We start from the raw sequence: 231,722 nt of genomic DNA on the forward strand, positions 1-231,722 counted from the left end.
GTTTCTTTCTTTGCTGTAGAGAATCTGAGCTGTTTCGGTATGATTTTCCTAGATTTTTCCTTGCTTAAAAAAATCCTCTCTAACCTTCGTGCGGCCAAATCCTTCCCTCCCATCCCTTCCTCTCGTAGCCCTTAATAAACGAAGTCATAAATGGGTAACCGTGATTAAGAGTTTAACGACCGATTCGCGGAACGCACCCGGTACATATCGTCCTGCGGGAGTTACATTTTTCTTTTCATCGCGCTGTGTGTTATTTCCCCCCTCTCCCTTTTTCTGCCCGGTTTTGCGGCTACCGCGGCGCCATTCGTAAGCTATTAGAAGCGCATTACGGGTGGTACGGGTGTGTATGGGTGGATGGGTGGAGTGAGCGGCGATGTATTAAAAACCATAAAATTGTGGAAGCAACAACAGCAACGAAAAATGCGGTAAAGAAAAATAACTTAAAACTCCAATCCCTACCAACGTGTACAGCGTTCAACAGAGATCGAGCATGTCCTACGGAGAAGCGAAACTCTCGGTGCGGGTGGAGAGGGGGTCCATTAAGGGTGAATGCGAAGTGGTTCGATGTGCAACCACCCACACTGATGTATGGGTGTGTGCGTGTGTGCTGGTTCCGGTTAATCCTGGCTTGGGCAAGAGGAGCGTCATCCGATATGGCTCCGGATGGATTAAAAGATGACTGCCTGATGCGGCAACAGCGATACGGTGAAGCGTTTGCCCACCGGCCGAAACCCAGACGTGGGGCATGATTTTCCACGTCAAATTTTCTTGATGTTTTAAACCGCTTTGCTTTCGGTAGATAACTTTTATATTTTTTTTCCTAAATCCAAGAGAACCGTTTATCTACGCCGGTTGTTGCCAGGTTCGATGAAAGTACGTGTGTGTGTGTGTTGTTCGGACACCTCCACTGTGTTCTCTACTACTACGGTTGCGCCCGTCCCCCCTACTCAGCCCCCATGCTTTGCAGCGCTTCGATCGATTCTGGGATCATTCTTTGCATAAAATGTTTCCTTCCTCGACGGACCCGGCTTGCGGCTCACTTTTGCCCACCCGTTTATGCCCCCACCCCACCACCCCCACGTGAACACTGGAAACGGGGGAAGGACGGGGGCTCAGTCGCCACGGCAAGGTCGTACGCTTCAGTTGTGAAGGGGGCGGGTTTCGAGCGGGTAAACGAAACGGTTCGCAAAACAAAACCGGTTCCGCGCAGCCAAACCCGGAAAGCGTGTGCGGAAACCGGAGCACGGTCCGGGAGAGTGCGGCGTAGTACTTCTTGAGACGCACGAGGGTCGCGGCCCTTGCAACCGTGCAGCATGCTCGCCTGGGGTTGATCGACGGCCAGGGGTGGAAATGGGCGGTCGGTTGGATCTAGATCAACCGGCCTAGCTCCGGCCCCAAAAGGGAAGTGAGGCGAAGGTGAGCCGGTCGCTACGACACGGGGAAGTAATGTGCTTTCCTAGGAACCCGGGCTTAAAGTTGACGCAAGAGTTTAAACGCCTTTAGCGCGACGTTAAAAACAACAACGCACACCGGGTTGAACAAAACAGAACGACAGCAAAAATGTTTCGAAAAACTAACGCTAAACATCGCTTAGCGGGCAACGGTTTACAACGCCCGAAAATGTCACCAACCTGTGGGCACTAATGGCAAACCGTAAAACACCCATCCTCGGGATAGTGGAGAGAATTTTCAAACCGATCTCCACACCAGATTAGCAAATAAACGAGCAAGGCCTTGGAAACGGTCGTTGTACACACCGAAAACCACGCCTAGCCTGGTGAAAGGAATATTAAAGGCCACATTTTAAATGTTTTTTTTTTTCAAATTCACTTCCCAACGCGCAGCAATAAATGTGATTAGCTTGAAATTTATGTCACACACTAGATAACTAAGCGTCTAGTGGGTGCTCGGATCGGATATTGGCTTTTTATTTTCTGGTTGTGGAATGCGTGAGTCATTTCACAAAAGCGATCGAGTTTAATTTGACTTCAAGGTGGTCGGCTATAACAGAGGAATTTTGATTAGTAATAAAGCCACAATGAAACTGAACATCCGTCCAAGATGGATGAATTGGGGAAAACTATTGGAAGTAATATAAAATATAAAAACAAGCAGAACAAGTGAACAATAAACTTAAAATAACACGTAAAGATTTCGAAACATACACAAGCAAGAAGAAATTAAAGTGCGCTTTCAACCACAACCAGCTAAAGCGAAAAAATCGATGATGCTCCTTTTCGTCCATGTGGGTGTGTATCTTTGTCACACTTCACAGTATTACCTCGGCCATTCATTTATCACTCAGATGTGCATTCGGTAGCGTTGGCAAAAAAAAGCAATCCTCTTTGCGAGCAACTGTGGTCCCTACATTCGGTTCGTTTGGATGGTTGCCACCACATGGGTAAAGACGTGGACGCCGAGGATGACTTTTGAAGGACAAAAATGGCCGTTTCCCAGAAAACAAAAACACCCCGAACGGGGAGCGTTTCCACGCTTGGGCTTGGGAAAGCAAATTAAAATCAGGTGACCGGGGCTGTTTGCGCTTCGCTGCATTTTATATGGATCGATTAGGCCCGTCTCTGCATACAGGTATGTGTATGTGTGTGTGTATGTGTACAATCGGTATGCGGGGACAAGTTAATCGCGTTGGCATCACGCGTCGGCATGCGGCAGGAAACCAGTTCTTCAAGGACATCCTTTCTAAACCGAATGGGCGTTGGGTTGGAGCTATGTCGATGAAGTGAAGAGGAGGGGAGGGGTGGCAGAGTGGGTTGTTGCGGTGCTGAACCCTTAAGCGACTGCCATATATCAGCTAGGCCAGGACAGGAGTCGTCCAAAGCCGACGAAGGAATCCATTGTCAGCCCAACTTGGAATGGCACCGTCAGAGAGAATGAAAAGACGAGCGAGCGGAAGAGAGAGAAAGAGAGGGAGTGAGGAAAGGTGGGGGGGGGGGGGGGGGGCTGGAGGACTGTGGAAGTTTAATCATAGCTTGTTTCTTTTTCTTATTTCCCAAGGACACACTCGCAACATGGGCACAAGTACCGCTAGCTGCGTAAACAAATCGTTGGCTTTCCGAAAACGTATTTCCAAAACAAGCAAAAAAAAAACACCTCGCACGGACAGGTGTCAAACTGTTTTTCGATCCTTTTCTCTCCCGCACTCTTTTTGCCCGGTTTTCCCTCCGTCCATCTCGCTGCTCTTGCTCACTGGTTTAAATACACCCAGGAGTTGCTTTGTTTTTGATGCCGACCGGCCATTTTTGTAAAACGTTTCCATTAGGCCCGGAGCCGCTCGGAGTCTTGGAATTTTCCGACACAAAACAGGTGAGGATCGGGAGCTTTTCCGGCGGGAAGCATCCGATAGGATGGATGCCCTTATTCGCCACGAAGAAGAAGAAGAAGCAGGGCCTAAGCGGAGCCTTGCGATACACATTACCTTTTGTAGCCTGTTCGTTGTGCTGTTTTCTGTGTTCGGTACAGCGTAGACACATTTTCTAATTATCGCCAAAGATGTGAAAGTTTGCTGTTTGTGTGTATGTGTGTATGTTTGTGCGTGAAGAGGAGGGGGCCAGAGGGATGCTGTGGGAAGTAATAAAGATCCCAAAAATATCGCTCACCCCAAAAACGTTGGCGGTTGGACAATAAACCGAGAAGATGAACGAACGCCGTTGTGGCAGCCTCACCGAAAACAAAAGCATCCCGAAAAAGTTGCATCGTTAATTTACCTCCTCCCCCGCCACGCCCAGCACTTGATGCTACCCTCGTCCGCGGGTCCGGTCGGGAAAATGCTCACCAAAAAGCGTATGGTGCGTGTTAAGAGCTCAGACTGCGGGCGGCCCTACGTTTCAGGCACACCACCAGGTTTTCCACCGATCCGACGATTATTTATTGCCTACGCGTCCGTCCGTCCGGGGATGCACAGTGGGACTCGTTCCGTGCTGCTTGAGGGTAAACTGGAAGTGCGAGAACTCTTGTTGGAAAATTCTTACAATTTATTTGCTCACCTCTTGCATTCCAAACGGTTTCTTAATGCTTTCATATTGCTTGTTGTTGATTTATTTAGCTTTAATATTGCTTTGATGACCAAAATGGATTTAATGTTTTTCCTGGCGTGGGTATTCGAAAGCGCGATCAATGTTCAACATTTTCACAACATATAATTTATTTTTCGTATGTGATTTTGATGTTTCCTTCCCAGCCAAATGTCCAACGAGCGGGCCCACTGTGCGGCGCCCACCAGTGAGATACTGGTGCCATTTTACACCTTTCCCTTTTCCAGCAGGGCGCACCGGAGTGAAAATTGTTCGAAATTAAAAGCAAAACAAAAAAATCATTGAAAAACAGAGAAGGGCAAGTAAAGCTAAGCAACAATATGCTGGGGCGACGCAAAAGAAAGCAACAACCTGAGAAAAGCACTAAGAGCAAGTTAAAGAATGAGCTATCCTGGGTTGGAAATGCTGCTATTGCCAGTGAGTGCTATTTCGTCTTCTTACCGTTCATCCTCCCCTTCTTTGCGCACCCTGCAATTGTTTTCCTCGCGTCCCGATTTTCCACAAGGACGTGGCCCGAACGCATGCGGTTGAACTTTTATGATTGATATTTTTTGATAAGCACACGCATACACGCACATTTTAACGAGCGAATAAGATCAAAACCAAACGGACGGAAACAAAGCGGGAAAAGCTAGGTAGCGTAGCTTTACGGGTGGTTCTCCGCATTATCCTTTAAAGGATCATCATCGCACCAGGAGTCGTCCTGTTGGCGGTCCCAGCCGCAGCCGAGGTTTTTCCTTGTTTTCCCACGCAAAGAAGCACGGGAAGGATCGCACGTGTGCAAATAGGGAGACTACCGAAACACAGCTGTGCGTGTGTGAAAGTTGAAGAGAGTTGTCCGTGTTTTGCTACTTTTCACTTTTCCACTTAAGCTCCGTCGTGTCGCACGAACCCAACAGTGCGTATCGATTGTTCGGAGCCCCGGTTGAGTCAAGTAGTGACATTGTTGAATCCCGAGAAGCGAACTCTTGCGGGGCCCAGGAAAGGAAGCGTAGAACAGGCTTACTTTGGCGTGTGCGAAAAAATCGAACCGGCCGTCGTGGTTGCGGGAAAACGTGCTGGGAAAATAAGCTTCCGGTCTGGAAACAAAAAACAAAAGTTACCCAGCAAGCACTCTGACGTCAGTGGGAAAAATTGTGTCCTCGGGAACCGGCAGGGACACCTCTTCAAGGTCCTTCGATTACCGAACCTCTAAACTCACCCGACCCTCTCCCGCCGATACGCCTTCCGATATAGGTATATACGTAATATATATGTATACGTAATTAAGGTAATGCCTGAAACACTCACACATGTACACACACGCACTGACACGACAGAACGAGCTTGCGGTTTCGTGTGTTCATGCCATCGTCGTCCTTTCGCAGGTCGTTATCTACGAAGAAGCCTTCTTCAACCAACCCAAAGAAGATGAACAATGAGAAAAAATTTTGAAAAAAAAAACGCACACTGAAAACCCAAATCATACAAACCGCAAATCTAACCCGAGGCGACCAATCTGGGACATCGCCAGCTCCTAGCGTCCCGGGAGTACGGGCGGTGGAAAACCCCCGGGTTGATCGAGGGTAGGGGGACGGTGGGAAAAAACCTTCCATATTAAAGCATCGCCTTCGTTGCGAGGGTGAAACGTGCAAAATGCGCAAATTCAAATGCCATTATCGCTTGGGTGGGAAAAAAATGCGACCAAAAAAAGAAAACGAAAACAATGTGCCAAGGGAAAACGAAACCAAGTAAGCGAATGTAGGAAAAAGGATATACTGGTATGGTTTTAGCAGAACAATGCAACTCTTATAAACATACGAAGTTATGGAATGTGTTCGTTAACGTGTTGATAGATCTTATATGTACTATGCTGTTCTGAGTTAAAATTTGTATAATTTTTGTTTAATTAGCTTGCTTAAATTATCGACGACCTGTATCTATGCAATGTACTAAGCTAGTGAGAATTTCAGTCTTAACTATTGATTTACCAAAAAGACTTGAAAAGTCATTCAGACTTTGCTACAAATATTCGAATTTGAACCGATTCTGGAATACAGAAAATATGACAGTTTCATTATCAACCTTCTTCGGTTCTGTCGTTATGCTCGTCTTCGTTTTCACGCCTGCCTGCCTTAAGGCTGATGAAACCTGTCGCATTTCGTAACGTATATGTATAGTCCGTCCTCATGTACAACAAACCCCTGTCTTCCTTCAGATTATTCATTACCAACCTCCATTAAATTGTTGCTCTCTTTTTCTCGCTCTTCACTCGGTGAACACAGATATGTCCGAACGCTCGCTTACCTCATGCTCATCTGCTGCTTACATGCTCTGATGCGATTCGTTGTCTTCCTTCGAGCTCCATTGCGCCCTGCGGGAGTGGAACGCACGGGCGACAAGGCACCATCATCCATTAATTGATTTAGAAGGACTTAACGGGGCCTCGCTCCATAATCGTTATAATATCGGTCGGAGCGTGCGGAGATTGGAGTACTTCGGGGATGCATGTATGGTTTTTCGGGGGATGAAGGGGGTAGTAGAAGGCAACGGAGCTTAGGACCGGAGGGACGATACAGCGATCTGGTTACGGTGTGTGAGTAGTTGTCCTGGTAGTTTAAACCGGCCGCAAGGAAACCGAAGCGGATTGGCAGGGAATGCAGCAGGAATCGGTTTTTTAACGCCATTGGGTTTGTATCCTTCATGAGATACGCTTGTAGAGATGCTAGAGCATGGGTTTCTAAGTATGTGGCTGTGTGCATTTGGAGAGATGTATCCATACCATTAGCCGGACTGTCCTAATGAAGTTCAATTTAATCTGATACGACGCGTGTAATAGCTTTTAGTAAGGATTATATTAATTGGTTATTCATGCATTACAAGCAAATCCATTTAGTTGAACCCCCATCCCTTTCCCCTCGTTGACATAACATTATTTAAAAATTTGTTCCAGTTTACACCGTTCTTGAGCGCAAACCCAGGTAAACCCAATCAACAAAGGGGACACAAAAGTTCTAAAAATTTTACGAACATATTTATTAAAGCACTCTTCTTTCAGTGTGTTTGGTCCACATCCACTCTACAAGCTTGGTGCGGGTGAAATCTAAATGTGAAAAAGTCAAGCAGCACCTTCTCATCCTACGCGGGGAATGTGAAGATTTTTATCACGTCTACAAGGGCCCGAAAAGACACAAAACCTATGCGAGTTGGTTGCCCTCTGACCCATCACGATCACGGTGCGTCACGTACGCGACATTCCCCGGATACACACAGAGAGTATCCCTCTTTTTCACTTCCTGCCGGCAAGGCACGTACGGTAAAGCCTCGTCCTAGCCGTAAGCACTTGAGTACTCTGCTGATGTCGGAATTCGGCACTGGCGGTGGGCTTTGTCACGCGGCACGTAAACTAATTTTCACCTTAACGCACTAACCCGAACTTGGGATTTGTTCAGTCGGGCACGGGGCGCCAGAGATAAGGACAGGAGGCTCCCCGCTTACCGACATATTTTAGCAGCTATCAAGATACTATCGTGGGACGTTCAAACAGCGGAATGATCCGTTAGATGTGCAACGAATTGTAATTGTGTGTACGTTTTTCCTTTTCAGCTTTATTGACAGGTCCATTGGAAAGCACATAAGCGCCACATGTTTAGTGACTTTCAAGCGATAACTAAGCTCTTCCAACTACTTTGACAGGCAGCAAAGCTCGCCGCGTGGCGCATGAAGCTGCTAACAAGCCTAAGCTCACTCCTAGAGCTGCGCTTTTTCACAAATTAAGGATGCTTTCAAGCACAATAAGCATTCAGTGCCAGAAACTAAGGAATGCTTTTGGAGTAATGCTTGTATTACTGGTGTAATCCAGTGCTATGAATTTGTTGGTTTTTTCTGTTCTTGTTTTGTTCTGTCCACTAAGGGTTCAATATATTTTTTTCTTACAAACCCTTCAAAAGCGGATGCTACAAGATTCCTCTACCGATAATTAAAGATCGCGTTTCTGTGTACCCTTTAGCTGTATTTGAAATGTGTGATTTACTTGAAATAACTAAAGCTCTTGTTAAAGTTTCTTTTACCATTACCATTTGCCCTTGAGGATTGAAGCGGAAACTTTACAAACTGGAAGCTTCAGCAAGGATATGAGAGACTTTCAAGTAAGAGCTTCTCAAAGCAAAATCGAATGAACTTTTGGTAAATGGAGCTTAAGAAATTGTTAAAACAACTTCCTATTTTCAAAGCTCCTCCAGGACGAAAAGATTCGAAAAGAATGTCAAAGCACATCGTCAATCAACCGATCAACATTAAATGATTGTTGAAAATATGTTAAGTTTGTTTACAAATGAAATACGCAACGAGAAATGGTCAACCCCCTTGAATGGGGTGTGTTGTTATACTTCAATTTGTGCAACCAAACGACGATTTCCAATGGTAGTAAAAGTTCCTACAATTTTCTCAACCCTGCTTAACCAACTCATAGAAATATTTCCTTGGACTCCTTCTTTGCGGAACGCTACGGTATCTCTCCTGACCATCTTTTTCAAGCACTTCTCTCTAGCGGCAAAAAATTCTGTGTCCTTACGACACCATCAGTCGATGTTTTTGCGATGTTTTTACGTTTCATCCAGGACGCACAAAGAGAAATTCGTTAGCGATGACAAGAGTCTTGTTATCCTTGCAGGACATGCTATAAATGCTGGCAGTTTAAGCGCCAGCTCGTTATGCGGAACTTACCCTTACGATGTGGTAGTGTCGTTAATGCTATGTTCTTTCCGTGTTTTTTTTTTGTCATTCATTCAAATAGTTGGCTCATGAAACATCTTCGGTTCATCGTTTTCATGTGATTACATATTATTGGAATACCTTATTCGTTCGATCCTTTCTTTTACGTTGTTTGCTACATCGTTTCCGCCAAACGCAGAATAAATACAAATACAAGTACACGGGCTTACGGCAGTCTAAAGCCGTAGCCCTCAGACCCTCTTACCGATTGAACTACTACTAGCCGATAGTTTGTCTTACACCTAGGGGTATTTATGAAATAATCTTACATCACTAAGCCATGCCAGAGAGTGAAGCTGCCATCACAGATCGCTTATCTCGTGGCGCATGGCGACAGGTTGAGCAAATGGACGGCTTGAGGGTAGTGTTTTGAAATCGTTATGGTAGCAAAGTTAGCAATTACCCACGAAGGTCGTGTTTGCAAGGAAGATGTGTGACGCTGGTAGAGGGTGAGTATTGACGGTTTGAGCACTATTGCGGAGATTCAGCGGGGTTGGGAAAGATCTGCTGGGATTGTAGTCACAAATGCTGGGGAGCACATTAGCATCGTCGTCCATTACGACGCTCTGCTTGGGGATTATGCTGCTTAGCCAACGACGATCTTACTGTAGTCGGAATCTGGAAGAGGAATACGATACAATTTGTTTTAGTATTGTAAAATTCGAAACTGGCAAGGAAATGGTAAGCAAAAGTGGGATCAGAAAGTTAGTGACAAGCATTAGAGCGGCCAGACTAGAGCTGGCAGACAACAGAGTCTAGCAGAGATGAAGCTCAGGAAGTGCGTCATGCGTCATATGAATATTGTACAGAATGAGATTTGTTGCTGAGTACGCTCTCAAGCATACCTCGCTGCACGGATGGAGTGTTGTAGTCATTTGAGTGTGGAAGAACTAATCGAAAGTGAGTGCTGGGGTTAACTCCGGAAACTTCTGAAAGTAAGGATCTCCAGGAATACGCCTCGGATCCAGGAGATCGCAATTTGTAGGCTACGAGTTAGAGTTATGTGCAAAATATAGCACAGAAGATTTTGGACTCCTCGAACAGTGAATGTATGAGTAGGGTGTTGTCCAGTCGGTTTACCTTGGTTATCGACGCTCAAACGCCTGCCTGTGGAAGGCATGCGCTAGCTGGCACGCGAATACACACTATACCTCTCTCGAGTTCGTTCTGTCTGCTAGGTCTTTTTTGAGGTTGGAGATATTGCTAGACGCAGTAAACTACACGTAATGCAGTACGCAAAATGCCGCAAATGGTCGTCCGAGTCCGTTTAGAAAGGGTCGGTGGTTTGTTGGTTTCGTCAGGTTGGCACACACACACACACTGTACAGGCCATGGAGCATCATCCCGTCTACGTCGTCGTGCTGTTCGCCAGTGATCGGCTGTCCCTGTCGTTGGTGGTCGTGGTCGTCGTGGAGTTCGTCTGTGGCTGCGGGTCATCCGAGCGTCGCTTCTGGTGAAGTCTCGTCGCGGACGGATCAGCAATCTCATAGGCCAGTGACTTCTGCACCTCGATCCCGTTGCCCAGATGCCGGGTGAGATCGTGCAGCTGCTGCTCGTGCACGATCTCGTGCGAGGAGCCCCCCGCCTTGGGAGGGAGCAGTTCGTACGAGACCGAGCCCGGAGCCCTCGAGCGCGGACTCGGCAGCGAGTCGTCGTGGGGCCGCGAGCCACCGTGCTTGACCGACATCGAGCGGTAGATGTCGTACGAGCTCGGCAGCGACGGCTCCTCGTGGGCAGCGCCGAACGAGGTCGTGATCGAGTGCGAGTGCGTCACGGAGTCGATCGGTCCGACGGGGACGCCGTACAATGACGGTGGCAGGTACCCGTGCTTCATCGGCTTGAAGGGCGGCGGGTTCGAGTCGGACGGGATCTCGTACTGGGCGATCACCTTCTTCGGGTGCGTCTGGTGCGGGATCTTCTGGTTCAGGATCTGCCGCAGTACGTCCGACGCCTCCACCACGTTCCCGTGGCCCTTCGCCGAGTAGCCGGTCGGGTAGTGGCCGGGAGCTAGAAAACGGAACAGTCAAACCACACGGAAGAAGAAAGGAGTTGGGGGGAGGGGGTAGGGTTCACAAAAACTCTGAGTGTCAGCCAACGGATCCAGTTTCATTTTCCGGACCACCTGTTGATTTGCTTCGTTTTTTTCGAAACCAAACCTTTTGATCGCTAAGAGTTCTCACGTTGACGTATCGTAGTGGTCAGACGACAAACAACAAACCTAGATCCTTCTGCCCCTTTTCCTTCTCGACCCTGTGGCGGCCATACCCTATGATAGTGCACATGCCCGGGGTGTATGTGTGTGTTCCACGTGCTACCGGCATTAGTCTCATAACGTATCGCCTTTTACGATACGCGGTACTTGCTTTTGCTGGCAGTAAACTTTTCCGCTCGAAAGTTGTTTCCATCGCCTTTGATTGTTTATATCCTCCGCTGCTGCTACTGCTGCGACTTCACCGCATTGGCTACCGAGTTTTCCCAGCGTCCGAGCGCCCGAAAATAGTTCACCCGCAGAACTTTGCCCCCATCCCCATGGAAAAAACCCATCCATTCCATCCGTCGGCGTAACGTGCAAAGGGTGACACAGTGCGCCTACCAGTACGCCCAGTTTCTGATGTTCACAACCGCTACTCGCTTGTGTGGCGTCCCTGGAGTGGCGTGCATTACTTTCTCTTTTATCCTCACCGGAGAAGCAGTCCTCAGGATTCCTGACCTTTGCTTGGGCCGAAGAAATAACCCGAACCTGTGGGCGCACGTGTCACCGACGGACGGCGCAACCTGACACTCGTTTAGGGTTACGTGTTACACGGATGGATTTTTCGTCACTGCCCCCTCCCGTCCCCCTCTCGTCGCCAAAAGAGACGCCATGAGGAAAAGAAAATGTTCTAAGGATTTGTTGCGTTTGTTTTTCACAACAATTCTGCTCTGTTGGGAACTTTGCGCGGCGGTTGGCGTCTCCGGTTGCAAAGTTTTTCAGACGCCCATTTGTTTGGCTTTACAAATCGCCTCAGTGTGCGCACATTTTATATAAGCATTTTACAACACACAGCCTTTGTGCGGTGCGAGCAAACCAAACTCATTACAGCTGCATGGACAACCAAATACAGTAAGCTTCGGCCTGGTCTAAAGGGAATAGCGAATCTAATAAACTGGCGGTTCTATCGGTGATGAGCGCCGGTAGGTCTACCAAGCATGTAAATGTTGCTTTTCAATCTAATTGTGTCCACTTTAAGCTTCGCTGGTGATGCGAATCTAATAACAGACGCGGTCAACTGCACGCCACCCGTGCATCGCTGTTCAATAGGTTAAATTAATGTTTGGCATGCCCAGAGGAAGAGGGTGCCGCAGAAAACCGCCCGGAAAATGAGCGAAACTTCACGCGGTGGTTATTAGTGGCTCGGATGTGGCTCAACAACACAACACCAGCGACACAGCAGGGATGCTGATACGCAGCAGGGCACCGACTGGTTGACTCGTTTACCCACCGGGCCTGCCACCGAGACTTTACCTTAACACCACCTCTCTTCGTTTTCGTTCCCGAGCATTTTCCCCCCCGCCATCAAGCGACGGTCGATCAAAGTTCAGTTGAAAACTGATTACCGACACAAGGGGAACCTGAATGAGACTGCACTCGGCTCGCGGGTGTACATTTACATCCCGCAAAGCATCGCCAATGGCTTTCCGCAGCCTTCTGTATCCATCGGAGCGGGAGACACACACACACACACTCACAAACGGTCATGCGGGTCAATATGATGGACCCCAAAACCGCGCCCCATAATGTGACCAATATTGACTTTTATTGAATTGAAATTGTTTCGCCCCGACCGGAATGATCCATGCGAGTGCTTTCCCCTTGCCAACATACACTCACACACACACACACGAGCACGATGACACTGTGCCCACAGCGGTGGTGGACACACATTCGTGGCAGTCCGGGAAAAGCGTGTGCTGCGGAAAACCCTATTCTGTGGCTTTCGGTATATTAACGCCTAGATTGTGCCACGTTGTTCGTATCGGAAGGAATTTCATTTCATTGCACCACGCCGTGCGTGCTGTGACTGCATATACGACTCCTTTCTGTCCGAGGATTATTGTGCAAACCTGAACACGTGTTATTTAAATCCCAAACCGTAATTGAGAGTCCTTTTCTTTCACCGATGCTGCAATGCCGTGCAATTACAGCTTATTATCCTGTTCTTTCCGTTCCGACAAACGGAAAATTTTACCAGAATCAAGCTGGTCAATTGTCCTAGGATACGTGGTTTGGAAAATACATCCTGATAGTTTCAGGGTGAAACATTAGAAGTACAACGCTCTTTTCCCTTCTTCATTTTTCCTGGGTGCATAGTTTTATCAAGCCCAGTTTTGAAAGGCAATTCAAAATTCAAAAATTATATTCCACAAGCTGAAATTGGGTGAAAACTACCAAAGTGAACACATTTGGTATAAGATACGCTCAGCGAGTTTAAATCTTCTAATATCCTGATTTTATCCTGATTTGACAAAATATGCATTTCCCGCATTGCGTGTAATAGAAAATCAAATGCTTATTGTTATATCGAAATAACTCAATCTTTCGCAGACAAATAAAACACTTCCGTTTGTTTCGAAACTGCAGTAAATCCTTCCGTTGCATGAATCTCAACGTCAGGAATTTATCTGCGACTGACAGACGGGGAAGACTGGAAAATGACGTTCGTTTTTAAAATTAAAAACAAAAAAAACCGAAGAGATGCAATCGGTTTGAAACGGCATGTCAATCCGTGAAGAGATTGCGGGTGCCGCAAGTAGAAAAGGGGGGAGGGGCATGCAATTGTCTTATTTATTGCCCCGTCCGGAATGCATTTAAACACGTCGGAGTGTGATAAAAGCTCAAGCCCCCAATGTGTGTATGTGTTGTTCTCTTGGAAACCCAAGTGGGTGCAAAAAGGGGACGAGGAAACTGAATGATATTATACAACCCCCCCGGACTATTGGCACCAATACGAGAATAATTTGATTTTCCCACCTCAACGGGGTGGTGTGGTCGGGAGAAGGACGTTCTTTTCTGACCTAAATATGGCATGTGGGAGTGAGGGTAGGAATGGGAGCGATTCAACTCATTGAATCCAATTGTCGCTTTTCAAAGAGTCTGTTTTTTTGTAAATTTCGTCAGCATCATCGAACTCATTGCGATATCCATCGTACTCATACTGGTCTGGTATGCAAGTGTGGGTAGTTGTTACCATATGTTGGGAGGTCGGTGAAAGGGGTCGGTCAATGTAACAGCATTACTCGCTGCTAATGGTTCGTATTTAATTAAACCAAATATGGCGGCTGGTGGCAGGATATTGTTTTGCCTTTATTTTTCCCCTTCCGCCGTTAATTTATCGCCTTTTTGTTTTAAATGGCGCCACTCAAGAGTACTTACCGTCGGACAAGTGGCCGTACTTGCCGGAGGAAACGTAGCCGTGCTGGTGGCTGTCCAGGTCCGCTCCGTACGAGTTCACCGAGGGCGCCTTGTGGGAGGAACCTTTCGCGGGCGGAATGTAGGAGGGGCCGGACGGGCCGCTCAGGGCGCTGTGCGACGAGTCGTGGCCGTAGCTGGTCGGCCCTTCGTAGCTAGTGAAGCCTGGGGGTTCAAACACACATACACATAAAATTAGAGTTTTGAAACCACAAAGCGATCGGAAAATGGGAAGACGGTATCCTTCACATCGCATCCCGTCTCTGTGCTGGGGAGCGTGGGGTGGTGCAAAACGTAACGAGGGGAAAGGGAGCAGTAAGTGGAAGCGATCCAAAACTATTCCATCTTTTGTCACAACCACCATACTATCAATTTCGTATCCTCGGTTTCGGACTCATCATCTCTGAAAAACGAAAAATCCCGCTCCTTCCATCAATCGGTGCGAATTTTCCCGGCGCTTTTCTCGCCTGAAAACCAATCAACCTTTCTTCCTTATCGGCTGAGGCTCAAGCCACCAGGCGATAGCCCCTCAGGCAGCCCCTGCCTTCAACCCTTCACGACTCTCGCCGTCCAACGATCTAAATTATTACCCACGAGAGTCCTTTTGCCGAAAAGAAACAAATTGAGTGGAAGGAAGAAAAGAAAAAGGAAACACAATGTCAAACCGAAAGGAAGGAATGGACAGGTTGGAGGGGGGGGGGGGGGGGGAGAGGAGACCAGCGGAAACGATCGTCATCGATGAGTTTTCGGACACCCCCGAAAGCGGGACGATTTACGTGCGGTGCCAAAAACTAATCGAAATTTCTTTTCAAACGAAGCCCGCTTTTCCGTTACCCAAAACTCGTGTTTCGAAATCCTTTACATGGTCCTATTTTTTTGTCCCTTCTACGTGGCATTCCTATCAGATTAACAGAAGAAGAAAAGACACACATACACGTACACTTTTCCTAGACGATATTGCTCGTTTTTCTTTCGGCGTTTGAATCGGCGTGGAAATTTGTGTGAGCAACAAATTGCAAGCAAGAACGCAGGGAAAAACGAAACAAAACTAAGAAACTCCTCCATCGTTCCCTCCCTTAAAAGTCTGAAGCCTCTCGGCGCCCCCCGTCCTTCCCTGTCGGTGAAGATATTGCACATCCTTGTCGGGGAGTTTTCCACACACTCGCGTCCCATTCTCGTGCGGAGGATAACAAATCACAGCTCGAGGAACGGTAAAAGCAACGGCAAACAGAAGTCAGGAAAACAAACATAAGTCGAAACATTCCCGGCGTTTTGCCGGCTAGTAGTGTAGTACCGGTCGGTATCCTTTTCCTGCTTTCGTTGGGTTCGCTTCGGGTCCCTTTTTTGTGTGTATTTTTCCTCTTGTTTGCGCTTAGCGCTCGGCCAAATGGTTCGCCATCATGAATGAACATCATTTCGCAAGCTTCAGCTTCCGGGCGTCACACGCAAGATATTTTTCTACTAGCACACCTCCCCCCCCTCTCACTCTCCATCCCTTTTTCCCTCCCGGGGTTTTTGGTTCTGAATGCGAAGGATCGAATTATCTCGTTTCCGGTGGGAAACTGCTTCCGGGTTCGGGTTCTTTTTCACTTTGCTTTATGACTTTTGCTGGCCCGGCGCAGGTGGGACAGGGAAACGAGTTTGAGGAAAATTTGCTTGAGGTTTCTTTTATTATTGCGCTTTTCCGCTTCCGACCATCCTCGGATGGCGAAATTCCAATAAAGGAAACACACCACCTAATTTATCTTAAAGGCTTAATTTTCGATTTAATGTATTGATTTTTTTAGAAACGTACTTGACGGTAGTCATTTGTATGTTTGTTGTGAATTCAATGTTCCGTAAATATTCCGTAAATAATAACATTGACACCATTCGCTACAAACTGATTATTTGAGAGAGCGTTTTCATAAATGATTGAATAAAGTGATTGAATTGAAATGCACTGTCGAAAACTAATCACCACGAATGGCTGATTAATAATTATTTGTGCGTTTTCAAATACCAGCATACAAATTCTCCTCGAGGAAATGATCTGTACAGTTGATGTTCTTCGAAAAAAGACTTCACTGTTTAGTTTCACATTTCATTGCAGTTTGCTTCTGGCGATTGATGTGAACTCATTAAAAGTTAGAAGATTACGATGCTTTGATGCTAGTTTACTGAAGCCTCAAGCAGGGTGGCAGGGTGTGTATTCGTGGTAGAACTTTCCACGAAAGACCGATTTCTATTCACTTGCACTTTTGAGAATAGCTGAAAAATTTGTTGGAGATTTAGTTTGAAAGACATTTGATGGTGTCCTATTTGGTCCTCGGAAACAATCGCCTTACGCTCCAACAGCGACGGTGGATCGTCTTCACGCCCGGAACTCGCTCTATTAGCCCGAGGCCTTGTGGCAGTCTTTGTTTTCATTTCCGCCCGGGGGCTAGATTTGGAAAACTGCTCCGCAAACCGCTCGATCTGCTCGGGCGGAAAATGGCTGGGGTAAAGGACAGTCTGTGTACACCATACATAACCGGCACACACACACACACACACGCCCTTGTTTATGAAGAATGGCGAACGCGTTACGACTCATTAACACGCTTCCCGGAATGATTCGGTACGGTGGTTTTCTAATTTGTCTCGAGCGCTCACCATTTCCTGGCGCAACAATAGTTGCTTATTTGCCGAAAACCATAACAAGCCTCCAAGGGAGGATGGGGAAGAGTGGGCGGTCACAAAAATGGCATGGTAACGGCTTTGTTTTGCTGTTATATAGGCACAAGTTTGGCAGATCACTGCCGACGCTTGGAACGAATCGAACTACCACTCTCGTCAACGTTACTCATTGAAGCGAGCTCGCACATACACTTCCCTGACACACGCATCCCGATTGATTCCGCAGGCAGCATTTTGCGCTCAAAGGGATTGCGTTTTTCGTGTTTTCCACCATTAAGCAGCCCGTGGGCTTTGTATGCGAGAGTCTGCACGCACTCTTTCCCATGGGCCTGACCGTGGGCCCTTCATCCTCGACGCACGGAGTCGTTTATCGAGAGGCCGGCCGGAGTAACGGCGCAGTTAAAAAAAAACCCACGCTGTTCTCTGTTCGCATCATAAATTTCATCCGTCGAGAAGTTCTCGCGCACGGAAATTGAAATAATTTCCTCACATGTCGAACGAGAACATACGAGGATGGGAATAAGTAAAAAGGCAACAAAAACGAACGCCTAGATGCTGCTGTTTGACATTAATGTGATTTCACACGCTTTAGCTTTGGGCTATTCCAGCACGATGCCAATCCTGGGTGGAGCAAGTGAGGGTGGATTGTCAAAACGCTCGTCGACAGTCGACCGAGTTCCGGAGGCGGAGGACGGAATAAATCCTTCGTCGAGGCACTTCTTACCGAGACGCAGCAGTAAAACAATAAATTCATTAATCAAGCCCAGGAAACCAATGGCGCAAGTAAGTGAGGTTAAACTCACATCTCTGTGTGCTGGCAAAAAAAAGCAAGATGAGGCTCGCGATTCATCCACGTGTGGGTCAGACGGGTGGAATGTAAAATCTTTCTTTCTCGAGCTGCCTTGAAGCTCTCGATCACGGCTGTGATTGAACAGCGAACGGTTCCGGTTGGAGTGATTCGCAGAATCAACACAAACCAGGCGGACCAAGGATGGCTTTCGAACGGATGGATGAACGGTCTCAAGGATAACTTAAGCCACCTGGGTATTGACTCGAAAGAAGAGAAGCTACGGGTGGATTGACCGTGCCCCTCCCCACTCTTCGGAAGGAAAACGCAGGCTGGAGAACTACGGCGGTCCCAGAAATAGAACTAAGGGCCCTGTGAGGGGGGAACGGAAAGGGTGAAGGTGTTTGGTAAACAATTGAAGCTGGAACGAGCCCTCAGTCGACGACGGGTAATCGATTGTGAAAGCGAAAGCGATTCCGAGCGGGACTTACTTTCGCCGGACGCGTCGCCGTGGTGATGGCCGGACGAGGACGAGGACGAGGACGAGCCGGAGGAGAGACCGGACGAGGAGGACGACAGTAGGCCGCTCAGCTTGGCGAACGGGTGCGAGGCCTGCTTCGGCGGGATGAGGTGCGCCGACAGGGCAATCTTCTTGCCGACGCCCGTCACGGCGTCGCCGCCGGACGCGATCAGCTTGCCGGCGCCGCTCACCAGATAGCCGGAACCCTTGATCAGCTGGCCCTTGATGGCCGTCACGCCGCCGGTGATGGCTTTGACCGCCTGGAATAGCGTGTTCAGGATCGATTTCTTCAGCGACCAGCCGTCGAAGTGTGTGTCCTCCTGGAACGGAACGGAAGAGAAAAAAACGCGAATCTGATTAGCAACAGGATTTTTTTGTGTGCTCGGCCACATTGCATACCTTTCGGCGCACGCGGCATTAACCGATCAGCCCACGCACAGCTCCCACGTTCAAATTTAAAGCAGACGGTAGAAACACGCCCCCTCTCACCCAAAAAACCACGCAGCACCGTTGCCGTGCATACCAAACGCTAGGTAGAAGCTTCCGAAAAAGGAAAAACTCGCTAAATTACAATGCGCACCTGCCCATGTTTTCTTCGAAGGCAACGCCGAAGAACCAAAAACAAAAACAAAATACAAATGAAAGTAAAATCCTGCCGGACACACAACTGGCTGGCGAACGGTGCGCGATAAAAGTGAAGCAAATTAGGAACCGACGGAAAAACAAGACACGTCAAAAAAAAAAAATAGGAACAATTTTCCAAACTCCCGGGAATGGAAATCACCTCCAATTGAATGATTTCCAAGAAGCTCTGCCAGTCTGGGGCCCGCGGTTTCCGCGAAGCAATTTTCGGTTTGGTATGCAAAAGTCGTCCTTCCATTCCTTCCTGCCTTCCCCCATCCCCCCCCCCCCCTCCTCCGTGCCGGGGGCGGCATCTCGCCGTGAAAATGATGTATTTATTCGTATTAGCCATCCGAACGACGGGAAAAGTTGCGCTATACGACGACAGGCAAGGGGGAACCGCTGGATTATTGGCAAACTAGAAACACTCGCTGCGGACGGGGGTGGTTCGGGCACCGATGATGGAAAGGAAAATTATAATTCTTTTGTTTTGTTTCTCGCTTCCACGCCGTAGCGCTTTATGACGCGCCGAATGCGTATCGGTATCCAAGCAATGGATGAAAGGCAGCGAGACGTTGCCGACTCAAGGGGATCGAAACATCAAAAAACATTGGGATGGTTCAATTAGACATGGATTCGGGAAAGCCACGGGAAACTGTGGATGTGGAAAGCGCCCATCCGGCGACAAAGCGTAAATGACTCTACTGTCGATCACGTCAGATGAATGAATAAATCGCCGTCAATGATTGAACGAACCGGATCGGACCCGGTGGGCTTAATCAAAAGAATCAATGGTGTTGCTATTTTTGCCCATCGTGGTACAATTCTTGTGTGAAGGAAAACGCGCCACCACCATTATCCTACCGGCAGCGCAAACACTGAATCGGTGGGCGGTGGAGCTTTAAAGGATGTGCTTTATTGACGACCACGAAACATCTCTCCCGTGTAGCTCCCGTTCGAACACGGAAATAAACGATCTCCACCAAAGCCCCTTTACACACGCGTTGCCGTTTGGGGGGGTGGGGAGAATTGGGGAGGGGCTGGGAATTGGGATTTTTATTGATCATAAATTTCACTCCGCGCGCAACAAGCAGCAATCCGGTGGTGGCTTGGAAACGCCTCGTGGTCAACGGTGTCCCGGGCGAAATGTATTTATCGGTTTTCTGGCAGATCGCCACACGGAAAACCCATGCACGCGTGCTATTAGGTGGTCAATTTTTAAGCGACTCCTCTCCCGGACGGCCCGGCCGGAGCGGCGGAGCGCGCTCCACAATGTTGATAATGATAATCGTAATTTATTTAAAACAACCACAGCGCAAACAAACGCTCGCGAGTCCCGGTTAAGCAAACCCAACCCTTGCCATCCAACACGAGCGAACATTGCGCTCCAGCGAGCCGAACGGAACATGTTGCGAAAAACATCGATACCTGCCGGCCACACCGACGTTTTTCCACCCGCATGCAAACAATCGAGTGTATGTGTGTGTGTGTGTGTGTTTGTGTGCTAACAGACCGCTGGCGGGTGTTTGTAATAATAATTGAAATTGTGTGCCTCGCTCAGGTGGAAAACGGTCGTGGACACATTATTTACTGTGCGTGGCAGTCCGGCTGGGCTTCCTGCCCGCTGCCCGAATGCTGCTGGTGACAGTTGACCGTGTATGCGGCTCGCACTTACATGTGGCTTCTCGTACGAATGGCCCGACGACGATGACGACGACGCCGAGTGTCCGTAGCTGGAACCGCCGCTGCCTCCGCTGCTGCCGTGGCCGGAGCCGGACGAAAGCGATGAGCTGCTGCTGCCGGCAACGAGCGACGCGGACGCCGACCCAATCCCGGACAGGATTGTCTGCAAAAGGGAAAACAAAACGATAACAAATGACGGTCAACTCGGCGGTGGCCGCTACACTCGTACCTTTTTCAGCCCGGATAGCAGATCGAACGAGCCACTGCCGGAACCGAGTCCGGAGCGCTTGATGCGGGAGACGTCCTCCGAGAGTAGATCCACGTCGGCCAGATCCGTCGGATCGAGCGATGTGGACGGTTTGGCGTAGGCCGCGAGGGGCAGCAGCACGGTGACGAACAGCACGGTAACCTGAAGCGAGCAAAACACACATTCCGTTTATTAATCCTTCCACTGTTGTTCTTTCTCTGATTGCGCCCAGCAGGAACAACGCTTGGTCCGCCTCGCTGGAAACGATCAAATTCGACGGTTGGTATGTATCTTTCTCTCTACACCGTTCCCGGAATGACATTCATAATAGATTTGTTTTCCAGGTTTTAAGGCTAGTGTGCTCACACGAAGGCCAAAACTCCTTGCCCACTGTAGAAAATCATCTGACAAGTAGCTTTCAATTGCCAGCATAATGAAGGGAAAAAGTTTCCCTCGACATAGATCCCTCGACATAGATCCCTCGAACCCTAGTGACCCCTTGCCACAGCTGCAATGCTTCCCACAGTCGTGTTATCAGCAGCTCAATCAGTTCCACGCTCATCATCGCACGAAGCAAGTGATTGTCGCTCGCGTCACCGAGATGGCAGGCGTCCAAGTTTTCCGAGATGGTTTCAAGCAAATTGCCACTGTATGATAACCGGTGGCTTTTTCCGTAGAGACAACGCGTTAATGATCTTTCACCGTAAGCAGCAACCTGAGAAGTTGGCGACATTGTACATTGTTTGTACTTCCCACAAACGCACACACCCATACACCGCGTGGCGTATCGGTTGTTCGACGCTTTCCACGGTGTATGGTGATTGGTAGCCGGTCTTTACACACGTTTGACAGCACAATCAAAGTTTGTCAGCTTGTCGGGTCGGATGCCCTTTTGTTTGCACCGCAAAAGGTGGCCCGGATGCCCCCCAAGTGCCGAGTTCTCAAAGTTAAATTGAAATTTAATTATTTCGATTGCCGCGCTTGCTGGGAAACCACGCGCGGGCTCGGCGGTGCAGAATCCAGGTCACCGAGCCCTCAAGTATCGGTTGCGGGATTGCCTAGAAAATGTGGGAGAAATATGCACCGGGAAAGGAAAGTGGCTACACTCGAAACAGAGGACATCGTTGAACGATGGCTGCGCTGGGTAGCCGCCGGGTAGATGGGTACAGTTGGTAAACTTGCAGTTGAGCCTTTGAGTACTAGCGGTAAACCTCCGGATGGTTTCCCACTCTCTCGGCCACCAGCTTCCCAGATGTTTCGCCGGCAAAATCAAATGCGCCACCCCAAAAGGAGCAACTTTCGATGGCTCTCGAGATGTAATTAAATTCCTCGGTACGCTGCCACCACACGGTTGGGTTTATAATTTTTGAACTGCAGTAACTATCATTACATTACCATCTACACCCCTTCCCCTAAACCGTCGCCTTCCATCGGAGGAATTAATTGAATGCTCTGAAGGACTATTTCCCTAAAATGGCTGCTACCTGTTGAGCTCCGGTAACTAGTTGACAAATTACCCTGGGTAGGTTATTTTTTCGGTAATACCGGAGCGGGACCTGTTGCTACCTCACAGTTTCGGCTTTGAAGGTATTTTAATTTTGATTCATGAGCGCACTTTGGGGACGCCGTCCACACAGCCGCACGACCAGGACGACGTGGTCGACTAAACATCATTAAAAAGCGTTTCCGTTCTGGGCAGCCTGGTCCGCTCGAGGCCTTCATTATGCCCGGTGGCGTTGGTTCTGTTTTGATTATATATTTTTTCTGTTTCTATCGTACTTATTATTGTCTGTCTTTTCTGTTGATTTACCTGGGAACGGCAAATAGCAACCAGTTTCAGATATCACAATTCAATTAGGGACAGCACGAAACTCAAGTAACCGTTGGGCATGCTGCCGCTACCTAATGGTTCGTTACAAATGCCAGGCAAGCTGCGCCTCGGTAACCGATTGCGCCCAAGGCTGCCCGGAAGACAAACACACCACCAGCTATCGTGCCATGAGGTCGCCCACACGGCGATGCGTTGCAACGCAAGCTGGACGTGATTTATACTAATTTGCTGTTCATTGAACCGTCTGCGATGGGGATGAGAGCATGAGGATGGAAACGAATCAAGTGTGTGTAGGTTGAACAGTTTGTTGTCTGTCTGGTTATGTAGAAAAGCCTCAGGGTATAGGAATAATTGAACGACAATTATAATCATCAAAATCCAGTAGGAAGGCTGCAACAGGTTACAACATACCTTTTTAAACTTAATCAATACATATAGACGCTGCCAATCACCAGGACGAATAGTACAAAAATTATTTTAAGTAGCAGCATATAAACATTCAAAACGCGCCTAAATGTATGCAACTGTCATTGCACGTTCACCATTTGGAAATCGCTTTTTTCCTCCTGAGTACGGAAAAGGATATTTTTTCGAATGGCTCAAAATTCCTTTCTATTTCTTCTATGGGAAGCCCAGTACAAACAGGTCGCTAGAGGATGAGGTACGGTTCGTGCAAGAATGCTGCTTCAGTTTCCCCGCCTTGCCTTTGGGGGGCGGCGGCCACTTACCGATCGTCATTTGGGACCATTTTTTTTTCTCCCGGCCCCCGATCACTTCCGGGTGCATTGGCATTTGGCATATGCTACCGAGCCCGGTGCCCGTAAGTGCTCGAAACCAGAAATCGATTACGGAAGCGTACGTGACGAAAATTGCTTTACCGTTTGCATCTTATGCAGATCCCGTACCAATGCTCGGTACGGTTTTTCGGTTGGTGAGCGATAAGATCCGCACGCCGGGCCCGTTTGAGCAGGTGTGGGAAATATCCTGAAGCAATCGGTATGCAAGTGATTGATTTTTTTGTGTGTTAACTATTGCTCCGGGATGCAATGCTCGGCGTGAATGTGTGTGTGTGTGTGTGTGTCTGACGGCCCAACAAGAAGTATCCTTTGTGCGGCAGACGGATATTCATTTGGCTTCTTTCTGCTGACGGAAAAATGTCGATTGGCGCTTTATGCTACAACACAACTGCAACCACGGTCCACAGCGTCCACGGTTGCAACTTGTGTGTGTGAGTGTTGTGAGGATGAAACGGTGTCCTTTCCCCGTGTCCCTGTTCAAAAGGAGCTCCAAAACCAAAGGCAGGCACGAGCGAAAAACGGAGCCAATATTGTATTTTTATTGGTCCAAACAGCTAATATTGTCCAATAAATTTGTACCTCCACCCACACCTCCGCCTGCGCGCCACCAAGGCCTGGAGGACGAATCGAACCCGAGAGGCAATTACCGACCGGACAGGACATTTATTGCTGGCTGTTTTTCCTTCTGCGGGTATTCCTGTTGTTTTTTCGGGCTTCGATTTTTCGGCCCACAAACGGGGCACGAGAGTTTCATTCTTTCTTCCGCGCCCATTTCACCCTCGCTATCGTTTCCTCTCTTTCCCGCTAGTTCCCAGTCGCTGTGCCACTTTGGAAGTACGATGGATGGAAGTTTTCTTGCTTTTTTTCCTTTTTTGTTGGTTTTTATATGCTTCACCACCATTCTTGACATTCGCGACCGAGCCGAAAAGCGTAGTCGATTTTGATAATGTCATTATGTATTTATGCTCCAGTAAAACATCGCCCCGAAAACAAGTCTCCATGGTGCGAAAAGTGAAATCAACTCTCGGACTGTAATCACCCCCCACCCCCTTACCCCCTCCCTCTCTCGCCTGCTTGTGAGAAGACCACGTAGACGTCGCCGAAGACGACTCTTATTGGATATTATTTTATTACTACCAGGCCGCGCGCGCCGAAGGTCGACTTTCGTCTCCGGTTTTTGTGTCTTTTTTGTTTTGTTTTATGCTATTGATATTTTCCTTCTTCGGTTTTTTATGTTTGTGTTTTGCCTATATTTTCCTGTTGCAGTTTCGCTGCTACTTCCTACCATCTGCCTGCGTTTCGCCGCGTTATTAGTCGAGCTGACTGTGCCAAACGTTGGGTGGTGGGCGATAAAAATAAATGCTCGAGTCGATCGTCACGGGATGTCCGGGCGAAGGTACCAGTGCTGCAACCGCAGACTATCCCGCACATCAAATCATCTCGATTGTTTATGAAGCGTGCGGTCAGCTTGCCTTCGCCGGGGAGACCGGCAGGCCAATCAATCGAAAAGTCGTTGAAAGTTACGCGAAGATTTTGAAGATGGAGCAGCGGTTTACGAGCTGCGAACCGGATGCAAACTTCCGCCAGGAGTTGTTTTAAAGAGCGATAGGGACTGAAAAGCGGTTCGACTTTGGAGAAGAGGATGAACGTTATCTCCAAGAGACTGGATGACATACATCCTGTGAGCTATACGCTTTTTCTGAACGGAGCTAGTTTGTCCACACAGTGGAACCTCATCAGTGAGGATCTTCAAACGCCGACAAGTGTAGCCACAAATGTAGTTTAGAGTACTTCGTACCGTGTCAACACTTGCCGCTGCATTTCAAACGTCTTCGAGGGTACTTAGTCTTCACTGTTCCGCGCGTGACAAGTTGATCCTTTCCGTTGAATAGCGATGCAAGGATCAAAGAATCTCCGTGGCTTAACCCTGTTTGCTTGCTCCCTGACTCTTTGAACTTATTGGAGTGCAACTTGTAATCGCTCTGGATTACCAATAGCGAACATTAATAATGAACTAATTACGACAAATCGACGAGAAATCGAATGTGTGGTTTACATTTCGGGCTTTTGGGGCACACTCTCTGACACCCACCACGAGACTTCCAAGTCCTGCATACGGGCTGGGTTCGTGGAGGTCGGTTTTTCGGTCTGTATAAATGTATCAAGTTGCCCCTGTTTGCAGACCCTGAAGGGAGTACAACTGACATGCAATGAAACCAACCAGCACTAACATCTATCCACCACACATTCTCCTCCCAGTACCCAGTAGTTTCCGCTGCAACAGTAACTGGTTGGCATTGCTGAGCTAGAATCTTCCTGCCCGGGAAAGGTTCGCAGATCGGGTGATTATTTATTCATATTCTCGATTTTTCCATCTCCTCTAACCGGTGTCTAACATGCCAGCCATTGAGCCATTGCCGAAGGGGGTGGGGGAGGAAAACGGGAGGGAAAGAAACTCCTCCACTTTGCCCGAGTAGCAGGAGAGAAAATGATGATAAAATGCATTTTCATGGAGCGATAAAATTGGATGGAGCAAAGCGGCATCCATCGGCCCGCGTCGCCATCCAATTTCCCGGAGATCGTGGCGCGGGTCGTTCGGAAACTCCCAGCACTGGGCTGTACCGAACCCACCTTTACCGGTACCGCCCGCGTACGGTGTGGGATGAAGGGAGCTATGCAAATAGCACCAAAATAACCTCCGCCATGAAAATGAAACGAGCGCCCCCGAGTGCAACGTGCAAAAACTGCGGAAGAGACCTTGAAAAATTGCAGGTTACTGGTGCAGGTTTGTGGCTCAGTAAAAAGACAGGGGGGTAACGCGGGTGTGAAAGGAAGGTGAGCTAAAGGTACATCAGCGCTATTATTTACGGTCAACGCACAGCGCACGGGCCAGGAAGTGTGTTTTTTAAAGCTGCCTGACTGAAAATCCGTGATTTTCCCAAGCGCAAAGAATTGGAACCTACGGAGGACCATCTCCATCAGCCTTTGTACATACACTCCATTCGGTTCGGTTCGGCTGCGAAGACGTGACGGTTCAGAGATAATATTTTCTTTTCGCAAAGTTCCTTTGCTGCTCCTGGGCTCCTTTCTATATTTCTTTCTGGGGCGAAAGAAATGAACCATATAGAAGAAACCCAATGGCCTCGGAAGCGTCTCCTGTTTGAGTTGCCAGTTTGTCAACTCTTGCGAGCGGAGCTTGGATTTTCTCCATCCCCCTGATTAACTGGTGAATGGGGGAAGTACTTCACGGATTCAACGTCGCATATCGACAGCGCCCGGGCACACACGTGCCATAGTTTGAAGAGCAGTTCCAGTGGTTCGGAAGACAAAAGGCGGTCGGAGCGGGGAACCTAAATCTTTCCGCCTGCCCTGCCACCGACCGTAGCGACCAGCGTCTGCAGGCGGAATCACTTCTATTATCCTTGTGAAAGCATGCCAGTTCCAGGACTGTCCATGGAACGCTGTAGAACTCATCAATGTCCAGCAGAGTGCTGCCCATCGTTTCCGAGAATCGCTCGAAGTTCTCGCCGGCAAATCTCTTCTACCACCATTAGGAGGACTACAGCGTTCTGCACAGGGGATGCTTCCATAGTGGTAATTAAAAAGAAATCCTTTCTGCTCGGTCCGGTTCGCAGCTAATTGAACATTCATCGCTCGAGCACGCGGGCTTGGGAAGCTTACACACGCTTTGCAGAGCTATATATGGCCGCCAGGTACGGGACGTTTCGGTGCGAAAACTTTTCTAATCTTCTATATCGCCACCGTTCCGTGCCGTTGCCGGATAAGTCCTTGTGAAGTTCAACAATTGCACAGACCCGATTCTGTGCTTGTTGGACCCGCGCTCTATCCAAGTATTACGCGGTGACAAAACGTGGCACACTGGAAACACTTGTGAAGATTAAGAGAATGGCATTAAAGTTACTTTACTGGAAAAAGTGCGGTTATACTTTGGCTCTGGTGCCTTTCGTTGCATCGTGTGCGGATTTGGACTGCACCACTAGAACCAAAGGGGAAGGTACAGGCTGTGTGCTGGGGCCCGCTACGGCAGTTAAAGTTAAGATTAATGTCGTGCCCAACGAGAGCACGGGCGCATTTCCTGGGCCCTGCGTGCAGGTTCGGGGTCGGTAGCGTGCGTGATTTCCCGGAAGAAGTTGGGATTAGTTAAAAATTCACGCCCTCGCTCGAGCAAGAACGCCCACGCGCGGCCCAGCTTTTGTACCGATTTCGCATTCGGCTTCACGTTTTTAGCGCACGAAAAGATCAGTTCGGGCGAGGTAGTCGGGGGACTTCCTCCTGAGTGGCCTAACGAGCGAGCAGCATTTGGTTTAGTTCCGCACCGAAATGTCTCCTGGCATGCATCCAATGAATCTTTATTTGTCTTACTGTGCGGAAAGTCTTCGGGAACAGCGCCGGGAAGAAGGCAAGCGCTGGCACATATGCATGCTCCAATCTTGCACTTTAACCCGCCGGGCTCGATTTTCCCACGCTGCTGCCCTGCTATATCTCAATTCCGCCCTGGAAGGTCGAGCGGTCTCTATTTGCAGAACTACCGAGTCGGGGCGGTGCCGTGTTCCGCAAATAGACGTCGCACGGAAGTTGAATGTGCTTTCCGGCAGCTTCAACAACACAACATTTACATTCCCATGGTCGGGGCCGGAACGCGTCCGGAAACGTTCCTTGGAAGATCCGGTGCCTCTTACCACCACCGACCCGCCGCTCGACCTGATGCGTCTCTCCACCTGTTGTTGATGATGGCTTATCGTGTGCCTGATCGGTGAGCACCGACCGGTGGCACTGTTTGTGGTGGTCCAAGCAACGCCAGGTTCGGATTTGGCGGCCCACGGAACGGGGCACATAAATCTCCTTCTTATCTTAATTTATGTTTTTTCATTTCACTTCACGCTACGGTCCCCCCTGTGTGTTAGTGTTTGCGTATGTTTTTATTTAATTTAAAATCGTTTTTATTGCAGCACTTTTTCACAATGCGTGCCGACGAGAAAGTCGACGGGAAATTGAACCCCGGCCGCTACTACCGGTTGTTCAATCGCATACCCGTTCGGAACGGTAAAGGACGACCACGAAAGGTAATCGTGTTCCTAAGTTGCAGCTGAGCAATTGTTCTGTTAAGTACAGGTGAAACCGAATGCAACACAAGTTGCATTTGATAAAACTCAGCAAAACCCGCCTTTCCATTTGCACGAACCACGGTTTCCGGTGCGTTGATTGATTGATTGATTGATAGACGGAAAGGGAATGGGAAATGCAGCCATTTCCTAAAGGGCTTCGCTAAAAAGTTATTACCCCGAAGGTTAGGGAGCGTAAAATATTTTCTTAGCTAAAATGTTTAGAATGCTAAAACAGAGACACGAAAGATGTTCTAAATATCGGCGAAGAATGAGTTTCTTTGTTTATGTTAATCTAAGGTTGTGTTAAACAAAATCATTTTTCCCGACCACTGTTCAACATTTGCGTGGGAATGTTTCACCTAGGATAGGATAAGAATATAAAGATAACTCCATTCACCATATTGCTTAAAGAGAGGAGGTCGTCTATTTAGAGCAAACTGCTCGCAGACTAACCTCTAACAGCCTGACAAGCGGTTCATTCCATCGAAGGCACGGTTTGTTATCGTATCTTCTGCAGATAAACATCGTAATTGTAAGCATTACCTACGCGGTTGCCATCAATAGAACAACCCAACCAAAGCCCAGCACCCATCGCTTTGGGTCGGGTGGCTGAATGAATAGCGACCGGAGTGGGTGAACGGAAAATTCTGCCTTTCGGCGAGAAGGCTCTGGTAGCCCCCCAGGGGGTGGGGGTGGGGGTGGAGGGATCGTGAGCCGTTTTCCCAATTAATCTTGTTTCCATGAGCGCGTCTTTTGCGGGCCCTGCTTCATGCGGCCTACGGCCTGCCGGTGCGATTCATCAAGTGGACCTAATGAGCCGGAAGAGCTGCTGCACGCCCCGGACTTGGGGGCCGCACATGACTTCTGGCTCGCTATCGGCGCAGACCGAGCCCGGCAACCGGGTAATGATAATAGCTGAATCGAACTTGTGGTTTTGCCTTGGCCTCCCTCGGACGTAATGTTTTCTTTCTCCCACGGGGCGATTATTTGGCGTCCATTACAAGATCGAACCCGGTGCTGAGCTAGCGGCGTTGCTTAGGGTCGGGTGCTCCTTTCACACGAGTGTGTGTGCGGGCGTTTAATTTCGCCTCGGTCCCCTCATCGATCACGCTGGTCCATTGGGTTTTTGGTTATTAGTCACCTCGCCGACGTGGAGGAGGCCCTTTCCTTCCCTCCGAAAGATGTCAACCACGGGTAGGCCGGGCAATGCGGCAAGGGGAGGAAAGTTTTCCCAGCCTCCGCAAGACATTCAACATAGGGAGGGGGTGAGAGGTGCCGGCTAATGAGTCGAATGACGAGCGGCGGGAAGTTGTTTTCCGTACATAATTAACACCGCGTACCACAGCTTTCTTCCTCACGAGTTAGAACTAAACACGGAAAGTGGCAAACAAAACCAAAACTTACTATCCTTCGGTAGAACTCTTTTCAATTCAGTTGTCCGATAAATTCCGAATAATTCAATTGTTTTCTCAATAAAACTAAACAGGTATAGCACAATTTTCTAGCAACGTTTGTAAACCAGTTTGGAATATTGAACTGAATGAAATCAAACCAAATGTGTGCAAATGTAAATGTATTCATTGAAAGAGCTGCATACGACAGCTGAGGATTTGTTTAATTAAATACTAGGACAAGTCAAACTGAGGAATTAGAACATTCCGCACCAGAAGAGAATCGATTGGAGAAACAATGAGAAGATGCAATCTGTATGGTAAAAACGAACTTGTGAAAGCTAAGAAACATCGTATCGATCTCATTGCGCGCGATACTGGAAGCGCTTAATTGTGTACATATCTGATTCGCGAGTCGAATTCGCGAGTCGAATTCGCGAAGTATTTCATCCGTGGCAGCAATGAATTTCAATTTTCACCAGTGGAACGAACGCAACGGAACAAAGCACAAGCGACTGCAGCGAGTGGGCCCGGGTTTTTCCGGGAAAGATTTGTGCAATCTCCCCATGGCAACCGCTGCAAGTTTAGCCGCCCCTAGCTGAGTATGTTTGTGCTTTTGAACACATTCAACAATTTCAATTCAATCCCAACCCGACGGATCGCTGCTGTGCTGTGCGCAGCTGTTGTTTTTTTTTTTGTATTTGCATATACTGCTTGTCCAACGGGTGTTTTCCTTCTATTTTTTTTTATTACGTCCGCCAAATATCCTGTGAGTGTTTGAGGCGGACACCGGCTTTAATAGAAAAACCCACCCCCGCACCCGCTTCCATGCCTATGCAGTGCCGGCGACCAAGACATGTTTTTCCGATTCCAACCTTGCGAGCGACTCACACGCCATCGGGTATGGGTGAATCGGGCAGGATACAAATGGCAAACTGCATTCCCCTTTGCAAACGTTGTTCGGGTCGCTGGATGCAGCCATGTAGCAGGTTCGTTTCGTCGCCCCGGCAAAGAGCTCGAACACAAATCGAACATGGCGTTGTATCTACCGGTGGTTGGAAAACTTCCAACAAGCACTTGCACTGGTGAACTTGAGCTGCGATATGTTTGCATTGCATTTTCTGTTTCTGTATGAGCGCGTGTGCGTTGCTTTTTCGCAATAGCATTTTTCATGCTCTTTTATGCACATTCAAAGAATTTTTATTAACAAACATGAAGAAGCTTAGTTTACTGATTCGTGCAGAGAGCACATACTCTAGCAAAACATGCTTAGCAGTATTTTTTTAAACACGCACAAATATTACAATACTTTTTTTTAATCCATCCGAGAAAGCCCGGGATAAGGCTTCATATCAGGGAGGAAATGCCCTGAGAACTAAAACGTTAGTTTGTGCATATTGGCTCTAACACTACGGCAACGTCTGTCGTATCATAATAAATAAATAACTAGGCTTTAAAAAATATGCAAAGTTCAATGATAGTTTTGCAAAACCCTTTGATTCAAACTTATGGAATTCATAATTAATATGACTGCAAAAAGTCTACAAGTGTATCACTATATTGTTTTTTGTTTTTTGGTGTCGTTGAACAAAGCGAAGTTTTATTATTTTAATTTCAAGTGGCTGTATGAAATTTTAATTAAATCAACAACATTTTCCACGAACCAACCCGTTATTAAAACTGGTCTTCATTATGAATTACTGTAAATTAATAACGTGTATATTATCAATATCGCTTCATGGTACTCCAATCCATGCAATCGAAACTAGCATTTAAAAGTTTTCCCTTTTGCATCCTCGTTATCCCAATAGCGGTAGTTGCTTTCGCTTATTGGAACGGTAAATTTTTCCGCGCCAAAATACCGCAAATCAATGTGGGCATGAAATGCTGCAGACCATCAGTATGAAAATACGTAAATTAGCATTTGGCAAACGTTTCGCATCATTTGCATGAAATGCACACCATGGTAACTGCTAAATGGAATGCACCCATGAAAAACTGCTGCTGGTGTGCTTGTTCTCCGAAGTGGTTGCTTCAGATTGACAGGAAAATATTTACCTCCACTCTTTTGGCCAAAAATGCTCATTTGTAAACGTGCGTAATTTTGTTAGACCATCGATTGGTTGGCAACGTCGGTTTGAAGGTTTCAGAATGCACCCTGTCGAATGTTATCAATGATGGATTTCTTTTTTCCTTGAATCAAACGCCACTTCCGTTTCGGTTTCCCGGCCGACGTTTGTGTGGCGCTGGTAAAATGCAAAAATAAGGCCAAGCATAAAACTGGTTGCTCGCGGAATTGGTACACCTTTTCGCTTTCTGCGTATTATCGAAACAGGCGGGCAGCATAATGTATCAAATTACCAGCATGGTAAAACATTCGCATACGGCCAGGTGCATCCTGGCTCAAATGTTGCGCACTTAATTAATATGAAAGCAAGCCGGAGTTGCCGTTTCCATTCGCCAGAAATCAGCAGCCATCGATCATGATGAGGCGCTGCCCAGCAGCATCATGTTGCGATGGCCAACACAAGGGTAAAAGAATATTCATAATGAATTCCCCACCAGAGCTCGTTTGAGACTCGTTGTCCAATTCGATGCGGGTGATTATGCAACCGGCAGTCATTATGCTCACTCAGCATTAGTTCCGACCCGTAAGAAATGGAGTGTACTGATCGCCTGATTACCATCCACTTCCACGCAGTTTGACAGTAGAAATTATTAGTGCCAGAAAACAAAGCGAAACATATTCGAGCCGGTACAATCGAGTTGCAGTGAATAGATTAGTAGGGGAGCCGTGGGTTAGCGCACACTTCTGAGGGCAAATGCACGATTCTTGAGGATTTATATTTACGACCATTGAATGGATTTATGAGCGGGTGAAGGAGATTTTCCAAATAAAAGCATCTTCATGGCCAGTCAAAGTTGATGAACTGCGTGATGAATATCAGGTTGCAGCTTGTTGCAGAAATTAAACGCATCTACCAACGCCGACGACGAATAAACAAGGATTTATCAAACGGTGCGTTACGCTCCCGTGCACCTTAAATCACATTGAAACGAAGAATAAGAACTACCCGCACGCGAAGGAGAGCAACGGTGCGAAACCGGGCGGAGTGTGAACCGTCGGCCGAGGGGAAAGTGTAATTGAAGTATCACCAACGCCAGCTCGAACGAAAGTGAAAGACCCTCTCAGCGCACCCGCCGCAGCCTCAATTTGTTTTCGCGAACCTTTCACTGCAACGTTCGGATCGTTGCACCGTTGCATAATCCGAACTGTACGAAAGGCCACACACAAGCGTCTTAAGAAAGGAAAAGGAAGGGGTCGAAAAATCAGAGACAGCATTTCGGGGTGAAGGATGGGCACTGCGGTGACGGACGCGGACAAATGGGTGTTTGCCATTTTGGGTTCAATCATAGATGGAAAATTCATGATCGACACTTTTACGTAAGCGCTTCGGTATGGTCGATTTTCTGAATGCTTTCCTTCGGTTTTCAATGTTGCACAAAGACTAACATTACATTGCACCAAAGGCAGACAGTGATGATTTGATTCTAAGCACTGGCGCAAGCATCAAACACATCGGTGATCAGGTACCTGTTTGCTTGTATGGATGACTTTGCACTCGCTTCATTTAATGCCGGCCACGAAACGGCCGGCTATTAGAAAACCGTGGTCAACAAACAAATGGGAATAGCCTGGGGGTTTTCCAGACAACGAAACTAAGCTAATAAAGCGCACTCAAATAGGAGTTACCGAATGCAAACTTTCTACAAGCATACCGGGCTTTAAGCGTTCGACGCCCAAGGGGGTTATTAAAAAAGGCCTTCGAAAAAGATGATCGTCTCGCCGGTATGGTGAATGCCCGCGAGGTCCCGAGTTGTTTGCGATGATGGGATTGCTTTATGATGCGCAACTCCCTGCGGGAGCCATGTTTTAATCTCCTTTGATCCTATTATTATAAGCAAAATGCAAGCGCGTGAACCTTCTTCAAATGGAAAGGTCTCTCAAATGAATATAGTCAAACCAGTTTGGAAGACCCATTTTAAACCTTTGATGCCTTCGAACTGCAAATATGTCCTGCAGTTTTTATGTTTACATTCTCCCGTTAGATGGAAAACATTTGATAATCTCAATGAAAAACTCTCGGAAAGCCAAGTTTATGCTGAAAAGAAAAAGACACACAAAACGCAAACAAACAAGTCAAGTAAATTTAAGTTTTTAATTGAAACAGCCTAAGTTAGCTCAATTTTTCAAGGTAGTGTTATATTTCTGATTCTGATTCTAATGATTCTGATTGATTTGTTTTTCTATGGTAGTGTTGAGTGTTCACTATTTCAAGCAGTTCAAAAGTCATTGTCATTTCTGAGCAATCACATGAGCAAAACAGGGAAAAAGTTGACCTTCAGGCAAATAGCCTCATTTCACTGGAGTGTTGCAAATCCTTTCCACCTTTTTTCCGAACGGCGGCCCCCATTACGCTCGATGGGGTTGCGCATAAAAGGCAAAGAAGGCTACACAAATCGCTCACATCGGCTCTATTACGCCCGATTGGCAAACATCTGAGCATTTCCGCTGGCGTGGCGCCAACAGCAACAACACACGCACACACATACACACAAAAGGAAAACAGAAAAGTATGGAAAAGAGCCCTGGCACGACCGAACAAGAGCGCAACAGGACCCATCGGAATCCGATTAGCGTGGATAGTGTGAGTACAAAGGGAAAAACCAAAAAGAAGCAGCAGGGAAAAATGGGAACCGGATGGGTTCAGGATGGATTGCAACAGGAAAGCCACACCACTGCGTCGGTCGGGTTGCCATTTTGGCGATAGAACAAAACGGTAGCGGGCCCCCGAAAGTGAGAGATGGTGTAGATTCAAACAATAACTACGCTGAAGAAGCCAGTTTACTTCCTCCCCCTCCGTCCCCGTCCCTCCCGTAAGCTTTCCGAGCACGTTGGGGAAGATAAAACGCTTCAATATTGGCCCAATTCAATCTGTGCTCGCTTCCCGAGCGCTATCGACACGTCGCTTTTCAGCAGTGATCGTTCCTTTGTCCGTTTCTGGTGGTTGGGGAAAACATCCATTCCATGAAGGGTCGGTACACGAGATGATGGTAGGTAGTTTCTTTTTTCATTTTTGGTTTTTTGAGCTTGAAGACGTTGGCCGTCCTTCTGCTCAGGCATCCTCTATTATTTTTGCAATGGATCCCTTCTATCTTGTGCATTCTCACGAAAGGAGTAGCACCTTAGCGTGGAATAGAAAACTTACCAGTACTCACTCCATTGCCACGCCAGCGTGCATTTCTTTTGCTGCAGCTTAAACAGGTCCGCTTTCCGAGGAACGATCGTTCCGGGACAAATGTCAATAAACCTGCTAAGTACAATGTATGTGTGTGTGTATGTTAAACAAGCAGTACTGTTATAAACACACAGTATGCTTATGATCAGAAAGTTATTAGAAAAATATCAATATAACTTTAAACCCTGAAAAACCTAAAAATCTTCCCTAAAAGCTACTATCAGCAAGATTTTCAAGACTAAACGTGGTGGACTATAATACTATAGAGTACAACTTTCAACTTTGAATATCGATGATAGAAAAACTAAGTTGACTAGTTCAAAAAAAATATTATCAAAGTTGATAAAATATTTATTCGAATAACGAACGACACGTATTTTTTCCTCACGTATTTCAATATGCGAAATCGAAAATCAAATGTCTGGTCAAACGATATCAAGCGTACTCTAAAGTATGCAATACAATCAATTTTCACTGAACTCACAAGATCTCGCAATCGATTGATATTTTTTAAAGATGTTGAGCTTAATTCAGCTTGGTAGTAAGGTTTTTCTTTTTTTATTTTGTTGCGCTTAGTGGGCTACACAAATTTATTCGTTGCCATGTTGTTAATCCGGCTACCCTCACAAGGACCTCCGTAAGTCGGGCGGACCCTAATCCCATAAATAACCGACTGTGAATGTATTCGCACGGGGCGTTGCATCCTCCCGCACTTTTCCATCATCGATAGGTCATTTGCATTTTCCCGGCGCGCGCTATTTTCCCCCCTTGGGAAGGTAGGGGTTCCCAGGTGTTAGCGGGTGGTCCCTCACTTTCCCTTAAAGTATTTCCGTTCCAGCTTTCAACGGTCAGCTGTCTGGTGGTGGGAAAATCGGACGATTGATAAGCGTCACGTACCCGCAGCCAGCCCAGCGTCGGAATGGGCGGGCTGGATAAATGGACGGCTGTCACGCGACACCGCCGCAGTGAGCTGGAAATCTCGACTACATGGTGAATTGTCCGCCTCACTCCACCCCCAGCACCCTGCTCCCTCTACCTGCTCTATCTCCTCGTTCTCGCAGCAAAGGTCGAAAGGTTGGATCACGTGAACCCGAGGAATCCTTTTCCTCTTTTCGAGCCAGAATTCCTGTCTCCTGTTTGGTCTTTCTTTTTTTGATAAATATTACTTTGAAGCTGCCGTTTTTCTTTCGCATATCTATTTATATATTTTTCATTTTTGATACATCGTTTCCAAGTCAAGAATGTTGGTGGAGCTTTTTGAAGCGCAAAGTGTTTGTTCGATTCGACGAGGTGTGGAGGTGAGATCCCGGGTTGCAAGTAACGAGCTGTTTGTTGGACAATCAAGAAATGTCCGACAGAAAGTTTCGTTATGACTTACTTTCGGGAAGCTAGCTCTGCTTTTACTTCGTACACTTGACGGACCAAAGCGAAGCAGCAAATCTGAAGAAAAATAATAGTACTTCATAGTGAACTGCACAAAATCAAAATCAGATAAGCAATCGATAAGGCTAGCGGTAAAAGGCAGGCTGGAACATGACAAGAGGTGGAGACCATGGTGGTGGTAAAAGCGTACACACAAAACCTTTCGGCTGCATAAAACTTTCGCTCGGTTCGGCCCGAAAGCCAGACAGCCCTTCGGTGGGTGGTGCAGCTGTACATTCGAATTGTAGTGCGAAAATACGGTGAACAAGAAGGAAGAGTTTTCCCGGACATCATCGACTCCGGGCCCCTGCATGGCTAGGAAAGGACAGCTCGGTTTTCGCTTCGGCTTCATGCGAAAGTTTTTCAATAAATTCTTACTGTTTATTATCAACAACCAGCCGCGTTTATAACGTCGCCATTTTGCCGCTCCTTTCTCCGTACCCCCCACGCTATCGTCTAAAACTTCCCTTCACCTGCTTTTTGTAGGGTGGGTTTTGAACTGCACCAAACCCCTTCGAGCGTGAGGTCGCCGATGCATTGCACCACCAGTCCGGGTAAACGCTTCAGTTGTTCAACAGTCGCATCTAGTGTTATCAGAGAAAAGCGTCTGCCTAAATGCAGCCTTTGATTGAAAAACCAGTACTGCGGGAGCGCCAGAAAACAGTAATGCATGATGAGTCGAACGCCACCTGCCAACGGCATGTAGCGGAAAACGGGGCAGTGAAAATTTGTTAAATTGTTTCCAACAAACATCAAGCGTCTTCCATTTACAGTAATTTGACAATCACTGTTAGCCAACACCAAATCTAGTAATAACGATTGTCATATCGAAGCATCGAAACCGAAAGCTTACTAGTTTTCCAGGTAGAAATAATCTTTTTTTTACCATGTCGTGTTTTTGATACCATGCATTACGTTAAACTTGCATAGTTCATATGAAACAAAGTAGTGAATGAATTCGATCAAATGCCCCGTTTTCCCCTACACCCGGAAAATCATGCAGTTTCCGGGACGATGTTCATACAGAGCCTCAGGGGGAACTTCGCATGGTAGGATCTCTTCACATAGAGAAAGTGGAGGATTTAGTTGTTGCAAAAAAGCGTGGGAAACATGCTCCAACACCGGGATATCCGTACCGGGAGAATGTGGTCCTTTTGAGAACCGTATAGTGCGGAACAGAATCGACTCGAGTCGTTCCAAGTCGTTTTTCCGCTTGAATAATGTTGCCGCTGTTCCATAGACCACAAAACTATTGTGTGTGTGTGTGTGTTGTGCGAAAGGCAGACATATTCACCGGAATCAAATTACAAGCATATAGCGCAGGAGAGCAGGAAGTTTTTAAGGCCGGCTAATGTTCACTCCCAAGACACTGAAGCAGGCTGGATGGGTTCAGTTTTCATGTCGGCTTGTGGTTCTTAGAAAACCCACCCGACGCTCCAAGCGTTGGTTGTGCTGAGGAGGGGGATGCATTGGTGTCATCGGTGCAGAACTGCCGTTGCTTCAATTTCCTTGCACAGCTCGAGCTTCACCAAACACGACCCGAAATGGCCAATAGAACATGCACATTAGGTTCCGCACGGCCATTATCGCTGACGCCGCTGTCTCCGATATCGCTGTGATGACACCCTGCCGTCGGACATATATCACCCGCGGCATCTTTTCGGTTACTGAAGAGGTGAAGAGTTACTGCCGAAGGAGAGAGAGATTCAGAGAGCCCTGGCCTAGCCTAGTACAGCTCTATCCAGCAGTACATGTAAAGTGTGCTGCCTCTATTTGACTAACCGAAGGTAAACGGTGCTAGCCAAAGAAACGGACCCTGGGGAGAACCACTAAACGAGCGCCACCATAAAAGAGCTCGAGATGGAAAAACAATACCCTGGGAGTTGCCGGTGCAGCGAATGGTAGTGAAGCGCACTAAAAGTCTACAAATTTACGGCCCTATGCAACTGGGGGGCAGAATCCCATCTCTCTGCATCCGGTCCCTTTCTGGGTCGACGGAGCAGCGCGCAAAGACGGCCGTAAGCTGACTCCCGGTGTATATCCGTTTTCGAAGCGAAGGCAGAGTGGTGACTAAAATAATGCACTCGGTGTCGTACGGCAGATGAGTCGAGCTACCACACAGTGTACACAGACACACACACACAAGTTAACATAAAAGAAATCGAATAAAGGACAATCCATCGTGAAACGAGAATGTACTCAGCAGCTCAGGAACGCTCAGCTGGCAGCCATTAAACTGTGCACGGTGACTATGTTTTACGACGCCCGAGATACGTGGTGTGCGTCCGGATTAGAACCCGCTTTGCGGAATTAGAAATCGAGCGGCGCAGGACTCATCTGAAATGCATACATGGATTATGGTGATGGCACAGTCAAATCAAAACGCGTAGCGTACACATACACACATACGCTACACGGTTGAATATTTACTACCCGTGCCGAACTCCGGCAGGTTCACTGTTTATGGCATATAAATCGGCCCATAATTCGCCACGACGTTCAGTACACCTACGCAAGTTCGCCTGACTGGGCAGGACGACACTGTGTCGTGGACCAACCTTCCGCGTCCTCTGCACGCACGTCCCGAAGAAGATAGCATCCGTCCCGTGAGCAAACAAAGATGTGTGCCAAAATCCGTTTTATTGCAGATTAATTGAGTACGACGTCCCGCGTCAGGAAGGGTACCCACCGGTCGGATGGCGTGCAGGGGGAATATATATATGATTGTATTTTCCCTGAGAGGGTGTTGAAATGGCTTGTGCCATCGTATATGTCGACACAGGGTGTTCCACCAGGGAAAAGGCGACCATCCTAACCAGAAGCACGCATCTAACAGCATCCTACCGAGAGCAGCATCATGCATCTGGGCAATTGTGGAGTGCAAGTTTTCTAAAGAATCCCCGAGTAGTTCTTCAAGCAGCTCTTCGTATATTGTTTCGCATAACCAGTAAATATCATATGTTATGAATGCTAGTGAAACAGCAGCTCCGGAGCCCCGGAAACAGTTTTCAAAAGCTGACAGTTAACTCCTTATCGCACCGAATCCAGTCGGCGAGAAGCGTGCCGGTGCGTAAAAGACCAAATCAATCCCGAACTAGGCCGGAGTAAACACATCCCCCATCGGTGTCGGGAAATGGGGAGGGATTGCTTCACACCCTTGTGTCACATCGCATCCCGGAGACCTGTCCTTATCGTATTAAATCAAATTTCTCCGCCAAGCAAACACAGTTACGGGCACGAGCAGCAATAAAATGGATTCCGTTAGCGTTGCTTGCCTCCGTCCGGCTGCCGTCCGTCGTTTGTGTGTTTGGACACCTTGCGATGTTCTGTTGATGTTTTTTGCCGCCCCCTGCCTCACTGAACGAGCCTGCTGCGCTGAGGCAAACAACAGTCCAGATCGCCACCTGCCCAGCGGGCAACGCTCGAGAGCGGTTCGAGACGTCTGAACGGGATCAGTAGAACAAACTCGGCCCCAAACCCACCCCGTACGTGCCCTACGAGGTCATCAGACCGTCCCTGCCGCTGTGGCTGCGGCCCCATCCTTCCTACCACCTGCTGTTTGCCGTGGCGTGCCGGTAAATTGATACTTCTAACCGATGAAGTCTGATTCGTTACTTCCTTTCGCAGCCCGCTTTCCAGGCTGAATAGGCTAGGCTCCGGTTCGGCGACGAGCGAATCAAGCTAACCATGGGCCATTTTCTGCCATCGAGCCGGAACCCGTCCCGAGCGTATACACTGTTGTCCTTGCGTACGTCGTTTGTGGAATGGGAAGCTCATCGAAGGTTTTCGCCGGTTTCGTTACCGAGCGTCTTTTACTTGGCAGTAGAGCGGTAGTGTGAGGCAAAGCGACAATGCCTTCGAGCGCTCGGGAGTAGTATCAGAAAGAAGGCCAAAAAAGGACTTAGGTCCGTACTTTGTACTACTCTCGAAACCATGCTGGTGGCAGAACTTCGTAGTGGAATGAAATATCGTATGTGTTTTTGTTACGGGTGGGTGCGATATCTAACTCACACCGCTCCCCTGCTAAATCTCTCCGGGCACACGTACACCCTCGAATATCCACCTAACATCGTACAAACATCGCCGTGATGGTCAGTCCATAACCTTGCACCCTCGGGCAACACTTGAGGTGGCGACGCCGAGCTCTCCTCGCTCCCGGGTTGGCATACTTTCGCAGTCGGAATGGATACTTCACGTATGCTTTTCGGGTTGGGTAGAATGTGGCGAATATTTCGGATCCAGCTTCTCCCATTTTTCCAGCATCCAAGACGGTTCTCCGATTCGTATGCGCACATATCGCTCGTTGACTGATTGTGTCTCCTAATGTGACAAACGGTTCTAGTTTGTGGCGGCGGGAAGCGGGTGGGTGGAAAGCAGGGTGGAAGAAAGGCTAACGAAAAGCGTGAACTTTCCGAAATCACATAAACATCCAGATCTCAGACACATTTTTTAAAGATGGCGTTAGAATCTCGCAAAACATATATGCAACTGAAGAGATCCTTTGTTTTCCCGTGTAAGAAGTTGCACGTACGACAGATATTTACGCGCAACCGTCAGCCAACCCGGCGACAATGGCCACACGGTAAAAGAGGTGGTTTGCCAGAATCCAATAGTAAGCAATAACAGCTCCTTCGCGATTAAGGGTTCTCAAAAACTTACCTAGAACGCTACAATCGGGAAAAATCGATATAACATTGTGGTATGCACATGAACATGGTAGATGGAGGAACATAAATCAACCCTCAGGCCAGTACAGACACGAAGTGCAAAGTATTAGCATTAAGCAAGACTCCGATTGCAGCATGATTCAAACGAAAGGAAATGGATGGAAAACGGCCTGCCGTCAAAGGAAAGCCAAACAGTGGCATTAGATATCGAATTCGAATAAATACTTGATTTGATTAACTTGTTGCCAACGACAGTACGTAACAGAAGTATCTCGTTACGAGTCGAGTTTACAAATCTTTGCTCAAAACTTGTTACGAATACCGATACGAATCACAACCCAGTCCTTGGAGGAAAACGTTTGCGAGGGGGGAGAACGGGAAAAGGCGAAAACGGATATAGTGAACCCTTCGTGCTTCGAGCGTTCAATTGGGGCAAACGTATTGAGACTTAAAGACAGATCCCGACCGCGTTAGTTTGCCAACAGTGCTCTCAGAATTCCCTGCACATGGAAGTGATTTCCTTTGGGGTAGCTCTTTGACGGATCGATTGACGCAACACTGCTGGAGGGAAAAAAGAGAACAACACCGTTGTAAACTAGGTAACAAAGGATTTCCGAATCGGGAAAATGGGTTAAAAAGGCCAGCCAACACCTGACGGGTAAAACATAAGCTGCAGTGCGCACTGTACAACGAAAAAAAAAAGCAGCAATCTTTTCGCACTCTTCAACATGTTTATTTCTTGCAAATAACTTTCCAGCTACCCTTGGGGCTGCGGAGGATATAGTGTTACTTCAACTAGCTCGTCGTCTCTCCGATCGATGCATCACGCGGACGAGTGCCTCGGAAAAATGATCAGTCGTCCCTGTGCGGAAACTGCATAGAAACGGTGCATCTCCCGAGGAAACGCGTTCGCCACCTCCCGCCCAGGGTTATACAGATGCAAACAATGGCAGCACCGCAGAAGCGAAGCGAGCGAGTAACAAGATATTCATTAAAGTTCGACCTTCTCTCAATATGCTTCACGGTTGAACTGGCAGATTGAACGAAAAGTATAGTACGAAGGAAAAACACGTCCCCGAATAAACACCTTGGAAAAACAAAACCAAAAAAAAAATCAAACGTGGAGACAACACGACACGCTCCCTGTTTTGGCTCGACCGTTCCGCTACAAGCATGGAAATTGATTTCCTTGACGACAAACATTTGCCGCACGATACCTCCGTTTTAATTACCTACTTCCCAGGTGCGATTAACCTCCAACCTATCTCGGCCGTGAGCCGTTGCGAGCAGCTATTAAAAAGAGGTAAAGTTAGGAAAAACAAGATGCGCCATCTTGAACACTCCCACCACTCGCGAGTTTAGGATAGGTTATTTAATTTTGGGTTTTTGTTGTTTTTCTTTGTAGGCCTGTTTTTGAGCGTTGGATGGTGCAACGTAAGCGCTGTGTACTCTGCTTTCCACACGTGCCAGTGTGCCGTTCCCCGCGTGTGTCTCTCTGTGCACCTCAACCGAATTCGCCACTAGTTCGCTTATTGGCACTTCAAAGGCGCTTCGACGCCGACATGCTAGGCAGTAAATTATCGCCGAAATCTTATTTCGATAAGCGGGGAGCAACCGAGGTTTTAGCGTACCGTATGTTGGCCACTTCGGTGCCCGACACTCCCCCCCCCCCCCCGGCCACTCACTTTTCAGGGCTCACTTATCCGACGAGATGGCATCAACCAGATTCATTTGAAGTCTGCAAGACAAAGCAAAACACTGTCGGGAGGCGTATGGTAAGCGGCTTACCGGTGGTGCTTTACTTTCACCATCGACGTAGACAATCGCATTAGCACTGTGTGTGTATGTGTGGGGCATGGAGGGGAGATGGTCGATGGGGATGCTTCATCTGATGAACAAGGTCTTATGGGTCGGTGCGGTGAAGGTGCGAACACCCGAGAAGGCGCCTCTCTGTAGGCTTTTTTCCATAGAACCCTGGGAAGATTACGAACCAGTACATGAGGTTGCTATTAGGTGCTCAGATCTATTGTGTATGTCTATGAGCGCAGTACCCAAAAGATTCCCTTTTTCTAGTACAGCCCATTTTACCGAGGCGTTCTTCCGTGCACCTGCTAAAGGGGGAATGATACGATTTCACCGGATAGAGCAAAACTGTAAACTGCTTCAAAGTAACTATTCCGTTGAAACGCACCCTTCCTCTCGAATGATACTATCTACAAAATAGAGTATCCAAGGAGGTTGCTTAATTTCGTTCGCCTTCAGCGCTGAACACAACTCATCGAGCTACCCACGGAACAGAAACGGTTTCATTCGGCACGATTTATTACGGAAGGTTTTCAGGAAAGGGAAACAAAAAGATCCATCCATAATGAGATTCCCCGTAACCCAGCATCCACCCAGGGTTACGATGAAAGGAAACGTTGCGGTTAGCCACCGAGTTGCAAATCACTCAGTGTTCGCCTGTTTAGAGACTCCCGAGAGAATCACCTTCTCAGGCGGAGTCGCTCGAACTCACTACGTAAGGTGTAGGTGTTGCTTTTTTATCGGACTACGTTTTAAATGCAGACTTACCGCAAGGTGGCATTGGCACTGGAGCTGAAAGTGTTGCAAAGTACTCCACGTGTTCGAGCAGTACAGCATGAAAAACTGGTTCCGAGTTTCCCTGGCGGGGATTTTCATCCTTTCTCGTAGGACTTGCATTCGCATTTCACTAGAGATTTGATAAGCTTGGTATCGTATCGTCGGCAACCGGTACGCCGCGTAACGTTCGCTTTCCTTCGATCCAGGATAAAGCTGCACCCGGGCTCTACTTGCAGCCGGAAGACAGAAGTGCAGACAGGCGTGAAACACCGACTCACCAAAAGCTCACTCCCACTGCACTATCGCACGAAAATCAGCACGGACAATTTTCGGTGCTATCCGGAGGAAATAATTTCTTTTTCCCAGTGGAAAATCGGCCCGTGGCATTCGGGGGGGGAAACGAGAGGGTGGAGGGAGAACGCGGACACGGGCCGCAAGAATGAACAAGATAAATGAATTGGCACATCATTCGCCTCTTGGGCGAGGGATTTCCTGGTACCATTTTTTGCCACCATCTCGTGTAAGAGACACATCGTCGTGGATCGTGGGACAGTGCCGGTCAGTATCGCCGCGAAGAGGAAGTGCTTTTTCTTTCCTCCTTTTCTGCCAGCTGCTCAAGAACATAGAAACCTTAATTTTTTAAACATCAAACGAAAGCTGTGGGAAATATACTGCGCGAATCAGAACCGGGCGAGTAACTTTTGATCCGGAAGCTTGATTTACCAAATCCTACCCAGCTCCGCCGGAAGCAGGGAGGTAAACAGTGTCGAGGATAAAGGAAGAGATGTATTTTGCCCCCTCTTCCATTCTTTCCATTTTTTTTCTTTTTCTTTTTTGCCGTCTCGGACGTGCTCGCTTTCTCCGGCGAGCATGTCGCGTCGGAAGATTTTAATGAAGATTTATGATGATCCAAACGATGATTACGCCAAACGGCCACCGCAACGACCGCGCTGGATCTGGCCGCGGGGCGTACGCTGTTGAATTATTGATTTCGTTAACTTGCCTCGTTACGCGGTGCTGCAGCCGGGAAATCAATACGGTCGCGAATTGGCGAGCAGCGACGAAACCGCCACGCGCAACAGTCGGTAGCGATTTCGGACAAACAAGCAGCGCCTTCTCTTCCCGAGCGAGCGTCGTGAATGCGTTTCGGCTGCATGTGTTGGGTCCGTGAGGGGGAGGGGGGGACACGATGGGAAAACAACTGTGAACAAGTTATCGTTAGCCAAGCGATCGGTTCCGCCGGGTACCAAGATGTTAAGCTACCACAAACTTCTGGTAAGCCTTCACAGCTTTTGCTCTATTAATTCTGGCGTGACGCAGTAATATGAGAACTTCAACGAAAAATGTGCCCAACATTTTGAGCACGTGTAGAATAAAAGAGAGGGTGTTAGGAGACCTTGACTGCCCCTCCTTATTGACACTAGGCCCATTTCCTAGCAGTCTTTTGGGGGTGGTGCGATATGCGGCCTTTCGCTTATCCCTGGTATGTAATAGCACTTAGTTAGTGCAATCACTCGCCATAAGGCTCCAACTACCGCGCTGGGGTGCACTGTGGAGCTGGTGTTTGCGAACGGGACAGCTACTATCTGAACCGCATGACGATACGCACACATGTCGCACACGTACGCCTCACGCTATCCATGGACTAGGTCCATGTGCCGAAACATCGCGTGCGAAATTGTTTTGGCGCGACCCATCCAAAAAACAGCTGGTCGCCGAAAAGTACCGGCACGTCCGGAGAAATGGTCGGAAAAGTGTTGAACCTCGTCCACCGGGCGGGAAAGTTTGTAGGCGAACGCGAAAGTAACGCGCTAACGGCTTCGTCGGAAGTTTCGCCGAATCTTAGGCTCCAGGTAAAGGACGGAGCACTTGTGACGAGCGTTTGGGGCGTTTTACGCTACGGTCCCTACATGTTACGCAACTGGCAGAGCCCGTTCGCTGAAGTGGTTGCCGGCACCAGAAGTTTCTTGTCCTAGATACCCGGGGGTGGACCAAGTGTTACCTATGCGTTATTAGCGCCTCGGAAGCGATGGCGCGAAGGCTTTTTTTGCGTTTGTTATTGCTTGTTTTTCATTGCTTTGCGAGGTACGCTCACCATCCAGGGATCTTACCTAGCAGCGTCGCAACCGATAGAGGAAGCGAAATAGTCTGCTGAAGCGGGCGCGAGGGGGCAAGACGGCAACGGCTTCCTTGTATACCGGTATTGGGTACTAAAATTACTCCAACGGCCTCTGCAGCCGTTCGGTAAGCGGCCTGGTGGCAGAATTTATGTATTGCCGCATTAACACCATTCCAGGATGTCTAAAGGATCAACTGGAACCCGACACCCCGTGCGCTACCCGGCCCAGCCCTTGCTACAGCTGTTCGACGTTAGTGGCAGGAAAATTAAAGAACCACATTCGTTGGCACTCCTCCAAAGGCTCCTACAAGCCAAACGGTGCCATGTACTGCCCTATGTGCCTATGTTTGTGTACATGGTGACCGGTAGGAAACTTTGCCCCTCTCCTCACCGGCCATCCCACCTTCGCCCTCAACCGTTGCGTCTACAAAGTTTGGCACGGCTCCGGGGCACGTCTCGGCCAATTGCTTATTATTTGATAAACCAAGTTTGATTGGTTCCAGTGAAGGGCCAGGATGAAATGCGATGGAAATCAAATGAATAGTAATTAAATCCTTCTTACGGGCCCCTGGCGAAAGGTTGCGCCGACGGAGGCTTGTGGACGTAATCCGAAAGCCCGGCAATCCCGATGGCTCTTTTTCTCCTGCAACCGACGACAGAAGGACGAGGGATAAAGCATTCGAAATTACTTGACCCGTGCTGGGAGGACAAAAGGACAAAAAAATACGCAAATCCTTTCGCCAAGCAATGGAGCAGAGTAAGGAAAAAGGGGAATGTAAAGCGAGACGAGGATGTCTGTCCTCGGGGGAAATTTAAGCGTAACTACTGCTATGAGTTGAAGTAGTTTAATTACATTTGAACTTTTTCTGATGGAGTACGGATTTCTATATTTAGGCCTGTCCGATATATGTGTACGAGGTTTGCCAAAGCACAAAGCAGACCACCAGCAGTTGGAAAGTGTCGTGAAATGATATATTTAATAAATATTCCCTCCATCATTATAAACTTTAGGAAACTCTGCCGGTGAGCGCCCTCTGACTTGTTTCGTCCTGTTGGAGGCCGACGTGGATCATTATTATCCCTTCGCCCGTATACGAGGTAATTTTATCTATCCGGTGGAACAGGCAACAGGCGCCACCAAGTATCACCGACATCAAAACCACTCCCACACACACCTTCCTTACCGACATCCCCTTCCGGGTCACGCAGCGTGCTAAATCGGAAGTGGTTAGCCGAATTTGTAAAAGTATCCTCAGCGCCAACATGCATTATTCATGCCGCCGTTTGGGCTCCTTCATGGTTCTCGTCCTCGCTCGTTCTCGACCATGGAAAAACTTCAATAAAATTAGACCGTACCCTTTTTCCTTAGCGATACCACGATTGTACCGTACGGGGTTCCAGTTCTGCCGGCTTTTCAATCACTTGATACATTTTCGTCCCGAGGGGTTTTATGTGCGGTTTTATTTGCTTCCAAATGTGTATATGCATGTGTGTGTGTTGGATGTTGGTGTGGCTAAGATTCCGCATGTGAGAGGCGTTTTCGGTGTGCGTCAATCAAAAATCAAACCATCCACACACTTCGATCAAGCACGCCGTGCGCGTATATCTGGCCGAGGCCGATCACGTCGGTTGATGTATTGTAAAATCGATAGGATATGACAGGATCCTTGCGGTCCTCGGCGTGCCATCGACGTGGAACAAATGTGTTGCCCTTTTCACGCATGTATGTATGTATGTTGCCCGCCGGGCGATAATGGCCCTCGCCTTGGACTTCACTCGTGTCTCAGAATCACTTGTCATCACTTGTCGGTGTGTGAAGAGGGTGGAGAAGGAGATTGAGCTCGAGCTGGCATCTTTTTTTTCCCCACCCGAGAACGCCAGAGATTTTGGAGTCACTTACGACGGAACCGAAGAGTGATCCCAAACAGACTACTGCCCCCCGGGAGGAAAGTAGAGAACTGTTTCCTTTATCCTCCGGATTCATCTCCAAGCAGCAGGAGAAGCATTGAAGCGTGCCAAATAAAGGCAAAAGTCTCCCAGGCACAGGGCTCAGGCATCTCGAGAGCCGCCTCAAGGCAGAAGGCAGCAAAAGAGGGAGAAAAACGGCCGAGCAGGCGATGGCCCGTATCGCCCAATTATTGCCCTGTGGGAGTTGCTGGTCAACGGGCGGTTAAGAGCTGCCAGGCCATGTCCGTCCGGTGGCCAGGAAGAGACAGTTTAAAGCCGGCGAACACTGAAAGCGACCGTCCCAAACGCGTGTCTCCGATGACGGTCATAAGTTATGACGGTTTCGTTCGGGGGCATCTTCGACACTCAACCTTGCCGTTTACTTGAAATTTTGGGGGCAGTAAAAAGAGGATACCACACGCCACGCTGCGTGTGATTTCTTTTCACCAAATCAGCATTAGGTCCGTTCCGCATTGCGCCTCGACCACTCAAGGCAAGGTTATATAACCGTTATCAGGTATGGCGTAAGTAGAAACTGGAAATTCTCCCTTTCAACCCTCCCCCCACCGCATGGGGTTTTCTCTTCCGTTTTTTTTTAATGTTTCTTCCATGGAATCCCCACGCCAACCAATCCATCCTACTCGGCAGCTGATGCACTTCGAAAGGGTGCTGCAGCATGCAGCTCTGGGGGTTACCGCATCGTGTTGAATCATTCCCCGCGGTCGAGCCTAAACCAAACGAACCGGACTGTCAACGGACAGTCAAGTCACACCGCTTTCACCTTCCGCCAATCGATTCCGCGGCGCACATATGGCGTTGCACTGAACTTCAAACCTTTAAGAGCTCCCTGGCTGAACTTGAAGCGCTGTCGAAGAGCATGGCCGTAACACCATCGGTGGCGCGCATAGCTTGGAGCTGGTTTAACGATGTAGCATTATCGTTAATTTTTCATTACTGCGCTGAAGTAAACGATAGTGTAGTCATTTTTTAAATCTTTTGATGTCTTTGTCCATCATCTTTTCGATAATGAGTACGTGATATATTACACATCTCATTCGGTTCAAATTAACACGTGCAAATGGAAACACATCGATGGCCGTTGATTATAAATACACTATAACTCTTGATGATGGTGATGTGCTACCGGATATCCTTGTTGCTGTTATTTTGGGAAGCTTCCATTTTGCCGGCAATATCCAATGTTTCAAAAGCAAAGGAGCTCATTGTGCCTCTGATTTATACTATTGACTGCCATCAAACCGGTGCGTCGGAAAACAAAGCGATAATAGGCGCGAGCGTCATCAATTAATCATCGTAACCTGACCTGACAGCTTCCATTACTTTTGGAATAATTTTCGATCCCTCGCGCCCCCTGTGTGATTGCTGACGCAAATCGGTTTCAGCAGGATACCGAGTATGCGTTCACAACATCGGTTAACAAATTACACACTGGTTTATGGCTCTTTCAATGTCGGTGTCGGTGTGGGGAATGGGGGTGTGGAAGATGGCCATTTCCCGCATTGTTCCACTGATGCCAGCACAACGACACTAATCGGCGCACAGGCGCTCACCCGCACGCCTTGCATGTAAACGCGCCCTCCACGCACTCGTGCCACGGAAGTGGCTCGTTACGGAACCTGGGACCGGTGGCCGCAACTTTCTCCCGGCGAGCGCGAGGGGGGAAGCGAGGAAGCACGGACGTGAAATAGATGATTTTCGAAGCCTCCAGCACACCACATCTACTACTCATTGGTCATCAGTAGCAGCAGTAGCAGCAGCAGCATCATTTCTTTATGAAATGCATCGTGGTGTGGAGAGTAATTGGACGTTTGATGTCGTACGGCTCGGAGGACGGAGGAGTTGAGACGGTTGATTGCTGACGATCGATGCAGGCTCCGATTTGTGCTTTTTTACGTCACAGTAGCAAACGCAAATATACACACACACACACATAAACACACCAAAACAGAGAGACGCACGCACGCACGCACGCACTATCGACACGGTAATAAGGTATAAGCGCTCATTAGGGCCTCATCAACCATGCCGTACCGTTTTGCCACTGTGTATAATATCGAGCTTCGCCATTGGGTGTGGTAGCCAGCTAGAAGGGAAGACCAAGGGCAGGAGAAAAGTGGCGGAAAGCCATTCACTCAAACGCTTCCGGCCCGGCAAACTGTCCGTATTCCAAATGCTTGCCATTTTCAATGAAACATCCAGTGGCCACCTTGCGAAATTGATGATTGCTATATTTTGTGCACCTTTGCAAATCTTGTGGAGAAATACATTGTAGGTGGGACTCAAATTCGCGCCTCCATTGTTTGCTCCGTTTGGCGATATTGCTACACCGTTTGGAAAACGAAAGCTGACGCCAAAACATCGAATACCAACACCATGAGCTATCTTCTTCGAAAATGTATCCCCGCAGCGGAAACAGGTCTTGGCTGCTGAATCCGCAAAACCGTACGGTCATCATCAAAGGCCAACGCTCGCGAAAGCTTTCGAATGCTAAATCCCGGAACCAAGGCATCCCCAAGGAGACTCGTGGCCTACTTGCAACCGAGCACGGTCGGCTCGCTGGACGAAGGTTTTGGTAAGGTGAGTAATTTCGCCCCAGCTTGCGGTTTCTGTGTCATTCCGGGACACGGAAGGATGTCTCTTGTTCAACTCCTGCGGGCCACGGAAGTGGGGTCTGTAGCCGGAGTACGGCCGGAAATCACTGATCCTGATGAGGAATCCCTATCCCGGACACCCCACTAATTACCTTCATTGTGTGATGCTGTGGTTTGCCCGCCGAGGTCCTTTCTCTCGATGTCGGGTTTTATTCCTGGGATGCTGGAGCTGCTTCCGGTGATGGAAGATTGTTCGGGATGTTCGATATGCGTTCGACGACACTCGCTAACGGACTGTGGTAGCACACCTCCGCGCTGGGTTTGAACGTGACGACACTTTCACCCGAAACGGAAGACGAACCGACGGGGTGGGAAGTAACCAAACCACTGAACCGCAAGCGCTGGGTCACGCGAGTTGCTTGCGAGTCTTGTTATCACTTTTCACCGAAACCCCCCGTACACCACACACAAATATACCGCGTACGTTCGTGAAGTGCCAACCAAAAAACCAGCACAAACTCGCTGAGGAAGAGAAAGGAAACAAACAAATATTTTAACATAAGCCATTAGATGAATTTCAATTAATTTTGAAGGGGTTATGTTTTGTTTTTTAGTCTCCTCTGCTCGAACCAACACACCCAACCTCAACAATGGGAGTCGGCTCGGCCTCGGGGAGATGATCGACACCAGCGGCAGAAAGCTTGTCTTGAGCTGTAGCGACGCCAACCTCAGCTGCGGATGCTGTGACGGCTTTCAGCGAAATGATAGCAGAAACCGTACCGGAGGCGTCAGGTAATCCCGGAGAAATCCGCCAAAGAGTGTCTCGCACGCCCCCACCCACCAACCAGTTCCCTAGCGAAACGCACACACTCACACACCGGTAAACAAAACCCTTGGTTTGAACCGAAGAAAGCATAAACGCGGAGAAAGAAGCCGGTCGCGGGTCTCCAATCAAGCGCGTCTTTGGTGCGGATGGTGAATGAACAAGCGTATCAGAAAGTCGGTGAAGTGTTCCGAAGGAAAACAAAATAAAAACCATCTAGTGCTCGGAAGCAGCGGAAATATGAGAGAGGATGCACGCTCGATCGACGTACGGTACCGTACCGGTTCCGATCCGGTGGTGCGAGCCTCTCGGCCGGGCGCCAAAGCGGAACAAAATGACGAGGGGTTGAAACTTCGCCCCCCCCCCCCGGGGTGGAGGGTGCCAAGAAGCAAGTGAACTGTTACGTCAGCGCGGGCACAAACGTCACCGCGATTGAAAACGAAAGTTTATCGTCGGCCGGCGCTCGAGATGCGAAGGCACGTGCACGCGAGATAGAGAGAAGAAGTGAGGAGTTACGCGAAAGCGGGACAGACTGCGTCGCCATATTACTCGAACAGTGTAACGACGTTGCGCAGTCGCGCGCGTCTCTGCCGAGTGCGGCCTCCCCGATATCGGCGAATCGGCAAGCAGCGCGCGCGGAGAAAGTGACGACGCACCGGGCAGCGTGTAAGACTGCCGTATGGGAATCGCATCGCGCCGGCTCGAAGCTGCTGCGCGAAATGCACCAGTGGCTTTTCGGCGATGATGATCCAGTGCGCAGAGAAAGTGTTTGGCCAGATTGGCGAGAAGGGGGAGCGATCTGCACACGGGTGGGCCGAAGATAGGGAGGGAAGATGTAACACCGTCGAGCGATGCGCGAGTTCGAGCCTGCACAAACTTCACAACCGGTAAACCGGTGTGCCGCGGACGAAAGCGAAATCTCGTGGCCACAGCCTCATATAAACAATTCATATACACTCACTCACACAAATACGCACACTGACCATGTGGGGCAGGATTGATTGATTGTTGATGTGGGATGCGGCTGTAGACACACAAGGAGGACGACCGGAAGTGGTTAAAAACAAGCGACCAAAGGATTTATCACAGCGCCTTAAGAGACAAAACCTGCTCCAAAATCCTTGCCAGGAGGCCAAGTGCTAGACTTGAGATTATTTCACACTGGATCACGCACCCAATTAACATCACACTTGGATGTCTAACTTTTGACGGGAAAACCAACGATTGGAATTGATCTATATCAAGAGCAGAAGCCTTTGAAAACTTCAAACCTGTCTTGATGCTACCCAGAACTTGCACTAGCCACCTCGAACACGACGCACTAACCTGTAGGACACGTGGATCGCTGTGCGACAAGCTGCAAGTCGCTGTTTTCTGCGCCAATTGCCTACCACGCTACGGTATCCAACTTCGAATGACTCCACTGTCGGCCCGGGTACCTCGCTTTATAGAAGACATGCGCGCGGTGGGGCGATCGAGGTCCGCGTCGCCTCGGCCGGCTGGAGCGGGGATTTTCGGCAACGTGTTTTGCGAGCCCCGGCCACCTTTCTCGGGCTCCAGAAACGCAGAAGAAACCCGTCATAGCTCCAAACCCCCCCTGCACACACGTGTGTAGGGAAGGCCGAAGAATGAGCCGGCCAACAGGCGGCAAAGGGAAGCAAAGGCGATGTGTGGGGGAGGGGTAGGGGGCATACTTTTATCGTCGTTACCGCTAATGGAGGTGACGACTGGTGACTGGTGTGACGTATCCTTGGCACTTGGTGAGAGATTATGGACAAAACGCAAACGCTATCTTTGCGAGGGGGCGAAGGTGCCATCTCATTCTGCATAGTGTCGATGTTGTTTAGCACCATACTCGGTTTCCTACTCTTTGAGATATGCCACACGAAAAGAACTACAACAACCAAAAAAACTTAGGATGGCTCACGAAAGAACTTTTTCGTTGCCGAAAATCAGCTCGCCATAGGTATACCTTTACTTCGTTCTACTACCCGATCATCAGCATATCCCGTCTTAATTACCTACCCCACCGAAGGGCAACGGCCTCCGAGCTTTTCCTACGCCGTGGCCACTTAATCCCGGCCAAGCTTAACGCGCTTAGCGCGACGAGGAAAAATAAAAGCGAGAAAGTGGTATACTTCGAGCCACAAGCGGATGCGCGCGCAGCCCATCATCGTTTGCAGTGTGTATGTTTTCCTGCCCGGACCAAATTGTACCTGTTTTCAGCCCATCAGGTGCTGTATTACCATTCTGTTTCGGATCGAACGATCTCCCGCAATGGAAGCGAACCGAGCAAGGCGAACGATTGACATTTGCCTCCATTTTGAAACCCACGACTTAGCCGTAACCTCTAAGCTCTTGGCTAGTGTCTCCGGCAATTGCTCATGGATGATAGAATGGTTAGCTGTGTTGGACGGTTGGATATAAAATATTGATCTTAAAGTTGCTGGTGCAATAACATACTCATCCCTTCGTTTTATCTCTTCAACACGTCCTATCATCGGACATATCATCGCTATTCTCAAACTAATGGGACGTAGGGCTGCCAGAAGGTCATGGTAGCTAGCAGAGACCAACCATCGTAAAGCAAACCGGCGACACATCGTAAAAGCGAGGTGCAATTTGTGATGTCTTGTCTTGTCTGGGCATGCACGGACTATTTCTATGCAAGCCAATTATTATCGTCGGCCCGGAGTCGACCTCAGAGGGGCTCCATCGTTATTTCCTGATACACTGCCACCGTCTACGAATGGCATTGCAAGTATTCGGACGCATTATGGCTTTTCCGCTTCTACCAGATGCACCAGTTTCAGTGCGTGGCACTACGCAATCGGTTAGTTCCGAGAACTTACTGCAGTGTCATTGCTAACATCCCACGCGGCGTGGAAGATGCAGATGGAGAGTATGGCTATGTCTTACCAGCTGCACGGAAAACGCAAGTATTTTTTCCTTTCGACGACTAATTTCAAATCACGGTTAAGAAGGAGCTAATCGCTCGCTGTAACATGCGTGCCATAAAAATAGCCATTTGACGAGATAACCGAGGTAGAAAGAAAACTGTGGAATTAATTTAGCGACGAAGTAAAACAAAAAAGCAAAAACCAACGAGATACGGTAGCGCCGGGCGGCGGCACGGGTAGGGGGAATGGGAGTACACCACCCGCTCGACATCTCTATGCCCAATCGACCGAGCACACTGTTTCATAAGCTAATCCCGTCAAGCTTCGGTAGGTTTCATGCATATAAACGCAGGAACTGATTATAGCGGCTGACAAAACAAAACGAAAAGTGAAGTGAACGAGCGACGGCCTGATTTGTTTTTCTTCGCGGAGTTATTTCTTCCTCCACGCCACGGAGCGTGGCGGGGGGGGGGGGGTCCGTTTTTTTATTTATTGTCCGCTCTATCTTGCCACCGAAGTAGAGCCGTAGTGGTGGAGCCGATCGATCGATGGATTTTTCCGTTTTTCCTCACCACATTTCCCTCACCCCCGGTGCCCCTCCCAGCAGTAGGTCCTGTCCGGTGTCGCAAGGTATCAGGGGACTCATTTTCATACATGATATTTTTGTAAATGGTACCCCGCTCGAAACTCAATTAAAAGCCGATTCGGTTAACTGCTACCGTTTCACCGGCGTAGGTTGTTTTGCACGAATTTTGCACGCACCCGAAAGTCAATCGTGTGTCCCAAGTGCGTTATTTCCTTTTTTTTGTTGTTACATTTTATCCGCTCTAAAACCAATCAGGTGAAGTTGCTGGTGTGACGCAAATTGGAGGGAAATTAACCAATCTGCACTGGACGGCGGCCGGTGACAGGGATCGAACTGGCAAAGGCCACGTAGCAAAGGGAGTTCAAGGACAGATCCTTTCAAGATCGGAAGAAAAAAAAAAAGCTAAGCTTCCCAGCAGTGAGGCCTCAAGAACTAAACTCCAACGCGATAATTATGCTGCGTTCAGCGGCAGTAGTTCTAATTACCGAGCTAATCAAACGTGTATCGACCGGGAGAGTATGTGGTTGGTCTGGTTCGGGTCCAAAGTCAGAGCACACCTTGGTTTTAAACTCCTCAAACAACAGTGCGTCCTCCGTTCTTCCCGAACACAGTCATGTAAATAGAATTTTATTATCAACTTTTTGCATGCTAGCCATGCGCAGCGACACTGTTACATTTGCTCACGTCGCGAAATGCCGACCGGTGGGGTCTCCGGAGGATGTGTTATATTCTCTGTCGCGGCTCCGGTGCCCAGGACGCACCTCATTAAGGTTAGTACTAAACGGTTTAACGAGGTTACATCAAAGTCCATATTATAATTGGAATGCCCGGGTCCGTGGCACGTCCGAGGTCATCGGCGAGGTCCTACGGATCGAAATAAATCTTCCAACCAAGCCGACTGCCACATCGCCGCTGCCCCTCTGCCTTCCGACTGCCCCCGGACTCGCCCCCTATCAGACGCGGCCGACAAAGTGATGCGCGAATCTTACTTGCGCTTTAAAGATCGCTATTAAGCATTAGGATTTATTTCCCCGCTGCGATTTACCTCCTCCCCCGGGGATCCCCTGCCCAGCGGGGGACGACGCACCTTAGGACGGTGGATTACTTCAATTTAGGTTTTTTTTCGTTGGTTATGTCTTGTTGAAATTATCCAGGTCGGGTGCTTTTTTTTGTCCAAGTGATGATCATCCCAACCTTCGCGCAGTCTCCATTTTTACTGTCCGCCCAGCGGGCTCTAGACACCGTCGGCGGCTGGCGTGAACTGCCGCTCCTAATGAAACCGACGAAGCAGTGTCCGGGCAGTCGCGTCCGAAACGGAGCGGCAGTTTTCCCGGCATTACATACAAATTGCCAAAGGCGCAATCCAAACGCTTGGGAAGTCTTTTGGTCCCGTGCACGGCTAATGTCACCGACTGACCTACTGATGGGTGGTGAAAAGTGTACCAACGGTTTTGGGAGAACGGAGGGTCTAGGGAATGGGGGGAATGGATGGAGAGTTTCAGAGGACTCGTAAAGATATTACACAACACGTTCCAACGTAGGACACATGTAATGCATGTACTCTAAGGCGCCTGATTTTGATGTTCCAGCACAAAGTTTAGACTGTCTGTGAGTTGAGTTTCAGCCGAGTCTGTTCACCGATTCATCCGCAACGTTTGTCGTCCTTTCTCAGGGAATTGCGAATTATTAGATAAACGTCCACCTGCAGGAGCTTAACTGCCAATATCACTGTGCAGGCTATTGCTAACTTCCCTGTGACATCAAAAGCGAAGGACCTATTATACGGATGCCCGAATTTGGATTGCTCCGACAAGTCTTGAACAATCCGGTAACGCCGGTAACAAACCCTAAATCTGTAAAACTCGCTCGGCATGCCAACCCGTCCGGGTACAACTGGACGGCCCGAGCCCTTTCCGGAACATCCAACCGGCAGACTATCGGGTGTGCGTGTTTTGCTGAGCTGCCCCCGAAAAAGGGCCACCGTCAGGCTCGACGACCGGGACGAGATTGCGTCATGTCGGTTTGCCGCACGTAATCCGCCGGACTCGACGGAAATACCGCGTTACCTTGACTTTCGCAACCCGCCCGACGCAGCATAAAACCCATATGTGGGACTGGGCGGACCTTCGGAGGCTAGGCGGACGTGTGGACGTGTACTCGGTGGCGCTCGGTTTGTGGGGAGGGGGATGGTAATTATGTGAGTATGAGTAGCAGTCGTTCCTCCCCTCAGCTGCGACCTGGCGATTGCACTTTCATTTCTCGCTCGACTGAAGATAACGATTTGCGTGGCCCGGACCGGTCGGTGTTGTTTTATTTTGCTCCCGCATCAAACTCCCCTTCAGCCTCAGGTCGGTCAGCTTCCTTCCCTCTCGCCAGACAGACGATTGTGAAGGCTCACCTCTAATGGCCTGCACTTGAAGTTTGTTTTAGAAGCACCTTCCCTCACGGCTCGCCGGGTGCCGCCGGGTGAATGGCAGCGCGGTCAGAGCCGCTGGAACCGCTGGGGACCGATGGCCCAATCGGACTGTCTATAAAGTGGGAACATCTGGATGGGTCATGATAAATTCCAGTAATTTATCTTCCCAGCTCCCAGTTGACGGTGCAGATTGCACTCCTCCGAAAGGGTTTGTTCCTATACATCAACCCTAGTCGTGGCGGCATCGTCCAGAACGGAGTCACCCTGGTCAGGGTGGCAAACTTTCAGCTCCCTGGTCAGTTATGGTGACAGCAAAAAAACTCCCCCAAGTTCCGTGGCTGCCGGAGATGGACCGGAAGTTTCGGGAATTGTTGGCAAACAGAGGCCCTTGTCCGATTGTCCCTTTTTCAAACCGCAGGGACACATTTTGTGGCCAAATCGTCTGGGTTCTACTCGTACAAATTCTACAGCTGCAAAATCATCCCCCACATAAATACACCAATACACACACACACACAGTCACGGTCGAATCTCGTTCACTCATTGGAAACGAATAAATCGTCTTATTTGCAGCTAGTTCATAAATTATCCACAGCCTCCCGGTCGTCCCATGGCTCCCCTTATCTCGCAGCGCTTTTGCGGTGGTTGTGTAGCACACCCACATTTTTAACGTACCACCCTCTCCTCCTCCGCCGCGCACACGCTGCCCACCGCTGGAGAAGAAGAATGGAAATGGAACCTATCCTGGAAGAAAGTTGGTCGATGAATTTCGATTCACCTATGAAGGGCGAAGCGCAGGGCCGAAAAACTTCAACGAGGAAGCACTTAATTAGTACTACACCCTCCGTCTGGGTGCATCGGTGGCAGCTTCCTCTTATGTGCACCTCCTCTTCACTGTTATCAAAAATAGGATGCAGGAAACTAATTTCAAATTCTTCCTTCCTGTGCACGTTTCGAATTGGTACGGATCCATCCATCGAATACCTTCACGGTACGAAACTGGACGAACTGGGTAACTTCTGAAGCCCTTTCCCCAATCCGAACGCTGAAGAGTTTTCCATTTTGCATTCTCTCCATGGGAGCGAATTTCGTAGTCATTCCGTATGCATTCAGTAATGCAGTGTTCTTTTCATTTTTTTTTTTCGAAACTATGGCTATTTCCGTCCCTTTCCAATAAATCGTCACGAGACATAAATTAAGTCGAAAATGGTACTGTAATCGAAAATCGGAGCACTTGGAGCACGTTTCCTTAACACACACTAACACACACGCACACACCTAGGGAGCTTTCTTAGCCAAGTTAGTCAGTTTAGCGACGCCGAGATCGCAAAGTCATAGCAATGCGGCGCCTTAAGAATATTGTTCTTTTAGCGAATCAATTTTTAAGTGAATCTTGGAAAAATTTGCCCAAAGGGGTTTGCACGAGCCGCAGGGAAGGCAGGGTGGGTAAGTGGTCGCCAGCGCGGTAAGCGAACAGTCGGAAAACCGGTTCGTCATTCGCGAACAAAACTCAAGCGGATGCCTAGTAAGAAAGGGTAAAAGCAGCAAGCACTCTGATGAAGACGATGACGAACGGCCTTGCGGGAAAGCCAGCCTGCCGCGTTTTCTTTTTCCTCAAGAACATTCCCGCACGCAATTAATTGAGTTACGCTCAGCGGAAGGGAGGGAGGGCGGGGGAAAAGCGCGTGCCAAGAAGTGTCACCTGTCAAACGATCTCACGCTCGCAACCCTATCGTCCTCTGGGTGGAGATTGGGTGGAAAAAATCGTAAGAAGAGGAAAAACAGGAAGGATACAAACGCTGCTTCCAGTTTCCAGCCGGGGAAAAAGCGGCGAATGCCAAACGGTGCCCGCGAGTGTCAGTTTTCCGAGCCGAAGGACGGCCCGTTTTTCCCCGCTCCTCCGGCATGCCGGCAATTATTGTCAGGCGCGATTTTTAGGGTTATTTAATGTAATCGTCTGCACGCTTCCCTCCCTCCGCATTGCCCGTCGTCGACGTCCTTCTCCGGGGGGAGGCGGGGGGGGAAGAATGTGTTTTGCTTTTGTTGTTTCCTTAGCCGTATCCTTCGCTTCTGACGCATATTTTGTGTTTTGTTTTTAACTTTTCCTCTTGGTGAACGCGCAATCATCCTCGCCATGATGACAGGCACTTTTGCTCGCCGTGACAGGCACAACGCCCCCTACTTCCCCTCCCCATTCACAACACCACCCACTAGGTGACTAGCCGGTTTGCGGACACATTAAAGAGATAAACATGCCGAATTGGAGCCAAACGGTTTCCTTTCCCCAGCTCATCGGTTGCCACTGCTAAACCCAGGGGGAAGAGAGAGAAAAAAAAGCAATAACGATGTCGGGCGCGTTTTGGGAGTGTCCTAGAACCGATACCCGACTCCCAGGAAGCTGTTGAACACGTCCCTCTCCGAAAGTCCAACAAGCAAACAAACGACAACAACAAAAAAATACCTTCGACGTCCGAAAACAGTGGATGGCCATTAACTAATTAGTGCAAAATTTCGTCTCCATAATTTCCCCCGGGGGTGCACCATTTTCACAGCGCCACAAACACACGCACACACACACAGGGAAAGCCACCGGAACCAGGCCGTGCTTTGCCGAGGAGCTGTTTTGCTTTGGGGTATCGTTTTTTATTATTTGTTAATAAAACGAACTGTGCTGAATCGTTGTGCTTTTTATTATCCAGGCCTCCTCGCGAATCTTTCGACGGAGCTGCACAAAACCATCGGCACGCAGGCAATCTAGAATCGTCGTACCAGCGGGTTTTCTTTTTTTTTTGCTTTAGGTTCTGTCTCACGTTTTCCTCTCACGTGGCGCCCTTTAAAAAATCTCTTCCGAGTGAATTGTTCTGCTTCAACTTTGCGCACAATATTTGCGCGAGCTTTGGTTTTTTGCTAATGAACCCTGGTTCTTTTTTAAACTTTCTCTTTCACTCTGTTTCCTCGTGACTTGCTTTTTACCACTCCTTCAACAATTTCATCAAGATAGTGTAAACCTACAGTGACCTAGCTAGAACTTTTCCTACTGTGTATTTGTCGGTGTGTGTGTGTGTGTGTGTGTGTGTATATTTTTTTTTAATTTTTTGCTTCGTCGGGGCTTCCCGGTTTCACCAGTTTTTCCCACTTGCAATCTTTTCGGAGGGGAAATGATATTTGCGCCTTGTTGTTTTCTTTTGCGTTTAGTTCAGTGTTGTTTTTTTGTTGCTCACTTTAAAGTTTTGTTGAAAACTTCCTTTTAGTGAAAACGTTTTTGCTACGAACTGGCACGAAACCTGCCACGAGTGAGTGACGGTCGGTTCTATGATTTCCCCGAAGCGTTGGAAACGGACAGAATATGGTTTTCCGAATACATGATAGAAGGGTCTGGAAGCGATGGGATGTCATATTTTCAATCGACATTTTTTTTATCCTAATGTTTACCCTTTAACACTATACGTTAGTGTTGGTTTTATAGAGCGTTTTCCTCTATTTAATAGCTTGTTAGTTCTGATATCCTACTAGTTTCCCATAAATGCTAATATCATCCTCTCCTTAGGGTTGATTGATGGCCGCTTTCCAACAATTCCTAAGTAATTTGTTTTCCTCTTCTGTTCCCAGAGAGCCATCAACCGGGCAACGAAGCGGAATAGGAATGCAGAAAGGATTAAATGTTCGTATTGCTAGGATTTTGCATCCGTTCGCAACCTTGAACGTGGATCGCCAGATCGGAGAGTGCGGCGAAAGCTGTGACGTCCTTTTTAAACCTCGTCCGCGGTTTCATGACTTAGACATAACAACAGCAAACCGGTTGACAATGGCAACCATTGCCAGCGCGAAGGTGGCCCGAGGGTAACCTTCGAAGGTCACAGCGCAGCGCGGGCTATCAGTCAAGATCGAACTCCGGCGATAGATGTTCGAGGGGCTTCTGGACGGGAACAGACTCCGGACGGGTCCAATGAGAAAGGCAGCAGCAGTCCGTCATGCTAGCCTTCGGTGCGCAGAAAACCGGAATGGCGCTAGCCTTCGTAAGTGGAGCACTTGCGAAGCGATTAGGTTTTCACATGCCGGCGATGGCGATCGGGGTTTGACGCAATGGCACATTAAGCCCAATCGAATCGGTGCTCGAACCAAGCGATGCTGGAAGAGAAAAAAACGACAACTTTACGCTGGCGTACTTAATTTGCTGCACCTAGGCAACGCTGTTCCGTTACGAAAGTCCGCATCCCACCGGAATGGCTGTCCGGTGAGACGATTCGTTTCGCACCGAGCGGACCAAATCGGAGACAGCGTGCGGCACGCGTCGTGCAGCTGCAACTGAGTCGAATTATTGCCAAATTTTCCTACCAACTCTCCAGAGCTTTCCCGGTGTCGCGGAACGACGGGGTTTTGCTTCTTGTCTCACGTGCACCGGAGCATAACGCGTCCAGGGCGGACAACATAACGTGACCAAAACTCGCGTTATGTGATGATGTATTCTTTGTGGACGCGCGGAGGGTAATTCGCTTTCACCCTTGCACTTGCATCGAAACCCTTACGCTCGCAGACATCTAATCGTTCACCTTAAATATCGCTCACTTTGACTAACGTTCGTCGGAAATGGGTACACCTTTGCATCGTTTGATCGCCGCTCGGATGATAGCTGAACAAACACACGCTTACCAACGCCTGCACAGCTATCCGAACGTGTGTACGTGCGTGTGTTTCCTGCTCAGCTAAAATTACCTGGTACTTCACCAAAATTACAAATAGGACGCGTGTTGTTGCCCCACAAAAACAAACCCCAAACAACCATCAAATGGAGAGCAAAAAAGAAAAAGCGAATAATAAAACCGCGACAAAAAGGGCGCCAACCAGTCAGCTAGAAGCCCGTCGTAGGATCGAGCCCCGATTTAAACACGCCAAGCACTGTACCAAAATTAGGCCCACACGGTTTGCGCAACGGCGCAACCTCATTTCGGGCCACGCGGGTATGGGTGATTTGTGTTTTAATTTGTCATAATTTTAAACGACACATTCCCTTCCGATGGCTTCCAGGCTTTGTCACGGGCGTAGGGCTTATGAAACAGCCAATTACCCTCGATGTGCCCGCAATAGAGGAGGGTAGAAATTTCCACAACAAAAAATTACACTGGAAGGGGAGGAGGAGGAAGAGGGGAGGGGGCAGTTGACAGAGCGGTGGGTCAATGATGCACGAGACGCCCGGGGCGAGATGCAGATGAAATATCAATCATGTACGAACCATGATGTCCCGAAGTTCACTGCCAGCTGGTGCGGATTAATTAATTTATTTATGTTTATATGTGCAGGGCAGGCGAGCATACATATGTTTGCGCACCGAGGATGCCCTTCCGCGAGCTGCGAGTGATCCCGAGCCGAGGGGCGGCTTCGCTAGATTAATCGTTAAACCCATTTCGCAAATTGCTCCACTTATATCCACGTGGTGTGATGTGCGTTGGCACGTGTTTTAAAAATATTAATGTGCTCTTTCGTTTTATTTCTGTGCTTCCACCCACGGCTAGGTGGGTTTTTATCTTTAGCCCCCGCTCATTGGGCCACCGTTTATCGGTAATCGCACCGAATTAGCAAACTTTAAATTGAATTTTTTAATTGCCGTTCATCGCAGTTGAGCTGCGAGGCTGTGGAAGGCGCCTGTATGCAGGCAACGCGCCACGCTTGAGGAACATTTCAACGCTGGCAGGGGATTTAATTCGAGCACGTTTGAAATTGATGCATCCGAGGCGGTTATTTTTTTCATACCCCCGGCGTATGAAAAACGTGGCACACGCTTATCAAATCGCAGGCTCCGCAACGCATACATACACCCACACACACCCGTACTCTAGGCATGGTTGCGTAACACTACCATTTTTATCACGACCCACTGGTGTGATGTTGATAATGCGGTTGGCAAACGCCTTTAAAACTATTTTAAGGTAGCGAAGCGATGCCAAGCCAACTTCCTATACGCTTTGGAACATCCGGCCAGTCTGTTCTTTCTTCGCCTTCGGTGTAAGAAACCTCGGCCGCAATCCTAACCAATTAAAGCACATCCGATAAACACCGGTCCGCCGCTGGCCGAAAGAAAGGATCCGTCCAGTAACGTTGCGCAAGGAGCAGCAAGATGGAATAGAAGCAGTTAACCGCAAGCAAGACATGGACAGCACAGATTATGTTAGCTCCGCAAGACAGCTTCTCGCCGCCCCTCGACCGTAATACCTGCTGGCACTTTGCGCCGGTATTGCCCTACCCATGTTCCGGGCAGCTTCGTTTCGTGGTCGAGCACACACACACTGGCCGACGCGTCCTTGGACTTGTGGCGTCGTTGACAAGTCTTAGTCTCACCGGCGGTAGGGCGTCCCTTCAGCTCGTCAGGACCGTTTTTCACGCCCGGTGTTGAAAAATGTTTGCGGCGCTTTCTTCTTGGCCGCACCTCCCCCCGGGGGGGCAAGCGAGACATTGCAAATAAATTTTCCTTGCGGTTCTCTGCACAGCCCCGGTACGGCGGGGAATGGACGGCGGAGCGGAAGTATGCCTCGCTGCGCCCGTTTCCGGAACCGGTCGACGTTCGTTTCCTTTCGCCGCCAAACGGTCCTGGAAGTTGTTAGCAGTGAGAAGGAAACCGTCAGAGCCCGCCTTGTCACCGGAGCGGAAGTATTCATTGTCCGTTCGTACGTTTCCATGTTTGGGTTTGGTTTCCAACCGGTGTGTTCTTTCTTTTCAACATGAGCAGCTCGAGTTTTGAACGCCAACAATTGCCCTCGAAATGCACGTTCGGCCAAACAACGAAACGGCCAACATTCGCCGTTTCGAAAGGAAAATTCACTCTGAGTAATGGCAACGGTGACGTGGGGAAGCAAAAACGAATCATTTCTATGTAAGAGTTGCACAAGCGTTGCTGCATTTCATGTGCTCCATAAAAGTAGTTTTGTTTACAAATCGTATAAACTTGCAATTATTATCGAGCGGCCTTATAAAAATCTTTCTTGATGAGCTCACGCTGTAATCGTTAATTACTCAACGAAACGTGTTTGCATGGCACGTACATTTCGCAATAGAATCCTTCGTTGCGTTTGGTTGACGTCACCAATGTAAAAATCAGTCCAAAACCCTACCAATCGAACACTTTTTGTATTCATATTCGTTTATTCATTCATTCATGCCGCTTAAAGGGATTTAGGCCAGATGACTAATCCAGAACGCAGTGATATTGGATAAAACCGAACGGTCATAGTTTTATTGTTGATGATGTGTTTCGAAACACTTCTTTCGGTCCTTGATTGGGATAGGGTTTTTTTGTCTTTTCGTTACGTGCAAGATATTAACCGTTTGATGATGGATGGCGAGCGAAGCGCGAAAAGGTTGTCAACATTCTGAATACCCGTTGGGAAAATTCCAGGAAGAAAAACGCGCCAACCGGTCGGCGGGAAAATTCGCAATGTCTCCGAGAGTCGCGGCGGAATATATCAGTCGGAGGGTTTTGCGCTACAGGTGTACTTTGTATCCCTAACGACCCCGGCCAGTCCTAATCTGACGAGGAGGATTTCCCTTTCGTTCGGCCGTTTCGAGGGGCGCGCGCGCGCGCGGTACCTGTGTCACGTGGTCGTGGTTGCCCGTGGCGAGGGAACCCCGTTCGGTCTATCGTCAACCTGGCTACCTACCGTCACTATTTCCCTATCTCTTTTCACGCCGCTTAGTCTGGCCGTGGTCCGGAAGCCGGCCTGTGCTGGCGAAGAAACAAGACAAAAACAAATGCAGAAAAAAAGCATACACACACACGCACACAGAAACATACGCAAATCCGCGGCTTGCGAGACTCAGCGCGTGAACGACGGGTATTGCATACTGATGAGATTTTATCCGGTCGGGTATCCGCTCCCCGACCCACCGTGTTTCCCACCGTGGAGTTAGAGAATAATTGAACGCCTCGCGTATATCGGTTTGGATGTGGCAAATATTCCGGTTATTCCTGAGCAATCGGCATGGAGCACACCCCGCCGGGTGTATTATTTATGCTTTTACCGCCTTGCTTCCCTCTTGCACCCCATTGACGAGAGAGAGAGGTTTGGGAATCCCCCGTCACACGCCTACACGCGAACCTTACGGGCGATCGATCCATTTCCAAATCCTTGACAGCTCTTTCGGTACCCCTGCAGGCTGCGAGCTGGTGTCCTGGATGTGAACGATTTCGCAAAAGCGGATCCACCGACGCAAGCTCACCGTCTGCTAGTTGCCGGGTAGATCGAATTTTGCTTTTATTTGCTTAGCATCTCGGGCAGCTAGTGCTCACGCCATTGCTACACTTCATTTTTGTGTTACTATGCATCTAATGTTGGCTAGCTGGTGTTCTACCAATGTCACAACGAATTGAATCATAACTTGAGACGTCAGAATATAAAGCAAGGACGTCATTATAAGCATGAGTTTCTGATAGTTCGTACCGAATATCGAACTCGTGCCCTAGTTCCGATACGAGTCCTGCTGTTGGAGTGTTCCACTTGATAAGCATTCATAAAGAGCCACACCAAACAAAAGAACCACACAAAAAACGCGTAAAAACTCTAATCCAGCTCAAATATTTTCACTTTCCACCGAAAACGCTGGTAGTCGCACCAATACGAGAGACATCTATATTTTGTTATTCTCAAATCCGAACAACAACAACAGCAGGGCTAATGGCTCCGTACGGATGCGTTCGCTAAAAAAAAAGTGATGCATGACGATCGCCAAAAGTTGTCAACGATGCTGTCTTGCTGATCGCGCTCGCTGCAAATATACTTGTTTCGGAATGCGCAAACGAGCCTCACTACGACGAAGTGGGGTTAAGTGAGGGGCACGAAATTGACGATCATTACGTAATCGGAATAGCCGGATCGATGGCGGCGCATTGATACGCCGCTTGGATCGGCCTGCCATCCAGCGGTACGGGATGCTGGGCTGCACTGAGATAACATACACTGCCATACAGGTGCGACAACACGGGCAGTCCGAGATCTTTGGCGAAGATCGGCGTATTTTCCGCGGGAGCGAGTCGAGCGAATGAAGGGCAAACCACGCACGGCCCAGGAGAGCCGCGGAGAGCGAGCGAGAGAAAGAGAGAGAGGCTGTGGTCCCCATGATGTAGATGATCGCTTGCACGATAGGGAATTTTCAGCTGCGCCCCGCGTGCATGCACTTACGCGATCGATCGCGAGCGTGTGTCAACGCCATTCTGTCGAGCGAACGAGAGAGGAACGGGCGCGATATTAATTCGACGCGCGATCGGACGGCGCTAGCGAAGGTTGACCGCTATTTAACAGGGGTGAGCGAACACTGGCCCCACTAGTACACATCTTGTCGCGCTGACGGAGAGCAAAACGGGAAGTTTCGCCCGAAATCCGGACCCGGTGCTGCTCGTCGTCACTCGTCGTACAGTGTGGTTTTGGTGATCGCGGGAGGCCGAGACTTGTACGTGCCCCGCAGGTCGGTGGGAACAAACGCGAAAAACACGCAGCACACCAGCAAGAAAACATTATCATCCGCGCCTGTCACGGTTCCGCTCGTTTCGGGCTCTATCCACGCGGGCGCGCGCGCACGTTGGTGTTAAACTGAGCCATTTCTCAAACCTGTGTGTGGTGAAAACAAAACAACCGAAACACTGTTATACTTAACAACGGTGCTACCCAGCGCGATCGATTGGAGAGAATAATTGTCCCCGCGCGCTGACTAACCTCGGACCAAGGTCAGCATCCGTCCCCAGCGGAGTGCTTATCCGATCCTCCAAACCGGTGCTAGCCCACACCGCCACTGCCAATCAACTTCACTCCACTCCGGCTTCACCGTCTAGCTAAAGAAACCGCAACAACATGGCTCGCTTGGAACGATACGTTGTTGTCGTTGGCCTGATCGTGCTCCTAGTAATAGTCGGATCGGTAAGTATTGGTGTGTTTTGTACTGCGTACGATCGATCGGCGCCCGGTGCTATCAATTTTGACAAATGACAGATAAACCGACGCGCAGCAAAAGGCCAAAGGCAAAGGCGCGTTGAATTGGAGTGTTTTTAGTAAGTGGGTAGGCAAAGGTAGAAGTGATATATTAACCGGAAGTGTCAAACCAACAGCAAAAGTCACCATCATTTCCACTAGCAAGGCTCCCTGCCGTTCGAGCACGGTTCCGAGTTTCAACGCGTTAGTGCATGTTGCCCCTGGGACCGCCCGTCCCCCCCTCCCCCGCTCATCCGGCCCGTTCACTCCTGGAGAACTTTCTGCTGTCGTCAGACGGGCACGTCTCTGTAGTCTACCACCATTTCCCATAGGCTAAACCTTTTTTTTTTTGGCGCTTCGATCCCGCACGGCCACGATGTTGACACAAATGGCCGGGGCCGCTCCCATTGTGATTTGAGGATGGAGGGCCAGTCCATCCCACCCCAAGCCTTCGTTACCGCCTTCGCCAAACGGAGGGTTAGTATTCACCGAAAGAGCAGCACTTCTTCTCGCTTCCGTCTGGGCGCACTAAGACGCAACAACCTCCCCCGGTTACGGGGAGAGGGAGGGAAAAGGAGGAAGGAAAATCACGTTTGAGGTGGCATCATCTTTGCCCTCCCCCGAGCAAAACGCACTGTGCGAATAGGCCGAGTGAGTTTGCCGATCTCACGCTCGAATCACCGTCGCGTTTCGTAGAAACGGGAAAGCTTTCACACCTAACTTTTCGTCTCCTCCCGCTCTACCGCTCGCCCATCAAACGCGATTTCGCTATCTTCCTTCATTGTTCATCGGTTTCCGCACACAACCCTCCCCCCCCCCCCCCCCCCGACCCTTGTAACTAAATTTCTCGATCGACGAGCTTATTGCAGGGGTCGGCAAAGGTCCAGTGTCCGCGGGCTAGTTTAAATCCGTGTCCCAGGAGCAGAATTTGGCGAAACTTGAGCTATCAAAACGTGGTTCGTTGCAGCAATGCTAACCATCTCGTCCTCGTTGTAGCACCACCACTTAATTGCTAGTGACATGCAAGTGGAACATCCGTTGCAAGGGCGCAAGTAATCAATCAACCCCTGGCAATCAACTAGTTTTGTGCGCAAACCCCTGCCAAACTACCTGCCGATCGTTTCGTGGCGATATGCAAACGCTTATCTACGCAAACGCGTAGCGCTAGCGTGAAGTGTGCGCATTTGTGTTCGCGTTTTCGCTGGAACCATGCCTGGCCACTCGGCTTTTCGAAACGGTTCCTAGATGAAATCTCGAGCCTCGGCCATGTAAATTCACGGTCCCACGGAGGCTCACTTTATCGGACCTTAAGCGCGGGCATGATAAAACTCTTTTTGGTGGATATTTTCCTACTTCGTTGAAACACAAGCCATATTGCCTTTGAACGATGAAGATAAACCCCGTAACTGAGTAATTTGATCGATTTTTGTACACACCACGGAAACAAAGACAAAGCGTTGTTTTCGGATAACAACCTTCTCGAAGCCGGCGGACGTCAGGCGCGTTTTGCTGCAAAATAGAACTGCAACTTGCTTTCGAAAATACCACACATTTCCCATCGCTCAAAACGCCTCTAAAATAGCGTGGGATCAATGGCGCATGGCTATACATTGCAACCACCATCAGATTCATTGACATCACAGTCAATTACAAAACGAGTATCGAGAGTTCTAGGAGGGAAGCAAGTGGAGCGTGGCGGGGCCACCTACGAGAATGACTGCCGAAAACCGTAAAACCAATACCAAAAAAGAAAAGGAGAAAATGGCAAGCGACGAACGAGTAAACACATTATCAGAACCGTTCCGGATCAAACCCCCTGGCGGGTTTTTACGATGTAGAGAGATACGCCAAATGAGTCATCGCTAGCTGCTAGTAAGGGCGGCTTGTAGTTGAAGCGAAAATAGCGGCCATTGTGCTCCGGATATGTACGTACCTGCGTACGATAGAGAGTACAACGTACCTCTTCCTCCGGGGGGGGGCGAGTGGCGTAAACACCCCCAAAGCCCGTGGAAACGTGTACAGGGCGGGGTTCTGGGTGCCTTCGTCGGCCTGGTTCAGGAAACTTCCCGACTACTTGACTTCCGGGGCTCCATCTGCTGACGACAGCTGGAGAAGAAGAGCCGCCTCTCTGGTTATCTCTGACAAACGCTATCGCCCCAGAACCCCTTTGACCTCTCGCACTGCGTAGGACACGTAATTTTAGCGTAGGGCACGTAATAATCAGTAATTTTAGCACTACCATCGAAAAGATGAACCCCGCAAAGGTCGAATTTTCAACGCACCCGAAGTTTGTTTGTTGTTTTATAAATACGGACCTAATGGTACCACTTTTTCCACTGCTGTTCTTGTATTTGTCGACTAAGCCTCAATTACTTGATGGGGCATGTATTCTCGTGCGTTAGCTGCGATAAGCTCGTGGCGCTAACCAATCTACACCATATTTGGCTGCACAAGTTTGTTGCCTTATACAATTTCGGAGCCAAACCAAACAACATTTGGAAATTCCTTTCAATTTTTTTGTGGGTTTTCCTTTCTTACCCGAAGGGAAATACCAGGACCTAATAAAATAAGCTTTATGTGCCCTTGTCAACGAGCCGATCTGTGTACCCAGTCTCGGTGCACTTGATCGCGAACATGGCAGGATATTGCAATACTCCATACATTTGCATCAGAGAAAAGCCTGCTTATGAGCTACTCTACCTCTGATTGAGAATCAGAGTGACTAGTTGCGATACTTCCTGCACTTCGGTGTCGAGCAGGATTCGTATCTTGCAAACACTATTTTTAATGGGGTACGCCTCCCAACCGGCTTCATTGCTTGCAACGGTGTGCCTGGCCAAAGTGCTAACAATACCACCACGGCAAACAGCTCATTTCAATAGTACTTGCACACCAACCAACCACCCACCTTCCGGCCGCCTGCTCGTGAATGCAGATGAGATGATTAAAAGAGCAACATCAATTCTGTGCAATCATCAACGTCCCACCATTTATCAGGCTATAAGTTATGAAAAAAGGCTCCATGGCGGCTTCGGCTTACGAATGCAATCCCTAGAAATCACCTCCAACAGTGCAAAACGGAAGTCGACAAGTCACCGTCAGATGTGGGCCGCGCTCGCCTCATAGTGACACATCCTTGCGGTGTGTCCTCTCATCTAGCTGAAATGCGGAAACGTCGCTCGTCAACGGTAAATTCTCGCAGATAGGTGCATCTCGTCGGGACTCGTTAGCGGTATTAAACTCCCTTCACCATTTCCTTGGCGTTTCCGGTCTGACTCCGGCTGGTGGGTAATAGAGGTAGAGTAGAGGCACGATACTTGTGCCTGGGACACAGGTTCTTTCGGCTGATGCGACACTCTCCGGCTGAGGTCCTGCATGGGGATAGATCTATTTTTCACAACCAAGCCATTCGACGGTGGAAGAGAGCAAAACGGTTTTAAGCTGCTTGTGAAACGGCATGCAAAAATGTAAATGTTATAATATTTCTATTCTCGACAGTAATGAGTCAGCAGCGCAAATGGATTGCTGATATATGTGCTTTATCGGACTTTTGCTCGAATAAATAGTTAATAACGATTTCCTTTTTAGAAGAAGGTCGTATTTATCGCTTTACAATATAACGCCATAGTGATGGTTATGTGCGAAATGCACCTACACTATTTTTTGATTTCGTTTCGGTCGAGCTCGTCTGTCATGATCAAATCGTAAGAAGCCAGTTCTTTAAGGAGACGGCTGTGGCTTTCGCGTAAACGGTTCTGATGTCGCTTTATTAAGTCGATAACCATATTACCATCATTACATATCGCCGGCAGACGCGAACAAAAATCCCGCACTCGAAAAGTAAAACGCGAAAAGATCTACACTTCGCGAGAAGAAACTATCAGCCGGCCGGTTCCCAAAACCGGTAGATCCAGTGTGTCAAGGACTCAGGCTTCTGTGTGTGTGTATTTTTATGTGTTCGTTTATTTTTCGTCGAACTGATTTCGCTTAGCTATCCTATCTCAATTGGTGGTTCAGACTAAGCCATTTTGATTGAGCTATTTTGAGTAAAACCATAAACATGATGCTGTTTTCCTTTCCCGTTTCTATTTAATCGATTAGATTGCTTTCCATGCAATCAAAATTGTTTTGTTTTCAACGAAAATGAGAATTAACCGAATTTGGAAAAAAACTGTACCATCAAATAATCAAATAAAAAACTGAAAACCACGTTAAATTACTGTTGCTACGAAAACTTTAGAGTCTCTACAAGCAAACCACAAAACAATTAGGTTTTGACCCGTTTTGGGGTTGTGTCTTGACTCAACAGACATTTGTTGAATTAATAATTTTATATTTGTTTTTTTTTTCGTGTTATTCATTCATTTGGTTTTGACAATCATTTTATTTTCATGAGCTGTCCATATGTGACAATACATGTTTGATCTAAATAGTATGAGGTTAGTACATATTAAATCGTATTTATATCATTTATTTATGCTTATCTCTGCTAAAAATAACCCGTTTATTTCGAATGCTCGAATGCTCGAATGCTTTCGAGTTGGGCCTTGCAGCATTTTCCAGTTGAATGTAACTATTAATCGCCATTTGTTTGTTCTGCTTAATTTTTTCAAGTTCCTTATGGTGGAGAACTTTTCTGCCGAAGAAACTAATCTGTCAAAGTAGACGGGATTAATTTCTTTGATTGCTCTGAAACGGGGTTTCCAAAATATGAATACTGCATGTACGTAAAACAGATCCATTTATTGTGCTTTCGTCCAATAAGATTATGCCCAAAAGCAGCAGCATCCTTCCACACGCGGCTAGGAATTGTGGGGAGGTTTTTCTCGTCCCTTTAGCTTCTGCTTCGGAATGTTCAGTTTTTCGTAAATACCTTATCCGGGCAGCATCGGACGATGCAAACCCGGGTCCTGGCCATCGATACTGAACTTTAGCCTTTTAACAGTAGAACTTTTGACGATATCGTAACGAGTATCGGGGCGTCGCCGGAAAATGGACCGACGGGTTTGACCGATCGTACCGGAGAAAACACACAAACACACATAGATGCACATACACATACTCCCTAGCGGGTGCTTGGCAAGAGTTGATAATATTGCAGGAAAATCGTAACGCTACCTATTCCGGAAACGACGTATCTGCAGGCGAAGAAGCTTCCCGTGCATGTGCTTGGCTGTGTATGTGTGGCTGGGAAAACCGGGAATGCTGGTGCAGTGCCACTTCACTCACAGCCATCCTCAACGTTACAATGCGTTCGCCGCGCCTGGTTAACTGCCGTTTCGAAATGTCCTTCTCTATTTAGATTTTTTTTTGCTGCTTTTCTTCCGCTTCGCGTTTCGTTGCAAAATGGCATCCCAAAGTTGCTTTGTTGCCGCCTCCGATCCAAAGCCAAGGTAAAATCGTCCACTTGCGTCTAGCGAAGTCAACAGGTACTTCCGGGCTAAGCAGCGTTCGAGTTCCACTGGCGGAAAATGGCTACGATGCTGGATTTTTTTACCCGGATCCGGAAATAGTATGCATTCAAGCACGTTCCCAATTGGTTGCCAGACTTGCTAGATTTGACAGATACTACGCATGCCTCGCACACTTAAAGGCGATATACTCAAAGCCAATAATAATAGTTCGTTCGGTGTTGCTCGATTGCGATTACCTCCTTTGTCGTCGCGGTGTAATAAAGTTATGGTGTATTTTTTTCTTTTTCGCCCTCTTTCATTCTGCTTCTACCCTCTGTTTTTCTATTTTCCTTTAACCCTCTCTCTCTTGCTATCTCCGCCACTCTCCCTTCTTCTGCTATACAATAGCTATCTGCTTTCCCGCAGACTTACAAACCACTAATCCGGAGTCGCACCGAGCAGCGGGAAGATGAAGTCAATAGCGGGTACGACTTGGACAGGGACCAGAAGCTACCCGAGGTGCTGTCAGCCTTGGAGGAAACGACGCAAGGCCTGCCGCTAGGGCCACGTATTGTAAGTGTACACAGGAGGCAGAGCAAGCGGGCCGGCACTGATAACTGTCAACCGTCAACTGACTTAACTACTATTTTTCTCTCTTATTTTTCGCTGGCAGGACGAGGGTGACAAGTCGAGTAAGAATAACTACAACATACCGGGGGTATATCGTGACGAAAATGGTAAGCTTCACGCTGTGTTCCATTCCACCCCCCCGACGCCAGTTACCACCCCGCCCAACGACCTCGTTGTCTCGCATGCTCCAACCACCGCTGACATCCTCGTACTCCGAGGTGAGCGCTCGTCTGTGCCCAGGCGTCGCGTCACTTAGTATCATCCGAGACCCGCCAGTAACCCAACCATGTCCTCTGTCCCTCTCTGTCTCTCTTTATCTCTCCTGTGGTGTCTCTGGGCGCAGCATCGACAGTGAACGAAACGAAGACCGATGTCCGGGACATGATCGGGGACCATTTCGCAATCGACTCCTACCCGGAGGACTACCCGTTCGAAACGATACGACACATCCTGGCGGCGAAGCCCGACGTTTACGGAGAGTTTTTCGAGAAGGAACCGCACACCGAGGAGCTGGTGACGCGCATCGACAGCCCGGCGGACCCGTACCTGTGCAGCTCGACACAGAAGCCCGAATATCCCGTATACGATCCGACGACCCAGGCCTACATAGTCAATGTAAAGGAATACTACCAGTCCGTGACCTACGAGAAATGCGAGTAAGTCCGGTGCGCTGAGATAGGTTTAAGTAGGGCCCGATTTGAGCAATTGTTAGAACGAGGTGAACGAGAAGAAATAATATTATGCATTGCTTTGCATTTCTCATTTGAACAATAGGCTAGGCATTTAGAAATCCATAGATGTACCATTGCTTTAATCAGCAGATCCTCAAAGTCCGCTGTTCCTCTCCGTCTGTCCAAAAGGTCTCACTCCAAACTGAGAATGAAATCACTGTCCAAAGGGTAGAAGTAAAGAGTAAAGAGGATGTGCTGCGTAGGCATTTTAGGCACGTTTCTTCGCGACTCGTCTGCGAGATACCGACTCCAAACTAACCTGCCCTTTCTTGCTTGCTCCTTCTCCCACCAGCAATCCGAAAGCCGCCTGCAGCAATGTGAATGCAGCGAAGGGTGGTAAGCTGTACTGCGAGCAGGTGTACGGTGAGTACGAAGTGTTCACCGTCCCGAAGGATGGTCCCAAACGGTTTGTCAAGACGAAGCTGAAGTTCCCGTCCTGCTGCAAATGCCGGCACGAGGTGGCAGAGGCCGCTTCCCCATTCCAGCATTTGCCATAGATAGCACACGAGGGTGTGTGCCCCGGAAGCCCCGTCGAGGAACGTAGCCGAGTGCGTCGGTGTAGCAGTTAAGTCTCATGTACGTTAAAATGTACGAATTCCGTTGGTCCGATTTTGCCGATCGTCGAGGAAAAGGCAGAGGAACCGATAAACTAGCTAAGAAAATCGAAAAACTCCCCCATCTCCGGCTCCCTCTCTCTCTCTCTGGAAACCGTCGCCGGGAGCTGGAGGCGCGAGGTGGCGAATGGAGAGAAAAGTATGCTAAGCGTTAAGATGTTAAGCAAAATTACAACGACGTTTTAAGGATAAAACCAATGGAAATAATCATAACTAGCATTTAAACGGCACACGTTTTTTTTTTGTTTTCTAACACTAGCATAGGACATTCAGCTCGTCTATGCTCTAGGGTCGACGCCCAGGACGCAGTGGCAGTGCGTGCGGAACACGTTCTCATTCGTTCGTCTAGGTTGTTTAGCGCAAACCAAAAATAAAGTGAACCCATTCTTGTCCTTTTAATCCTCACCGATTTCCAGTCGTCCAACGGCGAGCAGAAGATAGCCATCCGAAAGCAAACCCCGGTGCCGGTTGCTCTCCCCCACCCCCTCTCCCACGACCAGAGCAGTTCCGGCGCTTCCTACTAGCAATCATGCTGGATTAAGTTGACGAGCTCGCACACTTACGACACGACCTGTTGCGTAAGGTTGCGTTCGGTGACGTAGAAAACGTAACTATCGTCATCCCGATAACAAGCTCATATCCTCATCCCAGGGGAAGACTTCTATGTGCGTCAACACGACTTAGGTTTTCTGCCATAGACGGAATCCTCCAGAAAAACAGGATAATTTCGAAATGGCTGGAAAGTGACCGAGAGCGGCTTCAGCAAACATTGTTCGCCAGACGCGTGATCGGTTGGAAGGCTCGCAGGATGGCAAAACGGTACGCTGCTTCCTTTCTGTCGTCACACTCAGCCGAGTGCAACTTGCCTACTGGCCTAAGGGTCGCGTACGTCCTTGCCGGTGACCATCCTGCCGTTGTTCAGGATCGGCTCAACACCACCCGAAGCAGCCCGTTTCGCGTATCGTTCGGGAGCTATGACACACTGCGCATGTTTTGAAATTCAAATTTAAATCGAACGAAACGATAGCAGGGGCACTCACCCGGATGCTGTCAGTGAGGTTCGTCTTTCAGCTCCTCTAGCCTGGACAGCTTTGTTTGTATAGCACGCTCCTGACTAGAAAAGGACACGTCGGACACGTTATGGAAGGCCAGTGACACCTACACAGGGTGGAAAATTCTTTTCGTCCGAGCTTGTGAACAACTCCTTCGAGTTTCCACAACTTTACCTCCGGTTCCGGAATTTATTACACTCCATCTCTTCACAAGCCCATTTAATCCTTTTTTGGAAGGAACATGTAGCTTTTCTTTAAACTTCTATTTTGCATTGCATTACGCTTTCTGATTAAGGAAGTTTCGGTCTGCCAAACGTCATGCTTAGCTGGTGCATATGAAGCATAACGCGTTGAAGCTTTTTCTTGTCGGTGACATTGTATAAAATGTACAGGTTGTGTGACATTTTTTGCAGTAAATTTGAACAAATTATTCCTCAAGTTTGTGTGCAGAGTATTCAGAAAAAGTTAACAGCACTGGAAAAAGTTATTGTGTAAGGAATCAGCGAAAAAAGCTCAACTTACTTATTAATTTATTTTAAGTGATCGTATCTGCAAGGCCACGAATCAGCATGGCATTGAAAGAATAATGAGAATAAATTCCTCTCACAAATACAAATAAGTGCTATGTTTGCAGTTCGCTTTCGTTACAAAATCAATGACTTTTTCATTTAAAATACTTCGAACATTTATAAAAAATAACTTCTGACACGGTTCTACAATTACTGTGTGTTGTAAGGCTAATATGTACGGATATGTTTGTAGTAGTATACATATATGAGGCTAAAAATAATATGAGCTGCTCGATTTTATCCGAAAAGAGTTATTTAGGTAAGGAAAATAGCTTTAAATTATCCGAAAAGAGTTAGTGAAATTTTCAGCTAATGTTTCAATTGTAGAATTATTTCGTCGTGATTTAAAGTTTGCTGTAAATATGAACCACAAGAAAGCATGAAACATTTCACTGCGGGAAAATTAACAAAATTAACAATGGTTCGAAATTGAAGCGAAAATCAAAACACACTTATGAAAATCAACGAGTACAAGGTGAGGCAGGAAACTTGGATAAAAAAACATTATAGAAACAAGGATAAACATATCAAGTTAATCATTATTTTTAGCTTGTAGCGCACACTTTGATTTATTTTTCATGTAATTTTGACGACATTATCTCCATAATTAAAGTCACAGTAAATCCTGAAAAAATTAGATTTTTCGGAAGAAAATTGAATTTTTCAGCTGCCTTAACTTGACGGGTTAAAAAAACATTAGAGAAACAAGGATAAACATATCAAGTTAATCTTTATTTTTAGCTTGTAGCGCACACTTTGATTTATTTTTCATGTAATTTTGACGACATTATCTCCATAATTAAAGTCACAGTAAATCCTGAAAAAAATAGATTTTTCGGAAGAAAATTGAATTTTTCAGCTGCCTTAACTTGACGGGTTAAAAAAACATTAGAGAAACAAGGATAAACATATCAAGTTAATCTTTATTTTTAGCGTGTAGCGCACACTTTGATTTATTTTTCATGTAATTTTGACGACATTATCTCCATAATTAAAGTCACAGTAAATCCTGAAAAAATTAGATTTTTCGGAAGAAAATTGAATTTTTCAGCTGCCTTAACTTGACGGGTTAAAAAAACATTAGAGAAACAAGGATAAACATATCAAGTTAATCTTTATTTTTAGCGTGTAGCGCACACTTTGATTTATTTTTCATGTAATTTTGACGACATTATCTCCATAATTAAAGTCACAGTAAATCCTGAAAAAATTAGATTTTTCGGAAGAAAATTGAATTTTTCAGCTGCCTCAACTTGACGGGTTAAAAAAACATTAGAGAAACAAGGATAAACATATCAAGTTAATCTTTATTTTTAGCGTGTAGCGCACACTTTGATTTATTTTTCATGTAATTTTGACGACATTATCTCCATAATTAAAGTCACAGTAAATCCTGAAAAAATTAGATTTTTCGGAAGAAAATTGAATTTTTCAGCTGCCTTAACTTGACGGGTTAAAAAAACATTAGAGAAACAAGGATAAACATATCAAGTTAATCTTTATTTTTAGCTTGTAGCGCACACTTTGATTTATTTTTCATGTAATTTTGACGACATTATCTCCATAATTAAAGTCACAGTAAATCCTGAAAAAAATAGATTTTTCGGAAGAAAATTGAATTTTTCAGCTGCCTTAACTTGACGGGTTAAAAAAACATTAGAGAAACAAGGATAAACATATCAAGTTAATCTTTATTTTTAGCGTGTAGCGCACACTTTGATTTATTTTTCATGTAATTTTGACGACATTATCTCCATAATTAAAGTCACAGTAAATCCTGAAAAAATTAGATTTTTCGGAAGAAAATTGAATTTTTCAGCTGCCTTAACTTGACGGGTTAAAAAAACATTAGAGAAACAAGGATAAACATATCAAGTTAATCTTTATTTTTAGCGTGTAGCGCACACTTTGATTTATTTTTCATGTAATTTTGACGACATTATCTCCATAATTAAAGTCACAGTAAATCCTGAAAAAATTAGATTTTTCGGAAGAAAATTGAATTTTTCAGCTGCCTTAACTTGACGGGTTAAAAAAACATTAGAGAAACAAGGATAAACATATCAAGTTAATCTTTATTTTTAGCGTGTAGCGCTCACTTTGATTTATTTTTCATGTAATTTTGACGACATTATCTCCATAATTAAAGTCACAGCAAATCCTGAAAAAATTAGATTTTTCGGAAGAAAATTGAAGTTTTCAGTTGCCTTAATAAAAAATTTCATCAAAAAAAAAGCAAATTTTTGTTCGTGTTTTTTAACGTGTAAAATTCGCGAAAATTGCATGCAACTTGCATGCAAGTTTTGCCCACTTTCTTAAAACTTGCATGCAAGTTTTCCCGGAAGTGCTCCAGAAAAAAAAAAATTTACACCTGTCAAAAATTTGACATTTGACACCTGTCAAATTTGACAGCTGTCAAAAATTTGACATTTGACATTTGACACCTGTCAAATTTGACAGCTGTCAAAATTGACATTTGACATTTGACACCTGTCAAATTTGACAGCTGTCAAAATTGACGTTTGACATTTGACACCTGTCAAATTTGACAGCTGTCAAAATTGACATTTGACATCTGTCAAATTTGACAGCTGTCAAAATTGACATTTGACATTTGACACCTGTCAAATTTGACAGCTGTCAAAATTGACATTTGACACCTGTCAAATTTGACATTTGACATTTGGTACCTGTCCAATTTGACAGCTGTCAAAATTGACATTTGACAGCTGTCAAGTTGACAGCTGTCATCTGTCAATTTGACAGTTGTCACTTGTCACCTGTCACCCGTCAGCTGTCACCCGTCAGCTGTCAACCGTCAGCTGTCACCCGTCAGCTGTCACCCGCCAGCTGTCACCGGCTCCCGCCAACCGGCTCGGCCGTTTCCCGCCAACCGGCTCGGCCGTTTCCCGCCAACCGGCTCGGCCGTTTCCCGCCAACCGCTTCGGCCGTTTCCCGCCAACCGGTTCGGCCGAACCGGTTTAAAATTTGGGTTACCTCCTACGAAACTGGTAATCCTTCGCTCCTGTTACTTTTGCCGGATTTTTGCCGGTTTTTGGGCCAAAAACTGCCACCGGGCCCGAGAAATTTTCGACCTGAAAATTTCAACTTTTTTAACAGGAGCGCAGGATTTTCAGGAGGTAGCAGGAGCAAAATTTTTATCGATTTTTCGGCATAAACTGGTCATTTTGGGCCGGTTTTTTGGGGATGAAAATTTCAACTTTTTTAACAGGAGCGCAGGATTTTCAGGAGGTAGCAGGAGCAAAATTTTTATCGATTTTTCGGCATAAACTGGTCATTTTGGGCCGGTTTTTGGGGATGAAAATTTCAACTTTTTTAACAGGAGCGCAGGATTTTCAGGAGGTAGCAGGAGCAAAATTTTTATCGATTTTTCGGCATAAACTGGTCATTTTGGGCCGGTTTTTGGGGATGAAAATTTCAACTTTTTTAACAGGAGCGCAGGATTTTCAGGAGGTAGCAGAAGCAAAATTTTTATCGATTTTTCGGCATAAACTGGTAATTTTGGGCCGGTTTTTGGGGATGAAAATTTCAAAATTTTTACCAAAAGCGATGGATTGAAAGCAATATAAGTTACCTAACTCACTGTTTTCGGATAAAATGCAATATTTTCGGATAATTTAAAGCTTTTTTTACTGTTTTCGGATAAAATTGCAATGTTTTCGAATAATTGAAAACTGTTTAACTTACCTAAATTAATCATTTTGCATAAAATGCTAGCAGGAGCAAACATTTTTGACCAATTTTTCGACCTGAAATGTCAACTTTGGGCGGATTTTTTTCAGATATTTTGAAGCTGTTTTACTTACCAAAAATAAACATCTTTTCGGATAATGCAACAAGAAGTCGACAAAGATTTCATTTATTATTCTTTAAAGGCCTTTTATTTATTCTTGAACTAGCAAAATTGCCCGTTTTCGTCCGGGAAGACAACATTTTCAGTAAGAAGAACATTTTTATATTATTATGAAACTTATATTTACTTTTATATTGTTACTAAAGTTAATAAACTTGGTTTAAAAACTATGGTTTAGGGTTTGGTAATGCATGGAGGCGCCCAGTTTCGACTTTTGCAGACAACAAAACTTGACGATTTTAAATAACCGTTAATTGGCAAAAGCGTTGTAAAAAAACAGTCACAATAAATATTTTTTAAAGAAAAACTTGTGATTTTTTTAATAACAATATTATTGCATGGCTTTAATAGCTAAATACATAATTATTTCACGATTAATGTTAAGCATATATATTTATAAAACGAGCGCCTTTTTCGTTCAAAATAGATGAGCTTTTAAAAAACATGCTTTATTAATTTTGCGTTTTGTAACTATTTGTTCAGCTATCGACGTGAAAATTATACAACAAATAGTTCCTAAAGTGTACTGTACGGCAAAAATAATCACTCAGGTCATCTCTGTGTAGTTTTTTTTTTTGTAAAATGATTATTTAAATCGTCAAGTTGTTCTGCACCATTTTCAGAGGGATGCTTCTACCGTTGAATCATTTTCGGATCGTTCGTTGATTTCGTTAATTTTTTCTACAGTCCATAAATGGCTTGAGAGCGACATGTTTCTTCTTTTCTTATGTTTTTATTTACAGCAAACTTTGATTCACGATGAAACAACTCTACATGCTAGCGCGTCCGATCGTTTGTAGTATGGGATTGTTTGTTTGTTTAGTTTCTTTTCATACATATATGCATTTTTTTGTTTGTTTTGTTATGCTCATTTTCCATAAATGTCTCAATTTTTCTGTGTGTCTTGCCCCAGCTCACCGCCATGTGTTTGGTTTTTTTGTTTTCTTCTAGTCACTACTAACAACTACCGTAACTGCCGACACAGAGAGTGGGGCGGCCTAGAGAGGAGTGGGGGAGCCTGGTTTTATCTACCTTTAATCAGACGGGGGGGAAGGAAGGGGAACCGAAATGGGCCATGCTTTTGGTGCGGGAACCATTCGAAGGGAGAAGCTGTGCGAGGGGGTGGCGGGGGGGGCGGGCCGGAGAGAAACCAGGCAGCTTGCGGGCAGCTGCCTCCAGCCTTCGAAGGTTTCTCCGGCTCCCCTAAATACGGTTTGCGCCAGGTGTTCACCCTTCCATTTGCAGTCGTTACGCCTACATCCTTTACCTTTCGCTCGCATAATTCACCATCGCATATTCATTCCGTCCTAACGAACTGACAAATGGTGGCTCGATCACGCACGATCTTTAACCATTACCTTCGTTCTTCACGCAAAAGTCTTTCAGCACTCTGCACTAACGTAGTTTTCCCTTCGAGAGGTTCGTTCTGGTTGGTGGTCGCGCGGGGTGGAAACAATGGGAGTGGGGTGCAAACATAGGGCGGGAACCTTGCGTCATCCAATCATCCTTCTCGTTATGGAGCCAGCAGACTGGGAGTGAGACGAAACGCCGAGGCTGAAGAGGGGCTTACAGCTGGTCGCCTTTGGCCAACTGTTGCTGCTGCTGCTCGGCGCTGCCCACCTGGGAGGCTGTCCCCGAGCGGCTCCGCTTGCCCAGCCTCGGTCCGAACCACATGCCACTGTTGGCCCCGGAGCCGCCGGCGCGCTTCACGAGCCCCGGCTGGCTCAGCATCTGCTGCTGGAGGGCTCGCTGCTGCTGCTGGAGCGCCCGGGCCATCAACCAGTAGCGGGCCGCGGCTCCGCCCAGCTCCGACTTGGCTCCACCTCCGGAGCGGCCGACGCGCGGGAACGGCACCAACCCCTGGCGCTTGATCTCCTGGATGGGGTAGTCCTCTGCTGGGAGGGGGGGAGAGCGAAACAGAGATTGGGAGTAAGGTCGCTCATGCTGGAGACGATGCCGTGCCCTGGTTTTGTCCTTACCGTAGTCGTCGGCCAGGTCGACCGCTGGCAGCACTGCCGTCGGATCCCAATCGACGGACGCCAACTCCGGGTCGCTGCGTCCAACGCGAGGAAACGCGAACAGTCCCACGGTCGGGCCCCGCTTGCTACGCGCACCGACATCGAACTCGACTGCAATTGGAATAAGTGGGAAAAAAAAGGAAAGGAAATTAACTTGTGATGTTTTGATTTCAAATGTAAAAGTTGCAATAAACAAACCCTGTGTCAAAGAAAAGGCAAACAACGTCGTTATTCATGCGTCTCCAGCCATTCCCTAGCTCATCCGAAAATGATCTTCTGCCCCCGGACAGCTCCACGGTTGGTAAGTGTTATACAAACAAATCACTATACGATTTCCATTCCACTTTTGTTGCACAATGCCATTCCGAAAGAAATAGCAAACAAGCGAGAAGTTTTTCCTAGCCACATGTTGTGCTTGTTGTTTCCTGTGCTATGTTTTTAATTCGCCTCATATTTACTCACCAACTCCAATGCGATAAAGCAGTGCAGGGTTATCAGCTAAGCATTGTGGTTTGATTACATTGTATTTGACAACAAACAAAAAACAAAAATGTGAGAAATTAAAATTAAATTATTTTCCAATTTAAAACACAAAATATTTCTACATAAAAGTGATGCATTTTTGTAAAATATCACACAATCTTGCTGCATATCTGTGTTTTCTTCGCCCCCTATTCCGCCCTTACGCTCCCTCTCCCTCCACGGGAAAATGCCTCCAAAGCAGAGGTAGCGCATTCAACCAAATGAAAACGCTCCAGGACTCGTTTTCCGTGTGTTGACAAGTGATTGTTTGAAAATTGGTGGTACTACACTTTGATGGCGTTTATTAATATTTGTTGACAGACGGTGGTGTTGATAAAAATGTCTTTCAACATTCGCTCTCAGTTGCCTGTTCCTTCCTCCCCCCCCCCTCCCCCCTCCCCTCCCTCCGCCCCCTTCGTAGAACTAAAACACGAAACATGCCCAAGGATGTTATGCCAAGAAATGATAATTGATAACGACATTACGCACACCCGCAGCGCCTTTGTTCGCGTGGTTCGCGCCCTGCGGCACCCTTCTCCCACCCCTCCCTCCCACCTCTTTTCCACCGGCCTTTCGTGCCCCAACTCCAACGCCTAGCCTGCGGCTCGGCTTAGGACATTTTCATTTACCGCCATCCCATTCGTTAGCCGCCGGCCTCGGCTTTCCCCGTAGGCCGCGGGATCCGTGCTGGCATTTTCCCCCTCCCCCACCTTTTCCGCCCCCACCCTGCTTATCCGGCGGTGCGGATGCACTTCTGCTGCATGGGCCGGGTGCGGGATTAGAATAATTGTTTTCCTTTCTTCGTCACCGGCCCCAACACCCCGCACCCCCCCATGCCACCCACGGCTTCGGCGGTTCCGAGAGCGCGCCCCACTGGGTGTTTTCCGATGGCTAATGAACTCGTTTTCCCATTTCCATTCTCATCCAACGGCGAAGAGACGAAGGATGGACCGGATTAAACAAACAGAAATTTAGAGGGAAAAAAAAACTCCTTCCAATGATTCGCCCCATTTAAATTCGAACTGTTTTTCCAAAAATTATCTATTAATTGATGGGAACCGAGTCCTCCGCCTGCACTAACCTCCCCCTCCCTTCCCTTAGAGCATGAGGTAAATGAGTTTCAGCAAGTTCTACGATGCATTCACCATAGACAAAGGCAACTTAGCTACTTGAAACGACGTGGTGTTAAACGTCTACAAACTGTCTTGGGTGTGTTTTCAAAAAAAAACTAATCAATAATACTCGTTGTACGTTTAGCTTCTCGCGGGATAAATTACCGTTGAAAGTTGCGGCGCGCCTTTAGCACCTTTAATGCTCGCGGTGGAAAACTGGCACTGCAAGCACGGCGTGGCGATTCCAGATTACATCCAATCGTCGATCGTAGATAAAAGACGATACGGGGGCCATATGCTGCGAAAACCGAAACGGCACGTTGGGTAAACAGTGCCATATTATAGCGCACGGTGCGGCCAGCAGCTCGTATTTATGGGGCCGAATTCGATCTAAAACCGGGCCACCGAAAGACACCGACGAGGATAACGGCCACCACCCCACCCGAAGAAAAACCCCCCAACCTGCTGCGGAGTTTGGACACGGGGGAAAACTCACCTTCTGCGCGGCATAACGGTGCGGCCAGCAGGACGACGGCGAGCGTCACGTACACCAGCATCTTCACCAGCATGGCGTCGATCGGAAGATAAAGATCTGGGCAACCGAAACAACACCTCCAACGGCTGCAAACGCGTGGGAAAGCGACGCTCGGCTGCTCGGGTGTTTTGTTTGTTTTTATTTTACTCTTGGCGACACCCTTCAATCACTCACGAATAACTTTTGTGTTGCGCTGGGAAGATCTTGACGGGTTGAAAGATGAGGCTGCGGCCAAAATGTGGCAAGGAAATGCACTCGCTCGCGGACTTGCACACGGGGACACCCACTTCACGGACAGGACAGACAGTCTCACAGTCTGCTCGTCGTCACTCGGACAGTTCGGCTGTGCACGGTGTTGTGTCGAGCGGATGTCCGGCCGCCTGCCTTTTATAGGGGCGCAAGCTCAGCCGACGAATTTGAATACCGTGCACCAGGAAGGGGGGAAGAGGGGGAGGCGAACGCGAACCGTTGGCCAGCTTACCATCTCCGGTGCGCATGTCCTTCAGGTATCCCCTTCGCCTCTCCCCACGCATCACTCTCTCTCCAGCGTCCGGCGGATCTCAAGATCTTCCCGTTAGCCGAATTCATCATTCGAGTAGAAACACCACCGTATACAGTGGTGTTCGCAAAACCACCCGAACCCGTGCTCGATCCTAGTTCTAGTTTCTTCCTTTTTCCTTCATTATTCTATACAAGATTCCGAACCGATTGGTATCAATTGCATTTATAATTTAAAATGTGTGGATTGTGGATTTAGAAATTGTACAATATTGACTCGATATAGTTTATACAGTGTTATGTTTAGAAAGTTTCGAAAACGTAAGTGGTTTGTCTTACATTTCTCCCCGTTCTCCCCTCACATGTTTTTCATTTGTTTCTTCAACAATAACAATAAGAATAATGTAGTAGCCTAAGATGTTTGTTAACAAGATTTTACTTGATTTCGTTATCAAATTTGTTTCACTTCGAACTCCACGCCAAAAATACTCAAGTAGTTGTCAAAAATACAAAGGTAGTTTTATACACTCTTAGTAGAATATCCAGAAAGAAAATGATCGCAGAAAAATAGTAAAATTGAAAATGGTCAGCTTAGAAAAAACAAAAGCAGGTTACATAAGTCGAGGTAACTTTTCTTTTCAGAAAATACATTTGCAAATAAATTTTCATTTAATCCTACCTTGTTTTCATCTGAACACTAAACAAACTCATTATAATATCTAACGAATGAATAGAATATAGCAAATGTGAACCCCTCCCAGTCAAGCGCAACACCCCATCGCTGCAACACTCTCAGCCACAGGTGTAATTTTCCAGTAATCACGCGCTCTTGGTCTCTCTTTTCGCCGGGATTGCTGGGCACTGCTTCCATTCCCCACTTTTTTGCGGGAAAACAAACGTTACGGGGGATTTCCGTATCGATAGCGAGGGATGGGCGATTATCAGTTGCAACAAACTTGTTTCGGAACGGGGAGTTTACCTGTGGAACCACCCGGTAATGGTCTCGGTAACAGCAACGAGCCGACAGGTGACGTGCGTCTTACTGGTGACGCACCTGAGAGGGGAGCAGAGAGAGAGAGAGAGAGAGAAGGAGCTACAACGGAAGGGAAAAGGGGGAAACACGGGGGTGTGAAAGCAAGGCTCAAATCATGCCGGGCGGCCCAACAACCGCTTAGAACTGTCGTTTGGTTTTGGGCCACCGGGATTAGCAGGCCCGATAATCGTTCCCCTAAGCGACGCCGACACGTAGGTTTGTGTCCTTTCGGATACACGGGTAATGATTGTTTCATTAGTTGGACACTCTCTCCCTCTCCCTCCTTGGACCTCCTGGGGGGAGGGGGAAGGGCTTCCTATCGACAGTGGATCCCACTGGATGCAATTTCAACACCATCAGCCGCGGCATGACGTGAACCCGGAGACTCATCAAATCAGCGGCCCAGGGCAGGGGGTGGAGGGCAAATGCTAATAAAAGCACCCATCTTCAATCCCGAGATTCCGGTCTCCCGGGGATCCAGGGCCAACGCCACGCTACCCCCCTCCCTTCCCCATTGCAACCGGTCGCCATCTTTTCACCGCCGCCGCCCGAAAGGCTGCTAAATTGAAACAAATTCCCGTCGATTAATTTTCGTTCGGATGCTGCATTTTTAACGCCGGGCCACCCCGGTAGGGGTTTTTTTTTTAAAGTGCCAGCTGCCAGCCGGTGGTCATGGCTGCACCTCGTCCCCGGCTTGGACGGCCACGTGCGGCGAAGCCAGCTATTTTAAGGCACCGGGCACCCGTGTCCTTGCGGCCTCAGAGCTTCCCTGGTGGGTTTTGCAGCTGTTCGCCAATTCTTTGCCAGTTTTTCGATCGAAATAGAAAAAACACAAGGCTAAGCCGGAGGGGAAGCCTTGAGTTCTTTAAGCTAGATTAGTTTGCTCCTCAATCTGCAAAAGGCAGCAATTGGAAGAAACTACTCGCTTCTTAATAATCCTGCAAGCCTTTCGGATTTTTTTTTTGTTCGTGCCAAGATATGGGGGGCGATCCGGAGTAATTGATAGCGCAAAGCCGACGGGGCTAGAAACGAGGATTATTTTATGCACTTTCCTCCGCCTCGCTGGATCGGTAAAACGCTTCGAGATGTTTGTTTGTTCTGTGTGATTCGGTTTAAAGATACGGAAAAGGATTTTCCCCCTTCAGCGAATTCATCAGCAGCAGCTAAGCAATTAGCAACCGGAGCGATTAGAATAAGGCTTGAAAACATTTGAAAACAACATGAGTTAATGTTATGAAACGGGTTTTAGTATGTTCCAATTATGTTAGATAAGAAAAAAAACACTTGAAATGATTTCATTTTCATAAACCGTGTCCAGTTGATCAATAAATGATGATTTCAGGCGACGTGAAGTGTTGGGCCGTGCAAGCAATAATACCGTTTTCGAACATGCTGCAATGCAAGTGCGCAATTACACTGCCAGTGCACTTGCGATATCCCATATGCGCGTTTATGTTGGTTATCTTCCTGGTAAAAATATTCGCGTAATTAATTAACCCGAAGGAACACAACCCAGCCCCGAAGGCCGCTGTTAAAACCCTCGGAGGGGCGGTGGTAGAGAAGACAAACAAAATCACCATTTCGTGGCTTGCGCGGCGTACGTGGGCGTACGATCCTGCGGTCTTCATACCTGTGGCTTCCCAACGCGTCGTTGGGGTGGGTGGGGGAGGTTAAAATATCGCTAAAAATATGGCGCAAAAATTGGATGGCAAGATATTGATGGGGAGTTTTTAATTTTTTTTTTCGGGGGTAGAAAATCAATAGCACCCGAGGATGGAGAGACGGGGCAAGGGCGCGCGGAGAGGAGTCACCGTTGTGGATTGCGTCCGGCGCTCTCGGCGGAGTTTCGGAGTATACGATTTATTTCATATTGCCCATCCGGAGTACAAAAACAAACAAATTACGACTAATTAACGAGCTAAGCGGCTTTCCTCGTTCGTGGTTGGTTACGTTCGGGGTGAGGGGGAGAGGGAGCGAGTGGGGAGAGGAGCCGCTTAGCGACACAATGAAGCGGAACGACACAAAACGTGGTGCAGCAACACACTCGTGGGTAGTCTCTGTAAGTATGCTCGATGTTGTTGTTGTTGTCAATAGAGTAGATTGGCTAGTATCTTGGCGACGAAAGGGTGGGAAGGCAGGAGGGAAGGGTGGTTTGGGGACACCTCGACACGCAGCCTTACAGCCATCCGCCAAGCGTGCGGCCCGTGCTCTTCGACTTGCCGCGGGCTGAGGGTGAAGCGGCCGGCGCGGAAGTGGAGGTGTCCTCGGCGGTAGGACTGAGACGCTCCGGAGTCTTCGCGCTGGACGGCGAGCGGGAGCGGGGAGCGGTGAGATTCGCACCCGATTTCGTCGAACCTGTCGGCGAGAGCGTATCCATGGGGCGGGCGGCCACTTCCGGCGATTTCGAGCCGGACTCGCGGGACTCCGACTCCGGAGTTGGCTCGCGGGACTCGTGGGCAAGATCGGGAACCTCGTGGCGCTCCAGCGGAGGACTGTTGGGCGGAATGGGCGACACGGGACGCTCGGGGATGGCGTCGTCCAGCGGCGGTACCGGCGGGCTGGATCCGGATGCGGGCGTATCGGAGCGCTCCTCGTTCGGATCTTCGATGATCGGCGATCGGACTCGGACTCGGATGCGCTCCAGCTTGCTCAACTCCTCCGTCGCCGGCGCGCCCCTTTCCACGGTGCCCGACGTGGCGCTGTTCGTCGGCGACGGTTCCTCGACGGTGACGGATGCCTCAGCACTCACCACCTCCTTCGGCTCGCTACCCTCCGCACCATCACCTTCAGCTCCCTCCAAACCCTGAGAAGCGTCGTACTGCGTGTAAGATACTCCCCTCTAGCAAAAGGGCCACGCCAAAGATACCTACACTTATCTTGTCCTTCATATCGACCAGCTTCTTGATGGAGCTCTGCTTCCACGACTTGCGGCGCTCGTGCTCGAACTCGGCCGTCTCGACGCCGCCGGCCGCCGCCACATCCGTCATGTCCTTCTTCAGCTTGGTCGTCATGAACTTGACGTACGCGACGCGCGTCACCGGCGTCACCTCCGACAGCTTCGGGTTGTACGCGACCAGATGGTCGGTGTCCATCTCCAGCCCCTTCTCCGAGTTGTCCAGGATCTGCTTGCGCAGGCTCTGCCGGCTGCGGCGCATGATGGCCTCGGTCGAGTTGCCGATGGGGTCGCGGGCCACCGTGCTGCGGCGCACCAGCGCATTCCAGTCCTCCGGCTTCCTGCAGCGATTAACGCAAACGTAAGAAAACCAAGGCACCCACATGTAACACCCCGCGCCCGCTACGTACTTCTTCTTCGTGCTCGACTTGTTGCCGATCGCCTTCGCTATCGTGCTGAACACGTCCGCCGGCTTCTCGGTGGCGGCATTGAACGTATCCTGCAGAATGCCCTCAACGAACCCGATCTGGAAGTCCTTCAGTATTCTTCGCTCCATGACGCGTCCCTTCTTGCCGGCGACTGGTGACGAGGGAAGGAAAGGAAGTAAAATGCAGTGGCGGATCCATACGGTAAGCACACTAAGCAGCTGCAGCTGTCTCATCAAATGCGTAATGAATTTGCGAATGAATTGTGTTTTGATTTGCAGAAAAGGTCACCCAAACGTCACATGTTTGTGGTTTGTTCAGTTAAAATATAAAATACTGCTGCACTAACGTATATTAAAGCGATCAGTGTGCAGATTATTTTGCAGAACGGGAGAATTAGCAAAACCAATGCTCTGCCCCAGCTCCAAACGTATTTCTAATGCACAAACTTTTCACCCAAATGAACTTGTTCGAGTTTTGAAGAGACTCAATAATTAAATGAATTTAAAAATGAATTAAACTGCTCGTCAATTTCGTTCATGGAAAATACTATTCGTAATGATTCTCCCGGAAAGTTCGCAAAGATGGGTTTCGCATGAAGTATGGGTTTGAAATTAAGGCTTTTGGCAGTTAAAACTTGGGAAAATATTGAGGAAAATTTTGGTTTGTAACGTAGTTGAGTTTCTATCAATTTTCAAATATAAAGTTGAGTGTTGATTGTAATGAATGTTTATGCGGCCTTCTCACTTGCATTCTCGTTCGGCTTCAGGTTGGGCGTTCGCATGCCGTTCTGGTGCAGAATATCGATCAGCTCGTACCGGAGCGTGCTGATGTCCTGCCGGATCTCCATCACGTCGTCCTCGGTGATGCCAAAGTCGTCGCGCTTGCGCTGCTCGGCGGTGACGTAGCGCCGCACCAGCAGCTTCATCACGTTCTCGTGCCGCCGCTGGGCCTTCTCCCGGTTGCGTTTCTGTGGGCCGCAAAAGAAAAAAATGGTTCAATCAATAGTAAGTCCTAGTTTTTTTTGTTTTTTGCACTATTCCACAAACAAACAAGTCCGGCGGCGGTTTGGCAGTGTGCTGAAACGTCACCAACACGCAACACCCCACCGGCAAAACTTCACACGTCGTGGGTTGGTGATGTCTTTGACTGGGCAGTTGTAATACCCTCCGGGAACCCTTGCAACCCATCGGCATCGAGGCAACGTTGGAGAGGGGAACTGAAACAGAAATTTCATCCGGAGATTTTTATCCATCCCCCCCGCCCCCTCCCCACTGGAGTTGTCTAGCGAAGGATGTGGATGAAAGTTGAAATGTTATCAGACGCGACGCGTGGCATATTGTGATATTTTCCAGTCACTCGAGGGGGAAAAGGACAATTCAATTACCTTGCTTTCCAATAAACAGTGAAAAAGAAAAAAACAACTTACTATAATGCTGGTCGTGGAACGCTTGTCGCCGGAGCATTTGCATAGGTTGGTGAAGTTTTTAATCGACGGAAACAGGTTGAACGGGGGCGGTAGCGTATCGCCGTCCTCGAAGTAGCTCATCCATAGCCGCGAGCGGGCGAACTTCCACTCGGTGTCGGAGCGTTCCTGGGGGGGGAGGGGGGAGAAACGGAAACGACGGAAGGGGTGAGTTGTAGGTTGTGGTCTGGCCCCGGCCCAAAGCAGGAGCTCTCCCGAGCCGTACGCACCGAAATGATTTGGTACGAGTTGCTCATCATGGCGATCAGCATGTTGAGCAGCACGATGATGTTGATGACACTGTACGAGCCGAACATGAGCAGCGCCCAGAAGCGCGTGAAGCTCTTGATGCCGCTCAGCTCGAACGCCATCAGGTCGACCAGGCCGAACGACGCCCAGAACAGCGACTGCGACGTCTCGAAGAGGTTGGCGAAGCGGCGCCAGATGGCGCACGCCTTCTCGTTGTTGTCGAAGTCCGGCAGGCCGCTCGGCAGGTGGAAGCACTTGTTCTTCTCCAGCACCGCGTAGTACCACAGCAGCTGGTTCAGCCCGCAGCCGAACGCGAACAGCACCAGCGTGTAGATGAAGAAGAACTTGATGATGTCGATGATCATGCGCCCGAGCGACACCTGCAGCGGTCCGAGATGCGGGTTGATGGAGAAGATGTGCACCAGCTTCAGGAAGGAGAAGATCATCCCGGCGGCGAACGCACCCTCGGAGAGCAGCATCGGGTCGAAGGGATCCCACTGTTCGCGCGGGTACCACGGGTTCAGGCCAGCTCGTGCGTCGCGCTGTCGGTGCGTTCAATGAATGATTGAATGAAGAGTCACATTAAAGTCGCACTCCTAGGCAGGGCCTTCCCCTTCCGACACCTACCCAAACCGTGTACCAGGACGTGAAGCGCAAACTCATCCACACTATGTAGAACGTGTTCGAGATAAAGTCGACAATGTTCCACAGATCGGACACGTACTCCATCAAACCGTCGTTCCACAGGGATTTCATCTCGTGCCATATTAAACCTTTTGGTGGGAGGGTGGGAAGCAAAACAAAAGCCACATGAAGTTGTTGTACCTTGCAACCGCGCTGCTCGACATACTTATGATGTACAGTATGACCAGACACTCGAACATTCCCGGCAGCGAGCCACGCTCCTTTCGCTTCCACTCGGCCAAGATATCCTGCGCCCAGTCCGGGCCGAACCACTCGATGGCGAGGTACTCGACGCGCTGGGACGCACCACCAAGCAGCACTGGCGCGCGCGGGTGGGAAGAATTTGGGGGAAAGGACCAGCGATCAGAACTTGTGACAGAGGAAGGGTGCGGGGGGTTTTTTTAGAGTATGTTCATACTTAGAAAGAACGCGTAACTTGCCGAATGGACGATGAACTTCACGAACGGCTTCTTCATGAACAGGCCCATCTCGGAGTTCGGTGCGATCATGTAGATCAGGCTGTACACCGGGAACATGGTGCCCAGCTTCGCCACCTGCATGATCTGGCCGATGAACGATTTGCGCCGGAAGCCGGGCAACCCCTCGTACCAGATCGCCGCCAGTAGCTGCTGCACGTTGGGGTGGGCCACGAACTACGCATGTTGGGCGAAAGGGGAAAGTCAATAGATTTCCCCTGAGGGGCGGTTGCCGCTGGTGCCGTACCATTTTCTGCTTGTGATTCAGGGCCAGCTTGAGCCGCTCGAGCGTTTGCCGCTCGCCGGGCTCCCAGTTGTCGACCGCGCCCGGGCTGAAGTTGAGCATGATCTCGAGCTCGTTGGAGGTGCGCGCGTGGTCCAGCAGCGCCGTCGCGAACTCCTGCACCGCCGCCCGCATTTGCTACCCTCGGCGAGGGGAGGATATAGGGGACCAGGTCAGAGAAAGGGGCTTACGAGCACGCGAAACGCTACTGCCGCCTACCGTGTACTCGGCGCGAAATTCCGTCTCCATGCGGCTCAGGCGGCGCAGCTCCCAGGACAGATGGAACGCCGTCGAGATTGGGTCCTTCGAGCTGAGCGCTATCAGCGAGCTGGACGAGAGCGCCTTGTAGGCGTTGATGCGTGACTGGGAGTGGCGCAGGGAGTCCTGCTCGCTAGAGGTGACACACTCATCGCAACCGCACCTGGGAAACCGGGGAAAATGAGCAAAACGAGAGGGGTGTGTGTGTGTGTGTGTGTGGGAAAACCCCAAAAGAAGGAGAAGGGGGCATGTGCGTGGGCATGATTAATTTGCCTAAACTCACGGGGGCAACTTCAGGGAGCCGACCGAATGACCGATCACGTCGTGGGACGTGCGCCTGAAACGGTGTCCCATTAATCACCCACTTACCGTACATCGTGCGGCATCGGCAGCGTCGCTCCACGGTCAAGCAGGATTTTTAGGATTTCGTAGTTGTTCTTGTGGGCGGCCAGTATCAGCGGGGTGATGTCGGCGGTAAAGGACGACGAGGACCGGTCCACTGCCTCCCAGCTCTGCGGCGAGGGTGGGTGGGATGAGAGAAAAGAGTGAACGTTCAATAGGGCGTTCATGCAGCGGTTTGCCAAAATTTTCTTACGTAGGGATCGCCCGGCACGTGGTTCTCCTCCTCCCACAGCAGCAACGTTTCCACAGCCTCGACGTACTCCTCTTTGATGGCATGCAGCAGTGCATCCTGCGGAAACGGGTGAAACCGGGTTAACCGGGTTAATGGTGGCGACATCTCACTTGCTCGTGGTGTGTTTTTTTTGTTCGTCCTCGGAAGCCGGGCGCTTATCGCCACGGCTCTGGTGACGATGAGTAATTCCTAGCGTCGCCATTATTCATCCCCCTTACGCCATCCGCCATTGCAGATGCACGGACGACCGAAAGGATTTACCTGGCGTACCAGGGCCGTTAGTTAATACCACAAACGACACTCGACTGCCGTCCGGGGGATTAGCTGCGCGGCCCAAGGCTCGGGAAAACAGTACCGTTACCCCCCCGTCCTCCGGCCCCCTTCCCTCCACACCCTACCTTGACTTTGATGCCCTCCCGCAGCAGCAGGTTGATCAGCTCGATGTTTTCGTTCTCGATGGCCGCTATGAGGGCGGAGCGGTTCAGCGGATCCACGCAGTTAATGTCGAACTCTTCCGGCGTCTCCTTGTTCTCCTGGATGATTCTGCGAATCGGCCAATGGCAAACCGGGAATGGCAAACGGATTAGTGCGTGGACAGGTGGGGTTACATCATCGCGAGCGTGCCCAGCCCCTCCAATTCCCCCGCGTGGCAAAATTGTATTTCTAATAATGCACGCACCAGGGGTGGATTATTTTCCTTCGGTTCATGCTTCCTAACCATTTATGAACGGGGGGGGTTTCCGGTCCCCACGATTACCCTTAACCTTCACTGTAAAAGATACCGCTGTCGGTGGAGGAAATACCAACGCACAACCCCGGGTGCGGTTAACACACGGCTTACGTAATACTTATTTTAAAATGACAGCGAATCCCGTCGGTAAACCGTGGAAGGTGCAAACTTGTACGGGTTCTTTTGCTAGCTTCCTGTCAGTTTGGTTTTGAAATGTATGTTAAGAATGAAAGTACGGAATGGTCCCCAGCACGGAGGGTTGTGTATACCGGTTAGAATCGTCCAAAACCAATGCCGTCGATAATGTAAATTCAATTAGAAACGCACGAAGCAAATCAAATGAAGCGGACCGGAACCTCTCACGGTCAGCCTGTTGTAAAAAGCGCGCCTTTGATCGATTGACGACGGACCTGGGCGCTTCGCCGCAGCGTGTTTGATTGGAAAGTCGGTAGTTGATAGTGATTCCGGCGCGAGGTGAAGTGGTCGCTTTTGAGGTAGGCGCCTATTTAGAGCATCATCGTCAGCTTAATGTGGTTGTGTCAACCACGTGCAGCTTACGTGCCGCATTTCGCACGTCAGCGCTTAAGCGCTTGGCCTTGGCCCAAGGAAGGGTGCGCGTCCGCGAAGGCTGTTAAGGCGGATTATTCCCCCCGCGGTTGTGTTACCTTCGCACCGTTGCGCAATCACCCCGTTCGGCGCTCAGCAGGAACCGCTTCTCGGTCTTCGTCAGCACGATGTCCTGGATGTCGAGGTCGAACTCGGAGGCGGCGCTCTTGAGCGAGCGCCGCATCGACGGATGGTCACCGATCCCCGGCTCCGCGTTGCCATCCTCCAGCGAGACGGTCGAGTTGACGAGGTTCTCGCGCGACTCGGTCGCCTTCTTCATCGTGATGATTGTTGCTTGATCTTCGGATGGTCTTCGGATTGGCCTAGGTCTTTCTAAGAGCAGCCTCTCTCCTCGCACCCCACACGCGTACCCTACGCCACGCTCACACACGCACACACTCCGGCAGAGGCACACGCGATTATAGGGTTGACAGCTGCGGTGTGTAACTCTGATCTGATAACACGGCTATGGCACTAAAGCACTGGCCCGGCCTGCATTGTGGCTACCAAGTACACTACCTAGGCACTCTCTCGCACCCCACGCAATTACATCGCGACTGCGGCCTGTCGACTGAGTGGACCGAGCCTGGTTCCGGGCGTGCCTTCTCCACCCACACAGGAAGCCACGGCGTCGGGGACACTCCCACCGGTCACTTGCCCGTTCTTTTTTTTCGGGGCTCCCCTGGGGATCGTTCGGCGTGCCTGGAGGTGGTTCGGGGACAGCGCACCGGTGGGAACACCTGGCCACGTTTAATTCAATTAAAATGGACTACTTCACACACACACACCGCACTCAACCGGAGAGTCCGCCTTCGCTCAAGCCTTCAGCCGAAAATGGTCCATCGACGGGAATCGATTCCTGCCCGCGTCGAAGCAGTCGTCGGACCGGGACCGAAGCTGGAGCTGCGTTGCACTGCACGTTGCGAGGAGCAAGCTTGCGTTCGGGTCGAGCTGTCCGTCGAAAATGGCCGAACTGGCCGGCCTGGCGTCCTCAGGGCTTCGCCGTACGGGTGTTCGAACGGTGCGTTTAATTAAATTAGCAAAATTATGTCAATATTGATGATGTAACCCTAGCAAGCCTTCGCCTTCCTTCCTGGTCCCCCCCCCCCCGGCGGCTTCCCCTAGCCCACCGTGCAGATCTCCCTAGCCCCCCATTCAGTCGAAGCTGAGCCGCCACGGTTTTGGGTGTCTGCCTTCGGAATCCGGCCGGCCAGCCAGCCGACTCAACCGCGTCACGGTGCTCTGATCATGCCGGCCGTTCTGGCTGCGCGTCACGTGTCGCCTCACAGGCCCCCTGTTACTGCCGTAGGACAGAATCGGACCGCGTACCGAATCCACGATGCTACGCGCAGATTTTTGATAAACTTAATTACCGCCACCGCCGATGGTCGGGTCAATTGGACAATGTGGCCCTTGATTGCGGGTGTACATCGCTGCACCGAATTGTCCAACTCTCCCGCTCGATCGCAGCTGGGGCGCCTCGGATTCGGCGAGCGCCTGGTTGTAATCCAATAGTATCCGCCGACCGACACGTGATGGGTACAGGCTATCAACAGCAAATCCAGCCTACCTTCCGTTCGACCATGACATCCTGGCCGAACTGTACGCGGACAATGGATAATACATTTCAATCTTTCCGCTGGCACCAGCGTTCTGCGAAAACTCCAAAACTAACTTATTGTCCACTGTGCTGGAGGACAGCGCCGGCGATTATTCTCATGTGAGTTTGTTAACTATAAATCAAAATTCTAGTAGCCTTACTTTCCCGTGTATGAACCATAGGAATGTAAAGAAATGCCGAAGCACTATCGGAGAAGTATATCAACATATCGTACTTCTCTCTTAAACTTCATTGCCCATAGATTATTCGTCCCTGAACACTATATTTATTTGGACCATACATGTATCCACGCACGCGAAAAAAAAACTTAAACGGCTTATACATGTTTTAAAATATAACTTAATATTATACATGAATATACACCCCAATCAATGAAAGACGAATTTTAATCAGCGGTTGTTTAACTTTTCCTGTTCATTAAGATGATTCACTTATTTTTTTCAACGGTGAACATTAACAATTTTAACATTATAACATTAACATAATTTAAGAGGACAAACATATGTTTAAACATAAGTTTACAGTTATTACGAGGGCTTTGAAGCTCGACATAACAAAAGCTTTCGAATGTTGCTGAAGCTTTGAATTGGTTAGCTTGTGCGCTTATAGATTTACCAATGAAAATTTCTTTTTCATGTGTTTGTAAATATTTATAATTTTTAGCACGTGTAATTGAGGCAATCACCCGACATCCGAAAGCATTTAGATAGCATTTTCTCGCCGAAACAGCACCACTCTTGGTCGGCTAACGACTTTTTCAAACGGACACCGCAAACTGCACGGTTTCGATCGCCGCGAGTGACAGCCAAACGATAAAAACGATCAGTTGCAAGCTGCCAGCTGCCCTACTGCCCCCGCCGCTGCTCGCCTAGCACCTTCCATCATTTGACCACCGTTCGTGTCGCGAGCAGACCCGGATAGGTGTTACGAAAAGCAGTGGAGACTTTTTCAGTTAATTTCATTTGCTGTGCAACTTTTAGTTGGTGGTTTATTTCGTTGTTGTTGCTGCTAGTTTTGGTTCTGATGGTGTCACTTGATACTGGTGACGGCAGGTGCGGAAATTGGTGTGCACTAGAAATATCAACAACCTGTGTCGGTAGCGGCTGGTGGATGGTTTTCCACGAAGAGGAAGGTGCTTCGAGCTTGTTGTCCAGCTCGCATCGAAATCATATCTTGCGTCTTGACCGTCTTGCGTTCCAAAGTGCATAAGCTCGCTGGTGTTCGCTTAACCAGTGCCTATTTTCCTTCGGCTGTGTGCTGTTAGAAAACTCAGCTATCGTAATGCAAAGCGATCGAAAGCGTAAACAATTAGGCGAGAGGAAAGCTTCGTCGTGAAAAAGCAATTGTGTAGGGTGAGTGGTTAGCTTGTGTGGGGGGGAGGCGGGTGAAGGGATGTAACATCGGCAGAAGGCAAGCGCAACCAGCTATAACTCAACATTCCACCAACCAACTGACTCACCCTCTCAACCGGACGTTCCTTCGTTACCATTGCCTGTACCGCACCACCCCCGCATCGACCAATGTTCGCCGTCCATCAAAACAATCGAGAAACCATTCGCTAAAAATCCCTCCAAGCACATTCACACACACACAATATCCCATGGTTTGACAATTTCGGCCATCAACCAACAGCTGTGTTCGATCCACAATTGTTTTGTTAAGAAAAACGTTGTGTACTTGTGGTTTGTTGCCGTGATACGTGCGTCGTTTGTTTTCGTTTCGACTCATTAGCGAACGATCCGCCCCCAGGGGAGGAAAGGAACGCCGGTGCCAAGGGTACATTTTCATGCGGACCGGTGTGCTCGTGGCCAGAACCGGGTTGGTCAAATCGGTCGCCAACCACCCCAGCTACCCTAGAGAACCGGCGGCTCGTCTTTGGTAAGTGAATAAAAGCTTTCTCCCTCTGAACAAGCCTCCTGCCTTTTTTCCCATGCCCATTGCCCCATGCTTTCTCTGTAGGTTTTCCCTAAACTCTCTAAACCAGCGTTTCCCAACAGGCTTCAGATACGTTGTGATATTTTACGAAAGTAGCAGTTTTCCTGTTATCCTATTTGAATGTCGAAAAACATTTTAACTTGGAATTGAATGAAAAGAAAACATATGACATTAGAAGTTCAGATATCCGATATATGGAACCTAAAACACGCATCAACAACGTTGCATATTGTAATAAGGTAGTAAGAATCATGGTTCTCTTATTCAAAAAGTAACACATGTTTTGGCCCCATAAATAATACCGCCCGTTTTTGTCTCATACATTTTAGATCAGGCCCTGGGAGTTGGGAAAAGTAAACCACAAACAAGTGGCAACCTTTGCCCTAAACTATCTCTCAACGGCCCCAAACCAGTACACTCTAACGGGGATTTTTCATTCATCGAAAAATTAGATGTTTCTCTGCTTTCCCGTAGCGAACGACGGCGCGCATAGCGTTCCCGGTTTTCTTTCACATCTCATTTCGCTTGCGCCCGGCGTTCATCCACCAAGCATTCGGCACGTCATTTCCCTTCCCGGGGGAAAGCTCAGGTTTATGAATCGAGTTTTTGTTCACCGTGATGACGTGCCATGGCTTGCGTTTGGAGGCTGCAGTACGGTAAAACCAGCAAACCTCGGTTAGTCTAATATTATACGATTTAAACACTCAGCTCCAACAAGTGATCGGCTCTATCATCTCCCCAGGCACATTCCTGTAATTTTTAACACAGCTTGAACCAAATGCTTGTTAAACGCTAAGGCATAAATTTCGGTTCGTATGCCTGTTCCTGCATAAGTCAATGTGGTGGAAAACAAGATGTGCGCTAATAATTAGTCCACGATGGGGGAAAACAATAAAAGTGCCGCTCGATGCGTTTCTCTGGCAACCGATCCTCTCCCAAGGGGGTGCCATGCCGGGCGTTGGTAAAGTTCACCCGGACGGTTTCACTTTCCGGCTCGAACCCGCCTTTAACGAAGGTTTGCAAACGAGACGATCAAGCCGTTTTATTGCTCCCCAGCTGCTTGCAAGCCGGAGCTCCTGTCCTTCTGGCGGAATGACTCGTAACGATCGCTGCCGTTGTCGTCCCCTACAGCGAACCGAGGAGACGATGCTAGAGGCTGGAGCATCGCCGGCCTGATAGGGTTCGAGGCAGGACCGGCACTCCAGTGGCTTCAGTCTGTGTCAGAAGTTCTGTGCGAAACGTTCTAGTAGTGCGAAAGTGAATCCATCTCCTTACGATGAAGCCGAGCCAGCCGAAACCAAAGTCGACGCCTGCGACGACTCCTCGATCAACCGGTGATTACCAAGACTTTTATCCCCCAAAGACGTAGATCTCATGTCTCAACTATCAACCGAGGTTTCCTTGTTAATTTCACCAAAACATAGTAAGATTTGTTAAAATCAGTGCCGCGTTCGTTTGTGCGAAAGACGCTGGGAAAATCAGTTTTTTCCCGGGAGATTTCCCCCTTCCGATCCGATGTTCCCTTCTGTATTCGGTTGTACAAATTGTTTATCTAGTTTTAAGGCTGCTATTGAATTCATTTAGCTAACAGTATCACGACCATTCTTACACTGGTTTTTTTTTTATTAATTTTTGTTTTGCAGATGTTCGTCCGTATACCCCGTATTCGTCGCCGCCTCCCCGTTACTCTTCGAGGGCATCCACGCCGTATTCACGCAGCGTCACGCGGCGGACGGTGTCAGAGCGATCTGCACGAAGTGAGTCTAAAGATGCATGTATAACACTAACGAGCTGGATGGAAATGACCCTGGATGAATTTAGTATTCTAACCATACGATTCTAACGTTGTGAAAAGTACAGGGCATCCACAATACATACTTCAATACTGGCGAGGCCAAGTATTCAGAGCCCACGTATTATTGTCCCACGAAAAGGAATGGCGGGAATAGCTACAGCCCGGTTTTTGGCATATCTGAAAAATAATTTCAATGGTCGCATCGCACCTTTGGTTAAAGAAATCAAAGGTTGAGTGTAAGGAATTAAAGAGGTCTGATAAAAAGGGCCCCTCACCTGACAACAGCTATTTTTAATTTCCCCCCGCGTAAAGGAAAATAACGCACAACGCATTGCTCTTCGGCGCATCTTCCGCATTTTGCGTGCTAGGAAAAGTGGCGTTCGGTGCCGTAACATAATCGGAAACACATGTTGGCCTATTTTTCAATCGACTGCAATTACAATTTCCTTACATTCCCGACGCGAAACGCATAAAACGCTCCTCAGTGGGTTTTCTCTCGCCTTTTGCCTTTTCTTTTGGTCTTTTTTTGGCTTCCGTCGTTGCAAAATGTTGCAGCACGAAAGAGCAGCGGGGAGAGGTGTGTTCACCAGCTCCCGGAAAACCGTTGCTAAAAAACGAATATAATGATCCCCGCCAGCTTCGAGGGGACATCATGGAATTCGTCCCATACGCGGGGTGGTTTTGCAACTGCCTCTTCTGCTGCAGTACAAACATCCGCTTATGGCCGGGTTTATTTTTATCTTCTGACGAACATCGAGTTGGTCTTTCAAGACTACTCAACTTTAAGGCGACCTCATCTGCGACAATAAAGCTCATGCACCGCTCCACCGCTATCCCATGCCGGCTTCCCGGGTGGTAGCTGCGATCTTTTAATAACTTATTTGCAATTTCGTTGTGCATGTGTGTGCTCTGCTGATCGTATCCTGCACTCAAATTGAGTAACAAATGTCGCACTTCGGGAAACTAGGAGAGTGCGTATTTTGTTTCTGTTTGTTATACAAGTTTGTAGTATTGTGTTAGGGAAGATAAACATTATTTCCAGTGAGGTGTACCATTCGATACAATCCAAAAACCTGCAAACTAGTTGTGCATATTAAGCCAATACTGGAGAATGATGCGTGTTTCCAAATTATGCCCAAAGCTTATTACAAAGCAGGTCATACGGGTGGAAAGATACCATTTGCATGTTATGGATACTGAAAACCGGATAATGCGGTTTCATGTTGGCAGTTTCATTCCTCAATCGATTGTAAAATTTCCTATCGAACGCTGTTGAAACCATGATTACTCCATACACACTGCACTGGTGACCGGTTTGCTTTTATTGTATTAATTTAGTGTTTTTTTTGTCTCCCACGCGTTATTGAGCACGCTTGGGTTTTTATTAATCAACTATTACCATCCTGCAATGCACCAAATGAACCGATGGCTGTTTCAGGGTTAATCCTGAACGCGAATTAGGGAGATGAGAATATTAAAACATAAAAATCTACCCACACACATGTTGCGATCGTCATGCGGCAACCAATCGTCGTTTTACGACGCGCATTTTAATGGCCCGACTTGGCGTCAACGAAAGAATAAAATAAACATATGCAAACTCGATAAAAAAAAGAACATTTAGTCCAATAGAAGGGCAGCACGATATGGATATTAACGAACCGCTACGTAGCTTAACACAACATACCCAAACAGTGGCTCGACGAACGGTTTAGGTTTTAATCTCGTCTGCAAACAAGGTTTTGCAAATTGAATCCTTCAATTGATTTGAATTGAAAGTTGGCATGAATTCCTTGTTCCATTAGCAAAGCGTTCGGTGTCGTAAGAGAAATGTAATAAAGCCATGAATTTGTTTACGGAACTTCGAAACACAAAATTCGTCGAGGTTTTGACAAAAATGAAGCGCTGGCCCGTGGTTCGCCACTACGTGGGGGTTGGGTTTTTCCAGCTCCATCCACCGTTCACCACCCACCTCGCACCGGAGCACACGCGCACAATGCGCGTAAGTGTGCTGCCCAACCCTGGCCAGTCCGATCCCTGTTCTTGTTGCCGGCCCAAAACATGGTTCGTGCTTTCTCGGCGTGCGAGCCAGTTACGCAGTGGTCGTCTTGTAGTTACAGTGCGGTGGAAAACTCTGGGCTGGGAAATTTACTGGTACGTGGCCCGCGGTGTGTTGCTGTGTGGTTGGGAATCGCGTGAGTTTTTGATATGAGGGCGGAAAGTCAGTAAGACAACCAGGAAACTTAAGGTTCGCTTAGATTCTGTAAGACTACCTATATCTTAAGTAAAAAGGGCTGTTTTTTGTATACAAGTAAGGAACTGGAATACAAACTGAATACAGTTTATTTGTTACTTCGTTTTTCTTTGCCACCAGCAACATTATTTGCGAGACCGCGCCTGTTGCGGGCTCTGAACCCACTGCCGACGTCTCCGCCACCGAGGTACACTAGAACGGCAATGTCGTACCGATTCTTACCAATCGACGTGCGACAGGTCGAACAGGCAGAGGTGGAACGAGAGGAAGTCGCTATGCTGGATCCGCGTCCCAGTACCTCCGGCAGTATCTGTTCGCTGCATCCATCGGCATTTCAACGCCAGCAGCCGCACCAGCAGCAGCACCAGCAGCAGCAGCAGCAGCAACAACTGGTCAACAGGTTGCAGCAACAGCAGCAGCCGCAGCAACAACAGCCGCAACAACAAGCTCGACAGCAGCAGCCAAAGCCGCCAAAGCCGCCACAGCCGCCACAGCAGCAGCAACAGCAACAGCAGCCGAAGCCGCAACAGCAACAGCAACAGCAACAGCTACAGCAACAGCAACAGCAACAGCAACAGCAACAGCAACAGCAACAGCAACAGCAACCGCAGCAACAACAACAACAGCAGCAGCAACAACAGCAGCTGCAGCAGCAACAACACCAGCTGCAACAGCAGCAACAGCAGCAACACCAGCAGCAACAGCAACAGCAACAGCAACAGCAGCAACAACAGCAGCAGCAGCAGCAGCAGCAGCAGCAGCAGCAGCAACAGCAGCAACAACAACAGCAGCAACAGCAGCTGCAACAGCAGCAAGAGCAGCTGCAACAACAACAACAACAATCTCGGCAACAACTGCAGCAACAACAACCGCGACAGCAGCAGCCGCCGCAATTTGTTTCATCTCGTTTAATTCCGTGAGTTCCATCAATATTTTATTGCTCTTACCCTTTTTTTTATTATTACAACAATCTTCATCAAGCCAAGTGTGCCACTTTTTGTTGGATAAAGTCCCTTTGACCTTGTTTTTTCGATGTTTTCCTCTTATATTGCATGTACTATGCAATGTTTATACCTATGAAACAATTATTACATTTTCTACTATGCATTTGAGTTAGTCGCAGTCCTTACTATGAAGAACCCGCTTGAGTTCCAATATGAACATCAACATATTTATATATTTGTTTATTTATGTTGGTATTACAGAAGGTGGCGTATTTTAACAGCTACTATGCACTTGCTGACATTTCGGATCGCAGGGCATTTCCTCCCTGCGAGTCGGCCTTATCCCGGGCGTTGTCGGTTAAACATCGACATATGTTCGTACTATTTTTATCCACCGATGTCATCGAGAAGGTCTTTCAGGATGCACAAGACTATATACTGGTGTGGATTGTTTAAGAAATATTAACTCTCTAGAAAAAACTTTTAAATCCTAACGGTTTTTTTTTTAATTTCCGTACCGGGTTTGTATTAATCATAAATACCGTTTAGTGGTGTAAAAATCCTCTTTACCACGCTTTAGTGTCGGAGCTGTAAGGGAAACAAAGAGCGGGGGAGAGCTTGAGGAGAAAAGCTAGCAATAATGGACTGTTTTCTCGATGGGCGGATAGGAGGCTAGCCATTAGGGCAGCGATGCAGCACGCGCACGACCGGTTCGGAACCGTCTCTTTATCGCGGTTCTCCCTCCTTTATTAAGGCAGCGCCGAGATGCGTATCTAATTTGACAACAATTAAGCCGGTGAAGAAGCAGCATGCCCAAACTTTTCCATCGGATACACATAGATATGCGCCGCCAGCGATTAGCCTAAACCTACGGGCCGGTGCGGAGTTGTGCTTTCGGTTTTCGCCCGCTCGACTGTGCCCGGCGGTAAATTGCTAGGCTAAAGCTAGCGACGTTAAGTACGCCCTTGTTTTCTCGCCTTGTTTGATTGTGGGGTTCACGTACGGCATTGCTTCGTCGGCGCCCCGACACACTGCTGTTCGATCGATCGCGCTCCGGTCATGCGTGACGCCTTCGATATGCATGTGACCGATAGTTCGGTGGCGCTACGGTTTCCCGAAGATTTCCCAGGCACAGGCGCGCACGCACCTTGCCTTCGCATACGGTTTCTGCCGACCAAAACGGGGCAGGGAGGGTGCGTAAAGATAACAAACCCCGTCCGCTGTGGCGTATGGAAAAAAGGCGAACCGTCTTGGATGAGATAGCGACTGCACGCACTGAACATTTATCTAAACGGCATCACGGTTTATTGTCCGATCACCTGACCTCAGCGACATTTGGCGATTGGTCACTTTTCGTATTTTATGTGGTTCCATTCATTCGCCCTTCTAGTTTACATTCTTTTCTCGCTGTGCACGAATACGCTTACCGGAATATTTCGTCTATCTTTTATCGCGTTATTTTGTTTTTCGTTACAGAAAGAGCACGGATTGTTCCGACACCGAGACGGACGAACCGAGCGTCCCGCCGGCCGTGATGCCGGCCACCGATCCGGATGGGAACGGGGACTACGCGTTGGAGGAGCATGCCTATGCACGGATGAGCCGACGCACGCGGGACGCTAGAAGTACGCGAGCCTTTCGCAAACCCCATTTTTGCGGTTTCGGGTTTTAAATTGATTTCTTCATTTCTCCCCACCAACACAGACGACGCGGAATGGTCGAGGCAGGCACGCCAGAGCACCAGCGTGCCCGGATTGTTTCCCCGGCGGGACAGCATCGGCGGGCTGAGCACGCAGAGCCAGCCGGTCGGCGGAGGCGGCCCCAACTACAGCAGCCTCGGCTTGCAAAGCCCGGCACCGTCCTACCGATCGCAAGGTTGCAACGACTACTCAAGTGTGTTTAAACTCGGCTGTCCACGTTGTAGCGCACAGCCAGCAATCGGTTCACCACTTTATACTGCTAACGCAATTTACCTCCGTTTAATTTAATGTTATTGAAATTGAAATTGCTTATCTATCCACCGTGTTGCGTTCGCAATCTGGTCAACAAGAGCGTAACTACTATGAAGACGGTGTGCGTCTTTATTTGAAGCAGCCGTCCTTCTTATCACCGTTGGTGTTGTGTCGATGATAAAAATCGTTCTATATCTACTTGCCCATATTCAGCTCCTACCTGTGAATTAAAGATAGGCATATTGACCGAAAATTTTACCATTTCTTTTAACCAACCAAATTATTTGTTGGATTTTTATCGTTAAACTTTTGTTTCACTAATGCGTATGTTGTTGTTAGTGGTTGCCTTTTGGACACAAAATCTCTTGCTTTAGAGATAAAGGTACGTTAGGAGGAGAAGTTACCTTAGTTGATGTTTGGGCATATTTAGAAACATGCACCGTACTGTCGAGTGTATAAAATTACCTTTTTCACCCTCATAGTAAGGGTGGTGCTATCCATTATAAAAACTATTTAAATACGAACGTTATTTAATTTCGACGAAAGTGGTAGAGAACATAATAGAACGAAAATATCTCTGCAAAAAGGCATAATGAAAACAAAAGGAAAACAAGGAAACTTATGTTATTATCCAAGACACGCTTTCTAACGCTATTTTCTTTCACCTTGCAGGCAACTACGCGCCTGGAGTGACGTCGGCAGTGGTGGCTGACATGCGCGAGGTACTGCGGGTCCGCGAGGCAAGCATGACGGAGCACGTGAAGGTGATGGTGACCCAGGAGCTGTTACCACTGCAGCTGCAGATCAGCCGTATACAGAGCGATCTCGCTGAAATGAAGCGGGACATCCGGAAGATAGACAGCACGGCACAGGTGCACGCCGGACGTCTGGAAACGCTCGAACGGGACGTCGTTTGTTTGAAGCAGGGCTCGAATGTGCTGGTGCAGAGCCTTATGATGGCGTTAAGCTTGGGCGGCTTGGACGGGCCGAACGGGCAGGGCGGACCGTCCAACCAAAACCGACCGCCACCTCCACTGATGCATCTGCTGCAATCGTACCCGCACCGTGCGGACGAGCAACATATGTACGGGCCACCGTCGCCAATGCACTACTCCCAAAACATTCCGCTGCCGGGGGTTCCGCCATTTCTGCATGGCATGATGCCGCCGCCGCCACCACCGTCGTCTGTGCCACTTATGCCGCATCCGGGCCTCATAGCCAGCCCGAACGCCGGTGTAAGCGGCATCTCGCCATTGTCCAGCGGCTCCCGGTCGCTCAGCGGCAGTCTGCAACGCGGTGACATCCGCCACCTGGATGCCGTGTTCGATGAAACCGTGGGCCATCTGACGCCGCACTCCAATGGCGACTACTCGGACCTCCGCGAGGTAGAGCTTCGCCGCGAACTGCAGGACGCCGTCGCCGCCAAGTCCGCGCATCAAACGCGCATCAACATGTAAGTCACGTCAGCTGTCCCTGGTGGTGGTCCCTTGTTTTTAAACCATTCACTAACATTACACCCCCCTCGCAGGCTGCAGCATTCGCTGAACCTCGTGAGCCAAGAACGTAATGGAACACCATATCGCGCCCGTACCGCCACCGTCTCGCGCGCCTCCATGGAGCAGGAGCAGCAGCAGCAGCAGCAACAGCAGCAGCAGCAGCAGCAGCAGCAGCAGCAGCAACAGCAACAGCATGGCGGAGTCAGCGGAATCGGGCCAGTGACAGACCTCTAACTACCCGAACACCTCCGATGTGCCATCAGACAACGCGAAACTAACTAACTATAGAAGCCTTAGCCTAGCAGCGCCTTTACCGCAACTGGCCTTACGAGAGATTGTTCCAAACCGATTTTACAACCTTACTTACCTTAGCGAGATACAAACCTAACAGGCACGACAGCCGAACGATAGACTAGAATCAGGGCAGATAGAGAGAGTATGAGAGGGGAGATAGAAAGAGAGCGTTTGCAAACGATGGACAGGTTGCCGGCGGGCGATACCACGTATTACATTATAGAATTTCTAATGGAATATTTATCGACGATTGGAGATTAATATTTTCTGTTTGTTTTTTTGAAAATTGCATAATAAACACGACACCGGTACGAAACTAACGGTAATTTACCAAAATCCGCTCTCCGCTCCATTGGTTTGGCCAAGCAAACGCATCCGATTCCGTTGGGAAGGAATACATACAAAATATTGGTTTATTTAGTCCATCCAGCTTTTGCGAAATTTATACAGTGTGCGCGTTAATCCGATTCGACTGCTTCCGGGGGTGTACATTCGTTTTTAGATCTTCCAGTATCTAGGTTTAATCAGCAGATGGTAGCAGCCACCACTTTCCCCTTCTGTTCGGCATCTCACGCTTCGTCAATGGTCAATGGGTTTACTTTAGCGTTGTCTAATAATTTGTTTTGTTTTTCTTTTTCGTTTAAGTGGTTTCAGTAATGTGGTTTCTCTCGGTAACATCAACTCGGGGGCATCCAAACCGCCGCCACGGATCGCCCTTCTTGTATACACCGATAAAATATACGTTTATATATCCTTAGGCCTACGAATATGTATATATATGTATGTATATATATAGTGAACAAATACTTTTTTCCTTTCTTTCTTTATCTGCCCTAACTTTCCCCCTTTCTAGCTCTACCACCTCGTGATTCACATGCACATCACATGATTCCAGTTAAATTCTAGCGTTAAGGAAATCGCCTCCAATTGGGTTTTGTGTTCTGTTTTCTGCCTTAACCTACCATGCAACAGTAAAGATTCCAGTCCACCGATATGGGTTTCCCCCCGTTTTTTTTTAAACTCCTCGGTGCAAATCCCCTACCCACTCTTTTTTTGTGTGATTTTTGATTCATTTGTTGTGCCATTTAGTCAGATAATTATTTAATATAATGTTTTCATTTTTCCTTAACTGCTAATCTTGTGTGAATGTGGTAATCAATCAATAAGAATCCAGTATCATCTATCGCGCCACAATAAGTTATCTAATTTCTCTTCGTCCGTCTGCTATCCCGGTCGTCGGCTAAACTATGGATTGGGTCTATCCACTGTACCTCGTTTATTAGTTCGTTATAAATCCTATCCAATCCCTTTGCAATGTGCAACCGATTATCAAAATCAGTTGGTTATTTATATTCGGGTGTGTCCTTGTTTCATCATCTTCCGGCTCACTGCTTTAGGCATGTTGGCCTACACAGTTTGTGTGTATGTGTGTGTGTTTGTATGAAATCGTAATCGTAATTAAGCGTCAAGCGCGAGTTCGGTATGTTGTAAATATGCTTAAAATGACTATCAACGGCAATCTAATGGTTTCCTTCTCTTCATCTCTGGTTGGCCCTCGATCCCCCCCTTCCACCGATTCAATGTTCTCCCCCAATCCTTCCCCTCGCTGCTGCGCTGGAGCACTGCGGTGGCACTCTTGGACGGCATTCCTTGGACTTGGGTGCAATGACCGGAGTCGGGTTGCCACGGGGACGGGGGCGTCGGGAATGTTTGGCCTGTATCGTATTAACTACTTCGTAGATCATTCGTATGTTTTTGTTTTTTGTTTCTGTTCAGCCGCCACATGATGGGTCAGGGTTTTATCAAGTTGAATGCAGTGTATATTTTATATTAATCTACTTCGCTGGCGGTGAAGCTAATTGTTTCCGTTTTTTTTTCGTTTCGCCTTCGTAACCGGCAGCAAACTTGCCCACCAACCAAAACCACCATCCCCGGCCAGTTGTAACGGTTACTTATACTTTCAACATAAACAAATCCACCAGCAAACTGCAAGTGCCACCGATGAAACGACAAACTCGAGGACGAGCCGAAAGGTATGCATCCTTTTTTTCTCGTTACCTTCTAGCGTAACTGTCCTTTAAAGAAAAAACAAGACCCGCTCTTGGTTCGGTGGTTGGTTAAGCAACGCAAATCTGGTAGGGCGGAAAGATTGATGACCCCGGCCCGGTCCAGGGTTAGGTGCTGGGCGAGATTTAGGATCATCTGTCAGGTTCAGACATTCCGGCTCGCAGGTCTCGGAATGGAATGAACCGGTCAGGTTTTTTTAAACTCCGTCCCAGTGCAGTAAAACCCACCCACACCATCACGTATCTTTTTTTTTTTGCATTCAAAAAGGAACCGAATCGCAGCAGATTTGATTTATAGAATGGATGGCATGTGAAAGTTGGAAACTAATTTCTTCCTTAACCACTAGATAAAAAATGAGAAGAAAGGAATCACAAGAGGGCGAGGGAAACCGGCTGGCCACCGGAAACCGCAAGGTACTAAAGCTTTCCGTTGTTGAAACAGCCGAATAAAAACGAAAACCAAAAGCGTTTGTCGATAAACGAGTCCAAACTTTGACAAAGAGTGTTCGAATGGGTCGATTCCATTCGTGTGGTCGTTTCCCACTTTGCTATCCCAACTCGTATCCTTCTCTAAACGTCTGGCCGAGGGAAAAGCGACTGCCTCCGTAGGGCAATATATTTTTATGTATGATCGGCAAATAACTTTTAACCTATTTCGCGCGCTTGTCTTAATAGAAATTTGTCAAGAAAAGTTTGTGTTCAACCCCAACGGGGACACCTTGTTTTTTTCTCCGCTTGATGCCACTGTTATTTTTTACTCTTTTCTTCTTTCTACTTCCCCTTACCATCTATAAACCCCGCACGTCCGCCAGCGTCTTCCAACTGCTGGAAGCTTCCTTCCTCGCCAATGATTTTCACACGCCGGCCCGATCTCTCTTCCGGCTCCAACCTAACGTCAAAAAATTCATTCCCAAGCAGTTCCGTCGTGCGCATAGCACTGCAGCCGGGCTGGTGCGCCAGGGAGTCCTCGTTCGTGTCCATTACCATCAGCTCTATCACACCGCTACCGCTCCCGTTGCCCCGGGGTTTGCTCCGTGTCCGTCCGTTGCCATCCGTTGGCGTCGGTTGATGGCTGCACCGTCCGCCACGCTTGCGCCTGCCGCCCCCGCTGGTCGCCGCTTCCGTTCCGTCCATGGTCGCACCGTTGCCGACGCCGGCCAGACAGCGCAGGCAGGGAAACCGGTCGGCCAACGCCGCCACCGTCGGTCCCGTACCGCCGCTCACGCTGTAAGCACTGCCGGCGCCGGCGAAAGGTGCGCTCTAGTCGTAGGCTTGCTGGTATCACCGTAACAGGGACGTTTCCGTCGACTGCATCTGGAGAGAATAAGAGACATAAGCGTGAGAAAAATCAACTCAAAACACTTTCTTGGTACATTGGCTTATTGTTACTATAATTGGAGAGCCTTTATTTGTGTTTCTTCTTGCCACTCATTGCCACATCCCCGCTAGACAGCTCGAAATGTCATCCTAAAAACGTCCTACGCGCGAACAAACATTTTTGATGGAAGGAATTAACAGGAACATTGTTGATCCAACGGGGATATTGTAATACGGATGGTAAACTCTCTGGTGAGTGAAGACGTTGCTCAAAGAACCTTAAGGTTTTCCTTGGTGTAAGAAAATGTTCTTGGCAGGTTATCAAATGCATTATAAGTGTGACTTATTTTACTCATAAATAGAGACAAAATATGTATATCCGATTCCTCCATCGACCGTCGCTGTTACACATTTGGTAGCTAGCTCATGTATTTTGACGTTGGAAATATTTTCATTAGTGTACATTTTAATATGTTTAATTATAGGAATACAGTAAGCTTCGTTTCATTGAAGACGACTTTCCTTATGGGGTGTTTTACGATGTTTTTATTTTCATTCTTTTTTTATTCTCATTTGTTCTTTCATAGGAAACAATCTATGATGGAGATTCGGCAGAAAGCGATGCCTTCGTCTTTGTGGCAACAACTTAATTTACACGTGGAAGAAAAGAATCGCCACCAGCCGTAAGCCTCAGTAGGAGGAAAAATGGAAGTAAAGGAAAGCCTAGATCACTGCCATCAGCTACTCCAAGGACGTTCTCGTTTCCGAAACGTAAGCGTGCGAAAAGCTGCAGCTGATCTCCCTCACCCGGTGGGATTTACGATAATGTGCATTTGCCGCGCACAAATTCGTACCCGGCTCGAGCCCTGCGGATTCCATTGTGTGGGTGGACTTCGTCTTGCCATCATCGCCGCAACAACGGAACCACCACATCAAGGATGGTGGCGGCCAAATTGCATCGAAATCGGATTCAATGAACGAACCGCTTACTACATGGCGATGAACAGCGCGGGAAACCGATAACGAGAAACGAAACAAGTACCCACCGATGGTAGCCGAGTTTTTCTTTTCCTGGCACGACTCAAATCGTTTCACCAGCGCACGTACGATTCGTTTCGTTAGCATCGCTTTACAGCAAGTAGGGTGAGCGAAGGTGGCACACGTCGGAAAGCGGATTCCCGTTTTAATCAAGCGCAGCAAGATCCTTTAAGCTCACCGTTGAAAATCCAGTGCATTTAAATTCCACTCGGTGCGTCAGTGGTTTGGTAGATAGAAAGGGACAATGCCTCCTTCGGCAGCGAACGGATACCGGTGTTTCATTAGTGATTCAACGGCGAGCCTGATTGTAAAAAGTAGGCATAGCATTAGAGCTTTATATTGATAAATGAATAAAACGTTCTTGTTAGTTATATTACACATAACTTATTACTGATTTTAAAAAATAGTCAACCATTCCCTGTGGTTTTCAATAAAAAGTTCCCAGTACCGATACAAAGCTACGTCCAACTATGGATACGCGGAACCTCATTATTTCATTTTCCGGACGCACTTTTACATTCCCAGCTCGGGCCGCCTGCTTCCGAATCGAGAAGAACCTGATGCTACGGAACATGGTGTTGACAGCGTTCAGGTAGAGGAATCAGTGAAATGTGGGAAATGGAAGACGTTATATAACCCTCGATTATCCCCGTATGAACGCGTTGCTTAATCCTTAATCACCGGTTCCGGTTTTGTTGCAGTTGTATTTACACACTTCCTTTTCCGACACTTCCAGGACTCGAGGCTGGTGGTTTGGTCACTTCCGCTTGGCTGTGCTATCCAGTATTGATTGGCATGTTTGGATATGCGGATACATACTCACCTGAAGGTTGATGTTCGGTTTTCTTCTGGTGCTTATGTACGTGGTGCATGTATTGACCCGATGCAGATGGGACACTTCATCGATTCCTATCCATCGTTTGCAGCGTTTACCGTCGTTGAGGACAGTGCCGGGGGAAAATAGAATAAAATAAAATAATATAAAAGAATGTTCTATAGGATACCAACATAGTCCACGGAATTTCGAAAATTTAAATTCAATCCGCTGCCCTAAGCTAAAATGAACTGAATGAAAAACAAGCCCAATCCGTTATAGAGCAAACTATCTCCATCACGGACTTGTACCATCACAACGTAGGAAATATTTTAATTTGCTGTAATTTTTACTTAGGGATACAACGGAAAAGTCAAATGGGCTCAATTATTACGACACTTACAGCAATCGAACAAGGTTGTTAGAGTTACAGCATACAGTTTGTCAAATGTCAAACATCACGCAAGGAGCTATCGTTCTAAGGATTCTACATCATTCTAGATTGAGTGCCGTTCGGTGATGCACGTGCGCGTCACAATAATATAATGTTGTGTGAAGTGCAAGTGAAAGTGAAGTGCAAGTGAAAAAAATAGCGGTGGTAAGTGTTCCTGTAAAGTGGTTCCTGTAAATTCTGCATGAGCAGCTCTCCCAGAAGGACAAATTAATTATTAATTCAAGGTAAGTTTTTGATTTTCGCTACTTCTGTAAATTCTGAGTAAGATCTGCCAGTGCCGCCATCTCGCTTCGACGGCATGGGCAGATGTTTCTCAGACTTCCCAGAAAAAATGTGCGGCTTCAGATTTCAATTTAATCACGCACGCGCGCACGGCTTTGACAATCAATTAATTATAATTTTCTTTAATTATAACTTCTTTTTTAATTTTAAGAAATGTCTGTGTGTTTGTGTGTATGAGTGAATATATTGTTATTAATAATTTGTTTTTTTTTGTTTCATTCCAGGCGGACCACCTTCAGTTCGGCAGTAATAAAGGTGGTGAGTTTGTTTTAAGTAGTTTTTATTAGTGTTGGGTCGTGCGCTACTGTGCAGGATTTTCGAATAGATCAGTTGGATAGTCTACGTATGCTTTGATCCTTTCCTCTTCCATGCGTTTCAGTTCCTTTCTGATTCAATCGTGTCGTCGTGCTTTCTGATCCGATTGAAACCAATATGACAATCACGACATTATGACTGATAGAACCTACTTTCTATCTGCCTTCTAATTCTGTTAAAAATGCAATCACATCCTGAGCAGATGACTTGTCTCCGTAATCCCGATTTCCTTGCGCAGGGCATTTCCTCCCTGCTGTCGAGCCTTATGCCGGGCTTTCTCGGCTGCGCTGGTTGGCTGGGGGGACGGGTTAATACTCACCGGCGAGGGCAACGCTGGAGCCCACGTTGCGTGCGATGGCCGGCGGCGAGTGACGAATGCAGCAGCAGATCTGCTGCAGGCCCGGCACGCCGTGCAGCACCAGAATGAAGCCGCTGCGGAAGCGCGCGTTCATGTAGCAGTAGATGATCGGGTTGTAGCAGCTGTGCGACATGGCGAGCCAGTGAAAGGCGAACCAGAAGTATGGCAGCAGGTCCCACGACGCTTCCAGCTTCATCAACTGAAAGAAGGGACGCGCGAGGTAGTTTTAAAGACAACAGTAGGTGGAATCGCATACCGATCGTTAAATAACCGAATCCGTATGCCAATGCACCTATTACCGTCTCACTACTTACCATCAGGAAGTTGAAGGGCAGCCAGCAGAACGTAAACACGATCACCACGGTTACCATCATCTTGATCATCTGCGAATATGAGAGAGAGGATGTGCAAGTTAGTTCGGACCCAGTAGTGCGTTTATCTTTTCTTTAAACAACCACAACCACGTTTTTAAAAAGGTCCGTCTTTTGTAAAGCTGTCTTGTGGAAGAAAAGTTCGGGTCGCCCTTTGTAATGGCAATTTCCACCGCGTAACAATGTTACAACCCCCCCGACCGCCCGAGGAAATGAAAAGCGAAAGGCGAAAAGGTCACACTTTCCACGTCACCCACGCCAACAACGCCGGGTGGGAAGGAAAAGCCAAGCCAAGAAGACGGTGGTGGTGGAAAATGATCGCGCAACTCACGGAAGCGAAAACCGTGCGATTTGCTGTGTAGCCCGTTTCGCCTGTGTGATTGCATATAAACCCACAGCGGGTTTGTGTGTGTGTGTGTGTGTGTGTGTGTGTACTGTGAAGACGATTGTCCGTGGGAAGATGGGTTCGTCGCTTTTCCAACGGCACTTTCGACGAGTCGTTTGTTTAGCGTAGCGGGGAGTCTAGCTGGCCGGAAGCGAATTTTGTGCCATGGTTCGAGAGAAGAGGATGAACCGGAATCGATTAAACTTCCCCCCGTTTCAGCTCGCCCCGCCTGATGGCTATTACCATTACGTAGTCATCGGAAGACGACGAGAAGCCATTGGTTGTTGGAGGCGCCGCGATGTGCGGGTTGGGAATTCTTGTCCACGATTTCCCTCCACTAGTAGCTTTGCTCCCGCTTTTTGAATCAAGTTATCTTGTTTGTTTTTTTTAGCTTTGTACATGGCCTACTCGCTACTTCCTCGTACCGGTTGGGAAATGTTATGGGAACCTCACTTTTGACATTCGTCGTCGCCGAGAATGAAAGTGAACGCTCACTTCACTGTGAGCGCCGTGAAAGGCGCAAACCGGATATACCGGGACGTTGCTCCAGGCGTACGGTTGGTGATTTGTTTTATGTTTGGTTTTTTTCCCCCAAAACATAAAACCAACGCTCCAGCGAGACCTGCCGGAGAGAAGTTCTCGACCCTTCGGATGCATTTTAATCCCCACCTCGTGGTTCCGAGGCGGAGGGCCAGGGAAGGCGCAAACACACGTGAGTAGAATAGTTGGTTTTTGTTTTTTTTTTTCAAAATTTGTCACCGTTGCTTTTTTTTTTAATTTGCATTTTGAAAAAAAAAATACGAAGAATACAAAATTACGAATAGTTAACAATATTAACTTACGAGCGAGATTATGTGTTTTTTGTGGGTGTGTGTGAGAGTGTGGGTGTCGGCACAGAAACAAAACAAACTTCCGGGGCTTCCGGAGATTCGATTGTTTGTTTGTTTGTTTGTTTGTTTGTGCTGTTTTTTTCCCGAATCCTCCGGAGCTTCCGGGCGTTTTCATGATGCCAGATGATGCGCCTTTGTTCGTGTCCTTGGTTGGTTTGCTTGGCGACCCTCCTCCCATTGTGTAACCTCTCCTACCAGCCCCGCGCCTGGGTGGCGTGCGTGTGTGCTGTCCGTCCTCACTCTAATCTGCCGCGTTCCGAGAGGTACCGGCCGGGGGTTTGTGGTGGTGGTGGTGGTGCTGCGCGGTGCATGGAAGCAGTTTGGCGCTTGGCGAAGGGGCGATGAAGATGAATCTAATATAGAGAACTATGTACAACAAGAAAGGCTGCACCGCGCGAAAACACACACACACACGCTCCGAACACCACGGGTCTCTTCTCCCCGGCGCGTCCTTTTCGAACCCGTTCGGTCGCGGAGAACCCCGTAGGAGGGGCGGGCAGCAGCAGCAGCAGTAGCAGCAGGGGGGGGCGTTGGGTGCGATTGAGGAGGGTCTGGTCTTAGATGATCGATGTGGGAACGAGGGGGAATGTGGGGTGGTGTGTACGACTAGCTACGTGGCTCCTACGTCGAGGCCGTGCGAACCTAGTAGGGGCCGGACTTGCCGGGCGGGCCGTATTGCGCGGCCGGTGCGGACGCACCGGAGCCGCCGTGGCCGCCGAGATCGCCGCCGCCCAGGGAGCCACCGTGTCCGCCGAGGTCACCGCCGCCGAGCACGCCGCCAGCGCCGCCGCTGAGGTCGCCCACGAATCCGCCGCCGCTCGCGTATCCGCCCGAGGACGCGCCGCCGGACGACTCCTTCTGCGTCTTGTACTTGATGAAGTAGACCTCCGGCTTGCTGGGCTGGGTCGGGGCCGGCGTCGGGATGACGATGTCCTGCTGCTCGTCCGGCTTCTTCACCAGCACGTACACGAGCGTCTTCTCCTCGTTCTGCGGCTGGAGCGGGATCTGCGGCGCCTGGTAGGCGGGCGCGGACGGCGCCTTGATGAAGATGATCTTGTAGTGCTTCTGGGGCGCGGCAAGCTGGATCGGGCGCTGGACGCGCACCTCCTCCGGCTCTGGTGGGGGCACGTGCACGTAGATGTGCTTCTGGATGATGGCCTGCTGCGAGCCGCCGCCGAAGCTGCCACCGCCGAAGCCGCCGCCGCCGCCGCCGAAGCTGCTACTTCCACCCGAGCTGAACGACGATCCTGCGGAGGGGGGGTGGAATGCCGTGAGGCGCAAACGAAGCGAGAGTTCCGTTTAAAACAGTTGCCCATTTATTCCACTAGCTTAAGCTATAAACGAAAATCCCTCTAGCCCTTCGATGGGATTTTCCCGATCTCGGCTCAACCCACTTTTCCTATCCAACAAAAAACCACGGCTTACAAGCTTTTCAAATCCAGAGGAGAAAGCCAGTCCCATTAAAAGGGAACTTTTAAAAATTTGATTTCGAAAACTTCATCGGGTTCGTCGCTTGATGCCGACATTCAATAACGGAGAAGTCTTTCATTCTTGGCGAACGTTTTAAGATGTTCGTTGCGCCTGTTACAATCCAGGATTGTGTATTGGGTGTGTGTACTTGTATGTTTTGTGCTCCGAATGCTTTGATTGTTGAAGGATGATGCTGCTGCTGGTTGAAGAGACTAAGAGTATAAACCACACTTTTCGGTTCTGTCCTCGTAAACGTTCTGCCGGAAACGTGTTTTTTTGGTCTGGAACACGCCGAAAAGTCACACGAGGAGCAGCACTAGAGTGGTTACCACAACGCACACGTCACAATACCAGCAAAGCAAGCACGAACACTATTCTCCCCGAAAGAGCTATGTTGAAGGTTGGTTTTAGGCTGTTCGTTTAATTGAAACTGTTTGTGTGTGTGTGTGGATGTGGTTGTGTTGATGTATGTTTTTTAAATTATTGGACACTTTCACCCGGAAAAGGGGTGAGGGAAAGCCGAGAAACCGTGGGTTGGGGTAGAAAACCTCCACACATGGTGGGAAAATGCAAAACCGACTTGTTCCCTTCTAGCGAGCCTTTTCTTTATAGCGCACACACACACCTCCGAATCCACCGGCACTTCCGCCGAAGCTGGCACCGGCACCGGACGAGAAGCCGCCGCCGCCGAATCCGCCGCCGACGCCGCCGAAACCGGAACTACCGCCGGACGTGAAGGATCCGCCGGACGCGTAGCCGCCGCCGCCGCCGCCGCCGCCACCGTGCGAGCCGCCGCCAGTTGATGGACGATTGTATGAGTAGCCCGCTTCCGGCCGAGCGGAAGCCAGGACCAAACAACAGCTCACCAGCACGAACGTCTTCATGTTTGTGTGTGTGTGTTTCCCTGCTTTGCGGCTTTTTGACTTGTTGAACTATTCGCGTCCTAGTGTCCTTTCCTTCCGACACTCGGGCTGTAACACGTAACTGTGTGCGTGGGTGTGTGTGTGTGTGTATGGGCGTGTGTAATGGCCGCGAACGAGAACGACACTTCACTCGCTGTCTTTGGGCCGATCTTGGTTTGATCGATGCAAATGCTTCACTGATGATTCGTTTGCCCGGGCCGATGCAATTTATACCCTTTTTACCCCACGGCGGGAAGAGCGCAAACGGAGACCCAAACTCCCAGGTCGCGGCACAAAAGGCCCACCACCACCGGAGCCCGGGCTGGAGGGGAAAAGAAAGAAAAAAAAAGCATCACCAACCCAGACAACAACAACAAAACGAAACGAAACGAAACACGCGGACAGAAGCTCCGGCCACGTTTATTTCTCGTGCCTCGCGCCGTGCGCAGTTTCGTTGATTTCGTGAATCAACTCCTCTCGCGCGCTTCTCGTGCGTTCGAAATGTTTTTTTTTCTTTCTTCTGTTTTGGCCGGTGTCTTCTCCCCTTCCTTTGCCTCGGCACCGGTGCCGTGTGTGTGTGTTTTTTTTCTTCCACCAGTCTTCCAGTTTGCACCTGAAAGTGCTGCGTGAAGAAATTGTCCGAGCGAGAGATACCCGCGCATACAGCAACAATCCGCGGCAAAACGACCCCTACCCTACCCACCTCTACCCCCGGCAAAACGGCGTACGACTCGAAGATCTTAAGAGCGCGCCCGGAGCCGTCGCCGAAGAGAGGGAAATGATTCGGTTTTCGTGGCAAACGGTCGTAAAAGAGGAGTAGCAGCAGGGAAAGGGGGGAGGGGGAGGCCCAAAAGCGGGCGGGTACCAAATGAAAGGAAAAGTGAACTTCTGTTCCCGTGCAAGTCGGTCGGGTCCGGGGTAGGGGGGGGGAGAAAGAGAAGACGCACCGAGGGGAGGGCGGAGGGACGAAATCTCATCAAACGGTTCCCCCCCCCCCCCCCCCCCCATGAAGTGCAGCATCTTTACCTTTTCTCGGCACTCTCTTCACGGAATGGGGTGGGGTTTGGGGTTGTTTCGCGAGCCTGAACTTTGGCGTCCGAAAAAAGAATTGCTGGTAGTTTTTGGTTTGGCGCTTGTTTGCTTCTTTTGTTGGTAGACGTAACGAATGGCCAATGTTCGTGCAGCGTTCGGGCAAAAAGCATCCAATCTGTCCACCGGGGGGAAACCGTGTTTTACAGTGGTGATGTTTTCCACCGGAGACGAACAGGGCAGCACCAATTTCTCGCCTTTCTCCTAGCTCCGCCGACAAAAGGAGGGTTCGCCTCCAAAGGTGGCCTTTCCGTTCAGCACCAAGACTTGGTTGTCGAAAAACATTCTTCGTGTGAATTTCGAAATATGTCCCCATTACAATGTAAATTTATTTTCTACTATGCAAAATCTTGTTGGTTGAATCATCAAAAATCAACACACAACGCTTATTTGCAACATTAAATGTTTTAATGATTTTTGTTTTCAGTTTTTGGGAGGGGGAAGTCGTTGGGTGGTGAATGACATTTTTCTGCTGCAATCGGGGACTACTGGCGGGCCGGATGGGGGAGGGGGAGAGGTGGAATCTAGCGCGAAGTACAAGAAGCAGCCGGGCTCTGCTGCCGGTTTTGAAGATGGGTTTTAATCCGCGAAACGCCGCTGCTTCCCATCGTGCGATAGCTCCACCATTATGTGACCGGTTTGGGAAAGAGGAAAAGAGGAGCAGAAGGGAACGGGGAAAGGGAAACGAAGGGATGGGATGGTGCTGGTCGAAGGAAAAGAAAAACGCAAAGGAGAAAGGGTTAAGCGAAGGGAGCGATATCGTGATCGCGCGGTGAACCGTGTGGCAAAGTTCAAGCTTGTCCATCCCACTCTCTCTCTCTCTCTCTCTCCTTCTAGATTTCTTTCCACCCTCCATGCACAACGCCCTCCCCATCCTCGTGCCCCACCCAACGGGGTGAGAAACTTGAATGAAGGGAAGCGGTCCAGAACGATGAAGAAGACGACCTCTCGCGAAGCGAAAGGGGATGAACATATAAAAATGGGAAAAATATAAAACACATAAACCCACCCCGTTGGTGGCGAATGTTCGCGTGTACGGATGCCACGCTCCCCTCTAACTTCATGCAAAAAAGAAGGCAAAGGGCTGGGGAGGGAGGAGGATGCTGCCTGTTCAAACTAGTTGCGGATGTTGGTGTATACTTTTTCGATTGTTATTGGCTTCCGGCATAAATAAGAGTCAACTAGTGCGGCAAAAGTGCATACCTGTTATCATGCACCTCTTCTTCCATTCACCAAACCAACACAGGGTACGATCTCGCGATATTGCTGAGGTTTAGATACGGCCGTACCTCGTGGGCCCGGTTGTTAGCTAAACTATGTGCGTAGCTGTTTAGTTGAACTGAACACTGTTTGATTACTCCAAAATCTTTGAAAGCGATCACTAATTTTTCTGATATGTCATTCCTTGTTTATGAAATGTTTTGCTCGTGTCGTGCTATCAACTGGAGACGAGTCTCCATCAATGTAATCTCTGTCGCCGATTTACGGTTCTAGGGCAGCTTCTTCTTTATAACATTTATAGCCTACCTACTGGTGATCGGATATTTCTCGGGGGACGTGCTCGTCCCTCTGCTCGTAGCTAATATTCTTACTTACTAGCAGCATCTTTGAAAGCAACCACCTAATTTTTCTGATATTTTGTATATTCTAGGTGCTGATGCGGGTGCTGGTGTAGGTGATGCGATGTCAGGAACGCCAGCCATTTCTCGGGGGACGACGTGTTCGTCACGGAGGGTTCGCATCCAAAGTGACCTTTATGTTTGGTTAGTTTGATCCGTTGCTGCATCAATACTTGGGATGAGGTATATATGTCCAAACTATGTCTCCAGCAATGTAATCCTTGCCACCGCTTCACGGTGCTTCGATCTAGTTTGCGAGATTCCCGAATTCCCAAGACCCAAGATCTCCCTCCCGGACTTTGTAGATCAGCATCCAAATCCCGTCAACGCCCTCTCGCACCATGCAACGACGTGGATGGTGGTCATAGACGTGCAGGGAAATCGTTTTTCCTGAGCTGAACACAATAGAGATGGGCGAGAAAACGGGGCATGAAATGAAGCATGGAGCCAAGGCACCGGATCACGTAATCGGACGCATTTGTCCGCAAATGGACCAACGCGTACGCATGCGTTGACACCATCCAATCTTCCCGTACCTCTCCCCCCGCCCCACCTTTGCGATGGCTCTTACTTTTGTTTGCTAAATCCATGCCGAACTGAGTGTGTGTGTGTGTGTGTGGGAAGTTGGTCCCGTTTTATTCGGCCCACCATTGTGAGGCCGTATTGTGAGGCGCCTTGTGGAACCCTTCTGATGGCGGTGAATAATAGGGCGCCGGAGCCACAAATGACCGCTTGCTGCACGTCCGGATATCTGAGCAGCGGTGATCACCCCGGCATCACGCAGCATACAATAATGCCGGTGCCACATTGCGTAACGCTCACGGCTTAATGGCTAACGGCGCCTCGGAGATGGCCGCACCGGGGAGGAACGGGATTTAGCAGCGCCGTGCCGGGCGACGGGCTCGGTGTAACCCATCCTTCGTGCACTCCCGGGGAGAGAGAGGGAGCCGCCGCCCGATTTATGCGGCGCTCATCATCAAACGATCGTTTGGATCTGTTGCCCAATCGACGTTTATTTAAGGCATCACTCAGCGCTTACGGCTCGCACACTCGTTCTGAGCCGATCCGGGCGCCCGGCTGATGAGGGCCAAATGTTATTGAATTAAGACACCTGCTGATCAAAAGCGACCAAGGCTCAACTCCGTCATCACCGAAATGTAATTCTGTAACGAAGTTTTTCAGTTAGTTGGTCTTGACATTTTCTAAAGAACTAAATCGATATTGAGACATACATAGTACAAATGTTGATTGATTTCCCCGCTCACTGGTGAACCTGGGAGAGTAGGGGAGGCGGTAGAGCAAGCTTGTTGCTGAGGAAAAATTACGCCTAGTAATTGCTAATTGCTAGTATTTCAAATGGGATGCAAGGGGATATCTATCAAACTCCCAACCAATATTGAACCCGCAGTTTGCGGCCGGTAACAACAATTAGCTCCTCCTGTTTCGATTCTTTGGGATTCCTTACCAGAGTTGTGATAGATAAGAACGTTGATGATTCTCCTGGTAGAAAGCTTAATTACTGAAACGTACAATATTAGACCCGTTCCGTTCTTCCCGATCCGGGGGGGGGGCGATCTTGGGCCGATCTTCGGGGTACGGCAACCCCGGGCCTCCGGGAATGCTAGTTATGTAATAAGGGCAGGTGCCATGGGGTGTGTAGAAGAACGCCGGCCCTAGCTCTCCCGCTCGGGGGCTTGCCCCATGCCTTATTCCGTCCGTTTATCTCGGGTCATGGATCGATCGAAACGAAATTTCACATCTTTTGTGCGATAAAATAACAAAAGCCACACAAAAGCCACCACCGTCATGTAACGCGAATCGAAGCTAAACAAAAATAGACCGAAAGAGTCTGTACCTGGGTGAAGGGAGGGGAGGGTGGGGGTGGCATGGACGCAGGGGTCGTAATGCGCGCGTGCTCCGATATTTATCATCCGCAGCAGCGGAGCGGCGTCTTGCGAGCACGAGGTGTTGATCTGCATTTGCACGCTCGTTGTTTTCCTCTGTTAGCGCGTGTGTGTGTGAATATGGAGGAAGCGCGCGAAACACATTACATGGCACACGGCGTGGTGCCGGCGCGAAAGCCCGAAACCCCGTGGCGTGGCGTTGCCCGCCACAAACAAACAAATAAACAAACAAATGAAAACCTGTATATGCTCTTTCGATTATTGCGGAGCGATGCAGCTGTTTGGGAATGTGTGGGAGTCGCGGGGAAGATTTCCCAGAGGAAGATGGTGTACGGAACTGCAGCCCGAAACGTGGCACTCGGTCTGGCTTGAAAATCGGGAAAGAACCGCTGCGAATGCGAAGCGTGGTCCGGGGTTTCGAGTTTGTCTTCGGGAACTCTCACTTTCGGGTGGCCGCAAAAAAAAAAACCCGCTACACTCCGAGCGCTTGATGAAGTCATGCCCGGGTCCGGAACATGCCGCTCGGGAGCTTTGGGGTGGGAAGTTGGACCAATTTCTTCCCCTAGCTCGCTCGTCTTGGGAAGCGCGTTTGCCTTTTGTCCGGTGCACGGCGGAGGCGAAATTGCGACGACTTTCACTTTGCAGTCGGCCACTTCGGGGCAAGAAATCGATGCGCGCAAACACTTAGTAGGTTAGCGGTGTGACTTTGTTGCATCAATGTTGCCCCCCCACCCCTCACCGCCTCCTCAAGCCTCACTGTCCGGTTGAGGTACATCCTCTTCTGCAAGTACCATCAAATGCAGTGATTTACCGATCGATACACTACTCCCCCTCCCGAACCGGAACCTCTCGGAGCTCCCGTCGGCTCGCGTCGGGAGAAAGGGAAAGCGAGCGCAAAGGGGGATTTTGCCATCGTCACGCCAATTTGTGCATCACGCGAAAGGGGGGCACAACACAACAACAAAAAAAGTGTACCCACGCCCGGGAGAGTTTATTTTTGGTTTGATTATCCCTTTTTTTCCTCTGTGTGGCCCGGGCTCGAAGAAATTATGAAACAAACAGGGAGAGAGGAAGAGGCAACCCGGGGGGACAGCGATTCTGCGCGAGGAAGTGTTAATTCGCATCGGACGATAGGGCGATGGTCGTCAGCACTGAAGTGAACAAAAACGGAACAACCAGTTCCGTAATCTTAAGCGGGCAAAATATGGGCGATACTGGAGGGAACAAGTAGGTAGGTAGGGGGGGATGGGCAGGAGGGTGCGTACGCCGCCTGCCCACTTGTGGCTGGCAGGGGTGTTCGACACTTTCGTCTTTCGTCCCGGCCCCGGGGAGTCCTTCCAAAGCCAACAGGGCGCGCGGCGGGGAAGTCTCAAGGGGGGGGCAACCGGAGGAAGAAGAACGGATAAACGCGCGTTACGAAAACGAAAGTCCGTACCGTGGCGTTTATCGCGTGTGTGCCAACAGGCGAACCGGAAGCGAACCGGTAACGGTCGCTTGGAATGCCGTCCGCTGCGCCGCGTTACGTGCCTGGAAAGCTGGACAATAATGCAGCACCCTACATACAGTCACCGGACCATGTGCCATATTAGTAACTGTTCGGCAGACACGCAAGTATACCCATCCAATAAGAGTGGAGATGTCTGCAAATGGAGTTACTTACAACTTCGACCATCATCTTCTTGTGACCTGGCTTGGCCTAACCTCACTTTAAAATCCTGTAAGGCGCGTTACATTTGTTGAGGCGTTTGCCGCCAAACGAAGGCGCTGAAACCGATGTTCAAAAGGATTGGTAGCGATTGCTTTATCCTTGCAGCTCTCGACCGCAATCTCCTCGACCCAGGCGGCGTAAATATGTCGAAAGCGCCCAGGCCCGGGCCAGAAACCGCAGGAATGTCTCGAACGACGGAACAATGCGACACAGTGGCGCAAGAACGTCGTTTGATGAACCGCGCCGAACCATAAACTATCCGCTCCTCTGGTGCAATCTCCAGAGGCGGCAACCGGAGGCCGAGGCCCCGCTCCATTGCGACGTCTTTCCGTTTCGGCGTAGTGCAATCGATTTGGGCTTCTGAAATGGGCGGGAATTTCCATTAGCATGCGATGATGTCAGGCATTTTCCGCGTCGCACTCGCAAACCCACCACTCCCGTCGTGTCGTCGACGGGGGGGCTAAACCGATTTGCTTTGTTGTCACGACATCCCGGGTTGGGCTGACAACACCGATTGACGATCCGTCAATCCCCTTGACCGACTTGTATAGTTGATACAAACAGACGCTGGGATGTTGATCAAGAGTTACCAATTTAAAAGAATATGAATTGCCGCTGGAGAAGTTCTTCCAGACGTTGTGCTATTTGCTGATAGTCTCCTACGTCAAGAGACGCAAGCTCTCACTCATTCGCATCGCCCTATTCGGAACAGTTGTTTTGGGGCGTATTTAACCTGTACGACAGTACGTGTCATCTCTTGCTGAAGGCACAATGGGTCCGTCGGTAATTGAACGACAATAAATTAACCTCAACTATCGAAACATCAACTCCGCAGGTTACCACCGTCTGACGCTTTGGAAGGGCTCAAGGTGCTTTTCTGCACTTACCACCTGTCATCCGACAAGAGATCTCTCCTTCAAAGTGACAGGCAAGCGGCATGCAATGCGCCTGAAACGCTTAACCACAACAATCATTCAACGTCGTGTCCTTTGTTGGAAGGTAATTTCATCCGATTATCCACTCGTGTGCTGTGTGTGCATCGTCAATGTTGCCAACACCGCTCCTGCTTTCTCTGTCCCTTTCCCGCTTTTCTTCGGCGACCCTTGGGGAGAATGTTTTCCACCACGCGGGTAGGTGGATGTGCAGAACACTGTGCAACGGAATCCTTTGGATGATTCGAACCATGACTCACAGCTCGTGGTGCATTAATTTTCCGCAAACACGATTGAGACTGTTTTCTGATTTAAATATAGGTAATCGATACACACGGCAGAACACAAAGCATCGAAACGTCACTCGTAAAGCTTCCCCCATATAGTAACATTATCGATGCGTTTACATGGCCAAGTAAACCTATAACAAACAAACAAAACCAGACAAACATACTGAAAACAACTGTGCTGCGGTATAGGGAGGAAATGAGAAAACAGTTGCCAGGCAGTGCATTTGTGCCGTAAAAAGAAACACATTTAAAACCTTGCGGAAAAGCGCCACAAAGAGAGGAGAAAAGCCCCGGTTTTTACCCAATCGACTGTAAAAGAAACAAGAGGTAGAAATTGTAGATGAGATAAACAAAACGCAACAGAGTCCGGTGCTTTTGGTTAAGCGATGCCGCGCGGGCGCGCGCGCGCGTGTTGAAGTCTCTCGCAGCGTCTTCACTCTTCGCTTGCCGTCTCTGTTCCCTGCTCTTCGATGGCAGGGAGAAGAAGACGCTCGCCGGTTTCTTATGCGTCTGTTTTTTTTATGAGTTGTTTTTTTTTGCAAAAGAAGTAAATTAATCTGTGCGCTTTCGTTCGGGCCCTCGGGAAGAGATGTAAGTCGGGTTCGCCGCGCCGCTTCGCTCACATCGGCCCATCTCCGCCAATCAACCAGGTCGGTTACACGGTTTATTTATTTTTTCCTCCCGACTGCTGTCTTAATGTTGTATGCTTTGCTTGTTGTGGGGTTTTAATTTTTTGTCTTTTTTTTAATGATTTCCGAGGGGTCGTCGTTTGGGTTACGAATGAACGGACTGCACTCCGAAGAAGCCTCTGGCAAGGCTTTATAATCAGAGGGGTGTGCGGTAGATCTGGGGCAGGGCCCCTGTTGTTAAATTAAACCGATTGGCACCAGCTCAATTTTCAGAAAAAAATCACCAACAAAAAACAACAGTCTACGACCACCACAATCAGCGCGCGTATAGGTGGGGGGGGGGGGGGGGGGGGTGGAGTTGGTGGACACGCGGGGAGGCTTTCCAAACGTGTTTTCAGTTCGGAAACGGGGCTTTGCGTAACGACAACGACGGGTCCAACCTCTGCCCTTTTCGCGTGCGTATCCGCCGGGTCGGCGGGTTTCAACCCTTAATTGGCTCATCCGCAGTCGCAACATACGTTTTTGCGCACTCACTACTTTCATCACCGTCCACCAACATTCGCGTTGTGCATACACCACCACGGTCGTAGCAGCTCGTACAAATTTAGAGTAATCGAAGCTCGTTTTCCTGTCAGATTCTGTACCAGCATGGTGAGGTTTTAAAATGTCTCATCAATGATGGAACTCGTAAGAGTTCCGCACCTGCACCTCAGTAAGAAACTGTATTTCGATCAGGCAACATATTGCCACTCGACAGAATTCAGCACGATCTCTTACAAAGCCCCAGCATGAATCGAGAAGGCGTTATCTATTTCTGCCTTTTCATCTTCAACAGCTCGGTTGTCGCTCCATCTTCTGCTTTCTCAGAAGATTCTGCGTTTATAGTCCAGCTTCCTTCGCAGCATTGGCTTCACGAGAATCCTTACGAGGCCCGGTTCCGTCTGCGGCACTGGGGTCGCCTGCACATGGCTGCTTTGCGCCAGTTTTGGTGTTGATTGTGAGAACGTATCGTTACGGAGACATCAGAGAGATTGTAGCTCAAGTGGCCCGTTAACTCCATTCATATCCGTCAGAAGGACACATCGTTCAAATTCCAGCAGTTCCTTTAATCGACGACGTCGTTGCAGTGATTGATGTTTGTTGTAAAGTCCTTTTGCTGGGAATACATTACAAATGATAGTGAAACAATCTGAATGTCTTCAAATGATATATATCTTTCTATCTTCATCTATCTAATATAAAATTCTGAATATCTTATTCTATATTAAGATCTCTGCACCTGAGTAAGAAACTGTAGGTCTACCAGCAACCTATCACCTATAGATCTTGCAACTACCCGTGTACTTTTTGACAGTTTTGTTTCATTCATTTGACAGTAGTTTTCTTTAAAGTACTAACGAAACAAGGTGTTAGAAGTTTTAGAAAGACACGTAACAATGAACTTCGGTTCGACTTTATCCATTTGGCTTTCTAAATCTGTCGCTGCATATACATGCCATGGCTGCGTATAGCTACCGGCAATAGAGCCCATGGCCAATGGCAGGGTCTATGAATTGTCGCCATCTCGAAGCGGATGGGCCTTTCTCGAACGCCCAGGCATTCGCGTAACACACATCCGCGTTCAATCCGAAATTGGAAATGGTGTGGAGCTCTTGGGTCCACCACTGGACGAACGTTCGCCGTGTGACCTCCGATCTGACCAGCGTTGGGAGGATAGTCTCTCTCCATGCAGTCTCGAGCCTAGCGCACAACACCCACAACACCTAGTGGTGCGTGAAGATCGATTCAACTTCCCTCCCTCCACTGCGGGACGGAGACGACGGATCGAAGAGATAAGCCGCCAACAACAATTACCGAACGTCGCAGGGTCTCGCGGTGTTTTGCCAAACGGGTCTTCTATCATCCCCTGCTGCGCGAAGGGAACGGTTCCATCGCCGTCGTTGGTGAAAGGCATCGCAGCCATTCGATGCGATTGCGATCCGTACCGCTCCGCGCACTACTTCTTCACCTCCCTGCCACCCGAACCAGGCTGGGGCGGGTTGCGCAACATTTTCCTCAAGAAACTGACGCGAAGAAGCGCTCTCATAGCTCTCCGCCGCGCGCATCCCTGGCAGCGACATTAAAGTCATCTGGCGGTCGTCGGCATGCAGGCATGCGTGTGTGGTAGTGGTTCTGGTAACACCGGTTCCGCGGATTATCAATCCCAGCCAAAGAGCGGTTCCGCGGACGTGTTCCCGAAGGGCTGCTTTTTATTGCACCCCCTGCCGTTTGATGCAGGGTGAACAAATTTGCGTGATTTGCGGAACGTTCAACCTCACTTCAGTGCGAGGCTTGGTGCATATGCTTTCTCCCATTACATACGGCTCCAGCGCCGGGTATGGGGAGAAGTCCAAAGGTTAGGGGGTTAGACGAGAAGCAGACGACCGGGCCAAAAACGCTACGGGACGGATCTTAGCAAAACGGGAGCAGCTCAAAATAAAGGTTCCAGTAGCAACATGAGCACTTAATTTGAATGCCACCGAACAGAGGGAGATGGAGAGGAGGGTAGGTCGCGAATGGGCGAGAGGTGAAGGATGGAATTTCAAAATAACCCCGAGCATGGGATGGCAAGAAGCGGACAATCGAGCGAGCGCGCTGGCCCCGGCATTCGAGGGAAAGTAATTATTTTCCCGCGCCGGAAAAGCTGGCTGACCGACCGTTGTTGGACCCGGTCCGATCCCCCGAGGGATGTTTATTCCCTCGTCAAAATTCGTCATCCCCGGGGGGGAGGACGGGGGGTGAAGCACCCGGAGAGGGGTGCACACCACCGTCACGGGGTCAACATGGACCTGATTAACTCCTCCTCCGTTACTTTCCAGCCATCCTTAGACCAGTTAATTGGACAAGCAGCCCGTTTGCAAATGAACACGCGCCAAACTTCCTGGCAACGTCCCTTACTATGGTGATGGGTGGAGGAGGAGGAGGAGGAGAAGGAAGAACGGGTGCCAGAAGGAGAGGGAGCTCTGGGTCAAAGTGGAATGTTTTGCCAAGAAGGACAAGCGGGCGCAAGCTAATGATAGCAAATTTGTTTTCGCCAACTCGTACCAGGCAAATGCTACCAAAAATGGCAGAGTTGTCATAAAATACTGGCAAAACGAGCAAAAGATGTTCACTGTTAACTGCAAGCCTTTACTTCACCAATATGTGAAGGGGTTTCAGCCGGTTTTCGACATTATAATCGCCGACTGCTTTTGTAAAATCCATCCGTAGTTCATCTGTAATTTGTTTACCTTTTTAGTCCTGCGTAGTTGTTTACCATTTTGCGCGGACAATTTGACAGAATGAACTCTCCACCGCAATCGCCGGATTGACACGAGATGTCATGGATGCTGCCGTAATTTGAAAAATGTGTCCGTTGCGTTCCTGGGTGTGCCGCCTTGACCTGTCAACTACCAGGCCACGTGTCCATCGATGAGTTCCTCCTTCTTCCTTTCCCTCCCCCCGTCGAGGGGAAGGGAAAGGTCGTCTTTCGATCCATAATTTTATATTGACAAATTTGATGTGACTCACAAAGGGCGAGCCGTCGAGTCTCCGGGCTTTTCTCCGACACGGCGGGCGGGGAAGTGAGGTTATTAAAATAGAGGGTCGTTATCCCAGCCTTCCCCCCTCCCCCTGGTCCCACCTCCCCCCTCCGGAAACCTTTCGCTCGAACGTTCGCTCGGGGAGGTAGTGCGAAAAAAAATCGAATGAAAACAGGACCGCTGAGAGAGCCAACCGAGGGAAGGAAGGACGCGACGCAAGGCGCATGGGAAAATGAAGGAAAGAATCGATTAAAGGAGCTCGCCATTGCCCATTTCCATAACGATCGGTTCGCTGCTCTTCCGGCAGGACTTTGGTCGTTTTTTCTTTCCTTCTTAGCTGGACCAACCATTTTCCTCCATCAACACTTGACAGCTGCCCACCCCTGTGCGGGCGGTAACTAGCTTTCCACTGCGTTGGCAAAAAAAAACCCCCACCGGAATCCGGAGGTGGAAAAAAGAAAATAACAAAATCGTTGACGTCGATCGGTCTACCTGACCGCTACGTCTTTTTAGCTGCTGCGGCTGAAGGATAAAAAGGCTCCGGCGGCAAAATGGAAACCAGGAGTAAAACCAAATTGGAAGGCTCACACTTGACGACAGTAATCCACACGCGGTTAAAGATTACTGTCACCGCTGGGCCACCTGCAGCGTGAGGAAGTGATTCGAAGACGAGAGAGAAGGAGGAATGAAATCCTATCTAAGCACCCCGGAAGCAAATGCTCCTCCAGAAACTCTTCTGCTTCCGGCAGCAACAGCAATTCAAAGGATAGAAATTGAAATAAAATGAGACTGTCACGAGTTTCATTCGAAGGTTATTCTGACCGCTTAAAAGCCGCTTTCTTCACTTTTCTTCACGAAGGTTAGGCACTTACGCACGAGAAATTGGGCGAACTTTCAATCCTTCCCTAAATGGACAGCTCTTGCCAGTCAGTGTTTTTCCCCTCCGATAGAGACACAGCATAAAATTAGGTTTCTGGTGAAAAATCGGAAAGTCAAGCCTCGTTTACTGGCGACATTTTCCTCGTGCTTGAAGAAAACGGTACACGGGGTACAACGGGTACAACGTTAAATTTCTCCCCCCCAAAAGCCTATTGGCTGTTACCGACAAAGCACAGCGACGGCATAAACACGCTAGGAGGAAAAGCGCAGGCGGTAGAAAACGAACCATCGGAATGTTACGTTTTATTTTTCATTCAATAACAACGACGCCTTCGGTTCGTTGGGTTTGCCGACGGAAAGAAGAAAAGAGACGTGAAAAGATAAGGCGTAGGAGGGGGAATGGAGGGGGGGGGAGGAAGTTTGGGATATTTCCGGACTATTTCCTAATGTACTTCCCACTGGCACCCGCTATGTTTTTTTTTGTACAAGAAGAAAGTACCAGGCGCCTCCATCGATTCGTACATCCTTTCGGGCTCTCTCTCTATCTGTATTTCCTTCAACGGCACAGGTAGCCAGGCTGAAGCGTCGGTTTGGCAGGTAGGATTATCCAAACCAGCGTGCAATTGTCGCCCATTTTTCCGGGATTTCCCCTCCCCTCCCCCCGCACCGAACCGGCCGGTTCCTTCGGTCACGTCCTCCAATCCATCCCTTTCACTTCATTCGTAAAGACAGGTAGGGAGGGAGGGAAGGAGGGTGGAGAGGGGGATGTCATCGATGGTACAAAGAACAAGACGAAAATTATACTACCTCCCACGGCTTGCCCATTTCACCAAACCTCAGCACCCTCCCTCGAACCATTATAAAAATACGACAGCAAAGCGATACTAAACGTTGCAAACACGTTGAAGACCGAAAGATGAAAGTGAGTGTGTGTGTATGTGTGAGAGAGAGAGAGAGAGAGAGAGAGAGAGAGAGAGAGAGAGAGAGAGAGAGAGAGAGAGAGAGAAAGAGAGCCCCAAACCGTCTCTCGCTCCTTCCGTTCGACACGAGTGTCGTTGTCCCGATGCTATTCCGACTGCCTTTCCGTCCCGGAAGCGGGTGAAAAAGTCATTAACATAGAAATTTAATAAACAATACGCTGATCAGAAAACAAATATCCTGCCGCGCCGGTCGTGACGAACATTCCAGCGTTTTCCGTGGCATCCACCTGCCCGATTGCGCGCCACCTTAGAGAGGGAGCCTAGGGGGGGAAAAGCGTTCAGCCGCGTCGGGCCGCGTAACGTATTTCCATTTCCCCGCCCGCGTCACAAAAGTGTAGCAAGCTGTGGACCGAGTGTTTCCGATCGTTCGCATCCGAGGCGTTTTTTGGGCCAGCGGCAAGGGGAACCATGTATATAGCAACAACAGAGCGGAAATAGCGAAATTCCCGCTCCCCGAGGATGTAGTGGAATGGCCCAGACGGGACCAGACATGGAATGGTCGTGCTTTGCATTTCACAAACACATTTAGCATTTGGCAAAGGTTCACTTTTTGCCATTCAAAGGGATCGAAATGATCTCTCAAGCCCTACATTTATTAGCGTGAGATTTCTTTTCAAACAGCACAACTCAAAATTCCGATTGACTTCCCACATGCAGGACTTGTCACATGCCATTTCCACGTTTCCAGATAACTTTTCACTGGTCTAGCAACGAGCGATGTCTAGAAGGGTTTTCTAACTGCATCAACCTTTTATACGCTGCTTCGCGTGAATGTTCCATAACTTTCTCATAACCATTTGGAATAATATTTCGGAGCTTTGTGTACTGACGCCACCACGCCAACATTGGCGCTCTCAGATACCCCGCGAAGTTGCCTCATTTCAGTGTTTCTGCCCATTCTCCTATTAAGAACATTATCTACCACGATACAAAACATGGTGGAATGATATAGCTGCAACTGAGTGCTGTTATTTTCTGCGCCACATCGATAGCAAAGCACCTTTTATAAGATGTGGCCAGGGGGAGGGGAGGGAGGGGGCACAGGCGAAAGAAGAAAAACTGCTCGAAATAAAAGGAAACTAAAGTGGAAGATCTGAAAAGATGACAAATATCCCAACAAGAACAGAGCATAATTGGAGAGGGAGGGGTGGGGCTGAGAGGACGAGATCAAGCCTATCCGCACTTGGGTTGTTGCGCGTGGTATACGTTCGTCACATACACACACACACACACACACACATGCCCGCAATGGGAGTCTGAGAGTAGGCAGCCAGAAAGCCGATGGGGGTTGGCTGGCGAGTGGAAACATATGAGCTCCTACCATCGGCTTGGGAGTGTTGGGCTGTGGGAGTGAGGAGAAAGCGGGGGAGGGGAGGGGGGGGGAGGCGAAACATCAGCTTAAACCCATTAATCACACACCTTCCCGGCCGACGGTTCTGTAAGCGGCTTACTTGCCCATGATCCTTCGCCTGCCTTTTTTTTTCGTTTCGCTTTGCACTTTACCACTACAATTGCGACCGACAATAGAGCGGGACTGCTGGACGGACAGTCCCCCTTGTGCGAGTGTGTGGTGGTCCCTTGGAGGCCATTAGGCCATTTGCCACATGTAAGACTCGTGTAAGACGGATCTAGGACAGCTTGGAAAAGTGTCCTGCTGCGATTTTGACGATCTCCGTCTGCGTTCTCCTTCCCGCGCTTCGGGTCCCGGCAGTTTCACTTTCTTCGAAACATATCGATGCACACGTGTCATGTACCTGGCACACACAGGACGACTTAACACACTTAACGGCGAGGGAAAATCACCTATCACCCCATCAGGGCGTTACCACTCCCAAGGGAGGAAATGCGCTGGGAAACAGGATTATGCGTTTTCTTTTTTGTTTGAAGAAGTCTATAGATTCACTTCGTTGATCACTAAGTCCACCACCCGCCGACTAGGCCCGGGATAAGGTCATAACAACTCCCAGGGAGGAAATGCCCTGGGAAGCAGGGCAAGTATCCTTGTGTGTTTTCGCTTGTTTGAGAATGCAAGGATGTTTTGCCCTGTACTTGCGTAGGGTGCTGGCTGAGCTTTTCGTTGTGCGGGGCTAGTTGCCATCTGCAGCTTCTTGAGCTCATGTACCGACACTTCTCCTAGAGTTCCCGCTTGCCGCTCTCCGATGTCTCCTGCTACTTCGGGTGCAGCCAAGTGGATCAGTCCAAGCATGGAAGCTTATGATACCGATACCGTCGGCATCAGTATCCGCAGCTGCCCAGTCGGTTGCCTCCAGCCCAGCTACTGCTTGTCGCTCCCCGGGGACGGGGGGCGCGCTCCTCATTCCACTCTCGCCGAAGCACCTGCGTAATCCGTCGCACCACTTCAGTTATGCGGCTCCGCTTCTCTTGTCCACAGAGACCTCGTACCGGACCAACCGGCGGTGTCCGTTCTTCTATTCATATCCTTACGAACAAGCTTGTTTGGTATGATGTACTTTTTGTTGTTGCTAGAAGAAAAGTCAAGTCATTTGTTTTCCTTCTTTCTTCGCTCCATTGCTTCGCAGTATGCTGGGGGTGATGATCGGTTTTATGGGGCAATACTTTGGCGTGTGTGCGGTTGGACCTGTCGCCTTGCGAAAAGGGCACATGAGCTTTCGCAGAATTGGACAGCTTACCAACCCACGTTGATCCTTGCACCTATGACTTTTATAGACGATCGGTTTAGCTTTGTTATTGAAGCAAAATACACAGTGCTCCTCGGTGGTTGGGATCGCCGACTCGTTGTGCCTTCTCTGCAACGCCCCTAAGGTGCGGAAACCATGATAGCTTTCCTTTTATCTGCACGCCAAGATCCAGCGTATCCTTCGATACGTTCTCCAACAGCGGGTCCATGCTGTGGTAATTTTGTGGTAAACAATGCGCTTATGCTATCTACATTGATGCACCCATTAGAAAGGCCTAGACAGGGACTTCAGAGGACCTGGTGGCTCCAGATTCTTTACCGCGCTCCCCATTTGCGACATGCTGGATGCAGTCAAGTAACTGGACTGCACGTGAAGCTATCACCTTCAACGCAGGACGTTCGAACTGCACGCAGGTACTGAACCGTGTTCGGTATGAACTATAACTACATTTTCGATCAGCTTATCTATGTTGTTGCTTCATGAAATAAATTCCACGCTCGTCCTTCGACCCTTTTTTCTAGGCTAAAAACATCGCCGACCCGAAACGTTTCCACCATTCTCCCTCCCTGGTGTGGGGAATGTTACCTTTCATTAAATACCGTTTAAAGAACCGTTAAAGACAATCTATCATTTAACAACTCGTGTTGATAGCAGCGTGTTGATAGAAGCAGGGCAAGTATCCTTGTGTGTTTTCTCTTGTTTGAGAATGCAAGGATTTTTTGCCCTGCACTTGCGTAGGATGCTGGCTGAGCTTTTCGTTGAGCGGGGCTAGTTTCCATCTGCAGCTTCTTGAGCTCATGTACCGACACTTCTCCTAGAGTTCCCGCTTGCCGCTCTCCGATGTCTCCTGCTACTTCGGGTGCGGCGAAGTGGATCAGTCCAAGCATGGAAGCTTACGATACCGATACCGTCTGCATCAGTGTCCGCAGCTGCCCAGTCGGTTGCCTCCAGCCCAGCTACTGCTTGTCGCTCCCTGGGCGCGCTCCTCATTCCACTCTCGCCGGAGCACCTGCGTAATCCGTCGTGGTTGGGATCGCCGACTCGTTGTGCCTTCTCTGCAACGCCCCTAAGGTGCGGAAACCATGATAGCTTTCCTTTTATCTGCACGCCAAGATCCAGCGTATCCTTCGATACGTTCTCCAACAGCGGGTCCATGCTGTGGTAATTTTGTGGTAAACAATGCGCTTATGCTATCTACATTGATGCACCCATTAGAAAGGCCTAGACAGGGACTTCAGAGGACCTGGTGGCTCCAGATTCTTTACCGCGCTCCCCATTTGCGACATGCTGGATGCAGTCAAGTAACTGGACTGCACGTGAAGCTATCACCTTCAACGCAGGACGTTCGAACTGCACGCAGGTACTGAACCGTGTTCGGTATGAACTATAACTACATTTTCGATCAGCTTATCTATGTTGTTGCTTCATGAAATAAATTCCACGCTCGTCCTTCGACCCTTTTTTCTAGGCTAAAAACATCGCCGACCCGAAACGTTTCCAACATTCTCCCTCCCTGGTGTGGGGAATGTTACCTTTCATTAAATACCGTTTAAAGAACCGTTAAGGACAATCTATCATTTAACAACTCGTGCTGATAGCAGCAACCGAGAGGCGAGCATTTCAAATTGTAGCAAAACACAACTCCATGTTTCTGGTGAGGTTAAGGTATTAGATGCCAGCTGTAGAGTAAGCTAATTGCATTCTGCGTGTAAAACAATCGTGCGACTAGCTCAAAGGGCGTCCGAATATTTAACTTCTGGACAGACTCGCTCACTAACGGATGCTGCAAAAGCGAACACAAACAGAAAGGCATAAATTTTCATCTATCGATTACATAAATCGTGCATTAGACGCGGACGGAGCGCGGGAGGAGCGCCGCTCCAGTGCATGGCGGAGAAAAATGAAACATTGCGAGGGAAGAAGCACCATGCTGCTCTTCTCCAGCCCAGCGTAGCTGCTGGCTTGGTTGCCGTGGCAGCCTAAGACTAAGAGAAAGGAAGAGTGGGCAACAGAGCGATGGTCACCACCGATGGGATGGCGAAGTATGTACATGATTTGGACCGGTACGCGCGCCTCGTTACAGCCCGGTTTCCAGGGGGGTGGGATGTGGCGTACAGCGAGCTGCGCACGGGCAGGCAACATCTTTCACCCGAACATAATCTGAGCTCATCAGTGGAGCTGGGTGGTGGGTCGGTAATGTTATAGCATGGGATTCTCCTTCGTTTGCCTCTCTGTTCCCGTCGTTTGATTATTTCCTCTGCACCTTGCCGCCTGGGTGTACTCCTCGCGTGGTCAACTCCGGGCAGAGAGGCAGGCAGGCAGGCAGCCTTCAGCTTCGACCGAAGAAGGAGCGCCCCGTCAAGGCGAAGAATCGTGCCGCTCGGTTTTGGGATGGCTCAAGCCAGCGAGTGAAAGGACTTATTGTCGTCATCAGCATCACCACCACCATCCCCGTCGTCGTCTCCCGACGGGCGAAACATCACCACTATCTGGCGATCTCTAAAGGTTGATGCCTGGGTGCTGGTTGGCTGGTTGTCGTGGTGCCCTTTACCAAAACCGTGCGCATCGTTACGCCGATGGGATTGAAAATGATCATTTGTGCAAATAATCAGCCACTTACTCGCGCCACACACAGCACTCTGTGACTGTTCCGATGAGAAACATCTTGCTCCCTTCCCCCTCTCCCATATGGAAGGGTGGAAATCGTGAAGAAAGTTGTGTAAGAAAAGTTCATGAACCTGAGAAAGCGAGGATCTTGAAAACAGAAGGGAGTAGCCTTTAAATAAGAGATTTCTTAGGCCCCGGGATAAGGTCATAACAACTCCCAGGGAGGAAATGTCCTGGGAAACAGGGCAATTCTCCTTGTGTGTTTTCTCTTGTTTGAGAATGCAAGGATTTTGTTCGTAGAACGGAGGGCACTCGATCGCTAGCGAGTCGCGCCGAAGTTCCCGACGACGATCACTCACCCCGATAGCGAATATATAGACAAGGTACCCACTCAGAGACCTTTCTGCGAGCTGTCAGTGCGTAGGCGTAAGGTAGAGGTCCTTAACGTCGATTGGATGAGTATGGTTTTGATTTATGAACAGACCAACACATCAAAACTTCTTCCTCTCCCCGTCCCCTTGGAAGGCCCAAGGGAAATGGGGGAATGGCGAACCCGCTCCCAAAATTTGACATCAATGCACGAAGAAACAAGTTCATTAATCATACCTGGATATAGCTTACCTTAGGAAGGTCCTTCCGATGGAGGGGGAGTTTGCTTTTACTTTCTAAGCTTTTCATCACACTGTGCCTGTGTGTGCGTGTGCATGTTTGTTTTCTTCTGTATCGACCGAAATATTGGGGCAGTTGGTTGCGTATGAGTTGGTTCCAAGGTGTATCGAAACGAGTTAATTCCACGACTCGTGACACTAAATGAACCGCAACAACAGGTCCCAATCAAAACGGGCCGGCCGATTTGATTCGCTGCTCCTTTGGGCGCAAATTTGGGCCCGCCCTTCCCCCTCACCACCGCCCCTGGGCGGGCGCCTCGGTCGCTCCAGTTCCGTCAGCCCCCAAACCCCTCCGGGGGCCATTAACTTCTGATTTGATTATTTTCGTTATTTCGCACACGCTTGGATGCGCACATCCTTTTTGACGAAATGAGAAACGAAAAGGTTTATACCAAGAGATTGGTGGTGGTAAGGGAGGAGGAAGCTGGGAGCTGGCCTCACCCTCCTCCACCTTTTGGTCAACCCGTTCCCGAGTGCCATCGCCCCTAAGAGATTCTCGACGATCGGTGATGGATGGTCTGGCTTCAGCGTCAGAGTTGGAGCTCATTGAAACCCGAGCCACACACTACATTCTCTCTCCCTCTCTCTCTCTCTCACACTCACTCCTTTTAGTTGAGCTAAAAACGTCGTATTAAAATTCCCATGATTTATGAAGGCATCGGTCTGGCAGCGAGCGGAAAGAGTGTCCTGTTGTGTTCGCCCAGAAAACCATCGGGAGGCTCTCGGTACCATTTGCTTGTGCGTGGGCCGCACGACGGACAGATTTAGCTTACCTTCAGCGATTCCTTTTCCCCATCTTTCTTTAGTCCAATACAGTCCCGGGTCTCCTTTCCCGCGGGGCTTACCAATCACACTCCGGAATGAAGTGCGGTGGCGGGAGACTTAAAGATGATTGTTTCCAAATTTACGCACGAACAAATCGCTCCGCCGGTGTAATGATGGCTGATGGCGCACGAGGGCGAGATCCGGTACGCAACAATGATTTTTGCAATCGATTTCCTCCAAACCAGTTGAAATGAAACAAGCAACAACTCCATGCTGCGATGAGATGCCCACGCAATCCCCGGATCGGTTGGTAAACGAACCGAGGTTTGGTGGGAAATGATTCCGCAGCGGGCGGGAAAAACGAAACCTGTCCCCCATCCAACCTAGGTGGCATTTTCCGATCGACAATGGCATGGGAAGCCCCCAACGCCTGGCCTAAGGACAAACTGTAAGATGAGTGCGACCATGGACCAGGCAAAATTTGATTTTAGAGATATATAATGTCCTAAGGTCAAAACCCAACTCTCGTAATCTAACATTCCGACTTCCAGTGGACCATTCCGGCGTGCCCCGAAATTCTCCGACCGAAATGTGCCGGACTGCAAAGAAATTAGGAGCCTCGGACCGGTCAATAGTTGGACGGGAAGTTTGACAGAAGTATTTTCATCGCGGAAAAGGGAAAACGCTTAGGCCGCAAAGGGAAAAGTTGTCCCAACTCAGCGGAAAACGTCCCACGCGCGCTGGAGAAAAGGAGCAAGAGATTTTGGAACCGATTTGCCCGGCAATGGCGAAACGGCTTTGTGAGGGACCGTGAGTGGTTCTGAGCGCAGCGGTCTCCTTCGTTTGACAGACCTGTCAACCGCAAAGGTGCGATCAGTTGCACCAGGTGCGCCCTTCCCCCTGTACCTGCACGTAGCGGGCTGAAGATTGTAGCGAGTCACTGACTCCGCATCCCCGATTCTAGGCTCCCAACGTCCTCCCAGAACCCACGAATGCACAGAGGAGTTGGGGCTGCGGTTTTGGACCACAACTCCTCACGCCTTATGCAACCGACCCGAAACGGGCTCTCCTAATCCACACAGCTGAAGCCGCCGCTAAGTGGTTGACCACACGGCAGCGCATCCCGATGTTCAGTTTGTTTTTGTTTGCCTTGTTCGCGCTCGCATCACTCCATAAACGCTGTCTGCACAAACATTCCCCGAGATCGTGAGGGGGGGGGTGGTGGCAACTGCTGCCTCAACCGCAGACTTTGCGAGGACTTTGGCACGTTGCGGTTTGCTGCCTTTCTTCCAAGGGTTGGCAGTTCTGGAACGCGACGAGAAGGGGGTCTGCATGGCTCTCCGGCAGCAGCAGCAGCAGCCTTTTGTCGATGCTAATGTCGATGATGCTGTTGATGGTGTGCTGGTGCCCGATGGGTCCCGGCTGCTTATCCACACGCGCTTGGCAAGTGCACCCATCCCCATTGCGCGACGCTGCAGGTTAGCACCGCACCGCATTATGCAACGCGAACCACCGGGTTTAGCGCTGGGGGAGCCTGCATATTATGTTGTTAACCGAACCGCCCCCCCCCCCCCCCCACCCCCCACCTCCCACCCCCGCACCCGGGGGCCACCCTTATCAAGCGCTGCCATCGCTCGTTTGTAGCATAATAAGACGAGCAACCGAATATGATGAGCTCTCGGGTGTTTGTACTGTTAAACCTTGCACCGGTGTCGTGCAGCCTCCGGCGGCGTGTGCATCGTCCGCTTTCATTAAGCTTGCGGTCCGTTTTTCATCACCAATATTCCGATAGCTCTTATCCCGAATGGTGGTTCAGGAACGGAGCGTGCTGCTGCTACTTCGGCTGACAGCTCTCGAACGAAACGAGCTGCGTTCGTGCTGGCCATGATTGGGAGCTGGTTTTTTCTTTTTTTTATTCACAGCGTTTCGCTGTTTCGCCATTTTTTGTTTTTTCACCCATTGCTTAGATAATGGCAGATGCATCTTCCAACTCCACTCCGGTTGCGTAAGCGATGCAAGGGACCGACGTCTTAAGCGATTGAAGGGGGAGAGGAGTGAGGAGCAGGAAAGGAGGAGGAGGGGGGGGGGGGAACCCAAACGTTCACTCTGCAGAATTGAATCGTCTGCCAACAGCCAACACCACCTGCTAGCGCGATCTAATGCCGCCTAGATTTATTTATTTATACGCTTCCATACCCCCCTAACCCCCCGCACCCACCCACCTTTGGTCGACATTTCACTTTTCGTACAGGGGCGCTTGTAAGTTTGTGTATGCATGGAGATTATCACCGCATGCTCTCCTCATGCAGCCCTTCATCTCATCTTAGACTTATTAGATTCCCTTTTACCCCCTAGCTAGATCACTATCATCCGCTCGGGTGAAAGAAAAGAGGTTTCTCTCCTCCCCCCCTCCCCACCCCATCCTCCTCTGACATGGACTCTCATTGAAATTGTGAAGCTTTTTCTCGTGATGTGCGAACCACTAGCCCCCTTACTTGTCGGTTTTTTTTTTCTCATGCCCCCCATCCGTTGGCGACTGCCATTTGGGAGTTTAATGTTTTTTGTTAATTTTATTTCGCTTTGTCTTTCGGGATTCACAAATGTCTGCCAATGGACGCTCTTTTATTTTTCTTCTTCCACTGGTGGTTAGCGATTTTTACTATAGCTTGTGTTTAAAATGCTTGTCATTTTTGTTTTTCACGAAAAACTTCTGTTCAATCACCAGTTGACCTCCGAATAAGAAGTTCGCAAGTTTCTTACGACGATGAAGATGGGACGCCTTAACACATGGTCCCGTGGGGATGCCAGAATGTTTTCCATTTCAGTTGAAGGTGAAAGATTCATTTTCGGGGCTGAACACTACACGGCTTGACAATTTACTCCACACCCTACACTCCTTTGCTCGTGTCTTCGAACACCGCGTTGGTTCATTGGTTCGTTTCGCGTCACCTGAGCGCCAATCGAGGTTGCGTAATTGTTGCCCCTGCTTCTGGGTGGGAACTCCCGATTTGTATCGACGGTTTTTGGGCACCCGGACCGTATCGTCTGCCGGTTGCATAAATTTACAGCAATCGGTGTGCCATTGTCGTTAGGCTCCTCCTTCCGAGGTGCTGGAGAATTTAATCCCGATCATAGCGATTCGCTTCGGTTCACTCGCTGGCTGTTATCTCACTGCCAGTTGACGTCCATCCCCCCCCTTTCCCCCCGGGGTACCCGGGCTCCCATCGACGTTACCACCCGCACGTCCTTTTTGCCACGCGATTGATGCAACAATGTCGGGAAGCCGGCTCTTTTGCCAGGGTGTGTGTGTGTGTGTGAGTGTGTTCCTCCCCGAGATGTGAGGTACGTCGTAAAACCTTATCAATGGCTGCTCAACTTTGCCAAAAACAGCCTTTGCTGCCTAAAGCCGAACAGTCAATATTTGGACCGAAAAGCCCGGGGACGGTAATAATCGTTTCGCTTCGCACTCAATAGTACGCCGTTTGGAGGCCCCTTTGGAATTCGATCAGGCAAGGCTGGGCCTTCGGGCTGGAGAGTCGCCAATTTGTCCGCCTCTGTAACCCGTGCGATACACACCCCACACACACACACACACACACACAGCCAACTACATTCGTAGAGGAAAGAAAACCCTCAATTTGGAGCCATTATTGGAAGTTTTGGAACCCCCCAAAACCCCTTCGCTAGGGGCGCGGAGAAGCGGGCGATATAGTTCGGCATTACGTACGCGAGCTATCGGTGTTGCCAGCCGGCACACACAGCGTCTTACACCCGCAAAAGGTCGCCAAATCTACACACCCGACCGCACAGACCAAATACACGCACGCATAACGGCAATCTGTTATTTATAGCGCAAATCCTTAAGGATTCGGTCTACCCGAAGACCTTTCCCAAAGAGAGCCGTTTGTCGGGGCACATACACACACAGGAGGGTGTCCCCAAATAAAAGTTTATCGTCACGTCCGACGTCTCTAGTTTCGGGAACCTCCGGCCACGACGACGGATGCAGCGGATGACAGAGCCGAAAGTCGCATCATCACTTGAGCCGAAAACAGCTTAATGAAGATTTTTCCTGCCCGTTACCGTTCACTACTTCTATTGCGGGGTTTTTTTGTGAGGTGCCCATGTACCTCTTCTCACCTCCGCGTGCACACAAACGCTCGTGGTACTCTCGTGCCAGCTTTGGAGCATTTTATTACATCCATCTCGCGTGAGTGCGATTGGGCAGGAGTGGGATCGGGGTAAGCGCAGGGTAATGTAATGTCATAAGCTTTCACACCGAACCTCCCATTCCGGGGCACTGGGAACCGCGACTGCTGCGCAAACAAAGAACTGCCAACAATGCAGCAGCGGGGTTGGTAACAGCAGCAGCGGCAACAACGAGAGCAGATTAGACATCGACCAACTGACACCCGACAATTTAGCCCGCAAACCCCGCCGGCCAATTCGAAAGTCCATTCAGGTTAAAGTGGTGAAAGTCCACCGCCTCATAGGCCACACGGCACCGCGCCATCCCTGGGCGCCTTACGCCGCCTCTAACCCGGGGTTCTATGCCCCAACGTGCGGCGTGCAGTTATATCATCCGATACAATTTAGAGCACATTATGAGCGCCGAGCGGCCTGATTATTATTACTGATGGCGGTCGTTCCGGGAAAACCCCTGTCGTGTGTGTGTGTGTGTGTGTGTGTGTGTGTGTGTGTGTGTGTGTGGTGGATGCTGGGGAAGATGGATGACCGACCGACCGTAGGGTTCCGTAACCCAGTCAGCAAGTGTACACGTGCTCCCCCCCCCGGTACTTAGGAGTACTTCGGGGAACTGTTTAAGAGATTGGTTTTTACCACCTCACCCTCGTTTGGGTAACGCTTCAACAACAGCTTAAAACAGCCAATCACCCAAAACCCACCTTGAGGAGGTAATGCGAGCATCAGAGTGGACAAACAGGGTTAATTTCGTGTGATCATTAACGAAGGCGGTCTCTGGGCATGTCATGGGTTTGTTGGCAACCTTGTGCATCTTGATTTGTCTTCTTCACAGTATAAGTTATGAAGCCCACGCCCCGAGCGGAACGCGGCCAGACGTTGGGCTTCCAAGAGAGGTGCCGCCGGCACCATGTCAGCACCGGTAATCGCTAGTAATTTATTTAAACGAATGGCGGTGCGTGACCTCCACCGTTCGAGACCGCAAACACACGAACGCACAGGTGCCCATTAGCACGTAGCATATTAGCAAACTGTCTGGGTGCCTCCCCCGAGCCATCCCCCGAACTAATGCTCGCCATTTTGCAGCCCGAAACCACCGGGAGCGAAACCACATCCGGTCGCGATGAGATGCGGATGACCACCCGGGTCGGACCAGGGTGACAAATCGACGTGCAGACTGCTCACCACCGCGTCCGCCCTCCTTGTGCTAGAGACAATCCATCCGGTTTCCTTCTCTAGTGACCAAGAAATCACTTGTCTCTCTCTCTTTCTCTCTCTGGACTTTGCATTCTACTGTGGCAAATTTGTAAATTAACTATGGCCTTAAAATACCGAGCCGCCTGGGGAGAGTTCGTGGCAGTGAGTCGTTAACATGATTTGCTGAATGAAATTGCCCATAAGGTGAGTATAAAGGTAGTACCACACGCGACATACTGAGCGGAAGGACCTGTGTGGGGGAGGCTGGTCGCGGTCGCGCAATGTTTTGTATTATTTGAATTATATTTTGTATTATATATTGTATTATATTGTATTTTTTGTATTATATATACATATATTTTTTTGTATTATTTTGTATTATATCTATATATGAGCGGAATCCTGGGGAGGGAGGGGGGAAGCAAATTTAAATCAGAATAATCTAATATTTTTCTTTTCAGCTGGTCAGCAAAATCCTATCCCAACCTCCTCGTGGTGCTGGCTGGAATATGCAACTTGTTTGCATATACTAACTGGGAAGGTAAGGTCCTCGTGCCTAATGATGAGCGAATGCCCTGACCATACCACCTTATGAAATAAGCTATGAATCTCTTCAACACTTTAACCGCCATGTCAATCCATAAGGACTTCCAGTAAACTTTCCGTTCAGGCCGCGTCAGTCCCTTCGGACTGATATCGAACGAACGCATAAGTCGCCTCGGTCCTCGATGCTGCGCACGACAGAGAAAGCAGTAGTCCGCCGGCAAAAGGCAACCAACGGAGGCTGGACTTGATGCGATGGTGGTGTCCTCGAAACTTCGTCCTGGTGATTTGCGTGTGGGTGCGACAACTGTCAGCTGGGAAGAAGCTGGCTCAAAAACGAATTAATTAGGAAGACATTATAAAGTCGAATGTGGTAGGAAGTTCACTCCGGGCGGAAGGCGACTCCGGAGGCGTCAAGGTTTTGGGGTGTGCCGAATCAGTCGCCGGAAGGTCCGAAACCTGCCGCTGTGCGCAAGATACAAGACACGATGATTTAGGACAGTTCGGGATTCAATTAAAATCCATTTCACTTACCCCACTTGCCAATGCGAGTGAGGCAGGCGGGTGGAAGCTCGGTCGCGAACCGAGGGAGATGGGCAAAAGTTTGACAAACACACTTGTCCCGGGGTCTTTGCGAAGTTTGCCGAGAGCTGCGGGTAGGGGTAGACGGTAGCGAGGATGGCAGTTAACAAGAATCTGCCAACAGTTTGGGATGGCCAGGGGCAGCAGGGCACGCGTTGCGGTGGCGGACCTGGCGACGAGTGCGGCGACCCTGGACTGTCAAAATCAATCTTCGCCTCACAACATCTGGCGTACATCGCACGGTGACAAATCCGCATCAATGTCATCGTCAAAAGCCGTTAACAAACACGACTTCCATGCCGCTTCACCCCGTGAAGCTGGTGGGCCGGCCCGAAAGAGTGTCGAGCGCGCACCAGTGTTGTTGCCCCTCCCCTCCCCCACCGTGCCGGTTTGTTTGACGATGAATCTGCGCTGGACGGTTGGGGCGGGTTGGGGGAACAGAAACACACACTCAATTAGCGAATCCGGGCTCCCGAATGGATGTGCCTTCGCTCTTGGAGCTTCGCAAACGGCGCCTACCGGACATATTGCGTAAGCGATACTCCACCTCAAGGGACACCGTTGACCCCGCGATGACACAGGAGCGCACACAGGAAAGGTTGGTCCGGTGAAAGGCAGCTGTTGCCGAATCAACGGAGGTATTCGTTGTGTCCTGTATGCGAGTGTGAAGCCAGGTTAGGTTGAGGCAGCAGGTACTTTTTTAGTTTGAATTTTAGTTAAACATTAACACAGCTTTTTACAGTTGTAAAGCTCTAAAATAAAAACTAAGGATAGTGGATATTACCTACACTATCTCGGTATAGAACGATACTTTTATAACTCTTCCTTCTTATCGTAATCCACTTGCTCCTCTTCCAGCTCCATGATGAGTTGAGTCTTGGTGACTAATTTTGTCTCCAATCCTTTGGTGCAATTCGGAACCAGACAGGAACCTTTGGCCTGGTCCATGGAAGCTGCTAACAAAGTCCATCGCTACATCGGACAGGAGCTTGAAAAAGCATGTTATCAAACGAGCAGACTATCCTGGATCCCGTATCGCGAATCGAACCCGAGCCTTCAGGGTAAAACAAACACAGTGAACCCGATGACGATCAAGAGTAACGCGGCCACAAGGTATAGTTCACCGCAACCTTCTCCCCGTTGTGTATCGGAATTATTTATCGCTGAACAGCTAAGGTTAGCCCAATGAGTTGGTCGATAATTCAGTATTTTAACAGCAGCGCTACCTGTGTGACCTTCCCGGCAGTCGAATTGCCTACCGAATTTCGGCAGCGTCACCTGGCGTAGCCCAATGTCAAACAGCGGCTGTGTGAGAGGCTGCTGCATTTCGACGTTTGCACGCGACACTTGCGCAGCCTTGCGTCGGTTGGCTTCTTGCTTTTGCTTCGGGTTTGCTTCATCTGCACCGTGTGGCCGGCCTATTGGCGAGTAGAAATTGCTTTAAAAATAGCCACATGCTTAACTCCATAAGTGATGGTCCCGAGCCTATTCGACAAACCGTTTGTTTTGTTTTTTTGTTTTTTTTTGTCGGTGGAGGGCCACCGCAGAGTGCCTTTTTCTTTTCCATCCGCGTTTCGTTGCCACCTTGCATGCGCGCGCGAGAGCCACGGCGAAGATGATGGATGATGCACTGAGATGAGATTACGTAAATTGGACGAGAAACGTCCTCCGAACGTTTTGTTCGAGTTAAGCGGGCTTCAACCCGGGCCGAGGGGAACTCCCGCTGGCGTTGGTTGCTATCACCGGTTCGTTATTTCGGCGATAGCGATGCGCCGCCACTCCTTCGAGATCGACTTCAAAAACAAAACAGTAACCGGTCCAGAGTTGATGGGTTGGCATTAGCAACTCCGGGGCGCCGCAAATAGGGCTCGGATAAGGGCTTCCAGTACCGCCGCAGCTTCTCAAGCTTGATTGATAACTCTCTCTCTCTCTCTCTCTCTCTCTCTCTCTCTCTTTCTCTCTGTCTCTCTCTCTCTCTCCCTGCCTCTCACCGTGGACCGCACGGGGAGCATCAATGTCCCGTCGGGATGCTTCGACGGTTGCGTAAACGGCACTAACAACATCCCCTCGAACGAGCAGACCTTGTAGCCGTCATGTTGTTGTTGTTTCATAATTACCACTCAAAATAAGCGCAACTTAACCGCGCACGATTGGCAGCGCCAGATACCATTAAAGCCGCACATTTCACACCGCTACCGTTTTGAGTTACACCGCTACACACACTGCCCTGCCCCCCCTGTATTGGGTCTACGGTAACTCAAATCTCGAATTTCTCGCCTCGCCGTTCGATTGGATCATCACACCCCGGAGTCGGCGGGCGCGTCAAACAAGGGCACGTACATTGTTGCTACCTACCCTTCGCCTTTCCAATCCGCCGGCAAAGGCCAACACGGGCAATCTGGACAAGGAGGGTCTAGAGCTTAAAATGGGAAATTGGCGATGTATTCGCGGTTTGTGAAGATCTGCTGAAGAACCAATATAGATCCTTAACGATATCTGCATGCCATTGTTGGGTATATCAAATGAAATACGAGCTTAAGAAATCCTTAAGAAATGGACGACTTTGAAGCTTTTCCGTTTCGCCAAGCTGTTGCTCTCACGAAAATCTTCCACACGGGTATTTGCCTGGTTTTGTTGGTTTCTCTCACTGCTGGAAGAAAGCGTCCGAAACTGTGGATCCCACACTCCCTATCCCAGCGCAGCACGCGGACCGGGTGGGGGGAGGGGGCGACTTCTGCCGGAGGTCCACCTCTAATAAAGCTAAGCTTCCGGTTGCTAATGGGAAATTAATCATTTCCAAAAAAAACTTGGCTACCGCGTGTGCTGTTTGTGTTTAGGTGTCTGTGCTCGTGCTGCCAGCTGCTACCTTCCTCGGGCTTTGAACACCTTTGACACCAACCTCTCACCCCACCCCCCGCTGCTCCCTCAAGCCACTAGCATATCCGGCTTTGCACAGACGGGCGTGTGCTTTGTCTTTCGACTTTCCTGCCGGCCCTTTGCATTGGACAGGGCGATTTCGGTGTGTCACTCCTCCACCCCCCCCCCCCCTCGCCTCCCGTTGCTCGCCGTAAGACACAAGCGTCGGGCTGCCCTTTTTTCGGCGTGTCGAATGGCGTGTTAAGGCGTTCAAAAAGCGCTCACTTAATGAAGACATGACGCGGAAGTTGTGCGTACGTGTGGTGTGGCGCCCGTAACGAATTTTCCATGACGGTGCAGCAAGCAACCAGCCCTGAAGAACGTGGTCCCCCCCCGATCCACATGTGTGTCTACCTTCGCCCGGTGTTAATGGCGTCCTCGGCAAACCATGCCTGCCACTAAATGAAGTGTCATGTTCTCGGTACGACGTGAAGCGAATTGGGGAAGAAGTAAAAAAAAAAAAGAAAAAGCTTGGGTGTAGAAAAACGAAACAGCAAACAAAAAGCACGGATCCTTGCGACTAACCCCTTGGACGCACGTCCCACCCCGTGGGGAGTTGCATGTAGTCGTCGGAAATTGAGTTGTAATCGGAAAGTAATCACGTGCCTACGAGGTCTGTTGTCGCAATTTAGCGCTGGAAGGGTTAACGCCGGTAACCCCGTTATATTTTCATCTTTCCTCACCGATGGCAGTTGACGTTTGTTGCCACAGGACACGACGAAATTGGGAGAACGCCAGAGATATTCTTTAGGGGAGGCTGTAATACTACGTGCCGGTTCGCATGTGCTCGTTTATTCCGTTCGCTTTCGCTGGCCGCTTTACCGGCATATCAGCTCATCATTACCGAAGCAATCGAGGCATGCACTTCCACTTGCAAGCGGGTTGCGTCTTTGAGCCAGCCCGACCCGTCCTTGGATCCAGAACGGAATCAAATCGGAAAGGAAAACTCTACCTCCCTAAAAGGAAAAACAGCGCGCACTAATTGCATCCGCGCGCTATCGTTTGCTAGAACCTCGTTCGTCGTATAGCAGCAGAACTCAACTCAGTTAGCGCATTCCGCATATCATTTCTTTGTTTAATGTATGCAGAGACTCTGTTTGGAAAGTCAATAGAGGACTTCCAATTACTGGCAGATTGTAGAGAAGTATTGTCGTTTGCGCTTGCGAATGGTGTCAGTCGTTACTGAAAAACTCACCAGAAACAGTGTATCTTTCCTTTCGAAACATTAACGTTGCTCTTCTTCAACACTTCCACGATGAAATCATTCCACTTTCGTATCGAAGGAACCAACCAGATTTAGCTGCTTCTTCAGCGCAGCCAGTGAGGTTGTTTTTTTCCTTCAGCGAGCGCGTAGCACGAGTAACAGCTGTTTATCGACGCTAACCGGAGCTCGTGCTAATCGTCTGGAAACGCATTGTGCGTAACGGATGTCGACGCAGATGACAGAGTGCTTTCCCTTCCGGCCGTGCGCGTTCGATTGGCATCGATTCGGGTACGGGATTTGCGTACGGTGCGGCCCGTCATTAAATGGCACTTATTGTGCGCCCCCCCTCGACCGCCGTTCGCGGATGAGGAAGTGTCCTATCGGGGGAGGGGAATGATAGCGCTAGTGATAGTTTATGTTGCGCACTTCTGGCACACAGGAGCGGGGGGGCTGGCGGCATGAGAGAACCGTTCCGTCCATCCGGTTGTTTATCAACGTTCTCTCACTGCTTTGTTTTTCAAACCAAACACGCACCCAATCTGTCAGGTTTTTCTTTTCGCCGCCATGAAACGGAAAGGAGAAAACGGAAGTCCAGCCTCCCCCCCCCCTCATGTTTGCAAAACTGGAAGTCACAAAACAACCAAATGCCGTGCGGCATGTTTGGGTGCTGCACAATGGGGCCCAGTTTGCTCGGGGAGTTTTGTTTTTTTCTTGTTTAAGTTTCTCCTATCGCCCAGCCATATAGAGTTGGGGGAAGCACACAGCTGGCGGAGTGAGTTTAGTCCCTTTTTCTTTGCGCAAGGGATCAAAGTTACGTGGAAATATCTATTTATCTGCCTGGAACGCGGACATTACACTCCATAAAGCACCACTGAAGCTGGTGGTAGGCAAACACTCCTATCTGGTTGGTTCCGAATCCGGCACCCCGGAGGACCCGGAGTCGGAGTCGCGTGCTCCAAACGTTGCCATTAAGAGCTTCCTGCACACTCTGCTCCGCTTCTGCTTTCGGAGTCAGCCTGGAATCACACACCCAACGCGCGTTGTTGGAGTTGGAATGGATTGGAGGGTTCGTTCCGGAGTGGATCTTTAATGCCTTCAATGTTGATGCACATCACCAGGAGTTAGTACAACTAGGATGCAGTGGAGGAAAAAAAGTTTGGCGTGTTATATTCTAGCTACGCCCAACGACGATACTTCTTTGCCGATAATGCTTTGGCATGTCCCATACAGCGTACACACATTTACGAAGCACTAGTACGGGGGAGGGGGTACGCACTTCCGCATCAAAACCCCTCCAGGGACACGCGTCCTTCCAGTGGTAGAGGTCGCTTACTCATGGCAGAAACCATGTTCGGGATGGTGGCGCCGCATCAATTCGATGTAAATTGAAATGTATCACCCAACGCGCAGGGGGATTGGTGGTTGGCGGTCCGCTAGGCAGGCGACCGGAAGAGTTGAATGTACGGGCGCCGGAATCGCGAAGGCGGCGTTCTGATTCGAAACCGATTTGAAGATACGACCTACGGGGTGCCACCTCACAGCTGGGTGTGAGGTTGATCGCATATTTATGGATGTAATGGGTTTCTCGGTATAGCGTCCCTCAACCTGTTCCGCCCGTGCCCATCAAACCCACCCACGCATTTCCCGAAGGAATGGGAAGCGCGAACGGCACTTAATAATAATGCGATCGATTGCGATTGCGGTGACGATTGCGTGTGACGATGACCCTTTGCGCGACGCAACCGTGGAGCGGAGCGTTTTCCATTTTCGCGACACTCGCCACACACGAAAAATGGGAGGAGGAGGAGTGGCGCGGCGAGATTTCATAGCTGTCATAAAGCGGGCCCCCGAGCAATCAACGCTTACCGGGCGAAGCCAAGCGGGCAGATCCGGAAAGCAATAATTTATCATCCGCTTCGGATGTTGAACCCGCCGATGGTCGGACGGACACCTGGGAAGCGTTTGGTATGTGCGTGTGTGTGGTTTTGGAAGTTTTCGGGGCCAATAATCAACCGGCTATCGATTCATTAAGTTTTAACTCCGATAGCCCAACGCCCAACGGAATGCCCCTGAGCTCGGAGCCCGACGTTATGTCATATCCAAAAGGACCGTTTATGTGTCCCTTGTCTACGCCACAGGACCTGGCAATACGAGCCATTTTTTTAGCCAAAGGTACCTTGGAAAACGGGTGGGAAACAAAAAAGTTTGCCATGCATAATTTATGCTGACATCTTAAATTTATCGCAAATATTTATGGCCTGCCTAGCGGACCTATACTAATTCACTCGCACAGCGCTGCCGAGTACCTTTCCCTCGATATGCGAGTGTCGTAAAAAGACGAACTCCACCGTAACCTCCATAGCGCCTATGACGACGGAGCCCAGCTCCGGAATAAGCTCTGAAATGAAGTCAAAACGTTTAAGTAGTTCGCCGCCCTAGGTCCACCAAATACCACGTCGAAATAACGCGTGCGTGATCCGGGCCCCCAAAAGGCCAAGAAACAAAAGCAATCACTACTCCATCCATCCGGACAGCTCTCGACGCGGACTGCATCAACATCATGGGTTCGCATTTACTTTCATAATGCCGCAAGTGAAAAGGTCAGTTCGACACCGGACGAATGTAACGGATAGCCCCAAACATCCCAAACTTTCCGCTGGCGATGGCTTACCGACTTACAAGCGGTGTATGTGTCTATACGCTTACCTTACCCGGGCACGTCCCTCATTAACCGTCTTGCATTTTCGGAACCGGCCAATCGGTGGTTTTTCTGCTCACCCTTCGGAGACGGGATCCGTATGCACCATTTTGGAAAGGAGCTCCTACGTGACCGACTCATCCGTGCGAAGCTTATGGGGAAGGCTACTCCAACACTCCCCGGGATCGCAAACGCGGCTCGCCTTGACATCTTCGCCGCGCTCCGGAATGCAAAGAGGGCTCCAAAAATGCCGGCCGCAACCTGCAGTCCGGTCTTATCCATCGCCGTGGTCACTTCAGCACGAGCCGATATTGTATACCGTTCGCCCCAAAAAAAAAAGCGGAAAAAACGCGCACTCAACGAAGTGGGGAAAGTCTCTAGGCACACATCTTCATCCATTCTCAACGAGGCCGGACGCAACGGCGGTTACGCAATAGCGTCAGCGGCCGATAAAGGTTGACGGCGCCCCGTAGCTTAATGGCGGCAGTTCCGGATCACTTACTCTAACCCCTTTTTGGCCGAAGGACAAACTCCATTAAGCGGGTTTTGTGTCATCGGCCAAGTGCTGCGATTTCATTCATGGGGTACTGCTTTTCAATGGCTTACTCCTACCCGCGTTGTGTTCACCTTGATATAGTGAGCAGCAACATTGGACCCCAATTTGGCAGTTGGGGTTACATTTTACTTTTACGATGAGATAAGGTAGACCGTATTTACAAATTGCACCGGCACTTCAATGAAGCTAGGAAATAGCAGGATCACATAAAAATAATCGAGCCTATAAGCGAAGAAAAAATGTCCAACTTCACGGGCAAAACTGAGCGTCCTGTGCGAGCAACAACTTCACCGTGCTCGAAACGCCGGCGTTTCAACGAGCGTCTCGGTTGATGGGTGTTCTTAATTTGTACGAACCAACAAACCCGACTTTTTGAAGTAGAAATTTGTTCGACGAAGGTAAACAGTGCGAGAAGGTGAGGATAGAAAATGTTAAGATGAGAAGTAAGCGCCAGCTCTGGAAGCCGTCATCGAAAATCTGATAAAGCATCGCCGGGACAAAATGCTAGATGACGCCCGAAACAACTTTCTATCAAGCAGAACGCCACCAGCTTCAATGCGGATGGGGACCGAGGATGGAAACATCAACACAGAAATATCGAACATGTCCCTCAGGTGAGAGAGTAATGGTTAACTTATTGAAATCAAGTTTTGACAACAATCTGTAATATTGTGTTTACTTACGCAAGCTCGTACAACAACGAATGCATCCCATTCACCTTCCAAAAATCTGATCAACCACTGCCGTGGAAAATGACGGAGGTTGATCGAAGGACCACTTCAAGAACTACACGATAAACATCACGGAAATCTCCAACATGTCCTTGAGGTGAGATATTTACGATATCCTTGAAATCATTTTTTGACACGAATCGATAGTTTTGTGCTTATTCTAAAGAGCGTTAGATTCAGTTAATATATCTAGTGCCATCCAAGATAAACACAAAACCGGTTAACTTGAATGACTTGAATGAAATTAAGAAGAAAAAGGATATGTTACGCGAGACTAGAAAAGATAAAGATCTGTAATCGAGGAAAAAGAGCCAGAGCTATGCATATTGTTAAATCTTGCTGAAACAATAAAGTATCAGACAAAGTCCACTCACTTCCACACCGCTAAGCCGAATGTACGTGAAGTTATAAGCTGTAAAACACTTGAACACACACGAACTTTTTTTGTATGTTTAACACTGTCCCATTCATTCGTTTCCTAAGTACGATGAATAAATATTAATACATTCTTTACCGGAAGAAGTCGTACTAGCCTTTTGCTAATACATGACAACGTTGAGAAAATCTGATCCTCTGATTTGTTGACGGTAAGCTTTTCCAATGCTTTCATGCTTTACAAATCGCTTTCTAATCCCTTCGGTAAGAATACCTTCAACATAATTACACAGCTGCTTAGCATAGAGAGAGAGAGAGCTGGAGCATCGAAGTATGGGACTTTTGTCATTTGTAAAAATGTCATTTACACAGAGTAGCAGGGCATTTCCTCCCTGCTATTGAGCCTTATCCCGGGCTTTGTCGGTTGTACAAATATTATTGATAAGTCCAACATATCTCTATCGGTAGGTTTTCTTCAGTGAGATACCACTTTCGAAAAGTAAATAACCCATTTTCGCTTCACCGTACGGTAAGCGTTAAATATTTTAAAAATAGTACTACCACGTACAAGCATACACAGCAGATTCCAAAACTTTCCCGCAAACATTAAAATAGCACAAAAACCATGATCCACATTGTTTGGGCGCACGGGAAAAACCTAAAGCTTTCCACTTCTCAGCACGCGTTTGCCGTGGTAAGCGGATAAATGGCATTCTCGTCATCGGAGCGGCATGTCGATGGAAACTGGAAAGAGAAAAATTTCCCGCAGCACGGAACGGGCTCTAGTTGTGGGATTAAAATAACTTTAAAGTACCACTTTTCGAACCTTTAAAGCTTTTCCCGAGCAGCTTGCGGAAACGGGGAAAACAAAGTGAAAGTTAAGTATTACTGATATCTTATCACTGTTTGAGGGGTAAACTCTCATACGGTTGAATTAATTTATTCTCTTAACCCCCACACCCACTCTCTCTCTCTCTCTCTCTCTTTCTCTCTTTCTGTAGGCGTAACCCGCATGACATCAATTAAAATATAGGACTTTCCAAGTATGTGCCCTCGGAGGAGGGGTGGATGGAACGATGGTTCGAACAAGACTCTGCCGACGCTGGCTCTCGCTCTCTCTCTCTCTCACACACACCTAAAAGGATATCATTGAGCTTGGCATCACCTAATAGCGTGCGCAGCTAACGAAGATGAATGACTGAAAGATTTCGAAGCAAAATCCTAGGGTTTGGCCCTCACCCGTGACACAGCATCGAGAGGATCTGCCAGAGGGCTCAGCCTTGGCTTTTGGACCGAAGGCGAAAAACGAACCTAACCCCGAAGCGCAGTGGATTGCCGGCGAAAAACGTGTAAGTAGACGACTCTTGCCCTTGCTCCTGTCGAGCTAGTTGACAACCGAGTTGGCAATGACACCCCCGAGTGGCTCACTCTCGATGTAACTGCTGATGCTCCGAACATTTTCGTGTTTGTTTTCTTCTCTTTGTTTTGCTGCACCTATTTTCCGCGTTTGATGTGCCGTTCTGTGCTGTTCAATGCCAACGTCGCTATCATGTTTTGTTCCCCTTTTCCCCATATCGTCTCGTGCACAAATGGTTCTACATTTTTCCTACCTTTTTTTTTTTGTCTTGTTTGGGTTTTGATTTCGAGTGTATACATTAAAGTCAGTCTTTACCGCGCGCCCGTCGGCCTCGATGCCGCTGTATATAGACTGTTTTATGCTTCAATCTTTTTAATGGACCGAACACGAGCCGTAAAAAAAAGAGGGGGCCACCAAGTTGACCCACTTTGATTGGGGACCGGGAAAGGGGAAACGGAAAAGGAAAAACACTACCACACATAACACGCCCGAAATAGCCGCGCTGTGTCACAGATCGGGGAGTACCGCAGCATCACCATCATCACCATCATCATCTGCAGGTCGAAACACACCCCCCCAGCCCCGCCTCATGCCCCTTCCGTGAGCTCGAAGGAACTCACCGTGAAGTGCGTTATAGTTTACATTTCCACCGCAAGATAAACAATAACTAGGCATGAAATTTTCTTCGGTTTTTCCGGCGGCTGCTGCCTCAACGTGAAGGTTGCATGCTCGGAGTGCGTGGGAGTGACCAGCATGTGTGTGTGCAGACGGTTGGAGTTTATTTGTTTTCCTTTCCGTCGCTCGGAGCTGCGGGGAGTCGCTCCTTCCTTTGTGGGAGGGGGGTGGTGGGTTAGGGTGGGTGGTGTGCTAGGTGGTGGTTCCGGCATTCAAAACATTTTCAAGAACCATCGAAGCAAACCGGTACCCCACGCTACCGTCCCTCCAGCCCCCTCCCCCCTCACCCGTCGCCCCATCCTGGGGGTAGCCATCCTTTTTTTTCCGGGGCGCCCAAATTCGACGAAACAACGCCGGCATGCCGTTTTGAAAGTATGATTAAATTACCCATCACCGTCTCACACCGATTGTCAGAATCTAAAATCTCTCACCGAGCGCGCGAGACTATTCTTCTGCCGCGTTTCCTTCGAGGAAACTCGCGAAAAGGAACGAGCTAAACTGGAGGAAAAAAACGGGGACAAAACGGCAACCGGGGGATGTGGCGGGGGGGGGGGGGAGGCATCGCTTGCTAATGGGCAATTTGATGGAAATTGCCTTTAATCTCCTTTCGGCAATCGACCTTCGGCAATCATTTTCCCTTCGTTGTGTTTCCCCCCCCCCCCCCACCCTCCCCCCCTTCGCATTCGCGGAAGAAAAACGCCCTGATTGGAACCATCAGGCGCGCGCTGAGTGGAGTGGATTAAGCCCGAGAGCCTCGAAGACGAAGGACGGCCCGGAGCACAAAGTAGCAAATAGAGCAAAAAAAACCATACCCACATACACACACACACACGCACTCAGCTTTGCTGGTGGGGGGTGATAAAATTAATTAAAGGATTTGCTTCCACAATCTAGTGATTGGGATTCACTGCCAGTGCTTTAAAAGCCGCGGGGTTGAACCGGATGATGAAGGGACAGAGCCCCCGGAAGGGGGTAGGGGGTGGGGGAGGGGAGGGGAGAAAGAGAAGCAGAGACAGCGGAACTTTCAGTGCTTGAGGTAACTGAATTTATCCCGCTCGCTTATCTTTTGTTCGGACGCGCACAGACGGGCTGGCGGGGGTGGGCCGGGGGGGGGGGGGGGGGGGGTTGACGTTTGATTGCATGGATTTACCACCGAAAGGGAAAAGAAGTAGTTGACAAGGCTTTAGCCTAAATAATGATAAATAGTGTTTTTCGTTGTGCTGCAAATGTGTTTTGATTTCAGTGAAGGATAATCTATCTAAATATACAGGTTAACCTTTAAGAAAACGTTCTGCAGGATTTAAAAAATACCTGCAAAATACACACAAATCCATATTTGATAAAATCCCAAATGGAGGCGCCCCGTCTCTCTTTATATATCCCTACACCGGGTACTTACCTTTCAAAAACAGCATTTGATTAAATAAAACTTACTAAACGAATTGTCTTCGCATGAAGCAATTTTCCGTTTGCATTTTGTTTTGCAGCACTTTCACTCGTTTTTTCCAATGCGCACGCGGTCGATCAGACTGTTGGTCACAACGGGTTTCATACCGTACAATGTCCTTCGTTTGTCGAGTCGGTGTCAAAGACTAACAAGGTATGGACCAAATCCTTGGTTTGATCAGTAGACTTTTGACGGAAGAGAAAATGCAGCTGTCCATGGGTGGTGGAAAGCTTAAATCTGGCTCTGGATGGAAATGCGGTTCTCGTCACTCGTTCAGGTCACACGGTCAGTCCGGTTTGTGAGGTTATGGCACATAGTGTAAGTGGGAGAGGGGCGGGGGGGCACTTACCTTGCGCTTCGACTTGGCCATCCGCTGGTCGCGCGAGTTTTCCGCCTCGCCGGGCGGCCGCTTGCCCCACACGACAATGGCGATGCGCGTGTAGGTGAAAATCAGCACGACCAGCGGAATGATGAACTGGGTGGTCAGCAGGGCCACGGTGTAGTACCTGTCCTGCTCCGCCGACGGCCACGCCTCCATGCAGATCGGCCTGCGTGTGTTGGGAAAAAGGGGGTGAAAAACAGAGGGGGGGGTGAACCGATGAGAGTTTCGTTCGTTGTTTGTATTTTTGTTCTTCTATGTTTTTCGAAACACCCGCGACCGGTGGAAAATGGGAAAAGCCTGCTGCTGCTGCGGCCCAGCCAACGACCATTATCGTGCGGAACCGTGGGGCCTGAATATCAAACACACTGTTTACCGCAACGCCCCCACTCCTATGGGACCGCGCTGGGTGACGTGCACGGAACGCTCGAGCCGGCGTCACGAAGCCGCAAAGCCCGCGCGCGCACTCGTCGGAAAAGGGCTAACGATCCGCCCGCTAGGTGAAGGAAACAAGCCCCGGCGTTCCCCGGGTGCGCCTAATCCTAATGTAATTCTAATGTTGCCGCTGGTGTCAATCGCCCTTATGGAAAAGCTCGGATGTAATTACCCCAGAGGCCCGACGGTTCGTCGTGTTTCGCGCGCGAGCCGAGGCCGGCATTGACGCTCCAGCTTACCAACACACAGCGTCAAGCGAGCGATCTACGATACGGCTGATCCTCCGCAGTTTGATTTACAACCAGCCAGCCACCTTCCTCCAACCAACCCCCCTCCCCCCGGTACCAAAACAAAACACACAACACCGCTCTCCTGATGTCTGATGGACGGCTGACGGAAAGCCTTATTAATTTTCGAAACACCATGCCGTGTTTTGGGCAGCTAGTAAAATAATTTACTCCCCAGCAGGAGGGAGCGCAGGGGGTGTGGTGAGTGTGTGTGTGAAGAGTATGAGGAGATTTGGAGGATGCTCTCGACTTCCCGACAGGAGCGCTCGAGCAATTATGAAGTTATTGCACGACCACTGCCACTAATTGGCATGTTATTTGTGTTGGACCTCGGCAAAAGTCGGCATGTCTAGTGTGCTACACAAAACCACAACACTCGCTGATAACCCCCATCCCCCGGTACTCCTCCTCCACCACCGGGCACGTAGTGTTGTGTAGAACATTTGGAGGAATCAAATATACAGCCGATGGGTTGGTTGATGTTCCGATGTGGAAAATGGTGTTCGTGTTGATTTATTTTTTCTCCTGCCTTGTCCTGTCACTGGAAAAGTGTACCGCATTCTACAGTGAGTGTGTGTGTGTGTGTGGTGGGGGCGGGGGGTTAAATCCTGTTGAAATGTGACGTTGCCACTCTGGTGGTGGTGAGTCCTTCCTTCCTTCCTGGCCAGAGGCAAGGAGAGGGGAGGGGGGGGGGGGGTTGGAATCTAATTTCATGCTTCGGTTATAAACCATGATCTGTTATCAAATGGTATCTGCCGGCCGCAAAACGCCGGCCGACGAGGGAGGAGCGAGTGAGTGACGTAACTTTCGAAGCGGTGGTTTTTGCAAACACACAGCAGGACGTTGAGCGGCAACTCGCTGTCAACTGCTGGATGAGACACCAGGCCAGGCAGGTAGACGAATTCGTTCGAACTACAAACTATTCGAAACTATAAACTACGAGGGGGAGGGGGGTGGGATTGGCTTGACTTTTAATTTAACATGGAATCGGTCGTTAGCTGTGCCGAGGAGAGTGATTCACAAACTAGCGGTATCCTATTTTCTTTACGCACACACCATTACTGGGTGGGGGATGGAGGGTAACCGAAGGTTTCGAGTTGCTTCAACACTAGGTAGGACTTTCCTAGCATACCTAGTTCTAGCCAATTTAAGATGACGCACAGAGAGGTCCCAGCGTCCTCTGGAGCGAATTAAGGATGAGTCACAGAGAGGTCCCAGCTGGGTAAGGCGTGGATTTCGCCCCTATTGCAATACTTACACGTTGCAGTGTTCATGCCATTTGGTGGGAAAGTTGAGCGTGGAAAAGATGGCGATGGGGACAGCCGTTATCAGCGCTATGATCCAAACGATGCCAATCAAACACTTGGAGCAGCTGCAGCAACGTGAGATGAAAGAGGAGAAGAAACGGAAGCTAGGTTAGTGTTGGGTGCAGTTGGATGCGAAAGGGCGCAAGGGCCCGCACTTACGTCTTGGTGATGCGCGGTCGAAGCGGCCACATGATGGCGATGTAGCGATCGCCACTAATCGCTACCAAAGTGTAGGCGCTCACCAGCACCGAAACCGCCTGGGTGTAGTTCACCAGGCGGCACATCGCCAGGCCAAACGGCCAGTACTGGAGGATAAACAGCGAGATAAACGTGAACGGGACGCAGAAGAGCGTCATCATAAGGTCGCCAACCGCCAGGTTCGTAATAAAGAAGTTCGTCACCGTACGCATACGCGGGTTCGACTGGACGATGAACAGGACGATCGAGTTGCCGATCACCGCTATCACGAAGATCGTGATGTACAGGAAGTAGCTGGTTATCTGGAAGTACAGGCCGGCGGAGTACGCGTTGCTGCACTCGGGCGCGGGCCCCGGCTCGAGCCCGTAGTCGCCGTAGCCGCCGTAGCCGCCGTACGAGCGATTGCCGCCGGCGCCGGTTTGGTTGCGCAAACTTTCGGTAAGCTGATCGATGTAGTTCTGCTCTTCGGTAGAGGAGACGTACGGGTAGTTTGGTGCGTACACCTCGCCGAACAGCTCGCCGGCCGGCCCGAGGGTGCTGCCGTTTCCCGCCAGCAGGCTGCTGCTGCTGCTGCTGCTGCTGCTGCTCGGCAGGAGGCTGCTGGCGCTGACGCTGCTGCTGCTGCTGCTGGTCGCCAGGAGGAGGCTGCTCCTGTTGCTGCTGCTGCTGCTGCTGCTGCTGCTGCTGCTGCTGTTGCTCCTGCTGACGCTGCTGCTGACGCTCGAGCCGAGCGCGCTGGCGCTGCCTACTATCACCCCAAGGGCCGTAGGGTTGATACGGAGTGTCCGGTTGAAGTAGTCCGCATACTGCAGGACATGTGAGGTCATGCTGGAACGGGAAGGGCGCTGACCACGGCAAATCCAGAGTAGCCACCTGTCTGTTACCGTCCGCTGGGAGAAGAAGAGGGATCCGGTCCGACTGTCCGCGCGGTGCCGCTTCCAATTGCCGCGATGGCTTTTGGCTTTTTTCCTGGAACCTGACGACTCAAGTCTGGGTACGTCGGGGAGGGCTCACCAGGCCTACTGTTTATCACCTCAACGGAGGCCGCTCAAAGAGACTCAACAGCGACTTTGTATGAACTTCCAACGATCTGCGCTTCGTGGGAGCAGATCGTCTGCCGAACGAGTTTCGACGCACTGCGTATCGAGGTCACGCCAAACACGCACACACACACATACATTCACCCACGCACACACACACGGTAGCACACAATCTAACACGCACTACGCCTCGGGGTTGGCTATTATCTTCCTTCTATTTTATTGTTTGTCGGATTCGCGGCTACGCTCTATCGGGAATATCGCTACCGGCGCTATTCGTCCAGATCGTCATCAACAGTTGCACCTCCCGAGCAACCTCGCTGCCCTAGTTCCGGTGGGCCTCCTGCGCCGCTTGCTCCCAGTGGCCGGCGGGTCGAATATTTATTTATGGCCCGCCCTCGCTTCCACTGCGCTGCCCGCGGTCCGGGTCCTGGCGGATTTGCATGGTTGCGGTTGCGGCACCCCCACCCCCATTTAATCAAGGATCCGGCGACCACGGCGACAATTGGTGGCGTAGCAGTGGGTGGTGATGCGATGCCACAGTGGACCGGAAAGGACAAAATAAAGTAAAGATTGGTGGTCGAAAAATAACAAACCGGGCGGACGCCGAAGACATCCGGGCTAGGTGCCGGGCCGACCACCCGGAACTAACGTGAGGACAATGGGGGGGGGTATGGGGGGAGGGGAGCGGGGGGGAAGGATGCGGGTGGCGTAAAGGCCACTAGGAAAAGGAAAATAGCTATTAGCAGATAATTAACCTCCTGACATGGGATCACATCCGACGGTTTTGGGGATACTCGTTTTTGCGACACGACATACAAACACACACACCGGAAGGAGCAAGGAAGCACAAGGAGGGAGAGCAAGGGGAAACCATGCAAGAGGGTCAATGGCAGAAGATGAATGCCATCGCACGGGAGGAGGCTTTTGTTTGTGTTTCGTGCATGTCGCAGAAAAACCCGCCGTTTCTTTGGGGATTGTGGCGCCACACTCTTAGTGTATCACACACAAACACACACGAGCACATTAAGCCAGTTCTTTGGCAAGTCCCAAAAGTAGTACTTAAAGTGTTTGTTCTTGTTTTTACAAATAGACTACATTGTTGGGTGATGGCAGTCAACATATGATCTACTAGGTGTGCTTAAGTAGCCTACTGTTTGAAGTAGTGATGTGTGCGCACTGAGTAAGAATGAGTGATTGAGTTGAATCCTATTTGAGACTCGAATCTTAGTAACTCTTTTACTCACTATTGGGATTCGAATCTTTACCTGGCATTCGAATCTCTATGGCGACTAGCAACTCTTTTACTCACTCATACACTCTTTTGGGTGTTCGACTCCCTGTCAAGGGACCTGAAAACCTCCTGCTAGGAGTTCCTTCTATCCTTTACGTTCTCGTTCCATTTTCCACCGGTTTTACCTCGCGTCTCACCAGTCAGAACCATCATAAAACGTTTCGATGCGATTGGATCGTGAGAAATTCTCCGGCCAGGCTTGGACCGTTGTTTATTTGAGATCGTTGTTTATTTTTCGCGCCCTTCCGTGCCATAGATCTTCTAAACCGGTGTTCGGCAAAGTCCACAGCATTCATTCCAAACATTCCACCGATTGCGCGCTGCCTGTTTATGCAGCGATAAATTAGGCCAAACCGCTCGCACCGGGGAGGCGCGCATTCAATCAAGAGCCTGCAATAAAACCTCCACCGTGCGAGGGGAAAACGACGCGCCGCCACGCAGAGATGGACCCTCGCAAACCCTGGCGGAACCCCCCGCCCGCCATCCATTACCATTGCCGGAGTTTTACCGCCAATGGACTACTAATGGTGGCCGGCTAGCGTGCCGCAGGTGGTTTTAAAACTGCTGCTAGACACACACACACACACACGCACACACACACATCTGTCCGAACACGGACGTTGTGTGCACCTGTATTCCCTCCTTGATTAGATTTGCTTTACGGTTTTGTTTTACTATCGGTATTAAAACGATATCGCGCCAAATGTTTTGCGTAACGGCATGTTGAGTAGTCCTAAATATTCTACCATACGGCACTTCCACACGAGTGAAAAACTATAACAGGTTTTCGTGCGGTCTACACCGGTAAAAAAACACAACGCAAGAGTACATATGGTAATCACCAGTGTCCAATTAAGCGTGCTAGAATTGTTAGTATTAGATCCATTAACGTCTGCATTTCGTTCCTACGAGATCGGTAGACAAAATAATTATTATAACTTGATTTGTTTGATAAGTACGGGTGTGAAAATAAGAGTTTTCCATCGGCCGTAAGGCTTTTTCCCGCTCAGGACATGTTGTGAGGAGAGTATATCCTCCACTGTCGGGCCAATGGGAGCATTCAAGAGAACGGATTCACCTGGCTGGAATCGGTAGAATCAGTTCTCTTTAGTAATCTTACCATTTAAAGTGAAATTTGTGCGCAGCAGTTCGCACACATTCTGCATTCTGGCGAGCCTCTCGAGGCAAATTGGCAATTTTGCGCGTAATAAACCGACCGCACATTGTCGTGTCGGACGTGTCAAACAAGGGACGCGAGGGCGCTGCCGGAAGGAAGCGTTCCGGGCGGTGATGATTTGTTCACTCGTCGATGCCGTTTTTCCATTTCCATCGCCGGCAGTCGTCCTGCCGTTGCCTGTATCGGTTTTTTTTGTTTGTTAATTTAGTTTTCCTATTTACCGCACCGCACGGCTGACATCCTTGATTCCTTGACGCGCGTTGATTAACGAAGCCACTCTCGCAGCTTCCCCCCCTCCCTGGATGGTTCTGCGAAAAAACCCCGGATGTTCTGCCACCCGCCCGACCTGCCCGTCTTCCGGATGGGAGGATGGCAGAGGGTGGGAGAAGCCGGTGGTGACCAGATTCAAATGCTTGTCAGCAATTTATCAAGCTTCCGTCAGCCGGCCGTGGTTTCACTTCGTGTTTGTTTGCGCCGTTCGTTTTCTCTCCCTCCGCAAAAGGCTTACACAGTCGACTCCGGGAAAAGGAAACGCGTCTGACGTAAGCGCGTGTGTGTGTGTGTGTGTATGAGTTAAACGTTCCTCGTAAGTATCCTCATCTGCCGGGGACGCATCATGATGAGGGTTTGCTAAATATCGGCAGCCATCATCGCAACAGGAAGCCCGTCCGCCGAAACAATCTCCCCCGCGGCCGGATTGAGCGTTTTCGGCAAAGGATCCACACCCTTTCTTCCCAGCACGGGCGGAGGCGAAGGAGAGGGGGACGTTTTGTGGCAGCTACCGAAAAGTGCCGGGAGCGGGGTCTGGAGGGAAGGGGGGGGGGGGGGGAACAAATAAACGCCATCCGACATCAGCATTTCTTCGATTGCTTCCTGGCGAAATCCTCCAAACACACGCGCCGCGTACACCGACACAGAGTGTTGGTATTGTGTCGGGTATACGACCGTGATGCTGGGGAAAATTATTTCCCGTCCCGCAGCGCCTCACCGTTTCCCGATGGATCTTTGATGTGTCCCCGATGAATTGTTCCAAGTGGTTTTCCTCTTTCGCGCCCCGATCCAGCGACGGTTTGCGAGATTCGTGAGTGTGTGTGTGTGTGTGAAATTTTGCAGTTGGAGGACGGAAAAAGGAAATGTTGTGGCGGCTTGTGTGCAGCACCTGAAGTGCACCGGGCTCGAGAAAAGTACCGCCACGGGCCGGAAAATGCACACCTTCTCAAGCTGCTTCTGTAGCAGGGTTTCCGGTCGCGTTTCAATTATCCTAAAAATACATTCCAAAAACCCATTAATCGACACGTTGCATACTTGTTTGTCAAACATTGCTTTTCCAGCGATTTGATTTTGTGACCTTCAACACAATTAAATATACCCTAAATAAAAACGTTCTACATTAAAACACTACCTTTTTCCATTTCAAAGTCCCCAGAATTTCAGGCGAGATCCATGGAGCCTATTTTCCACATAAACAAAAACAACCGGCTCACGACATGTTGTTTTTGATTATAAAAATAATGAACTCAAATTGTTTTTGAATAATGCAAATGGCGGGTTCTCATTTCTACTTACTTTAACAGCTTCCTTGCATATGTTTCCCTCTATTTGTATCCACATTTGTTCGTGTTAGTATGATATATTCTGATCTTATTTCTTTCATTCTTTTCACTCCGCAGGATTTCGTGCGCGATCGATAGCGACCTTGCGGATCAGAGGACCGACCTGGTGTGTATCTCCGTCTCCCGAAGAAAACGAGCGGAACACAATTTCATCCTCGCCAAACGGCCGTGCGAGCCGTAAGGAGATTATTATGCGCATTTTCTGAGCCGATAAACCGTATACAACCGGGGCCTCGGGGGCCATTCCCGACGGATTCGATGTAGGTCAAAGCAATCGCCGGCGTGAAAGTTCTGGGCCGCAAAGCGGAACTGCCTACGCAAGCGGCATCCTGATGAGCACGACTCGCAGCTTCCGGAAGCACAGCGAGAGGAGACGCCCAGCATAGACGGTCCGTAATTCTAACTCGACGCTTCCGCCCCGGGGTTAAGTGTTTGATGCAACAGTAATTGAGTCCCGGTGTGATTGATGCGTTGTGGCCGTTCCCATCGACAACGGAACCAACGAGCCGGATTAAAGACGAAGACGGTATCGATAAGCAGAAATGTATCCAATAGCTTAATCAAGCTGAATGGGGTTTCCCGAACGAGTCCACTCAGAGAAACAATTGCATAAGTAATGATTTGATCGTCACAAAACTGATTCGTACCTGGCTGTTATCAACCGATGAAAAGTATTGATTTTGATTAATTGTCTAGACTTGTTGAAGGAAACGCTAGAAGTAACATCTATCCTAAAAGTTCGAGAAACAACCTTACCATCACTAAAAGTATTCTCTAATACACCTGATTTGATTGTCAACCTCCACTATCCACAAACGCACCATCATCACAGCAAGAATATAAGGTAGATAAACCGATTCAGATACTGCCCGTTTTAGAAACAGGAAGTCAAATCATAATCAGCAGAAAACCATGCTAAACATGCGTTTGACCTATTATAAGTTATGTATCTCCAGCGTGGAGTAAATGTACCCAAGCGCCCATAAAGTGGCTCCAGATAAAACAAAAAGTTATTCTCAAAGTGAATCCTCAATACCTCGCTCCGGTATTAATAGCCGATCGTTACATTTATCGACAAATTTGCGTATGAAATCAAATGCGAGTTAATAACAAGGGTATAATTATGGTAGGTTAGTTTCCAGGTTCCAGCTAGGTTGAGGAAATTAAATATGTAATTTTCTTTTGTTTCGCTATGGGTCTCTTTCCTATACATCGATTCCCGAGTTCCACACGGATTCGCGGACACGGCAACACCACCCGTAATGAAAAATAATGAGGCAAACAAATGGCGACTAAATTACACTTTGTAAATATTGCTGTAAGCTCGTAAAACCATTTAGCCAAAACGAATGTAAATCAATAATACTACAATATTACTATTTCTATCTTCCCATAGAGATGATTGCGACAGCGTTGGTGTGATGGATAAAATCCGTAAAGGATAGATAATCTTCGTCCTCAAATGTGCTTACCCAATATTCCGCTAACCGATTGATTGTCACTTTCCGCGTAGAAGAAAAAGCCATTTATATCCACGGACTTGCCAGTCCCGTTTAACTATATTCTATATATTGGTTGACTACACTGCAACGTTCAGCTATATTTCAGTTGCTACTCGTCTTCGTCGTCCTCTTCGTAATGGGTCGTCAAAGCGACCGCCGAAATGAACCGCTCACGACGACGTCCGACGCGTCCTCCTTCCGGCCCAAAAGGAGGGAGACCGATAGTGTGCTGCGGTGTACAGATAATCGCATAGTCGGATGCGTAATCCAACTTGATGTAGACATCGCGTATTGATATGGCGATCACTACACCTTCGGCGCCGCGATATTGGCCGCGCCACACAGATACTCGCTCGTAGCGGTAAATTACGACGTCCTGGCGACGGAACGACTTCTGCCACGTCGGGGGATCCAGGTCACTGGACTTTCCGTACACAGGGAGGAGCGAGTGTACGGGCCGCCAGATGAGGTTATCGTCCAGGTTTTGCAGCTGGACCATACCATTTCTGCCACCCACAATCCAGGCCAGATCCGTATCCCCGCGGGTACCGACCAAAACTCCGAACTTATTGTAGATAAAATTCATCTTTATCCTTTCCTGAAGAACTGTATCGAATCGGCTAAGTTATCAGTTCAGTTTTATTACACGAATATACGTACCACCCTACGCTGCTAACACGACGAACTGTTTCGTTACAATGCTTTTGCGAAGCCTAGTGTTACTTTGATTGACGCTTATAAATCTCTCCTCATCTAGTTGCAGCGTTGCTAAGCAACGAAAATCATGCGTTGCTACGATCGAAAACGGCAATCATCTTTCAATCTAGTGTTGCAACTCATTTTTTAGCTTATTCATGCGGACGTACACTGTTAAACTACCTTCAAAATATTACGGAAACATTTTACCTAAACTTTTTGGAGGATAGTCAGTACATTCTACATAAAATAAAAATTGTATCTAGCACTGAACTAACGGCTAATAATATACCTATCCGGTTGTTAGTGAGAAATGGATGAAAATTATACAGAGGTTAAAATGATTGAAGTGACTAGCTGGCCCGGTAAACTTTAGCTTTTTACCTTACATTATTGGTGGTAGCTTAGAACATTATACCTATTTAAAACAACATTATACCTACATTGGTGATATTTCATGGAGATTATAACAAATCATTTTTCTTGCTATCCAACTGAAACGAATTATTCGTGATTAACTCACCACCGGATATACGTCACCAATCAAATCGTTTATACTTGCGAGTTGAACGTAAAACCTCTTATGTCATCGATGAATCGGTAAACAAAGGAATCAAAATGTATAATTAGAAAATCTCTGGTAATTAGATGTTAAATAGTGCAACAGAGATGCTTGTGTCGTGATCTGTTTCCCCACTAATTCTTGGTGCTCCAAAGGTCATCTTGGCCTATTCGGTCGTGTAAGCGTTCCAGAAGCGAGCATTTGTTTATCGGCGAGCCGATTGTGGAAACGACTAAATTACCAGCGGCCCCGGATGGTCGTGGCCGGAAGGAGGGGCGTGTGAAACCCACTAGGAACCGAAATCGGAATACCGAAACGGGCCATAAAAGCAAAAGCAAAAACACATCGAAAAGTTTTGTGAAAATGCGGCGTTGTTTACCTTTGGTAAGTTTTTCCGCTGCTGTCGGAATGTTTTTTTTCTTCTTCGCATTTTTCCTGCCGGTGTTGTGGTCTTCCGTCACTTTCATTTTCTTCAGCCAACCGGTGTGTGTGTGTGTGTATACCTTTTTTTTTTGTATTTTTCACGAAGAGCGCTCTGGATGTTTTCTTAGACAAATAAGCAGTATGCTCGTTCCCGCCCTCCGGGGACGATAGCCGGTGGTTGGATTGGGAAAACGTATGCAATAACACAAGGAGTAGAGGAAGGGGGAGTTGAGTACACGGAGTACGATCAGTTCACTTGGGCAAGGATCAAGCGGGTGCGTTATGGCGTGTAGCATAACATATCAAATTGAAATACAGCTTCCTTTCAACTTGGAACACCGATCGAGTGGCACAGGGGGAAGGGCGGAAGTGGGGGGGGGGGGGGGGATGGCGGAGCATGCTGGGGCATCGTTTCGAGGCGCTGGAAACGGCCATCTGGTCTCGCCGGTTCCCGGACGCACACCACGGTTTTGACGGCGAAACCCCCGAATTTCCCGAACATACCCTCCCGTTTCTGGGAGTTTGCGAAACGGCGAGAGACTTTGGCATAGCCAAGGAAAATAACTCCCATCTCCCCTCCCCTCTCCCTCACCCTTGCACACCGCCACTAAACGACGGGGGACTGCCACTTGGCAATGGCAAGTAAGAAAATTATCCTTTGTGAGCGGAACCATAATGGGTATTGGGTGAGGAAATTGTTGGACGAGCGCGTTTCATAAATCTTCCACCTTGCCTTGCACCGGCTGCCCGAACACCTTCACCACAACTATGGATGGTACCTATTTTAATCTAATCACTTTTCCCGTCGAGTTTCTGTTTTCCCTGCACAGTCTCTTCACTCCGATCTGTTGGCCTTAACGTACTCCTGGATGCCTCTTTGCTAACGGAATTGAACTTTAAGACAAATGTTGATGGACGCTTTGTTAAAAACAATTATTAAATAGATAGTAAAGTAATCCGGAACCACGAACCCAACGCTGATAATAATAATATCTAAACGAATCGAAACAAAGCTTGATGGGCCAAGGAGTTGTATGGAAGCAAATACCTGGATGGATAAATGGTTTAGCACCATAACCGTTCTGCTTATGTTTTGTATTAATAGTTTTCATTATGTTTTAGGTAATGTTTAAACTACAGAAGTACCGGAGCCTAAACCCACCGATATTTCACGAAAGATTTATGTATCGCTACGATAAAAAAAAACAACTACACAACGTATTTTGACCACCCTTCTGTACGTTGAATCGTTTTGTACGGTGCGAATGTCGCAAACAACTTTAACAACTGATGGCCTGGGTGGACCACATGATGGTTGGATGGTGATGACTTATCGGCACTTACGGTGCAAAAACAAAGGAAACCTAATTTTACCGGCAAGAAGTAATGATCCAGTACGCTCCAACAGAGGTTCCCCTGGTTTTCGGGTGACATTTGGTGCCCTTGGCGCATCCCAATCAAATATACGCCCTGGGAGTATCATTCCGAGATCGCGTGCGAAGGCGGCACAATTAACTGCCGGCCGCCGGGGCTACCTACCCCCTGCATCTTCCTGCTCCTTGACGGGCAGTAAAAGTGCGAACCGTCGGTCAAAATTTCGTTAATCGTTTGCGTCGCCATGGCGCACGTTTGCGTTTTTGTTTCTACTGGGTTTCGTTGTGTATGACGAAGGGTTCGCTGCGGTCCCTATGCAGACGGAGCCACCGGCTTTGGCAGGAAATGAAGCAATAAACAAAGCCGTCAACCGTCAGCCATCATCAATTTGTCATCTGGCCGGGCGTTCCAGCCTGGCAGAAAAGCAGCCCACGGGCTGCCATAAACAAATCGGTTCCATCGCCAGCCGACGTGCCACATATGCGTGCGTGCGTGTGTGTTGTGTGTGAGGATAGATCAAACCCACTCCTAGAATCAATCCTTTCCTCGGCGACGTGTGGAGTTGGATAGTTTTTTAATTAAAATCGCTGACCTGTTTTCGCCCAGCTTTCCCCGGGGCCTTAACTAAACGAAAGTGAAAGCTATTTTCGGCTGTCGGCTGTGTTGAAAAATAAACCTTAATATAAATTCCGCAACAGCTCCATCGGGGAGCCGAGGATGCGGTGAGCGAAGTGTGTATGAGAAGGCAGAATAGAGGAGATAAAAAAAAACACAACAAACACAAGAATAATTTATTTTCCCGATCCCGATCTGCCTACGCTTGCCTTATCCGAGGGGTGGATGGGTCTTATCTGCCTATGCGTATGCGTATGCCGTGTACGTGTGTGTGTTTTTATCACTCAAAACTTTCCTTCTCCAGGACATTAACGTCCCATTCGACGGTGCAATAAACATCGGTATCGGTTCCGGGCCGCAAAATCGGCGCGCAAATCTTCGCCTGCTCGAACGATGCTTTATGACGCTGGCTGGCGGCGCGTCTACCAGTGTGTTGCTACTTTCTTCCCCTCCACGACCGCCTACACCCACCCTACCGATTTGACCAACGGTCTGCGGGAATGTTGTTGTTTGCGTACCGTTTTACTTTTTTGCGCTCTCGAGCGGTTTATCTTGACGCAGGGAGAACGAAATTGTTGCGGCGGAAGCTCTAGGAAGTTGGGTGGGGAGCATGCATTGTAACGTTTCATTAGGGGGTACCCTTCAAAACCACCAACATAGATATTTATACATGTATACACGTCAATTTATTTGTTTATCTGCTTCCGCTTCTTCGGGAAAGAAAAATTCCAAAAAATTCTCCCGCGAGTTGCCATTGTGCTCAGGGTTGAAATCGTTTCCAGTTGTCTGTTTGAGTTTGTGTACGTTGTGTCTGAGCATGCAAAACAACTCAACATCTTTTGGAAGTGTTCATTCCGTGCCCGAAGTTCGAATCGTCAAGCTTCCGTTGCCTTATTGGATCATACTTTTTGTGTTGTTTGAGTATTGAATCCACAACAACATTTTTGCTTGAATGATTGATTAACTCTAAATGCAAGTTAGAATGTTTTTGCTCTCACTTGAACATTTGAGTAATTTAAATCATATAAACATCGTCCCTCAGAGTAATTTGGAATGTGCTCTGCAACAAAAAATCTAACTATTAAATATATGAAGATCTGATGATGTCAATCTCAATTGAACCTATGTGGAGATGCTCCCTCCTCTTGTAATATTGGTCTTGGAGTCGACCTGGCTATAGAATATTTAGCTATTCGAATAGGGTTAGACATTGAATAGTCTTCTTACGGTAGATATTACGGTAACCAAACAATCTAACATCTTCTAGTTATATTTCTATAAAACAAGGGATACCGTATTCCTCCATAAATATCGTCCCAAAAGTCAACCAACCAGCCTCGCTCCAGCGTCTCAAAGCCTCCAGAGATTCGAGGGAGCGCAAATCGCCACCTTGCGGAGCCAATCGTGCGGCAATGATTGGAAAGCCGATTTCACATTCGTCGGATCTTTCCCGGTACTCAAGTAGACCTCTGGAAGGCAAAAGTCACTGAAAGGGTAGGAAGTTTAGACACACTTTCTAATGGCTTACGTTTTCCTTTTTAGCTTTCCTTTCGAACTCAAGAATAGATTTCGGCGAAACGTGCGAAAGGAAGGATCGGTTCGGCCTCGGCTTAGGCCCGACGTTCCTGGAAGGTCGCGGAGAGAGGACCCATCTGTGCGCCTTCGATCCCGACCCCCCGTCCACCAACAACCGCCGGTGAGAAAGCCGGTGCGGAACGTCCGGAACTCATAAATAGCGCGCATACGGTTTTCACTAAATTGTAATCAACGACTTCAAGACCCCGGTTACCGCCCGGGTGGACCGGTGCTCCAAAAGGGCCCCCAAGGAGGCGCCAAACACAGCCCGCAATACGCACAGGCTTCAGCGGAAATTGGGCAACCGAAGCGGGTTTTTGGCGAAAAGATTAGTGAGCTTAGTCCTTCGAGCATGTTGTTTATTTGTGCTTACGCTTTCTTTTGCGTTTCTACTTTTCATTTCGCAAACTTTCCGCCGTTCCCTTTCCGTCGCCACCCGTATTCGGAAACGATTTCCACCCTCCCACACACACCGTTCGCCAATACCAACTGGTACGTAGGAAAATTTCGCATTATGAGCCCGCACTGCTTTATGCATACGTTACTTCGTTCGGTCTTAGCATTAGTGTATAGTTTTCGAAGTTTACCTCCACCCTTCCACAAACACCGGGGGAATTATTGCTCGTTCATGTATGCCGAGTGGGAAAAGCATGAAAAGTAAGCCTTTCCCCCGTGCGTGTGTACGAGATGATAAATGGCGCATACTTCGTTCGCACCGGCTTTTTCGGGCTGCGTCACGCGAGACTAGCCCTTCGCTTTCGAGGCGAGGTGAAGAAAGAATCTCGCACCGCCGGGCAACTCATGGCGGAACCGGGGCAAGAACCTTTGGCGACGATTCACGCACCAAGATAACGCAACGCGCCGACCTAGGGCATCCACGAAAGGAAAACCAATATTGCACTCGCGGAAATATGAGAAACGAACCCCAAGCCATCCCTTTCCGACAGCTTAAAAATGGGGCATGATGCCCCACTTCGCTTGGAAGAAAAATTAACTTCCCTCAAACTAGCGCCCATCAGTTACACCGATCTATTTTTTTCTTTTCACTTCATTTCCATTTTGTAAGCAGATGCTCTCAATCACGAGATATGGTTGCCAATTTGGTTATCCAGCTTCATGTTTGTTAATCTTCATAACGTCTAATTCACGATTTACACGAAGGCAGGAAATACATATTTAAACATATTTGGCTCGGTAATAAACAAAAAGGAAAGTGCGATAAACTGTGTAGCGATTTTCTCGGGATAGAAAATCGCAATGAACTCGTTAGATAACCTTAAAACAATTACTAGTCTGATAGGTTTTAGTTGGGATTTTACGTTCTAATCTAATAATAAACTAATCATGAATCTTAAAAATGAATCTATCAAATAAACTTATAATGAATAAACTAATAATGATTCTATCAAATGGCGATAGGTTGGCAAGGGTCAACGTCAGTGTCGACAGTGTAAAATTTAACTTGTTTTATATTAATTTCCCGATTTTACAGTGCAACTAATATAAAAAGGTTGGCAATCTCTGCACCAAATCGGAAGACCTAAACGCGACATACAGCTGGCAGATGTCCGGACTAGGAGAAGGAGAGAAATTGTTACAAATGTTATCCGTTTGCGCCCAGAATTTCGGCACGGCGGGGACGCCATTTTCATTTAGTTGATGTTACTTTATTTCATTTCAAGATGTTGCTCGGTTTGTTGTTTTCCTCGCTGCACTAACCGATGCGCACGGCCAGTCCGTCCAAACATCAAACGGCCCGCGAGGACACGTTTGTCCGCACGGAATGTTTAAATTTTCATCCCTTCGCTTTCGCGTTGGGGCCGAAATAGGAAAACGAAAAAATAAAACCAAGCAAAACAAGAAACGCGGCGGGATTACAAACTTTTTGATCTGGTTTCCTTTTTGTTTTGTTTTGCTTCATCCTTTAACTTGAAAGAACACCCGGTTTTAAGGTTGGTTTTTTTTGTGTCTCGGAGTTTCCCTTTTCGAAATCAAAAATTCCTCACCCAAACACGCGATCGCAGATGTTCCGATGAGGCCTTGTGAAGCGCAAAGCGTTCGCAATGGTGCGAGGAAACACTTTTTCTACCTCCCTTTCTTTGCTTTTTACCGTACGAAAAACCTAAACAATCACAGAAAAATTGGATGATGGTTCAACTGTTTACCAAGGATGAGGGTAGGAAGCGCTACTGGTGGAAAACGTTGTTACCAAACCATATTTGTTAGCAATTTACCTTGGTTTGCTTTTTGGTACAAGATAAGACCGCTGGTTGTAATTAATTTTCCGTCGATGTGATCGCGCTGGATTTGGGAGGAAGGAGATTCAACGAGGGCTGCATTGACGTGAACGGGGAAAGCGGAAGCGTACGGTTCCGGAGGATCGGATGTTTAAAGAGGATCGAGATCCGGCACCACACTTACCGCTTTGATGGCGATCACGTGTCACCCGAGCCGAGGCAAAGCGAACACTGCCTGATTGTAGACTTTGGCTGATGGTCGTCCGTCACCGGCGGGGGTGAATTTTCCGGAAACTTGAAAACTTCCGGAAACGCTGGGCAAGATGCGCGTAACGGTTGATTGAAGGTGGCAAATACTCCGTCGGAACCGGTACGTTGAGCTTACGGAAACCGGGGCTGAAACACGTGACACTCGGCTGGAACTTGCAAAGAAACCACCTTACCCACCATTCACCACTAAACACTTACACCCGCACACTGAAACGCTGACGCACAGGCACAAAAGAGTCGTTTTAAATTTTTTAATTTTTCAACTTTTACGGATATTTTCCTTTCTCACAGTGAGACACGCCTCTTGTGGCTTTTACTGTCAAGAGCAATAGAAAGAAAAGGTATTTAAATTTTATACGATACACACAAACATGCACACACCGACACACTCATACACGCAGGCCTTAAAGGACCAGGCGCCTCCATCCCGTTTTGCGAACGTTCGTGGGGTCTTTGATGTGATTGATCGTGGAAAACCGGCGATGATCGGTGAAGAAAGGGAAAGGGAAAGATTCCGTTTCCCTTTTCCTTTCCATCCTCCGCAGTGCTACATCCTTGCTGTTTTTTCCCCGAGTTGTTTTTTTTTTGCTTACTTTTTCCTTCAAACTACCTTTGCGTTACTTTCTTCCAATCAAAGCAGACAACTAGTTGAGAGTTTTTCTTTGCGTTTGTTTGCAAGTTGAATGTAGAAGAACTAGAAAGGGGGGGGGGGGGGGGGCTGTGGGGAAGCGAAAGGATGCAACACTTCCCTAGAGGCTGGTTGAAAGATCATTACAATTGTATACCCTGTCGCGGAAGGCGCTGGACTGATCACGGTTTCATCTGCGAACGGAACGGTTCCTTGGGAAGCAAATGTTCGTCTCGGGTTTTGATTTTACTTGTTTTGTTTTCTTCTCTTTGTCAAGCAAAACACTCGAACGCATTAAGACACTTTGCTGTTTTGCGAAACCGATCAAGGCAGATCAATTTTCCGATTGAGCATTAAGAAGGGAAAAGCTGAACGACGATCACCACCGCGGGCTTCCACTTCCACTGCGAGTTTGCTAACTCTGTCACGGTTTGCTGTTTCTTGAATCTTGTACACGCGACACAACTCTTTTGGGGCTTGAACTCGAGACAAAAGATCGAGAGCGTTTGGCTCGCTTCGCTCGGAAAAGCACGTCCACACAGGCTGGAAGATGCAGGAAAACTGAACGCTTCCAAAGTCCACCGACGCGTTGGTTCCTTTCGTCCGCTGGCAGACCCGAACGGATCGGAAGCCGAAAATAGCCGACTGCCGTCGTTCGGTCCGAGCATTTCCACCCGCCAAACAGCGGTAGGTTTTCCAACGGCTCAACTGACAGCAGCACGCGGCGCCAGGACGACGTCCTGCGAGCGATGGATGCAGTTGCCTGGCAGTTGCGTGCTGTGTGTTTTCCGTATCGGTGTGCGAAGCTGCTGGCCGGTGCCATAATGGGTTTGCGTTTAATCTCGACCGATCGTAAATCAGCCAGCGCTAATCGAATTTCCCAAGCACGAAAGATAAGCACGATGGCGTTAATTTTTCGATATCACACCACAAATACGAATGCTATAAAATGCCGATTCATCATCCGCCAGCCGGGTGGCGTTTGATTAGCAGCGAACGGAACAGATTCCAAACGCGCCCCGAAGCCCACCGGAAACCGAACGAATTTCCCTTTTCGATGTTTTTGTCCTCTCGCGGCGAGAAGGGAAAAGGAATCGCGGGCGTAAAATTTTCCGCTAGAGGGTTGTCGGAAAACAAGTTTCAATCGTTCCCAGGACACTCGCAATCATAGAGGAACTTAACTTCAAGCTTCGATTTCGAGCGAATCGTTCCAAAACACGTTCTACGTGAAATAACCATCGAGCAGTTTTGTATGGGAGGTGGGACGAAGCAGGGAGGACTGCTCGAAAACGTCCTAGAATTGGTGTCACCCCTAGACAAAAAAGTAGAATATAACGGGACGATATCACGAGCTGCCTAGTTGGTAAGTGCGTGATGTTGACATGTTGTAAGATTAGTTGAATTGTTAGAGAAATGTACGGTGACAGTTTGTACGAAACTACTGTTGTTTAAAACCTTTGTGAAAATGATCTTCACCAACTCAGCTCAGTTCAGGCTGCATCGCAAAAACATCTGCAGCTTAAAATTCACGCGTCCCGATCCAACGTACGTTGATAGCACGAACCGAACATCTGGAGATCGGATCAAGAGATGGGAGAAAGATCTTCCATCGGGAAGAACACTTATTTCTGTAAAATCTATGTTATCTGCCATTGAACTAGCGTTGATTTTAGGCTATTTTTAGCTTGGTATCGCTCTTTGGACACCGTTGGTTCGACACCCGATGTAGTTCGCTTATTGTATATTTGAATTGTTTAACAAACAAAGAATCGATTAATAATCGTGGCAGTTGTTGTTAGTAATGTTTTATTGTCTCATGTTAACACACGGTTAGTTGTTACTTTATAGCTTATAGTTGCTTAAATTTATCGTTTTATAAATATTGACAAATATTCTGCTGATGTTTTACTTTGCGTACATGCTCACATTTTTCCACTTTTTCGCCACTTGCATGCGCAACATCTGCAGCTATAGTTGCTTTGTACGAAAATGGCACGTGAAGAAACTATCGTTTGATAAATATTCTGCTGGTGTTTTACTTTGCGTGCATGCTATCATCTTTCCACTTGCATGCGCAACATCTGCAGCTCTAGTTGCTTTGTACGAAAATGGCACGTGAAGAAACTATCGTTTGATAAATATTCTGCTGATATGTTACTTTGCCTGCGTGCTATCATTTTTCCACTTCACTTGCATGCGCAACATCTGCAGCTCCTCATTTGCCATAGCTAGATTTTCTCGTAATTCTTGATTCTCTGAGTAGGCTTTTCGACAGTCTTCTTGCACCCGTTGGATAGTGCTTTCGGCGTTGGCTTGTAACATCGCCCGTGCCTGTGCCATCGCCTGCAACTCCCCAGTTTTTGCCTCAAGGTCTCGTTTGACCTGTCGGACAATCCTCGCGGCACGTAACATCGCCCGTGCCATCACATGCAACTCTTCATTTTTTTCCTCAAGGTCTCGTTTGACCCGCAGCATAGTGAACTCTGCGTCGGCTTGTAGCCGTCTTATAGTGGTCATGGCGTTGAATTTGACCATCGCTCGCGCCTCTGCCATCTCCCGCAAATGCCTAGTTTTTGCCTCAAGGTCTCGTTTGAGCTTCCAATTGTTGTAATCTGCCTCCCACAGGAGTGTCATTTCAGTGCGGATCAACCGGAGGTACATCTGCTCCTTCCGCGTGTGGATGTTAGCTGCACGACTCTGTCCCTGGGTCGAGGTATCGGCAGCATTATTAGTTTCTTTCGCTTCAGCCAGCGCTTTCTTCACCTGCTGGCGGATTTGTATGACGTTCAGCTTATTCCATTTGGTCCGGTTCGCTATGTACTTTAACATCACTTCCGGATGCTTTACTACGTAATTATTGAAATATTTATATACTGCCCGGCGGCGGTCCGAGCGTGGGTCTTCATTTGCGTATTGCATGATGTCGGTCGTCTGCAGGTAAAAACAGAGCCATTAAACATAATATAATAAACATTGGTAACACTATAGCTACATTGATTGAATCCCGTACCTGGTAAGAAAATACTGCGCGGTGACTGCTTTACTCGGGGAGATACGGGGACTCTGGCGGATCACGATTGTTTTTGCGAAGTGGCCTTCGAAACTATTCACTGTCCACCCTCATATTAAATTCTAAAAAATAGTATGACTTATTAATAACACTGTACAACCAACAAACAGAGCCAAATAATTCAGCTCCTACCAATTGTCGCTTGTCGTAACACGAGGATGACGCATACTGATATTTGTTGCGTTAACCGCTTAGCGCAGACAATTGTGCAAATTATGAAACCACCATTGGTGTTCCATACCTCTCAAACACAGTAGCCTAATAAATACTATTTATTGTAGCATACACACTGAATTTCGTCGTATTTTCAACTCAATTGCACGAGGAATAAATGTATTTTGCCGATGTGCTGTGCTGCTTTCTTTGTTTACCGCAAGCTAACCGGCCGTCAATGACAACCGGTTTGAAATGATGTCGAAAATTGATGTTTACGGCTTATACTAGTGTTGTGCCTTATGAATCTTTAGGCGAGATTCATTCATATGAATCTTTCACCTAAGATTCATGAATCTTTTGGGATTCATGAATCTTCACATGTTGCTGATTCTTACGAAACCTTACAAAATCTTCATGAATCTTTCACGAATCTTGATGATTCTTTCGCGTAGCGTAGATTCAAAATCGACTAAAAAAAGCAGGGGAGCGGGGTCTCTCTACCCATTTTTGGTCTTTACTTTTCGTGTTCTTTTAACATTAATGAATCATTGATGGGATTCACAATTTTTTTTTTTAAGTTTCGTAAATCTATAAAACGATGCAAAGAATCATTCAGATTCATGAATCGGAATCGGAATTACACAACTCTAGTTTATATGCGGTTTCGAACAGCTATTTAAATAATTTTCTGTTTCGTAGAATAGTGATATCAGAAAAAATATTTTCTCTACTAACTATTTGCATTGTAAAATTGCTAATAACATACCATATGAACAGATTAAAAAAAGAAGGTTATTTTACGGGGAGAACCTGTTATTTTAAAATAAACACTTTCGAACAACGAAAGCTTGGCTAAGCGAGCATATTTGAATTGACCGTTGGCGAAAATCATGCGTGTTGTTTGGAAATTGTTCTTTTACATGAATTATACATATCAAACGCAACACGAAGCGTATTGTTATCAAATTTAAAGCTTGATGGAACATAAATAAAATTAATTATTTTAATGCAACATGTTTTATTTGAACAAAACAATTAGAAATCAATTAAACACAGCAATTCAGCACCAAGTGTAGAGTTCATACAAGAATGTAGACACGGGGAATAAGTTAATTGCTTTCACACTGCTTATTTGTTTTTTTTGTTTTGCATTGCCTTAACTTATATGCTAATTTCACTTATCATTTTTTTTTTGTGTTGCTAACAAAATGTGATATACAGTAAGCTTTTCGTACAAGGACTTCACAGTATAACCAACCGCACGCATCGTTAATATCATGGACCAGCGAAAAAAACATTCTGTTTATTCGGAAACAAAAGGCATCGAACTGCGATTGCACACCGGGAGTTGGGAAAAAACTGACTAACTAACACTGGATCCATCGTAGAATACGGCAGCACCGTAAAAATAGAAATGAAAAAATAACACTGATCCATATCAAACGCAGCCTTTTCAAGTCATTACCAAATACCAAATCATTCTGTACCTTTTTTTGCCGATCGCGGTAGAGGGATAAAGGAATGTGCGGACGCCGTCCAAGTACTTTTCGTGGATTCCAGACGCAAAGGCAGCGTGGGAAGGAAATAATAATAATAATAAAAAATAGATAATGTTGTTTGTTTCGCGCGTCTGGTGGACAATTCAATTTCGGGAGCTTCATCTCGCACTCTGAAAGCTCCATTGATTTGCTATATGTACGACCTGTATTGTATAGATATTATTCTATATTTCGTGAGCTTCATAATCGAACGCAGCTCATCACTTTGCATGAGTCTCGATTTCGAACACTGCCAACGTCAGATATTCCCCGAGGAGGGTAACAACCGTGGAGTTGTATCCCATGGTCGCTCGAAAGAATGTTTTTCGAGAGCGAGCAGCCAGGAGGTTCCTAAATACGTACGTTGTCCGTCCCATCACTTTGGCATCAGTTCATCGGTTCCAGTGTCTAAATAATGCGCTCGCTTCGGTCGGTCTCGATTGGCCATTGAGTAATGCCTGATCGACTCTTTCTCGATCCGACGAGATCCATAACATTGCCGATTGTAACGCACTGACAACAGCTGGTTAATATTTAAGTTCAGTATCATGCCTGTCTGAAAGGCTCACTAGGTTTTAGTTTTCCCTCTGCCTTCTCTTGCACAACGAATCGGGAATCTCGCCTACACCACCGGCCAAGTGGGGGACAATAGTATTTACAGTTACACTAAAGCTACAGCCTACTCCGCGGACAGAGAACCACTCACTAAACGAGGCCGACGACCTACCCACGCATTACGGCCCGTCTATTAACACGTTAAGCGCTACGTCGGCCCCATGGGGCCGACAGTGTTCTTCCCCGTAAGCCGGCGTCGGTCTGCTCGGACCGACAGAGCCCGTTAGGTAGGCTTAGCAGTGCAATTGGGCATAGCGCTTAACGTGTTAACGGCAATGTTTGGGAAGTAAAACAAAGTCCCACCCTGGCGTTGGGTAAATACATTGCCGTCGGTCGCCTATGGCCATTAGAGAAAGCCCCGTCCGGTTCGAATTCTTAGACTACTCCAGCTGTGGAGTGAACAGGTTTGAGAACGGATTTAACGGCACGATGACGACCTGGATTTTGATCGTGTCCTGCCGCTCGCCGACCAGGTACCGGGACGGGCTGTGCATCACCTGCTGCAACTCCTCGAACGGGATCAGGTTGTCGATGTTGACTACACGTTGATCGTTGGAGAAGTACGCCATACGGACGTGGCACGTGTGCACGTACTCCTGGTCGTTCATCATGCCGGCAATCAGAACGCCAATCTACAAGACGAGAGGAACACATTAGCATCATGTTGTTGGAGAAATGCTTACCGCCCAGTTTTACCATGTATCGACGCTCGCATATCAACGATGCCTGGCACGTCACTCGCAATCGGACCGTACGGATAATACTCTCCGGGATATCGCGGCTCGATGAGGCACTATAGACGCCAATCAGCTGCGCAGGTTTGTAGCGTACACCGAGCGGGAAAAACTCTACATCCCATCCATCACATTCCTCTGCAAGAAGAAAAGGAACCCAAAACGATTGACATAAACCATAAATCGTTTTCGTTCTCGTTTTGAAAAGAATTACCATCCTTCGAATCGCTGTCGATGAAGTTTCTTGGAGAGAAAAACATCGATGGAAAGCTAGAGTACTTTTCCATGTTGTCGAAAAAGTTGACTGCAATGCCGAGGCTCCACAGGTCGCACGTGTACAGCCGTGGCGTGAACTGCTGCTCGCCGTACTCGGTTTGCCGGGCCGCCGCAATCACCTCGGTGCGCTCCGAGTGGAAGTTCATGCCGTCGGCGACGCGCGCCACGACGAACTCCTTCAGTTCGCGCAGTGACGGGCTGACCAGCACATTCGCCATCTCGATCAGCCGCATCATCGGAAAGCGGATGTACACCAGCACGTTGCTGGTGATGCTGTTCAGTGCGTTCTCGCGCTCCCTCTCGCGCATTTCGGTGCGGCTCTCGATCTTGCGCTTCTGGTACCAGAACCAGCGTTCGACCAGCTCGTACAGCCGGTACTCGCTGCGGATTGCCAGATCGTTCTGCTGCAACAGCCAGTGCATGATACCCGGGCTCAGATCGAGCCAGCCGTTATGCGCCACGACAAGCTCCAGGTTCCACTTGAGATAGTTTTCCAGGAGCGTAATCAGATCCCTTCGCTCCGGGCAGATCAGCAGCGAGTGGTCAAGCCACTCGACGAAGCACCCGTTGGCTGCCGCTTTGTTCAGGTGCTCCTTCATGTAGTCGACGCACAGCTGTACGAGGTCGCGGATGTTATACTTGTCCGCTAACTTCAGGATGTACACGACTGTGTCGACCGAGATCGTCATCTGGCCAACGTACATGTAGCGAAGGAACTGCGGGAACACACCATGGCACTTTTCCTCCTCCTGCAGCGTCACGACCGCGTCGCCAAACTCGCGCCACGTAGCGTTCATCAGCATCACATGGAAGACGTCGCTGCTCGCGCACAGGATGATCCTGTGCGCCGGATAACGATTTTTTCCGACCACCAGTGTCACGTCCGACATCAACCGTTCCGCGTACAGGTTCGCTATCTTCTGCAGTACACTGTCCTTATTATAAACCTACAAATAAAACGGTGTTCAAGTCCACAATATTATGGTTGTTTGGTTGCTGCGTCCTGGGTAAGCCTCTCTATCAACTCCGAAGTACTTGAAAGTTCAGGCTTCACATGTTTCATTAGGGTATAATTAAAATCAATGGTGTTTGCTAACATGTTAGTAAGTAAAGCACAAATGACGCAGTTCTCAGTACAAACAAGTGTTCCATGATCCATTTGTTTTTGTTTTTGGCACCGTGTCGTAACAGAAGTTTACGCCCTAATTTCTCCATGGATATTACTCTCCTCTTTTAAGCGACTGGTTAGACCGCATTTCACACACAGTACAACAGTAGTACATACCATTTTTCTGCCCACATCTTTGCTTTCCTCAACGTCAACCATTTCACAGTCCTGCTGTTGCTTATCCTCCGTCGCAGCGTCCATGGTGTTGTGATCCGGATTGGACTACGAATTGATCGGATACTTAGATGGATTTCACCAGGTAAACCATGGCTGTGATCGTACACGACGTCGCAAAAGTTACACCGGATCCGTGCTCCAGAATCGGGTCCAGTTGACAAAGTACTGCAAACACAGGTCGAGATTGCGTCGTTGTGGGTGTTATTAGAAGACTGAGCAGTACTATCGCAACAACCACCCCAGGAAACCTACAATCGCTTACGATTTGTTGTTTTGCTCCTTAGATCCTTTCAATGTCGATGCAATGTATTGCGAAACGCAGGCTGCGTCGTGCAATTTGCGAAACTATTTATCACTCGCGGTCTATTGCTTATGATTACTTTACGGATGTTTAGAAACCACTGCGATTTACCTCAAGGAGTAAGCGGAAGGTATGGCTGACATGTTGCACATTCTTTTTGACAATCATGGGTTTTGAGCTTTGTTTACTATCCCGAACTCGCACAAACGCAGTTATTTAGAAAAGAGCTATCTTAAAATAGCGAAAATGATAGCCAGTCGACCATTAAAGATGTTACTTTCACGTAAAAACAACGAAAACCCGTCACAGAAAAATTACAACACTGCTTATCATTGACAAGCACTTTGACAACTAACCAAGGTGAGTAAGTTCCTCAGTGTGAACAGCATTATACCAGTGTGAGGTACAGCACAAACCTTTACTTTAACTTTTCTACTTTCAATATTTGAAATAGAAATAAATTGAAATAAAATTTACTTAGATTTAGTGTTAGAATCTCTGCATGCATTGCTGTGTAGCTAGATAAACACCTGCAACGACAAGGTTATCATATACTGTAATAGCTACCTTGCTACGGAACGTTCATCTCGACGTGAAGCTGTCAAACCGCAAGCAAAACAAAATGAAGGCAGTACTTGTAAATTTATCATCTTTTTCGCTAAACAAACGGGCAGTGCATTGTTATATATGGATTTTCAGCCCTTTAGCCTGTACTTAGCGAACCAGTGGCGAAAATGGCCGATTACGTGCAACTGGATGACGGCCACTATTTTGTAGATATTGTGCGTGTTCCCGGTGAACAGGTTCATTTGAAGTGCATCATGTTCGACATGAAATCCTTATGGATTGAACAACTGTCCATCGAAGCGGTGGTAGCGCGTGAAAATGTAATATGCCTGCGATCGAAGTGTTGTACCGTCGCTTGCAAGTCACCGCTTGTAATACCTCCTTTCCCCATTGTTGTATTCCACAGAAGCGAGACCCTGTTTGTTGCTACACCGAAGCCCTGATTGATACCCTTCTGGCGAAAAAACCAGCTAGCTACACGTTGCATTCAAGCGCTACTGGGGATGAAGATGCATGCGAAGATCATCGGACTCTCGCCGTCAAGTACTATGTTTACGAAACGCCGGTCACATTGGAGTTCAGGCTAAAACCGGGATCCGTCGATGAGATGTCGGAGTGCGTTATTCTACCCCTGTGGCGTGCGGTCCTGCTGCTGGATGCGAAAAATCGATCCTTAACCGAGCAGTTGGTTCAAAAAGATGTTGAAATCGCGCAGTACCGTGCCGAGGGAGCAGAATTGAAACGGAGTAAGTGTTATTATCCGATCTTTGCTGTATCGTCTCAAAGTTGGATTGATTCTAACTTGCACTCTTGCAGCCACCGTTCAGACAACAAAGTTCGAAGCGCAGCAATTTAATGAAAAGTTTCCACTCAGTGCGCCTACTGGAAAAGGGCTCAATATATCTCGCATTCTGGATGGACGGGAGCAGCGACAAAAACTCATTAACGCGGTGCAACTGGTTGTCGAGTCAACCGGGCAGCTGGAAAGCCCTTCCACAAGTGGTAGAGGGATCAAACGATCTCCATCCACTAGGTGGGCCACCTCCAAACGGCCGGTCAAAAAATGGAAACATCAACGAGTGGATATCCTTTGCACCAAGATCAAGTATATGCAATGTCTTCTTCTAGTTTCATCGACATATTCACTGATTTGATATATATTATTAGATTCCCCAATCTGCCGGACAATCCGCTGAACAAATCGATGGCGATGGCTAAACGATTTAAAATGCAGGAAAGTGACGATGAAGCTAAGAACATTCGAACTATGTCAAGCGATGATGAAGTGACTACAAAAGAAACTCATGAATAGGTTCTGGTTTGGTCTATACCATTGTTGACACTACGTATCGAAGTATAGCATAATATTTTACTCTACAACCATTTCCAGTCCTTTTGCGGTAACTAAAGCGGTAGGTCAAAGTCTATAAAACGATAGTCAGTGTTAAATTGTTTAATCATGCGTAAAATTTGGCTACTATTGGCATACACAGAGTTTCTATTTTCAATCAACGGGATATGGTGACCACACAACATCGTTATATTCTTCAGTATAATAGTTATATTATTTCAAGCACATGTCCCATCTATAGTGTAGTCAGTTACGATCGGGTTTTGAGATTTATTAAATTTGCGTTTAATGTACGCATCTTGTGTTTGTATATATTTGAACAACCTGTATTTATGTATAATAAATTTAGTATAAACCTAATATTACATCAACCCGAAGTTTAATGTCTTTTATTTCCAATGAGGTATCACATTTAGCATAACGTTTTGTCCTATAAGCGGTAAGTACAAGCAGGCAAACTCGAATGTCTGTTCGAAACCCCATAATAACATTTGAAATTTGTTAAAACGTTTATAATAAACCCCATAATAACTGAAATTTATTTTAGCACTATTAAAAGCTATAAAACTCTTGTGATAGCCCAAAGACAGTGCCGCAACGGTTTTTGGAGCTTTTAGAAAGTAAATATAGCTTTATAAAAATTGCTTCTATAAAGGATTGAGACCAGCTAAATCAAGTATTTTGCAGTGTGCAATGCATTTCTTAGTAGGTATGAAATTCAAAGAGTTTCTATTAATATTTAACTTTACGAAGCTAGTTGAAACTTGAGCTAGTTAATAAAAACGAGTCATTTGCTCTGAATATCAATATGAAGTCAAACTTAGTTACACACTAAGTTAAAACATACACATCATATTACATGATTTCATCCCCCATACATTAGGTTGAGAGGTCCCTACCATACATTTCATTTGTTCATATTGTGGGAAAAGTCTACCGAGCCCTCGGGTAAATCGGGTAAAAATCAGATGCCGCAATATCTTCCCATATTCCAATCTGTTATCTCGAGCAATTACGGCGCGATATCTCACCTGAACACTGATTACACAGGGATGTTTCAGCATTAGGAAACAAACATTAAACACCATCTTTTGTTATTTTTGTCTGAGAATGCACCACCGCCACGTAGCGCGTAGTAGAATAGAAGGTCTTTTGTTCATTTTATTCATCCTGTACAACAAATATAGAAAACGAAAAGTACAAAACCCGCGGCACGTATGCAGCGGTGTGCGCCCGCTGCAGCTATTTCTGCTGCTGCTACGCTACGCTGCCCGTCCGGTTATGACGTTGGTATCGGACACTCGGAGGAGTAATAACAGGACGAGGGGAAAGGATTAAATGCAATCGAGTCGCATGATGGCCATTCTTTTACAGCTCGTCGTGCGGTCCGTCGTCCTGTGCCGCGAGATGCTGGACAACGAACTCGTGCAGATCGTCGAGCGAGCGGGGCCCGTAGTACTCGGTCACTTTTTCACCGGCTCGGTAGAGGAAGACGGTGGGGTACCCGTTGACCTCCTGGTCGCCACACAACTCCTTGTTGCCGTCGACCGTGCAGTCCACCTTGGCGATGGTGACGTCGGTGCGGGCCGCCATCTTCTCCGCAAGCTGCTCCCAGGTAGGCGCGAGGCGCATGCAGTGGCCACACCAGGGCGCGTAGAACTTCACCACTGTCACGCCCTTAGCGATCGCGTGCGCGAAGTCGCCCTCACTCAGCTGCACCACTACCGACTTGTTGTCCTCCTTGTCGGCGCCCTCGAGCTTCGCACCTTCCTCGCCGCCCTCGGCCATACTGGCCAGCCCACCCGCCATCTTCGCGACGTACGCCTTCAGGTCGTCGTGCGAGCGCGGCCCGGTGTACTTTTCGATCTTCTTGCCGTCCTCGATCCAAAGCAGAGTCGGGTAGCCCTTCACCTCGAAGTCGGTGCAGATTGGCCGGTACTGCGTGCAGTCGATCTTCGACACCTGGATGTCGCGCTCGTGCTCGAGGCTGCGTGCCAGCTCCTCCCACGTCGGTGCCAGCTTGGTACAGTGGCCACACCAGGGTGCGTAGAACTTGACGAAGTGCTTACCACTCGAGATGTGCTTCGCGAACGTGTCCTCAGTCAGCTCGAGCAATGGGGAGGCGGGCGGCGTCGGTGGTGTCGGTACGTCATCGTCGCTACCTTCCTCCTTCTCACTGTCGCCGCCGGTAGAGCCGGACGCGGTTCCAAGCTGCTCGTTGAGGAACGCGTTGAACAGCTCCAGATTACGGCCCCCGCGATACTTCGTGCCCTGCCTCGTGTCGCTCTTGCGGAAGAGCATCAGCGTCGGATATCCGGTCACGTCATGCTGCGTGCATAGGTCGCCATCGGTGGTGCAGTCGACGCGACCAACCTTCACCAAGCCAGTCGCCTCGTTGTTGCGTCCCTCGGCCAGCTGAGCCCAGGTCGGGGCAAGCTTCTTGCAGTAATCACACCTGAAATGTGGCCGAAACAGAGGTCAATACGCGTCAGAATACAAATCTCGAAGCACCGCGTGACACACACGGATCTCAGATTGCCATTCGCAGGACAGAACAATCAAATCACGGCGAAGGTACATAATCCAGCCTCAACGAAAGAAGCACAAACGTTCGCTCAATTGTCGCGATAAGAAGCAAGTTGGGCTGCCCAATGGCAACAAAAAAGAAGGAACAGAAAACGATGAAGACAGGAGGGTTAAAAATAAAATCGAGCAATCGAGCCCCCACCAACAGGAAGTATTAACGCCGGGAAACTCGCCCTGCTTACCAGGGCGCGTAGAACATCACAAAGAAGTTGTCCGCCGCCAACGCCGACTCGAAGTTGTCCTCCCTCAAGAGCACGCTCGAAGTGTCGGAATGGCCGCTTGCTAGCGCGACCAGAAGCGCCAGCGACAGAGTCACCATCGTTGCTTTGCTAGGGGACATTTTGTCCGGTGCCTAGTTGTTCCGGTTTTGCACGTATAACAAATGGAAAGAATGAAACCCTTGCGACTACTATACGCCCTTTCGTGTGCTCTTCCGGTTATCGGTCAGCCAGATAAAAAGGCCACTTGAGGATGGCACTAGTCACGCACAAATCGACACACAAGAGCTCTAATGAATTTCTGTAGAGCCGGCAGTGGGATGAAAACGCCACCAGTGGTGTAGCATAGTGGAGGGTAACTGAGGGAATTGAAATGAAACAGCTCCGGAGGAGGAGCGGATAGCGATAGCGTTCCTGATGGTCCTGAGGACCACACGCGACATTGAAATCGCCTCTGAATCAATTCAACAATTGATTATCTAATTATTACTTTGACAAATGATATGAAAAATAGGCAAGCTAGATGAGAACGCATGATATGACGGATTGGGATTCGGATTCGAAGAACCGGTTCTCAGAATGGATCCTGTTTCCCCATCACTCGTCCTACGGACGCAAACCAAATCACAAAGTCAGTGTGCTACGTTGTTAACGTATAACGGTTCTCCCGATACCGGGTTGCCAGCCTCTACGATATACGGTCAAGATGTAGAAGCTACCGTACCGTCAGTAACGCTTACCCTGATTAGATGCATCTTGTTCCACGTTCTCTAGCGCGATCCTGTTACCTCCTGATCGGTTCTTCGCTCCTGGTAGATTAGCGAAACTTTCGATCGAGTTTCAAACGACGTTTGGAGCAGAAAATTTCAATTCTCATGACGGTCCCGAGATGCGTTCTTGTTACCTCCTGATCGGTCCTTCGCTCCTGGTAGATTAGCGATATTTTGGATCGAGTTTGGAGCAGACAATTTCAAATTCTTATGAATAGAAGGCGAAGGTCCCGAGATGCGATCTTGTTACCTCCTGATCGGTCCTTCGCTCCTGGCAGATTAGCGAAATTTTGGATCGATTTAGTCAAGGAGCAGGAAGGAGTTGCAATGTTTCTTTTGACCCATTTTTCCTTCTCTTCTTTGTACAGTTATCAGCGTCTTTTCTTTATAATCTGAGTTATCCCTTACTTACCGTTTTGTTAAATTGCTATTCCATAAACATTTATCAACTCGCACTGTGAGACACAGTTTGCAAGTTATTTTTGAAATATTTATTTTTTTACTTCAATTTTTTAGTAATTATTACATATAGAAGATTTTTCATATCTTAAATAATTTATTATAATTATTTATCTGTATTGGGCATTCCATTCTTTTTCCTTTTCATTATTGAATAATTCTTCTTTAATATTCATTACTTCAAATTTATTAAATGTATTTATTTTTATTTCCATGTTGTGTTTCCCTCCCCTTCTAATGCTTTCGTAATCATTCATACACGGGCCTTTGATGCAAGTTTTGCTCGCGCGTTTGACGTGGGTTTTTACTTGTTGTAATTACCTTTTTTTAACATTTACTTTCTAGTGCAAGGAGGGCCGCCATTTAGGGAAAGAGAGGGGATCACCGACCCCCGAGTGCCCATCCCATTTTTATAACCCCTTTCTATAGCGGCTGCGGGCATATAGTATAGAGCTACACTAATTTTGTTTTGTATTTATCGTAGTTATTCTTGTTATAATTATTATTATTATAGTTTAGCCTTTTTATTCGTTTTCTGAACAGTGTTAAATCGTCTACGTGTATGCCTTCGAAACATCTGGTAGTTATGCTCGCCAGAAAACAAACAAAAAAACACGCAGCTACAGACAGCTTAACACCAACCCCAGGTTCGACAGCATATGCTAGTGTCCATCTCCCAAAACACACTCAACAAAACTTACGCCCTTTTCGCTCCGTTCTAGTCACTTTTTGTCTTGGCAGGATTAGCCTGCCCAGCCCGGTATCCTTATCATATCATTTTTTCTTTTCACATATACTACTTCACCCACTCCAGCCTGCGGTTTTGATTTGCCGGGTTTTCTCCTCCGGATTTGCCCATGTCTGTTTGTCGTTCCGGTGCCTACGGTTTGCGATTTCGTCCCAACTCGTTTTAGATCCGGTTCTCCGTTTTCTCTCTCTCTCTCTTTCTTGACCTCTTTCTATATTTCCTTATTTCCATCGGATCGCTGTGCAGGGCTGTGGACTGTACAGTATTTCATTTTTCTTCTTCGCTATGCTTTGATTGGCGATCGACTTTCCACCGCCTCACGAGAAACTGTGGTGTTTTGTTTATTTAATTCTGTTTGTTTGTTTCGTCAACTTTCCACCAATTCGTCCGCGCCTGTCTCGGGGTCGCTATGTATTTTCCAACTATTTATAACCACTAGATTTTGATACTTTATTCACTAGATAAATGAGCGTGTTGGGCCTTTGGCGAGGAAAGCAGGGTGGGGTTGCGGGGGTGAGTGCGAGCTTTTTATGACATACTGTTTTAATAGAAGGAAAGGGGTTGATTTACGTTTCCTTACACCGTTTGTCATGTCGCATATGTCCGTCTTCATGTATACTTTTTTATGATACACTTTACCCTTCCTTACACTATTTCCGTCACTCCTCCTCCTCCTTCCCGGTAATCTTCTTACTCTTTTTACGCTGTGCCGTCTAAGGATGGTAGCTAACGGTAACAGATCGCACGGGCTTTTGGCTTATATAAGGCGAAAGACCCTAGAGTACATCCTACACACGCAAACCGCAAGGGATTTGGATAAATTTGGTATTTTCCCGCAATCTATCTCAAACTACCATACATAATGTCGTAGTACAAATATGTGTGTATGTGTATGTGTGAGTGTGTGGCAGTGTGTGTTTTTGAGTGAATTAGTCATTGCTAGAGCTCTGCCACGTTTAGATTTCCTAAGGTAATTTGTTTCGCAACACTCTTTTTCTCACACCCAAACACACACCGCATTGAGAGGCTTCAGCAGAAGGGGTAAGATCACTGTAGATCCTCTTTCCTGGCAATTTATCGAATAAACAAACAAACGGTTCTGTAAAGTAAGTTACTTTCTTATCTGATCAAACATGAGAAGAAACATAAACGTGTATGAAAATCATACTACGTTGCTCACGACGATGCCACGGCGTATCCAACACGCTCGTTCGATTGATAATAGATAATATCCTACTCCTGCGGGAATCGTCGTTCCGGCACCCGGTCCTCCTTTTGCTGACTGTGTAAGACTGTCGGTTATGCCTTAAAGCAGCTTCCTACGCGAAGTTTTATCTTCAACTTCTCTTTGACCCTAATATATATGTACGATAACAAGTTCCCATATGCTTCGGGAAAACAGGACACCGGGCTTCCCCCCGTCCCTGCCTTCTGTTTTCTATGATTTTTTGCTACACACATTTACACAAACACACACACACGCACACACACATACACACAGACGCAATTTATAATCGTGCAAATACTTTGCAGAAGTCTGTAGAGCTTATTTTACTGTGTGTCGAACATCTACCATTGCGACAGTCATCGCCGCGAAACGGAAATACAAAAAAGAAACCGTAAGTTAAGAAATGTGAAAGTAAACTCACGCGAAGGAATGGGATGTCACATAAAAATGTATGTAAAATGTAGAATGCGCCTCGTTCTAAACGCATCGCGACGATAACTGTCGGCGGTGTGTGTGTGTTTGTGTGTGGAAGTTAGATTGGACCAATCCTCGCCAGTCACACCAGTTATGAGCAAGAAAAGAGTCATTTTATGCATCATTGTGCTGCGAAAGGTGGATAGAGGAAAGCTAGCCTGTTTTGTCAGAATCGTTTTTGTTTTTCTGTAGATATTGGGAAATCAAAGTCTTATTCCTATCGATTGTGTGCCAGACGTACCGAACACTTACAAAACCCCTGTCTTCAGCCAAACCTGCTTCGCGAAATGAGTTCTGTTACGCACGCTTCCGCAAGCGTATGGCCCAAAACTACAGTGTGGGCTCCTCCTTTGGAACAAGCAAAACCCTCTCGTGAACTTACGAACTATTTTGCTTCGCGCGAGATTAAACGCTGCACGAAAATCTACCATCAACTGTGTGAGCGATCCCTTTTGCTTCGGGTTGGTGTAGGACGATTACGCGAAAAGGAGTAGTGGAGTGCCACCTAAAGCTGCGAAGGGGCCGGTGAACGTTCGCTTACTTCTTGTTAATTACTGAACGAAAAAAAGTGTTTAATTATATTTACAAATAATACACCTACCAAATACGAATTCCCGGCTCTCTCCGCTCAGCAGCCGCGGTCTGCCCAAGCGGTACTTATCCTAAACTTAAACCTTATGCGCTCTACCTCTATCTCCTTGCCGAAAGGGAAGGCGGTCAAACAATCTAGCGATCTCAAAACGATACGCGATCAATAATCAATCAACGAAACGGAAAGGATGCTAATTCGAACCGTTCCCGCTTGCTTGCTGTCACCCTTAGTCCGCCCACCCCCTCCCCTTCTGCTGGTGCGTTCTTAGTCTTTCACTACTCGGACGTTCGATCTGCCCTCGTCAAAGTGTGTTTAATTTCGTGTTTCAAACAATGCTTTCTCTACAACACCTCAAACAAAACGCGCTTGTAGGGGAGTATTTTTTCAACATCCTGTGCTAGTATAGTGTATGTGTGTATTTGTTGTGTCAGAAAAGGTACAAAAAGAAAAGTGGGAACATTTCTAAGAATGATGATAACATTTTCGATGATGATCGTTGGCTAAACATTTACAAATTCTTGCTTTCCTAGTCTGCTTTACAAAACTAGTCTTGGCCGCTTTTTTATTTTATAGCGAGACGAGGCGTTGCAACACACTTTTATCCTATTTTTTTTGTTTACAATCTGCGAAGGATCGTTGCTTACATATAGAAACGCACTTCCTTGCCAACCAGAACCAGAGTTCCAAATGTGCGATGTATTTATAAAATAAAAAAAGATGAAATACAAACTTGCGCACAACAAATGAAATGTGTCAATACGGATAAAACAATAAAAAATCGCCAACATAGAAAGAGAAAAAAAATATAGTAGTCCATGAAGATCCGCGCTTATAAAAAAGGGAATACAAATTACGTCGTGCAAGCCGCCGTCGTTAACACTGCTTTCGACCGAAAAGCCGAAACCTACTTTCTTTCTGTCGCTCGGAATGTGCCCTGATGGTCATGCTAGTGTACTATTGATTCAACTCTGCTATCGGTGCAGCCTTGCCTGATGCTTTTTCGTGGTTTTGGTTTACGTATATGGATCTCGTTTGTGGTAGTTAGCTGGGAATGTGTAAATGTTCAGCGCTTTTTTTTGGAAAATTTCAATGATAGTTTTTGATAACGAAAGCGAAAAAACAAATCGCGCGCGAGTAAATTGAAGAGTAAACGAAGTGTGTACAAAAAAAAAAATCGTAGATCTCGAGGGCCAAACATAAAAGGAACAGGTCCCGCACAGGAGTGTAACGCCATCCCTCACCATCGTTCCTCTTCCGTTCCCGCGAGCTTGACTAGTCGGCTGCGTTGCGCCAACCATTGCTGTGTCGCCCAGCTAGGAGAGCGTGTGCCGCCGCGTTCACCAACATCGACGAGGAGGTGGTGGAGGTTGGAATTGTTGATGGCGGCGGTGGCAGCGGATTGTGACCACCGGCTCCTCTATCGCTGCCCTTCATTAGCGTCAGTTGCTGTTTCGACGGATAATTTTTACGCGCCACCGGTTGCTGCTGCGGCTGTTGATTGAAGCTGGCACTGCACAGCGGTACGACGACGTTGGTGTTATTGGTGCTGGTGCTGCTGCCGCCGCTGCCGCTGCCACTGCTGCTGCCACTGCTGCTGTTCGCTGCTTTCTTACCGACGCTCTGTGGGTCGCCTAGCATCGCGAATGATGGCAACGGCAATTGTTGCTGCTGTTTGATCGCATTGTTCGTTTGATGACGCAGCAGGAGCGATTGATTGGAGACGATGCCGTTGAGCTGCTGCTGCTGCTGATGCGGCTTAAAGTTGAGACCTTTTCTGGTGCATTTGGCCGTAGTCGTCGTCGTCGTCGTCGTTTTATGGTTGAAAGATGATGTGAGCACTGAAGCAGCATTTAGCACGGACAGGGCGAGTGTACCAGCACCGGACGATGAGGAGGACGATGTGGGCGTCGGAGCGTTGTTCGTCGTCCGGCTAGTGACTGGTGGCGATGGCACGACCAACCCCCCCTTCCTGGTACCGAGTTCGCCCGTCGTTGGTGAATTCGGCGCACATAGCGTTCGTGTCAAGAGTAGCGAACGGCGACCCATTCCTACACCGCTGCGTAGTGAAAAGCTCGCATTAATGCTACTCTTCGCGTTAGATGATGAGGACGATGCCATCGCAGTGGTCGTCGCTCCTGCCGTGCTGACGGTCGCGTTCATTGTGGCCAAGTTCATTGTGGTGGTGAGCGTGGTCACGGAGGTGTTGCTGGTGGTGGTGGTGATGGTAGTGAAAGACGGCATTGCTGGTGGTAGCGGAGGTGGTGGTGGTACGACGCTCGTACTGGAGGAAGGTACAGGCTTCTTACTATTTACAATGCTGCTGTGGTGGAAAAATAGCTAAGACGAGCTCGACTGGTTCATGTTGCCGAACATGCCGGTGGAGAAGGACGTCTGCTGGCCGGCCTGGTTCCCGCCGGCTCCGCCCGAACCGCCCGACCCGCCACCGCCACCACCGCCGCCGCCGCCGCCACCACCAGCACCAGTCGCCCCGGTGCTGCTGTTCTGACCGGCTGCGTGCTGATTTTGCGCGTTCGACGAGCGGTTGTGCTTCGACACTGGCGGCTGCAGATACTCGTGCTTCGCCAGCGCAAACACATCCATCCGATCTTCTTTGCGGTACGCGAGGCAACCGCGAATAAAGCTCTGGAAACGAGAATCAACAACATTAGACATAAGACACACGGAGAATACCAACATAGACGCCAACCAACATACCTTCGCCTCGTTCGATACGGTCGGTTTGTTCGCAAACTGCACCTCGGTCGCCTTCAGGATGGTGTTCTCCTCGAGGATGGTCGCCTGGGACTGGTTGTGGCCGAACGGCTTCTTACCGTACAGACACTGGTAGAAGATCACGCCCACGCTCCAGACGTCCACCTTGGACGAAATCTTCGGCGGGTTCTTCCCAACCACGAAGCACTCCGGTGGCAGATACCTGGCGACGACGACCGGCCGATACACGGAACACGGGCGCAAAATTGGAAACAACAAACGAACAAACAGTTGGAGAATTAGCTTTTCTGCATCGGAATTGGCTTCTTCTGGGTGGGTTTGGATGCAGGGGGGGATGGAAGGGTGAAAATGGTATGGAAGAAAGTGAGAGTTTTCTATCGCAAACAGAAAACATTTCTAATTGTCGCTAGGTAATGGCAAAGTCAGTGTTATATGACTAGACGTAGTAGACTTTACTGCCAGTTTTCAATGAACGTCAAACAGTTACTTTAAATACAATTTTGAAAAACAAATTAAGTATTTTAAACCATTATGTGATTTAGATCATAGAGGATAAAAGGAATCTGCTGTTCACTAGGGTTCGGATTTCGTTGCCTATCCGTTAACGTCAAAACTAAACACTTTGCAGCACTTTACAGGTCAGTTGTCAGAGCGTTACTTTAGTTACTACTTAGGGTCAGGTCAGATCAGGGCAGACAGCTTGATTGTTTGTAGTAGCACGAACGAAATCTAATCAGCGACCGTCGAGCGGAATGCCGAGAGAGGTTGGAAGAAGTAAAGTGGCCCCATATTCCATCGGCATGCGGCGGGGTGGGGGCCCACTGCTTGCTTCGTTGCTCACCAATAAGTTCCAGCACCTTGTGACGTAAGATCCATACCATGGTCGGGATTATAGTTCTCTTCGTCCATCACCTTCGACAGACCAAAGTCAGTGATCTTGATCTCACCGCACACGTTACCCTCGGTCAGCAGAATGTTGCCCGGTTTCAGATCGTAATGGATGATGGGCGGCTTGATCTCGTTGAGATACTTGAGCGCCGAAACGACCTGCGAAGTGATAGATAGATTAGGGTTACTCCGATGTCCCGACCGACACGATTCACGAAAATCCCGCACATACCTGCATGATGATCGAACGGGCCTCCTTCTCCGGGATGGTTTTGTGCTGCTTCAGGTAGAAGTCCAGATCGTGCCCGTCGCAGTACTCCAGCACGGTGCAGAACGAGTTGGCATCGATCTCGAACACGTCGTACAGCTTCACCACACGCGGATGATCCAACGCCTTGTGGATGTTGTACTCCCGGAGCGCGTGTCTAAAGCGAGCGTGAAAGACAAGGGCGGTTCATCAATAGCTGTCGTGCCGGACTGGCAGGGGGGTATATTTACTTGATATAGTTCGCCTTCTTGTCCTCCTTCCAGTCTTTGTTGAGCTGGTGCACCTTACAGGCGACGTATCGCTGCTCCTTCAGGTCGAACGCCTTGTGCACCTCGGAGAAGCCACCCTTACCGAGTAGCATTAGCAGCAGGTACCGATCATTCAGCACTGGATGATTGTTAAACCGCGACTAGAAACGAAAACAGGGGTTAACACTGGGGAAGCGCGCCCCTACTTCATCTACGATGCTAATAATTACCTGATCCTCGTTATGTATCCGCTTCAGCTCGCGGATGTGCAGGTTGCGCTCCCGCTCGAGCTTCTCCATCTCGAGCTGCAGATCGGCGTCCTCCTTCTTTAGCGCGTTCTGGCGCAGCTTCAGGATCTCATCGCACTCGTAGTACTCCTGCAGCGTGAAGATCGAGCTGTTGCTCACGACCGGGTCGGGCTTGAGGAACGTGCTATCGTTGCCGTTATGCAGTGACGATCCGCCGCTCGAGCTACCACTGCTGCCACCGACGCTACCACTGCCGGCCCCGCCACCGCCACCTAGTGAACCGACCCCGCCAGCACCGCCGGATCCGCCGGCCCCTCCGACCCCGCTACCGACGCGATCGGTACCACCAGCACCGCCAGCGGACGCACCGCCCGACGCGGACGAGTTGTTACGCTTGCGGCCACCCTCGCTGTTGGTGGGCCGCTTCTTCATCAGCAGCTTCTTCTGCCGATCGATTTCCTCCCGCTCGGCAGTAATCTCTTCCTGTCGTCTGGGGGCGAAAGGATAGAAAAAGGTCGATCAAAATCTATTCCCCAAACCATTAGCAACTCCGATCAACAAATTGAGGGAGGTAAAGGACGCGCTAATTATCTGAAGGTTCAACCAATCGGATTTGAATCCAGCTGTTGATGGTGTTTACTGAAAAAAGGCTGTACACTTACTTTGCCAGCTCCTGGAAGGCGTAGCCGTCCGTCCAGTTCTCCTGGAACGTCGCACCGACGCGCTGCGTGACGAATTGGCCGAGCCGGAGTCGGTTCTGCATGCACTTCTGGCGCGCCTCCTTCTTCTCGATGTTGCTCTTCTGCTTGAGCAGCTTCTTCACCACCTCGATGCACTTGTTGATGTGGCTCTTGTGCTGCTCGATCGCCTTCTGGTGCACGCTCAGCTGGCACTTCTGCTCGTCTGACAAGCGCGACAGCTCGTCCATGCGCGTCCGGTTGCTCTCGAAGTCGTGGTCCCGCTCGGTGATGTCCGCCTGCGTCAGGTCGGTCTGCACCAGCTTGGTCACCATTAGGGGCGGCGTCGCAGTGGCGGCCGTGGCCTGATGCGAGCTGCCGGCGAACAGGTTGCTGTTGCTGTTGACCCCATCGCCGAGGAGCTGCTGCTTCCCGACGGCTGACGTTCCGCCCATCACCGGCACCAGCGTCGAGGCGGTGGCCGCGCTGGAAGACGACGACGTGAGCGCCGTGGACTGCTGCTGTGTTTGCTGCTGCTGCTGTGTCTGCGATTGCTGTGATTGCTGCAGCTTCTGTGCAATTGACTTTACCGACGACGTCACAACAGCCCCGCCTGGGAGTTGGAGCACGGAATTGTTGTTGTTGTTATTGTTCGTACTACTGACGGGTGTGCTGGTGGACGTGGCCACCGACGTCGTGCTGGTGGGGTTTCCGCCACCGGTCACCTCTACTCCGCTGGTGGTCGATGTGGCACCTCCTCCACCGTTACTGCTACTGTTGCTGCTGGTGCAGGTAATTGTTATCCGCTGGAGGTGAAGGTGCTGCTCACTGCCAACTCCCGTGCCACCATTGTCCCGTTGCTGCTGATGGTTCGTCCCTACCGCTGCTGCGCTTTGACCGGTAGCCGCCGCCACCGCCTGTGTGGAAGCAGGTTGCTGCGAGGTTGGAAGGGGTGGCGTTCCCGATTGGTTTTCGCGCTGCTGGGCGTTCGTCGTGATCGTCGTCTGTGCGCCGGTTGTTGTCGTAGACTGTTGTGCGCCTATCTTCCCGACCACGCCACTTTGCTGCTTGTGCTGCTGCTGGTTCGATGTAGCCGATACGGTGCCCGCACTGGTCACCACCGCTGAAGCCGACGACGCCGACGATGACTGCTGCTGCTGCTGCTTCCGACCACCGAGCAGGTGCTGCGGGATGATGACCAGCGATGAGTACGGCTGACAAACAACGGCGCTGTCGCCACCGGAGTTTTGCCGCAGCACCTGGCCGGTGGCCGAGAGCGCCGGCGAGAGAGGTGTCGCGGCGGACGACGTTGTCGTTGTGGCGACGATCGGCGTCGTCAGAGCTGCCACGGGCCCGGTGGAGGCGGTGGTCGGTCCGGCGGCTGCTGCTGCCGCAGCCACAGCGGCCGCTGCGGCCGCCGCTGCCGAGGTCGCCGGGGAGCCTGGCGACGCAGGAACTAGAACGGTCGGGGAGTTGGTGTTGCCGCCGCCACCGCCGCCCGAACCACCGGACGCCGACGACGAGGACGAGATCGACTGCCGCACGCCGGAGCGTGTTCCGGTGCTACCGACGAACAGATCCTGCTGCTGCTGTTGTTGCTGTTGCTGCTGCAGCAGAACGTTGGTGCTGCTGCTGTTGCTCGCGTTGCCGACGGTGCTGGTGGCGTGGGCGATGATGCTGGAGTTGCTCGAGCTGGCCGTGACTGCTACCGCCGCTACCGAGCCCGCCGGTAGCAGCTGCGTCGTCTGCGACGTGGGAGGATACATCGGATACTGACCGTGGGTGGCGGACTGCTGCTGCTGGTGCGCGTTCGGACTTTTGGTGAGTGCGCGCGACGCCAGGTTGCTGCCTGTGGCCGCATTCGTGCCACCGCTCGCCGCTCCCGCCGCCCCTCCTCCGCCCGGATCGACTTGGGGGGACGAATTGGTTATTGCTCCTAAGGTGCCGCCGCCAGCGGTGTTGTTGTTGCTGCTATTGCTGACCACGACCCCGACAGCGCCACTGGCAGACGTCGTGACGCTGTTGGCGGCGGCGGCGGCGGTGGCGTTGGTGGTGTTGGTGGTGCTGGTGCTGGTAGTCGAGCCGACGGCATAGTGCTGCGTGGCACCCCGTAGCACCGTCGCCACCACTGTCGCCGTTGAATGTTTGAAAAAGTAATCATTTATCTTCTTAGTATCACTTAGCGGCTGCGAAAGCCGCGGGGCCTTAACATTATCTCTACTATCACGCATATGACCTGCGGTGGTTGTGCCACCACCTGCTCCTCCATTTCCTCCTCCTCCTCCTGCTCCCCCCGCAGTTGACGCTCCTCCGCCGGGGCCACCGTTATCGTCCGGTGGTCTCCGTTTTCGCTTCCGATCCGACCCGGACCTGGTTACCTTCTCGACCGGGGTGGCACCCACCAGCCGGGGGGTGTTGTTGTTGGTCGTGGCCCCGGCCGGGAACGCCGGTGTTGCTTGACTGGGTGGTTGAGCTGCCGCCGCCGCACTCACGACGATCGTCTCGAGCTCCTTATCACTAGGCGACGAGCCGGCGCTCATGTTCGAGTCCTGATCCTTGTTGTTGTTATGATGCGACTGCTGCTGGTGATTGTGGTGATTGTGGTGGTTGTGCTGGTGTTGTTGGTGATGCTGCTGCTGCTGCTGCTGGGGGTGGTGTTGGTGGGGATGATGGTGGTGATGCTGCTGCTGCTGATGCAGCGCGTTTCCGGTGCCGGTGATAGGAGGCAACAGCGACGTGGACGCCGAGGCAGTCGTTGTCGTGTTCGTCGGGGTGGCGGACTGCGCGTTGCTGTTGTTGTTGTTGTTGCCACCTCCACCTGTGGCACCGTTACCAAGGGCTCCTCCACTGTTGGCGTTGGCCGTTATGACCGCCGCCGTCTGCTGCTGCAGCTCGCCAGTCGTCACCACCGCCGGCGACACTTGCGGCTGTTGATGAAGCTGCTGGTTGTTGGCGGCGTAATGTTGCTGTGGCTGCTGATGGTGTTGCAGGTGGTGGTGATGAAGATGGTGCTGCTGTTGTTGTTGTTGTTGTTGCTGCTGCTGCTGCTGCTGTTGCTGCTGTTGCTGCTGCTGCTGCTGTTGCTGCTGCTGCTGCTGCTGCTGTTGCTGCTGCTGGAGATGTGGATGATGATGGTGCGGAACGGCTTGGTCAACTTGCTGTACTATGGTTGCCTGTGGTGCCATGTGCAACTGAGTAGCGGCAGACATCTACGGAGGCAGATCAACAAAAAAAAAACAAACTATTATAAAACAGACCAGGAAGGTGGAAATAAAAATAGTCAAACAATAAGCTAACGTCATCCTTAAGATAGAGAAGCAAGCAGAGCGCGAGTTTCGCGAACGTTCGCCAATTCGTTATTTAATTTAATTTATCAAAAAACCACTGTTACCAAACGGCGATGTACACCTCTCGCTGTTTCTAGGATCTGTTCGGCAAGCTATCCATACAAAGGAGAGCTTTAAATGTGGAAGAACAATCGGAAGAAAATGTGCGAAAAAGAGAGCGAGCGAGTGAGAGAGAATGAGAGAACTCACATATAAAAAAAACAGAGAGAGAGAAAGAGAAAGAATGGTAAATCACGAAACCACTTTGCATTTGGTTCGCAACACCCACACAACCACGGTTCGGTTTCCTTGCATTCGCCGTTACACGCAACGTGTGCACTAACCGAAAGGACATCACACTGCGGCGCACACATGCACAAGGCTCGCTGTGGCGCTATCCGTGCACCAATGTGAAGCAGGTCTCGGTCTAACCAATTGAGTCGCACACAAATGCGGCAAGGCTGGCGGCGTTTGCTGTACACACGCTCGCACACTACTATGGCAAGGATGAATTGCGCTCTCCCTCATTTTATTCTGTTTTCTCCCCGTCTCACTCGCTCTTTGCATCTTTCTCTCTCTCTCTCTCTATCTCGCTCTCTCGCTTCCACCCCGTTGTCTTCGATGGTGGATTGAACCCATGTTCTACTTTTATTTTCTTTGATTGATCACATTTAGTTCTTCCACAGTTTGACGTGAGGGAGACAAAAATGGACGACGCGGACACAAACCATCATCAAAATTCGATTCACATTTCTCGACAATGCTGAAACTTTTGACACAATCACTTACACTATATTTCAGCAAAATGGAATATTTCTACACATCGACAGGAAGTCGGCAAGGGGGTCGAGAACGGTTGAAATGAAAATAATTATCGTAGCACCACAGCTTTTCGCAAGCCTACATATTCAAATTATCGCACAGCATGTCCATTCCGTTGAATGCGAATGTACGAATGTATAGGGGTGTGCGTTTGTGTATGTGTGAAGTGTATCGTAGTGTGCGTGGCTGTGTATTTATCAATGTATCAGCTTAAAACTGCACCCCTCCGGATCTACCGGTCCCCCTCTAGCACGCACATTTTCCACTTCGCTCTCACTCCCTCTGGCACTATCAATTGGTCCGGACGGTGGCTTTTATTCCTGTCTTCCGATTTACACAAGGCGAAGCCGAAATCAGCTAATTTAATGCGACCAAAAGATGGTCGACATGTTCGGGATGTTCGGTGTAAAACATTGGCAGGATATATGCGAGACCAGGCAGCGCACTTCACTGCAGCGCGCGATTTTCCACTTGCACCACCACCACACCACACGGCAGAATGGACGACCGACGATGTATTAATCGTGGACAAATTTTCTTTGCCCACACCCCTCCTCCGTCGTGCAAAAAAACCCCCGGGGGTGAAAAATGAAAGCTCGCCCAAGCTCGCCTAAGCCAAGTTTTGCTCCTTTTGGGGTTTTTGATCTATTCACCGTGTGTGCTACACGGGCACTACTACACAATCGGCTGTACCCCGACACGGCTGTGTCCCTTTACAACTGACCGCAGGCTACACACACCAATGCAGTCACGTACACGTACCGGCAATGCCGAGAGAGAGAGAGAGAGAGAGAGAGAGAGAGAGAGAGAGAGAGAGAGAGTGAGAGAGTGTGAGAGAATGAAAAAGAAAAGAGAGCCAGCCAGACAAATAAAAACATGAACTCAGTGGAAAGAAAATTCCGGACGGGAAGGAAACGCACGCACAAAACACAGACCAACCCTTAAGCTGCGGGGTGCAAGCGAACAGGGGTGGCACACATACAGCCATGCGCCCAATTGACCGATCGATCGGTATAATCCAGCACAATGATTCAACGGGCCCTTACAGAAACATACGCACACCACCTAGGCGCTCCTCGTAAACACTGCCTGACCGACCGTATATTGTGAGGAGCCGCCCCATGATGCCTCCCCAAAAACAGCATTGCCCCAGGCCCTGCCTGTCGCTGTTTTGAGTTTTGAGATGTTGCTGGTGTGTTGTCATAGCCCCGCACACATACCATTCGGTTCGGTGTCGGTTTGAATCAACCCTAGAAGCACACATAAAATCACCCCCCAAACACACACACACACACACACATGGTTGGTCAGCTGCATTTCAGGTCCACCTTGTTCCTGCCGTCGTCTTGTGATTTGATAGCATGAAGCATAACGTTGGGCGATAGGGTGATAGTCATGTTGCAGCAGAAAGAAGAACAGCCAGGCTCGCTCAACCTCAACCGCGATCCTTTGACGGGTGGGGTGGGGGATGGGGGTTGGGGTTTGGAGGGTTTAAAAACTGACGCACATTCGAGCGGTTTGGGGGGCGAGAAACATATATCGGCACAAGAACCATGTTTCGAGATGCTCGAGATTTAGAGCGAAAGAACCAGGATTCCGTGCAGGCAGAGGCAGGACAATACGAAACAAGCACATGAACGATGTGGAAACTTGCATGGGAAAATTATCATCACGTGGATATCGCCGAACGAGGGAGGGGGGTGGAAGAATATGGCGATTGTGCGCCGCTGTTGATCGCTGTTGATTGCAGGGCTGGAGGGCTGACATGGTGTGGAGCGCCGAAGTGGAGGGGGGTGTGGGGGGGGGATGGTGCGAGGGTAGACCGAAATAAAAATAAAACACAAATTAAATACACAACACGTACCACCGCAGCAATGCCCAAATCAATATGGCGGCCGAGCGCGGTGGTAACATTGACGGCAACGGCACGCTTTCTTTTCGGTCGATTCGCTGCTGGCGCTGCTGGCGCTGTTGCTGTTGCTGTTGCTGTTGCTGTTGCTGTTGCTGTTGCTGTTGCTGCCGCTTTTGCTTGTGCGGCTTCTGCTACAACATACTTGCGTATCGCCGATGATGACGATGCCGCCGTCGTGCGCACATTCTTTCTTTCGTAACGGCTTGTATTATCACAGTACGGGCCGACGTCGCCGTCGCCGCCACCGCCACCGCCGCCGCCGCCGCCATTACCACCAATACTACTACTGCTACCACCACTTCCGACGGAGCTTTTGCTAGGCATCATTTCCTGCGCCACTACCGACCACCGATGGCGATGCCACACTAAACTGTTACTACTACGGTGGCCCGCCACTGCTGCCACTGCTACTCATCAGCCCCGAACGGCTGATTGGCGCAGTTTTCGAGCAGCAGCAGCAGCAGCAGCGCCAGTACTCAACTTCTGTGTCACCATTCGCGCAGTTTTGTGCCAGTCTACCTTGCCTACTTTTGGTCTCTGCCTTGCTCGGCAATCCCCCGCACAACGGAACGGCCGCGGGGTTTGCTTTTGTTTTGCTCAGTGCAAACACACCACCGACGACGGCATCAATGACAACAACAACAACGGTGGCAGAGTGGTAGCCGCGGTCGCATGCAGTCGGATGCGGCCTCCCCTACCCCCCGGCAGCCGCGCCATCATCCCCCGCGCTCGCAGATCGTCGCGCCACTTCCGCGTGTTTCGCGCCCGCCGCCGCCGCCACAACACCACCACGTTTCCGTTCGGAGGTAAATTAAACCAAAAACAAAAAAAAACGCACACACTCCTGTTCGCAATCTTTGCCACATGCGCTTCGCCGCTGGTCCGGTATGAGTGTTGTGTTTAGCCGCGCGCGCGAGAGATCGATTACACGTGAACTGTGTCCACCAGCGGACTGGCACCGCCGCGCCGAACCAGGCCAAACGCAACCCCGAGCGACCGGGGCGAAAAGATGCGTAATTAAATCTTCTTTAACCTTACGACGTACAGCGCGCTCTTGCTTTTCCCTTTCTTTCGCTTTAGTTCCTTCTCCTCCCGTTTTTTTGTTTTTCCTCTGTCAATGAGACCAGCCGCAAGGAAAATGAAGAAGAAAAAAAAAACAACAAACAAACGGGGGTTGGTGGAAAACTTAGTAGCGTTTTCGATTGAGCCCCTCAGCTGAATAATAACAAGAATACCAGAAACAAAAACACACACACACACACACATATACACAACAAACCCGTCACAGGGGCTCCGCGAACGCTTCTAGACGCGAACTGCGATTCTCGCCCTTGTGAACTCGGTGGTGCCAAGAAAAGCGAGAGAATCCGGCCGGAGATCCGTGTCCTCCTATCGTGTTCGCCGGTGAGTTTGTGTGAGTGGTGGATTTGTTTCCCAGCTGCCCGCTGCTTCCGCTGCCGAACGCAATATCGCTGTGTGGGCCCTCCCCGCGAGAAGCCGCGAGAAGGGAACGGCAAAAAAAAAATAAAATAAAGCGTCAGCCAACGTGCATGCGACGTCGACGCGGGCCGAGTATCGCCGCCATGCTGCACGGGGCTGTAGCTCCCAGCAACCTTCTGCTGCTGCTGCTGCTGCTGCCGACGGTGGCTGCCAGCGGTTTACAAGATTATTCCGCGACATCGTAAAAAGGAACACACTCACACACAATAGAACGAACTCCGCGGACAGTTAGCGCCGTGCCGAACGCGTGTGCAGCGTGTATTCCCATCTGGCACCCGTGGAATCGCATCAGTATGGGTGTGCGGGGAACATAGAAACTTTCCGTGATTGCGATCGAACTTCAGAAATCCCTGATGAAGCTCAGGTGGAAACGTGCGAAGGGCCCGCTGGGATCGAATCGTACCTGCAAAAGGCTGATAGTCCCGGGTAGTTTCAGTCAGAGATGAGGAACCAACTGGTGCTGGAGAAATCAACGTGACAGCCGACATTGAAAAAGCTCAAACTGGTTTTGTACTGTTCTCAAAGATGCGCCCCCACCAACACGCCAAGGTGTATAGATCCCATATCGTACAATCTTTTATTTTTATTTACTAAACATGCATCCAACACCGTTCGTTGTTGGGAAGATGATTGAGAAAAGATGGGAAGAAGAAACGTAACAAAATGTTGGTTCAATTATGACTCGCTAGTTGCTCACCCCTGATGTAAGGTTGTGCCACCTCCGCTACTGTCGCGTAGACACACATACACATACGAGTACACACTAGGGGATGCGAAGCACTGATCTAAATAGACGTCAGCCGCACGCACCAGAGCCACAATACGCCGCGCGGTACTAAAACATGCCGTAGGCCGACGGGCGGCGATGCAACTGGCTGATATTCGGCGAATCGGCATCAACGACACCCAATCGGCGTCCGCGCACATCAACACTCACGCACACCAAACCACCCCACCGACTGGGGTGTGTATGTCGCTCTGGTTGTTGCTCCCCACCCCTGGCACCTGGGTGATCACCACCTAACACTCCCCCATCTCCCCCCCCCCCCCCCCCCCCAGACTACCTCCTAATACCGTCCACTGCATCCCAGGAGAAAATACCACAACATGTGCCAATACATACGTAATGAGAAAGGTAAATGAGTCTAGCGAGAAAAACTGGAGTGAAACATGCCACACCATGCATTTGGGATGACCATTTTCTTTCACCATATTGCTGAGCAGCCATCGAGTGTTGACCACCTCACGGGCGTGTGGACATTATTACCTATCTTTTTTTTTTCCAAACACTCCCAGGTCCGCGTTTTCCATTCCTTATAGCATGGGTAAACAGTGACGCAACATCAATAAAATTTATCCGGGACGAAAGGATATTGTTTTCGCGATGCGACGTCGCGCAACATCTCGAACAGAGCATTGCTCGCGCAGTACAGCACACGCGTATGCTCATGTAGAAAAAGAAAATTTGAATTTGCTTTTCCCTTACGGTATGGCGAAAATGAAAAACTCTATTCAAGCTGCATAAACACGAGAGTAGCAGAACCGAGGCCTCTTGAATATCTTGAGCAACGAAAGTTACAGTAGAACCGAACCCAACATACAATCGTCTTTAAGAAGTCTGGTCCTTATGTCTGGAGAGCACAGAAAGCCATTGCGCAATTCGAAAAAGAGAGCGATAGAGAGAGAGAGCGAGGGAAGTGGAAGGAAACCGGAAGCAAGGGAGAAAGATGGTCTAAAAACCGCCAGCCGCTATCACGGCGACGCAACATAGCACCCGTAGCGAAGGCAGCATAAAATTGACGCAACGCGAAAGAACGAAAAACGACTCGGGAACTTCCCCTTCGGAGAAACGCGACATGTTTCCCGTGGTTCCTTTGCGCCAGAGCGAGATCCAAACACGAATAAGGAAGAAGAGAAGGTGGGGGGGTTCACAGGTAGATGAATGATGGAGAACACGGACGTATTGCAAAATTAGATAACCATAGAGAATGAATATATAGCACAAAACGTTGTTGCAAGAGAGTTGTTTGAAAAAACTGCGTTAAACACCATGCAAATTGGAATGTACGAATAACCGTATTGAGTATCAGTGCCACAAATCCTTACCGATCCCATGGTGCAGCGGGCAAAGGCGAACATCTGATTGCAGGTGGGAATGGTCAATGGTTCGAATCCACCCAATACCCAAGCATATTTGAACAAAACAAAAATATGGCGCCTCTAGTAACTAAGGTCTTCCAAGAAGTGAAACAAAAGTGTATGAATGAATGGGGGTGAATATTGCTTTCGAAATCGAAACCATTACCACTCCACTCCTACCCCCCCCCCCCCCCATCCCCCACCCCCACTACCACTATGTTTTTCTGTCGTTTCGCTCTCTTTCTGCCCAACGACGAGATAGCCTAGGACTTATCACTCGCTCGGGCAAACCGGACGACATTGAGCAATGAGTGAGAGAGAGACCTCGAGAGAGTTCATGCTTTGTTATCGCTACAGTAGTAGTAGTTGGTGAGGAAGAAAGGACAACGAACAAGAAGGTTTTTTGTTTTTGTTTGCAATCGAGCGTGGTGAACAGGAAGCAAGAGGTAGGTACAAGGCAGACGAGGGTTAAAAGATGAGTTGCCTATTCGTATGCGTCACTATTGCTCAGCTATTCGAGCAGTGCATCGTGTCTTCACAATTGTTGGTTATGAATAATTTTCTAATACTAATCTGCAGTCAGCTGACTGTCCACCAACTGTTATCAAGAGGTATGGTGGAGAGCAGCTGGTGAGATGTTTCAACAACCTTTTGGAACCTTCTGTAACCGATGATTTGATTAGTTGACATATATTAAACCAATTAAAAGCGATAGATTCAGCCGGAGACATATGAACCATCCTAGAAAAGCAGAAGAACAGCAAAACGCAAATGCCGCAAGGCAACACCACCAGGGCACGGACACGGTAGCAGTAGCAGCGTAAAAAGGGCATCGAACAAATAGTAAAAAGCATTAGAATCGTATAAAAATAGACGCACCCGAAGGGTCGAGGACGCGCTGGCTTGCCAGTGTAAGTAGCAGCTGTAAAAAATGTAACACACATAATCGACAACCATAAACCATTCAGCTCAAGTGGCCCCTTCTGGAATAGGACAGTGCTCTATACGGTGGTTCTTTTCCGTTTTTCCGCGTTGGGTGTCGTATGGCAAACACATCATATGCTCAAGTACACCATGTGTACGATGTGTTCCACTATCGCACCCCCGCGTCCGCCACCCCATCGCCAACCATGACCGACCTTATTCCTCTAGCACATACACACACTTACGCACACAAATGCCAGCGAAGTGCACGGGCACGGGGAAAAACAACTCCCATCCGTTGCTGTGTCGCACTCGAGTTTTTCGGGAGTTAATGTGTTAAGCAACTGTTCTACCGTTCGTACCGAAAAGCAAAAAAAAAAAAAGGTTTCGCCGGAGAGACGGTTTATTTCTTGATACTTGAGAGCCAGCTGTACATCATGCTTCGCTCCCGGTCGGTCGCTCCACGCTGTCATCGCTTGCACACACCCGGTCCTCATGCACACTACCCGAGTTAAAAAGGACGAAGGGTACAATACACAGAAGGCCATCATTATCTTGCAGCCGAAGCTGCACACACATTTGTCCTTTGTCCTGGTGCAGGTTTTCGCTAACCGGGTGAGTAATACAACAGCGTGTGGTTGTGGTGCGTATGGCATGAAACAAGGAAATTCCCTCACCAGCCTTGCACGAGGGGAAGGAGCAAGAGAGCCAGCGATAGAGAGGGTGAAAGAGAGAAAGAGAGAGCGAGAAAAAGAAAAAAGAGAGAGAGAGTTGTCAAGCAAACGAGGACCCTAACGAGAGGGAAACTGTTCCCAGGCAGGTCCTTAATTTTCTGGTCGACGTGTGTGACACCAGGCAACACGGGTGGTAAGGATGGAAAATTCTCGCATGGAAAAAAGGCTATCCATCGCACTTTCCCGAAAAGCCCGCACCCATACGCACACGCACAAGGTCGAACAGGCCCTAGAACGGCATAAGGAAATGGAGTTGGTAAGACAGAGAGAGAGAGAGACCAGCAGGATACAGGCGTAAAGCGAGCGGTACATACGAGAAAGGATATACTTGTTTTCCAACGCGGCAAGAGACCGGATGCCTCCTTTCTACTATCCTTCCGCCATTGGTGCTATCGGCCCTCAGGTTGGGTATGTTGATTTTAGCCGTTAAATGATTTATCCCTCTGCATAGGAAAAACATACATCTATATGCTTTGAAATCCTAGTCCCACGCTTGCAACGCCGTCCTCTCAATGGTGGAGGTGATGGAAGGAACAGTGCCACTGGTAGTTCTCCATTCGGAATTTCAAAGATTCCCCGGCCGATCACAATGGAAACACATGGAGACACGAAAGGCACACGTCTCTATGCTCTGAACTCTGAACTATTTTTATTGCTATTGATTGAAACCTATCCTGCAGCGAATCAGCTAACTCCACAACACCGGTGGTTCATGGACGGTTCGAGGAGGCCCCGGGTTCCAAAAAAAACTTCCAAAAGGTATCTCCGCTGGTAACAACATTACCCAGAAAGTCCATCCATTTAACACCAAGATAAGACGTACAGACGTGACCTTGTGCACGGGTGAGGCTACAGATATTGGACTCATACTGAAGCGTGGCGTCTTTTGCCCACCATTTGGCCCATTCTTCGGAGCGAAACGGGTTCGAGCAAGACGGGCCCGATACTTAATTTAATTTAACTTCATGGGCCCAAGTCAGAAGAGCATATATATGTGCGTGTGTGTGTGTGTGTTTGGAAATTTTTGTTTGCCGAGGCAGTCGCGTTCGTAAGCCACCAGCACGGGGGAAAAAATAAATAAATAAATAAAACAAATCTAAACCGGAATGAGTGAAGATTGCTGCGTCGATGGTGCGAAGCAAAATAATGTAGGCCTCGCGCGCCTCGGACACAACAAACACACGAAGGCGGCAGGGCGCGCAGCGACGCACTCTCGTCGTCGGAAAGCCCTGAAAGCCGTTGGCAAAAATCTCGGTTTGTTTCTCGGTTATCGGTACAGCGTCCACGAACCGAAAAGCACCACAAGCACCGGGTGTCGTCCCAGGGGTGTGACTGTACATATAAATGTACAGCAGATCGCTGTTTCTAAGCGTACGCACGTACAGCTGACCTGCACACACGACGCTGGCGATGGGTTGCCGCCTCCTGACTGCCTGTGTATAGTCGTGCCGGTTTCGGTCGGTCGGTCGGTCGGTCGGTCGGTCGGCTCGCACTCCTCACCTTTTCGGAAATTTATTTATTTGCGTTTCAAAAAGAAGGCACCAACGCGCGAGTGCGAGGAGGCGATGGTTCCGGGAGCAGCGCAGATACCAGAACTGGGATGGTCTTGGGATGGTAGGACACCACACGGTGTACGGGGGGGCACGGCACGCACCCCTCCACCGGTTCCTCTTCCGTCCCATGCCCGGTCGGGCGACTAGAGCGCGAACGGTTGGTAGGCAACGCAACCGAATCGAACGCAGGGAGAGATGATGCTGCCGGGTGCAGGAGTGGGGGTGGGCGGGGGGGGGGGGGGGGGGGCGATATAGAGACATGGTAACTAGAGGCCCTTTTCGGGGTGAGAGACGACGGATGCGATAAACCTACCGCCGCCGCCTCGTCGACCACAGCAAGTCCGGGTGTATATGATGAGGAGGGTAAGAAGAGGAGCAGGTTCAGACGGTAAGATCGCGGATAGGTTGGAGAGAGGAGGGGGAAGGGGGGCTAGGGAGGGAACATGGTGGGCAAGATAGTGTGCACACGCAGCACGTACTTATAAATATTAACATTGACTCCATGAAGGTTTCGGTGTGGTACATACGAACGAACTCGCGCACACACACGTTCCCTCCCTTATTCTCGCTCTATCGATTGACAGCCACCCCCCCCCTCTCCCTCCCCCTCCACCTCCCAACACTTCGCTCCTAACCCCCTTGGGGGGGGGGGGGGACCCTTTCCAGCGGATTCTATCACTCTCTTTTCTGTCCCTCTCTCCCTCTCGCTGACTTAATCATTGCAGTCCGGTCGATAGGCGATGTCGCCATATCATGATCGTCGGCGCCGCGTTCGGTGGCTTTTCTCTTCCGCGGGCGAAGCCGCCCCACGGCTTGGGAAAAGAAAATGGCAAACACTACAAATGGCAAACAGTGCACCCACCGTACACCGAAAACAAGATGGCCACCATTCACCATTCGTTCACGTTCGAGAGCACAGCCGAACGAAGCTCTGCGTTTGTGTACGTGTGCTTAGTACAATGGGGGACGGGGGACGGGGGGGAGGCTACGCGGGGGTCAAGTAAGCTGAATTAAATAGCCGGCGAGACTTAGGCGAAAAACAAACTAAACCAAGCGCACCTTCCCTAAGCACTCATCCCACCCCATATGCCCTAGTGCTCCTCTTGTGGATTTCCCGTGGAACTCTTTCCATGAGAGCGGCACAATTTCAATGCAAACCCCGTCCAGAATGGAACACGTGGATGGAACGACCCCTTATAGATGGAAGGAATCCAAATTGGATCAACACGGAAGCCCGAGCCAAAACAATCCCCACAACAAGAGCTTGAAGGACACACTCGACTCCTACAGGGTGGAGAATAACCTGCCCGGATGGTAGGATAGATGGATATCGTGTCCCACAGCTGGCTCCTCGGATATCTGGATAGGCTCACTAGCGCAACATCGACTGTGTCTCATTTTTGCATTTCTCTGTTTTCAAGCAGCACACTATATAAAGGCCCGCTCGGAGAAGTTTGGATATAAGCAGATACTGGTTCCGAAGCCTAAACACATGCAATCCTTGGTACAACCCCGGCAGCAGACGCCTTTCTGGATGTACAGCAACCAGCAGTCGCATCCTATTGTTTCTCGAGAGATGGAAAGAAAGGGTACCGCTGTACAGAAGGAGCAGACGTGAGGGACCCTTTGGCATCGGGGAAGACAGAAGATATGATGCCCCGCGGGATAGGACAGGGAGGCATCGCGAGACCACCGATTGCATGACTCGGCGATTTGGGTAAAGTCACAGGCCACGTAGGGTGCATAAATAATGTGGCATGTATCCTTAAAGGAGTCGATGTTGCGAACACACACACACGCACGCAGTGGTGTAGCACCAATTTGACATTCATCGAGAGCACCTGCAACTGCTGCTGTGGTGATGTCCGTAAGACATTCAAGATGTTTCGCAAGTTCGGAGGACTACAACCCATTCGCTGTTCAAACCCCACTTACCCTTAGGACACACGAAGGATGATTTATTACATACACAGACTTCGTTGTGCCGCATAGTGACACACACCGGGCGGGAAAGATAGAGGTGTCTCTCACTGTTTCACATTTCTTTTTTTGTGACTTTCGTGAGGGAAAGCGTCCAAGTCAGGATTTTGGAGGCGTATGCTCGGACACCGAAAGGGGACACATTAATTATTGACCGGGTCTCGATCACCGGTACTTTTCATCAACTCCGGCAACAACTGGGTGCGATGGACGAAAGTCAGGAACCTTAAGGGTCTCTTGAGCACGAGATGCGCCCAAAAGAGAGAAAGAGAGAGAGGGAGAAAGAGTCCGAGAGTGGAGCTTTTCCGTAAACAGCCCCCCCGGCCAATATGGCGGATGGTTATGCAGCAGCATTTAGGGATCATCGAATATGCCAAGCTCCAACGGTCGAAGCGCACACGATGTCGAACATGCCAATAACCTCGTGAAACGGGGTACAGGGCTTGGCCCTAACTGTGATACCGTGTTGACAGCGGGAACGGTATAAACAGCAACAACATGTACCCCTTACGGGACCGCAGACAGGACGATATGGAGAACAGGTACTTGGCGTGAATAAGGTAGGTCCATGAAGAATTAACGGTTAGAGAAGAAACACGCGTGAGATAGAGAGAAGTATAGATCTCGAAATGGTGCATCTATCCACATGCATTCAGAAACTCGAATCCATCAACATCGGAGCCCTGCACTGATTCGGTTCCACTCGGGGTGGGCTTCGCCTAACCATCACCTAGCGACGAGAGGACTCCGACTACCGAACCTCTAGGTGCCCATTATAGGTTGCCGAGCTGTGGATTTGCAGAGTGCTCTCACTTTCGACCGAACCACCAGGCAGCACAAACGTACAAATATATATATTGTAGGCAAATCGCAACGGTTTGGCGAATTGGCGATGGAGCCAATTCTTGAAGCAGGAAAAAGCAGACCGACTGGGAAAGAGTACATAAATAGAAATCACAACGCAAGGCAGGGGGTCTAAAAGTGGAAAATCGCCCAAAAGCAAACTTCTCGCCGCAGTGAAGTTTGGCCTCGCAGCCTTCGCTGGCCGCTCGCAACCAACACAATGGGACGAAAAGGCGCAGAGAGCAAGATGCCGGTCGTACAAAAGTTAACATTAAGAATGCCGTGCTTAAGCTGTCGTCGGTCTGTAGAGTTAGGCCGGGCAAGAATGGGCAGCTTCTGGTTCGCTTTCTTCGTTTCTGGCGTAACAACCTTTGGCAGTCACGGATAGACTTAGCACGGTCTTCCCCGTACAGGGGTGGAGGAGGACCAGTGTTTCGATTACTAATCGAACGAACGCTGCCACTTGTGAATCACTTAATCGCCTCCATGTTTGCGTGACGTACTCGTGTACAACAGAGTCAGTTCCACCGAAATATGAGAACCGTTTTCGACAAACTATCCTGATGCAGAATGCAACCAACACCGAATTCAACGCACTGCATATTATGTACCTACCTATGCCCCACCTTACGCTATGTGCGCCTCGGCTACATCAGGTAAAGAAATATATCGAAAGAAAACTGGTTAGTAGACGACCGGGGCAATGTGTAATAAGGCGCAGGGCCTCTATAATAAATAAATAGCAAAGGCAAAAAACCGTGTGGACCGGAAAGTGAAAGAAGATGCTCGCTCGCTCTCCCTGCGTCGGACCATAGCTCGCAGGGCCGCCACGGTTCCGTTGGAAACGAAGGTGGAAAAAGGACCGGCATAAGACTGGACAGAGGACGACCGAAGGGAAAGCGGGGCACGGCACGGTAGGGGCAAATAAGACCCGCACAGCAACACCCGTTGTTCGGATGCCGCCTCCGAGTTCGCGGCTTGTGAACGGGCAAATTTTCGAGCATGCAAACGCGACCACCGGAGCCCGAAGGCTCCCGCGAGCGAACGGAGATTGGACCGCGCGCACAAGCGAAAGCGAAGATAGAAAGGAGCCAAGAAAGGTCGCCCGGAAAGGTACATAAGCCCGAGGAGGAACACTCGGCGAGCGGTTCTCGGTTCGCTGGGTTTCGCAAAGGGAATTGGACCAGAAATGTTTAGGCCGCCGTGCGCTTCTCACGGCTCCTTCTCCCACCCGGGTCTCGCCTCATCCTGCTCGAACGCTTTAACACGTTCCCTCCGCTCCCTGCACGTTGCTCCACTTCTTTCACCTGTGGAATTTACGAGCGAATCGAATCGAAACCACCACAAACAACGGCAACCACCGAAAGCCTAGCCGTACCTTCGCTAGTTGTACCTTTTAAGAATTCAAAATGGGCGCATGTTTTCCGTCGTAGTCTCCATGCCTTTCGAGAGATTACTTCCAGGCGGCAGCTGCTGTGACGCATTACAACTCTGGTATCCAGCTTTAGCCATAGAGTACTCTGCAACCAACAACCATCGGAGTATCGAGCAGAGTGTTGTTTGAAACGAGATTGAATCATCACTAGGCATCGAAAAGGCTACAAAACTAACTGGCAACAGCATATACAATAGCGCAACGCTACATTCGCGCGGGTTGACGGAGCAGTTATTTTGGGTTCGGTGGAGTATTACAAAAATAACACTAACAAATGGTGTAAGTATGCTGCGAATGGCGAAGCCGATGGCTGTTAAATCTTTCGCCGAGCCGGTAGAGGAGCCGTCGGAGCAGTGCGATGATGATGAACGCCAATGCAGGACACAGACCCGGATGATGACGACGGCGATGATTGTGCCTATACACTCGGGTAAGTAAGTGAAGAACATGGCGGAGGGGGGGGGGGGGGGGGGGAGGTGGGGGTCAAGCTAGACTCGGTATGAACTAACGTCAGACGGCGCCATAGCGCGAAAGAGATGTGGGTACGAAAAATCCAAAGGAGAACCTGCCCGAGCCAAAAAAGGACAACTGGAGCACGTATTAGCCAAAGGGGGAGGGGGAGGGGGAGGGGGTCGGTAAAGGAGATGGAAACAGAACGGAAGCATCCAGAATAGAAAGTAACGTTTTCGGTTTCCGCGAGGGAGGCAGCCTTGCAACCACGATGTGTCTCCTATGGAGCGAGGCGAATCCTCTCCTCTGTTTATTTACATCCAATGGTAACGGGGGAATGGGAGGGGGGGGGGGGGGGGGGGGGGGAGGTGGGTGATGACGGTGTTGCGCGGAGGCTGCCACTGCTACTGAACGCAACAAAAGTACTCAAGTAAGAGATCTGGAGAGACGTTTACAGCCACAACACAACAGGGCCGCAACATTATTTTTGGAAATGGGTAACATTTTCTACCGATGTCGTGCACGGACTGGGCAGACTCGAACCGCGAATCGCACAGAATGTGATTTGAAAGGATCTCCCCACACAATATCTTCGCACCTCGCTCACCCCTCGCCCGCAGCGATGCTAATACTGCTCCCATACAAGTGGATAGTCATTGTCGCCCGTTGTGTTTGTGTGTTCTTTTTCGTTTGTTTTAGTTTCTCAAGGACGAAGCAATTAGCGATCGGTCAACCTAGCGCATGTAGGAGCTGGCGTCGTGAATTTTTCAGAACGGCGTATGATGCAGATATTCTATCCCATAAAAAATGGCCGCCGTCCAAAGCGCTTCCGTTTGCTAGTATCTCCGAACCGCGAACGCAGTGTAAACCAGAGACCCGACCCAACCGAACTCCTACGACATCTTCAATGCGTCATCGATTGCGATCAACTTAAACTCACTAGCATCACAAGCGAGCCTCATAAACGAGGAAGCAAAGGAAAAACACCACGAAGGGAGAAAGCGCGATCGCAAACCGCACGCTCCAATGTGCAAAGTACACGCTCCAATGTGCACATCACCGATGACGTACGTCAGTTTAAGGTTAATCTAACGTCAAAATGTATGAATTACTTGCTGCCGAGTTGTGGCGGTGTTACCATATCCACCCGGAGGTTTCTAACACGACTCAATATCCAAATCTAGCTGTAGGTGTAGGTAAACTTGCAGATATAATTGAGCAGATAACAACCACACACCGATTGAGCGCTGCGGTGTAGCGTACGGTGATTGGATTCGCATGTCTATCTCGATATACTACAACCTAGCTGTACAATATCGAGTATGTTTCAACTTGTGCAAGAAATTCGGAAACTCACAGTGAACTTCAAGGGCATATCGTTGTCATACGATAGATGCAGCTAACAAACGTTTCAATTGCTTAATTCAATGCATATGCTTCAATATCCGATTTAACTTACAAAACTTCTTCCAAGGTGCAGGAAACTGGGACACTAAATGATGAATTTAATACAATTACGAAAAACCCTGTTTAATGGCTTAAAAACTCTTACTGCAACTCTTTTTACAACAAACCCAAGCTTGTAAAAACTTTGTCCAAAGATGTTTGGAAACAAATTAAACGACGCAAAGCAAGATCTTCCGTTCGTTGCTCAACTATTGGACGTTGGATGGAATATTCCACGGGCTGATTGTGTACTGCCGAGAGATAATGACGTTCGGCCGTTCGTTCAACCCTTTACCTTGCCAGCGTTCACCCTCTCAATGACGCGGCGCGATAGGAGTGTGGCTTGGCACAGGTCCATCACCGCTTTTTCAGCATCAATGAAAAGAAATCGCTGTTCTTACACATCGATGGTGCAATCCGCAATGCAAACAAACGACAACAGCATTATCATTGCCGATCAGAAGATACCGCCGTCCGCATCTGCATATAGACGGTTTGAGTGGGAGACTGGGCGCCTCCTCACGCGATGTTTGCTCGAAAAATTTCATCTAATTTCGAGCACAAGAGACTGTTCTTATATCACACCCTGGTCGAGCACACGAACACTTGCTCCTGCCGTTCGAACTGGTTCCATTAGGCCCAGCTGAGCTCACCAGTGGAAACAGCACAAAGATATCGATCAATAACTCGCTGTTCTGCCTGCCATCCTTATGTACACCGCTACTATCAGCAAAAATGCGTCCACCAAACGTACCTATGTTTCCGGTTGCGCAAAAAACGGCTATATAATGTATGTGAACTTTTCTATTACCATCAAAAGGCAAATGTTTGCTGTACCAATGGAAGGAGCTCCTCTTTAGTTTTTGTCCTTTCACTCTCGGTTCGCCTAGACCTAGAACCACCCCCCTACGGGCCGCTAAACACCGTGACGGACACACGCTAAGGAACCAAAGAAAATGGTATATTACACAACGCAGAGCGACGGCACACGTCGCTTCGGCACCGATGTGCCAGCGGCAATGATGTTAGAACAAACCCTTCGAACCAGCCCTGTGAACCAGTTTGATTTTGCTGCCCTTTTTCTTTTTTTTTTTTTGTAAAGGGCCCATATAGCCGTCTACTCCCACACTTCCTCGGAATGTGTGGGACGACACATCACCAGCGGTACTCACGTAGATGTAGTACGCGGAACTCAGCATGTCATCGGGATGCTTGATGGGTTGATACGGTTGCAGGTGATAGTGGAACGGTTGCGGTAGGATCGGAATCGGCTTTAGCTGGAGGTGCAGCTGCTGCTGGTTGAGCTGCTCTTGCAGCTCGCGCTGGTGCTGCTGCTGCAACAGCTGCTGCTCTTGCAGCTCGCGCAACTGCTGCTGTTGCTGCTGCTGCTGCTGGAGCAGTTGCAGCTTTCGCTGCCTCTTGGCCGCGATGTGCCGACTACTGCGTTCCTGCTGATCGGTCTGCATCGCGATGGCCGAATGGTAGCTCGATTTGATCGGTGACAGAGATTTGTGTGATTTTCTTTAAAGGGGCAGGGAAGAAACTGCGGGTTCCTAGGACCACCAAACACACCGACACAAACAACACAGCGCACAAACCCGTTACCCCTTCTCCACACCAGTAAACTTGTTCTGCTAATCACTAAAGATTTGTATTTGATACGTTTTTTCTTTTTCAACACTTATCAACGCACACTGTCGCGAACAACTACACACAGAATGGACTGTTGTTATCCTGGCGGATTCCGAAAGAATCGATTAGCCGATGGTTCACGCTGTTCATGAAGTGTATTGGCTCGCTGTGCTTGCTCGCTGGAAGTTGTGGTTGTGCATGTTAGGACAGCTAGTTCGTGCCTCCCGAAAAACAAACAAAAAATAAGCACCGACCTGAACCGAATGGCGCTTCAAGTGGTGTACGAACTGTCACAAAACCCCACTTCCCATTTGCTTAACACAAAACAAAAAAGCTAGCTCTCACCGTTCCCGGGCGCAACACGAAGGATGAGCACCGAAGGCTGATTGGGTGGAAGCGGCCGGGTTGCCGGTTGGAATGCGAGGGGCTTGTGTGCACAGCAGGAAAGAAAGTGCACCGCCGTTTGATAGTGCGGTTTCCGCTGCACAGCTTTCTCCTCCGAACAGCCTGCCTGCCTTCTTGCTGCAAACCGCCAGGCCAGCACCGGGTCGCACTACTGCTGGAGCACACAACACTGTTGCAGCCGCCGTACTAGCGGAAAACACTCACACTACTGCCTGCCAGCTGGGGGCTGATGATAGTGGCCAAGCGCCAGCTGTGTGGTCGTGCTAGCCGCGGCGATGATCTCCTGCCACTGCCGATTGGCGATTATCTCTTCGCTTCGCGGTGCACTACTCTAATGGCAAGCTTCGAGATGGCGACCAGCCGACCCGATTCGCCCGAACAGCGAATATGCTATACACCGCTGGCGTAGGACACTCGGCTGCCCGGCTCGAAGCACGGTGTGGCGGCGCGCCTCGTTAGCAGAGAGTGTAGTGTTGCGGTTGCGGAACCCTTCGTTCCACTGACAGCTGCGATATCTCGGAACCGTAGCACCACCGCGAACGGTAGCAGAAAAGGCGAGCCAGCGCGCGAGAGCCAGAGGGAGAGAGAGAGAGAGGGCCGCTCGCGCAGCCGAGATTCGGCGCAGGAGCGACAGGGACACTGCACTCCCGCTGACTCCTGACGTAGATGCTCCGGTGTCACACCACGGAAGATCTCGTGCGCACCAACGGGCCGAGCGCGGAAAATTGCAGATAACGCCAGCGGCATTTCGCAGACCGGGCACAGGTTATCGGAACAGGTAAGTGGGTGGTGGCGCCTCTCATTCTAGACATCCTCCCAATCCTGCTAACCTTCTCTCGCGTGTACGGCTATCCCGGTCTTGCCCTTATTTTTAAATCCTTATTATCCCTCTTCTATAGACCGTCGCCGCATCTCGCTCTTGCTAACGCGCAACTTCTCAGCGAACTGGCGGGTGGTGTTTTTTTTTCTATACCAACCCAGACCATCTCTTCTTAGACAGCACCAGACCAGACCCAGCAAACACAGCGAGGAGTTCCATCCAAGATGGAAAAACGAAAAAAAAAACCAAATAACATGACCACTCTTGGACGGTCTTGCCTTCTCTCGCCGTTGCTCGCAATCTTTCGCTTGGTACTCAGAGTACAGCGCGCGCGACATTAATTCAACCGCTATGATCTCAGCCGTCCCTTCCGCCTGCCCGCGAGCCCCACCCACTCGGTCCACCCTCTCCCCACCGGGGTTGACGAGAGGAAACCACCGCCGATTTGGTTGAGTGGGCAACAATTAATTGAAGCTATACGAAACCCAACACAATGGGTTGAGGAATCTCACGGAATGAACATGACCCGAGACGTTCGAGATTCTGATGTACCGGCTGTACCGCAGAAAGCGTAGAAGAATCACAATCCAGTTCATTCATACCAGAAACTATGCGAGAGATAGTTTGGCCCACCAACGTCTACTACAAAAAGACGTGGGTTTTGCCTGCCTGTGTCTGTCTAGACATAGGACTGGGCTGAGCGCCCGTGTAGACGACATATTTCTGTAGCGCAAATTGCATTCCTGGACATGAGCTTATGAATCATGTCAGCGTACACGACCGAAACAAAGCACTCCACAGAAAGAAATGCTACTATCAGCTCACCAAATACCTCGTCGATGATAAGTTAGACACGAGCATGTGGGGCTCAGTTCGTAGGAAATTTTGTATACTTCTCGAATGAAGTTCAACTGGAAGAGAGCTCTCTTGGTCTTGGTCACCCAGCTATTAAGACTGATAACCAACAAAGCAGTTTTGATCTTGTAGCTATTACCTCTTCTTCTATCCTTCATATTCTGTTTCATCGAAGTATTATTCCCGTATGGCTCTTGAATCCAGCTTCCTGCGATAGATAGATCCCGAAAGTGTTAAGTACGGACTGCTAACGCCATGTTTCCTGATTGATTGTGACTAGCTGCTATGTCGCGTTTTTGGCTGTCCTATTCCTTTCGCAGGCAACACTGACAACCCTCTCGATGATGTGCATATCTAGTACACTACAAGCTGCGAACAACCTCGATTAGTCAACACCCACTGTCGATGACAAATGGTTTTGGGAAAGCGTCTGAGCGTCGGTAGAGCATCGGGCACACCCAAACGCACCGAGAACGCACTCTTGCATCATCGACATGCAAAGAAAGGGTCCTCCAACTAGTACCGATAGAGCGAGGAGTAAGCGAAACAATGTAGCATACCGGGAAGACTATCAACGTTATTGGTTTTGGGCTGATAAAATGGCGTGCGGGTAGGCGAAACTGACTTGAAAAATGCAGCATATTTGCGGCAACCCCTCGCGGCGGAGAGCGATGAACGATCGGCCTTTCAGCCAAGCCAATCCTCACATACCCACCCTCACCCCCCTTTTCTGCAAACCCTGCACCGGAAAGTGTCGGTGTGTGTGGCAACAGCAATTCCGTCCAACAACGAGTGCAAGACCATCATCCGACCCAGGCCAGCGGTAAGATGAAACGTAGACGATGGAAAACGTACACCCTCTGACGAAGAGGGAGAGGGGGATGTGAGGGGCGAGGGTAAAAAAACAACAAAAACCATCGGCGGGGTGATAAAATGGTTGCCCGTCGCCGCGGCTGTTTGTTACTAGTGCGACTTTCGGGTGCTGGCGATGACACAGTCTCTCTCCTGGTGGGCTCTATCATCCAAACCAACACCGGGACACGCAAATGTACATACACACACGCGAGAAGAGCTGATGGGACCGGCTCGATTTAATAGAATCGCGAGCGAAGCGGTGCATGACATACTCAAGAAGAAAAGTAGTGGTAGTACTGTAAAAAGCAGAAGAAAAAACAGAAACACATCCGCCAGCGGAGACCGAGGAGCCAAACGGAGCCCGAAACGGCCCATCGCACGGTCTTGAGAGAGATTCCCAGCGGGTCGGGCAGCCGAAGCAGGTTCCGAAAACAACACAACAAAAACCAACCCCCAAACACGGCTACCCCAAATAAGCTAGCAAAAACAAGCAGAAGATGCCCAAAACAGAGCACAGCGAGCACACACTAGCAGAAGAAACACATTGAACCTCGGACGGGAGTTGATCGCAGGAAAAAGGTTAGATGAAAAACACACACGCACACAGACACACACGCGCGAGGGGTGTCCCTCGGAACTGAGCCAAAAAACTAACAGCGGGAACGACACACCGGGTACCAGAGGTGGTCCACTACTGGCACGTCAAGTCACGTCCACGCGCTGCTTACACACTACCGGTCCAGTGGAGCGGTCGGTGGATTATGCGCGATCACGAAAAGGGTCGAGGTCGAGATAGTCCAAAAACCCGACCCGGCACACAACCCCTCCTCCCTTTCGTCACTCGTCACCTCCTCAGCGTTTTCGGCGTCGGCCACAACTGTGGATGGCGACGCGAGAGGAAAAGGATTGACATTCAACCAGGGCCTGCTAGGCAAAGGAGCATGAAGGAGGTGTGAGAGGAGGGGGGGGGGGGGGGACCGGCGGGTTACATTTTGCGAAGATACGTCATCGCAGGCACCCGGGGCCACTGGTCTTCGCCGTACGCCTTTTACCAACTTGTGGGTTCTTTGTCGATATACTTTTCCTTTGCTGGCGGAGTTCGCCATTGTTGGACAAAACTTCTCTTTGCCAGCAGACCAAAGGGAGCCGCAAAACTTCCAACATCTTACGGCATAGTACATAGGGAAAAGCATAATGGACGGCAGCGTCCAAGGGTGGAAGTAAATGGGCACCTTGCGTAAGGGCGAAATATACACCACCGCCTCCTCGATTTGTTTCAGTTCATCTACCGATGAATTACATCCAGTAGTATCAGGTGTGCGACCAGCTTATTACTTTTGTCCTACTCAATATGGTTCAATTAGTATCAAGACCAACTAAACAACTACCAATCTTGGGAGGACCCAGACGATGGTGAACACTCCAGAATCCCTGGACCTAGGATACGTGCCACAGTAGTCAAAACATACAACGCCGCTCAGGGGGAATGCATGCTTCCCACACCACAGGACAAGACGGTGTAAGCGATATTGTGCGATGCTAACTCGCGCTTCCCGTTCGTTAATCGCAGAATTAGGTCACCTGATTAGCCGGCGACTAAGAATACCTGATATGCGAGTATACGTGTGTATGTGTGTGTGTTTGTGTACCCGGTAGCTGGGACCTTGTGCCATAGACATCAGATCTTCAACCCAGATTTCGCAGCGTAGGATTCGGGGAATATGTAGAGAAGACCAACCACGAATTGGGTGTGGGTGTGCCATGGTCAGTCGAGGTAACGCAAATCTACCGTGCGGATGAGCAGATGACGTGCGTGCGTCAGTGTACACGTAAAACGAGAGCCCAACAACAGCGGACCGGCGGTACTGGGTACAAGAAAACCACAACCCAAAGTCATGGAGGAGGAGGAAGGCTGGATGGGGGAGGGAAGGGAGGGCTCGCCGTGGTTTAGATTTTCCTTCTCCCATTCCCGATGATGGCGTGGCATTTTTCCAGCGTGGGTGATGGTAATGGCAAGCGCCGTGATGATGAACGCCGATTCGCAAACAAGATGGCGGATAGGTGTGCAAAAGGCTGCTTTTTAGTCTACATCCATCCGGGCTGTGTTCCATATATCGTGGGGAACTAATCATGTTGCTTGCTTCAAATTAAAAATGGAGCCCCTAAAATCAAACACAAACACACACACGCACACATAAAACATACGACCTGCTGTTGTTATGTTTTATTTCCTTCGACGCGGTGCCAATCTGTGGCTGCGTCAATATTGGGGACATGTGTTGGTAGTGGGACAATTTACTGACCTTGAAAACAAAACACCACAGTCACACTTGCCCATGGCAGCAGGGACACAGCACGAAACAACTGCTTCGCCCCCACCTCACCTCATCTCCTCCACCCCACCATCGCTGCTAAAACGATGCTTGTCTATGGTTCTACAGCGGAAAGTTCCTAGGACACGGCACGGAACGGAAACGTCGTGCAACGAATATTCACCTGTCCGGACGCACACGTCTTGAGGCGAGGTTAAGCTAGTCTTCTAGACTAGACAAAAACGAGAAACGTCATTCGGTGTTGATTTCGCCTTCGGTTTCAGTAGAGATGATCACATCCCTGATCGTCGCCATCCCACCTACCATTCGATAGCCGCAGCTATTGGGAGCAGATGGAGGGAAATGAAGCAATAGAAGAAAAGCGAGAGAGAAACTAGTGGGCACCTACACACACACACGCACACCCCGAAGGATCGAACACGGGAAAAGAATGCGATCGAGAAAATGATACAGCGAAGCGGTCGAGTTCTCAGCGTCGCATCGATCGGTTCTAGTGCAACCGAACCAAACAAACCAGCATGAGAATCGAACGCGAGCGAATGACGACATTTCCCCCCCACGGTTGTCCCCTTATCCTCCCCCCCCCCCCCCCCTCCCACGCTCTACCTAATCCGCACTCACCCCTCCCGATTGCCGCGAGTGGTCTCGCGCGTCGCGGGCGAATTTATTACCAATCATCCAGCAACAAAACGCTCGCGAACAACACAACACATCGTCACCAACCATCCCTCTCCCCCCTCGCCAACCACCCAATCTGAAAATGACATAATCGAACGCCGTCTCGCTCACGCGATCTCTCTCCCCGATGCGCGAAGTCTCGCCGTTCAAGTTCACCAGATGTACACACACACACACACACACACACAGCATAAGACCAGGCCGCTGCTGCCGGCTCGACAACCGGTATGTAACGGTGATAATATGATGACGACGGCGAAAAGCATCGTCGCGGCGGGCGATTTTACTGTTGCATTGCCCACATTCCTGTGCGGGTTTTGAGTGTATGTGTGCGCTCCAAAGCACCGATGGAGCGAGAGAGAGAGAGAAAGAGAGAGCGAGCGAGAAATGGAAGAGGATGTCCAATGGCGCACACAGGATGCCCCGTTGGAAAACGGGGCGCACTGGGTGTTTTCCAGACCTCGGCTCTCTTATTGATACAGATGTTGCACATTCTGGAACATGTCACTTATTGCTAAATTAAAAAAAAAAAAAAGAAAACCATTCAAACAAAGCTGCCCAACAATTTGTCTAGCTATTGCTGTTTTTTTCCTGGATGAAACCGAGAATGGTTCTGAACCTGCAGTGCATGTGGAACTAGCTGCCTGGAACCTATCACAAACCTGTTCTCCTTGGACCAGGTGTGCCCCCAACAAGTCCGAAGACATCAAGCCCTGTGTGGGCCCGTTTATGCTGCACGTTTGAAAATTCATGCAAGTCAAATCGAACAGAAACGGAACCCATAAGCTAGCGTGGCGAAAGGTGTCGGAAAACGCACTCGCAAGCAGCAATGGTATTGGTAAGAAGTGGAACACAATGTGTACGTGTCCCTCCTCCCTCAAGCTCATGTGGCGGTGCGTGCTCATCAACTGGGTCGCGGAACGCATCGATATGTAGATATGTACTTCCAGAGCCCATGGCCATCGAGAAATGTGCTATGGAATCGAACGGAAACGGCGTGCACCAGGACACAAGCAAGAAAGAGACAGACAACAAGGCTCGGTTTCGAAATGCGTCTATAATAAAAGGCAGTTTTAGCGTCCTACCGAGGCCACAGTTCGATGGCCGAATGGGTAAAGGCTGCGAGTTCCCAGTTCCAAACTTCGATACGTCCTGGGTTCAAATCTAGCAGACGACGGGAGGGTCAGTTCATGAATCTTTTCACGATGATTAATGCAATGGCTACTCTTCTCCTCTTCCTCTCTCCTTCACGCCCGATTCCTTTCTCTTCGAAGTAAAGTGTGTGTTTGGGAGGCCTTGATTGCAGGATCTCTCTATTGAATTTAATAAAAAACCTCACTTGAGTTCTTTTTCGTTCATTCGCTGGCAGATCCTCGACCAACCTCTGTCGCCCACCACCCGTCTCCCGTACGACCTCCAAGCCCACAGGATGGGGTCAGCTTTCCTAACCCCCGTTTCGAGGTTTTTCTTTTGCATGTCCGCACACTTTGCCAGCTGGTAAGTGAAAATATAACGATTTTCCAAAGCGCACGCCACGGACGTCTCCGCGCTAGAAATGTCTAACAAAAGAAAAGCACAGCAAACCGATGTAGGAAACGAAAAAAAAAAAATCACACACACAAACATTTTCCACTGGAGAGACGAAGGGTATTGCGATGAAAAACTGGAAAATGAAGATGAATCGGAGAAGGGTAGGCACACCCCTAAAAGAGAGAAAGAAAGTGTATGTGTGCAAGGGAGAAGGAGTAGCAAAACCATATGAATTTATTTAAAATTACTGTGTTTGTGCGTGGTGCAATGTTTGTGTGCGTGTATGTGTGCAGGTACGTAGTCAGTCAAGCAGATGCAGACAGCGGCGGCAAGACTGATATTCTGAAACCATCTCCAATTTCCATCACCACCACTAGCAGCATACCTCTGGATCATTTTCCCCATCCCTAGCCGCTTTTCCACCAACCCCCCCGCCTGGGTGCACCGCCGCTTTTCGCGCCGGGAAAGTCTTGACCGGTCCGTACATAAATACATAGTCGCTAGTATACTCGAAGCATATTTACCCACTTAGCAGCCTTTTTCTCTCTTGCTCTATATCTCTTGCCATTTGCAAAACTCCCTCGGCCTGGGAGCGCCGTTAAATGTCACCCTAAGGGTAGGGTTTTCCATCTTGACTGGGTGGTGGTGGTGTCCGCTCGCACCACCGGAATCCGATGGCTAGCATTATCTCTCATTTTCGCGTCTATAGTGTGAAAATGGTTTTGGTCCGTCTGTATGTGTTTGTGTATGTGTTTTTTTTTTCTTTTCATCCCAGCAGCTCGGTAGGCCGTCGTTTCGCAAAATTTGGCTATCGATAAACAATTTCTCCGCCACCAACTCAACTAGCGCCGGGCGGACAACTTGTCGGAAAATGTTGCGCGAAATTGGCCACCGTTCGGATGCAGATGGATAGTTCCGTTTTGTATTTAAAAATGTTGACCCGACCCAAAGTGACCAATTTGTTCTTAGCGAAATGGAAGAGGAAAGAGAGGAGGGGGGCGATGGAAGAGGGTACACAAAATGGCACATGACAAGTTTTCGCCGCAACCCCGTATTGTGTCCCTCGGGCCTCGGAGAGGAGTGAGTGTGTCGCTTACCTTTAAAAGCTTGATTACGCACTTCACCACCCCGTGCAGCGCGTTGCGTAACGTAGCACTTGCACAAAGAATAGGAAACCCCGAGGAGAAAAAAAATGGACGCGATCACATAACCAGCAAAACGTTTGTCCACAAGAAGGTCAAATACACCCCGTCCGCCGAGGAAAAGTTATAAGAATAGTTTACCGAACACAGTTTACCCGACCCGTTACTCGGAGGGGAGGGGGAGGTGTTGGGGAGGAAAGAGAGGAACGGTGAAGTCCACTAACCGAAATGATGACGGTTGATAGGAACAGCGAAAGGAAAACCCCTCTAATACGAACCAGAAAAGAGGAACTCGCGTCTAACTAGACCGTAGAGTGTTGTTGAACATACCTGCGAATGAAAAAGAAACGAGAGAAAACAATTGGATTAGAAAAATGTCCATTAGAATTTTGTTCCACGCATACGCATTTAAATTTAATTTTCAGTGGAAATTAGGAATGTTTGACGACTTTTCGCAAACGCAAAAGTGGAAATTTTCAGCGTTTCGAGCGTTTTCAATATTTCTAACCCTGTTGAACTCGTCGCAGCACTCTTGTTTTCTGTTTTTCCCCTTGCTCCCTTACAAACAAACGGATACACTACATTTTTCTTCCACCCCCGAAATCCACCCCACCCCTCACCCACCCATTTACCAACGGAAGGAAGATGAACACTTCCGAATGGATGGAAAAATCGGCAAATATTATTGAAGAGAACAGAATCTGAATTTCACTCACACCCTCTCTCTCTCTTTCTCTCCCTTTTTCTTTCCCTGTCTCGCGTGTGTATGTGAGACAAAGACACACACACAGATTTTTCGTGCGCGGCAAGCACATTAGAGATTTTCTCTTTTACTTCCCCGAACGCAGCCTCTTCCCCACCCCTTTCAAACCATTTTGCTTGCTTTCTCGTTTCATCGCGCACAGTGGCTTCTACATCCGGAGGAGGAAAATGCTGGGACCGGGAGGTAGGAAAATAACTGTTAGAAAACAGTGCCCATCTGTAACGCTGAGAATAGTGGAAGAAAATGCAGAAAAGCGGAGAAGAAAAAAAAAAGGAAAGCAGTGTATATGGCTGAAAAACCGAGGTCGAGCGAGGGAGAGAACGAAAAGAGATAAAAAAATGTTCATCCGTTTGTTTACTTGTACCCAGCGCGCCTCACAACAACACATTCTTTTTTGTTCCCATCGACTGAGCTTTTCCCATTCTTTTCGATCGGTACCCCCCCCCCCCCCACCCCCACTCCCTTGGTGCTCCATTTTTCCTTCCCCACAACAGCAAGAGCGGGGTACATAAAACAGAAAAGCTATGCCGAGGATTGCATAAGCGGAAAAATGCGTCTCGGATAAAACTCATCGATCGGAGGGGGGAGAGTGAGTTTAAGGGTTTCCTTCTCTGTGGTGGGTTGATAATTAATAAAAACCTCCAAAAACTGCTACTCTCAAACCGCATAAAACTTTAGGACAAAGCGCCGAAGCGACGGAGTGGAAAATACCGAGCTTCAATAAATGCACAGTAGTGTAATGTAATATGTTTTTCCGGCGGGAGTTTCTGCACTTCCCCCCATCCGATTTCGCAAGAGTTTCGACAACTTCTGATATAACTGTTGCTCTTCTCGGTGTTGAACTTTCGGCGGTGCTTTGCAACATTACCAACTGTTGGGCAGCCGATTTGTTTGATTTAGTTTTTCATTTGTTTGGTGGGGTGGGGGGGGAGGGGGGGGGGGGCGGTACTTGTATAATCAAACAAAGCAAACACACGGGGGGCGCGAATTGCGATCAGCTTTTCGCCAGCGTAACGAAACTAAAACGTTAACGCAAGCGAACGATGATTGTGAGATATGGAAGAAAGTTTCCGAACGGTAGCGGGAAATGTTAAATTATGTAGCGCAACACCATCCGGACAAAAGGCATAAAACAATCGTGAACTTTTCAATTTGCACTGCATACAATAACATTATTTGTAATGTCAAACAGGGGTTTCCCTTATGTCACCAACGCGCGCTCGTCGCTCGATTAGCCCACTGTGGAAAACTCGCCGTGGCGTCGTCTAACGCTTCCAAGATGGTTGGGTACATGGCAACGGGAATAGAATATAACCAAAAGATCGCCATTTCCTTCGTTTTTTTTCCTTTTTCCACATTCTTTTTGATTCGGCGAAAACGAAGGATAAAAAGGTTGAAGTTGTGCAAGAAAATGCTAGCGTAAAACAACGGCTTCGGTCCCCTGCCATCCGACTACCGCCAGAAAGGGAAGGGAGTGTAGGAGGAATGCGGTTTGGTGGTTAGTGGCCCGGCGCAAAACTGTAGGACCTCTTGAAGATCGAAGTGGACCAATTGCAACGGGCAGCGCTCGCTTCGGTCGTTAAAACGAGCAAAGGATGAACAAATTGAGGTGGAGGGGGTGGGGGGGGGGGGGAGGAGAGGGCAGCAGTTTGGCGGATGGTAATTTTGAGGTTATTCGAAGCGGAAGTTGCGACTTCGCAGCAGGCCAGAGAAAGGCAGAGCGAAACCCGGCGAAAAATGGAAGAGAAAGGTTAATATCAACCGTGCAAAAGGATGCGTCTGCCCCGGAAGAGTGAGAGAGGAAGAAGGGCAAAAGTGGTAGAATGATGCACGACTGAGAGAACGGGAGAGAGAGACAGAGAAAAAGAGAGAGAGAGAGAGAGAGACATGTATATATATATATACATATATATATGATAAAATAACCAGGCCATAGTTGGACGACGTCTAAACGACATTCCGAACGAAGCCTCGTTCGATTTTGCTGCGATAAGAGGAATGTGAAAAGCGAGACTTTCCCCGCGGCCAAGTGGCTCGGCAGGGAAGTAGTGGGGGGGGGGGGATTGGGAGCCACAACAGGACGGGGAGGGTGGTTCTTTGTTCCGGCGAGCGAGCATGCGAGACTATGTTCGGAAAAATTCGTCCACCGCCGAAACGGGCCTACACATTTATGTATATATACACGTATATGTGCAGGGCAAATGTGGGGTTTTCAAAAGCCCAAAAAACGCAGGAAGGTATGCACACAAACACGAACGCTTTTCCACACACCGCGAAGTGAAGTGAATTCCTGCCGTAGGCTAGCGCTGCGAAAAAGCTTGCTGATTATCGGTCCTATAAAACATCAAGCGAAAATGGACGCACACAGTCGGATAAAACGGTGAGGAAAGCCCGTCTTGAACTAATGATACAACTAAAGACGTTTTTTCAATCGAAGCACAGGTCATTTGAAAGTTTTTCTTATTTACTCATTGAAATGAGCTTCGGGTAGCTAGCGATGTGTTCGATGTGTTTCATTATCAGCACAGCATGCAGGTTTATTTCTTGGCCAAACAAATCTTTATCCGAATTTAACACCGGGCGGCTCCATCGTCGTCGGAACTCACTTTCCCGCGGGAGTTTCGCGCGGCATGCGGGAGGTGAGGGTGAGTGCTCCCTTTTTTCCCTACTCCTCCTACTCCTCCTTCTCCTCCTTCACTCCCCCTCCCCCCCCCCCCCTCCGGCCCCTCACCAGGGGGCACTCTATTCAAAAAGGACGAGAGAGGTCACCCCATTCACCGAGGGAACTCATGCTGAGGAGGAGAAATGAAGAGAAAATCCTGAAAGCATGATTGAGATTTCGGGACAAGGAGCAAGTGGAATAATCTCATTTCGGGACGAACCCGGTGGTGAGAGTTGAACCCGAGACGCAGTAGTTGATGAGCCGCTCAACCAACTAGACTACGGGGCTGAAGCACTAGCAAGGCCTTCCGCTCAGTATGCGTATCGGGTGGGTGAAATTTACATACGACCTTTTGGAAAGCATTTCCCATATCTGGTGATGAGCCGGTTACACAGTTCATCCAACGAGTGTGAGTCGATGCTTTCCCTCTTTTTTCCGGTGCACTCACAAAACCGTTCCATTCCAGATTGCCGTGCGACATGGGCCGAAAATAGCGCGCATCGAGTCCTAAATGTGTGCTACAGTAACACCATAGGAGCAGAGTAAGCGAGGCAGGGTCCGATGCCTTAGGCTGCCTGTGTCAATCTTTGGGTTTCGTTTGTCAGCTCGTTTCGACGTACTTCGACGAGAGCGGTAGATAGAAAGACGTGTAGTAACCCCGCCCGCAACAGGCCCGAAACCCTTCCGCTGCCCCGCCATCGATCGATTTTCTCTATTTACTTCCTCTTCCTTTCGCTGCCATACAACCCCCCCCCCCCCCCCCCCATCCTCGGCTCCTCGGCGCCGCCCTGCTGGTGAAAGTCGGCCGGATCACAAGCCGCCGGCTAAAAATAACGCCACGATTTCAAAAACGTCCACCCCGTCGCCGACGTCGGCGTCGGCGTCGGCACTGCAACCGCTGCGGCGTCGCTTTGGCCACCATTTGAGAGTGCGCGCCGTCGTGATTTCTGCGTGACTCTCGGGCTCCACACCGCGCCCGCCCGCCTGCCTCTCGCAGGTCACTGCCCCCACCACACCCCCTTCCTCACACTCTTTCGCACCACCTGCCCAGGGCCGCCGCGGAGGTTCACTAACACGACCCGGCACAGCCAATTGAGTGTGCGGGTACCACACCACTTCTTCCAATTAAAAAGGCAAGAAAGAAAAAAACACCCATCCATTCGGTCATTCGGCCCGCTCCATGCGGGGCTAGGCTGAGGCGCACAATACTAGACCAGATGACCAGGTCCATCCCCCCCCCCCCCCCCCCCCCCCCTTCGCGACTCCACCGACCCTCGGAGGAAGGGGGGAGGGAGGGCAAAGAATGTTTCGCACAGGAAAATTGTCCATCGGGAACTAAAAATAAATGGAACGCGCTTGCCGCTCGTTCGACATTTTCGATCCGGTTACTTCTAGGGGGTGTATATATCATCCACCGGATTGAGGGTGAATCGCCAAAATACATTCCCGATATTTCACCAAACCGCCGTATCAAGAGTATAGGCACGCTTCTCAACAGTCCGTCGTGAGCGGCACGAGGGTAATTGTTTTCCATTTGCTTTTTACCCCTTTTCTAGCAGCTGTTAAACAAATTTATACAGAGATGATAGTGTAGTACACCTAGGAATAGAAACCCGGTAATAAAAATCAATTGAAATGAAAACTCGTTGACCATAGGCTTGCGACGTGCTATTGATTCCACTGCTCCAGTTCCAGGAGTTCCGCGTGATCAGGGCAGAACAAACACATGCGAGGGAAAATACCTATACCATCATTCACAACAATGCAGCATTCTTTACCGCTTTGGTTACTTTGCTAAATTTCTCGATGGAAAATGTAATGTCTTAAGGCACGAGCAATTTGCGATCGTTTAGCTCGTTCTCAATCAGAAAGATCTTATTGAGAGCATTCCAACGCGAATGCCTGACCACCACTATGAGCCCTTCGCTTTTGGTGAGTGGAGGGGGGGGGGCGGGCGGGGGGGGGGGGATTGGTCTCAAAGAGAAGCAAGAAGCAGAAGAGGTGGATTGTCCGAGCAGTGATGAGAGCGACGGTCTGCTAGGTAGCCTATCCTATCACGTTTGCATCCCTCATCTGCATTCACTCGCCACCAGTGATGTACCGTTGGGAAACATTCTTCAGTACACCGACTGAACCTGACAGACACGGTGAGTTTCCAATGCTTTGGGTTTGGATATATTGTTGTCCAGCGCAAAACTTTTGACGCTTTGTTTAATTCTAGCAAATGGTGCAAAAAAAAAACACCCTCCGAATGGAACCAGTTTTGGTACAACACTGCGCCCCGCAAACACAGCGAGCGACATCTAACCCTTCCACCCTTATACCGGACGCCACCCTAACAACCCTTCCCCTTCTCGACAGCGGTGTGTGGCGAAGCTTCGCCGTCCGACGTTTTGTGCTGGTTTTCGTTTCATAATTCGTCCGCACCGAACACAAATTTCAGTCGCCGTATCGCATCGCGGGGCAGCAAAAAGCGGCGTGCAAATGAGGCTGTGGGTTCGCACACACACACACACACACTCCCCAACACCAAAAAGTGGGAGAGGGAACGGAGCAGGCGGAGGGGAAAAATAAAATTTAAAAACAGAGAAATGTGTAGAAACGGAAGGTAGAAGAACAACGCAAGGTAGCAAGCAAACACGTTTCTCAGCAGTTGGAGAGGAGAGAGAGAGAGAGCAAAAACAAAACGAAGAAAACAATTAAAGAGAACGACGCGAGAGTGTTATAGACGATGAGTAGAGAGAGAGGGTGGGTGGGTGGGTGGGGGTGGCAGCAGCCACCCCTGTAACTCTAGCGAATTCAAGAGATAGCCGTCATCTAAGGGCCTACTCATCGCTCAGTGGCGCTACGCATCGGTGGTTCGGCGCGTTCGATGCGGCGTTCGACGACCCCACGTGCAATGCCCGTGTATGTGTGCGCACGGACCACCCAATCCCCTCCCCCCACCCCCCCTCGACAACCGCGCTCGCCCCCCATCGACCGTCTGCGCTCCCCTTTAACTTCCCCTTTATCGTGAGTGACCGAGTGACGACATGGG

At 49.1% G+C, this 231,722-nt stretch overlaps 12 protein-coding genes across 14 annotated transcripts; 3 read left to right on the forward strand and 9 right to left on the reverse strand.

Annotated features, from left to right (window-relative positions):
• Window positions 1–10,152: 10,152 nt before the first annotated feature.
• On the reverse strand, window positions 10,153–24,060 carry LOC131290408 (hornerin). The gene is made up of 6 exons (XM_058319562.1): window positions 23,977–24,060; window positions 20,752–20,931; window positions 20,515–20,685; window positions 18,190–18,538; window positions 14,218–14,418; window positions 10,153–10,811 (listed from the first exon to the last, which is right to left on the reverse strand). Exons 1-6 carry the CDS (start codon window positions 24,058–24,060, stop codon window positions 10,153–10,155), a joined length of 1,644 nt encoding a protein of 547 aa, XP_058175545.1.
• A 57,605-nt stretch (window positions 24,061–81,665) lies between these two features.
• On the reverse strand, window positions 81,666–84,320 carry LOC131290409 (cardio acceleratory peptide 2b). The gene is made up of 3 exons (XM_058319563.1): window positions 84,248–84,320; window positions 82,079–82,228; window positions 81,666–81,991 (listed from the first exon to the last, which is right to left on the reverse strand). The coding sequence occupies exons 1-3, from the start codon at window positions 84,318–84,320 to the stop codon at window positions 81,666–81,668; spliced, it is 549 nt and encodes a 182-aa protein (XP_058175546.1).
• A 3,673-nt stretch (window positions 84,321–87,993) lies between these two features.
• On the reverse strand, window positions 87,994–94,800 carry LOC131291271 (transient receptor potential protein). Of its 2 annotated transcripts, none has more exons than XM_058320460.1 (15): window positions 94,580–94,800; window positions 93,583–93,727; window positions 93,146–93,241; window positions 92,920–93,062; window positions 92,512–92,713; window positions 92,257–92,430; window positions 91,952–92,186; window positions 91,700–91,852; window positions 91,477–91,622; window positions 90,831–91,391; window positions 90,565–90,729; window positions 89,883–90,105; window positions 89,121–89,289; window positions 88,688–89,051; window positions 87,994–88,611 (listed from the first exon to the last, which is right to left on the reverse strand). In XM_058320460.1, the coding sequence occupies exons 1-15, from the start codon at window positions 94,798–94,800 to the stop codon at window positions 87,994–87,996; spliced, it is 3,615 nt and encodes a 1,204-aa protein (XP_058176443.1). The 2 variants fall into 2 exon arrangements, with proteins under 2 accessions (XP_058176443.1, XP_058176442.1); XM_058320459.1 differs by having other exon boundaries at window positions 87,994–88,620.
• Window positions 94,801–102,328: 7,528 nt separating this feature from the next.
• LOC131290410 (nuclear transcription factor Y subunit beta-like) lies at window positions 102,329–103,525 on the forward strand. The gene is made up of 2 exons (XM_058319564.1): window positions 102,329–102,630; window positions 103,384–103,525. The coding sequence occupies exons 1-2, from the start codon at window positions 102,329–102,331 to the stop codon at window positions 103,523–103,525; spliced, it is 444 nt and encodes a 147-aa protein (XP_058175547.1).
• Window positions 103,526–104,551: 1,026 nt separating this feature from the next.
• On the forward strand, window positions 104,552–107,136 carry LOC131290879 (mastermind-like domain-containing protein 1). Of its 2 annotated transcripts, none has more exons than XM_058320064.1 (4): window positions 104,552–104,694; window positions 104,774–104,962; window positions 105,694–106,474; window positions 106,550–107,136. In XM_058320064.1, the coding sequence occupies exons 1-4, from the start codon at window positions 104,604–104,606 to the stop codon at window positions 106,749–106,751; spliced, it is 1,263 nt and encodes a 420-aa protein (XP_058176047.1). In that variant the 5' UTR covers window positions 104,552–104,603; the 3' UTR covers window positions 106,752–107,136. The 2 variants fall into 2 exon arrangements, with proteins under 2 accessions (XP_058176047.1, XP_058176048.1); XM_058320065.1 differs by having other exon boundaries at window positions 104,774–104,944.
• Window positions 107,137–110,158: 3,022 nt separating this feature from the next.
• Window positions 110,159–159,677, reverse strand: LOC131291242 (RYamide receptor). Its single transcript, XM_058320426.1, has 8 exons — window positions 159,629–159,677; window positions 158,812–159,424; window positions 158,604–158,717; window positions 156,594–156,792; window positions 113,770–113,838; window positions 113,417–113,654; window positions 112,056–112,141; window positions 110,159–110,191 (listed from the first exon to the last, which is right to left on the reverse strand). Exons 1-8 carry the CDS (start codon window positions 159,675–159,677, stop codon window positions 110,159–110,161), a joined length of 1,401 nt encoding a protein of 466 aa, XP_058176409.1.
• LOC131291243 (keratin, type I cytoskeletal 10) lies at window positions 115,744–117,455 on the reverse strand. Its single transcript, XM_058320427.1, has 2 exons — window positions 117,197–117,455; window positions 115,744–116,348 (listed from the first exon to the last, which is right to left on the reverse strand). Exons 1-2 carry the CDS (start codon window positions 117,453–117,455, stop codon window positions 115,744–115,746), a joined length of 864 nt encoding a protein of 287 aa, XP_058176410.1.
• A 19,834-nt stretch (window positions 159,678–179,511) lies between the features above and the next one.
• Window positions 179,512–181,725, reverse strand: LOC131290861 (BTB/POZ domain-containing protein 17). Its single transcript, XM_058320045.1, has 4 exons — window positions 181,531–181,725; window positions 180,184–181,192; window positions 179,932–180,107; window positions 179,512–179,867 (listed from the first exon to the last, which is right to left on the reverse strand). The coding sequence occupies exons 1-4, from the start codon at window positions 181,612–181,614 to the stop codon at window positions 179,616–179,618; spliced, it is 1,521 nt and encodes a 506-aa protein (XP_058176028.1). The 5' UTR covers window positions 181,615–181,725; the 3' UTR covers window positions 179,512–179,615.
• An 896-nt stretch (window positions 181,726–182,621) lies between these two features.
• On the forward strand, window positions 182,622–183,841 carry LOC131290411 (uncharacterized). The gene is made up of 4 exons (XM_058319566.1): window positions 182,622–182,778; window positions 182,865–183,204; window positions 183,275–183,563; window positions 183,626–183,841. Exons 1-4 carry the CDS (start codon window positions 182,626–182,628, stop codon window positions 183,768–183,770), a joined length of 927 nt encoding a protein of 308 aa, XP_058175549.1. The 5' UTR covers window positions 182,622–182,625; the 3' UTR covers window positions 183,771–183,841.
• A 1,063-nt stretch (window positions 183,842–184,904) lies between these two features.
• LOC131291459 (thioredoxin domain-containing protein 5 homolog) lies at window positions 184,905–186,945 on the reverse strand. Its single transcript, XM_058320675.1, has 2 exons — window positions 186,578–186,945; window positions 184,905–186,264 (listed from the first exon to the last, which is right to left on the reverse strand). Exons 1-2 carry the CDS (start codon window positions 186,733–186,735, stop codon window positions 185,178–185,180), a joined length of 1,245 nt encoding a protein of 414 aa, XP_058176658.1. The 5' UTR covers window positions 186,736–186,945; the 3' UTR covers window positions 184,905–185,177.
• Window positions 186,946–192,156: 5,211 nt separating this feature from the next.
• Window positions 192,157–193,044, reverse strand: LOC131290412 (uncharacterized protein DDB_G0271670-like). Its single transcript, XM_058319567.1, has one exon. The coding sequence runs from the start codon at window positions 193,042–193,044 to the stop codon at window positions 192,157–192,159; it is 888 nt and encodes a 295-aa protein (XP_058175550.1).
• Window positions 193,045–193,190: 146 nt separating this feature from the next.
• Window positions 193,191–216,476, reverse strand: LOC131290413 (serine/threonine-protein kinase tousled-like 1). Its single transcript, XM_058319568.1, has 11 exons — window positions 216,183–216,476; window positions 198,649–199,155; window positions 198,062–198,591; window positions 197,665–198,016; window positions 195,932–197,562; window positions 195,252–195,759; window positions 195,004–195,182; window positions 194,738–194,930; window positions 194,459–194,664; window positions 193,600–193,819; window positions 193,191–193,527 (listed from the first exon to the last, which is right to left on the reverse strand). The coding sequence occupies exons 1-11, from the start codon at window positions 216,474–216,476 to the stop codon at window positions 193,222–193,224; spliced, it is 4,926 nt and encodes a 1,641-aa protein (XP_058175551.1). The 3' UTR covers window positions 193,191–193,221.
• Window positions 216,477–231,722: the final 15,246 nt, after the last annotated feature.

This window comes from Anopheles ziemanni, chromosome X (genome assembly GCF_943734765.1).
Source record: "Anopheles ziemanni chromosome X, idAnoZiCoDA_A2_x.2, whole genome shotgun sequence".
Taxonomy (NCBI): Eukaryota; Metazoa; Arthropoda; class Insecta; order Diptera; family Culicidae; genus Anopheles; species Anopheles ziemanni.

What these genes read in the sequence shown, in the direction of transcription:
- LOC131290412 (XM_058319567.1), bottom strand. Translation starts at nt 193,044, where the DNA reads ATGAACGCGACCGTCAGCACGGCAGGAGCGACGACCACTGCGATGGCA.
- LOC131290413 (XM_058319568.1), bottom strand. Translation starts at nt 216,476, where the DNA reads ATGCAGACCGATCAGCAGGAACGCAGTAGTCGGCACATCGCGGCCAAG. An exon ending in GTTCCGCGTACTACATCTAC is followed by an intron (nt 199,156 to 216,182) that starts GTGAGTACCGCT and finishes CTGCCTCCGTAG; the next exon opens with ATGTCTGCCGCTACTCAGTT. An exon ending in AGCTGCTACCGGCGGGCTCG is followed by an intron (nt 197,563 to 197,664) that starts GTAGCGGCGGTA and finishes AGCACCAACGTT; the next exon opens with CTGCTGCAGCAGCAACAGCA.
- LOC131290411 (XM_058319566.1), top strand. Translation starts at nt 182,626, where the DNA reads ATGGCCGATTACGTGCAACTGGATGACGGCCACTATTTTGTAGATATT. An exon ending in GGGAGCAGAATTGAAACGGA is followed by an intron (nt 183,205 to 183,274) that starts GTAAGTGTTATT and finishes GCACTCTTGCAG; the next exon opens with CCACCGTTCAGACAACAAAG. An exon ending in ATCCTTTGCACCAAGATCAA is followed by an intron (nt 183,564 to 183,625) that starts GTATATGCAATG and finishes ATATATTATTAG; the next exon opens with ATTCCCCAATCTGCCGGACA.
- LOC131290409 (XM_058319563.1), bottom strand. Translation starts at nt 84,320, where the DNA reads ATGCTGGTGAAGATGCTGGTGTACGTGACGCTCGCCGTCGTCCTGCTG. An exon ending in ACCGTTATGCCGCGCAGAAG is followed by an intron (nt 82,229 to 84,247) that starts GTGAGTTTTCCC and finishes TTCCAATTGCAG; the next exon opens with TCGAGTTCGATGTCGGTGCG. An exon ending in CGACCTGGCCGACGACTACG is followed by an intron (nt 81,992 to 82,078) that starts GTAAGGACAAAA and finishes CCCTCCCAGCAG; the next exon opens with AGGACTACCCCATCCAGGAG.
- LOC131291271 (XM_058320459.1), bottom strand. Translation starts at nt 94,800, where the DNA reads ATGAAGAAGGCGACCGAGTCGCGCGAGAACCTCGTCAACTCGACCGTC. An exon ending in GTTCCACGACCAGCATTATA is followed by an intron (nt 90,106 to 90,564) that starts GTAAGTTGTTTT and finishes TGCGGCCCACAG; the next exon opens with AAACGCAACCGGGAGAAGGC. An exon ending in GAAGCCGAACGAGAATGCAA is followed by an intron (nt 89,290 to 89,882) that starts GTGAGAAGGCCG and finishes CCTCGTCACCAG; the next exon opens with TCGCCGGCAAGAAGGGACGC.
- LOC131290879 (XM_058320064.1), top strand. Translation starts at nt 104,604, where the DNA reads ATGCCGGCCACCGATCCGGATGGGAACGGGGACTACGCGTTGGAGGAG. An exon ending in ACGCACGCGGGACGCTAGAA is followed by an intron (nt 104,695 to 104,773) that starts GTACGCGAGCCT and finishes CCACCAACACAG; the next exon opens with ACGACGCGGAATGGTCGAGG. An exon ending in AGGTTGCAACGACTACTCAA is followed by an intron (nt 104,963 to 105,693) that starts GTGTGTTTAAAC and finishes TTCACCTTGCAG; the next exon opens with GCAACTACGCGCCTGGAGTG.
- LOC131290410 (XM_058319564.1), top strand. Translation starts at nt 102,329, where the DNA reads ATGTCGTACCGATTCTTACCAATCGACGTGCGACAGGTCGAACAGGCA. An exon ending in CCGCCACAGCAGCAGCAACA is followed by an intron (nt 102,631 to 103,383) that starts GCAACAGCAGCC and finishes TTCGGATCGCAG; the next exon opens with GGCATTTCCTCCCTGCGAGT.
- LOC131291459 (XM_058320675.1), bottom strand. Translation starts at nt 186,735, where the DNA reads ATGTCCCCTAGCAAAGCAACGATGGTGACTCTGTCGCTGGCGCTTCTG. An exon ending in GTGATGTTCTACGCGCCCTG is followed by an intron (nt 186,265 to 186,577) that starts GTAAGCAGGGCG and finishes GCCACATTTCAG; the next exon opens with GTGTGATTACTGCAAGAAGC.
- LOC131291242 (XM_058320426.1), bottom strand. Translation starts at nt 159,677, where the DNA reads ATGACCTCACATGTCCTGCAGTATGCGGACTACTTCAACCGGACACTC. An exon ending in TGGCATGAACACTGCAACGT is followed by an intron (nt 156,793 to 158,603) that starts GTAAGTATTGCA and finishes CAACACACGCAG; the next exon opens with GCCGATCTGCATGGAGGCGT. An exon ending in AACCGAACATCAACCTTCAG is followed by an intron (nt 110,192 to 112,055) that starts GTGAGTATGTAT and finishes TATTCTCTCCAG; the next exon opens with ATGCAGTCGACGGAAACGTC.
- LOC131290408 (XM_058319562.1), bottom strand. Translation starts at nt 24,060, where the DNA reads ATGTCCTGTCCGGTCGGTAATTGCCTCTCGGGTTCGATTCGTCCTCCA. An exon ending in TGCTATCCGGGCTGAAAAAG is followed by an intron (nt 20,686 to 20,751) that starts GTACGAGTGTAG and finishes TCCCTTTTGCAG; the next exon opens with ACAATCCTGTCCGGGATTGG. An exon ending in ATTCGTACGAGAAGCCACAT is followed by an intron (nt 18,539 to 20,514) that starts GTAAGTGCGAGC and finishes GTTCCGTTCCAG; the next exon opens with GAGGACACACACTTCGACGG.
- LOC131291243 (XM_058320427.1), bottom strand. Translation starts at nt 117,455, where the DNA reads ATGAAGACGTTCGTGCTGGTGAGCTGTTGTTTGGTCCTGGCTTCCGCT. An exon ending in AAGTGCCGGTGGATTCGGAG is followed by an intron (nt 116,349 to 117,196) that starts GTGTGTGTGTGC and finishes CCCCCTCCGCAG; the next exon opens with GATCGTCGTTCAGCTCGGGT.
- LOC131290861 (XM_058320045.1), bottom strand. Translation starts at nt 181,614, where the DNA reads ATGGACGCTGCGACGGAGGATAAGCAACAGCAGGACTGTGAAATGGTT. An exon ending in AAGATGTGGGCAGAAAAATG is followed by an intron (nt 181,193 to 181,530) that starts GTATGTACTACT and finishes TTTTATTTGTAG; the next exon opens with GTTTATAATAAGGACAGTGT. An exon ending in TATGCGAGCGTCGATACATG is followed by an intron (nt 179,868 to 179,931) that starts GTAAAACTGGGC and finishes CTCGTCTTGTAG; the next exon opens with ATTGGCGTTCTGATTGCCGG.